Source organism: Pseudophryne corroboree, chromosome 7 (assembly GCF_028390025.1).
Source record: "Pseudophryne corroboree isolate aPseCor3 chromosome 7, aPseCor3.hap2, whole genome shotgun sequence".
Classification (NCBI taxonomy): domain Eukaryota; kingdom Metazoa; phylum Chordata; class Amphibia; order Anura; family Myobatrachidae; genus Pseudophryne; species Pseudophryne corroboree.
This window is the reverse complement of record NC_086450.1, coordinates 234,631,337-234,919,694: the sequence shown is the minus strand read 5'-3', so window position 1 is coordinate 234,919,694 and position 288,358 is coordinate 234,631,337. Positions and strand designations below refer to the sequence as shown.

At 47.0% G+C, this 288,358-nt stretch overlaps 1 long non-coding RNA gene across 1 annotated transcript; it reads right to left on the bottom strand.

Moving 5' to 3' along the window:
- Positions 1–53,872: 53,872 nt before the first annotated feature.
- On the bottom strand, positions 53,873–176,193 carry LOC134943556 (uncharacterized). Its single transcript, XR_010181607.1, has 3 exons — positions 176,109–176,193; positions 145,376–145,578; positions 53,873–54,557 (listed from the first exon to the last, which is right to left on the bottom strand). It is a non-coding gene; the product is annotated as an uncharacterized LOC134943556 (long non-coding RNA).
- Between the last annotated feature and the right edge of the window lie 112,165 nt (positions 176,194–288,358).

The following is a 288,358-nucleotide window of genomic DNA, read 5'->3' as shown; positions in this document are numbered from 1 at the left end:
CAATATTGTGAGGTGTTCAGAATAGACTGGAAATGAGTGGAAATTCTGGTTATTGAGGTTAATAATACCATAGGATCAAAATTACCCCCAAATTCTATGATTTAAGCTGTTTTTGAGGGTTTAGAAAAAAAAAAAAAAATACCTGAATCCAAAACACACCCGAATCCGACAAATTCTTAAGGGACTGTTTTGCCAAAACGCATCCAAATCCAAAACACGACCGCGGAACCGAATCCAAAACCAAAATACAAAACCTGAAAAATGCCCGCTGCACATCTCTAATACACACACACACACACACACACACACACACACACACACACACACACACACACACACACACACACACACACACACACCAGAGAGAGACGCATACAAAACCAATAATAGAAGAAAAACAGCCCCATCCCACAATCACACAGCGTACATGCACATAGCAAAGACACAAACACACACACACACACACACACACACACACACACATTAATAACAGCAAGCACAACCTCCCCCCGCCCCCCCTCCAGTAAGCGGTAATTGGTATGTGACTCACCCGGCCGCTACCCTGCGCCTCACATAGCAGTCTCTAAGTTCCACGCTTACACTGCCACTGCCTGAGAGGAGCTTCATGCAGCTCTGCCTGCATGAAGCCGGCGGCCCGGGCCAGCCTCCACGTGACAATGTGAGGCGGCAGCTGCCGCAGCTGCGTTAGACACAGCAGATGGAGCGCCTTCATTTGAAAAAAATAATAAAATCGGTCAGCAGCGCACTGATGGATCGGCGTCCAGGGGGGGTTTCTAGGTACTCGGAAACCCCCCTTTCCCCCTGCGTGCGCGTGTGAGACCCAGTCCTGTCTGGTTCCTGTCTGTCTTGGCTTTAGCTGCAGTGGGGTTTCTCCACTCTATGCTTGTTCTTTGTCCTGTCTGTATTTTTGGTCTTTTTGTTGTTATCCTGTATCATTTCATTTGCATACAGCTGCTTTAGACATACCACCACCTGTGTCTCTATTACCACAGTCCCATTCCACTAGTCTCTCTTTGGCCTGTTTACCTGTGTACATTGTCACAGTCCTATTAGTCTGTTCTCTGAACTATTCCTTGTCTCAGTCTTCTCTGCTCCTTTGTGTTGGTACTGTGGTTGCCGGGAGTAACATCCACTAGCCTGGAGCACTCTGTGTTTGTATGTCTGTTCTGCTTTCCCTGTCCGTATTCTATTGTCACGCATTTCTGTTGTTGCCAGTAGCAACCACTGTGAGTCAGAGCATTCCTTGCTATTTATGTACCATTTGATTAATGTTTCTTGTCTGTCTCTTTAGATTATTCAGCCTGTTAGTCTGTTATTGCCTTCTCTCCATACTACTTCCCCATTGCTATTACCATTAGTGCATCACACCCTCTGTCTCTCAATACCCAGATGTCTCATTAGTACCTTTACCTTATTACCATACTTTGTTATTAATTCATTATTCTCGTGTCTTCTTCTTGTCTTTTGGTATTCTTGGTCTTGTCCATGGGGGTCATTCCGACCCGTTCCCATGATGCTGTTTTTCTCAGCTGTGCGAACGGGTCGGTATTGCGCATGCGCGGCGGCCGCAATGCGCAGGCGCATCGTTGCATGCTGGGCAATGACAAGAAGAATGAAGAAAGCGATCGCTGCCGCGACTGCAAGAAGATTGACAGGAAGAAGGCGTTCCGGGGCGTCAACTGACCATTTTCTGGGAGTGGTTTGGCGAACGCAGGCGTTTGGAGGGCGGATGTCTGACGTCAATTCCGGGACCTGCAACGCTGGAGTGATCGCACTGGGTAAGTAACTTTTACCCTGGTCTTGTTCTACACACAACTTTTTTTGCATAGCAGTCCTGCACAAGCGATCGTAGCCTTGCTATGCAAAAATACACTCCCCCATAGGCAGCGTCTATTTGATCGCACGGGCTGCAAAAAGTTGCAGCGTGGAATCAACTCGGAATGACCCCCCCCCCCCCCCCCATCTAGTGTGTGGCAGTCTGTCCAGCCTTAACCCACTCCGTGTCAGGTGGGTGTCTACTCCAGCAGATTTCCTTGCACTTGCCCAGCCTCCAATAGTTTCTTTGTTCACATTAAGACTTAGGGGGTAATTCTGAGTTGATCGCAGCAGGAACTTTGTTAGCAGTTGGGCAAAACCATGGGGGTAATTCCAAGTTGATCGCAGCAGGATTTTTGATAGCAATTGGGCAAAACCATGTGCACTGCAGGGGAGGCAGATATAACATGTGCAGAAAGAGTTAGATTTGGGTGGGTTAATTTATTTCTGTGCAGGGTAAATACTGGCTGCTTTATTTTTACACTGCAAATTAGATTGCAGATTGAACACACCACACCCAAATCTAACTCTCTCTGCACATGTTATATCTGCCTCCCCTGCAGTGCACATGGTTTTGCCCAATTGCTAACAGAATTCCTGCTGCGATCAACTTGGAATTACCCCCCATGTGCACTGCAGGGGAGGCAGATATAACGTGCAGAAATAGTTAGCTTTGGGTGGGTTATTTTGTTTCTGTGCAGTGTAAGTACTGGCTGCTTTATTTTTACACTGCAATTTAGATTGCACATTGAACACACCCCACCCAAATCTAACTCTCCCTGAAACTTTGGTTACCTGTTCCAGTGATGGATTAAAACACGGTTTTCTTTGACCTTATTTGTTGTGCTGAGTCTCTGAGTGCCACTGCGTGTTGGACATTGACATATACATTTATGGTTCCAGAGTGCACCGGAACAAATTGGAACAAGCAGGGTGAGTGCCGGTCCTTTCACTGTGTTTGTGTGTGTGTGTATATGATATATAATTTCTCTATCAACACATCCACACTGGGACTGGGGCTCTTTATCACTGGAGGTGGCCGCAGTCAGGCATCCAAACGTCTGGTCTGCGCTCCACTGCGACCATAAGTCCGGCCGTAAGCGTTCCAGCGTACCAAAAGTCAGTGTACCAGCACTGCTCCATACTTCCTGCTTGCGTTCCACCCCAGCAGGAAGTTGTGCTGTGTATCTGGTATACCTTTACTGCATTATCTCTTTCTAAATGTAAATAACACATATTAGATAAACAGCATAGGCATTCAATACAATTTTTTGGCACGAACACTTAAAAAGACTCATTTCTATTGACAAACAAATTATATTGAGATACCACCAAAGTAATTAGTGTGGAATAGTCTTTCAAGTCCACGCTCATTCCGATCGCTGTAATTAATGGTGGGTTGTTTATTTCCTTTCAGTCTCTTTAGATGTTCAGTCCCTCGAAAAGAAGAAATATGTGTACAATGTGAAGTACTGTCTATTTCATATTCCTTTTTATTTTTTATTAAACCAAACAATTAAAAAGTTGATTCAATCAACGACATCCAATTGCAAACAGTAGGAGCGCACTGTACTCACACCAACAAGGAGTAAATGATTCCTATAAAGGTATCATTATCCTTTCAACACCACGTCTGGTCTGTGTGCTCTTTAACTTAGAGGATCACCCCACAGTGCACAATAGCGGTTTATATCAAGTGGGCGTACCCTACTTACGGCAACCGATGCTGTAACTAAAGTTGGTATCTCAATATAATTTGTTTGTCAATAGAAGTGAGCGCTTTTAAGTGTTAGTTGTACTATTTTTTGTACTATTGGTGTGTGGTGTCGCACCTAGTGCACTTCCACAGATTGCTGCTCCTTGAGTGTGCATAGGACCTCTTATTAATTTGTTTTCGTTCCCAACATAGCCATTCAGCTAATCGCACTAAATGGCAAGTATAGCTTCATATAAGCGGTACAAAACTAATGAACACCTTTAGTACCAGGCTACTCACACTAAACTAGAGATGTGCAGCAGGCACTTTTCATGTTTTGTTTTGATCTGGATTGGTTTTGCCAAAACCAACCTTTTGGGTTTTGGATCTGGATGATTTTTGAAAAAAACAAAAACCTAAACAGCTAAAAACAAATAATTTGGGGGTAATTTTGATCCTACGGTATTAACCTCAATAACATTAATTTCAATTCACTTCCAGTCTTTTTTCTGAACACCTCAGAATTTTGTTTTTAGGCCAAAAGGTTGCACTAAGGTCGCTGGATGACTAAGTTAAGTGGGCGGCACAAACACCTGGCCCATCTAGGAGTGGCACTGCAGTGGCAGACAGGATGGCACTTTTAAAAACTAGGCCTCAAAAAGCACATCATGCAAAGAAAAAAAAGAGGTGCAATGAGGTAGCTGTATGACTAAGCTTAGTGACACAAGTGTGCGGCACAAACACCTGGCCCATCTAGGAGTGGCACCCAGTGGCTGAATGTTGAGAGTGGCCCGCAATTTTTTGGGCCACCAACAGCATCTCCTGCAAGCCTCTGTAATGTTTCAAAAAATTCTGCTCCACCAAATTAATTGTGCCCCTGCTGTTGTTGCTGCGGGAGGCAATACATCTACCCAGTGGGCTGTCACAGTCATATAGTCCTTAGTTTGCCCTGCTCCACTTGTCCACATGTCCGTGGTTAAGTGGACACTGGGTACAACCGCATTTTTCAGGACACTGAGGACACTTTTCCTAATGTCCCTGTACAGTCCGGGTGTCACGATCCGGGTAACTAGACGCCAGTTTCTGCCAGTTAGGTGTCTCCTGAGATTAGCTCAGCGTGCCAGGGCCGGGTCATAACTATGTTGTGTTTTACATTTCATTTTTATGTTACAGCAGCGCTGGTTCAGCGGCCTTCTTAGTGTTTTCACTTAGCTTAGTATGGCGCTCTCAGACCCATCGCGGCCGTCACCACCGCACCCATGATCTTGCCGCACGGAAGCTGAGTGTGGCGTCCTCTGTGTGCCGCAGCCGCCGCTGTCATCCCTGTGGCCGCTGTGCTATGTGGGAGAGCGCGGAGTCTTCTGCTGCTGCAGTTGCCACCGCCATTGTTTGGCACATGGTTCTTTCCCCTTCAAACTCGGTCATGGGCGCAGCCATGTTGGATAAAGTCACATGTCATTCTTCTCACCAATCTGCAGCGCTACTGGTTCCTGTGTCAAATTGTCAGCCAATGCCTGCTCACCAGCAGGTATAAATATCCTGTCCCAGCACCCAGGAGGTTGTCAGTGCTTCAATTGTCTTTTCAGTGATTCCAGTCTTCAGCTTCACTAGAGACTCTCCTGTGATTATACTCTGCGGTGCAGCCTGCTTCTCCTGTGGTTACACTCTGCAGTACAGCCTGACTCCCCTGTGACTATACTCTGCAGTGCAGCCTGACTCTCCAGTGAATATACCCTGCAGTGCAGCCTGACTCTCCAGTGAATATACCCTGCAGTGCAGCCTGACTCTCCTGTGAATATACTCTGCGGTGCAGCCTGCTTCTCCTGTGATAATCCTCTGTGGTGCAGCCTGACTCTCTTGCTATTGCACCCTGCGTTGGCAGAGTATATGCCTTGGCTCCCAGTAGCTTTTCTCCAGTGGTACGCCTACTCTCACTATTTTCAAGTATCTACTATTACAGCTAAGTGCTGTCCCTGCGATCTCAAGCATCCTAAAACACCTTAAACCAATTCCTAAGTTACTGGTCTCAAACTAGTAGGAATTCAGAGACTCTCTTTGATGGTTATTGTTTTGTTGCACCTTCTATGACTTTTTTATTATTTAATAAAAACCTTAAAGTCACCTCCAGTTGTCGTGGTCACACCTTCGGGCATTGGTGCTGCAGTCCCTGCGTATGTCTAGGAGTCCCATCTCACCTCCTAAGTTCAGGTACCCATCAGCCCCTACAACTGAGGCTTCCCGCTACCAACACCAGCCCTCAGTTGTGACCCCAGGAATCGCTTTTCTAGTGAAGTGGAATCTAGATTGGATTTGGTACCGGGGACACACTACCTCCATCAACTATCTAAATCCCACTGCACTAATGGCAGATACCGGACGCACGTCTAACACTAACATAGCTGTCACGTCCTCAGTTATCCACTTTGCAACATGATGACTACTGCCATATTTCATCTTCCTCGCAAAGGACTGTTGGGCAGTCAGTTGCTTAGTTGAAGTAGTCCAAGTGGTCTTCCGACTTCCCCTCTGCAAAGACAATCTACTCCCAGCAGCAACAACGGCAGCAGCAGCAGTAGGAGAAAGTGGTTCTTGTTCTTTCCCTATTTTATCCTCCAAATTTTTGTTCTCCATTATTTTTCTGGAGTTACATAACAATATGCAGCACAGGAGAGCATACCCCTACACCACACAGGGCAAACCTTGTAAAAAATATTTGGATTAAATATTAATGACCCCTTTATTTGGAGTAAATAATATACAGCACCACAGGACTGGACTTATACGTCAGTAACACTGGACTTATACGTCAGTACCACTGGACTGGACTTATACAGCAGTACCCCTGGATTTATGGCAGTACAGGACACCACTACTGGACTTATGACAGCACTGGACACCACCACTGCACTGGACTTATACAACAGCAGCACTGGATTTATGGCAGCACAAGACACCACCACTGGACTTATGGTAGCACATGACCCCACCACTGCACTGGACTTATACAGCAGCAGCACTGGACTTATGGCAGCACAAGACACCACCACTGGACTTATGGTAGCACAGGACCCCACCACTGCACTGGACTTATACAGCAGCAGCACTGGACATATGGCAGCACAGGACACACCACTGTAACTGGACTAATGCAGCACAAGACACCACCACTGGACTGATGCAGCACAAAACAGCACTGGAATGACACATAAGAGCAGGTTGCCACACCACTTTCCCGCACAGACAGACACTGAGGAGAGAGACACGTCCTCTCGCTACACTCTCCAGGACTGGAGTGAAAATGGCGGCAATGCGCGGCTCCTTATATGTAATCCAAAATCTGTGAGAATCCGACAGCGGGATGATGACGTTTTGCCTCGTTCTGGTTTCCGAGTTTGACGGGAAGTCCAAATTTGGACTCGGATCCGGGCTCGGAACATGAAGTTCGGAGGGGTTCGGTTCTCAGAGAACCGAACCCACTCATCTCTATACTAAATGCCATGTGTATCAGGGGTAGCTGGTTCACAATAGAAATACACATAATTACATTAAAAAAAAAACTACACAGAAAATTACATACAGCACATCATTTCATAAACAGCCCTATACTGGCTCAACTAGGACTCTAAACTTTAGCAAAGCGAATTTTGAAAAGAGGAGGGTATTTTTCAGGGATATTGAATGGGAAGGTTTGTTTTTAGGAAAAAATATTACGGAGAAATGGGAGGTACTAAAATTCCTGCTAGCTAAAAATACACTCAAATTTATTCCTACGAGCAGCAAAAAAAGGAATAAAATCATAAACCGATGTGGCTTAACAAAAAGATAAAGGAACTTATGGGCAAGAAAAGGCGAGCATTTGAAAAATACAAATCTGACGGGGAAGCAGAGTCATTTCAGCACTATAAGGAATGTAACAAAATTTGCAAAAAGGAAATAAGAGCGGCTAAAGTAGAAACTGAAAAACTAGTAGCAAAGGAAAGCAAAGCGAATCCCAAAAAACTATTTAAATACATTAATAGCAAGAGATTAAAGAAGGAGAGTATAGGCCCTTTAAAAGACAAGTTGGGAGTCTTAAGCAAAAATGATAATGACATAGCGGACACACTAAATGAGTTTTTCAACAGTATTTACTAGAGAGGACCCAATTCAGGGGCTAACACATAATCTCAATAATGAGAATATCCCACTGATAGGTACTTATTTAAGCGAGGAAGTAGTCTGTGACCGATTAAAACATTTAAAGATTAATAAGTCACCAGGTCCCGATGGTATTCATCCAAGGGTTCTAATGGAGCTTCACTCTGAACTTGCAAAACCGCTATTTTTGATCTTTAAGGATTCAGTAATATCAGGTATAGTTCCAAAAGACTGGTGTATAGTGTAAGTAGTGCCTATATTCAAAAAGGGAAGTAAAGCTGAACCAGGTAATTATAGACCAGTTAGTCTTACATCTATAGTGGGGAAAGTATTGGAAGGTATTCTAAGAGATAGTATTCAGAAGTTCCTTGAAGTTAATAAGGTAATTAAAAGGAATCAACATGGGTTTATGAAGGACAGATCCTGTCAAACAAACTTACTTGGCTTTTATGAAACAGTAAGCGCAAACCTAGATCAGGGTAAAGAGGTGGATGTAATCTTTTTAGATTTTGCCAAAGCATTCGACACTGTACCACACATGAGACTTATCTACAAGCTACAAGAATCAGGGCTAGGAAGCACAATATGCACTTGGGTCAAAAACTGGTTAAATAATAGGGAGCAGCGCGTTGTGGTTAATGGATCTTTTTCAACTTGAACTGAAGTGCTAAGTGGTGTGCCGCAAGGCTCAGTATTAGGACCGCTATTGTTCAATATTTTCATTAACAACCTAACAGAAGGTCTAGAGAGCATGGTGTCAATTTTTGCAGTTGATACCAAATTGTGTAAAGTTATAAATGCGGAAGGGGATGCTGAGTCACTTCAGAATGACTTAGTTAAACTAGAAGCTTGGGCAGCGAAATGGAGAATGCATTACAGACAAGTGTAAGGTAATGCACTGTGGTAACAAGAACAAAAATAACACCTACCTACTAAATGGGGTAAAATTAGGGGATTCTGTACTGGAAAAGGACTTAGGTGTCCTCATAGATAGCAAACTAAGCAGTAGTACCCAAAGTAGGACTGCTGCAAAGAAGGCTAATAAGATATTAGCATGCATAAAACAGGGAATTGATGCTAGGGACGAGAGTATTATACTCCCGTTATATAAATCACTTGTGAGGCCACACGTTGAATACTGTGTACAGTTCTGGGCACCTTACTACAAAAAGGATATCCTGGAGCTAGAAAAGGTTCAAAGGCGGGCGACCAAACTAATTAAGGGTATGGAGACGCTGGAATACGAGGAAAGGCTTGCAAGACTAGGCATGGTTACACTGGAAAAGAGGAGATTAAGAAGGGACATGATCAATATTTACAAATATATAAGGGGACAATATACAGATCTTGCGCAGGACCTGTTTTTGGTTAGATCAACACAGAGAACTCGTGGACACTCGCTCAGGTTAGAGGAGAGGAGATTCCGCACAATACGGCGTAAAGGCTTTTTTACTGTAAGGGCGATAGATGTTTGGAATTCCCTGCCTGAGGGAGTTGTAATGGCCGACTCAGTCAACACCTTTAAGAATGGGTTAGATAAATTCCTAATGGATAAGGATATCCAGGGTTACGGGGCATAGTCACGTACTATGGTTATTATAAAAAAGAGGGGTAAAACGTAACGGCAGTCATCAACTTCAGTCAAAATTTTATACAAAATAATCGTGCATAGGAGACCACAAATAGGTTGAACTCGATGGACAATTGTCTTTTTTCAAACTTAGATACTATGTTACTATAGATGTAGTAGGGTGAGATAGAAACACTATAAGTAAGCAAAATACTTTATATTCAGCAGGACTCGAGTAAATAATTTAGAGACAAATATTGAGATGGTTGTATTCACTTAACCCCCTTGGGGCTACCGTGTCCAACCTATGAATCAATCTTGATTATTTTTTAATGAGGAGCAGACCACGGTCACCTCGTCTTTTGATGGAGGTACTCTATCATCATGTACCTCAATGCAGAAACTTGATGTCCCACTTTTAAGAAATAAGCTGCTACTGGTTTATCTGTGTTCTGTTTAGCATAGGCCAACCGTATATATCTGAATGGGTTGCGTCATCCGTTCACGGAAAGTCCTAGTGGTTTTGCCCACGTAGATCAGGCCACAGGGGCACTGTAAGAAATAAATTACCTGATCCATCTGTCGCGTTAATCTGCAACTTAGAGTAATTCTTTCACCCCTATTGATGTGGAAATGTTCATCCAGTTGATGCCCAGGTTGTACAGCCCAAACTGCACCCCTTTTGGGATGCTAGCCAACCTGTTGCTTCTGGTTTTGGCTAGGGATGAGCGGGTTCAGTTCTCAGAGAACTGAACCGTACTGAACTTCACCATTCAAGTCCGGATCCGAGCCAGGCTCAGGTTTTCCCACCTGAAACCAGAACGAGCCAAAACGTCATCATCCCGCTCTCGGATTCTCGCAGGGGTTTGGATTCTGTATAAGGAGCCGCGTGTCCCTGCCATTTTCACTCCGGCATTGGATTATGTAGAGAGATGATGTGTCTCCGTTCTCTCAGCTGTCCAGTGGTGCTGTGTTGTGCTGCATCAGTCACAGTGGTGGTATCCTCTGCTGCCATATGTCCAGTGCTGTCCAATGGTGGTGTGTTGTGCTGCATCAATTCAGTGGTGGTGTGTTGTGCTGCATCAGTCACAGTGGTGGTGTCCTCTGCTGCTATATGTCCAGTGCTGCTGTATAATAAGTCCCTTACAGTGTTGCTGTGTTGTGCTGCAGCAGACCAGTGGTAGTGTCCTGGCCATCAGTCATTCCAGTGACCAGGCAGTCACAGTGGTATATGCGGCTGCTATATGTCACAACAACAACAACAACAACAACAACCACAACCTCCTTGTGTTATATAACTCCAAAAAAAAAAAAATTGAGAACAAAAATTTGGAGGTTAAAATAGGGAAAGATTAAGAACCACTTCCTCCTAGTGCTGAAGCTGCTGCCACCAGCCATGACATAGTCGATGAAATGCCATCAATGTCGTCTGCCAAGGCCGATGCCCAATGTTATAGTAGAGGGCATGTAAAATCCAAAAAGCCAACGTTCAGTAAAAATAAAAAAAGAAATTTTAAATGGTCTGAGGTGAAATGTAAACTTGCCAATATGCTATTTACGACACGGACTGGCAAGGAACGGCTGAGGCCCTGGCCTATGTTCATGACTAGTGGTTCAGCTTCACATTACGATGGAAGCCCTCATAACTGAGGCCTTGACACTTCTGTTGGTGTTAGACGTGCATCCGGTATCCACCATTAGTGCAGTGGGATTTAAACAATTGATGGAGGTATTGTGTCCCCGGTACCAAATCCCATCTAGATTCCACTTCACTAGACTGGCGATACCGAGATTTTGCTATTTAATTCCAGTGATTTGGACATATAATTCCAGTGATTTTGCAGTATTATTAGTGATTTTGCAGTATAATTCCAGTGATTTGGACGTATAATTCCAGTGGAAATTGTTTGTGTCCCTTGGCTTAGTCATACAGCTACCTCATTGCACCTCTTCAACATCTTTGCATGAGGTGCTGTTTGGGGCCTAGTTTTTGAAAAGTGCTATCCCGTCTGACACTGCCGTATGAGTCCAGGGGTACTGTTGTATTAGTCCTGGGGTACTGCTGTATAAGTCCAGCAATTGCAGATTTTTTTTTTTAAATGACAGGGGCGTGCTGGAGATGCTGTTAGTGGATCGAACAATTGCAGCCCACTCTCGACATTCAGCCACTGTGTGACACTACTAGATAGGCCAGGTGGTTGTGTCGCTTAGCTTAGTCATACAGCAACCTAGGTGCACCTTTTGTTCTTCTTTGCATCATGTGCTGTTTGGGGACTATTTTTTTTAACGTGCCATCCTGTCTGACACTTCCGTATATGTCCAGTGGTACTGCTGTATAATTCCAGTGATTTTGCCGTATAATTCCAGTGATTTGGATGTATAATTACAGTGGGAATTGTTTGTGTCACTTGGCTTGGTCATACAGCTACTTCATTGCACCTCTTCTACATCTTTGCATGAGGTGCTGTTTGGGGCCTAGTTTTTGACTAGTGCCATCTTGTGTGCAACTGTAGTGCCACTCCTAGATGGGACAGGTGTTTGTGCCGCACACTTGTGTCACTTGGCTTAGTCATACAGCAGCCTCGGTGCACCTCTTTTTCTTCTTTGCATCATGTGCTGTTTGGGGACTAGTTTTTCGAATAGTGCCATCTTGTGTGCAACTGCAGTGCCATTTCTAGATGGGCCAGGTGTTTGTGCCGCACACTTGTGTCGCTTAGCTTGGTCATACAGCCACCTCGGTGCAACTTTTAGGCCTAAAAACAATGTTGTGAGGTGTTCAGAATAGACTGGAAATGAGTGGAAATGAATGTTATTGAGGTTAATAATACCGTAGGAGCAAAATTACCCCCAAATTCTGTGATTTTAGCTGTTTTTATGTTTTTCAAAAATCATCCAGATCAATACCAAAACACGAAAGGGTGGTTTTGGCAAAACCAAGCCAAAACCAAAACACGAAAGTGGAATTAGAACCAACACCAAAACTCAAAGTGCCAGCCGCACACCTAGTTTTGGCACCCCTGGGTTTGAACGATATAATAGGTCCTTTAAATTTGAACCTCTCCGGACACCGAAAAGTGATTTGGAGTTGAACGAACTCATCTGTGGGTCTGTATGCAGCAACGGCCAGTGTTTCTTGATGGACTTCTGGATAGTGCTCAGTTTGGTGTCACATTTCACACTGACAACCATCCTGTCACCTTCAGTGTGTGGGAATGGTTCTCTCTTTAATTTTCAAATAACCTTCTTGCCCTTGTGAGCCACTTATTAACGGACTTTAATTTATAGCCACGGTCCAGGAATTGAGCCTCAGCTAGGTCCAATTCTATCTACACACATTTATGTTAAAACCAGTGTAGAGGACACTACAGTGAATGCAGATAATAGTGTGCTAAAATAAAAATAAAACAATAAGGGGCTCATTTAGGAGGTCGTCCTTGTGATGGGTAAAGTGATTGCATGAGCGATCGCTTTTCTTGTGGATGTACTGTGCATGCGTAGTCATTAGACAGTAGTGGGAGGTGAGCAAGGATGCATCTTTCAGAGTCATCTTTCATTATGTGATAAGCAGACTTAGAGCTGAACACCCCCAATCCTGGCAACTAGGAGCTGGGTGCAGGGGGTAAGGAGGGTTCCAGAGGCATACCTCCCAACTGTCCCATATTTCTCTGGACAGTCCCTTTTTTTGGGACTGTCCCTCTGTCCCATCCGCGGTGTAGGGGGGGGGGGGCAGTTGGGAGGCCGCCTATCATGTGCTGCTGTACCTTAGAGCAGCGGTGAATAGACTGCTGTGCGCATGTGCACACAACGTGTATTCACGGAGACCAGAGGCACTGGGGCATGCCAGCAGCTCACAGAACGCTGGGCATGCCTGTTCAATGATGGAAAATGTGGGCGTGGCTCACGATGGCGGCATTACCATGAAGCCACGCTCCCTTTTTGAGTTTCGGTGTTCCTGAAAGTTGGGAGGTATGCAGAGGTGGGTGGAAAAGTGTTGTGGGGAGGAATTGGGTGGAATTGGGTGGAGCAGTCAGAAAGGGGATTATCTCCATCCAGACACTGCCAGTGGTAACGTAATGTGGTGGGCAAACTTTGCCCCGTGACCCAGTACCTCTCAAATGCTTGCCTCCCCTGTTCCAGCACCTACAGTATGTGTGTAACTTAGATTACTTTATACCTTTGTGTGTCATTAGGGTCGTCCTGAGTGAGGAGAAGTATCATTCACCCTCCTAGTTTCATTTAGTCCAGTATAAGCCAGTTCTGCCCTGTGGAACCAGTCCAGAGTAAAATACAAACTCAGAATCTGACAGATCGTACTTTCATCCCCCATGCATTCATCATTCCAACTTCCCTCTCTTGCTTATGACTCATGAGCGCTCATTCTCCCACCAGTTTACAATATGAAGAATAAATGATTTATATTGTAGCTGCACAGAGCTGTCAGCTTTGCCAACCATGCCTCCAGAGCTGGATTAAGACTTTGTGTGCCCAAGGCACTTAAGACAGAGGGGGTTTCCCTATAGTATAAAATTAATAGCATAATGTCATCATGGACGAGTGAGAGATTTTAAAGTAGGTAGTAAATATTAAAAAAGACAAATCCCATCATAATTGCAATATTTGCTTACTACTGTATGTACTGTATCCAAATACAATTGTGCAGAAAAGATGATTATTTCATCCTGCAGATCACTCACCAGGCTAGACAGCTTAACTAATAGTGATCCAGATTGTGACAATTTGTCCCTGAGCTTTAGGTGTCTTTTGAGAGAGTGGGGCTCAGGACACTTCGCACATGGCTGCCCTTTTAATCAGGGTTGTCTCCTGATCTGTACATGTCCATCCATCCCTCCTGTGAAGGACCTCTCTCTACTGCAGTGGCAGCTTACTGTGATATAGGACTAAGGTGTACTCTTTCAATGGATCACGGAAGCCATTGCAGTTATTCCACACCAACTCGACACAGTTTTTAGACTGACCATTTCAGATTGTGATAAATGCAGCCAGGAGTGTAAAGAAAACGGCCTAATCTTAGGCTGATGTGTTCAACGGTTTTGAAGTTTTATGCAGGCCCAGTGACAGGGAGGGGTCAAAGGGGATTCCCAGTCCCCAACGTTGTGAGGGGCCCAAAAGTCTGTCTGTGGCAGTACGGGGGCTGTAGCATGGATGGATGCTGCAATCACGCTAGCCGACCGCTGTGTAGTAGGTATTTGTAGTACTACAGCGACCCCCCCAGCCCCAGGTCAGCTGTCTGGAACTCTGGATGATTGTCCCCGTGTGTATTAACATCACGCTGCACACGACAATGCGTCCTCCCTTCTTCTCCTCCCCACCCGCCCTGTCTCTGCTGTAGCGCCAGCCTAGAGAAGCGGTGAAACCGCAAGTCTGCGAGAGAACTGTGAAGGAGACAGATTGTAGACAGTTAGTGCTGCCTTTATCTGTGTCTTTATCTGTCCACAATCAATATGTGTCTGGGGGGGGGTTGCATGGGAGGTGAGCTGCCTACCAGAGAGCTGCTGCCAATGGAGCTTCACAATCAGATTGGGGGGCTGGGGGAGGGGGGGTATGGGAGGTTAGGTGCCTTCCGGGGGGTGAAGTGCACAGATGGAGGAGCAGCAGCACATACACACATGGCTGCCCTGGTGTAATGTGTGTAAGGGGCTGTACCTGTCAGAATGTGTGTAAGGAGCTCTGCCTGGCATAATGTGTGTAAGGGGCTGAACCTTTCGGAATGTGTGTAAGGGGCAGTACCTTGTGTAATGTATGTAAGGGAATGTACATGATGTAATGTGTATGAGGGGCTGTACCTGGCGTAATGTTTGTAACCGCCCATTGACCCTCAAATTGTACTGCTCCCTGTAATTATGGTACAGGTTGAGTATCCCTTATTCAAAACGCTTGGGACCATAGGTATTTTGGATATCGGATTTTTCCGTATTTTGGAATAATTACATACCATAATGAGATATCATGGTGATGGGACCTAAATCTAAGCACAGAATGCATTTATGTTTTCATATACACCTTATACACACAGCCTGAAGGTCATTTTAGCCAATATTTTTTATAACTTTGTACATTAAACAAAGTGTGTGTACATTCACACAATTCATTTATGTTTCATATACACCTTATACACACAGCCTGAAGGTCATTTAATACAATATTTTTAATAACTTTGTGTATTAAACAAAGTTTGTGTACATTGAGCCATCAAAAAACAAAGGTTTCACTATCTCACTCAAAAAAGTCTGTATTTCGGAATATTTGGATATGGGATACTCAACCTGTATTACAGTGTCAAATATTTGTCAAAACATACATTTATTGGCACATGCAGTGAGGGATGTGTGGGTCAGAGGTCAAGGCATGTGTGTGTGGGGAGGGGGGGGGGGCACAGAGTTATCAGTGTACCAGGCCCTAAGATTACTGTTGTCGGCCCTGGTTTTATGCCTTTTAAAGCGGCATTTTATTTTTTATGAAAAATATGCTATTAATGTTTTTTATAAACTGTATTTGCAGCTCACCTAATTGAGCTAGAGCAGTGGTTCTCAAACTCGGTCCTCAGGACCCCACACAGTGCATGTTTTGCAGGTAACTCAGCAGGTGCACAGGTGTATTAATTACTCACTGACACATTTTATACAGTCCACAGGTGGAGCTAATTATATCACTTGTGATTCTGTGAGGAGACCTGCAAAACATGCACCGTGTGGGGTCCTGAGGACCGAGTTTGAGAACCTGTGAGCTAGAGAGTTGGTCAGGATCTCATTGTATACCTCTTTGTATTGTCCAACTCTCTAGCTTAATTAGGTGAGCTGCAAGTGCAATTTTTTTTGAATAGAGTGTTTTTATTCAACAACATAATTAATGATACAGACATTTCAGTGTACACTGGGAAGCACATTTGACATTGTACAGTATACTAAACCATACACCTCCCCAAGGATGTACATATACAGAAGAAGTTCCCAGAGTATTGCTGTTCCAGTGCATCCTTCCCACAGAATACATTTTTTCTGAAGTCCGTAAACAAATCATGATCCACATACTTAACATTTTAAATGTTTTCTCCCCGAACCATTATTGTAAATACCCCATCTAGTAGGCCAGATATAGCCCACAACCCCCCTAACCCAAAACAAAACCCCCTTAAACAAACTCAAACCTAGCCGGCCTAAAGTGTGTGAGGTGAGGTACAGTAGCAAATAATTAAACAAAATACAATAAAGGAGAGAGAGAGGTCCGGCTCAGCACCTCAGGGCCCAGAGAACGCACCACGGTTACGGCCAGTGCCCCCTAAATCCGAAGGGCAAGGGATGAGTATGTGGAATTGATACAAGGAGACCATATTTTCTCATATTTGGTAAGGGCATTATTTTTCATATATACATAGCGGTCTTTCAATAGAGTATCATTTACCAAAACCTTGAATGCAGGTATCGTGGGGGGATGCGGAGCCATCCACGCCCGCGCAATACACACCTTAGCAAGGGCGCACATACTGCGGGCATACATGCCCTCCCACCGAGACCCAGAGTCAGGATTGCCCACCCCCAAAATACAAAATCTCAGAGTCAGCAAGCCTCTCGATATCCCCGTATGTTCCAGAATCGACCCAACCCCAGCCAAGAACGCCTGCAGCAACGGACATTCCCGTGTAAGGTGCCAGAAGGAACCTCCGGCAGCCCCGCACTTGGGACAAATATCAACACTATCGACCCTAAATCTGGCCAGCCTACTTGGCGTCATATATGATCTGTGCAAAATGAAGAGCTGTATCTGTTGGAACCGCAGTGATTTGGTGACCTGGCTCGAATTACCCAGAGCACCCTCCAAATCTTCCACGTCTATGGGGCCCAAGTCACACTCCCATCGCTCCCGAAGATTCGAGAGCGGGTCTGCATGAATTGTTTTAAGAAGGTACGAGTAGGTGAAGGAGATCGACCCAGTGTGTGTAGAAAGGTCTTTATGGGGAAGGGGAGAAGCGCCGGGGGAGAATCTCCGAACTGTGCCTGCAAGGCGTGCCTGAGCTGTAAGAATCTGTAAAAGTGAGAGTTCGGAAGTCCAAACTCCTCCTTTAGTTGTTGAAACGATTTCAATGAACCATCGCTATATAGCTGAGACATTGAAATTATCGAATACGGAGCCCACACCTCCCCACCCTCGAGAGACCCCAGTTCACTGAGCGATGTGGAGTGCCAAAGGGGAGTATCTGGGTCCATGCCATCATACCCGAGCAGACCCTTCAAAGCTAGCCATATCTTCATGGCCTGAAAGACAATAGGAGGTGAGAATCTAGAAGGGCTCCCCCCCACCAGGACCTGCGCCGGGGAGAGATCCGGGTAATAACACCTAAGGAACGCCCAGCATAAACCAGCCTCCTCCCCTCCTTGGAGCCAAATACCGATATGTGACAACTGAGCAGCGTAGTAATACAATTGGAAGTGAGGCAAGGCCAAGCCGCCATCCGCTTTTTGTCTGGTAAGGGTAGTTAATTTTATTCTAGGCCTTTTATTGGCCCAGATCAAGGATGTTATGACACTATTTAATTTCCTGAAGAAGGCTGGAAAGATGTACACAGGGGATTGCAAGAGAACATACAGTAGTTTGGGCAAAACTACCATTTTAATGAGGCTAACCCTGCCCGTCACTGTCAGCGGAAGCTTACACCAAGCTCTCGACTTGCGCACAAATGATTGTACAAGAGGATCAAGGTTCAAGGGCACAAAGTCTGATGGATCGTTAGTAACTAGGATCCCAAGGTACTTAAACTGGTCTGTCCAACATAGCGGCAGGGATAGCCTCGGAACCTGGGGGGGGAGAGCCCATAATGGGCATAATAAATGATTTGGACCAGTTTATGCGGAGACCAGAAAAACCACCAAAGGTCTCTATGACCTGCAACACAGTAGGCATATCCACCACGTAGTCTCGGAGGAATAACAGCAAGTCATCCGCATAAAGGGCTATTTTGTCAGTGCATGAACCCGTATCAATTCCCCCAATGTCCGGGTGCGACCTAACCAAGCAAGCCAGGGGCTCGATGGCTATGGCAAACAAGGCAGGAGAGAGGGGGCAACCCTGTCTGGTGCCCCGTGTCAAAGGAAAGGAAGAGGAGATGTAGCCGTTTACCAGGACCCTGGCGCGTGGATTTTGATATAACAATTTGATCCATTGTATAAAATTAGGGCCAAAGCCCATGTTCCTCATGACTCCCCACAGGTAGGGCCACTCAACGCTGTCGAATGCCTTGGCCGCATCCAATTAGACCACAACCGCGTCCGAGGGGAAGTCATGAGGAGCCTGCAAAATAGTGTACAGCCTGCGCAAATTAATGGATGTGGATTTCCCGGGCATGAAGCCGGATTGATCCGGATGTATTATAGATTCAATAACTAAGTTGAGCCGGACCGCGAGAATTTTCGCCAGGATCTTGGCATCGGTGGGGATGAGGGAGATCATCCTGTAGGACTCCAAAAGTTTAGGGTCCTTACCAGGTTTTGGGAGCACTATAAGGACAGCCTCGGACATTGAGAGAGGAAGGCGGTTAGTAGTAAACATATCAACATACATGTCATGCAACTTAGGGCCAAAGAACTTTATGTACTGTTTATACAGTTCTGTGGGAATACCGTCACTACCCGGGGATCTGCCACTAGGAGACATCTCCACCGCCGCCGTCACCTCCTCCAGAGTCAAAGGCGCGTCTAAAGCATCCCTAGCCTCGGGGGAAAGTTTAGAAAGGGGTATATTCGTCAGGTACAGGTCTAAGTCCTCCATGGAGCATGTCAGCTGAGTGTCATAAACCTCCCTAAAGTAAAGGAGGAACATCTGTGCAATGTCAGGGGTGTTATCTACTGTGGAGCCGTCAGGGCCAAGCAGCTACGCTATCGTAGTCCCAGGTCGGTCATAATGCACCAAATGGGCCAGCACACTACCTGGTCTATCCACCTGCATACATATATTAGTAGCCCTAAACAAGAGGGAGCATGCATTTTTGTCTGAAAGGTGAGCCAGCCAGGCCTCCTGAGCCATCAGCCAACGGGCCTTTAGCGCAGAGGTACCCTCAGTCAGATAACGTGTCTCCAGGTCTCTACACTCAGACTCAAGCTGTCTCTCCGTCGCCCTACGAGCTACCTTGCAGGCAGCAATTTTGCCAATCAATGTACCACGTAAATAAGCCTTGAATGCATCCCAAACAACCGGGGCCGTGCCCACATTATCCGCAAAAAACCCATCCCACATGGACGCTAAGTCCGGGCAGTCGCCCAGCTGTGCCAACCAAGACGGATGCAACCTCCAATACGATTGTCCCCTCTGGCAGTCCCCATCCAGCGACAGCATCAGGGGCGAGTGGTCAGACACCCCCCGTGCCTCGTAATGGACATCCGTTACACTAGGTAAGAGCTCAGGTGAGACCAGGGCCAGGTCGATTCTGGAGAAGGAGCCGTGCATACTATAGAAGCAGGAGTATTGCCGAAGCGTAGGATACCGAGTCCTCCAGACATCCACCCACTGCATACTATCTAGAAAATCCGCAAACTTAGATCTAGATGAATTCGGATCGCCCCCCGCCCCTGAATCCCGAGGAGTCCTCCATCTGTCCAAAGAGACATCCAACACATTGTTGAAGTCCCCCAGACAGATGACAGGAGTGTGGGGGGAGGAAGTAACAAATGAGGCGGCCTTCTGCAGGACATTATACGAAAACGGGGGAGGAACATACACAGACAATAGGAAAAAATTACGGGAATACAATTTACATTCTAGAAACACGTATATACCATATGGATCTGTATTTACCGTGATCAACTCAAACTGTACAGTCCTCTTTATCATTACCGACACCCCTCGGGAATAGGAGGAGTGCGAGGAATGATACGCCCAACCCACCCAAGGCCTGCGGAGCGACAACAGCCTATTACCCTCCAAATAGGTTTCGCTCAGGCAAATAATGTCCGGGCCATATTTCTTGATCATTTTAAATACTAAGGATTGCTTTACTTTGTTATTAATGCCCCGGACATTCCACGCCAAATTTTTTACGGGAGACATGTCAGCCAATGTACCAACAGGGACACAGCACTCCTAGGTACCAGAAGGAAAAGAGGAAATACCATCATCAATGCTATCCGGGCGTCTGCCCGCCCGTACGGTGCTCCTCCCCCGCAGTCATATCGTCCGCAGACCCTGGTCCCCAAGCCCAACCCCATAAAACAGTACAACCTCACCTCACTGTCTGATAGACAAATATATAGAAACCAAAAATCTAAAAAACAGAGCAAAAAAACTGCTGAGAAACCAACAGCGGCCCCAGAACAACCCCCTACCCCGTATACCTCCCCGAACTGTGGCATACACATATCCCTAACAGAACTCTAGCCCTGGAGATCCCAAAGCCTACGGCAACACTGTACTAGGCGTACAGATCAAAAACAACCCCAACACAGAAACACTTATACGTTTATATCACTTTTCAGCAAAGTCCAGAACCACTAAACAAGAGGAAGCTCCTCGGACTTATACTTGTGGACTGTAGGCCCATGGAGGAGGGCGACCTGGTGTCAGTCTGGAGCCAGCTGGCGGACCCCTGGAGCATATCTGTCCAACCAGGCAGCCGCCTCCCTTGGTGAGCTGAAGAACTTGGTCTCCCCATCTGCCACCACTCGCAACCTGGAGGGGAACAGCATCGAGTAGGGTAGATTCAGGTCACGAAGACGCCGCTTAATGGGAAGAAACTGGGCCCGGTCTTTTTGAACGTCCGCTGCAAAGTCCGGAAATGCCGACACCCGGATTCCGTTCCGAAGTAGGGGGCCCTTCACGCGTCCCAGGCGCAAGGCGGAGTCCCGGTCCTTATAGTGCATGAATTTTGCAATAAAAGTTTGTGGCAGGGCGCCTGGGGGCAAAGGCCGGAAAGGTACTCGGTGAGCCCGCTCCACTGCAAACTGGGAGGTAAAGGATTCAGCGCCATATGCCTCTTTTAGCCAGGACTCCAGGAAATCTTCAGGATGTGCCCCCTCCTCCTTTTCAGGTAGGCCCACGAATCTCACATTATTTCTGCGGAGTCTGCCCTCCATATCCAGGAGTTTAGTTTGCAGTGTCGAGACTTGTGTAACTGCAGACACAGATCGTTGCAGAGGGCCGCTGAGGTCCTCCAGATTAGAGACCCGCATCTCGGTTTCGCCCACCCTCTCCCGGACCCGCTGGACGTCGTGTCGCAGCAATGATAAATCGCACTGCACCTTCTCCATTTTGTCCGACAGGCGTTGTTCGCTGGCCGCTATGGCCTCCAAGACCTGTTGGATGGAAGGAGCAGATGGCTGCACGTTCACCCCTGAGTCGGGGCCGGCCAGGGGATCCATTCTGGCAGAAGGGGAGGGCTAAGGAGGTGACTGCGGCGGCTGGGTAGCAGGCTGTCGAGCAAACCTCTCCAATTTAGCCATCGTATCAAGGCCCAGCAGTACTCAAAGTTCCAATATTCAGTGTCAAGAAGTATAACAGTGGGTGGTGAATGCAATATCAACAGCACACCAGGGACCAGGACATCCAGCTGTAATACAGAAGGGGGAAGGGGGGACCAGAGGGATCCAGTAGACCCATGGCAGCATTTATTATACCAAATCTCTGATTCAGAGGTATATACTGATCAGTGGCGTCCCCCAACTCCTGGACACCCGGTACAGTGGCGGGAAAAAGGGGATGGGCTTTGTGGGAATGGGCATGACTTCATTGGAGAGGCGGGACTTAGCTACCCGGCATCCGTTTTTCGCCTATTGAAGGTCGAAAAGGGGACGGGGCTTTGTGGGAGGGGGCGGGACTTTAATGGAGGGTCGGGGCTTCGTGTTCCGACACCTGTTTTATTTTTTGTCACGTTGGGGGGGTTTGGGAGGTGAGGGCTGACTCCCAGGGAGTGTTGTGCCTGTAGCGCTGGCTCCTACACAGTGACAGGAGCCGAGTGCTGCACATAATGTAACAGTGCAGCACTCGGCTCCTGTCACTGAACAGAAGCCGCCATTTTGGTGTCACCCCTCGGCGGGTGACACCCGGGAGCAGGCCGCACCCCCCCACACTCCCCTTGTGATGCCACTAATTCTGATGCATTTGCAGCTGCGACCCATATGCAGCAGACCTGAAAAAATGTGCTAATGCTATAGGAAATGTACTGAGCCACAGAGGCATATATAACGGTCAGGCCGCCCCTAGGCACAACATTATTGTTACTTACTATTACGTCCCTCCATATCTTCCCATAGCCTTCTCATTACCCCTTTCATAGCTCTCTCCAGTTCCTTCCATATTTTGCTTTTCTCCCCCCTCCACAGCTCACACTGCTTTCTTCACACCTCACTGTTCCCCCTCCACAGGTCAAAACCAGGCAGCCATTGAGAAATCCCCCACTGGAGATGGAACACATGTCTGGCGTGGGAGTGGAAGTCAGCCTCTTCTAGCCTCTCTGGCAACCAAACTAATGTTAGAAACTACTCGGCAGTGCCGTAACTAGGCATTTTAGTGCTTTGTGCAAGAAACGGCATTGGCGCCCCCCCATGCAAGATAGGGCAGTGAGCGCCGTAGGCGAGTCAAAAATATATAGGGGTGTGGTTTCATGGGGAAGGGGCGTGGCCACAAAAATAATACCAATCCATACTACGGTGCACAGTAGTCTCCATTATTCAAATTACGCTGCACAGTAGCGCTACTACACCAGGTAGAGCCCCTTTTACACATTAAGTAGACAGTCCCCCATTTTACACATTACGGCAGACAGCGTCCCCTTTTTACACATTACGGCAGACAGCGTCCCCTTTTTACAAATTACGGCAGGCACAGTCCCCCTTTTTACACATTACGGCAGACAGCGTCCCTTTTTACACATTACGGCAGACAGCGTCCCCTTTTTACACATAACTGGAGCCAGTCCCCCTTTTTACACATTGCGGCAGGCACAGTCCCCCTTTTTACACACATCGGCAGACAGCGTCCCTTTTTACACATTGCGGCAGACAGCGTCCCCTTTTTACACATAACGGCAGCCAGTCCCTCTTTTTACACATTGCGGCAGGCACAGTCCCCCCTTTTACACGTAACGGCAGCCAGTCCACCTTTTTACATATTGCGGCAGACAGCGTCCCCCTTTTTACACATAACGGCAGCCAGTCCCCCTTTTTACACATTGCGGCAGGCACAGTCCCCCTTTTTACACATAACGGCAGCCAGTCCCCCTTTTTACACATTGCAGCAGGCACAGTCCCCCTTTTACACGTAACGGCAGCCAGTCCACCTTTTTACACATTGCGGCAGACAGCGTCCCCCTTTCTACACATAACGGCAGCCAGTCCTCCTTTTTACACATTGTGGCAGGCACAGTCCCCCTTTTTACACATAACGGCAGACAGCGTCCCTTTTTACACATTACGGCAGACAGCAACCCCTTTTTACACATAACAGCAGCCAGTCCCCCTTTTTACACATTGCGGCAGACAGCATCCCCCTTTTTACACATAACGGCAGCCAGTCCCCCTTTTTTACACATTGCGGCAGGCACAGTCCCCCCTTATACACGTAACTGCAGCCAGTCCCCCTTTTTACACATTGCGGCAGACAGCGTCCCCCTTTATACACATAATGGCAGCCAGTCCCCCTTTTTACACATTGCGGCAGGCACAGTCCCCATTTTTACACATTACGGCAGACAGCGTCCCCTTTTTACACATTACGGCAGACAGCGTCCCCTTTTTACACATAACGGCAGCCAGTCCCTCTTTTTACACATTGCAGCAGGCACAGTCCCCCCTTTTATACGTAACGGCAGCCAGACCACCTTTTTACACATTACGGCAGACAGCGTCCCCCTTTTTACACATAACGGCAGCCAGTCCCTCTTTTTACACATTGCGGCAGGCACAGTCCCCCCTTTTACACGTAACGGCAGCCAGTCCACCTTTTTACATATTGCGGCAGACAGCGTCCCCCTTTTTACACATAACGGCAGGCACAGTCCCCCTTTTTACACATTGCAGCAGGCACAATCCCCCTTTTACACGTAACGGCATCCAGTCCACCTTTTTACACATTGCGGCAGACAGCGTCCCCCTTTCTACACATAACGGCAGCCAGTCCTCCTTTTTACACATTGTGGCAGGCACAGTCCCCCTTTTTACACATAACGGCAGACAGCGTCCCTTTTTAAACATTACGGCAGACAGCAACCCCTTTTTACACATAACAGCAGCCAGTCCCCATTTTTACACATTGCGGCAGACAGCATCCCCCTTTTTACACATAACGGCAGCCAGTCCCCCTTTTTTACACATTGCGGCAGGCACAGTCCCCCCTTATACACGTAACTGCAGCCAGTCCCCCTTTTTACACATTGCGGCAGACAGCGTCCCCCTTTTTACACATAATGGCAGCCAGTCCCCCTTTTTACACATTGCGGCAGGCACAGTCCCCATTTTTACACATTACGGCAGACAGCATCCCCTTTTTACACATTACGGCAGACAGCTATCCCCTTTTACATGTAACGGCAGCCAGTCCATCTTTTTACACATTGCGGCAGACAGCTATCCCCTTTTTACACATAACGGCAGCCAGTCCCCCTTTTTACACATTGCGGCAGGCGCAGTCCCCCTTTTTACACATAACGGCAGACAGCGTCCCTTTTTACACATTACGACAGACAGCGTCCCCTTTTTACAGATAACAGCAGCCAGTCCCTCTTTTTACACATTGTGGCAGACAGCATCCCCTTTTTTACACATAACGGCAGCCAGTCCCCCTTTTTACACATTACGGCAGGCACAGTCCCCCCTTATACACGTAACGGCAGCCAGTCCACCTTTTTACACATTGCGGCAGGCACAGTCCCCCTTTTTACACATAACGGCAGCCAGTCCCCCTTTTTACACATTGCGGCAGGCACAGTCCCCCCTTTTACATGTAACGGCAGCCAGTCCACCTTTTTACACATTGCGGCAGACAGCGTCCCCCTTTTTACACATAACGGCAGCCAGTCCCCCTTTTTACACATTGCGGCAGGCACAGTCCCCCTTTTTACACATAACGGCAGACAGCGTCCCTTTTTTACACATTATGGCAGACAGCATCCCCTTTTTACACATAACGGCAGCCAGTCCCCCTTTTTACACATTGCGGCAGCCAGTCCCCCTTTTTTACACATTGCAGCAGGCACAGTCCCCCCTTATACACGTAACTGCAGCCAGTCCCCCTTTTTACACATTGCGGCAGACAGCGTCCCCCTTTTTACACATAACGGCAGCCAGTCCCCCTTTTTACACATTGCGGCAGGCACAGTCCCCCCTTATACACGTAACTGCAGCCAGTCCCCCTTTTTACACATTGCGGCAGACAGTGTCCCCCTTTTTACACATAACGGCAGCCAGTCCCCCTTTTTACACATTGCGGCAGGCACAGTCCCCATTTTTACACATTACGGCAGACAGCGTCCCCTTTTTACACATTACGGCAGACAGCATCCCCTTTTTACACATAACGGCAGCCAGTCCCTCTTTTTACACATTGCGGCAGGCACAGTACCCCCTTTTACACGTAACGGCAGCCAGACCACCTTTTTACACATTACGGCAGACAGCGTCCCCCTTTTTACTCATAACGGCAGCCAGTCCCCCTTTTTACACATTGGGGCAGGCACAGTCCCCCTTTTTACACATAACGGCAGCCAGTCCCCCTTTTTACACATTGCGGCAGGCACAGTCCCCCCTTTTACACGTAACGGCAGCCAGTCCACCTTTTTACACATTGCGGCAGACAGCGTCCCCCTTTTTACACATAACGGCAGCCAGTCCCCATTTTTACACATTGCGGCAGGCACAGTCCCCCTTTTTACACATAACAGCAGACAGCGTCCCTTTTTACACATTACGGCAGACAGCGTCCCCTTTTTACACATAACAGCAGCCAGTCCCCCTTTTTACACATTGCGTCAGACAGCATCCCCCTTTTTACACATAACGGCAGCCAGTCCCCCTTTTTACACATTACGGCAGACAGCGTCCCCTTTTTACACATTACGGCAGACAGCGTCCCCTTTTTACACAACGGCAGCCAGTCCCTCTTTTTACACATTGCGGCAGGCACAGTCCCCCCTTTTACACGTAACTGCAGCCAGTCCACCTTTTTACACATTGCGGCAGACAGCGTCCCCCTTTTTACACATAACGGCAGCCAGTCCCCCTTTTTACACAATGCGGCAGGCACAGTCCCCCTTTTTACACATAACGGCAGCCAGCCCCCCTTTTTACACATTGCGGCAGGCACAGTCCCCCTTTTTACACGTAACGGCTGCCAGTCCACCTTTTTTTACACATTGCGGCAGACAGCGTCCCCCTTTTTACACATAACGGCAGCCAGTCCCCCTTTTTACACATTGCGGCAGACAGTCCCCTTTTTACACATAACGGCAGACAGCGTCCCTTTTTACACATTACGGCAGACAGCGTCCCCTTTTTACAGATAACAGCAGCCAGTCCCCCTTTTTACACATTGCGGCAGACAGCATCCCCCTTTTTACACATAACGGCAGCCAGTCCCCCTTTTTACACATTACGGCAGACAGCGTCCCCTTTTTACACATTATGGCAGACAGCGTCCCCTTTTTACACATAACGGCAGCCAGTCCCTCTTTTTACACATTGCGGCAGGCACAGTCCCCCGTTTACACGTAACGGCAGCCAGTCCACCTTTTTACACATTGCGGCAGACAGCGTCCCCCTTTTTACACATAACGGCAGCCAGTCCCCCTTTTTACACATTGCGGCAGGCACAGTCCCCCTTTTTACACATAACGGCAGCCAGCCCCCCTTTTTACACATTGCGGCAGGCACAGTCCCCCCTTTTACACGTAACGGCAGCCAGTCCACCTTTTTACACATTGCGGCAGACAGCGTCCCCCTTTTTACACATAACGGCAGCCAGTCCCCCTTTTTACACATTGCGGCAGACAGTCCCCTTTTTACACATAACGGCAGACAGCGTCCCTTTTTACACATTACGGCAGACAGCGTCCCCTTTTTACACATAACAGCAGCCAGTCCCCCTTTTTACACATTGCGGCAGACAGCATCCCCCTTTTTACACATAACGGCAGCCAGTCCCCCTTTTTACACATTGCGGCAGGCACAGTCCCCCCTTATACACTTAACGGCAGCCAGTCCACCTTTTTACACATTGCGGCAGACAGCGTCCCCCTTTTTACACATAACGGCAGCCAGTCCCCCTTTTTACACATTGCGGCAGGCACAGTCCCCCTTTTTACACATAACGGCAGCCAGTCCCCCTTTTTACACATTGCGGCAGGCACAGTCCCCCTTTTTACACATAAAGGCAGACAAGATAGAGCGAGACAGAGAGAGAGAGAGAGAGAGAGAGATACTTACCATCTCTCCCGCTGGCAGTCAGGCTCCTCGTGCTGGCAGCTCCGGAGGCAGGGGAGAAGGAGGAGGATGAGGGAGGGGGACTGGAGCCGCAGCAGCGCTTTGTCATTGGTAGTAAGCACCGCTGCAGCTGTCCCCTCTCCTTCTGTATTGGCTGCCCGGCGCTGCTGTGGATGCTGGGATGAAGGAACCTCATATCAGCATCCACAGCAGCGCCGGGTAGTCAATACGGAAGGAGAGGGGACTGCTGCAGCGGCGCTTACTACCAATTACATTGTGCTGCTGTGGCTCCAGTCCCCCTCCCTCCTCCTCCTTCTCCGCTGCCCGGCGCTGCTCTCTCCTCCACAGCGCGGCGGCGGCGCACAGCGCACACAGCAGAGGCGGCATGTAATGAGTCAATTTGACTCATTACATGCCGCTGGCCGTTGCGCCCTCAGGTCAACTGCGCTGTGTGCCAGGCACACCTGGCACACAGGTAGTTACGGCCCTGCTACTCGGGTACCGTTTTGTTTCTTGTGCACTCTGCTTCTGCCCCATCAGGTCAATCATGTGCTGCTCTCATAGCAACAAACTACCTGGGGACAAAACAGAGCAGGGTACATTCTCAACCTTTTCCCATACTGAGACAGGGGTTTATCTGGGGCCGCTCACCCTGATTTCAATGCCTATCACTGCAAACTCAGGGCAGCAGCACCCCATGTACAGCTCATCTCTCGCTGTCCTATATGTCCCATTCTGGTACTCTCATTAAAGGATATTTTTCTTCCTCATGACATTGCCTGCAATACACTACATGGGTATCAGGCATGCTGGGAGAGAATTACCTGAAAAAGCAGATGCCACTGATCTTTCTTCACAGTACCCAGAGATTTAAACGGGGAATTTACTCATGTGCCATTCAATGCTTAGCACATGGCGCAAAGCAGTCTATTGCATTCTTTATATCAGAGGGTACTCTCTATTTACTTACTAGTCGCACTGATCATACTGATCTGTTTTGTTGCATATGATAATACTTACCTGTACTAAATTGATTTACTATGATCATTGATTTATTATTGAAGCACTATTAAGGAATATGTATGTATTTACTGCTGAAAGCTGCAGTGAATTATGTAATTTGATAATATCATCCAACATTTGTGGTTGTCATGACTTATCCAGTGACTATTCTCTGTGTATTTCATGAATTGTTTTAACCTTGAATATTTCCCCAGGGGACATATGCCTATTCCCATTTAGAATTTATTTATAGACATTGTAATGGCCCTATTCCGTCATTGGGCCTGATTTTGATTTGTATTACAGCATCAATCTCATTAGCTCTGAACTTTATTTGCGTGTTCCTGATAACGTTATTATATCATAATATTATATATATATATATATATATATATATATATAAAACAAAAAATCAACCCTAATATCTTGCGCTATACCTCTAGTCTCAAACCAACAAGAAATACCCTCTGTCAGATAAGGTATTAAAAGTAGATTACATATAGAAATGGATTCTCGTGGGAGCCAATATGCCTTTTGTATGACAATAATTAAAAGTTTTTATTGTACAGAAACAAACGATATTTATCCTAAGCATTCGTTATTGACACAACCTTCTAAAAATTCATATAAAACAATATTACAATCTTATACATAAATTACAGTTGGATGTGAGGATTTTACAGCCAGGTGATCCCAGTCAGAACTCGAAATGGATGTATCTCCAACCAGATGTTTGTGATAAGGACTTTGTTAACCAGACGTTGCAAAACCCAACGCGTTTCGTCCGTTAGGACTTCATCAGGGGTTTGGAATCAGTTCTTATAGTAGGAGTGATTACCATTGATTAGAAAGGTTTAGAATATCCAATGATTACATCCAATCACATATTCAATTCGATAAATATAATATCTAGATAGACTTCAAAAAAAAATATATATAAATTTGGTTGAAATTAGATGATGTTACGTTCCCTATTTTCAATCAAGAATGGTGGAACCTTATAGTCTACCTCTGTTTATACATGTCACCAAACAGAGAACTTAGGAAAATTTCAAATCCTGATCGAAACTATTCCTTTTTACAGGAACAAGTGCAACCTCACTGAATCCCAACTACCTTGGGATTCAGTGAGGTTGCACTTGTTCCTGTAAAAAGGAATAGTTTCGTTCAGGATTTGAAATTTTCCTAAGTTCTCTGTTTGGTGACATGTATAAACAGAGGTAGACTATAAGGTTCCACCATTCTTGATTGAAAATAGGGAACGTAACATCATCTAATTTCAACCAAATTTATATATATTTTTTTTTAAGTCTATCTAGATATTATATTTATCGAATTGAATATGTGATTGGATGTAATCATTGGATATTCTAAACCTTTCTAATCAATGGTAATCACTCCTACTATAAGAACTGATTCCAAACCCCTGATGAAGTCCTAACGGACGAAACGCGTTGGGTTTTGCAACGTCTGGTTAACAAAGTCCTTATCACAAACATCTGGTTGGAGATACATCCATTTCGAGTTCTGACTGTGATCACCTGGCTGTAAAATCCTCACATCCAACTGTAATTTATGTATAAGATTGTAATATTGTTTTATATGAATTTTTAGAAGGTTGTGTCAATAACGAACGCTTAGGATAAATATCGTTTGTTTCTGTACAATAAAAACTTTTAATTATTGTCATACAAAAGGCATATTGGCTCCCACGAGAATCCATTTCTATTTGTTATATATATATATATATATATATATATATATCTATCTGTCTGGTTATACTGCTTTTTGAATGTGCCATTCGTAAACACCGGCCCTCGGGGGTCATTCCGAGTTGTTCGCTCGGTGAATTTCTTCGCATCGCAGCAATTTTCCGCTTAGTGCGCATGCGCAATGTCCGCACTGCGACTGCGCCAAGTAAATTTGCTATGCAGTTAGGAATTTTACTCACGGTTTTTTCCTCGTTCTGGTGATCGTAATGTGATTGACAGGAAGTGGGTGTTTCCGGGCGGAAACAGGCCGTTTTATGGGAGTGTGTGAAAAAACGCTACCGTTTCTGGGAAAAACGCAGGAGTGGCTGGAGAAACGGAGGAGTGTCTGGGCGAACGCTGGGTGTGTTTGTGACGTCAAACCAGGAACGACAAGCACTGAACTGATCGCAGATGCCGAGTAAGTCTCGAGTTACTCAGAAACTGCACAGAGATGTCTTATCGCAATATTGCAAATCTTTCGTTCGCAATTTTAAGAAGCTAAGATTCACTCCCAGTGGGCGGCGGCTTAGCGTGTGCAAAGCTGCTAAAAGCAGCTTGCGAGCGAACAACTCGGAATGACCCCCCTCATTCCGAGTTGTTTGCTCGCAAGCTGATTTTAGCAGCATTGCACACGCTAAGCCGCCGCCTACTGGGAGTGAATCTTAGCTTCTTAAAATTGCGAACAAAAGATTCGCAATATTGCGAAAAGACATCTCTGTGCAGTTTCTGAGTAGCTCGAGACTTACTCGGCATCTGCGTTCAGTTCAGTGCTTGTCGTTCCTGGTTTGACGTCACAAACACACTCAGCGTTCGCCCAGACACTCCTCCGTTTCTCCAGCCACTCCCGCGTTTTTCCCAGAAACGGTAGCGTTTTTTCCCACACGCCCATAAAACGGCCAGTTTCCGCCCAGAAATACCCACTTCCTGTCAATCACACTCCGATCACTAGAACGAAGAAAACGCAGTGAGTAAAATACCTAACTGCATAGCAAATTTACTTGGCGCAGTCGCAGTGCGGACATTGCGCATGCGCACTAAGCGGAAAATCGCTGCGATGCGAAGAAATTTACCGAGCGAACAACTCGGAATGACCCCCACCTTTCACATCACCAGCCCACAGATATACTAATCAAGATAGCATCTCACAACTATTCTCTTCTTTTATTTACATGTTTTTCTATGTTGAATGTTTTGTGAGGTTTTAGATTTTACACATATATAAATAAAAGTCAAGTTTTAACTAGAGATGAGCGGATTCGGTTTTACTCTGATTTACTCGGTTCTCAAAACAGCATCTGATTGACTATCCAAAACACATGACATCCGTGAGCCAATAAGATGCAGTTTTGAGAACCGAGTAAATCTGAGTAAAACCGAATCCGCTCATCTCTAGTTTTAACTTGTATGATACCTCAAATTATGGTGACTTAGGGGTATATACTAACATTCGTAATTTTCGGAAAAAGGTCAAAGTTCAATCACGAATGACATCGACAGTGTAAAATTGCAACTTTTTGAATTGATTACGTCTAATTTACTAAGCTGCCGTATTTTGCCTTTTCGGGTTTTCCGATGTCGATGTCATTCGGTTTTTTTTTCTGTTTTTTACGGCAGTGATTAGCAAAACACTGCCGACTTTTTCAAAATGAATCTCGGCCGGATCTGTGTGATCCGTGCTGGGGTTCATTTTTATTTTTTATTTTAAATAAACACTGTAAAACTTTAAAAAAAATTGCGTGGGGTCCCCCCTCCTAAGCATAACCAGCCTCGGGCTCTTTGAGCCGATCCTGGTTTCAGAAATATGGGAAAAAAAATGACATGGGTTCCCCCATATTTAAGCAACCAGCATCGGGCTCTGCGCCTGGTCCTGGTTCCAAAAATACGGGGGACAAAAAGCGTAGGGGTCCCCCGTATTTTTAAAACCAGCACCGGGCTCCACTAGCTGGACAGATAATGCCACAGCCGGGGGTCACTTTTATATAGTGCCCTGCGGCCGTGGCATCAAAAATCCAATCAAAAATCCAACTAGTCACCCCTGGCCGGGTTGACCGAAAGTGACCTCACCGCTGAGCAGAAAGTTCCCACCATTGGTTACAATGGAGCGCATAGGCGCTACATTGTAGCACTGCCGCGTGCTGCCTGTCAGTCAGTACAGGAGCACACAGCCGATCAGGAGGGTGCTACAACGTGGCGCTCCCTGATTGGCTGAAGAAACCCACTTAGACAGAAGTCAGAGTGGGTTTCTGGCAGTCGGGGAAAGGGGACCCATGTGCAAACATGGGTCCCCTTTCAGTGCGTGGCTCGGGTGTCCGTTTTTTTATTTTATTCAAGTACGTGGATTACAAATGGATGCTACGAGGAGCCTGGGACCCTGGAGCTGGTGAGTCTAATTTATTCAACAGGTACCCCTTGGATTCTACTGGAGAAGAGGACCGACCTGCGTGTGAACATAAGGTAGGTAAGTATGTTTGTATGTTTGTGTGGATGTATGTAATAAATCTTTACTTTCAAGGTGTGTGTGTCTTGTCTTTTTTTGGGTATTTTTTTAGTAGTAGTACTACAGGTACCAGCGGGCCCGTTTTTCCGCCGCATGCTGGTACTTGTGGTTCTCCAAGTACCAGCATGCGGGGGAGGCTTGCTGGGCCTTGTAGTACTGCTACTAAAAACAATATATTTTCATTTTCACAAAAGGCTATCAGCCCCCCATCCGCAGCCAATTGGATGGGGGGGACAGCCTCGGGCTTCACCCCTGGCCCTTGGGTGGCTGGGGGGGGGACCCCTTGATTGAAGGGGTCCCCACTCCCCCAGGGTACCCCGGCCAGGGGTGACTAGTTGGATTTTTGATGCCACGGCCGCAGGGCACTATATAAAAGTGACCCCCGGCTGTGGCATTATCTGTCCAGCTAGTGGAGCCCGGTGCTGGTTTTAAAAATACGGGGGACCCCTACTCTTTTTGTCCCCCGTATTTTTGGAACCAGGACCAGGCGCAGAGCCCGATGCTGGTTGCTTAAATATGGGGGAACCCCTGTCAATTTTTTCCCCATATTTCTGCAACCAGGATCGGCTCAAAGAGCCCGAGGCTGGTTATGCTTAGGAGGGGGGACCCCACGCAATTTTTTTTTAGAAAATAACCACTTTCCCACCCCTTCCCACTGATATACATGGACGGATCTCATGGATCCCTGCATGCCTATACAATCACGGATTAAAAAAGCAGGTCTGTTTTTTTTTAGCACTTTTTTACGAGTTGTAATTTTTCACTGCAGTGTTTTATTTATTTTTGCTTTGCACTTCTTAGTAAATGACAGAGATTCATACTTAAACAGCCGCGTTTTGACCGATGGTGTATTCATTCGTAATTATTTTCATGGACTACCCAAAATATTACGAATGCCCTCATCACTGCCGTGATTTGAGTTTAATAAATTACCGAGATGACATTGATGAAAAAACGGCATCTCGGTCAAAATCGGGACCTTAGTAAATATACCCCTTAGTGCTGCAAGCAAGAGAGTACCTTTTTTTTTCTCTTTCATCTGTACCTGTTCACTCCATTTTACTCTCATGGGAGCACCTTCATCATCTCATTATTTACATTCATGCTGACATATTAAAGCCATGAAGTCAATCCACTTTCTCTTTAGTCAATATAGAAGTGGTTTAGTACTAGTACTCAGGCCTTTTCCCTTTCCACTGTTCCACCGAAAGCATAGTCCCAACCATGGTCAGTTGGTTGATAATCACTCATTTATGTAAATATTGGCATAGCGTACATTTCTGAATCAGGCCCATGGAAGCATTGTTACATCTGCAACGTCTCCGCTGGCTACTCTTGCTCTATCTTCTTGTGCAAGCTGGGGCTGATGATAGGAGTCCCTCTGGGCCTCCTCATTTTAGGAGCCATACTTTGCAAGTGCTCCTGAAGATTCCCAACAAAGGGTCTCTGAACACAGCACTGGGCTTGTAAACCCTCTGCTGACCTCGACTGCTGAGTGCTGTCCCATGGCAGCACTGCAAAAATCACCAGGAAAATGGTGCTGCGCCCATTTCCCGAAAATATGCGCATGTGCAATATAAAAATCAGTGGAAACATGGTGCCCACGCCTTATTACCAGAGATCTGCACATGCATAGTAAATTCTGGCATGGTGCCAAAGTCTACTTACCTGCCCCGCTGGAGAGAGAGAATGGGGCCCGAATGGAGAATGCACATGGGCCCCCTCCTTTCTTAACCCACCTCTGGTGCAGGGGGAGCAACAGACTACAGACTTTAAGCAACAGTGAACTCCATTTAGCATATAACATATCACACTGCCACCAGCTTGGAGCTCTGTGCAGGCACAGAGGGCCGGATTCAGATGCAGTAGCAAAGCGGCTATTGTACGCAAATCAGTCAATGTTTTTTTATTACTGCACATGCATCTGCTCCACAGTGCGCATGCGCAGTAAGTGAAATGCGATTGTAGTCACACCAGGAATTAGTAGCAAAATGAGTGACAGGAAGACAGTGTTTGGGGTGGTAATGGGGAGTGGTTGGGTAAATGCAGATGTGTCATGGCCGTTCAGATGGCATTTTCTGGATGTGCATAAATTGGAAGTTGCTACTGAGAGCCCTCAGCGTCCCTGGAGAGCAGCTCAACCTGCGCATCTACAGAGGCACTCAGACTATGCGACATGACCTGATTTGTGGTGATGGTACCAATGTATCAGATTCCATTATTATCAGAGGTGGACCGTGAGGTTAGAGAGTCGGACCAGCGGCTGTGACGTGAGGCGGAAGTGACGCTCACGAGGGTGCGCGCGAGAGTCAGGGAGTGCACAGAGGGTGTCGGGGAGTGCACCGAGAGTGCGTGCCGGAAACCGGAAGCCGAGGGCCAGGGAAGGCAAAGAACATCGGAGCAAGCCGGGTACCGGGAGGATCACCAGGGGGTGGCGGTGAACAGCAGAGTAATTTGCCAGGAGTGAAAGCAGCGTGGTCTCGCTGAACCTGGAGAAGGGCTGCAGGAAAGTGCCAACACAGGAAAAGGTACCAGTGAGTAGGTGCTGCTGCAGGCGGTTGTGACTCCCCTCGGACATGCAAGTATCATTTTTATTATTGTATTGACTGTTTTATTGACTGTTTTCCATTGACACATTTTTTTACATTTTTATCAATTCCTTTACTCACTGGGGTATATTTACTAAAATTCGTATTTTTCAGAATGAGGTTAATGGCCCTCATTCCGAGTCGTTCGCTCGGTATTTTTCATCGCATCGCAATGAAAATCCGCTTAGTACGCATGCGCAATATTCGCACTGCGACTGCGCCAAGTAATTTAACAATGAAGATAGTATTTTTACTCACGGCTTTTTCATTGCTCCGGCGATCGTAATGTGATTGACAGGAAATGGGTGTTACTGGGCGGAAACACGGCGTTTTATGGGCGTGTGGTTGAAAACGTTACCGTTTCCGGAAAAAACGCAGGAGTGGCTGGAGAAACGGGGGAGTGTCTGAGCGAACGCTGGGTGTGTTTGTGACGTCAAACCAGGAACGACAAGCACTGAACTGATCGCACAGGCAGAGTAAGGTTGAAGTTACTCAGAAACTGCAAAGTAGTTTGTAATCGCAATATTGCGATTACATCGGTCGCAATTTTAAGAAGCTAAGATACACTCCCAGTAGGCGTAGGCTTAGCGTGTGTAACTCTGCTAAATTCGCCTTCCGACCGATCAACTCGGAATGAGGGCCAATGTTCAAACACGAATGACATCGAAAGTGTAAATTTGCAACTTTTTGAATTTATTACGACTAATTTACTAAGCTGTCGTATTCTGCATTTTCGTGTTGTGCGATGTCGATGTAATTCGTATTTTTTGGGCAGTGTTTTACGGGAGTGAATAGTAAAACACTGTCGACACTAACACAATGAATCTCGGCCGGATCTGTGAGATCCGTGCAGGGCTTCATTGTGCACCTTTCGTAAAAAAAATAACATTGTTACAAATCTAAAAAAAAAAATGCGTGGGGTCCCCCCCCCTAAGCAAAACCAGCCTCGGGCTCTTTGAGCCGGTCCTGGTTGACAAAATATGGGGAAAAAAATGACAGGGGTTCCCCCATATTTAATCAACCAGCACCGGGCTCTGCGCCTGGTCCTGGTTCAAAAAATACGGGGGACAAAAAGCGTAGGGGTCCCCCGTATTTTTGAAACCAGCACCGGGCTCCACTAGCCAGGTACATAATGCCACAGCCGGGGGACACTTTTATACTGGTCCCGGCGGCCCTGGCATTACATACCCAACTAGTCACCCCTGGCTGGGGTACCCTGGAGGAGTGGGAACCCCTTAAATCAAGGGGTCCCCCCTCCAGCCACCCAAGGGCCAGGGGTGAAGCCCGAGGCTGTCCCCCCCATCCAAGGGCGGCGGATGGGGGGCTGATAGCCTTTTGAAAAAAATGTGAATATTGTTTTTAGTAGCAGTACTACAAGTCCCAGCAAGCTGGTACTTGGAGAACCACAAGTACCAGCATGCGGTGGAAAAGTGGGCCCGCTGGTACCTGTAGTAGTACTACTACTAAAAAAATACCCCCAAAAAAACAGGACACACACACCGTGACAGTTTAAGTTTATTACATACATGCACACCTCCAAACATACATACTTACCTATGTTCACACGAGGCTCGGTCCTCTTCTCCATGTAGAATCCTATTGGTACCTGTGAAAAAAAATTATACTCACATAATCCAGTGTACCTTCTGTTCTTTGTATAATCCACGTACTTGGCGAAACAAAGAAACGGAAACCCGACCACGCACTGAAAGGGGTCCCATGTTTTCACATGGGACCCCTTTCACCGACTGCCAGGATCCCCCCTGACTACTGTGAAAGAGGGTCCCTTCTGCCAATCAGGGAGCGCCACGTCGTGGCACTCTCCTGATTGGCTGTGTGCTCCTGTAGTGTCTGTCAGGCTGCACACGGCAGAGATACAATGTTGCGCCTATGCGCTCCATTGTATCCAATGGTGGGAACTTTGCGGTTAGCGGTTGACCGAAAGTAACCTCACCGCTGATTGGATGAAGATTCTGGGGATGGCAGTGAGGAAATGATGGAGCTGGAGGATACCGTTCCCTCTAGCAACCGGAGGAGTGGTCCCTCCAGGACAAAGGGAACAGGAGAAAGCTAGGTACCTAGTCAGATTGTGGTGGTAGGGGATTCGATCATCAGGAAGACAGACAGGGAAATCTGCTACCGGAACTGTGATCGCCGTACAGTCTGTCTCCCAGGTGCTCAGGTACGGCACATTGCGGACCAGGTAGAAAGATTGTTGAGAGGGGCCGGAAACGACCCGACGGCCTTGGTGCACGTTGGCACCAACTACAAAGTTAGTGGTAGTTGGGATGTCCTTAAGAAAGATCTAGGGACCTAGGCCAAAAACTAAAGGCAAAGACATCTAAGGTAATAATCTCCGAAATATTACCTGTGCCACGCGCTAGTCCAAGGAAGCAGAGGGAGATTAGGGAGGTAAATGTGTGGCTCAGAAACTGGTGTAGGAAAGAAGGGTTTGTGTTCCTGGAACACTGGGTGGACTTCTCAGTCAGGCGCCATCTTTTTTGTCACGATGGATTGCACCTGAATGAGGAGCGGGCAGCAGTGCTGGGGGGAAGGATGGTTAGAAGGTTGGAGGAGATTTTAAACTAGGCGCATGGGGGTAGGGATTAGTAAGAACTAGAGGGATATCTAGAGAGTGAAGAAAAGAGGGATGTATAAAGTATAATGGGGGTGGAGAGGGGGGAAGGAGAAAAATAGTCAGCTATGGTAATTTAAGGGAAACTCAAGTTCCTAAGGTAACGTTATCTACAACAAAACTTGCGGATCAGGGATTTACTAAGCTTAAGTGTATGATTGCTAATGCCAAAAGCCTAACAAGTAAAATGGGTGAACTAGAAACAACTGCACTTAAAGACCAATATGATGTAATAGGCATTACAGAGACATGGTGGGACAATTCTCAAGACTGGGCAGCAAACATGGAAGGGCAAACCTTCTTCAGGAGAGAGAGGACTAATAAAAAGGGAGGGGGTGTTTGTCTTTGTTAAACCATTCTTAAAACCGGAGGAAATTTATGAGGGAACTGGAGATAGTGGAGACATTATGGGTTGAAATTTCGAGTGGGGATAAAGATACAAAAAAACTTTTAATAGGGACATGTTATAAACTGCCAGATATTAGTGTTTGTGACGAATTACAACTCATGCAGCAAATCGAAAAAGCAGCAGGAATGGGGGATGTCAGAGCAGCTAAAATGAAAAACAAATCGCAAAGAAGAGTAAAACAAACCCCAAAAAGTTCTTTAAGTATATAAACTGTTAAAGGAGAATATTGGGCATTTAATGGGAGAGTTGGATGTCTTGATTAATGATAGGGAAAAAGCAGATTTATTGAATAAATTATTTGCATCCGTATTCATAAGAGAGGACAGATTGACAAGAATAGAGCACAACATAAGCTATAATAATGACCTGTTGCTAGGCACTTGGTTAAACGAGGAAGTAGTCTGGGAGAGACTAAGTAAAATTAAGATAAATAAATCTCCTGGCCTGGATGGACGTCACCCCTGAGTTCTTATGGAACTTAACGCAGAGATATCGAGACCTCTGTATCTGATTTTCAGAGAATCAATTACATTAGGAATGATCCCGAAGGACTGGCGTGTAGCAGAGGTAGTCCCAATATTTAAAAGGGGTATTAAAATTTATCCTGGTAACTATAGACCAGTAGGTTTGACATCTATAGTGGGGAAAATACTAGAAGGTATATTAAGGGATACCATACTAGAGTACTTGGATACCGCCAAGGTTATTTCAAGGAATCAGTATGGTTTTGTGAAGGACAGGTCATGTCAAACATCAGGGTAATGCAGTGGATGTGGTCTGTTTGGACTTCGCTAAGGCCTTTGACAAAGTCTCACAAAAGAGACTAATTCTCAAATTAAGAGAGCTTGGCGTAGGAAACACTATTTGTACTTGGGTGAGAATTGGCTGTATAACAGGGAACAGTGAGTGGGGATTAATGGGATGTTCTCTGAATGGGCCCCAGTACTCAGTGGAATACAGCAGGGATCAGTACTTGGGCCATTGCTGTTTAACATATTCATTATTGACCTAGGAGAGGGACTAGAAAGCACAGTGTGTTAGGTGCCGCGGTCCGCGGTGCCGCTCGGTCTGCTTCCGAGCGACGCTCACGGGCGCCGCGCCTCCCTCGCTGCCCGCCCGGCGCCTAGCAACGCCAGGACGCCGTGCGTACTGTAGCCGCCGGGTCCCTGGCAACGCTAGGACGCTGGGCGTCCACAGCCGCCGAGTCCATGGCAACGGGGACGCCATTGGCGGACCGCATTCCCCGTTGCCAGATAAAACTGGATTAGTTGTTCGTGCAGCAGGGCAGCTGCACGGCAACTATTAATTAGGGTCTGGGGGCTAGTCTTGCTGGCCCTCCTGTCATTGGCCAACAGGGCCTTTTTATGGGAGCCAGCACACTGCAGCCTCGCCGGTGATAGCTTCCTGTATGCTGTTCTTGCCTTGCAAAGTTTGTTCCTAGTCTGCTGAATCTGGTCTATCCTGTTCCCTGTGCTCCTGAGTCCTGGAGTTCTGAAGCCGGTCCTGGGAATCCTTCCAGTCCAAGTGAACCTGTTGCAATCATCTGGGGGTTCTCGCTTATTGGGGTTCTCTCCCGGTTTCGTGAGTAGCGGCTTCTGCCGCGTGTTGCGGCCTAGGCCGCTTAGTACTTGCGTTTGTTTTGTACTGGTGTTTTTGCGGAGGTTTCCGCTTTTCACTGTCCTCCCCGGTACACGACGGTGCCGTGTGGGGTGTGGACAGTGGTATCTTTTTTTGTTCTTTTCCTTTGGCGGCGTGCCGCACATATATTTAGTTTTAGGGTTGTTAGTAGCCCCTAGCCTTCTGTTTGCTTTAGTTAGAGGTCCCCTTGTTATTATCCTGTCTCGGTTCACGCCTTGTCTCACTCTAAGACCTGGGGGCATCGGAGTTGGGCAGACCTAATCCGCCCTTCAAACGCGGCTGCCGTGGGCCCAAGAAACCATAGTCACGCAGGCGTGAACTGACCACACGGGTGAAACAATGGAGGTAGGCTGCTAAGGGCTATTTCCATACCACACGTTATTTCAGCGTCACGTTCTGGTGCTCTGGACTCACTACGCAACATCTCTCTTGTTCTGAGCACCAGGAACGTAACATTATCACCGGCCCCAAAAAGAATAAAGAGTTATTTGTATTTGGTGGGCCTTGAAATTCGGCCTCATGAATCCGGCAGTATTAGGACCGAATCCCAGCCAGCTTTTGGCCAACCAGATTCAGGAACTAACTCAGATGGTTCAGGATCTTACTCTTCGGGTGAGATCGCAGGAAGATCTTTTGCGAGCCTCCCCGAGTATGATTCCAGAACCAAAGATGCATCTTCCCGACCGTTTTTCGGGTAACCGAAAGGATTTTTTTAATTTCAAGGAAGCTTGTAAACTTTATTTTCGTTTAAGGCCCCGATCCTCTGGTACTGAGTCTCAACGGGTCGGGATTGTGATGTCATTACTACAAGGCGATCCGCAAACCTGGGCTTTTGGGCTAAAAGCCGATGACGCAGCCTTGCTATCTGTAGATGCCTTTTTTAAGTCCTTAGGCCTTTTGTATGACGACCCTGATAGGGAAGCGTTGGCTGAGAGCCACCTGCGTGCACTTAAACAGGGGAACAATCCCGCAGAGGTGTATTGTACCGAATTTCGCCGTTGGTCGAACGACTGTGGCTGGAACGACCCGGCCCTGCGCAGTCAGTTTCGCCTCGGTTTGTCCGAAGTTATCAAAGACAGTCTCCTTCAGTACCCCGCTCCTGAGACTTTAGATAAACTCATGGAGCTTGCTATTAAAATTGATCGTCGTCTCCGAGAGCGGAGGGCTGAAAGGGGAGCTAATTTCAGGCCCAGTCCATGTGTGTATGCTTTCCCTGAGGACGTAGAGGAGCCCATGCAAATGGGTCTCTCCCGGCTGTCCCCAGAGGAAAGAGCCAGAAGGCTAAATTCTGGGCTCTGTTTGTATTGTAGTGGCAAGGGACATGTTGCGCGTAATTGCCCAAATAAGCAGGGAAACGCGCTGACCAAGTGAATTGTGAGGGGGTTCATTTGGGTCTGCAATTAATCTCCTCTAACAATTCCTTATTAATTCCTGTAAAAATTTCCTTTGGTAGTCTCACTTCGTTGGTGTCGGCCTTTGTTGACAGCGGAGCTGCAGGAAATTTTATGGATCTTGTTTGGGCTCAGGCTTTGGGCCTTCCGCACATACCTTTAGATAAACGTATCACCATACACGGCCTGGACGGTTGTCCACTTTCTAATGGGGTAATTACTCACCGCACGGCTCCAGTACTCAGACACCCTAACCCGGATCTCCCCTTTATTGTCGAGGTAGATGCCTCAGAGATTGGAGTGGGGGTAATCCTTTCTCAGGAAGACCCGGAGTCTCGGGAATTACACCCACGTGCCTTCATGTCCAGAAAATTCTCCTCCGCAGAATCCAACTATGATGTTGGTAATCGAGAATTGTTGGCAGTTAAATGGGCTTTCGAGGCGTGGAGGCACTGGCTGAAAGGAGCAAGGCATACCATTACTGTGTTCACTGACCACAAGAACCTGCAGTATATTGAGTCAGCTAAACGGCTTAATGCTAGACAGGCACGTTGGGCGCTGTTTTTTACTCGTTTCAGGTTTATCATCACCTTCAGGCCCGGTTCCAAGAATACAAAAGCCGATGCCCTGTCACGTTGTTTTCTTCCGGTTCACAATAACCACCCGGCTACTACCCCCATAGTCCCATCGTCTGTCATCCGGGCTGGCCTCACACAGGATTTATTTACACAGCTAGTCCAGCTTCAGCAGCCGGCTCCCAGTGTCACTCCTGCGGATCGTCTCTTAGTCCCTGAGTTTCTGAGAGGCACTCTTCTAGCTGAGTTTCATGATAATAAGGTTTCTGGTCATCCGGGTATTACTAAAACCTTGGAGTTAATCTCTCGCTCAGTGTGGTGGCCTAATCTTTCTAAAGATGTAAGGGAATTTGTCCGTTCCTGTCAGGCTTGTGCTCAGTACAAGGTATCTCGATTGTTGCTGGTCGGGCAACTCATGCCTCCAGCCATTCCTCTCAGGCCATGGTCACATATATCCATGGATTTCGTGGTGGACCTTCCTCTTTCAGCTGGGTTCCGGGTCATTTGGGTGGTAGTAGACTGTTTTAGTAAGATGGCCCACTTCATTGCTCTTCCCCGATTACCCTCCGCTCAAGGGTTGGCAGTTTTGTTTCTCCGCCATGTCTTCAGGCTACATGGTTTACCCATGGATATTGTCTCTGATCGGGGACCACAATTCATTGCCCGTTTCTGGAAACGTTTTTGTGCCTCATTAAATATGAAACTCTCTTTAACATCTGGGTACCATCCACAGTCTAACGGACAAGCTGAACGTGTTAATCAGTCATTAAAACAGTATTTACGGCTATATTCGGCCAAAGTTCAGAATAATTGGTCTGAATTTCTTCCTTTGGCCGAGTTTGCCTATAATAACTCTTGTCATTCTTCCACCAAGGAGTCTCCATTCTTTTCGGTCCTGGGCTTTCATCCTAGAGCCAATTCTTTTTACCCTCATTTTCCAGTCTCTTCGTTGACCTTAACTTCCCGTCTCAGAATGATTTGGAAAAAGGTGCACCTTGCCCTTAAGAAGGCTGCCTTCCGAGAAAAAAAAATTTCAGATAGGTTCCGACGCCCATGCACTTTTAAGGTAGGAGATAAGGTGTGGTTGTCAACCCGCAACATCAAGCTCCGACAACCCTCGGCTAGATTGGGACCCAAATTTATTGGACCGTTCCTTTATCGTAAAGAAGGTCAATCCAGTTGCTTTTCGGCTACGCTTGCCTAAATCACTCAAAATTGGCAATACTTTTCACTGTTCCCTTCTGAAGCAATTTATTTCTTCCAGGAGATTCCCTCGGAAAACTTCCCAGGGTAGACCTCTGGTGGATGTTCAGGGGCAACAAGAGTTACTGGTGGAGAAGGTTTTAGATTCCAAAGTTTCTCGGGCCGGCTTTATTTTTTGGTTCACTGGAAAGGCTATGGCCCGGAAGAAAGGTCTTGGGTGCTGGATAACAATTTACATGCCCCTAAATTTAAGAGATTATTCTTTCAGGAATTTCCTTAGAAACCCGGCTTTAGGGGTTCTATAACCCCTCCTCAAGGGGGGGGGGTACTGTTAGGTGCCGCGGTCCGCGGCGCCGCTCGGTCTGCTTCCGAGCGACGCTCACGGCCGCTGCACCTCCCTCGCTGCCCGCCGGGCGCCTAGCAACGCCAGGACGCCGTGCGTACTGTAGCCGCCGGGTCCCTGGCAACGCTAGGACACCGGGTGTCCACAGCCGCCGGGTCCATGGCAACGGGGACGCCATTGGCGGACCGCATTCCCCGTTGCCAGATAAAACTGGATTAGTTGTTCGTGCAGCAGGGCAGCTGCACGGCAACTATTAATTAGTGTCTGGGGGCTGGTCTTGCTGGCCCTCCTGTCATTGGCCAGTAGGGCCTTTTTATCGGAGCCCGCACACTGCAGCCTCGCCGGTGATAGCTTCCTGTATGCTGTTCCTGCTTTGCAAAGTTTGTTCCTAGTCTGCTGAATCTGGTCGATCCTGCTCCCTGTGCTCCTGAGTCCTGGAGTTCTGAAGCCGGTCCAGGGAATCCTTCCAGTCCAAGTGAACCTGTTGCAGTCATCTGGGGGTTCTCGCTTATTGGGGTTCTCTCCCGGTTTCGTGAGTAGCGGCTTCAGCCACGTGTTGCGGCCTAGGCCGCTTAGTCCTTGCGTTTGTTTTGTACTGGTGTTTTTGCTGAGGTTTCCGCTTTTCAATGTCCTCCCCGGTACACGACGGTGCCGTGTGGGGTGTGGACAGTGATATCTTTTGTTGTTCTTTTCCTTTGGCGGCGTGCCACACATATATTTAGTTTTAGGGTTGTTAGTAGCCTCTAGCCTTCTGTTTGCTTTAGTTAGAGGTCCCCTTGTTATTATCCTGTCTCGGTTCATGCCTTGTCTCACTCTAAGATCTGGGGGCATCGGAGTTGGGCAGACCTAATCCGCCCTTCAAACGTGGCTGCCGTGGGCCCAAGAAACCATAGTCACGCAGGCGTGAACTGACCACACGGGTGAAACAATGGAGGTAGACTGCTAGGGGCTATTTCCATACCACACCTTATTTCAGCGTCACGTTCTGGTGCTCTGGACTCACTACGCAACATCTCTTGTTCTGAGCACCAGGAACGTAACAGTGTCAGTTTTCACAGATGATACTAAACTATGTAGAGTAATTAATTCAGACAAGGATGTTGAATCTCTACAGAATGACTTATCTAGACTTGAGGGCTGGGTGGATAAATGGAGAAAGAAGTTCAATATAGACAAATGTAAAGTTATGCACTTTTGGACTAAAAATAATCAAACAACATATAAACTAAATGGGGAAAATGTAGGGATAAAAGTAGTTGAAAAAGATTTGGGGGTGCTCATCGATAATAAACTTAGTAGCAGTACGTAATGTCAAAATGGGGATGAGAGTATAATCCTGCCATTGTCTAAATCATTTGTGCGACCACACCTGGAATATTGTGTACAGTTCTGGGCACCTCAATATAAAAAAAATATCTTGGAACTCGAAAGCTACCAAACTGCTTAAGGGGTTAGAGGAACTGAATTATGAGGAAAGACTTAAAAGGTTAGATATGTTTACACTGGAAAAGAGGCGATTGAGAGGGGACATTATCAATATTTATAAATACATAAAGGGACAATACAAGGATTCATCAAACAATTTGTTTATCACAAAATCGCTACATTGGACACGAGGACACCCCCCTGAGGTTAGAAGAAAAAATATTTCTTACACAACGGAGAAAAGGATTCTTCACAGTAAGGGCTGTAAGGATTTGAAATTCTCTGCCAGAGAAGGTAATATTGGTGGATTCAATCAATAAGTTTAAAAATGGATTAGAGAGATTCCTAGCTGAAAAAAATATCCAAGGATACAGCATTTAATTATTATAAAATTATAATACAAGTTGAACTCGATGGACATTTGTCTTTTTTCAACCTCAACTATGTTACTATGTATTATACGCTGTTGGATGGAAATGATGCGCCAGCAGTGGGCATCCCTATGCTCAGGTTAGCTTCTGCCCATATTAGCATATAATCGCACCTGCGTACGACAAAAGATAGCAACAGCAGCAGCAAAAATAACTACACCTGAATTTGGCCTAGAGAGAGACAGAGGAGCAGCGGCCAGATGCCAGAGGCACTTAAATGCTACTCATGCCTAAAATGCAATGCTGCAAGTCTTTACAAAACTGGTATGATATTAGGGAATATCATTTTTAGATCTGTTTTACCACATTCTAAAAATGATATTCCCTTATATCATACCTCCCAACTGTCCCGATTTTCGTGGGACAGTTCCATTTTTTTTTTTTGGGGGGGGGGGGGCTGTCCCGCTGACCCACTCGTGGTCCGCAGTGTCCCGCGGTGGGGGTGGTTGGGAAGCTCCTGTCACACAGTGACTATTCACAGGAGACAGATGGGCTGGGGCCATGCCAGCAGCTCACGGAGAGCTGGCCATGCCCCCTAAGTGACGAGTACAGGAGGCATGGCTTGCGGGAGCATCATCCCCGCTAAGACACGCCCTTTATTTTAAAGCGGGCTCAGCTTCGTCGCGCTGGAGTTCCGCTTACACCATCCTCAATGTTGGGAGGTATGTAATACTAGGTGATTCATCGCACCCTACGGGCGCTCTTCACACCATCTTAAGGGGCTATGCCCCCTTAACCCTTGCATACCCTTGTGGCGTGCAATATTTGTATTATATGGAGTATTACCTCCAATCATAATTGTGTGAGTGGTTAAATATTGCACGGACAAAGGGCGTGCGATGGTTAAGGGGTCGTAGCCCCTTGCAATGGCGTGAACAGCACACGCAGGGCCTGATGAATCACCTAGTAGGTGCTGTGGTTGGGGGAGTGTCGGGTGCAGGGGAGACATGGATGGGGGTCCGGGGGTGCCATGGGTGGGGGAGGGGTGGTTGATGGGGTGGCGCGGATGAGGAGGGGCTGGGGTGGTGGTGAGGGAGGGGTGAGTGCCGCGGGTGGGGGTCCGGAGCCACAGTGGGTGCGGGGGTGCCACGGGTGGGAGAGGGGCAGGTGCGATGGTGCGGCAGGTGGGGGAGGGGCGGGTGCGGGGTTGCTGCGGGTAGGGGAGGGGTCCGGAGCCACCATGGGTGGTGGAGGGAGTGTGTGCGGGCGCCGTGGATGGAGCACAGAGGTACTGCGAGTGGGGCAGGGGCGGGTAATGCTCTTGCTTCTCCTCCTGTAAGCAGCTAGGATGCTGTCCTCCATTTGGCAGTGGCTCTATCGGAGACTTGCACAGCAGCCAATCACTATTATTACAGGGATGAAGATGCACTCAATAAACGACAGCTCCCAGCAGGCCTTTGCGCCGGAATGCTTTGACGCTAAGGGCTGCTGGGAGCTGTAGTTTTAGTGTGTCTACTTCCCTGTAATGTGGCACGTTGGGACACCGGCGCTAACAATAGTGACTGGTTGGCAGAACTGACTGACTCGCTGAATCAATGTAAAAGGTGAGAGTGCTGTGCAGTGTCAGTGACACTGCACACCCACTGCACTGCACAGCACTGTCACCTTTTACGTTGATTCAGCGACCCTCCACGATATGACCCACTCTATACGTTACATTAGCCATCTATGGCCTTCCAGGCCATCAAGTGCTGTGTTGCGGAGTCAGGGCCTCTGGGGATCAGTGCGCGGCTGTGGCGGGGAGGCACTTCTGTGACATCATGCGCAGAGGAGGCTACGGGGCTCAGAGTATGCGGCGCAGGGAGAGCTATGAGAGCCTTCCGCTGCGCCGCTTTCATACACATCTATGCCTGTGGCCGCAGTCGCTTTTGTTCCACCTGCACCGCGGCTAGGGAGTGGTGATTGTTGATGCCGGAGGGGTCAGGCGGAGTGGCATAGGGGGTCATACCGACCTGATCATAGCTGTGCTAAAATTAAATCACTTACACTGACGTGCAGGGGGACACCCAGCACAGGGCTAGTCTGCCCCGCATGTCCCCCCCATCCCCCGCACAAGTACAAAAGCATCGCACAGCGGCGATGCTTTTGTACTTGAAGAGTAACTCTCACCCAGCGCAGCTCCTGCGGCTGGCCGGGAGTTACTCGTCACTGCCCTGGTCACAGCGGCTGCATGCGACGTCATGCAGCCACTGCCGGCCGCCCCCTCATGGGCTGGCCACGCCTATGTTGGCCGAACCGTGCCCACAAAATGGTGGGCGAACGCCGCTGTGCCGCCCCCTTCCGCCCAGCGACCACCTCTGCCGGAGAAAAAAGAATACTCGGTGAAGCGCTACCATTCAACAGCATAAATAAATTTATTATTAAAAAGCATATGTAAAAACTGTCACAATTCAGTGAAATAAGCCCAATATCCTGTATTGTAGTAAGCTCATATATTATGTATCAAACAATCGTAACACAAATGGTAACAATGTATACGTATATGATAGAAACTCCCTGGGAGAAAGAAAACCACCTATATTCTGGTGGAGACTGCAGCATTTATAATTAGATGACCCTCATTGTGTTAAGCTCCATGCATGGACTATTTAGTCATGTAGATTTTCTTTAGAAGTCCATCCGTTTTTAAATGATGTAGGTGTAATGTGATTATAATCTAACCACCATTTAATAGAGAGCTTAAATGCTCGCAGTGAGTTACTTCCAACGGAAATTACGGTTTACTGGGTAGCTCTAATGGACATGCTTCCATATGTAGATGACTTTAAGCTGTAATTGCTATTTGAAAAAGTCCCGTATGTACGGCTTACCCAGACCTTTCCGTGATGAGAAGATTGATTGCTATCTCCTGTATATCGGTGGGCGCCGGTTTGTGGCTGAGAAACGCGTCAAGCATCCGCCCGACGTCGACCCGATATCCTGAGCTTATCAAAGCATCCACACACAAGGAGTGTGTTCAACGGCTCCCGCTAATAGAACATAAGCGCACGGCCTGGGGACATCAAGCCGCGCTTCTACATCAGTGCACAAGGGTGTTCGGCGGCTCCCGCAGACGGAGCTACGAGCTTATGCAATACAGTTATACATCCACGCTCCGACACCAGCACTTGAAGGTTGATCTCCATCTGGTTCCCTATCAGCGTCCGGACATCGACGCACAGCAGGACCTTAGTGTGGGCAGCCGGCGCCCACCGATATACAGGAGATAGCAATCAATCTTCTCATCACGGAAAGGTCTGGGTAAGCCGTACATACGGGACTTTTTCAAATAGCAATTACAGCTTAAAGTCATCTACATATGGAAGCATGTCCATTAGAGCTACCCAGTAAACCGTAATTTCCGTTGGAAGTAACTCACTGCGAGCATTTAAGCTCTCTATTAAATGGTGGTTAGATTATAATCACATTACACCTACATCATTTAAAAACGGATGGACTTCTAAAGAAAATCTACATGACTAAATAGTCCATGCATGGAGCTTAACACAATGAGGGTCATCTAATTATAAATGCTGCAGTCTCCACCAGAATATAGGTGGTTTTCTTTCTCCCAGGGAGTTTCTATCATATACGTATACATTGTTACCATTTGTGTTACGATTGTTTGATACATAATATATGAGCTTACTACAATACAGGATATTGGGCTTATTTCACTGAATTGTGACAGTTTTTATATATGCTTTTTAATAATAAATTTATTTATGCTGTTGAATGGTAGCGCTTCACCGAGTATTCTTTGTTCTGCAACTTTTTTTGGTTGAGGATCAGCACCTCAACCTTGGGAAGCCGCAACCAGTACAACAGCACTTATATTTTAGGTGTCCTATAGCCATTAAACTAGCACCCACCCACTTTTCTTCACCTCTGCCGGAGGCAGAGGCGATCGCTAGGCAATGACAGCCATCGGCTGTCAGCCATGCGCCGGCGCACTGCGGTGTCGGGGCATGCCCAGTTCTGACCTGATCGCTGCGCTGCGATGAACTGCAGCAAGCAATCCGGTCAGAATGACCCCCATAGGACCCAGCAGTAAAAGGTTTTTTTCTCCCCCCTTTCTACAGCACAGAGACTTGCTGCAGATGCAGGGGCATACCCTCCAGCTGGTCCTTTTTGGCAGGTACCATACTTTTTTTTTTTTATGGTCTGTACAGATTTTTGGCTCTCCAAACTTCCATTGAAAGTATAGGAAAAGGGGCGTGGCCATGCCGATGTACCCGTGGCCACGCCCCTTTCTGAATTTGTCCCAATTTTTATGTGTAAATTGTTGTATGAGGTCATATTGTTGGAGGGTATGTTGCTGCAGATGCAGTGGGCCTATTTTGGGGTGTGGAGCTGGAGCTGCAGCTCCATCAGCCCCATTGTTAATCCTGCTCTGGGAACACACTGCAGCCTAAAGGCAGAGCCTCCCATTGGATGTAACCTGTTTGGGAGGGCATTTCTCGCCCAATCAACTGTGGACTGGGTGTGATAGACCTGCTGCTAACCCAATAAGAGCTCCTAGCCACTCTCAGCATTATCCACACAGATCTGGGCATTTATATAGGAGATATCTAGCTGCCCAAACATTGTACTAAACAGAAAGTCAGTCTGCTGCCTAAAAATTTGAACCCCCCCCCAAAAAAAAGTTAAATATACAAAGTGAATGCAAAATGACTATAATGACAGAAAATTCACAAACTGTAAACACTTTAATTTACATGGTGATATTTAACTTAAAAACACCTCTTCCTAGGGCGCATATTTTTCTGTCTTTGTTTCCCCTCCTGTCAAAAGTTGGCTGAGTTACTGCTGAGCACTTGCAGCAGGACTGTAGCGGAACTGGGTCCAAAGAGCACATAATGCAAAGAAGAAAAGAAAAAAGGTGCACTGAGGTAGCTGGATGACTAAGCTAAGTGACACAAGTGGGCAGCACAGACACCTGGCTGATCTAAGAGTGGCACTGATGTTGTCCTCATCCTTTAATTCCTCACCCCTTTCAGTGTATACATCCTCCTCCTCAGAGTATTAATTCGTCCCCACTGGAATCCACCATCACAGGTCCCTGTGTACTTTCTGTAGGCAATTACTGGTAAATGTCTTCCTGGAGGAATTTATAATTCATTTTGATGAACATCATCTTCTCCACATTTTGTGGAAGTAACCTCCTACGCCGATCGCTGACAAGGTTACCGGCTACAATAAACACTCTTTTGGAGTACACACTGGAGGGGGGGGGGGGGGGGGCAACTTAGGTAAAATAAAGCCTGTCTGTGCAAAGTCATCCACCCATCCTCCACCATTCTTTCAATGGTGACAGCATCATATACAGTGACGGTAGACATGTCAGTAATTGTTGGCAGCTCCTAAAGTCCGGAACACATGTCAACACTTGCTCCTGACTGCCCTGCATCATCGCCAGTGGGTGGGCTCGGAAATGTTATCCTTTTCCTCGCAGCCCTAGTTGCGAGAGAAAATGAAGGAGGAGCTGTTGACGGGTCATGTTCCGCTTGAGTTGACAATTTTCTCACCAGCAGGTCTTTGAACCTCTGCAGACTTGTGTCTGCTGGAAAGAGAGATACAACATAGGCTTTAAACCTAGGATCGAGCGCAGTGGCCAAAATGTAGTGCTCTGATTTCAACAGATTGACCACCCTAGAATCATGGCAAAGCGAATGAAGGGCTCTATCTACAAGTCCCACATACTTAGCGGAACCGCTCCGTCTTAGCTCCTCCTTCAATTTTTCCAGCTGCTTCTGCAAAAGCCTGATCAGGGGAATATGACCTGGCTCAAGCTGGCAGTGTCTGAACTGACTTCATGTGTGGCAAGTTCGAAGGGTTGAAGAACCTTGCACAACACGGAAATCATTCTCCACTGCACCTGAGTCCCTATATTGTAGTTGGATGTATAGGCTTTAATGGCCTTTTGCTGCTACTCCATCCTCTAAAGCATATAGTGTTGAATTCTACCTCGTTACCACCTCTTACTTCAGGTGATGGCAGAGCAGGTTCAGGAGTGTTTGCTGGCACTCTAGTCTTCGTCACACAGTGGCTGAATGGCGAAAGTGGCCCGCAATTTTTTGGGCCACCGACAGCATCTCCTGCACGGTTCCGGTATGAATGGTCGACCATGTTATGGTCGACAGTCATTAGGTCGACCACTATTGGTCGACATTGACATGGTCGATATGGACACATGGTCTACACATGAAAATGGTCGACACATGAAAGGTCGACATATGAAAAGGTCGACATGCGTTTTTTAACTTTTTTTGGTGTCGTTTTTTGCGTAAAGTGACTGGGAACCCCAATTAGTGCACCGTGTCCCCTCGCATGGCTCGCTTCGCTCGCCATGCTTCGGGCATGGTGCCTTCGCTCCGCTACCGCTTCGCTCGGCACACTTTACCGTTCCAATCGTAGTCCATGTGGATCGTAAAGTATGGAAAAGTTCCCCAAAAGAAAAAAAAGTAAAAAAAACCTCATGTCGACCTTTTCATGTGTCGACCATGTGCCCATGTCGACCAATAGTGGTCGACCTAATGACTGTCGACCATAACATGGTCGACCATGTGAACGGATACCCTCCTGCACACCCCTGTCATTTAAAAAAAAATTCTGCTTCACCAAATTAATTATATTTGCAAAACATGGGACGTGCTGTAATTTGCCCAGATGTAATGCACGCACAATGTTGGTGGCGTTGTCTGATATCACAAATCCCCAGGAGAGTCTCAGTGGGGTAAGCCATTGTGCGATGATGTCCCTCAGTTTCTGTAAGAGGTTGTCAGTGGTGTGCCTCTTACGGAAACCGATGATACACAGCGTAGCCTGGGTAAGGTGAAGTAAGACCAGATGTTGTGCGCTTATAAGATTAATGAAAAAAGGGGTACTTTCCTCACTAGTCTTTTGCTAAATACTTCATATAAATAGGATCCATATGTGGGAAAAAAAAAACAGAATTCCAAATATGGGCCCTCATTCCGAGTTGTTCGCTCGCAAGGCGATTTTAGCAGAGTTGCTCACGCTAAGCCGCCGCCTACTGGGAGTGAATCTTAGCATCTTAAAATTGCGAACGAAGTATTCGCAATATTGCGATTACACACCTCGTAGCAGTTTCTGAGTAGCTCCAGACTTACTCGGCATCTGCGATCATTTCAGTGCTTGTCGTTCCTGGTTTGACGTCACAAACACACCCAGCGTTCGCCCAGACACTCCCCCGTTTCTCCAGCCACTCCTGCGTTTTTTCCGGAAACGGTAGCGTTTTTTCCCACACGCCCATAAAACGGCCTGTTTCCGCCCAGAAACACCCATTTCCTGTCAATCACACTACGATCGCCTGAGCGAAGAAAAAGCCGTGAGTAAAAATCCTAACTTCATAGCAAATTTACTTGGCGCAGTCGCAGTGCGGACATTGCGCATGCGCACTAAGCGGAAAATCGCTGCGATGCGATGAAATTTACCGATCGAACAACTCGGAATGAGGGCCATAGTGTAGTATATTCTAAATTAGAAAAATGAGTATATAGGGATGATGTCAATGAAAATAGATGGGGGATTACCAGAACTAAGTGCAATACAAGCCACGATATATGCCTTTCAAAAGTATTCCGCAGCTAGGATGATCGTGTGTCAATTCCCTCACAGGTCCTCTGTTGTCAACCTTTGCCACAAACGCTCCCCAGAAACGAAATTCATATAGGGAAAACAGAATTCCAGATATAGTGTAGTAGGTTCAGAGAAAAGTAATTTTAATATGTACAAATAAAAATTGCCAATACAGAAAAGGTAATAGATGGAGAATTACCACAAATAATAATAAAATCAGCATTGAATAATGAGTCTCACTGGAAAGAATACAGCTCAAATATCCCCTGATATAAAAAGGTAAAGTTGGAGGTTTACCAGATTTTCAAGAAATATGTGCATTTGATGTTACGAGGAAGCTGGCTCCGGAACCCGTCTCCCAAAGTGACACACAGTTCCGTCCGTCCGGTGAAGCTCTTTGCCACACAAGTTTCTCCTGTCATGCAGTGCCGACTGGTTTCGGGATCTCTCCCTTCATCAAGGGGTGGTCTTCTGTATGCCGGCGGTCGGGCTCCCGGCGCTCACTATACCGGCGCCGGGAGCCCGACAGCCGGCATACCGACACTTATTTTCCCTCGTGGGGGTCCACGACCCCCATAGAGGGAGAATAAAATAGTGTGGCGCGCGCAGCGCGCCACCGTGCCCGTAGCGTGGCGAGCGCAGCGAGCCCGCAAGGGGCTCATTTGCGCTCGCCACGCTGTCGGTAAGCCGGCGGTCGGGCTCCCGGCGCCGGGATGCTGGTCGCCGGGAGCCCGACCGCCGGCCAGCCGTAGTGAACCCTCATCAAGGCTGTATGACAGGAGCTATGCTAAGTCTGGGCTATTTATGCTCTGTATGTAAATCACTTCTGGGTCAACAAGGTCACCTTGTTGTATGTAAATCACTTTCGGGTCAACAAGGTCACCTTGTTGTATGTAAATCACTTCCGGGTCAACAAGGTCACATATATTCTTACATCAAGTTTTCCCTCCACAGATTCAAAATTGTTGTGTAGTCTAAACATAGCAGCTTTGCATAATAACTATAAAACACAACCTATCTAAACTCAACTTTTAGTGGGAGGACCTAGCCTCCGTATTTCCGTACTTCCGATACACAAAATTTTAATAATACTGGGGATCTCATAATTTTATGTTAATATCTCGTTGGTGGTACTCGTGGATTATTTACTTAAAAAAGCCGTCTCTAATAGATAGGTACAGGAGCGGCCGCGTGCTTCCGGTCCGTGGAACGCACCGCGGACCGCATCCCGGCTTTGACTCGTGCACTTCCTGTGTCGAGGCCGCGTGCTTCCGGTCCATGGAACGCACGTGGACCGCATGACGGTCTTCTTTAGATTATCTCCCTCCGCTGTGTGGTCGCGTGCTTCCGGGCTATGGAACGCACAGCAGACCACGTCTTGACTTCCTGCTTTTGAGACGTCCATATACACCCAGTTTTTTACAGCGCATATCAATCTGAAAAAAAGGGGGGGGGGAGGAAACCACATAAATAGCATTTCTTGAAGGGGGGGGCAAAATTAAACATATAAAATGGTAATGAAAATAAATGAGTTTGGTAGGGGTGCATAACAGTATAGAGTAAAGATGATGAAAGCCCTTAATGATCCTTAGATAAAAATAACATGCAACATATACAATAGTGGTATATAAGAATGAATATGATAGGGGTGTATACCAGTATAGCAATAGAATTTAGGATGAGTATTTAAATGTGAGTGAAATCTTATTAGGGTACATGGGGAGAGGAGTGGAATATTAGAATATGCTACAGGAACCACTTAAGTTCAAAGTCTGCGTTTAATCCATTCGGAATCAGACTTTTCAATTTATAGATCCATCTCATCTCAGTTCTTGCTAGTCGCGTTGTTTCATATCTATGTCTCCAGGTGTTTCTCACATTTTCAATGGCAAGGAATTGCAGAATGTGTTTGGTTGATGAATGATGTTTTTCTTTAAAATGACTGGACAAAGGATGAGTCATGACCCCTTTCTTTATATTTCTTACGTGTTCACCCAAGCGTGTCTTTAGTGCTCTACTTGTTTTTCCTACATAAATTTTATGACAGCTACACTCTATCAGGTAAATCACGTTGGTGGTATGGCAGGTCATAAAATCATGGAGTTTGTACGTGACATTGTTTATGCTGAATTCCTCATATTTAGATTTTGTGGTTTGGATTTCACGGCAAGCTTGACAGGTTCCACATCTATAAAAGCCCTTACTCCTGATCGGATGTTTCTCTTTTGATGGTAGTTCACTCTTTGTGAGTTTACTCTTCAAATTCGGTGCCTTCAGATAGATGAATTTGGGCTTTGCTGGTATAATATCTTTGAGTAGTAGGTCTCTCTGTAATAAATGCCAATGTTTTTTCACTATCGATTAAATTTTTTGATGTTGGTGTGTGAATTGCGTAATAAAAGCAAGTTTGTGGACATCTTCTTCAGCAATTTTCTTGTTTTGTACTTCAAGAAGTTCTTCTCGGTCCTTTTCCATGACTTCTTCTTTGAATCTTTTTAATCTGTCCTTGTCATATCCCTTATCCTCAAATCCTTTTCTCATTTGTTCAGTTTGTACCTCGCAGACACTTTTCTTGCTGCAATTTCTTCTCAGTCTGAGGAATTGACTCTTCGGTACACTGTTTAACCAACTTTCATGGTGTTCGCTTGACATCTCAATGTAGTTATTAGCATCAGTGGGTTTCTTGTAGCATTTAGTCTCTATTTGGTCCTCTTCTATATAGATGTGAAGATCCAGGAAATGTAATTCTTTTTGGCTGATTGTAAAACTAAGAGTCAAATTGAAGTTGTTATTGTTCAGTGATTGGCAATATTGTTCTAATTCCTCCTTAGAACCTACCCAGAAAAATATGACGTCATCTATATATCTGTACCATGTTTTCATTTTGTTCTTGTAGTTGTGATCCGTTTTTACCTCTTTCTCCTCCCAAAATGACATGTACAAATTAGCGAAACTAGGCGCAAATTTAGTGCCCATTGCTGTCCAAACCAGTTGATTGTAATATGTGCCATTAAAATGAAAATAGTTATTTTTCAATATGAATGTAATACCTTGCAGAAGCAGATCTTTTTTATTTTCAGTATAGTCTGTCTTGTCTAGGTAGTATTTGACTGCCTCTAGACCCTTTTCATGCGGAATGTTCGTGTACAAGGCTTCTACATCTGCTGTCACCATATGCATGCTGTTGTTCCACTCGATACTCTTAATTTTCTGTAATGTATCTGTTGTATCCTTTAAGTGGAAATCTGTCTTGTTGACCAGAGGTTGTAAGTGGGCATCTATAAACTCAGATAAATTTGCGGTTAGACTTCCAATTCCCGCCACTATAGGTCTTCCTGGGGGCTTTGTTGTGCTTTTGTGGATTTTTGGCAAGACATATATTGTCGGTATTGACGGTTCAGTAACATTTAAGTTAGTGATGAGCGGGTTCGGTTTCTCGGAAACCGAACCCACCCGAACTTCACCCTTTTTACACGGGTCCGAGCCATACTCGGATTCTCCCGTATGGCTCGGTTAACCCGAGCGCACCCGAACGTCATCATCCCGCTGTCGGATTCTCGCGAGATTCGGATTCTATATAAGCAGCCGCGCGTCGCCGCCATTTTTACTCGTGCATTGGAAATGTTAGGGAGAGGACGTGGCTGGCGTCCTCTCCGTTATTGATGAACTTGATTGTGCTTTATTGCTTAATTGTGGGGAGGACTGGGGAGCAGCTGTATAATATAGGAGGAGTACAGTGCAGAGTTTTGCTGATCAGTGACCACCAGTTTTATCCGTTCTCTGCCTGAAAAAAATGCTCCATATCTGTGCTCAGTGTGCTGCATATATCTGTGCTCACACTGCTTAATTGTGGGGACTGGGGAGCAGCTGTATTATATAGCAGGAGTACAGTGCAGAGTTTTGCTGACAGTGACCACCAGTATACGTTGTCTGCCTGAAAAACACTCCATATCTGTGCTCAGTGTGCTGCTTTATTATGGGGACTGGGGAACACCAGTATAATATATATATAGGAGGAGTACAGTGCAGAGTTTTGCTGACCAGTGACCACCAGTATATAATATATAGCATTACGTTACAGTAGGCCACTGCTGCACCTACCTCTGTGTCGTCAAGTATACTATCCATCTACATTCTATACCTGTGGTGCATTTTAGTTTTGCAGTTTGCTGACACAGTGACCACCAGTATATATAGCAGTACGGTACGGAAGGCCACTGCTGTACCTACCTCTGTGTCGTCAAGTATACTATCCATCTAGATTCTATACCTGTGGTGCATTTTAGTTTTGCAGTTTGCTGACACAGTGACCACCAGTATATATAGCAGTATGGTACGGAAGGCCACTGCTGTACCTACCTCTGTGTCGTCAAGTATACTATCCATCTAGATTCTATACCTGTGGTGCATTTTAGTTTTGCAGTTTGCTGACACAGTGACCACCAGTATATATAGCAGTACGGTACGGAAGGCCACTGCTGTACCTACCTCTGTGTCGTCAAGTATACTATCCATCTAGATTCTATACCTGTGGTGCATTTTAGTTTTGCAGTTTGCTGACACAGTGACCACCAGTATATAAGGAAGTATGGTACGGAAGGCCACTGCTGTACCTACCTCTGTGTCGTCAAGTATACTATCCATCTACATTCTATACCTGTGGTGCAACCTTGGTGCGCCTCTTTTTTTCTTTGCATCATGTGCTGTTTGGGGACAATTTTTTTGAAGTGCCATCCTGCCTGACACTGCAGTGCCACTCCTAGATGGGCCAGGTGTTTGTGTCGGCCACTTGTGTCGCTTAGCTTAGCCATCCAGCGACCTTGGTGCACCTCTTTTTTTCTTTGCATCATGTGCTGTTTGGGGACAATTTTTTTGAAGTGCCATCCTGTCTGACACTGCAGTGCCACTCCTAGATGGGCCAGGTGTTTGTGTCGGCCACTTGGGTCGCTTAGCTTAGTCATCCAGTGACCTCGGTGCAAATTTTAGGACTAAAAATAATATTGTGAGGTGTGAGGTGTTCAGAATAGACTGAAAATGAATGGAAATTATGGTTATTGAGGTTAATAATACTATGGGATCAAAATGACCCCCAAATTCTATGATTTAAGCAGTTTTTGAGGGGTTTTTGCAAAAAAACACCCGAATCCGACAAAAAATTTTCAGGGAGGTTTTGCCAAAACGCGTCTGAATCCAAAACACGGCCGCGGAACCGAATCCAAAACCAAAACTCAAAACCCGAAAAATGTCCGGTGCACATCACTACATGTGAGTAGAACACTATCCATGAGCAAGGCCTGAAATGTATCATTGTCTAGCCAACAAGTTGATTTTACTAAGCATTAATACAACAATGCTCAGGCAGAGCAGTACATGCCCAATTTAACAGCACACACATGCTTTCACAATCTCCCTGTATGATATATCCTGAGTTGAAGGTACAAAACAGTAGATGTTCTTGATCAATAGAATAAAGGAGTTTCCTTAATGCAGCAATCTCAGCATAACATTTTTTCTTAATATGGCAGGTTAGCTACATCTGATAGCTTCTTCCTTATATGGCCTCCAACACAATGGCGGAACTAGTGAGTGGTGGGCCCAGGTGCAATAATATACTTTACCCCCACTCCCACCTCCCCCCCCCCCCCCACACACTAAAGAAAAAGGAGTCGGTTAATGAATAGTTGTTATCAGTGCCTGTGCCCCTCCACAGCTGCATTTTTCCCACATGCCTGCTTGTGTGCTTAAAATGTCCCCAGTATCTTCCTTACATCCCCCTCTGCAGCAGTGTGTTCCCTGCATCCCCACTATACAACATTACATAACTGAACTACATCCCCCCTATAGGTTGTACTGCACTACAACACCAATCACTGCACTATATCGCCACAATATGCTGAACTACATCACTATGCAACATCCCCCCTATACACGATACTACATGACTACACTACAGCCCCAATGCATGCTGCACTACATACTACACTACAATTCCCCTATATGCCACACTACATCACTACACTACACTACACTACACTACACAATATCCCCCTGTATGAACCTCTACATCACTACACTACATCCCCCCTACACCCCACACTACATGAACCCTGGTGCGAGGGAAGGTGGCCATGCAACATTGTGAATATAGGGTCCACTCAGTTGAAGGGGGAGTGGACACAACATGCTGGGGGCATGGCTGTCTCTTTGGCCAGCCTAGATTCTACCACTTCCAGTTTCCCAGTTGCATAAAAGTCAAGTTATCCTAAGCCAGGAATGTCTCCAAAATGTGCACTTTCTAACCCTTTCAATAGCCCATTCTGTAATAAAAAAAAAATTTTTATCTTTGCATTTTCGCACACAATTAATTAATTACAATGCTGAGGCTACATGTCACGTGCCAGAGATTGACCAGATTCACCCACTGAAACCAGAGATGTGCAGCGGGCATTTTTTGGGGTTTTGGATTTGGTTCCGCGGTCATGTTTTGGATTCGGATGCATTTTGGCAAAACCACCCTTTCGAATTTTTGTCGTATTCGGATGCGTTTTGGATTCGGGTGTTTTGTTTTTTTAAAAAACCCTCAAAAACAGCTTAAATCATAGAATTTGGGGGTAATTTTGATCCTATAGTATTATTAACCTCAATAACCATAATTTCCACTCATTTCCAGTCTATTCTGAACACCTCACAATATTATTTTTAGTCCTAAAATTTGCACTGAGGTAGCTGGATGACTAAGCTAAGCGACCCAAGTGGGTGGCACAAACACCTGGCCCATCTAGGAGTGGCACTGCAGTGTCAGACAGGATGGCACTTAAAAAAAATAGTCCCCAAACAGCACATGATGCAAAGATAAAAATAAAAAAAAAGAGGCGCAAGATGGAATTGTCCTTGGGCCCTCCCACCCACCCTTATGTTGTATAAACAGGACATGCACACTTTAACAAACCCATAATTTCAGCGACTGGGTCTGCCACACGACTGTGGCTGAAATGACTGGTTGGTTTGGGCCCCCACCAAAAAAGAAGCAATCAATTTCTCCTTGCACAAACTGGTTCTACAGAGGCAGGATGTCCACCTCATCCTCATCCCCCGATTCCTCACCCCTTTCACTGTGTACATCCTCCTCCTCCTCACAGAGTATTAATTTGTCCCCACTGGAATCCACCATCACAGGTCCCTGTGTACTTTCTGGAGGCAATTGCTGGTAAATGTCTCCACGGAGGAATTGATTATAATTCATTTTGATGAACATCATCTCCTCCACATTTTCTGGAAGTAACCTCCTACGCCGATCGCCGACAAGGTGACCGGCTGCACTAAACACTCTTTCGGAGTACACACTGGAGGGGGGGGGGGGGGGGGGGGGGGGGGCAACTTAGGTAAAATAAAGCCAGTTTGTGCAAGGGCCTCCAAATTGCCTCTTTTTCCTGCCAGTATATGTACGGACTGTCTGACATGCCTACAGTGATGCTGTCACTCATATAATCCTCCACCATTCTTTCAATGGTGACAGAATCATATGCAGTCACAGTAGACGACATGTCAGTAATCGTTGGCAGGTCCTTCAGTCCGGACCAGATGTCAGCACTTGCTCCTGACTGCCCTGCATCACCGCCAGCGGGTGGTTTTGGAAATGTTATCTTTTTCTGTTGAAATAATTCCACACCGAAGAGGTGATTTTTTTTTTTTTTGTATTTTGAGCAGGCATGTCAATGGCCTTATTCATCCCACGGACAACAGGTGTCTCCCCGGGTGCTGACTTAAACAAACCACCTCACCATCAGAATCCTCCTTGTCAATTTCCTCCTCAGCGCCAGCAACACCCATATCCTCATCCTGGTGTACTTCAACAGTGACATCTTCAATTTGAATATGAGGAACTGGACAGTGGGTGCTCCTTCCAGCACTTGCAGGGGGCGTGCAAATGGTGGACGGAACCACCTGTTCCCGTCCAGTGTTGGGAAGGTCAGGCATCGCACCCGCTGACACATTTGGACTCTCCTTGGGGATTTGTGATTTAGAATGCACAATTCTTTGCTGTGCTTTTGCTAGCTTAACTCTTTTCATTTTTCTAGTGGGAGGATGAGTGCTTCCACCCTCATGTGAAGCTGAACCACTAGCCATGAACATAGGCCAGGGCCTCAGCCGTTCCTTGCCACTCCGTGTTGTAAATGGCATATTGGCAAGTTTACGCTTCTCCTCAGACGATTTTAATTTAGATTTTTGGCTCAATTTACTGAACTTTTGTTTTTTGGATTTTACATGCTCTCTACTATGACATTGGGCAATCGGCCTTGGCAGACGACGTTGATGGCATTTCATCATCTCTGCCATGACTAGTGGCAGCAGCTTCAGCACTAGGTGGAAGTGGATCTTGATTTTTCCCTATTTTACCCTTGTCAAAGTCAGAAAAATATCACGATGCACACTGCCATATTTGCACCTCATACAGGTCCGCGCTGCGCATGCGTGCGCTCTCCCGTGCGTGCGCATACTCGCTGTTGCGGGCACCCGCGGGCGCGCAGTATGTGCATTTACGGTAGAGTTCATGTGTTCGTAGCGTGCGACTCAAACGTTACATATTTTCACTATATAATGTATTTTGTAGATTATGGTCCCTTTGATAGAATCTGAAAGTTTAGTTAATGTAGCATGTTCATGGACAGAGAAATCCCTCTTTGTTTGATACGAAGGGTCAGACAGGAGTAATACAGTGGTGTTTAGTATCCATCGGAAGAGTATTTAATTAGCAATATTCCGGTGTTGGTTTGAAGCGGATTAATCGCTCGTGCGAATAGTTATGGACATAAGAAGTTTATGTCCATTTACTATTATTTGCACTTACTTATCCATGCGGCGGGAAACCCAGTTTCCCACCCACCTGAGCAGTTGGAAATCGTCACAGCCCACCTGTATGAATCAACCTATGACCTTTTGTTATAATGCGAGGAGGAATTCCTGTGTCCAATGAACAATGAGATTGTAGGGACCATTGAATTGTATTGTGTGTGGGGCATAAATAGACAAGCCGATCACATCCAGCTCACTCTTCAACGGTTCTCATTGCTGAAAATCGGGAGCTGGATGTCCAGAGGCGCATGCGATCGTTCCCCTTGTGCGTAAGTTTTCTCCGCAATCATATTGTCTTTCTTGTTATTATGGGCCATATCTCTCTCTCTCTCTCTTCTCCTCTTTCTCTTATTTTCCCTTAAAACGTAATTGTATTGTATTGTATTGTATTGTATTGTATTTCCCGTGTAGTTATCTGGTTAGTTAGTCTATGTTATATTGTAGTGTATGACTTGTATTGTATTAATTCTTTTGCAAGTATAACATTCATAATATATATATAAGGCGTTGGACCCTAAGCACGGTATCTGTGTATTTCTTATAGTGTTAAGTATTCTCAGAGCGTCGGTGACGCTCGAACAGCTTTTAAGTTAATAAGGTTATACTGTGCTGCATTTACACTCTATCACTACACTAAGGTCTTACTGCATAATACACTGTTTATGGTTTAGATATAAAGGTTTAACATTGTGAGCATCAGCGCCGCTGGTGATCTCCTCGTGGTCCCGAGCGTCCGCTACGCTATAGCGAATCATTACGTTAGTCGGCAGCCAATAGCGTGCCTGCCCGTGATCTCTTGGCCGTGAGCGAACGTGACGCTTGAGCGTCTCGACTACGGCTAAGCGATTGTTACGCAACGTGCGTACCCTTACGGTACTCCATACGTAAATAGCGTACAGTGTTCTTATACCTCATAAAGGGTATTATATAAGATAAATATTTAGCTTTATCAATTGGCTGCTCGTCCAGTCCTTCACATATCTCTGCTAGGTAATTTCAGCAGACATTATCCATCAGCAAAGGGCGGGAGATCATATTCTTCGCAGTGCTGACGGGATAAGCGTCTGCTTCGCTTAGTAAAGGGTGCTGAAGGAATCCGGGAACCGGAGGTAAGAACAACACACTAGTGTCTTTTAAAACTGTTTATTTCTGTTTTGTATACACACGCATATATCTGCATTCCTTTTTCGTGTATATTCATATCACTCTCCTGTTTGCCATTGTATAATTGATAAACGTGCTGAGAAAGATTTGTTGCTATTGGTAGTTAAAGAGTAAAAACGATACATTAAGGGGTAATTTGTAAAACACACGCACAGCTTCGCCTGAGATACAAGGAAAGACCTGTGTGGTGCTTGGTAGATGATTACAGTTAAAGATCATCTACATTGATAAACGTGCTAATTGTATTTTTGTATGGCCAGCGTACACGTGTCTCTAACAAAAGGCTGAGACTCGCGAACGCAACACAAAGGCCGACGCACGCAGCGTATATTACGCAACGGAGCGTCTGGGTACGCCCACCGAAACTCAAATCGCACAATAGCATTGTTTTAGTGGGGGCGGTATAGCATAGCCACGTGATAATAGCACAAATTGATTTCAGTTTTTCCAAAACTTAGTTTAAATACCTTACTTTACTGCAATGCCTCTGGGGACAGCTATCAGACTACGGGAAATGATTTTTCTGATCAGAAAACTATAAGAATGATAGTGGGTTGAAAACGGTATGAGTGTATTGAATCCCGCTTTGTGAACTGAGTGATCTGGGTGATCTTTGGTGGAACGTGATGAGCACGGTCTGAGTGAAAACGTGCAACAGAGTGTGATAAAGTTTTCGTTGTATTACGCTCTGGCTGTTTTGGAGCACAGTAGGGAGACTCCAATGATCCTACCATTTATGGGCAACAAGTGTCTATAAGTGGTACGATTGGACCGCACGGTTGTATGTGTGACCAATAACGCAACGTGATATGAGGTAGTATATCCATGCGTAAATCTTGCCCTCATACGTGTTGTAGGGAGCACATGCAAGCGTGATTTGTGTAAAGAAGGGAATTTTCACTGGTCTCTCAGGAAAATCTCTAGAGATAGGGCCTGTAACGGTTACACGTGTCTGCTAAAAGGGGCGGATTCGTTGTACTCGGAGCAGAAGGAGTTCAGTGGAAGAGCTTTAAGGATTTCCACCGTAGACTTCTGTGTTTGGTGCATTTTAGGAAGTTTTTCTGTGTTAAAAAAGGTTCACAATGGAAGCCAAGTGCACAACACAGGGACGTTCAGCAGTCAGGGTTCAGACTGCAGAGGCTTGCAGACCCCGAGGGTCTGCTCGGTTAGTAATGTGGAGGAGGTATGGTCCCCACACTGAGACCTTTTGTGATGAATGGACACGAATGACTGCGGGGGATAAGGCACCATTTCCCGGGATAGGTAGTTTTGACTTAGAGGTATTGCATAATTTAAGGCGAAGGATCTGTCTCATAAAATCCTGGAAACAACGAGTTAAACATAATGATTGTTTACAGATATGGCTACAGGAAAGTGACATGCAAAGAAATGTAACTTACATACCTAACTTTCATCCTGAGAGGAGAGACATGGCAATGGAGAGGATTATGGTTGCGGAGAAAGGCACGATGGGGTGCGATAAAAGTGCACTTAGTAACTATATTAAGAATGAATGTAACAAACGTAATAAGGTTTATAAAAATGAAAGTGTTAAATGTACAACTATTAACCCATGCAAGTCGCACCCCTTGTTAAACTTTCCTCAGGAACACCAACAAGAAAGTGAGCCCAGCACAATGTCGGAGCCTTTTCCAGCAGCCATCACACAAGACATCCAGGTGGACGCGACCAAATCGGTAAAGACTGTAATCAAACCCCCTAACGGAGGGTCAGGTGAGGTCGTGTCCACAGGTACGTATGGTATTATACATCACGCACAAACAAATGTACCTCATATCGTGGAATCAATTCAGAATGACGTTACTGGACTTAATCCTGTCAAGGTAACTGCAGTACCAAATGGGAAAACTGACTCTTCAGGAGTCACTCCTGTCAGGAACATCGCCATGTACTGCCCCTTTTCCCGAACAGAATTAAGAACAATTCTGTCTGAATTTCCTGATCCCAGGAAAGACTTAGTTGCTTGTCAAAAATACATTAGAGTGCTAGGAAACACTGCAGAGCCAAATAACAAAGATTGGAGGACAGTTTTGAGGGCATGTTTACCCCCCGATGTTGATTCATTGAAATTTATCGCTGATTGTAAGCTAGATGAGGAAGTACCACTAACAGACAAGTATAACCAAGATAATGTAAAAAGAATCAATCTACAGTTAGGAGTATATTTTCCTACAGTAGTAAAGTGGAATAAAATCTTTACAATAAAACAAAAAGAAGGTGAATCCGCATCAGAGTATTTTCACCGGGCTCTGCAGGATATGGCTAGGTACACTGGTATAGATGACATTGAAACTAACGTACACCACAGAGAGGTAGCTGTGTCTGTATTAATGGACAGCTTAAAAGACACACTAAAAATTAGGGTACAAACCTCTATACCTCATTGGAGAGGTATCTCGGTGGCTGCATTAAGAGAGTCCGCTATTGAGCATGACCAAAATATCCAAAGAACCAGGGAAGCACAGGGAGAGCGGTTGATGGTACTGAGCATCCAAGCACTAGAGGAGGCATCAAGTCGACCGGAACCCCAGGCCCCTAGCACATGGAGAAAGCCAAGGATTTGTTATCATTGTAGAAGAGAAGGGCATTATGCCAGCAACTGTAATAACCCACATAAAGTCAGACCCCCTAGACCAAGAAATGAGCAAAATTATAACACACACAATTATAATCAGGGATCTTTTAGGAAGAATTTTGGGCCACACCCATGATATGTAGTCAGGAAAGGTGATCATTAGGACTGATGGTAAGCCTGAGGTAACGGTTAATAAATTGGGAGGTCATTCACTGAAGACACAGGAATGACAAGGTGAAACGTTGTAAATGTATTTGTGAAAAATGTTTTTTTTTCTCTCTCTCTCCCCATCTCTGACGATTATTGATAGGACTCAAACATTGCATATCTACTTGGTCTTTGCAGAAGTCTACCAAACCCCAGCATGACCTATCCGCATCAATGTATTCTGGCCAGATACAGAGGGTGGAGTATGGAGGTGCTGGTGGGGAGGAACTGCGCAAGGAAACCATTGGACATGTAGATATGACAGCCTGATGATCTGACAATGTTTTAAAATGTTTGAAATTTTTTTTTTTCCTGTTGTTGTTCTCTGTTGATTTATGTGATATATATATATATATATATATATATATATGAATTGTTCTCTCTCTCTTTTGTTTTTTTTGTTTTCTCTCTTCTTTCTCATGTTTTCATGGTTTAAAGATGGTATGTCATACATCAGCTAGACAAATGGTAATGCAAGATTTTTGCTCCTTACAGAAAGATCGCTGGCTTGGAAGAAATATTGCATCACCGGAATGTTCGTTTGGAAGACTGAGAGACAGCACCTTTGAGATGACAGCAGAAAAAGAAGAACAACAAGACTAGAGAACTTAATTATCGTAACAAGTTTCTCTCCCCCTCAAACTGTTTTTCTGTACCCCATTACAAATTTCTTCTTTTCTCCTCCTGTAAGATGGACTTGCCACAAGAGACTGTGATATGGATTTTCCTGTTGACCCTGATGTTGACCAGAGCAGTCTGTTTCGGTGAGAGTACCAGTGAGGTCGAGAAAGAAGTTTTGACACCAGAAAGGTTCCAATGACTAAGACGGAGGTGTAAATTTCCAATAGCAACACAAGCACCGAACAAAGGCGAGTACCGGAAACAATCTAACAGCCATGTTATTTGTAAACATTTTTTTTTGGGATTGTTAGCTGAAGAAAACTGTATCTGTAGGCTCTGTGATAACGTAGTTGAGGATGGGTGCATTAAGAAATGCCAATCCAGTTTTAATATCCACATGGACCGGCATCCATTGAGTGACAATCACTCCTTAGTGGGTAGTGAGTGTTAAATCAAACAGATTGTTGGGTATGCTCTCAAGTACCTCAAGGTCATAGCAAATCAGGACTAGTACCATTTCCTTTAACGGTAGGGGAGGTACTTGAGCTAAAGGGTGGGAGACCAGTGGACAGGAGGTTTAATATCTCCAGTCCTCCTAGTTTGAAGCTCCACCAATATCATGTGGATAGATCCCTAATATGTTTTAACATTACCAATCCCCGAAAGCTGGGAAGTTGGGAAGTGTCATGGAGCAACCAAACCATGACCTTTTCATATAGAGCAGATAGAATGCCTACAGATACAGAGCTTATACGCCACATAGCCAGTAGAGAAAAATCTTTCCGATATAGGTATACCCTAGGAGGTAGGATTACGAGAGTTGGAGAGGTATCACCAGGATACTGCGCACATATCGTACAAACTGATACGTGTACTAAACAAATGGGAGAATTAGGGGTAGGAGATTTCACATGGAAGATGTGTAATATGGTTATGTCCTACTCCGTCCCATATGTTCTCCCCGATGATGCATATTTCATATGCGGGAGGAAGGCGTATAAGTGGCTTGCCCCAAACTCTGAAGGATTGTGTTATATTGGAAAAGTACTGCCTGAAGTAATGACTGTATCACATGACAAAATGAAAGACATACACCGTGGTGCCCAAGCTCCTTATACTCACACCCATTACGAGCACGTAGTTAAAAGGCAACTGACAGAAAGGACAGAGCATCCGGCCTCTGATCTGATCCATGAATCCACCGGGATTCAGGTTCTACGTGCGCTAGATTTCATCCGCACCGCTCGAGGAGTGATGAACTATAGATACATCTCTGCGCTTGCAAATTTGTTAGATAATATCACTGAAATGTATGATGACACGTTTAGGTATACTGGAAGAGAACTTCAAGCTTATAAAACAGAACTGGTACAGCATAGAATGGTTCTTAATTACCTCACAGTAGTGACAGGCGGATATTGTGTCACACTGGCAACACAGTACGGCGTGAAATGTTGCACATATATTACAAATAGCACCGAGGACCCGGTTGAGGTCATAGACCAAAAGATGGACGATATTCTCCAACTGAAGTGGGAATTTCGCAGGAGACACAATCTCACTCTTGCTGCTGTAGGTAATGAGCTGACTGGTTGGGTGTCATGGTTGAACCCGCGAAATTGGTTCTCTGGTTTAGGAGAATGGGCTCAAGGAGTCATAATGGATGTTGGGAAGTTTCTCCTATGTATCTTAGGTGTTGTTATATCGATTGGTTTGATATTTAGATGCGGTCAGGCTTTAATGAAGTGCAAAAGTAGTACAAGGGTAATGAGTCTGAGGAGTGAGGAAACTGTAATTCCAATGGATTTGATTTATGACCCAAATGTAGAAACAATGATGTGATGAAAAATGCGATTTCTACGGTCCGTTTCTTTCACCTGTTTTTCCGTTTTCTCCAAGGTAAAAAGACCCACTTGGACGAGGAATTTGATGATCCTGTATACAGACAACTGATGGATTAAAGAAGAAGTTTTGACAACCTTATACACAGATATTTGATGAACTTTGCCATAGATCCCCAGTTTCCCTAGAAATTTTAAAATTACGCTAGCCCAACACTTTTGTAAATCTATGGACATTGACAAAGTTTTTGCTCGCACCTTATGGGCAAAAGCACAAAGAAGACTGCAATCAACAGACACCGAACAAGACCTCAACCGACAAATGTACATTAACCTGACATAGAATACCACTGCATTTACCGTAATTATGTCTTTTCTTCATCTCTACAACCTTCAGGTAATTACACACATAGTCGATAGGGAATACAGGCACAGATATCAGCAATCACATATTCCCCCATTCATGTATCATCAACTAAAATGTGCTCCCCATTTGTTACAACCACAGCCGAAAAGAGCTCGGTAAAGTTTGACAGCCCATCCACAGACCCGTACCACGGGATAAGAAGGAATTCAAATGTATACTTCGCAATGCCTCGAAGCTTGATTTAAAACACGTACGGCACGATGATACATGACCCCCAAACACGGATTCATACACACATGCTTCTGCTATCTCACTAGGTCATACCCTTTTCCTACCTTCTCCTCTCCTCCCCTACCCAACCATGTAAATGTATTAACCCCTGACATATATTTTTCTTTTTTTTGAAATGTTTTAGGAAGTGGCAGTTATTGTTGACTGCCAAAGGGTAGACTGTCAAAGTCAGAAAAATATCACGCTGCACACTGCCATATTTGCACCTCATACAGGTCCGCGCTGCGCATGCGTGCGCTCTCCCGTGTGTGCGCATACTCGCTGTTGCGGGCACCCGCGGGCGCGCAGTATGTGCATTTACGGTAGAGTTCATGTGTTCGTAGCGTGCGACTCAAACGTTACATATTTTCACTATATAATGTATTTTGTAGATTATGGTCCCTTTGATAGAATCTGAAAGTTTAGTTAATGTAGCATGTTCATGGACAGAGAAATCCCTCTTTGTTTGATACGAAGGGTCAGACAGTGGTAATACAGTGGTGTTTAGTATCCATCGGAAGAGTATTTAATTAGCAATATTCCGGTGTTGGTTTGAAGCGGATTAATCGCTCGTGCGAATAGTTATGGACATAAGAAGTTTATGTCCATTTACTATTATTTGCACTTACTTATCCATGCGGCGGGAAACCCAGTTTCCCACCCACCTGAGCAGTTGGAAATCGTCACAGCCCACCTGTATGAATCAACCTATGACCTTTTGTTATAATGCGAGGAGGAATTCCTGTGTCCAATGAACAATGAGATTGTAGGGACCATTGAATTGTATTGTGTGTGGGGCATAAATAGACAAGCCGATCACATCCAGCTCACTCTTCAACGGTTCTCATTGCTGAAAATCGGGAGCTGGATGTCCAGAGGCGCATGCGATCGTTCCCCTTGTGCGTAAGTTTTCTCCGCAATCATATTGTCTTTCTTGTTATTATGGGCCATATCTCTCTCTCTCTCTCTTCTCCACTTTCTCTTATTTTCCCTTAAAACGTAATTGTATTGTATTGTATTTCCCGTGTAGTTATCTGGTTAGTTAGTCTATGTTATATTGTAGTGTATGACTTGTATTGTATTAATTCTTTTGCAAGTATAACATTCATAATATATATATAAGGCGTTGGACCCTAAGCACGGTATCTGTGTATTTCTTATAGTGTTAAGTATTCTCAGAGCGTCGGTGACGCTCGAACAGCTTTTAAGTTAATAAGGTTATACTGTGCTGCATTTACACTCTATCACTACACTAAGGTCTTACTGCATAATACACTGTTTATGGTTTAGATATAAAGGTTTAACATTGTGAGCGTCAGTGCCGCTGGTGATCTCCTCGTGGTCCCGAGCGTCCGCTACGCTATAGCGAATCATTACGTTAGTCGGCAGCCAATAGCGTGCCTGCCCGTGATCTCTTGGCCGTGAGCGAACGTGACGCTTGAGCGTCTCGACTACGGCTAAGCGATTGTTACGCAACGTGCGTACCCTTACGGTATTCCATACGTAAATAGCGTACAGTGTTCTTATACCTCATAAAGGGTATTATATAAGATAAATATTTAGCTTTATCACCCTCCACATTTTTATTCTCCATTTTTTAATGTGTGGAATTATATGCCAGTTATATATATGTAATTAGATGGCGGTAATGTCTGGAATTAGATACCACTAGATAGATACCAGATACCACTGTGACTGGAATGATGATGACCTATGCACAGTGACAGGACACTACCATAGCAGCAAGATGCAGCACATGACACTGGACTATTAGTAATGTACTGTAGTACACTGAGCACCACAATGCAGCACAAGACGCTGAGTAGTGATACTGAGCACAGATGAGGATGATACTGAGAACTGACACTGAGCAGAAACATGCAGCCCTGGACTATTAGTAATGTACTGTAGTATACTGAGCACCACAATGCAGCACAAGACGCTGAGCAGTGATACTGAGCACAGATGAGGATACTAGAACTGACACAGAGTAGCAAGATGCAGCCCTGGACTATTAGTAATGTACTGTAGTATACTGAGCACCACAATGCAGCACAAGACAATGAGCAGTGATACTGAGCACTGATGAGGATGATACTGAGAACTGACACTAAGCAGAAAGAGGCAGCCCTGGACTATTAGTAATGTACTGTAGTATACTGAGCACCACAATGCAGCACAAGACAATGAGCAGTGATACTGAGCACTGATGAGGATGATACTGAGAACTGACACTAAGCAGAAAGAGGCAGCCCTGGACTATTAGTAATGTACTGTAGTATACTGAGCACCACAATGCAGCACAAGACAATGCAGCACTGATGAGGATGATACTGAGAACTGACACTGAGCAGCAAGATGCAGCACTGGAATATTAGTAATGTACTGTAGTATACTGAGCACCACAATGCAGCACAAGACAATGAGCAGTGATACTGAGCACTGATGAGGATACTAGAACTGACACAGAGCAGCAAGATGCAGCACTGGACTATTAGTAATATACTGTAGTATACTGAGCACCACAATGCAGCACAAGACAATAAGCAGTGATACTGAGCACTGATGAGGATACTAGAACTGACACTGAGCAGGAGAGACACACTACTAGTATTACTAAGCAGCTATAAGTAAGCACTGATACTGAGCACTGATATTGAGATTTCCACTGAGAGAACATAGCCACATCCTCTCTGCTCTCTCTACAATGCACGAGTGAAAATGGCGGCGACACGCGGCTCTTTATATGGAATCCGAATCTCGCGAGAATCCGACAGCGGGATGATGACGTTTTCCCTCGTTCGGGTTTTCCGAGTGAGGCGGGAAGAACCGAGGCTGCCTCGGACCCGTGTAAACCACATGGAGTTCGGGGGGGTTTGAGCCCGCTCATCTCTAATTGAAACCCATTAGAAGGAACAAACGTTAAGCCTGGACAGCAACCAGAAAATTACTCTACCAGTCTTACTGTAAATCAAAACAACCACTCCTGAGATCATCGTACAGTGTGAGATGCATATAGTGTTTCCCAGATGGTACCAGTTTCTGAGTCCATCGCCCGCACACTGGATTCCAGACATGTCAATCATTTGACTTTGTTACTTATAATTGATGAAAGTTATTAATGCACTTTGCTCCTTTGTTGCTCTATCTGCAGCCAACACAAATGTTTATTCAGTATTACAGAGAATTCAATTGTTCATAGAATGTCACTTACTACCCCCTCCCAAAAAGAAAAAAAAAATAGGCAAATTGTTTGAGAATTGATTTTGGTGACTTCATTGTGTTACTTGTTATGCAATACAAACAGTGAAGGCCATAGAATTTGTTTTATAGCCAGTACTATGTGCTATGTCAATAACGGTGAAGTGATGTCACCTCTCAGCCTAACATGGGAAGAAGCCTAGAGCTCAATGTACAATCTTCATTAACTCTTTTGTATCTAGGAGATTAAAGGGCTTATGCACAGTTGAACGTATGCCCATTTGCTGGGTATATATTGTGGCAAGCAAGGACAATGCAAAGTCAGTCATACACATTTTGACTTATCTGCTGTTACAACCAGAGAGTAAGAATGGGGGTGGGAAGGAGCTTTCTCATGCTGCAAAGTTCAGGAAAGGTATTTACAAAAATACATTTTATTGAGACCAGCACATGAGTGAATACTAGTGTTAGGAAATGCATCTTTTGTACTTTGTATATAGCAGGTGAGAAGAAATCCAGGCACATATACTACACACCAGTGGCGTAAGTTCGTCTCAATTGCCCGGAGGCAAGATAAATATTAGTGCCCCCCTATATTTAGATAAGTGTGTGTGTGTGTGTGTGTGTGTGTGTGTGGAGTGTTCTGTAAAAAATATATATATACTGTATATATACATTTCATTGTCTTTTAAATCATACATTTCTTAGCAGTCATACCCAAGATTAGAACCCATGACCTGTTACATTGATGGCAGACACCTTACTGATATTTAGAGATATTTGCTCCTGTATAGGAAGCTTGAGAATTCTATCTATATGAAGTTACGTGTAATTGTCAGAAAAGTAACTTCTTATAGTTAGAATTCTCATGCTGCCTATACAGGAGCAAATAGCTCCATCAGTATGGTGTCTGCTTCCAGTGTAATAGGTCGTGGGTTCTAATCCTGGGTATGACACTTGTAAAATGTGTGACTTGTAATGTGTAGGGATCAGTAAGGAAGTCGGCCACTGAAGAGATAGCGGAGGCTATCAATTAACTTAACTGATTGGTGTTACAGAATGGGAGGAAAGGTGCCCCCCTTCAGACCAGGAGCCCGGCGGCAGATGACTCCATTGCCTCCCATAGTTACACCTCTGCTACACACACTTTCTGCTGCATCCCCAGTCAGAGCCGGATTAAGAAGGGGGCCCCGGGGATAAGTACCCCGGGCCCCCGGCCCCCCGCAGCTGCCACAGATCGGATCTCTGATCCGATCTGCGGTGCTGTGCTCCCGGCTCCCGGGAGCCGGCGCTCCCGGGAGCCGGCGCGGTGGCTCCACATGCACGGCAGTTGAGATTATCGGCTCAGCTGTCCAATAATCTGTGCAGCAGCAGCAGCCTGTGGCTCAGCCATTGGCTGGGTGCGCAGGCTGCAGGGAACAGGGAAGGCAGCGCATATGGAGCCTTCCTGCGCCCAGCCAGCACCCCTATACACTGGACCTACCAGCATCAGAGCAATAGTTGTGTGTGTCTGTATATATATATATATATATATATATACATACATATGTACATATACAGGTTGAGTCTCCCTTATCCAAAATGCTTGGGACCAGAGGTACTTTGGATATGGGATTTTTCCGTATTTTGGAATAATTGCATACCATAGTGAGATATCATGGTGATGGGACCTAAATCTAAGCACAGAATGCATTTATGTTACATATACACCTTATACACACAGCCTGAAGGTAATTTTAGCCAATATTTTTTATAACTTTGTGCATTAAACAAAGTGTGTGTACATTCACACAATTCATTTGTTTTATATACACCTTATACACACAGCCTGAAGGTCATTTAATACAGGTTGAGTATCCCATATCCAAATATTCCGAAATACGGAATATTCCGAAATACGGACTTTTTTGCGTGAGAGTGAGAAAGTGAAACCTTTGTTTTCTGATGGCTCAATGTACACCTACTTTGTTTAATACACAAAGTTATAAAAAATATTGTATTAAATGACCTTCAGGCTGTGTGTATAAGGTGTATATGAAACATAAATGAATTGTGTGAATGTAGACACACTTTGTTTAGTGCACAAATATATTAAAAATATTGGCTAAAATTAACTTCATGCTGTGTATATAAGGTGTATATGAAACATAAATGCATTCTGTGCTTAGACTTAGGTCCCATCACCATGATATCTCATTATGGTATGCAATTATTCCAAAATACGGAAAAATCCGATATCCAAAATACCTCTGGTCCCAAGCATTTTGGATAAGGGATACTCAACCTGTACAATATTTTTAATAACTTTGTGTATTAAACAAAGTTTGTGTACATTGAGACATCAAAAAACAAAGGTTTCACTATCTCACTCAAAAAAGTCCGTATTTCGGAATATTCCGTATTTCGGAATATATGGATATGGGATACTCAACCTGTATATATATATATATATATATACACATATACACGTGTGTGTGTGTGTGTGTGTATATATATGTATGTATATGTATATGTATATATATATATATATATATATATATATATATGTATACAGTATATGTCAACTTATACACCAACGTTTCGGGGCTTCCCGTGCTACCCCGCCACCACCCTCAGTCCTTCTCCACACAATCACCTCCTCCGCACCATGCCGGCCACAGCCTCCACATCCACTGCACCGCAGACCACAGCATCCTCAGCACCGCTGCTACTAAAGAGGTAATCTTACCCTGTTGCCTTTCTCAATCCCTAGTCCCTACTGTATGCCCTTGCTGTCCCTCTCTCTGTTACTCTCCCTGTCCCTATGTCCCTGCTGTTACTTTCCCTGTCCCTCTGTCACTCTCCCTGTGCCTGCTGTCACTTTCCCTGTCACTCTCCCTGTCCCTGCTGTCACTTTCCCTGTCCCTGCTGTCACTTTCCTTGTCCCTCTTTCACTCGCCCTGTCCCTGTGTCCCTGCTGTCACTTTCCCTGTCCCTCTGTCACCCTCCCTGTCCCTACTGTCACTTTCCCTGTCCCTATGTCCCTGCTGTCACTTTCCCTGAATTTTGCCTCATTCCATGTGGCATAATGTGAATTTCGGCTCATTCATTGTGCTATAATGTGAATTTCGGCTCATTTAGTGTGCTATAATGTGAATTTCGGATCATACAGTGTGCTATAATGTGAATTTCGGCTCATTTAGTGTGCTATAATGTGAATTTCGGATCATACAGTGTGCTATAATGTGAATTTCGGCTCATACTGTGTGCTATAATGTGAATTTCGGCTCATACCGTGTGCTATAATGTGAATTCCGGCTCATACCGTGTGCTATAATGTGAATTTCGGCTCATACTGTGTGCTGTAATGTGAATTTTGGCTCATACCGTGTGCTATAATGTGAATTTCGACTCATACTGTGTGCTGTAATGTGAATTTCGGCTCATACCGTGTGCTATAATGTGAATTTCGGCTCATACTGTGTGCGTTAATGTGAATTTTGGCTCATACCGTGTGCTATAATGTGAATTTCGGCTCATACTGTGTGCTATAATGTGAATTTCGGCTCATACTTCAAATTTACCACCCAATCGTAATTTTCTTTGCAGTAATTAAAGACGTTATGATTTTAATTTGAGATTTTAGGGCCCCACTGTCTTAAGTACCCCGGGCCCCCCGAAGCCTTAATCCAGCTCTGTCCCCGGTTGCATTCAGCTTGGCATATATGAGTGAATATATACATTTTTGCATTTGATAGTTTTTCGGAGCAATGTACAGCTGATTTCTTCCATCTCAGAACCAGGCCCTAAAACTGTAGAGCTGCTTCTTCTCTAATCGATTTTTGAAGGTTAAATGTAGAACATAGGTGGTCATTCCGAGTTGTTCGCTCGGTAATTTTCTTCGCATCGCAGCGATTTTCCGCTAATTGCGCATGCACAATGTTCGCACTGCGACTGCGCCAAGTAAATTTGCTATGCAGTTAGGAATTTTACTCACGGCATTACAAGGTTTTTTCTTCGTTCTGTTGATCGTAATGTGATTGACAGGAAGTGGGTGTTTCTGGGTTGAAACTGGTCGTTTTATGGGAGTGTGTGAAAAAACGCTACCGTTTCTGGGAAAAACGCGGGAGTGGCTGGAGAAACGGAGGAGTGTCTGGGCGAACGCTGGGTGTGTTTGTGACGTCAAACCAGGAACGAAACTGACTGAACTGATCGCAGTGGCAGAGTAAGTCCCGAGCTACTCAGAAACTGCAAAGAAATTTCTATTCGCAAGTTTGAGAATCTTTCGTTCGCAATTTTTATAAGCTAAGATTCACTCCCAGTAGGCGGCGGCTTAGCGTGTGCAATGCTGCTAAAAGCAGCTTGCGAGCGAACAACTCGGAATGAGGGCCATAGTTGCCTACCCTCCCTCATTCTGCTGGAGACTCCCTGAAATAGCAGCAATCTACCTCACTCCCTGAAAAGTCCAGCAATCTCCCTGATTACACCTTACCCCCATTATGCAGCTATTACATTCTTGGAGGGAAAATAAATCAGAGATACATACATACATTCAAATGGGATCATTAGTGCCATTTCCCTGCATTGGTTATAAAGCACAATGATCCCTATGGCCACTTACAGTATATGGAACCTCATGTAAAACACAATACACGAACAAATCCTGCAAAATATCAGTGTCTTTTCTTCAACAAATAGATCTTACTAACTTTGGGGCTCATTTACATTTGGATGTAAGTCATTTTCATGACACGTCTCTCCGATGTAGCACTACGCGCCCGTGCTGATAGGTGTTACTTTCACAATCTCCCTGAAATGCTTTTTCAAAAGTAGGCAAGTATGATGTAGAAGGGATGGAACTTTACATAGGGATCATTGATCGATTCGATATAGAGGGTTCCCAGTGTAGTTCACATGCATAGTAAGTCATAACAGATTTCATTGCAGTAATGCAAAGTCCTGTCTATGCTTTGTTCAACCAAGCAGAGTGAAAACAGATATGAATAACAATTGCACATCTGGGTGTTTGGTCTTCTGCATATAGGTTAACATATGTGAGGTAACATACAGCGTATATGCATTTTTCCATTCATGTAGAGAAAGGTCGCTATCCTGTAGTCTACTTGGAGCATTTCAATCCACCCATGTCTGCCCAGAATAAGGTTCATAGGGCCCTATTATCTTTTATTTAGAAGACGTCACAAAAAGAGTAACACAGCATTTGTATAATACACAATGGGTAACCATAGCATAGCAAGTGCACAACATTACTATAACAAGACAGACCAAGTAGGACAAATCATAAATGACAAACATGAAAACATAATACATAATCCAACATGAATACAGGTGAGCAGAATAATAAATGCAGAGATGCAATTAACAGAACAAATTAGATGACATACATAAAAAAATCAGAATAAGACACGGGGGAGAAACAAGGATGACCGAGTTTACAGGCAAGAGACGTAGGATAGGGGGCCCTACCCCTTAGTTCTCTGGTGTTTCTCTAAAGGGTACAGGTCCCAGAGTCACCTTTCACCCATAGACTAATCTAACCATTCTAAATCATTCGGAAAATGGTGCTGAATAATTTTCTCAGATATATGCACTGACACAGTACCATAGTCTTCTTATTGCATTTCCCAGTGACTGCACACTAGCCCCCTCCTCTCTTTAGATGAGCTCTCAGTACACTGACGAAACACGTTATGACAAGAGGACGTGATTGGGCTCATTTACCTAATTGCATATCTACATGCAGCAGTGAGTTGCCTCTACTGCGATATCAGGATGGTGTAGATGGTGCTCAGCACACAGCGCATATTCCTATGTGTCACTCCTGCCAGCTGCAGTGCTGCCTGCTGTAATGTGTTGGTTATAGCCAGGGACAGCTCCATAGATGGGGCTGCAGCTCAGTTCAAAATTCAAAAAGGGGAGCCACACCAACTGCCAATGAGCCAGTTTGAAATGGCAGTTGGTGACAGTTGGCGTGGCGCCCCTATTTGAAATTTGTACTGACCTGCAGCCCCTCATCTGGAGCCGCCACTGGTTATCGCTCATCATTAATAACACCATGACAATCAGGCTTCTAGTACAGCATAGCTGCTATTACAGCTCTGATGCGCACCCCTTGCGATTTGCGCTCTAAAAATAGCGGGTGTGGTATGGAAGGTAGATAGTAACTAGGTCGACAGTCTCTAGGTCAACCACTATTGGTCGACAGTAACTAGGTCGACATGGTCTTTAGGTCGACATGGTCTAGGTCGACAGGTCAAAAGGTCGACATGAGTTTTTTTATGTTTTTTAGGTGTCGTTTTCTTCGTAGAGTGACCGGGAACCCCAATTAGTGCATTGTGTCCCCTCTCATGGCTCGCTTCGCTCACCATGCTTCGGGCAAGGTGCCTCACTTCGCTCGGCCCAGATTACCGCTCCAATCATAGTCCACGTGGATCGTTAAGTATGAAAAGGTTAAAAAAAAGAAATGCAAGTTGATAGGAAGCCGGCATTTGGGGGTGGTAACTGAACATTTTCTGGGAGTGTCGGTAAAAACACAGGCATGCCGAAGCATTTTACGGAGGGTGTGTAACATTAGCTCCAGCCCCAAATAGCCTGTTTCAATTGCACTGCAGGAGTAAGTCCTGGGCTACGCACAGATTGCTCAGACTGGAAAAATCATTAGATGGCGAGTGAGTTGCAAAAATAAATAAATACAGTTGGTCAAATAATATATCACTTAAAAAAATGTCAGACGTGCCTCCTATTCTTTCTCGGGTGGACTCGTAACGTTACACAGGGAATTCGATATATATATATATTCGACAGTACGGATGGTGTAATGGTTAACATCACTGCCTCACAGCACTGAGGTAATGGGTTCAATTCCCACCATGGCCCTAATTGTGTGGTGTTTGTATATTTTCCCTGTGCTTGCGTAGGTTTGCTCCCACAATCCAAAATATACTGGTAGGTTAATATATATATATCCTTTGTAATCTTTTTGAACACTAAAAATAAACGTTGAATATAACTCTAGGGTGTGCTGGTCTCTGTGTGGATGGCTGAGTACAAGTGTGCTATACCACATGATGATTGTGTAATGGATTATGAGGCTCCAGCACCCAATTTTCTACAAGTTATTTTGAAATGAGTGCGGTTCTTCCCACTGAGATATATATATATATATATATATATATATATATATACACTGCTCAAAAAAATAGAGGGAACACTTAAAAAACACAATGTAACTCCAAGTCAATCACAGTTCTGTGAAATCAAACTGTCCACTTATTCAGCAACACTGATTGACAATCAATTTCACATGCTGTTGTGCAAATGGAATAGACAACAGGTGGAAATTATAGGCAATTAGCAAGACACCCCCAATAAAGGAGTTGTTCTGCAGGTGGTGACCACAGACCACTTCTCAGCTCCTATGCTTTCTGGCTGATGTTTTGGTCACTTTTGAAAGCTGGGGGTGCTTTCACTCTAGTGGTAGCATGAGATGGAGTCTACAACCCACACAAGTGGCTCAGGTAGTGCAGCTCATCCAGGATGGCACATCAATGCGAGCTGTGGCAAGAAGGTTTGCTGTGTCTGTCAGCGTAGTGTCCAGAGCATGGAGGCGCTACCAGGAGACATGCCAGTACATCAGGAGACGTGGAGGAGGCCGTAGGAGGGCAACAACCCAGCAGCAGGACTGCTACCTCCGCCTTTGTGCAAGGAGGAACAGGAGGAGTACTACCAGAGCCCTGCAAAATGACCTCCAGCAAGCCACAAATGTGCATGTGTCTACTTAAATGATCAGAAACAGACTCCATGAGGGTGGTATGAGGGTGGTATGAGGGCCCGATGTCCACAGGTGGGGGTTGTGCTTACAGCCCAACACTGTGCAGGACGTTTGGCATTTGCCAGAGAACACCAAGATTGGCAAATTCACCACTGGCGCCCTGTGCTCTTCACAGATGAAAGTAGGTTCTCACTGAGCACATGTGACAGAGTCTGGAGACGCCAAGGAGAACGTTCTGCTGCCTGCAACATCCTCCAGCATGACCGGTTTGGCAGTGAGTCAGTAATGGTGTGGGGTGGCATTTCTTTGGGGGGCCGCACAGCCCTCCATGTGCTCGCCAGAGGTAGCCTGACTGCCATTAGGTACCGAGATGAGATCCTCAGACCCCTTGTGAGACCATATGCTGGTGCGGTTGGCCCTGGGTTCCTGCTAATGCAAGACAATGCTAGACCTCATGTGGCTGGAGTGTGTCAGCAGTTCCTGCAAGACGAAGGCATTGATGCTATGGACTGGCCCGCCCGTTCCCCAGACCTGAATCCAATTGAGCACATCTGGGACATCATGTCTTGCTCCATCCACAGACTGTCCAGGAGTTGGCGGATGCTTTAGTCCAGGTCTGGGAGGAGATCCCTCAGGAGACCATCCACCACCTCAGTAGGAGCATGCCCAGGCATTGGAGGGAGGTCATACAGGCACGTGGAGGCCACACACACTACTGAGCCTCATTTTGACTTGTTTTAAGGACATTACATCAAAGTTGGATCAGCCTGTAGTGTGTTTTTCCACTTTAATTTTGAGTGTGACTCCAAATCCAGACCTCCATGGGTTAATAAATTTGATTTCCATTGATAATTTTTGTGTAATTTTGTTGTCAGCACATTCAACTATGTAAAGAACAAAGTATTTAATGAGAATATTTCATTCATTCAGATCTAGGATGTGTTGTTTTAGTGTTCCCTTTATTTTTTTGAGCAGTGTATATAATTAGAGATGAGCGGGTTCGGTTCGTCAAGATCCAAACCCCCCGAACTTCACCTATTTTACACGGGTCCGAGGCAGCCTCGGATTTTCCCGCCTTGCTCGGTTAACCTGAACGAGGACGAACGTCATCATCCCGCTGTCGGATTCTCACGAGATTCGTATTCCATATAAAGAACCGCGCTTCACCACCATTTTCACTTGTGCATTGGAGATTGAACGGAGAGGACGTGGCTACATTCTCTGCCTGAAAAGCTCCATATCTGTGTCAGTGTGCTGCAAATATCTGTGCTCAGTGTGCTGCAAATATCTACGTTCTCTGCCTGAAAAGCTCCATATCTGTGCTCAGTGTGCTGCAAATATCTAGGTTCTCTGCCTGGAAAGCTCCATATCTGTGCTCAGTGTGCTGCAAATATATGTGCTCAGTGTGCTGCATTGTGGGGACCACCAGTATATAATTATAGTAGTACAGTAAAGTAGGCCATTGCTGTATCTTGCAGCTCCGTGTCACTTCAAGTATCCATATCTGTGCTGCATTGTTGTGAGCAGTACATATAGTAGTATAGTGCAGTATTTTGGTGACCAACAGTATTTAGTTGTACAGTACAGTAGGCCATTGTTGTATCTTGCAGCTCCGTGTCACTTCAAGTATTCATATCTGTGCTGCATTGTTGTGAGCAGTATATAGTAGTACAGTGCAGCATTTTGATGACCAACAGTATATAGTTGTACAGTACAGTACAGTAGTCTATTGCTGTATCTTGCAGCTCTGTGTCACTTCAAGTATCCATATCAGTGCAGCATTTTGGTGACCAACAGTATATAGTTGTACAGTAAAGTAGTCCATTGCTGTATCTTGCAGCTCTGTGTCACTTCAAGTATCCATATCAGTGCAGCATTTTGGTGACCAACAGTATATAGTTGTACAGTACAGTAGTCCATTGCTGTGTCTTGCAGCTCCGTATCACTTCAAGTATCCATATCTGTGCTGCATTGTTGTGAGCAGTATATAGTAGTACAGTGCAGTATTTTGGTGACCAACAGTATATAGTTGTATAGTACAGTAGTCCATTGCTGTATCTTGCAGCTCCGTATCACTTCAAGTATCCATGTCTGTGCTGCATTGTTGTGAGCAGTATATAGTAGCACAGTACAGTAGGCCATTGCTATTGATATAATAATTTCTCTAACGTCCTAGTGGATGCTGGGGACTCCGTCAGGACCATGGGGATTAGCGGCTCCGCAGGAGACAGGGCACAAAAATAAAGCTTTAGGATCAGGTGGTGTGCACTGGCTCCTCCCCCTATGACCCTCCTCCAAGCCTCAGTTAGGTTTTTGTGCCCGTCCGAGCAGGGTGCAATCTAGGTGGCTCTCCTAAAGAGCTGCTTAGAACCACGGCAACAGCCGGGAAATCCACCTTTTTACCTCAGGTCCCCTCCCAACAGAAAAAGACACCGTCTTTTCAGCCGCAGTCCTTTCGTTCCTATAGGAACAAGCGGGCGAAAGGACAGTCATATTTGCCCCGAGGCAAAGGAAAGGGTAAGAGAGTGCACCAAGCAGCTTCTTCCCAGGAGCAGAAGCCCCCCCCCGGCTTCTGCAAAGCCCTCAGCATGACGTTGGGGCTTTACAAGCGGACTCAGGGGCGGTGGGGGGTCGACTCAAGAATTTCAGCGCACAGTGGGCTCACTCACAGGTGGACCCCTGGATCCTGCAGATAATATCTCAGGGTTACAGGTTGGAATTCGAGAAGTCTCCCCCTCGCCGGTTCCTAAAGTCTGCTCTGCCAACGTCTCCCTCAGACAGGGCGACGGTATTGGAAGCCATTCACAAGCTGTATTCTCAGCAGGTGATAGTCAAGGTACCCCTCCTACAACAGGGAAAGGGGTATTATTCCACACTATTTGTGGTACCGAAGCCGGACGGCTCGGTAAGACCTATTCTAAATCTGAAATCTTTGAACCTGTACATACAAAAATTCAAGTTCAAGATGGAGTCACTCAGAGCAGTGATAGCGAATCTGGAAGAAGGGGACTTTATGGTGTCCCTGGACATCAAGGATGCTTACCTGCATGTCCCAATTTGCCCTTCACATCAAGGGTACCTCAGGTTCGTGGTGCAAAACTGTCATTATCAGTTTCAGACGCTGCCGTTTGGATTGTCCACGGCACCTCGGGTCTTTACCAAGGTAATGGCCGAAATGATGTTTCTTCTACGAAGAAAAGGCGTATTAATTATCCCTTACTTGGACGATCTCCTGATAAGGGCAAGGTCCAGGGAACAGCTGGGGGACGTAGTAGCACTAACCCAAATAGTGCTGCAACAGCACGGGTGGATTCTGAATTTTCCAAAATCTCAATTGACCCCGACGACACGTCTGCTGTTCCTGGGAATGATTCTGGACACGGTTCAGAAAAAGGTGTTTCTTCCGGAGGAGAAAGCCAAGGAGTTATCCGAACTTGTCAGGAACCTCCTAAAACCAGGGAAAGTGTCTGTGCATCAATGCACAAGAGTCCTGGGAAAGATGGTGGCTTCTTACGAAGCGATTCCATTCGGCAGATTCCACGCACGAACTTTTCAGTGGGATCTGCTGGACAAATGGTCCGGATCGCATCTGCAGATGCATCAGCGGATAACCTTGTCGCCACGGACAAGGGTGTCTCTTCTGTGGTGGTTGCAGAGTGTTCATCTGTTAGAGGGCCGCAGATTCGGCATACAGGACTGGGTCCTGGTGACCACGGATGCCAGTCTGAGAGGCTGGGGAGCGGTCACACAGGGAAGAAACTTCCAGGGAGTATGGTCAAACCTGGAGATGTCTCTTCACATAAATATACTGGAGCTAAGAGCGATTTACAATGCTCTAAGCCTGGCAAAACCCCTGCTTCAGGGTCAGCCGGTGTTGATCCAGTCGGACAACATCACGGTAGTCGCCCACGTAAACAGACAGGGCGGCACAAGAAGCAGGAGAGCAATGGCAGAAGCTGCAAGGATTCTTCGCTGGGCGGAAGATCATGTGATAGCACTGTCAGCAGTGTTCATTCTGGGAGTGGACAACTGGGAAGCAGACTTCCTCAGCAGACACGATCTACACCCGGGAGAGTGGGGACTTCATCCAGAAGTTTTCCACATGATTGTGAACCGTTGGGAAAAACCAAAGGTGGACATGATGGCGTCTCGCCTCGACAAAAAACTGGACAGGTATTGCGCCAGGTCAAGAGACCCTCAGGCAATAGCTGTGGACGCTCTGGTAACGCCGTGGGTGTTCCAGTCAGTGTATGTGTTTCCTCCTCTGCCTCTCATACCAAAAGTACTGAGAATTATACGGCAAAGGGGAGTAAGAACGATACTCGTGGCTCCGGATTGGCCAAGAAGAACTTGGTACCCGGAACTTCAGGAGATGCTCACGGAAGATCCGTGGCCTCTACCTCTAAGACGGGACCTGCTTCAGCAGGGACCGTGTCTATTCCAAGACTTACCGCGGCTGCGTTTGACGGCATGGCGGTTGAACGCCGAATTCTAAGGGAAAAAGGCATTCCGGAAGAGGTCATTCCTACACTGGTAAAAGCCAGGAAGGAGGTGACTGCACAACATTATCACCGCATTTGGAGAAAATATGTTGCGTGGTGTGAGGCCAGGAAGGCCCCCACGGAGGAATTTCAATTGGGTCGATTCCTACATTTCCTGCAAACAGGATTGTCTATGGGCCTCAAGTTGGGGTCCATTAAGGTTCAAATTTCGGCCCTGTCGATTTTCTTCCAGAAAGAATTGGCTTCAGTTCCTGAAGTCCAGACTTTTGTAAAAGGAGTACTACATATACAGCCCCCGGTTGTGCCACCAGTGGCTCCGTGGGACCTTAATGTAGTTTTGGATTTTCTCAAATCCCATTGGTTTGAGCCACTCAAATCGGCGGATTTGAAATATCTTACATGGAAAGTAACCATGCTACTGGCCCTGGCTTCAGCCAGGAGAGTGTCAGAATTGGCGGCTTTATCGTATAAAAGCCCATATCTGATTTTCCATTCGGACAGGGCAGAACTGCGGACGCGTCCTCATTTTCTGCCTAAGGTGGTGTCAGCGTTTCACCTGAACCAGCCTATTGTGGTGCCTGCGGCTACTAGCGATTTGGAGGATTCCAAGTTGCTGGACGTTGTCAGGGCATTGAAAATATATATTTCAAGGACGGCTGGAGTCAGAAAATCTGACTCGCTGTTTATACTGTATGCACCCAACAAGCTGGGTGCTCCTGCTTCTAAGCAGACGATTGCTCGTTGGATTTGTAGCACAATTCAACTTGCACATTCTGTGGCAGGCCTGCCACAGCCTAAATCTGTCAAGGCCCATTCCACAAGGAAGGTGGGCTCATCCTGGGCGGCTGCCCGAGGGGTCTCGGCATTACAACTCTGCCGAGCAGCTACGTGGTCGGGGGAGAACACGTTTGTAAAATTCTACAAATTTGATACCCTGGCTAAAGAGGACCTGGAGTTCTCTCATTCGGTGCTGCAGAGTCATCCGCACTCTCCCGCCCGTTTGGGAGCTTTGGTATAATCCCCATGGTCCTGACGGAGTCCCCAGCATCCACTAGGACGTTAGAGAAAATAAGATTTTACTTACCGATAAATCTATTTCTCGTAGTCCGTAGTGGATGCTGGGCGCCCATCCCAAGTGCGGATTGTCTGCAATACTTGTACATAGTTATTGTTACAAAGAAATCGGGTTGTTATTGTTGTGAGCCGTCTGTTCAGAGGCTCCTACGTTGTCATACTGTTAACTGGGTTCAGATCACAAGTTGTACGGTGTGATTGGTGTGGCTGGTATGAGTCTTACCCGGGATTCAAAATCCTTCCTTATTGTGTACGCTCGTCCGGGCACAGTATCCTAACTGAGGCTTGGAGGAGGGTCATAGGGGGAGGAGCCAGTGCACACCACCTGATCCTAAAGCTTTATTTTTGTGCCCTGTCTCCTGCGGAGCCGCTAATCCCCATGGTCCTGACGGAGTCCCCAGCATCCACTACGGACTACGAGAAATAGATTTATCGGTAAGTAAAATCTTATTATTACTGGCATATAATTCCACACATTAAAAAATGGAGAACAAAAAATAAGATTTTAAACCTACCAGTAAATCTTTTTCTCGTAGTCCGTAGAGGATGCTGGGGACTCCGTAAGGACCATGGGGATAGACTGGCTCCGCAGGAGACATGGGCACTTTAAGAAAGACTTTAGATCTGGTGTGCACTGGCTCCTCCCTCTATGCCCCTCCTCCAGACCTCAGTTAGAGAAACTGTGTCTAGAGGAGACGGACAGTACGAGGAAAGGATTTTAGTTAATCCAAGGGCAAGATTCATACCAGCCACACCAATCACACCGTATAACTTGTGATATACTATCCAGTTAACAGTATGAAAACGACATAGCATCAGTCCAAGACCGATGAGACTATAACATAACCCTTATTTAAGCAATAACTATATACAAGTCTTGCAGAAGTAGTCCGCACTTGGGACGGGCGCCCAGCATCCTCTACAGACTACGAGAAAAAGATTTACCGGTAGGTTTAAAATCTTATTTTCTCTTACGTCCTAGAGGATGCTGGGGACTCTGTAAGGACCATGGGGATTATACCAAAGCTCCCAAACGGGCGGGAGAGTGCGGATGACTCTGCAGCACCGATTGAGCAAACAGGAGGTCCTCCTCAGCCAGGGTATCAAACTTATAGAACTTTGCAAAGCAGTTTGAACCCCGACCAAGTAGTAGCTCGGCACAGCTGTAGCGCCGAGACCCCTCTGGCAGCCGCCCAAGAAGAGTCCACCTTCCTAGTGGAATGGGCCTTGACCGATTTAGGTAACGGCAATCCCGCTGTAGAATGCGCCTGCTGAATCGTGTTAAAGATCCAGCGAGCAATAGTCTACTTTGAAGCATTGGCACCAATCTTGTTGGTTGCATACATGACAAACAGTGCTTCAGTTTTTCTGACTGTAGCCGATCTGGCCACGTACATTTTCAAAGCCCTGACCATATCAAGGGACTCGGGATCCTCCAAGTCACGCGTAGCCACAGGCACCACAATAGTTCATATGAAAGGATGAAACCACTTTTGGCAGGAATTGAGGACGGGTCCCCAATTCCGCTCTATCCATATGGAAAACCAGAGAGGGGCTTTTATGTGATAAAGCCGCTTATTCCGACACTCGCCTATCCGAAGCCAAGGCTAATAACATGACCACCTTCCAAGTGAGATTTTTCAACTCCACCGTTTTAAGTGGTTCAAACCAGTGTGACTTAATGAAACTTAACACCACGTTAAGGTCCCAAGGCGTCACCGGAGGTACAAAAGGAGGCTGAATATGCAGTACTCCCTTCACAAAAGTTTGTATTTCAGGGAGAGAGGCCAATTCCTTTTGAAAGAAAATGGATTAGGCCGAAATCTGAACCTTAATAGATCCTAATTTTAGGCCGAAATTCACTCCAGTTTGCAGGAAGTGAAGGAAACGGCCCAGATGGAATTCTTCCGTAGGAGTATTCCTGGCCTCACACCAAGAAACATATTTTCGCCATATACGGTGATAATGTTTAGATGTCATGTCCTTCCTAGCCTTTATTAGCGTAGGAATGACCTCATCCGAAATACCCTTATCTGCTAGGATCCGACGTTCAACCGCCATGCCGTCCAACGCAGCCGCGGTAAGTTTTGGAATAGACATGGCCCCTGTAGCAACCGGTCCTGTCTTAGAGGAAGAGGCCACGGATCTTCTGTGAGCATTTCCTGCAGATCCGGATACCAGGTCCTTCGTGGCCAATCTGGAACAATGAGGATTGTTCTCATTCCTCTCCCTCCTACCATTCTCAACACCTTGGGTATGAGAGGAAGAGGGGGAAATACATAGACCGACTGGAACACCCACGGTGTCACTAGGCCATCTACAGCTACTGCCTGAGGGTCTCTTGACCTGGTGCAATACCTCTGTAGCTTCTTGTTGAGGCGGGACGCCATCATGTCTATCTGTGGCAGTTCCCACTGACTTGCAATCTGTGCGAAGGCTTCCTAAAGAAGTCCTCTCTTGGATGCAGGTCGTGTTTGCTGAGGAAGTCTGCTTCTCAGTTGTCCACTCCCGGAATGAACTGCTGAAAATGCGCTTACTTGATTTTCCGCCCAGCGGAGAATCCTGGTGGCTTCTGCCATTTCCACTCTGCTCTTTGTGCCGCATTGGCGGTTTACATGAGCCACTGCGGTGATGTTGTCTGACTGGATCAGAACCGGTAGGTCGCGAAGCAATGTTTCCGCTTGCCGAAGGGCGTTGTATATGGCCCTCAGCTTCAGGATGTTGATTTGAATACAAGTTTTTTAACTTGACCCAAAGACCTTGGAAGTTTCTTCACTGTGTGACTGCTCCCCCACCTCGGAGGCTTGCGTCCGTGGCTACCAGAATCCAGTCCTGGATGGCGAACCTGCGACCCTGCAGAAGGTGAGCACTCTGCCGTCACCATAGGAGAGACACCCTGGACCTAGGGGACAGGGTGATTAACTGATGCATCTGTAGATGTGATCCGGACCACTTGTTCCGTAGATCCCATTGGAAAGTCCTCGAATGGAACCTGCCGAAGGGAATGGCCCCGTAAGATGCCACCATCTTTCCAAGGACCCGAGTGCAGTGATGCACTTACACCTGTTTTGGCTTTAATTGGTGTTTTACCAGAGTCATTAGTTCCTGGGCCTTCTCTATCGGAAGATAAACCCATTTCTGGTCCGTATTCAGAATCATACCCAAGAAGGGCAGACGAGTCACAGGAACCAACTGTGACTTCGGGATATTGAGAATCCAGCCGAGTTGCTGTGACACCTTCAGCTAAAGTGACACGCTGTTCAACAACTGCTCTTTTGATTTCGCCCTTATTAGGAGATCGTCCAAGTATGGGATAATTGTGACTCCTTGCTTGCGTAGGAGCACCATCATTTCCGCCAATTACCCTGAAATTGGTAATGACAATACTGTACCGTAATTCTCAGGTACGCCTGATGGGGTGGATAAATGGGAACATGAAGGTATGCAGCCTTTATGTCTAGATACACCATAAAATCCCCCCTCTTCCAGGCTGGCGATGATCGCTCTAAACGCGATTCCACTTTGAATTTGAACCTTTTCAAGTATAGGTTCAGAGATTTTAATTTTAAAATAGGTCTGACCGAACCGTCCGGTTTTGGGACTACAGCCAAGGTTGAGTAATAACCCCTTCCTTGTTGAAGGAGGGGAACCTTGAGCACCACCTGTTGGAGATACAATGTGTGAATTGTATTTAATATTATCTCCCTTTCTGGGGGAGAAGCCGGTAGGGCCGATAAGGAAAACCAGTGAGGAGGCACCTCTTCGAATTCCAGCTTGTAACCCTGAGAAACCATTTCTATTGCCCAGGGATCCACCTGTGAGTGAACTCAGATGTGGCTGAAGAGTCGAAGACGTGCTCCCACTGGGGCGGACTCCCTTAGCAGAGCCCCAGCGTCATGCGGTGGATTTAGTAGAGGCCGGGGAGGACTTCTGTTCCTGGGAACTAGCTGTGCACTGCGCCCTTACCTCTGGTAAGAAAGGACGCTCTTCGTACTTTCTTGTTTTTCTGCGACCGAAAGGACTGCATTTAATAATGTCGTGCTTTCTTAGGCTGTGAGGGAATATAAGGCAAAAGATCAGATTTACCAGCTATAGCTGTGGAGACCAGGTCCGAGAGCCCTTCTCCACACAATTCCTCACCCTTGTAAGGTAAAACCTCCATATGCCTCTTTTAGTCGGCATCACCTGTCCAGTGCATGTTCCACAGGACACGTCTAGCAGAAATCGACATAGCGTGGACTCTAGAACCCAGTAGACCAATGTCTCTTTGAGCATGTCTTATATATAAGACAGCATCTTTTATATATCCTAGGGTCAATAACATGGTATCCTTATCTAAGGTTTCAATCTCCGCTGATAAGGTATCTGTCCACGCTGCTACAGCGCTATAAACCCCTGCCGACACAATCGCCGGTCTGAGTAGTGTACCAGAATGTGTGTAAATGGACTTCAAAGTACTTTTCTGCATGCTATCTACAGGATCCCTGAGGGTAGCTGTATCTTGGTATGTCAGCGCTACCTTTTGGGGAAACGTGTCAACACCTTGTCCACCCTAGGGGAGGATTCCCATCGTATCCTGGCCCTAGCAGGGAAAAGATACGCCATGAGAATTCTTTTGGGAAACTGCAGTTTCTTGTCTGGAGATTCCCGCTCTTTTTCACACAATTCATTTGGTTCATGAGAGGGGGGAAATGTTATCTCAGCTTTCTTCCCCTTAAACATGTGTACCCTCGTGTCAGGGACAGATGGGTCATCAGTGATATGCAAAACATCTTTTATTACAATAATCATATATTGAATACTTTTCTGCCAGTTTTGGCTGTAACTTTGCATCATCGTAGTCGACACTGGAGTCAGACTCCGTGTCGGTATCAGTGTCTATTATTTTGGATAGTGGGCGTTTTGAGACTCTGAAGGTCCCTGCGACATAGGGACAGACATGGGTAGATTCCCTTACTGTTCTCTAATCTTTTGTGCAATAAATTTACCTCAGCACTTAATTCCACATATCCAGTCAGGTGTCGGCGTTGTCGATGGAGACACCACACACACACACATTTGCTCCAACTCCTCCTTAGAAGAGCCTTTTACCTCAGACATGTCGACACACGTACCGACACACCACACACTCAGGGAATCCTCTTATCTGAAGACAGTTCCCCCACAAGGCCTTTTGGAGAGACAGAGAGAGAGTATGCCAGCACACACCCAGCGCTAATGCCCCAGAAAAAACACACAATGTGTTTACCCAGTAGCGCTGTAATACTATTATTTGCTGTCAATTATGTGCCCCCCCCCCCCTCTTCTCTGAAACCCCCTTTCACCGTGGATAAGCAGGGGAGAGTCCGGGGAGCTTCCTCACAGCTGTGCTGTGGAGAAAATGGCACTGGTGAGTGCTGAGGGAGAAGCCCCGCCCCCTCAGCGGTGGGCTTCTGTCCCGCTTAAATACAATAAAAACTGGCGGGGGCTCTTTATATATACAGTGCCTAGCTGTGTGTGTGTATATATATTAGAGATGAGCGGGTTCGGTTTCTCTGAATCCGAACCCGCCAGAACTTCATGTTTTTTTTCACGGGTCCGAGCGACTCGGATCTTCCCGCCTTGCTCGGTTAACCCGAGCGCGCCCGAACGTCATCATGACGCTGTCGGATTCTCGCGAGGCTCGGATTCTATCGCGAGACTCGGATTCTATATAAGGAGCCGCGCGTCGCCGCCATTTTCACACGTGCATTGAGATTGATAGGGAGAGGACGTGGCTGGCGTCCTCTCCGTTTAGACACTTGATTTACTAATTTTGGGGAGCATTAGGAGTACTCAGTAGTGTACAGTGCAGAGTTTTGCTGATAGTGACCAGTGACCACCACTTTTATTTATAATCCGTTCTCTGCCTGAAAAAAGCGATACACAGCACACAGTGACTCAGTCACATACATACCATATCTGTGTGCACTGCTCAGGCTCAGGCCAGTGTGCTGCATCATCTATATATATTATATATCTGTCTGACTGCTCAGCTCACACAGCTTATAATTGTGGGGGAGACTGGGGAGCACTACTGCAGTGCCAGTTATAGGTTATAGCAGGAGCCAGGAGTACATAATATTATATTAAAATTAAACAGTGCACACTTTTGCTGCAGGAGTGCCACTGCCAGTGTGACTAGTGACCAGTGACCTGACCACCAGTATATAATATTAGTAGTATACTATCTCTTTATCAACCAGTCTATATTAGCAGCAGACACAGTACAGTGCGGTAGTTCACGGCTGTGGCTACCTCTGTGTCGGCACTCGGCAGCCCGTCCATAATAGTATATACCAGTGACCTAACCGTGGTTTTTTTTTCTTTCTTTATACATACATACTAGTTACGAGTATACTATCTCTTTATCAACCAGTCTATATATTAGCAGCAGACACAGTACAGTGCGGTAGTTCACGGCTGTGGCTACCTCTGTGTCGGCACTCGGCAGCCCGTCCATAATTGTATATACCACCTAACCGTGGTTTTTTTTTCTTTCTTTATACATACATACTAGTTACGAGTATACTATCTCTTTATCAACCAGTCTATATATTAGCAGCAGACACAGTACAGTGCGGTAGTTCACGGCTGTGGCTACCTCTGTGTCGGCACTCGGCAGCCCGTCCATAATTGTATATACCACCTAACCGTGGTTTTTTTTTCTTTCTTTATCCATACATACTAGTTACGAGTATACTATCTCTTTATCAACCAGTCTATATTAGCAGCAGACACAGTACAGTGCGGTAGTTCACGGCTGTGGCTACCTCTGTGTCGGCACTCGGCAGCCCGTCCATAATTGTATATACCACCTAACCGTGGTTTTTTTTTCTTTCTTTATACATACATACTAGTTACGAGTATACTATCTCTTTATCAACCAGTCTATATTAGCAGCAGACACAGTACAGTGCGGTAGTTCACGGCTGTGGCTACCTCTGTGTCGGCACTCGGCAGCTAGGCCACTAGGGTCGCTAATCTTACTCACACAGCTACCTCATTGCGCCTCTTTTTTTCTTTGCGTCATGTGCTGTTTGGGGAGGGTTTTTTGGAAGGGCCATCCTGCGTGACACTGCAGTGCCACTCCTAGATGGGCCCGGTGTTTGTGTCGGCCACTAGGGTCGCTAATCTTACTCACACAGCTACCTCATTGCGCCTCTTTTTTTCTTTGCGTCATGTGCTGTTTGGGGAGGGTTTTTTGGAAGGGACATCCTGCGTGACACTGCAGTGCCACTCCTAGATGGGCCCGGTGTTTGTGTCGGCCACTAGGGTCGCTTATCTTACTCACACAGCGACCTCGGTGCAAATTTTAGGACTAAAAATAATATTGTGAGGTGTAAGGTATTCAGAATAGACTGAAAATGAGTGTAAATTATGGTTTTTGAGGTTAATAATACTTTGGGATCAAAATGACCCCCAAATTCTATGATTTAAGCTGTTTTTTAGTGTTTTTGGAAAAAAACACCCGAATCCAAAACACACCCGAATCCGACAAAAATAATTCGGTGAGGTTTTGCCAAAACGCGTTCGAACCCAAAACACGGCAGCGGAACCGAACCCAAAACCAAAACACAAAACCCGAAAAATTTCAGGCGCTCATCTCTAATATATATATATATCTTTTGCCAGAAATGAGGTTTATATTGCTGCCCAGGGCGCCCCCCCCCCCCCCCTGCGCCCTGCACCCTTACAGTGACTGCCGTGTGTGAGAGCAATGGCGCACAGCTGCACTGCTGTGCGCTACCTCAGTGAAGATCATGAAGTCTTCTGACGCCTCTGAAGTAGAGATGAGCGGGTTCGGTTTCTCTGAATCCGAACCCGCACGAACTTCATGTTTTTTTCACGGGTCCGAGCAGACTCGGATCCTCCCGCCTTGCTCGGTTAACCCGAGCGCGCCCGAACGTCATCATGACGCTGTCGGATTCTCGCGAGACTCGGATTCTATATAAGGAGCCGCGCGTCGCCGCCATTTTCACACGTGCATTGAGATTGATAGGGAGAGGACGTGGCTGGCGTCCTCTCCATTTAGATTAGGGTTGAGAGAGAGAGAGAGAGATTGACCTGAGGCTGTGATACTGTAGAAGAGAGTGCAGAGTTTAGTGACTGACGACCACAGTGACCACCAGACAGTGCAGTTGTTTGTTTTATTTAATATATCCGTTCTCTGCCTGAAAAAAACGATACACACAGTGACTCAGTCACATACCATATCTGTGTGCACTGCTCAGCCCAGTGTGCTGCATCAATGTATATATATATCTGACTGTGCTCAGCTCACACAGCTTATAATTGTGGGGGAGACTGGGGAGCACTGCAGTGCCAGTTATAGGTTATAGCAGGAGCCAGGAGTACATAATATTATATTAAAATTAAACAGTGCACACTTTTGCTGCAGGAGTGCCACTGCCAGTGTGACTAGTGACCAGTGACCTGACCACCAGTATATATAATATTAGTAGTATACTATCTCTTTATCAACCAGTCTATATTAGCAGCAGACACAGTACAGTGCGGTAGTTCACGGCTGTGGCTACCTCTGTGTCGGCACTCGGCAGCCCGTCCATAATTGTATATACCACCTAACCGTGGTTTTTTTTTCTTTCTTTATAGTCATACTAGTTACGAGTATACTATCTCTTTATCAACCAGTCTATATTAGCAGCAGACACAGTACAGTGCGGTAGTTCACGGCTGTGGCTACCTCTGTGTCGGCACTCGGCAGCCCGTCCATAATTGTATATACCACCTAACCGTGTTTTTTTTTTCTTTCTTTATACATACATACTAGTTACGAGTATACTATCTCTTTATCAACCAGTCTATATTAGCAGCAGACACAGTACAGTGCGGTAGTTCACGGCTGTGGCTACCTCTGTGTCGGCACTCGGCAGCCCGTCCATAATTGTATATACCACCTAACCGTGGTTTTTTTTTCTTTCTTTATACATACATACTAGTTACGAGTATACTATCTCTTTATCAACCAGTCTATATATTAGCAGCAGACACAGTACAGTGCGGTAGTTCACGGCTGTGGCTACCTCTGTGTCGGCACTCGGCAGCCCGTCCATAATTGTATATACCACCTAACCGTGGGTTTTTTTTCTTTCTTTATACATACATACTAGTTACGAGTATACTATCTCTTTATCAACCAGTCTATATATTAGCAGCAGACACAGTACAGTGCGGTAGTTCACGGCTGTGGCTACCTCTGTGTCGGCACTCGGCAGCCCGTCCATAATTGTATATACCACCTAACCGTGGTTTTTTTTTCTTTCTTTATACATACATACTAGTTACGAGTATACTATCTCTTTATCAACCAGTCTATATTAGCAGCAGACACAGTACAGTGCGGTAGTTCACGGCTGTGGCTACCTCTGTGTCGGCACTCGGCAGCCCGTCCATAATTGTATATACCACCTAACCGTGGTTTTTTTTTCTTTCTTTATACATACATACTAGTTACGAGTATACTATCTCTTTATCAACCAGTCTATATATTAGCAGCAGACACAGTACAGTGCGGTAGTTCACGGCTGTGGCTACCTCTGTGTCGGCACTCGGCAGCCCGTCCATAATTGTATATACCACCTAACCGTGGTTTTTTTTTCTTTCTTTATAGTCATACTAGTTACGAGTATACTATCTCTTTATCAACCAGTCTATATTAGCAGCAGACACAGTACAGTGCGGTAGTTCACGGCTGTGGCTACCTCTGTGTCGGCACTCGGCAGCCCGTCCATAATTGTATATACCACCTAACCGTGGTTTTTTTTTCTTTCTTTATACATACATACTAGTTACGAGTATACTATCTCTTTATCAACCAGTCTATATATTAGCAGCAGACACAGTACAGTGCGGTAGTTCACGGCTGTGGCTACCTCTGTGTCGGCACTCGGCAGCCCGTCCATAATTGTATATACCACCTAACCGTGGTTTTTTTTTCTTTCTTTATAGTCATACTAGTTACGAGTATACTATCTCTTTATCAACCAGTCTATATTAGCAGCAGACACAGTACAGTGCGGTAGTTCACGGCTGTGGCTACCTCTGTGTCGGCACTCGGCAGCCCGTCCATAATTGTATATACCACCTAACCGTGGTTTTTTTTTCTTTCTTTATACATACATACTAGTTACGAGTATACTATCTCTTTATCAACCAGTCTATATTAGCAGCAGACACAGTACAGTGCGGTAGTTCACGGCTGTGGCTACCTCTGTGTCGGCACTCGGCAGCCCGTCCATAATTGTATATACCACCTAACCGTGGTTTTTTTTTCTTTCTTTATACATACATACTAGTTACGAGTATACTATCTCTTTATCAACCAGTCTATATATTAGCAGCAGACACAGTACAGTGCGGTAGTTCACGGCTGTGGCTACCTCTGTGTCGGCACTCGGCAGCCCGTCCATAATTGTATATACCACCTAACCGTGTTTTTTTTTTCTTTCTTTATACATACATACTAGTTACGAGTATACTATCTCTTTATCAACCAGTCTATATTAGCAGCAGACACAGTACAGTGCGGTAGTTCACGGCTGTGGCTACCTCTGTGTCGGCACTCGGCAGCCCGTCCATAATTGTATATACCACCTAACCGTGGTTTTTTTTTCTTTCTTTATACATACATACTAGTTACGAGTATACTATCTCTTTATCAACCAGTCTATATATTAGCAGCAGACACAGTACAGTGCGGTAGTTCACGGCTGTGGCTACCTCTGTGTCGGCACTCGGCAGCCCGTCCATAATTGTATATACCACCTAACCGTGGTTTTTTTTTCTTTCTTTATAGTCATACTAGTTACGAGTATACTATCTCTTTATCAACCAGTCTATATTAGCAGCAGACACAGTACAGTGCGGTAGTTCACGGCTGTGGCTACCTCTGTGTCGGCACTCGGCAGCCCGTCCATAATTGTATATACCACCTAACCGTGGTTTTTTTTTCTTTCTTTATACATACATACTAGTTACGAGTATACTATCTCTTTATCAACCAGTCTATATATTAGCAGCAGACACAGTACAGTGCGGTAGTTCACGGCTGTGGCTACCTCTGTGTCGGCACTCGGCAGCCCGTCCATAATTGTATACTAGTATCCAATCCATCCATCTCCATTGTTTACCTGAGGTGCCTTTTAGTTGTGCCTATTAAAATATGGAGAACAAAAATGTTGAGGTTCCAAAATTAGGGAAAGATCAAGATCCACTTCCACCTCGTGCTGAAGCTGCTGCCACTAGTCATGGCCGAGACGATGAAATGCCAGCAACGTCGTCTGCCAAGGCCGATGCCCAATGTCATAGTACAGAGCATGTCAAATCCAAAACACCAAATATCAGTAAAAAAAGGACTCCAAAACCTAAAATAAAATTGTCGGAGGAGAAGCGTAAACTTGCCAATATGCCATTTACCACACGGAGTGGCAAGGAACGGCTGAGGCCCTGGCCTATGTTCATGGCTAGTGGTTCAGCTTCACATGAGGATGGAAGCACTCAGCCTCTCGCTAGAAAAATGAAAAGACTAAAGCTGGCAAAAGCAGTAGCACCGCAAAGAACTGTGCGTTCTTCGAAATCCCAAATCCACAAGGAGAGTCCGACTCCAATTGTGTCGGTTGCGATGCCTGACCTTCCCAACACTGGACGTGAAGAGCATGCGCCTTCCACCATTTGCACGCCCCCTGCAAGTGATGGAAGGAGCACCCGCAGTCCAGTTCCTGATAGTCAGATTGAAGATGTCAGTGTTGAAGTACACCAGGATGAGGAGGATATGGGTGTTGCTGGCGCTGGGGAGGAAATTGACCAGGAGGATTCTGATGGTGAGGTGGTTTGTTTAAGTCAGGCACCCGGGGAGACACCTGTTGTCCGAGGTAGGAATATGGCCGTTGACATGCCTGGTGAAAATACCAAAAAAATCAGCTCTTCGGTGTGGAAGTATTTCACCAGAAATGCGGACAACAGGTGTCAAGCCGTGTGTTCCCTTTGTCAAGCTGTAATAAGTAGGGGTAAGGACGTTAACCACCTCGGAACATCCTCCCTTATACGTCACCTGCAGCGCATTCATAATAAGTCAGTGACAAGTTCAAAAACTTTGGGTGACAGCGGAAGCAGTCCACTGACCAGTAAATCCCTTCCTCTTGTAACCAAGCTCACGCAAACCACCCCACCAACTCCCTCAGTGTCAATTTCCTCCTTCCCCAGGAATGCCAATAGTCCTGCAGGCAATGTCACTGGCAATTCTGACGAGTCCTCTCCTGCCTGGGATTCCTCCGATGCATGCGTGTAACGCCTACTGCTGCTGGCGCTGCTGTTGTTGCTGCTGGGAGTCGATGGTCATCCCAGAGGGGAAGTCGTAAGCCCACTTGTACTACTTCCAGTAAGCAATTGACTGTTCAACAGTCCTTTGCGAGGAAGATGAAATATCACAGCAGTCATCCTGCTGCAAAGCGGATAACTGAGGCCTTGACAACTATGTTGGTGTTAGACGTGCGTCCGGTATCCGCCGTTAGTTCACAGGGAACTAGACAATTTATTGAGGCAGTGTGCCCCCGTTACCAAATACCATCTAGGTTCCACTTCTCTAGGCAGGCGATACCGAGAATGTACACGGACGTCAGAAAAAGACTCACCAGTGTCCTAAAGAATGCAGTTGTACCCAATGTCCACTTAACCACGGACATGTGGACAAGTGGAGCAGGGCAGGGTCAGGACTATATGACTGTGACAGCCCACTGGGTAGATGTATGGACTCCCGCCGCAAGAACAGCAGCGGCGGCACCAGTAGCAGCATCTCGCAAACGCCAACTCTTTCCTAGGCAGGCTACGCTTTGTATCACCGCTTTCCAGAATACGCACACAGCTGAAAACCTCTTACGGCAACTGAGGAAGATCATCGCGGAATGGCTTACCCCAATTGGACTCTCCTGTGGATTTGTGGCATCGGACAACGCCAGCAATATTGTGTGTGCATTAAATATGGGCAAATTCCAGCACGTCCCATGTTTTGCACATACCTTGAATTTGGTGGTGCAGAATTTTTTTAAAAACGACAGGGGCGTGCAAGAGATGCTGTCGGTGGCCAGAAGAATTGCGGGACACTTTCGGCGTACAGGCACCACGTACAGAAGACTGGAGCACCACCAAAAACTACTGAACCTGCCCTGCCATCATCTGAAGCAAGAAGTGGTAACGAGGTGGAATTCAACCCTCTATATGCTTCAGAGGTTGGAGGAGCAGCAAAAGGCCATTCAAGCCTATACAATTGAGCACGATATAGTAGGTGGAATGCACCTGTCTCAAGCGCAGTGGAGAATGATTTCAACGTTGTGCAAGGTTCTGATGCCCTTTGAACTTGCCACACGTGAAGTCAGTTCAGACACTGCCAGCCTGAGTCAGGTCATTCCCCTCATCAGGCTTTTGCAGAAGAAGCTGGAGACATTGAAGGAGGAGCTAACACGGAGCGATTCCGCTAGGCATGTGGGACTTGTGGATGGAGCCCTTAATTCGCTTAACAAGGATTCACGGGTGGTCAATCTGTTGAAATCAGAGCACTACATTTTGGCCACCGTGCTCGATCCTAGATTTAAAGCCTACCTTGGATCTCTCTTTCCGGCAGACACAAGTCTGCTGGGGTTGAAAGACCTGCTGGTGACAAAATTGTCAAGTCAAGCGGAACGCGACCTGTCAACATCTCCTCCTTCACATTCTCCCGCAACTGGGGGTGCGAGGAAAAGGCTCAGAATTCCGAGCCCACCCGCTGGCGGTGATGCAGGGCAGTCTGGAGCGACTGCTGATGCTGACATCTGGTCCGGACTGAAGGACCTGACAACGATTACGGACATGTCGTCTACTGTCACTGCATATGATTCTCTCAACATTGATAGAATGGTGGAGGATTATATGAGTGACCGCATCCAAGTAGGCACGTCACACAGTCCGTACTTATACTGGCAGGAAAAAGAGGCAATTTGGAGGCCCTTGCACAAACTGGCTTTATTCTACCTAAGTTGCCCTCCCACAAGTGTGTACTCCGAAAGAGTGTTTAGTGCCGCCGCTCACCTTGTCAGCAATCGGCGTACGAGGTTACATCCAGAAAATGTGGAGAAGATGATGTTCATTAAAATGAATTATAATCAATTCCTCCGCGGAGACATTGACCAGCAGCAATTGCCTCCACAAAGTACACAGGGAGCTGAGATGGTGGATTCCAGTGGGGACGAATTGATAATCTGTGAGGAGGGGGATGTACACGGTGATATATCGGAGGGTGATGATGAGGTGGACATCTTGCCTCTGTAGAGCCAGTTTGTGCAAGGAGAGATTAATTGCTTCTTTTTTGGGGGGGGTCCAAACCAACCCATCATATCAGTCACAGTCGTGTGGCAGACCCTGTCACTGAAATGATGGGTTGGTTAAAGTGTGCATGTCCTGTTTTGTTTATACAACATAAGGGTGGGTGGGAGGGCCCAAGGACAATTCCATCTTGCACCTCTTTTTTCTTTTCTTTTTCTTTGCGTCATGTGCTGTTTGGGGAGGGTTTTTTGGAAGGGACATCCTGCGTGACACTGCAGTGCCACTCCTAGATGGGCCCGGTGTTTGTGTCGGCCACTAGGGTCGCTTATCTTACTCACACAGCTACCTCATTGCGCCTCTTTTTTTCTTTGCGTCATGTGCTGTTTGGGGAGGGTTTTTTGGAAGGGACATCCTGCGTGACACTGCAGTGACACTCCTAGATGGGCCCGGTGTTTGTGTCGGCCACTAGGGTCGCTTATCTTACTCACACAGCTACCTCATTGCGCCTCTTTTTTTCTTTGCGTCATGTGCTGTTTGGGGAGGGTTTTTTGGAAGGGACATCCTGCGTGACACTGCAGTGCCACTCCTAGATGGGCCCGGTGTTTGTGTCGGCCACTAGGGTCGCTAATCTTACTCACACAGCTACCTCATTGCGCCTCTTTTTTTCTTTGCATCATGTGCTGTTTGGGGAGGGTTTTTTGGAAGGGCCATCCTGCGTGACACTGCAGTGCCACTCCTAGATGGGCCCGGTGTTTGTGTCGGCCACTAGGGTCGCTTATCTTACTCACACAGCGACCTCGGTGCAAATTTTAGGACTAAAAATAATATTGTGAGGTGTGAGGTATTCAGAATAGACTGAAAATGAGTGTAAATTATGGTTTTTGAGGTTAATAATACTTTGGGATCAAAATGACCGCCAAATTCTATGATTTAAGCTGTTTTTTAGGTTTTTTGGAAAAAAACACCCGAATCCAAAACACACCCGAATCCGACAAAAAAAATTCGGTGAGGTTTTGCCAAAACGCGGTCGAACCCAAAACACGGCCGCGGAACCGAACCCAAAACCAAAACACAAAACCCGAAAAATTTCCGGCGCTCATCTCTACTCTGAAGTCTCCTTTTCTTCTCATACTCACCCGGCTTCTATCTTCCGGCTCTGTGAGGAGGACGGCGGCGCGGCTCCGGGACGAACTCTAGGGTGAGGCCTGTGTTCTGACTCCCTCTGGAGCTAATGGTGTCCAGTAGCCTAAGAAGCAGAGCCTTGAAACTCACAGAAGTAGGTTCTTTTTTTCTCCCCTCAGTCCCTCGATGCAGGGAGTCTGTTGCCAGCAGGCTCCCTGAATTAAAAAAGCTAACAAATATACTTTCTGTCAGAAAGCTCAGGAGAGCTCTCTGAAAAGCACCCAGTCTCCACTGGGCACAGTATCAAACTGAGGTCTGGAGGAGGGGCATAGAGGGAGGAGCTAGTGCACAGCAGATCTAAAGTCTTTCTTAAAGTGCCCATGTCTCCTGCAGAGCCCGTCTATCCCCATGGTCCTTACGGAGTCCCCAGCATCCTCTAGGACGTAAGAGAAATGTGGAGGGTAAAATAGGGAAAGATCAAGATCCACTTCCACCTAGTGCTGAAGCTGCTGCCACTAGTCATGGCAGAGACAATTCAATGCCATCAACGTCGTTTGCCAAGGCAGATGCAAAATGTCATAGCAGAGAGCGTGTAAAATCCAAAAAGCAAAAGTTCAGTAAAATGACCCAAAAATCTAAATTAAAAGTGTCTGAGGAGAAGCGTAAACTTGCCAATGTGCCATTTACGACCATAGGTGTGCGCAGGGGGGGTGCCTGGTGCGCACAGGCACCCCCTAATGTCTGGCACCCCGATCTCACATGCCTAATGCAGTGATCGCCGAGCAGGCTGATTACTTTCCCCTCTGCGCTGCACCCTGTCAGGACTGCATTACTGACCGGACGCATGGGTTAATCAAGGGTGCCACTGCCACCAGCTTTCAAACTCCCGGCTCCACCTCCATGTACAAAAACAGCGTGATGTGACATGATTATGTCATGCTGCTTGCACGACCACCCGCCACATGCCCACCTCTCTCCTTCTATGCTATGCCACCGCCAGCCACTGATGAGGATCAGCATGCAGCCAGCGTTCCCCTTAGGAAGACAAATTCAATACTGGCAGGCGGTCGGCAGCAACATTGACACGTCACTCATTTTTCCAGCAGCAGCAGTACTAGTCTGCAACTGTCAGTGTCAGTGAGTGGCTGACTTGTAAGTATGCTGCTGCAGCTTGCAGGGGAAAGAGAGGGGGAGCCAGACCAGGCTGAGGAGGAGCACTGTAACTGCAGTGAGTGCCATCAGGGGTGTAATGTATCTGCTTTATTAGGATTGGTACAAGGGTGGATATTTTATATTGCGTTGACCGACAATAGATGGTGCTAGACACGCCCAAAAGGCGGTGCTAGACACACCCCTCCGATGGTGCACCCCCTAATAAAATGTGGTGCGCACGCCTATGTTTACGACATGGAGTGGCAAGGAACGGCTGAGGCCCTGGCCTGTGTTCATGGCTAGTGGTTCAGCTTCACATGAGGATGGAAGCACTCATCCTCCCGCTAGAAAAATGAAAAGAGTTAAGCTGGCAAAAGCAAAGCAAAGAACTGTGCGTTCTTCTAAATCACAAATCCCCAAGGAGAGTCCAGTTGTGTCGGTTGCGATGCCTGACCTTCCCAACACTGGACGGGAAGAGAATAAACACAATAAAAATGTCCTGGCACCAACCAAATACCTACACAGTTGCCGCAGCTTTCAATTAAGGAGTACTCAGCCCGTAAATCAGAATAAAGAAAAATAAATAAACAATGGAAAATACTGGTAACCGTGTAAAAAGGATTTCTCTAACGTCCTAGTGGATACTGGGGACTCCGTAAGGACCATGGGGAATAGACGGGCTCTGCAGGAGACTGGGCACTCTAAGAAAGCTTTAGTACTACTGGTGTGCACTGGCTCCTCCCTCTATGGCCCTCCACCAGACCTCAGTTAGAATCTGTGCCCGGACAGAGCTGGGTGCTTTTAGTGAGCTCTCCTGAGCTTGATAATAACAAAGTATTTTAGTTAGGTTTTTTATTTTCAGAGAGCTTCTGCTGGCAACAGACTCTCTGCTACGAGGGACTGAGGGGAGAGAAGCAAACCTACTAACTGCGGCTAGGTTGCGCTTCTTAGGCTACTGGACACCATTAGCTCCAGAGGGTTCGAACACAGGATCTTAACCTTGGTCGTCCGTTCCCGGAGCCGCGCCGCCGTCCCCCTCGCAGAGCCAGAAGACAGAAGCCGGCAGAAGGAAGAAGACATCGAAATCGGCGGCAGAAGACTCCTGTCTTCACATGAGGTAGCGCACAGCACTGCAGCTGTGCGCCATTGCTCCCACACTAACCCACACACTCCGGTCACTGTAGGGTGCAGGGGGGGGGGGGGCGCCCTGGGCAGCAATTAAGTACCTCCTGGCAAAAGCAGCATATATACAGTTGGACACTGTTATATGCATGAGCCGCCGCCATTAATTTTACACAAAATCGCGGGAGAAGCCCGACGCTGAGGGGGCGGGGCCTTCTTCCTCAGCACTCACCAGCGCCATTTTCTCTCCACAGCTCCGCTGAGAGGAAGCTCCCCAGGCTCTCCCCTGCACGATAGAGAGGGTGAAAAAGAGAGGGGGGGCACATAAATTTGGCGTAAAAACAATATATACAGCAGCTACTGGGTTAACACTAAGTTACTGTGTGATTCCTGGGTCATATAGCGCTGGGGTGTGTGCTGGCATACTCTCTCTCTGTCTCTCCAAAGGGCCTTGTGGGGGAACTGTCTTCAAATAGAGCATCCCCTGTGTGTGTGGTGTGTCGGTACGTGTGTGTCGACATGTCTGAGGTAAAAGGCTCCCCTAAGGAGGAGATAGAGCAAATATGTGTGTGAGAGGGTGTCTCCGTCGACAACGCCGACACCTGTTTGGATATGTGTAAGTGCTGAGGTGAATTTATTGCACAATAGATTAGAGAACAGACAGGAAATCTACCCATGTCTGTCCCTGTGTCACAGAGACCTTCAGAGTCTCACAATGCTCACTATCCAAAATAATAAACACTGATATCGACACGGAGTTTGACTCCAGTGTCGACTACGATAATGCAAAGTTACAGCCAAGATGGCTGAAAGGTATTCAATATATGATTATTGTAATAAAAGATGATTTGCATATCACTGATGACTCATTTGTCCCTGACACAAGGGTACACATGTTAAGGGGAAGAAAGCTGAGGTAAATTTCCCTCCTCTCATGAGGAAAAAGAGCGGGAATCTCCAGACAAGAGACTGCAGCTTCCACACAAAAAATTCTCAGGCAGTATCCTTTCCCCACTAGGGCCAGGATGTGTTGGGAATCTTCTCCTAGGGTGTCCTGTTTGCACAGAAGGTAGCACTAGATATTCTCAGGGATCCTGCAGATAGCGTGCACATTCTAGTATACTACTCAGACCGGCGATTGTGTCGGCATGGGTTTATAGCGCTGTGGCAGCGTGGACGGGTACCTTATCAGCAGAGATTGAGACCCTAGTATGCATATAGATATATATATACATGTATATATAGAGATATATATATATATATATATTAAAGATGCTGTCTTAAGTGATATATATAAAACATGCCCAAAGAGACATGAGTATACTGGGTCCTAGAGTCAAAGCTATGTCGATTTCTGCTTGACGTGTCCTGTAGAATATGCAATGGACAGATGATGCCGACTTAAGAGGCATGTGGAAGGCTGAGGATTGTGTGGAGAAGGGTTCTCGGACCTGGTCTACACAGCTATAGCTGGTAATTCTGATATTTTGCCTTATATTCCTGCACAGCCTAGGAAAGCACGACATTATCAAATGCAGCCTTTCGAATAAAGAAACAAGAAAGTCCGAGGTGCGTCCTTTCTTGCCAGAGGCAGGGGCACAGGAAAGAAGCTGCACAACACAGCTAGTTCCCAGGAACAGAAATCCTCCCCGGCGTCTACAAAAATCCACCGCAAGGCGGGGCTAGGCCCGGTGGGGGCACGCCTTCGTCAGTTCAGCCACAAGTGGGTTCACTCCCTGTTAGATCCCTGGGCAATATATATTGTGTCTCAGGGATACAAGCTGGACTTTGAGAAGATGCCCCCTCATCGACGGCCCTGCCGGCTTCCCCCCACGAGAGGGAAACAGTGTTAACTGCAATTCATAAATTGTATCTTCAACAGGTGGTGGTCAAGGTTCCCCTCCTTCAACAAGGAGGGGGTTATTATTCGACCATGTTGTAGTCCCGAAACCAGACGTTCGGTCGGACCCATATTGAATTTAAAATCCCTGAACATATACCTGAAAGGGTTCAAGTTCAAGATGTAATCGCTAAGAGCGGTTATTGCAAGCCTGAAAGGGTGAGATTTTATGGTGACTCGGGACATAAAGGATGCATACCTTCATGTCCCCATTTATCCACCTCATCAGGCGTACCTCAGAATTGCGGTACGGGATGGTCATTACCAATTTCAGACGTTGCCGTTTGGTCTCTCCACGGCCTTGAGAATTTTCACCAAGGTAATGGCGGAAATGATGGTGCTCCTGCGGAAGCAAGGGGTCACTATTATCACGTACTTGGACGATCTCCTCATAAAAGCGAGATCAAGAGAGCAGTTGCTGAACAGCGTATCACTTTCTCTGGAAGTGAAACGGCAACACGGCTGGATTCTATATATTCCAAAGTCGCAGTTGGTTCTTACAGCTCATCTGCCTCTCCTAGGCATGATCCTAGACACAGACCAGAAAAGGGTTTATCTCCCGATAGAGAGAGCTCAGAAGCTCGTGACACTGGTCAGGAATCTATTAAAACCAAAACAGGTGTCAGTGCATCACTGCACTCGAGTCCTGGGAAGGAGGGTGGCATCATTCGAGGCCATTCCCTTCGGCAGGTTCCATAGGAGGACCTTCCAATGGGACTTAATGGACAAGTGGTCCGGATCACATCTTCGGATGCATCGGTAAATCACCCTATCCCCCAGAGCCAGAGTGTCTCTCCTGTGGTGACTGCAGAGTACTCACCTTCTCGAAGGTCGCAGATTTGGCATTCAGGACTGGGTCCTGGTGACCACTGATGCAGGCCTCCGAGGGTGGGGGGCAGTCACACAGGGAATAAATTTCCAAGGGCTGTGGTCAAGGCAGGAGACTTGCCTTCACATCAATATCCTGGAACTAAGGGCCATATACAACGCCCTAAGTCAAGCGGAGACCCTGCTTCGCGACCAAACGGTTCTGATCCAGTCAGACCGCAGTGGCTCATGTAAACCGCCAAGGTGGCACAAGGAGCAGGGTGGCGATGGTAGAAGCCACCAGAATTCTTCGCTGGGCGGAGAATCACGTAAGCGCACTGTCAGCAGTGTTCATTCCGGGAGTGGACAACTGGGAAGCAGACTTCCTCAGCAGGCACGACCTCCACCCGGGAGAGTGGGGACTTCATCAGGAAGTCTTCACGCAGATTGCAAATCGATGGGAACTGCCACAGGTGGACATGATGGCGTCCCGCCTCAACAAAAAGCTAAAAAGTATTGCGCCAGGTCAAGGGACCCTCAGGCGATAGCTGTGGACGCACTAGTAACACCGTGGGTGTTCCAGTCGGTCTATGTGTTTCCTCCTCTTCCTCTCATACCAAAGGTGCTGAGAATTGTAAGAAAAAGACGAGTGAGAACAATACTCATTGTTCCGGATTGGCCAAGAAGGACTTGGTACCCGGAACTGCAAGAAATGCTCACAGAGGACCCATGGCCTCTGCCTCTCAGACAGGACCTGTTGCAACAAGGGCCCTGTCTGTTTCAAGACTTACCGCGGCTGCGTTTGACGGCATGGCGGTTGAACGCCGGATCCTAGCGGAAAAAGGCATTCCGGATGAAGTTATTCCTATGCTGATAAAGGCTAGGAAGGACGTGACAGCAAAGCATTATCACCGTATATGGCGAAAATATGTTGCTTGGTGTGCGGCCAGGAAGGCCACTACAGAGGAATTCCAGCTGGGTCGATTCCTGCACTTCCTACAGTCAGGAGTGACTATGGGCCTAAAATTAGGGTCCATAAAGGTCCAGATTTCGGCCCTATCCATTTTCTTTCAAAAAGAACTGGCTTCACTGCCTGAGGTTCAGACGTTTGTTAAGGGAGTGCTGCATATTCAGCCCCCTTTTGTGCCCCCGGTGGCACCTTAGGATCTTAACGTGGTGTTGGGTTTCCTGAAATCCCACTGGTTTGAGCCACTTAAGACTGTGGAGCTAAAGTATCTCACGTGGAAAGTGGTCATGCTGTTGGCCTTAGCTTCGGCTAGGCGTGTGTCAGAATTGGCGGCTTTGTCATGTAAAAGCCCCTATCTGGTTTTCCATATGGACAGGGCAGAATTGCGGACTCGTCCGCAATTTCTGCCAAAGGTGGTGTCATCTTTTCATTTGAACCAACCTATTGTGGTGCCTGCGGCTACTTGTGACTTGGAGGATTCCAAGCTGTTTGACGTAGTCCGGGCTTTGAAGATTTAGGTAACCAGAACGGCTGGAGTCAGGAAGACTGACTCGCTGTTTATCCTGTACGCATCCAACAAGCTGGGTGCTCCTGCTTCAAAGCAAACTATTGCTCGCTGGATCTGTGACACGATTCAGCAGGCTCATTCTGCGGCTGGATTGCCGCATCCAAAATCAGTGAAAGCCCATTCCACAAGGAAGGTGGGCTCTTCTTGGGCGGCTGCCCGAGGGGTCTCGGCATTACAGCTTTGCCGAGCTGCTACTTGGTCGGGTTCAAACACCTTTGCAAAATTCTACAAGTTTGATACCCTGGCTGAGGAGGACCTTGTGTTTGCCCATTCGGTGCTGCAGTGTCATCCGCACTCTCCCGCCCGTTTGGGAGCTTTGGTATAATCCCCATGGTCCTTACGGAGTCCCCAGCATCCACTAGGACGTTAGAGAAAATAAGATTTTACTCACCGGTAAATCTATTTCTCGTAGTCCGTAGTGGATGCTGGGCGCCCGTCCCAAGTGCGGACTTTCTGCAATACGTGTATATAGTTATTGCTTAATAAAGGGTTATGTTATGTTGGCATCCATTGGTTGATGCTCTGTTGTTTGTTCATACTGTTAACTGGGTAAGTTTATCACAAGTTATACGGTGTGATTGGTGTGGCTGGTATGAGTCTTACCCTGGGTTCCAAAATCCTTTCCTTGTAATGTCAGCTCTTCCGGGCACAGTTTCCTTAACTGAGGTCTGGAGGAGGGGCATAGAGGAAGGAGCCAGTGCACACCAGTAGTACTAAATCTTTCTTAGAGTGCCCCGTCTCCTGCAGAGCCCGTCTATTCCCCATGGTCCTTACGGAGTCCCCAGCATCCACTACGGACTACGAGAAATAAATTTACCGGTGAGTAAAATCTTATTTTTTTTTATTTTAATCTATTTGTTCCTTTCTAAAATAAGATTTATATCTCATACATATTTTAATATAATCTTAACATATAATATGCAGTATTTGTAAACCATATATTCCAGTTTTATTTTATCTATCCAAGTTCAGAGATGCATTCATTTAACAGATTTAGTTATACTGACATCTTCTACTGAGCCTGGACAGATAACGTTACAATTGTTGCAATTTAGTCTCTACGGAGAGAGAATTGACTGCATAGGAAAGGAAAGAGTTAAACATCTTGGGAGGGGTGGACCTAGCTGTTAGGAAAGTACAGCTTTTTAGGGGGAGGGTTTGATATATATAGGGAAGGTGAGGCCATCTTAGTTCTCTTGGTGGATTTGCTTTGGGGTGAGTGCTGCTTTGCAGAATCCCCCCATTTATTTTTTCGGATTTATACATTTCAGTGTTTTGTCAGCTAGTCATGGGCAAAGTGAATCACTGAACTGAGCTGAGACACATGACTCAGTTCAGTGAAGTGTCTGGAGTCAGTGTCTCGGCACATGAGTCATGACTCATCTGTAGTGGAATGTGTTGCAGAGACTGCACATGAATCAGTGAGTTGCCAGTGCTGGAGGATCAGTGCTGGACTCATGGAGTTATTCAGCTGCAGTGATTGTACAGTGTATCTGGGGGAGGCAGCTGCTTATGCCCTGATTGTTAATAATATATTAACATAGATTTACTGTTATGTTGATATATTATTAATAACCACTTATTGCATACTAGTTATAGAATATGACATTACTTTTGGCTGAGGAGAGAAAGCTTAACAGCCATGAAACACATCATTCATTCTGTAACTAAACCAAATAAAAACATTTTTTTTTAATTTTGCATACTTTGCTAATTGGATGATTTTAGGTGGGCTTGGATTTATTATATTATCCACTATCTAGGCTCCAGGGAGTTTGCCACCCACAATCACACTGAGCAGGATCAGTGAGCACTGAGCCGAGAGCCCTGTACCACAGGGGCTCCACCTCCTGCTGCATGAATCAGATTCATTCACTGAGTCTACACAGTGTACAACTGTCTCAACTCACTGGCAGACTCAGGATGAATCATGATTCATGACATGGATCAGGCACAGCAGCACAGCACTCACTGACTGGTGAGTCGTGACTGCTCCCTCCCCCCTCCCACTGGGTGTCACCTGGTATAGCCTCTGGCCAATCACAGCTAAAGACAGCAGAACACACTGACTGAAGGACACAGAGTTTCCTCCCTCTGTCTGAGAGAAGCTGCTGCTGCTGCTGTCTCGACTCATGAAACAGTGAGTGACTCGAATCATTCACACTTCCTGATGATTCAAGTCACTGTGTTGAGACAGAGAGTCAGTAGCCATCTCTATTGTCAGCTCCCTGCATTTAGGTCACACATCAGTGCTCTGGCTGCCACTCGCCCACGACGGTCCGCCGGGACCCCAGCCCGTTACCGCTCATCTGGCGGTGGGGGCTGGTTCCGGGGGCGAGCTGGCTGGCCCTGGGGACGGCGCCCCGTCCCCTAGGGCCTCCTCGAAAGATCTGGCGGAAGCCGGGCCGGCTGTGACTGGCGGGAGCGGCCGACGAGGAGGATCAGAGAGGGAGTCAGGCCGCCCGGAGGTGGGCGGGCAGCAGCCCTTGCCTCTGGGCATGGCCGGGGAAGCCCCAGTGCCGGGTGCCCGCGGGAGCGCGCCACGCCGGGCGCTCATCCAGGGACCGGAGACTGAGTTTGATGCCCAGCTCTTCCCCCTTGCCGGGGCCGGCTAGTGGTTCCAGGCGGGGGGAGGGCACTGGGCGGGGGACGGTGGCCAGCCGAGCGAGGCCTGTCGCAGGGCCTCGCACGGCGTCATCCCCAAACGCTTCGGCTGAGAGAGCACGGACCGGAAGCGGTGGGACGCGCGGCTCCGGCGGCGCCGCTCTTCCTCCTTGTCTCCTCAGCCCTCTCCCCCGCAGCCGGAACACGGTGTGGAGCGGGGAGGGAGGGGGAGAGGCAGTGATCAACCAGGTTAAGCTAATGGGGCTCTTAATGCAGGAGCCCAGACAAGAGGCCTTGTGGTGACAGAGAGCAGTGGGGCGCGCGCCCGAGGTGCGCGCGCGCCCACGCTCGCCTCTGGCACCGCTAGCCGCGCACGTGTGTGCGCAGCAGCGCCGCCGGCCCTGCTGTCTCCCCTGTATCTCCCAGGCAGCCGGAGTCCGGCGGGAGCCGGGGGGAGAGGGGAGACAGGGCAATTATGATCACTGGCAGGGCAGTGCGATACCAAGGAGAAGGGGTGCGGCAGCAAGAGGTCACGGGGTGCGCGCACGGGAGGTGCTCGAGCCCGTGTCCACTGCAAGCGGAGCGGTGCGCGCGCGCTCTGCTGCGCCGCGGGGTTCCCGGTCTTTTCAGATCACTCCCCCGGGGCCGGAATCTAGCGGCCTGCGGGGGAGGAGGGGGGACAGGGAATGGGTTAGTGGCCGCGGGGCTGCTGCACGCGCCGCAGGAGCTCGCGGCGGTCCCACCCCCCCCCCCCTCTGCGGCATCGGATAGTTCCGATACACGGGAAGAGGGGACAAATTCGGAGGCGAGGGCAGTGCGGGCGCCGACAGCGGTGCCTCCGCTTTCCCGCAAGGGCAGCGTGCGTCGGATGCCCGGCACACGCATGTCGGGCGGCGAGCGCGTGGTCGCACGCGGGTCCCGGCGAAGGACCCAGGACCGCGTTTTGGGGCAGTCACGACCCCTCCGGAGCGCTGGCTCGGCCCTGGCCACAGCGGTGAAGGTGTTATGGCCGCTAGCCGCGGCTGCCTCCCCTAGAACGGCTGTTCGTTCCGGCGGGCTGCGGGCTATGGCGGCGCAGCGGGTGGCACGCGCCTGCCGTGAGCTCGTGACGGTCGCCGCAGAATTACAACAGGGTCCAGGGCAGGACGCGGGGGAGCTCACGGCCGCAACGCCCCCAGCACGGAGGCCGCGGCATGTGCCGCGAGTGCTGGAGGGGTCCTCCGCTTCTTCCTCTTTTTCAAGGGAGCTCGGGGATGAGGCGATGGCAGATTTCGAGGAGGAAGGCAACGATTTGGACGCGCCGGAAGATTCCATGTCGGGGCAGTCGGCGGCATCAGGTAAGGTGGTGCAGTCGGTATTCGGGTTCCTCCACGAGCTCTAGTTCGCATAGTTCTTCCTCTTCCTCCTCTTCATCTTCAATGTCGTCACAGGCGTCCGAAGTCTGTAGCACAACTAGGGCAAAGAAGCGGGCAACTAAATTCGCCAAGAGGGCAGCGGGCCAGCGGAACAGGCGCAAGCGGCTTAGCGAGGAAGCGCGTAGGGCCAAGAAGCTCGCAATTTGCCCGGTGTCGTGCGATTCGTCTATACTGCTGTACTGCGGGGGCTGCGAGATAGCTGCCGCAAGAAGATTTGGAGGGGGGACTTCGTGGACGTGTTCGTATTGACGAAGGTCGCGAAGAAAGAGTATAAGGTGGCGGGGCAAAGAAGGGCATCGGGGCTGAGGCATTCCGTACCTTCGATAATTGCCTGGCCGGGTTCTGGGTCTTCGCGGCATCTTACCTGGAGGACAGGCCGGCAGAGCACACGAATATAATTAGGTACCTGCATCTCGTACATGACATGCAGCGCACGTCTTCGGGATCGGAGTGGCGCAGGTACGATCAGGAATTCAGGGAACAACAGGAAGGTTTGCAGGTCATGGACTTCGGGTTCAAGGACGTTGAGGTTGGGCTCAAGGTCACCCGGGCTTCGCTACAGGCGGAGGAGCCCCGGAAGCCGGGGGCGGACGGGCACCACGCAGGGTCGTCCTCCCAGGGGTTCGGCGCGGACGGCGGATTGGCCAAGTCAGGTAGGTCGGCAGTCCGCGCAGGGGGGCGTGCCACCACAAAAGGAAAATGTTTTGCGTTTAACAACGCGGCGTGTTCCTTCGGGGGATGACTTGGTCATCTCTCCAGTGGGGGTGGTTCCTAAGAAGGCTCCAGGCGCCTTCCGGCTCATTTGAGTTCGCTTTTAGGTGTGTACTGCCGGAAGCTGTGAAGGGCGACTGCGGGGTGTGCCAGAACGCACCATTTCGTGCGTTTGTCCTCAGAGATTAAGAGGGAGTTGGCAATATGGGCCTCGTTCCTCGAGGACTTCAACGGGGTGTGTATATGGCAGGCCCCAATGGCGGACAGCGCTAGGTTGCAGCTGTTCACCGACGCAGCGGGCGCCTCTGGATTCGGTTGCCATCTGGAGGGATCTTGGTGCGCGGCCTCGTGGCCGGCAGAATGGCATCGCGGGGGTTTCACGAAGGACCTTTTGCTTCTGGAGTTTTTCCCATTATGGTGGCGTTGGAGGTCTGGGGCGATCGGCTGGCTAATCGCAGCATTTTGTTTAGATGCGATTATCTGGGCGTGGTGCATGCGATTAATAACCAGAGGGCAAAGTCGTTGGTGGTTATGCGGGTGCTTGGGCAATTGCTTTTGACATGCTTGCGTAGGAACCTGTGGTTCCGCGCGCAACATGTGCCCGGTTTGGAGAATGGGATTGTCGACGCTTTGTCGCGAGGACAGTGGGAGAGGTGTTGGTTGTTGGCACCTGAGGCCAACGAGCAAGGTTTTCATTGTCCCGGTTAGGTTTGGCAGGTGATCGGGCCGGACTGAAGGGTATAGCGTTGCGGTCAGTCGCGCCAGCCACGCTCAAGGCTTACGGACATGCTTGGAATGAGTGGGAGGAGTTTGTCCAAGGTCGTCAGCAACAAGGTAAGAGCAGGCATCGGCTGATGCTTTCTTTTATTTGGCAGCTGTATGTTTCGGGTAGGTCCCGAGCGGTGGTATCCCGGTACTTGGCTGGGGTCTGGTTTTCTGCAAGCTGCGGGGCGTCCCCGATGTGACAAAAAGCGATGTTCTGCGGAAGGCAATGAAAGGGTGGACGCGAGTGGCGCCGACGCCACCGGATAGGAGGCGGCCCATCGATGCGGCTTTGTTGCCGGCCGTCATCGCGGCGGTGGGGCGAGTCGCGTCGTCCAGGTTTGAGACACTTTTGTGCAGTTTGGCGTTCTCATTGGCTTACCACGGGGCCTTTAGGGTTTCGGAGTTGGTAGCGCCTTCCAAGAGAGCAGAGTCGCGCATGCTGGTCGGAGACGTAGTAGTGTGTGAGAGGTCCTTGCTGTGCAGATTAAGGCGCTCTAAGACGGACCAAGTGGGGAGAGGTCGCTGGGTCACTATGGTTCCAGCGCAAGAGGAGAGCGTTTGCCCAGTAGGTCTGGCGATGCAATATGTGGCGGTGCGACCCGTTAGGGAGGGGTCATGGCTATTGCATTATGACGGGCTGCCAGTGACGAAATACCAGTTCCGTTGGATGCTGAGTCGTTGTTTAGCGAGCTTGGGCCTCCCACCCGCTGCGTTCGGTACCCATTCCTTTCGAATAGGCGCGGCGACGTCGGCTGCTGCGGCGGGTTTCTCCAGATCTGAAATCCAGGCGGTGGGGCGAGGGAAGTCGTCAAGTTACAGACGATATATTCGCCCCGTTGCATGAGAGGTCGGATTGCGCTTAGTGCTTTGTTTTATTTGCAATGTATTATGTTGTTCCAGTTCTGTGAGTTATGGTGTTGTGCGTCTGTTGGTGTTTTCCCCTTTTGTTATCCTACTCAGGGATTAGCTACTCGCCGTTGCTGGCATGAGTCGGCAGCGGGGGTCTGGAGTTATTTTGCGATTTTTTGCCTGACTTGACGGACTGAATTCTAATCTACAATTCGGCTAATCTGGTCTAATCAGAGTCCCTCAGCAGGTCTTTACGCTTTCACCTCCAGCTGAGTTATTACATGTGTTTCCCATTTTATACCCCCCCCCTCCCTGTTTTATTTCGTTTGTTTTATTTGATCTTTCCCCTTTGTGTCTTTAATTGCGCTTTAAATTGGCAACGAAGCATGGTGCAGTTCGGCTAGGCCGTGACTGCTGCAATAGCGAGATCTAAAGTTTTTTCTTTTTGGCAGATCCTTCAGTGTAAACAATTAATAAGCCTCTTAGTAATCAATTTTACCCCTCTTTTCCCCTTCAGGATGGTTTGACGACAATTTGGCCATTTGGGTGGTTGGCCACTCTTACATTTACTGGGCGGCCAGGTTTGTGGCCTCGGAGGGGGCTCAGGCATTGCTTGGAGCACAGGGTGTCAGATGGCTTGGCTGGCGAGGAATGATGTGGGGTGAGCTGAGGAGTAGGTTAGTGAGTCAGGCCAGCAAGCATGGAGTCCCTAGGGTCTTGGTTGTCCATCTAGGTGGCAACGACCTGGGGAAGAGGACATCCTTGGATCTGCGGCGGGCCATGATACATGATCTGGCAAGTGTGGCCGCAACATGGACCAATTGTGTGTTGGTTTTTTCAATGATGGTGCCAAGATTGTGTTGGAGGGGTGTGGCGGATGGGCGCCAGATTGACGAGGCCCGGAAAAAGGTGAACGGGGCGGTGGCAAAGTGGGTGCTGTCCCACGGAGGGAGGGTGGTTCGCCACCCGAGGATTCGGTTCAGAGACAGCCACCTTTTCCGGCATGATGGAGTACATCTATCCAATGAGGGGATGATGTTTTTTCTGGAGGATCTAGGTTTCGCTTTGCAGGAGTTAGGGTAGGTTTATGGTGGCGGTGCGAAAGACTTTGGGGATGAGTCTTTCGCTGTTGGCGGAAAAGAACGGCAGTTTTGTATTGTAGGGAAAACTGTAGTGTTTTACAGTTTGTTGTGGTTTAGGTGCACTCACCTCCATCGACTTATGGCCGCTTGACCACCCGTCCGGGAAGGCAGCGGCAGGGCACCCAGGAGCGGTGGGTAGTCACTGTGGGGGTTGAGTTGTCACCTATTACCGGTTTATGATAAGTTTTAGTAAATTTATAGGATTAGTTATTTAAGGTTAATTTAGGTTAATTGAGCCGTTCTTTTGGGCCGCCACCATATGCCGGCTGGAGCGGCATATTAAATTAATTTCTTTATTACAGGTTTGCTAATGGATAGGGACAAATAAATAGCTAGCAATTTTCTGCCAAAATTCAAGTCTCCGTGTCGTTATTTCTGGTTCTAGGTTATGAATGCTTTACTTTCAAAGAAAGGGGTCCACCAAATATCACTAGGATGTTTAGGAGAGAGAATTGACTGCATAGGAAAGGAAAGAGTTAAACATCTTGGGAGGGGTGGACCGAGCTGTTAGGAAAGTACAGCCTTTTAGGGGGAGGGTTTGATATATATAGGGAAGGTGAGGCCATCTTAGTTCTCTTGGTGGATTTGCTTTCCCACCCTCCCGCCCTGGTACTAAGAGATTCTGGCACGTGGTGCTTTGGCGTTAAGTTGTTGGCTGGTGTATCGTTGGCTATTTATTGGCGGAAAAGAACGGCAGTTTTGTATTGTAGGGAAAACTGTAGTGTTTTACAGTTTGTTGTGGTTTAGGTGCACTCACCTCCATCGACTTATGGCCGCTTGACCACCCGTCCGGGAAGGCAGCGGCAGGGCACCCAGGAGCGGTGGGTAGTCACTGTGGGGGTTGAGTTGTCACCTATTACCGGTTTATGATAAGTTTTAGTAAATTTATAGGATTAGTTATTTAAGGTTAATTTAGGTTAATTGAGCCGTTCTTTTGGGCCGCCACCATATGCCGGCTGGAGCGGCATATTAAATTAATTTCTTTATTACAGGTTTGCTAATGGATAGGGACAAATAAATAGCTAGCAATTTTCTGCCAAAATTCAAGTCTCCGTGTCGTTATTTCTGGTTCTAGGTTATGAATGCTTTACTTTCAAAGAAAGGGGTCCACCAAATATCACTAGGATGTTTATAACTATTCACAGCTAAAACACACTATTCAACCACTTTAAAAAAAGTAAAATGCATCCTCAATGTATTTATCAGGGAAACTGTCCACAGCTGTATGGTTAAAACACCTTATCATGAAGCGTTCTCAGTTGTTTAACCACTGTGAGTTTTAATCCATTGCCGGCAATTTATTATACAGCGTATTGATCAGTCTTTTTTACGTGCAGACAAAAGTCCTCAATAGTCACTTATGGTATAGCTCTCAGTGTAGTAAACAGCACTCCAATGTAATTATAACATGGCCATGTTTGGTGATTTTTTTTAAAAAGATGGATATTACCACATCCGTCCTGGGAACCCTGGTCCGTTCACTCCCGGCCCTGGTTGCAAAATTCCTTTCTCTAACGTCCTAAGTGGATGCTGGGGACTCCGTAAGGACCATGGGGAATAGCGGCTCCGCAGGAGACTGGGCACATCTAAAGAAAGCTTTAGGACTATCTGGTGTGCACTGGCTCCTCCCCCTATGACCCTCCTCCAAGCCTCAGTTAGATCTCTGTGCCCGAACGAGAAGGGTGCACACTAGGGGCTCTCCTGAGCTTCTTAGTGAAAGTTTTAGATTAGGTTTTTTATTTTCAGTGAGACCTGCTGGCAACAGGCTCACTGCATCGAGGGACTAAGGGGAGAAGAAGCGAACTCACCTGCGTGCAGAGTGGATTGGGCTTCTTAGGCTACTGGACATTAGCTCCAGAGGGACGATCACAGGCCCAGCTTGGATGGGTCCCAGAGCCGCGCCGCCGGCCCCCTTACAGAGCCAGAAGGCAGAAGAGGTCCGGAAAATCGGCGGCAGAAGACGTCCTGTCTTCAACAAGGTAGCGCACAGCACTGCAGCTGTGCGCCATTGCTCTCAGCACACTTCACACTTCGGTCACTGAGGGTGCAGGGCACTGGGGGGGGGGCGCCCTGAGACGCAATAAAAACACCTTGGATGGCAAAAAAAATGCATCACATATAGCTCCTGGGCTATATGGATGCATTTAACCCCTGCCAGAATCCATAAAAAAGCAGGAGAAAAGTCCGCGAAAAGGGGGCGGAGCCTATCTCCTCAGCACACTGGCGCCATTTTCCCTCACAGCTCCGTTGGAGGGAAGCTCCCTGTCACTCCCCTGCAGTCACTACACTACAGAAAGGGTTAAAAAAAGAGAGGGGGGCACTAATTAGGCGCAGTATTAACTATACAGCAGCTATAAGGGGAAAAACACTTATATAAGGTTATCCCTGTATATATATAGCGCTCTGGTGTGTGCTGGCAAACTCTCCCTCTGTCTCCCCAAAGGGCTAGTGGGGTCCTGTCCTCTATCAGAGCATTCCCTGTGTGTGTGCTGTATGTCGGTACTTTTGTGTCGACATGTATGAGGAGAAAAATGATGTGGAGACGGAGCACATTGCCTGTAATAGTGATGTCACCCCCTAGGGGGTCGACACCTGAGTGGATGAACTGTTGGAAGGAATTACGTGACAGTGTCAGCTCTGTATAAAAGACAGTGGTTGACATGAGACAGCCGGCTACTCAGCTTGTGCCTGTCCAGACGTCTCATAGGCCGTCAGGGGCTCTAAAGCGCCCGTTACCTCAGATGGCAGATATAGACGCCGACACGGATACTGACTCCAGTGTCGACGGTGAAGAGACGAATGTGACTTCCAGTAGGGCCACACGTTACATGATTGAGGCAATGAAAAATGTTTTACACATTTCTGATAATACGAGTACCACCAAAAAAGGGGTATTATGTTCGGTGAGGAAAAACTACCTGTAGTTTTCCTGAATCTGAGAAATTAAATGAGGTGTGTGATGATGCGTGGGTTTCCCCCGATAACAACGGATAATTTCTAAAATGTTATTGGCATTATATCCTTTCCCGCCAGAGGTTAGGGTGCGTTGGGAAACACCCCCTAGGGGGGATAAAGCGCTCACACGCTTGTAAGGGCTCTACCTTCGCCTGAGATGGCCGCCCTTAAGGATCCTGCTGATAGAAAGCAGGAGGGTATCCTAAAAGGTATTTACACACATACTGGTGTTATACTGCGACCAGCAATCGCCTCAGCCTGGATGTGCAGTGCTGGGTTGGCGTGGTCGGATTCCCTGACTGAAAATATTGATACCCTAGATAGGGACAGTATATTTTTGCCTATAGAGCATTTAAAAGATGCATTTTTATATATGCGTGATGCACAGCGGAATATTTGCCGACTGGCATCAAGTCTAAGCGCGTTGTCCATTTCTACCAGTAGAGGGTTATGGACACGTCAGTGGTCAGGTGATGCGTATTCCAAACGGCATTTGGAAGTATTGCTTTATTAAGGGAGGAGTTATTTGGTGTCGGTCTTTCAGACCTGGTGGCCACGGCAACAGCTGGGAAATCCACGTTTGTACCCCAGGTCGCCTCTCAACATGAGAAGACGCCGTATTAGCAGTCTTTTCGTGGACAAGCGGGCAAAAGGTTCCTCATTTCTGCCCCGTGACAGAGGGAGAGGAAAAAGGCTGCAGAAATCAGCCAGTTCCCAGGAACAGAAACCCTCTCCCGCCTCTGCCAAGCCCTCAGTATACGCTGGGGCTTTACAAGCAGAATCAGGCACGGTGGGGGGCCCGTCTCAATGAATTTCAGCGCGCAGTGGGCTCACTCGCAAGTAGACCCCTGGATCCTTCAGGTGATATCTCAGGGGTACAAATTAGAATTCGAGACGTCTCCCCCTCGCCGTTTCCTAAAGTCGGCTTTACCGATGTCTCCTTCTGACAGGGAGACAGTTTTGGAAGCCATTCACAAGCTGTATTCCCAGCAGGTGATAATCAAGATACCCCTCCTGCAACAGGGAACGGGGTATTATTCCACACTGTTGTGGTACCGAAGCCGAACGGCTCGGTGAGACCGATTCTAAATCTAAAATCTTTGAACACTTACGTACAGAGGTTCAAATTCAAGATGAGTCACTCAGAGCAGTGATTGCGAACCTGGAAGAAGGGGACTACATGATGTCTCGGGACATCAAGGATGCTTACCTTCATGTCAAAATTTACCCTTCTCACCAAGGGTACCTCAGGTTTATGGTACAGAACTGTCACTGTCAGTTCAGACGCTGCCGTATGGATGGTACACGGCACCCCGGGTCTTTACCAAGGTAATGGCCGAAATGATGATATTCCTTCGAAGGAAGGGAATTTTAGTTATCCCTTCCTTGGACAATTCCCTGATAAGGGTAAGATCCAGGGAACAGTTGGAGGTCGGTGTAGCACTATCTCAGGTAGTGTTGCGGCAGCACGATTGGATTCTCAATATTCCAAAATCGCACCTGGTTCCGACGACGTGTCTTCTGTTCCTAGGGATGATCCTGGACACAGTCCAGAAAAAGGTGTTTCTCCCGGAGGAGAAAGCCAGGGAGTTATCCGAGCTAGTCAGGAACCTCCTAAAACCGAGCCAAGTCTCAGTGCATCAATGCACAAGGGTTCTGGGTAAAATGGTGGCTTCTTACGAAGCAATCCCATTCGGCAGATTCCACGCAAGAACTTTCCAGTGGGACCTGCTGGACAAATGGTCCGGATCGCATCTTCAGATGCATCAGCGGATAACCCTGTCACCAAGGACAAGGGTGTCCCTCCTGTGGTGGTTGCAGAGTGCTCATCTTCTAGAGGGCCGCAGATTAGGCATTCAGGACTGGGTCCTGGTGACCACGGATGCCAGCCTGCGAGGCTGGGGAGCAGTCACACAGGGAAGGAATATCCAGGGCTTATGGTCAAGCCTGGAGACATCACTTCACATAAATATCCTGAAGCTAAGGGACATTTACAATGCTCTAAGCTTAGCAAGACCTCTGCTTCAAGGTCAGCCGGTGTTGATCCAGTCGGACAACATCACGGCAGTCACCCACGTAAACAGACAGGGTGGCACAAGAAGCAGGAGGGCAATGGCAGAAGCTGCAAGGATTCTTCGCTGGGCGGAAAATCATGTGATAGCACTGTCAGCAGTATTCATTCCGGGAGTGGACAACTGGGAAGCAGACTTCCTCAGCACGACCTCCACCCGGGAGAGTGGGGACTTCACCCAGAAGTCTTCCACATGATTAAAAACTCGACAGGTATTGCGCCAGGTCCAGGGACCCTCAGGCAATAAGCTGTAGACGCTCTGGTAACACCGTGGGTGTACCAGTCAGGGTATGTGTTCCCTCCTCGGCCTCTCATACCCAAGGTACTGAGATTGATAAGATGGAGAGGAGTAAGCACTATATTCGTGGTTCCGGATTGGCCAAGAAGGACTTGGTAACCGGAACTTCAGGAGATGCTCACGGAGGATCCGTGGCCTCTACCTCTAAGAAGGGACCTGCTCCAGCAAGGACCCTGTCTGTTCCAAGACTTACCGCGGCTGCGTTTGACGGCATGGCGGTTGAACGCCGGATCCTGAAGGAAAAAAGGCATTCCGGATGAAGTCATCCCTATCCTGATCAAAGCCAGGAAGGATGTAACCGCAAAAACATTATCACCGCAATTGGCGAAAATATGTTGCGTGGTGCGAGGCCAGTAAGGCCCGACGGAGGAAATTCAACTGGGTCGATTCCTACATTTCCTGCAAACAGGAGTGTCTATGGGCCTGAAATTGGGGTCCATTAAGGTTCAAATTTCGGCCCTGTCAATTTTCTTCCAAAAAGAACTAGCTTCAGTCCCTGAAGTTCAGACGTTCTAAAAGGGGTACTGCATATACAGCCTCCTTTTGTGCCTCCAGTGGCACTTTGGGATCTCAATGTAGTTTTGGGTTCCAAAAGTCACATTGGTTTGAACCACTTAAATCTGTGGAGTTAAAATATCTCACATGGAAAGTGGTCATGCTGTTGGCCCTGGCCTGGGCCAGGCGCGTGTCAGAATTGGCGGCTTTATCCTGAAAAAGCCCTTATCTGATTTTCCATTCGGACAGGGCGGAATTGAGGACTCGTCCTCAGTTTCTCCCAAAGGTGGTTTCAGCGTCTCACCTGAACCAACCTATTGGTGGTGCCTGCGGCTACTAGGGACTTGGAGGCCTCCAAGTTGCTAGACGTTGTCAGTGCCCTGAAAATATATGTTTCCAGGACGGCTGGAGTCAGGAAATCTGACTCGCTGTTTATCCTGTGTGCACCCAACAAGCTTGGTGCTCCTGCTTCTAAGCAGACTATTTCTCGTTGGATTTGTAGTACAATTCAGCTTGCACATTCTGTGGCAGGCCTGCCACAGTCAAAAATCTGTAAATGCCCACTCCACAAGGAAGGTGGGCTCATCTTGGGCGGCTGCCCGAGGGGTCTCGGCTTTACAACTTTGCCGAGCAGCTACTTGGTCAGGAGCAAATACGTTTGTAAAATTCTACAAAATTGATATCCTGGCTGAGGAGGACCTGGAGTTCTCTCATTTGGTGCTGCAGAGTCATCCGCACTCTCCCGCCCGTTTGGGAGCTTTGGTATAATCCCCATGGTCCTTACGGAGTCCCCAGCATCCACTTAGGACGTTAGAGAAAATAAGAATTTACTTACCGATAATTCTATTTCTCATAGTCCGTAGTGGATGCTGGGCGCCCATCCCAAGTGCGGATTGTCTGCAATACTTGTACATAGTTATTGTTACAAAAATCGGGTTATTATTGTTGTGAGCCATCTTTCAGAGGCTCCTCTGTTATCATGCTGTTAACTGGGTTCAGATCACAGGTTATACAGTGTGATTGGTGTGGCTGGTATGAGTCTTACCCGGGATTCAAAATCCTTCCTTATTGTGTACGCTCGTCCGGGCACAGTATCCTAACTGAGGCTTGGAGGAGGGTCATAGGGGGAGGAGCCAGTGCACACCAGATAGTCCTAAAGCTTTCTTTAGATGTGCCCAGTCTCCTGCGGAGCCGCTATTCCCCATGGTCCTTACGGAGTCCCCAGCATCCACTACGGACTATGAGAAATAGAATTATCGGTAAGTAAATTCTTATTTTTAGCGGGTCATATCCGGAGGTCCGAAGCAGGTTCCACAACCAAGGAGATATTAGAGTTGTGTGATCTCCCTTGGTGTCCACAGGTTATAATATAATATGCAGTATTTGTAAACCATATATTCCAGTTTTATTTATATGTTAAGATTATATTAAAATATGTATGAGATATAAATCTTATTTTAGAAAGGAACAAATAGATTAAAATAAAAAAATCCTTTTTACACGGTTACCAGTACTGGACGGGAAGAGGTGGCTCATTCCACCATTTGCACGCCCCCTGCAAGTGCTGGAAGGAGCACCCACACTCCAGTTCCTGATAGTCAAATTGAAGATGTCACTGTTGAAGTACACCAGGATGAGGATATGGGTGTTGCTGGCGCTGAGGAGGAAATTGACAGGGAGGATTCTGATGGTGAGGTGGTTTGTTTAAGTCATGCACCCGGGGAGACACCTGTTGTCCGTGGGATGAAGAAGGCCATTGACATGCCTGGTCAAAATACTAAAAAAATCACCTCTTCGGTGTGGAATTATTTCAACAGAAATGCGGACAACTGGTGTCAAGCCGTGTGTTGCCTTTGTCAAGCTGTAATAAGTAGGGGTAAGGACGTTAATCACGTAGGAACATCCTCCCTTATATGTCACCTGGAGCGCATTCATCAGCAGTCATTGACAAGTTCAAAAACTTTGGGTGACAGCAGAAGCAGTCCACTGACAACTAAATCCCTTCCTCTTGTACCCAAGCTCCTGCAAACCACACCACCAACTCCCTCAGTGTCAATTTCCTCCTTAGACAAGAAAGCCAATAGTCCTGCAGGCCATGTCACTGGCAAGTCTGACGAGTCCTCTCCTGACTGGGATTCCTCCGATGGATCCTTGAGTGTAACGTCTACTGCTGCTGGCGCTGCTGTTGTTGCTGCTGGGAGTTGATCATCATCCCAGAGGGGAAGTGGGAAGACCACTTGTGCTACTTCCAGTAAGCAATTGACTGTCCAACAGTCCTTTGCGAGGAAGATGAAATATCACAGCAGTCATCCTGTTGCAAAGCGGATAACTCAGGCCTTGGCATCTGTGTTGGTGTTAGATGTGCGTCCGGTATCCAGCGTTAGTTCACAGGGACTTAGAGAATTTCTTGAGGTAGTGTGTCCCCGGTACCAAATACCATCTAGGTTCCACTTCTCTAGGCAGGCGATACCGAGAATGTACACAGACGTCCGGAAAAGAGTCACCAGTGTCCTAAAAAATGCAGTTGTACCCAATGTCCACTTAACCACGGACATGTGGACAAGTGGAGCAGGGCAGACTCAGGACTATATGACTGTGACAGCCCACTGGGTAGATGTATTGCCTGCCGCAGCAAGAACAGCAGCGGCAGCACCAGTAACAGCATCTCGCAAACACCAACTCGTTCCTAGGCAGGCTACGCTTTGTATCACCGCTTTCCATAAGAGGCACACAGCTGACAACCTCTTACGGAAACTGAGGAACATCATCGCAGATGGCTTACCCCCATTGGACTCTCCTGGGGATTTGTGACATCGGACAATGCCACCAATATTGTGCGTGCATTACATGTGGGCAAATTCCTGCATGTCCCATGTTTTGCACATACATTGAATTTGGTGGTGCAGAATTTTTTTTAAAACGACAGGGGCGTGCAAGAGATGCTGTCGGTGGCCCGAAGAATTGCAGGCCACTTTCGGCAATCAGCTACCGCGTGCCGAAGACTGGAGCACCAGCCAACACTCCTGAACCTGCCCCGCCATCAGCTGAAGCAAGAGGTGGTAACGAGGTGGAATTCAACCCTCTATATGCTTCAGAGGATGGAGGAGCAGCAAAAGGCCATTCAAGCCTATACATCTGCCTACGATATAGGCAAAGGAGGGGGAATACACCTGACTCAAGCGCAGTGGAGAATGATTTCAACGTTGTGCAAGGTTCTGCAACCCTTTGAACTTGCCACACGTGAAGTCAGTTCAGACACTGCCAGCCTGAGTCAGGTCATTCCCCTCATCAGGCTTTTGCAGAAGCAGCTGGAGAGATTGAAGGAGGAGCTATAACGGAGCGATTCCGCTAGGCATGTGGGACTTGTGGATGGAGCCCTTCATTCGCTTAACCAGGATTCACGGGTGGTCAATCTGTTGAAATCAGAGCACTACATTTTGGCAACCGTGCTCGATCCTAGGTTTAAAGCCTACGTTGTATCTCTCTTTCCGGCAGACACAAGTCTGCACATGTTCAAAGCCCTGCTGGTGAGACACTTGTCAAGTCAAGCGGAACATGACCCGCCAACAGCTCCTCCTTCATTTTCTCCTGCCACTGGAGCTGCCAGGAAAATGATCAGATTTCCAAAACCACCCGCTGGCGGTGATGCAGGGCAGTCAGGAGCGAAAACTGACATCTGGTCCGGACTGAGAGACCTGCCAACGATTACTGACATGTCGTCTACTGTCACTGCATATGATTCTGTCACCATTGAAAGAATGGTGGAGGATTATATGAGTGACAGCATCTAAGTAGGCACGTCACAGTCCATACGTATACTGGCAGGAAATGGAGGCAATTTGGAGGCCTTTGCACAAACTGGCTTTATTTTACCTAAGTTGCCCCCCCTTCAGTGTGTACTCCGAAAGAGTGTTTAGTGCAGCCGGTCACCTCGTCAGCGATCGGCGTACGAGGTTACTTCCACAAAATGTGGAGAAGATGATGTTCATCAAAATTAATTATAATCAATTCCTTCGTGGAGACATTCACCAGCAATTGCCTCCAGAAAGTACACAGGGACCTGAGATGGTGGATTCCAGTGGGGACGAATTAATACTCTGTGAGAAGGGGGATGTACACAGTGAAAGGGGTGAGGAATCGGAGGATGATGATGAGGTGGACATCTTGCCTCTGTAGAGCCAGTTTGAGCAAGGAGAGATTGATTGCTTCTTTTTTTGTTGGGGGCCCAAACCAACCAGTCATTTCAGCCACAGTTGTGTGGCAGACCCTGTCGCTGAAATGATGGGTTTGTTAAAGTGTGCATGTCCTGTTTATACAACATAAGGATGGGTGGGAGGGCCCAAGGACAATTCCATCTTGCACCTCTTTTTTTAATTTATTTATCTTTGCATCATGTGATGTTTGGGGCCAATTTTTATAAGTGCCATCCTGTCTGCCACTGCAGTGCCACTCCTAGATGGGCCAGGTGTTTGTGCCGGCCACTCAGGTCGCTTAGCTTAGTCATCAAGTGACCTCGGTGCAAATTTTAGGACTAAAAATAATATTGTGAGGTGTGAGGTGTTCAGAATAGACTGGAAATGAGTGGAAATTATGGTTATTGAGGTTAATAATACTATAGGATCAAAATTACCCCCAAATTCTATAATTTAATCTGTTTTTGAGGGGGTTTTGAAAAAAAACACCCGAATCCAAAACACACCCGAATCCGACAACAATTTTAAGAGAGGTTTTGCCAAAACGCGTCCGAATCCAAAACACGGCTGCGGAACCGAATCCAAAACCAAAACACAAAACCCGAAAAATTTCCGGTGCACATCTCTTTTTTGGGGACTGTCCCGCTGTCCCACCCGCAGGCCACAGTGTCCCGCGGTGGGGGGGCAGTTGGGAGGCTCCTGCACTCACGGTGAATAGACACTATGCGCATGCACACAGCATCTATTCAGTGCAGATAGGAGGAGAGGGGGCATGCCAGCAGCTCACGGAGCGCTTGGCATACCCCCTCAGTGCCGAAAACAGGGGCGTGGTTCACAATCGCGGATCCTCCCATGAAGCCACGCCCCCTTTTCATAGACCATGCCCCCTTTTCGCGTGTGTCCCTCTTTGCCAAAGGAGAAAGTTGGGAGGTATATATATATATATATATATATATATCTCTAATATATAAAAATGAAAAATTGTCCTTCTGTTTTCCTATACAAATCCACAGTTTACAGGCGGAGATCGTGAAAATTTACATACGAGTGTATTAAAACACGGCGGAGGCAACTAAAACAATTTGAAATCCCTAGCACCCCTAGGGGGCAGATAGCAGCACAGAGTATATCAGGAGACAGCATAACTACGGAATTGCTGGAGCAATGTACTCAAAAATTGGTACACATATGCCTTACAATCTGGCAACACACACTGTGGGGTGAAAACACCCCTAGCACCCCTAGGGGTGAGGCAGCAGCACTGACTTTTTCAGCAGACAGCATAACTCTGGAATGCCTGCAGCAATTTACAACAAACTTGGTACACATATGACTTAAGGTGCATACACACGGAGCGATATAGCAGAGCGATTTTGACTATATAGTCAAAATCGCTCAGAAAGTAAGTGCATATCGCTCCGTGTGTACACAGGCAGCGATAGCGATGCGCGTCCCCGCCAGGTCGCTGTCGCTGGGAAAAATAGACTGTGCAGGCAAGTCAATTTAGACTATGTCGCTGTAAAAGTTAGTTAAAATCGCTCATATTTTGTTTACACAAGCGATTTTTCCCAGCGATAGCGATCTCATTAAGCAAAGCCACTCCCCGCCGCCCACTTAGTTACCTCAGTCACAGTGCGCGGAGACGAGGGAAGAGCCAGCAGCACAGCAGCGTTCCGGAGCTCCAGACACTCCTAATACGTTAAGTATGAACACGGCTCCAGTCTATCCGGGAGGTGGGGAGAGGGGGAAGATGCTGCTCTGTAGTGTCAGCACCGGGGGGGGGGGGGGGGGGGGGCTCCCTGTAGCCGGGCGGGCGGCGCACATTTTAGTGTCAGGTCCGTGGGGGAAAGATTGCCCGGGTGCGTCCCTGTAGCCGGGCGGGGGGTGCACATTAGTGTCAGGTCCGTGGGGGAAAGATGGCTGCACAGTGGGAGATGGCGCCGGGTGCGTCCCTGTAGCCGGGCCCGGGCGGGCGGCGCACATTAGTATCAGGCCCGTGGCTGCACAGTGAGGGGGTGCCAGGCACGTCTGCTGGGAGCCGCTGCGTGTGGGGGGAATATTTTAGACAGCATGTGCAGAGCTGTTGATTAAAGTGTGTGTGTGTGGGGGGAAGAATTGGCTGGATATGAAGTGCTGGCTGTCGTAATGTGTACAATGGGTGCGCTGTCTGCCGTAATGTGTAAAATGGGTGCGCTGTCTGCCGTAATGTGTAAAATGGGTGCGCTGTCTGCCATAATGTGTAAAATGGGTGCGCTGTTTGCCGTAATGTGTAAAAAGGGGACGCTGTCTGCCGTAATGTGTAAAAATGGGATGCTTTTTTTTTTTACAGGTACCCCTATTGGATTCTACTGGACAAGGGGACGTGATTGGCGGCATGGGATGTAGGTAAGTATGTGTGAGTGTGTAAGTGTGTTTAAGTTTTACTTTCACGGTGTGTGCGTTGTGTTTTAATTTGGGTATTTCTTTTGTTGTGGAACTACAGGAACCAGCGGGTCCGTTATTTCCCCGCATGCTGGTACTTGTGGTTTTCCAAATACCAGCATGCGGGGGAGGCTTGCTGGGACTTGTAGTTCCACAGCAAAAGACAATATTCTTTTTATGTCATTTTGAAAGGCTATCAGCCTCCCATCCACCGCCCACGGATGGGGGGGACAGCCTCGGGCTTCACCCCTGGCCCTTGGGTGGCTGGAGGGGGGGACCCCTTGATTTAAGGGGTCCTCACTCCTCCAGTGTACCCCGGCCAGGGGTGACTAGTTGGGGGGGTAATGGCACGGCTGCAGGGACCAATATAAAAGTGTCCCCCGGCTGTGGCATTATCTCCCTGGCTAGTGGAGCCCGGTGCTGGTTTTAAAAATACGGGGGACGCCTATGTCTTTTGTCCCCCGTATTTTTTAAACCAGGACCGGACGCAGAGCCCGGTGCTGGTTGTCTAAATATGGGGGAACCCTACTCATTTTTTCCTCTGTATTTTAACAACCAGGACTGGCTCAAAGAGCCCGAGGCTGGTTATACATAGGAGGGGGGACCCCACGCAATTTTTTTAAAAAACTTTTAGCTATTTAAATACCAGCCACACTGTAAAATCGTCCTATATATGACACTCCCCCACTCATCCCCTTATTTAAATGAGATAGTCAAAATCTCCCATAGCAAAATCTCCCATAGCCAAAATCTCTTGCACACTTAGTCAAAATCTCTAGTAAAGTTAGTCAAAATCTCCTACTGCCAGTTCAAGGGAAATCTCTCAGTCAAAATCTCTCATAGTCAAAATCTCTCTGTGTATGTACCTTTACACTCTAGAAACAAACACTGTGGGGTCAGACACCCCTAGGGGTGGGACAGCAGCACAGAGTATGTCAGCAGACAGCAAAACTATGGAAGGCCTGGAACAATTTACACCAAACTTGGTACACATCTGACTAGGGCCTACTAGCACCCTGAGTGAGAAATTTTCAAAGCAAACCCCCCCCCCCCCCACCCCCCTCCCCCAATGCGCGCGCCGATCCTGGTAAAGTGGGCGTGGCCTCGCAATTTCATATTATCAAATTATAAATATATTTTCACACACCCTCTACGCACAAAAGTAGCAGCCTTACACATAGCCACAGTAGTGTACCTTACACATAATGTCTCCAGTATAGTGCCAGATGCACATAATGTCTACAGTAGTGCAGTGCCAGATAGACATGACATGCCCCCCAGCAGTGCCAGATAGACATGACATGCCCCCCAGCAATGCCAGAAAGACATGACATTCCCCCCCAGCAGTGCCAGATAGACATGATATGCCCCGCAGCAGTGCCAGATAGACATGATATGCCCTCCAGTAGTGCTAGCTACACATGATATGCCCCCCCAGCAGTGCCAGCTACACATGATATGCCCCCAGCAGTGCCAGATAGACATGATATGCCCCCCAGCAGTTCCAACTACACATGATTTGCCCCCCCCCCCCCCCCCAGCAGTGCCAGCTACACATGATATGTTCCCCAGCAATGCCAGCTACACATGATATGCCCTCCAGCAGTGCCAGCTACACATGATATGCCCCCCAGCAGTGCCATATACATAAATGCTCCCACAGTGCCAGATACATAAATGCTCCCACAGTGCCAGATACATATATGCCCCCACAGTGTCAGATACATATATGCCCCCACAGTGCCAGATACATAAATGCCCCCACAGTGTCAGATATGTCCCCACAGTACCTGCTGTGCCAGCAGCGGCGAGTCGGCGATGAGGGAGGGGGAGTGCTGTGGGCCGCGGGCGGACTAAAGCTAAACTATTCAGTGCGCGCTATGCGTGCTGTGCGGTGCCGGCGTCTGATGTCAGACGCTGGCACTGCACAGTGCGCACGCCGCACAGAGCAGTTTAGGCTGTTAGCAGGGTGGTTCCAGGCTCGAATATGGTGGCACCAGCATGTGGCGCCCATTAAGGGTGGCGCCCTGCGTGCCGCGCGGCCGCTCAATTCAAACATGTTTGGAGCCAGCCCTGCATCTAACTTACAATATGGGAACAAACTCTGTGGCACCCCTAGGGGTGGGACAGCAGCACAGAGTATTTCAGGAGACAGCATAATTCCCGTATGCCTGGACCAATTTACACCAAACTTGCTACACATATGACTTACACTCTGGGAACAAAAACTGTGGGGGTAACACACCATTAGCACCCCTAGGGGTGGGCCAGCAGCACAGATTATATCAGGACATGCATGATATGTCAGTGATAACAGGGCTGCATGTGACAGGGCCAGTGACATGATGTGAGGAGGGGAATGCAGGTAGCCAGAGCCGTCTTAACAGCAGTGTAGGCCCCTGGGCACAGCAATGCACTGGGGCCCCTACCCACCCATCAGCGGTAGGGGTTGGAGTTGCTATCAGCGGCAGCTTTGATGTCCCGCGGGCGGTAGGTGTTGTTCTATCTTTCGCTCAGCATGTAGGACCTGGAGAAATAATTAAACTAAACTGTATAAGGGGCATTGGGCTGAATGAAGGGGCCCCGGTACATGACTTCCAGGGTGGTAGGGGGTGTTTAATACACAGAGGAGGGGTGGATAGTGGAGTGGTCTTAATATTCATCATTTTCCGGGGGTCAGGGCAGCTTGTTTTACTGCAGATATCTCCAGATCCTGGAAATAGATTTCTTAGCTTTCAATGGGATAAAACACTAGAGAGTCCCACCTTTCAGGATATACTGGGGACTTGGGGATCAGAGTTTAGGAGCCAGAGCAATCCGCCAACAAAATTATAAAACAGCATATTAAGCGTGTGGAGCTGGAGCAGGGACCAGCTGCTTGAAGGCTGATATCTCTGGTTCTGGGCATAGTAGAGACAAGCTGCCAGTGTCCACTGAAAGGGGAGGGTCCCAGCTTTTGGAGAGAACCCTCAGAAAAACTCTAAGTCAGAAAGAACCCGAGATATATGGCTGGTAAGAACAATTAACAGGCTTGGATGGGGACCACTACTTTGAAGTCGGATATCTCCGGTTCGCCAGGGCCGATTTTCAAAAAACTGGTACCGCTGGAAAGAGGAGACCCTCAGCTATCAGCCTAAGGCCCTTTTACTCCAGGGGCCCTTGGGCAAGAGCCCATTGAGCCCATACGAAAAGACGGCCCTGCAGGTAGCACAAACCCACAAACAGAGTTATATAGTGGAAGTAGCACGGTTCCCCAGCAGCACAGAGTATATCAGGAGATACATAATGTGCTGCGCTATATAAGAAACTGTAAAAAAATTGATAATTTCACAGGGGCACTGACATGATGTGAGGAGGAGAATAGAGACAGCAGGAAGCCACAGACTGAGAGTTGTATACTGGGAAGAGCAGGGTCCCTTGGGGGACCAAAAAGGGGTCCGGCCACCACACAAAGTGCGTCAGGGAAGCAAGATATGCCAGGATCAGTGGTCTCCAACCATAATTGGGGTGTGAGCTACTTTCGGAAAATAAAACCTTTGAAGGAGCTACCCCCTCCCCCAAAATGCGCGTGCGTTCCTGTGAAAGTGGGTGTAGCCTCACAAAAGTGGGTGTGGCCTCACAACTACAAGTAATTCCGCCCTGCGTAGTGCCAGATACACAAATAATGCCCCTCAGCAGTGACAGATATACAAATAATGACTCCCAGCAGTGCCAGATACACAAATAATGCCCCCAGCAGTGCCAGATACACAAATAATGCCCCCCAACAGTGCCAGATACAATGCCCCCACCAGTGCCAGATACAATTCCCCCCGCAGTGCCATTTAAAATGCCCCCCCCCCCGCAGTGTCCGATACAGTGCCCCGCACAGTGCTAACCCTTGCTGGCTTCTTCTACTGCCGCTAGTGCTGCTCCCCTGTATGAGGGACGGAAGGGGAGGAGCTTGCCTCTCCTGTGAAGGCCTGAGAGCGGTTGTGGTGATTGTGACAGAGTCTCCGGCGGCGGTGGGCATTTAAAATATGGTGCCGGTAAGTGAGCCAATCAAAACTCGCGGTCCGGCAGCCAATCAGGTGCCTCCACTGCCGGTCCACGAGCTCTGATTGGCTGACGGCCGGCACCATATTAAAAATGAAAGGAGGAGGAGTGCCAGTGACTGCCCAAGCCCGTGCGCTCTGTGAGCTACCGAAAATTCTACGGCGAGCTACCGGTAGCTCACCAGCTACGGGTTGGAGATCACTGTACTAGATTTCCAACCAACGTAAATTTACGAACAACTATCATTCTAATTTACCATCCTCATCCCATAGCAAAGCATGGGTATTCAGCTATCTACAATGTTATTTATGCTGTGTGTTTAATATTGACATTTATTTTTGTAAAACAGACATTCTTAAGATCCCGGGCAACGCCAGGTACTCCAGCTAGTGTGTATGTGTGTATAAATATATATATATATATATATATATATATATATATATATTTAAATATATATAAAATGTGTGTGTACAGTATGTAAATGTTTGTTTTTGTAATATGCTCATATTAAATTGAGTTTGCTAGTATTGTATGCCTAGGTATGTTCTCCCATGAAGCCATGAGATAGGGGGATGCTCAGAATTATTCCTGTAATCTAGCTAGTCCTTCAAATCTCTGGATCAGTGCTATAATATGCTACTTATTAGTCCATGCATGTGCAGTGCACTGACGTTGCTTGGTAACTGGTAGCTGCATTGGAAGTTGTTTGGGTTCCATGGGCGTAGCTAGCTGTGGACATCCAGTTTTCTGTTCCAGAATGAGATGCACCGTCCTGGCACATCAGTTCATGTGGTACCCTGAGGTTACAGGTAGAGCGGTACAACTTTGCCTGAACAATTACATGGCTTAGGTGTTCGACGGTGTAATGGTAGTGTGGTATGTTTTCTTTTGTGCTTGGACCTGTGGGACCTTATGTTAATATTGTTGCTACAGTATAGGACAGTGGTTCTCAAACTATGGGGCAGATGTACTAAGCAGTGAAAAGAGTGGGGAAGTGAGCCATTGGAGAAGTTGCCCATGGAAACCAATCAGTTGCTCTGTATATATTTATAGTATGCATATTAAAAATGTTACTCAATGCTGATTGGTTACCATGGGCAACTGCTCCACTGGCTCACTTATCCACAATTTTCACTACTTAGTATATATCGGTCCTTGTGTGCCGTGGCACCCTGGGGGGCCTCGTGACACTTGTAGGGGTACCATAATTTGGTGGTCCAGGGCCAATTCAAATTATTTATGGTCAATGTAATAAGCAAAACCAGTGCTGGTGGCTGTCAATCATATTTTTTTGGAGAAACAGAAGCTAATCTTGTCCCTCACCACACAATTGAACCTAAGGATGACATACTGTATAAATACAATTCAATTTACTTAATATAATATTTCTTTCTAAATTTCTCAATGAGAAACTGTTGGCCTAGGGGTTGCCATGAAAAAAAATTCTGTTACTCTAGGGCGCCTTGATTTAAAAAAATTTCAGAACCACTGGCAGAGGAACTGATATCCCTTCCGGGGAGGCCAGGCTTTCCAAGTTGGAGCACATGTAGTTTGGAGCCTTTTTACACATGGCTCTGATGGTATAAGTATAAAGGCCTGTGAGACAGTGCTGTAATCTCTGCCTGATCTATGATAATGCTGATTATCTTTACAGGAATAAAAGCTATACCTTAAACACACCGTAAATACACTTTAAACCTTTAGCCGCTGCGGCTGCTATACTTAATTCACACTCTACGCACCTTTTACGCTATTAGCGTACAGAGTCCCGTACAGTGTACGGACTTTGCGTACACACGCCGCGCTGACGGTACAAAGTACTCACAGCGCGTACACACCCAGAGATACACTTAAAACCTTCTACAGCAATGCAATGCAATAATAATAATAATAATACACTTTAAACCTTAGCAGGGCAATGAGCACACAACACTAATTGTGATTAACCGCTGGGTTCCGACACCACAGTGGATTATTTCTGAAAGGGGGTTTACAATACAAATTATACACTACAATACAAAACAATATAACAGAATAATGGCTACAGTCAATGTACATACGTGAGTGGATTCGCTTGCGCAACCCAGCCGGTCCCGAGTCATCTGATAGATAACTTTGTGAGTCTTATGTGTGGCCAGGCTGCAGCAGGCTTTATTTATACAATTCTTCCAAAAGCAATACAATGGATACTGTAATCCCTTTGTCCATTGGACACAGGAATGCACTTTTACAGTACAGGAGAGGTCATAGGTTGATTTGAAAAGGTAGGCGATGTCTTTCTCAACTGCTCTTGTGGGTGGTCTCCTCTGGATTCCCGCCGCATACATAATATACAGTAAATACTGTTTATATCTATATTCTGCACATAACTATCCGCAGGAACATGTGATCTTCCGCAGACCAACACCGGAATGTTACCCTTAAAATACCCTACAGCTGGATACCAAGTACCATCTTATAACCTTAGTCTGTCCCCTCTTATCCTGTAAAGATGAATCCCTTTGTTCTGCAACCATTTAAACAGCTATAACTTTCTGATGTGGTGCAAGGAGACTATGTGTACATTGTGCACTATTTGGTTTAAATATGTAATGTGTTCTGATGGCCCTCCATGCGTACACAAACTCTGACGTAAATACCCATACCACGCGCCGATGCACAGGACCGCGGGAGCGACAATACGCAAAGTGCGTACATGTGCACGCACTGCAGAACAAGTGCACGCGCAGTGGGCATGTGTGTGCAGTTTGTACGTGATGTGTGTTCTGTAATATTTTTCGACTTTGACAGTCCACCCTTTGGCAGTCACCAATAACTGCCACTATCTAATCATTAAACAGAAAAATATCAATACAATATCTACAGACGATTGGATGGTCGGAGGAGAGTTGTAGGCGGGAAATGTATGACATAGTGGGATAGTAAAAAGCGTGTATGTATGAATCCATGTCTGAGGGGCATGTATCATCGTGCCGTATGTGTTCTAAATAAGCTTCGAGGTATTGCGAAGTATACATTAAATCCTTCTTATCCCGGATTAAGGGTCTGTAAGTGGGCCGACAAACACTACCGAGCTCTTTTCGGGTTCTTGTTCCAACAAATGGGGTGCACATTTAGTTGATGATACATGCAGGGGGAACATATGTGAGTGCTAGTATATGTGGATATCACCTGTTGACTATGTGTGTCATTAACTGAAGGTTGTAGAGATGAAGATAAGACACATATCTAAAATACATTCACATAACATTTACATAAACATTCTTGGGTAGGGCTGATGTCTTTTCCGGATGGGTGTATCTGGGCAGAGGGGGAGACAAAGGAAAAACGGGTGAAAGAAACAGGTCATGGAATTCATTTGCAATCCTTATCATAACACTGTCTCTATGGATGGGTCATAAATTAAATCTGCTGCTATAACAATGCCCTCGCTCCTTAAACTCATCAAATTTGTGCCGTGCTTGCGCCGCGTCAGAATTCGAACACACCTAAATATCAAAACAATAATTATGACGACTCCCAGGATACAAAGGAGAAACTTTCCTACACTCATAATAACATTTTGAGCCCACTCTCCTAATCCTGAGAACCAATTTCGTGGGTTCAACCATGAGACCCAGCCGGTCAGCTCATTACCCACAGCAGTCAGGGTAAGGTTGTGTCTCCTCCGGAACTCCCACTTCAACTGCAAGATATCGTCCATCTTTTGATCGATAATCTCTGTGGGGTCGTCAGTGCTGTTTCTAATATACGTACAGCACTTCACACCATACTGAGTTGCCAAAGTGACACAGTACCCACCTGTCACGGCTGTGATATAATTAAGGACCATCCTGTGCTGGATCAGTTCCGTCTTGTAAGCTTGTAACTCCCTTCCCGTATACCTGAAGGTGTCGTCATACATCTCAGTGATATTATCTATCAAGTTCGCTAGCGCATGGATATACCTATAATTTATAATTCCTCTGGCAGTATGGGTGATGTCTAATGCAAGAAGGAATTGAATCCCGGTGGATTTGTGGATCAAATCAGAGGCTACGTGCTCTGTCCTCTCTATGAGGTGTCTCTTGACGATGTGTTCATAGTGAGTATGAGTATAAGGAGCCTGAGCACTGCGGTGAACGTCTTTCATCTTATCATGGGTTATGGTCATAACCTCTGGCAACACTCTTCCAACATAACACAATCCCTCTGAGCTCGGGGCAAGCCACTTGTACGCCTTCCTCCCACATATGAAATAGGCATCATCGGGGAGAACATAGGGGACAGAATATGACATTACCATATTACATACTTTCCAAGTGAAAAACCCAATCCCTAGTTCTCCCATCTGCTCAGTACAAGTATCGGGCTGGATGATATAAGCACAGTACCCTGGTGATACTTCTCCAACCCACATGGTCTAGCTTCCTCGAGTATACCTATACCGAAAATACCTTCCACTGTTGGCTATTTGGCGTACAAGTTCAGAGTCTATGAGAATCCTATCAGCTCTGTGCGAAAAGGCCATTGTCTGGTTATTCCACGTCACTTCCCAATTTCCCGGTTTTCGGTAATTGGAAATATTGAAACATAATAAGGATCTATCTACATGATACTGGTGGAGCTTCAAACTAGGGGGCCTAGAAATATTGAATTTCTTGTCCACCGGTCTCCCACCCCGTAATTCGAGTACCTCATCTATTGCTAAAGGGTACGGTACTAATCCTGACTTGCTCTGACCTTGAGGTACTTGTGAGCACACCCAGCATTCTGTCTGGTTTAAGACCTTACCCACTAGTGAGTGGTAATCACTCAATGGTTGACGGTCCATGTCGATATTAAGGCTGGACTGACATCTCTGGATGCACCCATCCTCGACTATGTTCTCACAATTCCTACAAATGCAATTTTCCTCAGACAATAACCCTTCAGAGTGCCTCCGAGCTCCCTGACTACCAGATCGCTTTCTGATACTCGCCTTTGCTCGAGTGATGTGTTGCTCTTGAGATTCTACAAATCCATCCTCGCCATCAGAACTCATTCCAGATCCTTTCTCAACCCCTCTGGGACCCTCACCGAAACAGACTGTCCTGGTAAACAACAGGATTAACAGGAAAACCCGAAACGCAGTCTCTTGTTAAGGGAAGAGAAGGGAAACAAGAAGGGGGAGAGAAAGAGAAGTAGAGAAGGAGGGTAGTGGGAGATGGAGAGGAAAAAAAAGAGAAAAAAACTGGTGCGACAACAGCCTCTGGTCTTGTTGTTCTCCGCGCTCAGGTGCCGTCTCAACAGTCCTGCCTCTCAACCTTCCCGGAACAGACACTCCAGTGATACGATGTTCTCTACACTCTGCTCTTTGTCACGGGTTCTCTGTGGGTCAGCGACCTTCTTTCAGTGGGACGAGTGGACCCAAGTCTCTCTTTCAGCAACGTTTAATGCTGTCGTGCTGGTTAGCAAGACTTGGTACGGTCCTTCCCACCTGTCAATGAGGCAACCTGAGCGTAGAAAATTTCGAATCATTACATATTCCCCAGATTCAACATCATGACAAGTACTGTTCGTTAGGTCAGGAATCACCAGCTTTAGATTTCTATTTTGATTCCTCAGCTGCTGGCTCATCCTAACCAAATATTTTACAGTCACTTCGTTATTGCATTTCAAATTATCCTGGGGGTCTATCATTACATGAGGTTGTCTGCCAAAAAGAATCTCAAAGGGTGATAGGTTAAGGGGGAACCTGGGAGTGGTTCTGATGCTGTACAATACTAGTGGCAAAGCTTCTGGCCACAACAATCCAGTCTCAGCCATCACTTTGCTCAGCTTGTTCTTAATAGTGCTGTTTACTCTCTCCACCTTCGCACTCGCCTGTGGTCGGTACGGAGTATGCAGCTTGCTATTAATTCCCATCAGTTTGCACATTACCTGAAAGACTTCACCTGTAAAATGGGTACCCCTATCGCTTTCAATTATTCGAGGGATACCATATCTACACACAAATTCCTGCACAATTTTCTTTGCAGTGAACGTAGCAGTATTTGTGGCAGCAGGGAACGCTTCTACCCAATTGGAAAACACATCAATACAGACTAACACATATTTTAAATTCCTACAGGGTGGTAACTATGAAATCAATTTGTATTACCTGAAAAGGGCCGTCTGTCGGAGGGCTATGGGATGGTTCTGTTGGTATTGACTTTCCAATATTCTTCCTCAAGCAAGTAAGACATGTCATTGCTCTCTTACCCGCATGAGAAGAGAATCCTGGCGCACACCAGTATGCTCTCACCAGCTTACACATACCCTCTTTACCCAGATGAGTCAGACCGTGTGCCGCCTCAGCTAAGCTAGGAAGATATGCTCTGGGGGCCACTGGCTTACCGTGTCCACCTATCCAGAGTCCCGAGGACTCCTGGCCATACCCCTTTGACCTCCAGACCGCCTTTTCCTGGAGAGAACACAAATTTTGCATTTCAATTGTGTTTAACTGTTGTGTATTATCAGTTGTGTGAAGTAAACCATCTGTGGGAAGTGAAAAGAGAGGGGAAATAATAAAAAGAAAATTTGTTGGATTTGCTTTCACCATCAGGCTGTCACACCATCATGTATATCGGTATCTATGCACAGTCTCCCTTCACCAGTATTCCCATTCTCCACCCTTTGTGCATGACCAGGCACACTGATACTGGTGTCCCTATGCTGGTGAGATATACTGGATTTAGGCAGAGCTCTGAAAGACCGAGTAGGCATGTGGCGTTTGAACTATAATCCTGTCAGTGAACGTAAGAAATGAAGAGGAAACTTTGAAGACAAATCACAGAGTTTAGTAACAGGTAAGTTTGTAAAGGCAAAGAAGATTTTACAAAGTCTGACATCTGGATTGGGCACTATGGGGAATGATTCCCTAATCGGTCTGTTCCCCTTAAAAAAAATTCTATGTGTGTTATATCTCTACTGGGACTATCCCAGCCATCAATCCAGTGTCCTGTCCATTCTAAGTTCATAGGGAACCCGGTATCTTTCAGATAATTTCCTCTACCTGTGATGGACATGTATCTAAAACAGTGAAATGCAACATTAGTCTTCGTGGGTATCTAACATATTTTGTGCTTCCTGGGTGGGAGCACTCAATGGCCCTCATTCCGAGTTTTTCGCTCGCAAGCTGCTTTTAGCAGCATTGCACATGCTAAGCCACCGCCTACTGGGAGTGAATCTTAGCTTAGCAAAATTGCCAACGAAGTATTCACAATATTGCGAAAAGATTTATCTGTGCAGTTTCTGAGTAGCTCGAGACTTACTCTTCCAGTGCGATCAGTTCAGTGCTTATCGTTCCTGGTTTGATGTCACAAACACACCCAGCGTTCGCCCAGACACTCCCCCGTTTCTCCAGCCACTCCCACGTTTTCCCAGAAACGGTAGCATTTTTTCACACACTCCAATAAAACGTCCAGTTTCCGCCCAGAAACACCCACTTCCTGTCAATCACACTACGATCACCAGAACGAAGAAAAAACCTCGTAATGCCGTGAGTAAAATATCAAACTTCTTAGCAAATTTACTTGGCGCAGTCGCAGTGCAAACATTGCGCATGCGCAATTAGCGGAAAATCGCTGCGATGCAAAGAAAATTACCAAGCGAACAACTCAGAATGAGGGCCAATATGTTTACCATCTCTAACAAAACTCCTGTTAAGTTACTTAGAGGTCACTTCTGCTAGAGAGAGAAGCAGAAATTTAGAGACCTCCTCCTAACCCCAGTAAGTTCTGTCAAAAGGGTAAAGTTGCATTTATTCTGTTCTTCCCATTAACCGAATCTGTGTTTTTCTATACTGTATCGTGATTCCTTACTATATGTCCCTTGATCCCGTCTATGTGTTTAATAACGTGGCTTGTTTTCTCTGTCTAGGGGTCTATATTGGCTATGTGTTCTACTATACCTACAATCTCTGGCAAAATGCCCTTCCTTCCTACAAATGTAGCATGTTCTCGGTCTTTTCCAAACAGCATGGGTCTGGGGTTTAGGCTGATGAGACTTTGGTGTAAGAGCCTGTATACTTTTAATCCTCAGCCTCTCCTCCTGTTGTTTTCTACGCCTAACAATATTCTTGTGGTGTACAATTGCGCACTCTCTAAGGCAAGCTACTGTGACCCCTCTCCAATTAGGCAAAGATGTTTGTACTCTGTCCCTTACTGTCTTATCGAGTCCGTCCATTAGCACAGAGACAGCCACTTCCCTATAATTCGCATCGTTCCCTGTATCTAATACCCCAATGTATCTATCCATTATTTGCAGGGCCCGATGGAAATATTCAGATGTCATTTCATTTTCCCTCTGTTTATGGAGAAAATTCTTCTCCACTTAACAGTTGTGGGGAAACACAACTCTAGTTGCCTGTTAATTTGCTCTAAGTTCTCCTGATTGTGTTTGTCAGTCATAAGACTATCCGACTCTAATCTACAATCAGTGATAAATTTTTGGGTGTCAATATTAGGGGATAGGCACGCTTTCAAAAGTATCCGCCAGTGTTTGTTTGTCGGTTCATACGCATTACCCAGATCTCTGATAAATTTCTGACATCTAGCTAAATCCTTCCGAGGGTCGGGGAATTCTGAAATGATTGATCGCAGATCATCTCTGGGCCACGGGCAATACATTGCATTATTCCTGGTGAGGACTACTCCCTGACTATCGGTTCCCCCATTGGGAGTTACTATTTCCACGACAGGGTGTAATCCTACCGTTCCATTCCTAATCTGTTTACTGTGTGGTGTAGTTGTCTCTGTGCAATGAACTGTCTCACACTTACCGGTAGCTGTGACCTCACCAGTTCTTTCATTGGGGAATATTGTTACTGCACTACCTGGTTGGACAGGCCCCACCTGATTGTCCTGCAAAGTGACTGCTTGGAGGAGAGCTGCGATTTGGCTGGATCCTTCATGTTCCTGTGACCTATAACCTGGAAAAGACTTCAAAACAGGATACATCTTGCAAAAATTAGGGTTAATACATTGTTTTTGCATACTACTATCATTTATTGATATACCATTGACTGTAGCCATCTCTTCCCCTTCGACCTGTGTCGACACTGGCGTGTTTGTGTTCTCATTCCCGCTAGGTTTTGAACCTGTTTTGCGAATTTGTTCTCTTTGCATATCCCCCTCCTGTTGCCATAATTTTAAACAATCATTATGTCTAATCCTTTGTTTTCTGGATTTTAGAAGACATATTTTACTGCTTACATTCTGCAGTACCTCTGGTTCAAAGCTGCCCACCTTAGGGAATTGTTCCCTATCTTTGTCAGTCACACGTTCCCATTCAGACAAAAAGTCTTCAATACTTTTTCCTTTAAACTCCGCTGACCCCATGGGCCGCGGCTCTACAACATGAACCCTGGTTAAACGTCCCTTACTTGAGCAACTGGCTCCCATAATTGTGGGCCTTTTCCCACAAACACCAAAATACTCAATATAAGGTAACGGTGAAAGTTCTCCGAGCGCTCTTCACCCGCTCACCGCCCACGTTGGCATCCCTTCCATACACTGTCGATAGCGAAGGCAATGTACCCAACTTAGGGCCCTATGTGACCTATATTTACTGGAAGTTTTTAGAAATAACTTACCATTTCCAGTAAAGTATCGGCCGTTGGAGATTTTCCTGAGAGAGACCAGCAAAAACTCCCTATGCACTTTATTATACACATATCACGCTTGCGTATGTTCTATACAGCGCTGATGATACCGCGATTTTATGCAAAAGCTCGTAAAAAGGATATCACGTTGCACTATATATCGCACCCACAAACTCGCGGTCCAATCGGACAGCGTATAGGTACTTGTTACTTATCTGCCGTACGACCACTGGAATCGATTTTCAGGCTGCGAAACCTCAGCCGGAGCGTATCAAAAAAACTATATGGGTCACAACACTTCACAATTCCCTACCACGCTCCTATAAGTCTCCTCACGACTTACGTATTAAACCTTATATTAACGTGAGTCAGCCGCCTCACGCCACCAAGTCTCCACTCACTTGATGTACCACACACCGAGATTCCAAATTCCGTGGTTCAAATTTCCACTCGCTCATGCGTTCACTCACTCAATTACACTTTGGTTTTTCTGTACAGAAAATTATCATTCATTCAGACAAGCAGCTTTACTCCCAGAGGCAATACGGTAAATAAGGGTTTTATACTAAACTTTGGAAGCTGGGCAATCTTGTGTTATTGTATGGTGGCTACTGTCCCACCTTTAAACTAAACGAACTATTGTGTAATTTGTACTTAGCGACCGTATTCTTACGCAATTTGCGCAAACACGCGACCGTGCTTACGCCGCGTGTGCAGTTCCGTACTTTGTCCGAGACACGTGTACAAAACCGTACGTCCGCAATAGCACAAATCACACAATTTCTATAAATGTGAGCAATATTAAATATAATTGCTCACTTAACATGCCACACAGTTTCTTTTCTGTATAAACCTTTATAACTAGGCCAGACTGCGTTTGTGTTTTACACTTACTTCCTTAATATTTATATTATGAATGTAGTAATCTGAGTGTTATGGCAACAATGTGGGAGAGTATGCACAGGGTATGGGTGTACGCTTTTGTTGTGTACGCATTTGCCACCAAAAATAAATTCACAGATTTTAAATAGCTTTTTTCCTGCTTACCTTATGAGTTCTTACCAGCATCCCTACAAACCATACAGAGCAGACACCATCTAATCAGCAATTAAGTAGGGTTTTCAGTGTATCCACCGACCAAGAAAAGGATACGTAGGATACCTTCTGTCCACCCTTATGCTGATAGATTATGTCTGCTTGTGACCTGTTAAGCAGTAAAAATGTGGAAAATCGGACGATGCCCCCAATTGATAATGCTGATTATCTTTACAGGAATAAAAGCTATACCTTAAACACACCGTAAATACACTTTAAACCTTTAGCCGCTGCGGCCGCTATACTTAATTCACACTCTACGCACCTTTTACACTATTAGCGTACAGAGTCCCGTACAGTGTACGGACTTTGCGTACACACGCCGCGCTGACGGTACAAAGTACTCACAGCGCGTACACACCCAGAGATACACTTAAAAGCTTCTACAGCAATGCAATGCAATAATAATAATAATACACTTTAAACCTTAGCAGGGCAATGAGCACACGACACCAATTGTGATTAACCGCTGGGTTCCGACCCCACAGTGGATTATTTCTGAAAGGGGGTTTACAATACAAATTATACACTACAATACAAAACAATATAACAGAATAATGGCTACAGTCAATGTACATACGTGAGTGGATTCGCTTGCGCAACCAGGCCGGACCCCGGTCATCTGATAGATAACTTTGTGAGTCTTGTGTCAAGCCGGGCTGCAGCAGGCTTTATTTATACAATTCTTCCAAAAGCAATACAATGGATACTGTAATCCCTTTGTCCATTGGACACAGGAATGCACTTTTACAGTACAGGAGAGGTCATAGGTTGATTTGAAAAGGTAGGCAATGTCTTTCTCAACTGCTCTTGTGGGTGGTCTCCTCTGGATTCCCGCCGCATACATAATATACAGTAAATACAGTTTATATCTATATTCTGCTTCTGCACATAACTATCCGCAGGAACATGCGATCTTCCGCAGACCAACACCGGAATATTACCCTTAAAATACCCTATAGCTGGATACCAAATACCACCTTATAACCTTAGTCTGTCCCCTCTTATCCTGAAAAGGTGAATCCCTTTGTTCTGCAACCATTTAAACAGCTATAACTTTCTGATGTGGTGCAAGGAGACTATGTGTACATTGTGCACTATTTGGATTAAATATGTAACGTGTTCTGATGGCCCTCCATGCGTACACAAACTCTGCCGTAAATACCCATACCACGCGCCGATGCGCAGGACAGCGGGAGCGACCATACGCAAAGTGCATACATGTGCACGCACTGCAAAACAAGTGCACGCGCAGTGGGCATGTGTGTGCAGTTTGTACATGATGTGTGTTCTGTAATATTTTTTGACTTTGACATCTACTACTATACTTGTGCTTTGATGCAGTCCCAAATGTTCGGAGGAATCAAAATGTAGACTTTATGCTATGAGTTTTAGTCAATAAACATTTGATATTTGATAAAGTCCAGTGAGAGCCCTCTCCTCCATCTAATGGAATAATGTGGAAATCACTAAAAGCTGGTAAAGCACACGTGTTGGCGCTGTTAGAAATAATTGGGCATTTAAGTGCTGAGAGTTTTCTATTTTTCAAACACATGCATACATACACGCATACACACACAAAATATATATACAGCACTGATCACACCCTCTATCAGGAGCTACACACCCACCATGCTGGTTACACCCTCTGCAGTGGCACATAATAGCCCTTCAGAAATTTCAGCTCCTGGCCCATAAGGACCTTAATCTGGCACAGTGGGCAGTGTGTGAGGTGCTGGATACAGGTGGCAGTGTGTGAGATGCTGGGTACAGGGGGCAATGTGTGAGATGCTGGTTACCGGGGGCAGTGTGTGAGGTGCGGGTGAGGGTCTGGGTGCAGGAGGATGTGTGTCGGTGTGTGAGTTGTTGAATACAGAGGTCTGTGTGTTATGGTGTGAGGGGCTGGGTACATGGGGCTGTGTGTAAGTGTATGTGGTTCTGGGTACAGGGGACAGTGTGTGAAGTGCTTGTGAGGGTCTGGGTGCAGGGGGCTGTGTGTTAGTGTGTGAGGGGCTGGGTACAGGGGGCAGTGTGTGAGGTGCTGGTGAGGGTCTGGGTACATGGGGCTGTGTGTAAGTGTGTGAGGTGCTGGGTACAGGGGGCAGTGTGTGAAGTGCTGGTGAGGGCCTGGGTGCGTGAGGCTGTGTGTAAGTGTGTGAGGTGCTGGGTACAGGGGGCAGTGTGTAAGTGTGTGAGGTGCTGGGTACAGGGGGCAGTGTGTGAGGTGCTGGTGAGGGCCTGGGTACATGGGGCTGTGTGTAAGTGTGTGAGGTGCTGGTGAGGGTCTGGGTACATGGGGCTGTGTGTAAGTGTGTGAGGTGCTGGGTACAGGGGGCAGTGTGTGGTGAAGTGCTGGTGAGGGCCTGGGTGCGTGAGGCTGTGTGTAAGTGTGTGAGGGGCTGGGTACAGGGGGCAGTGTGTGAGGTGCTGGTGAGGGTCGGGGTGCATGGTGCTGTGTGTAAATGTATGTGGTGCTGGGAACGGGGCAGTGTGTGAGGTGCTGGTGAGGGCCTGGGTGCGTGGGCTGTGTGTATGTGTGTGAGGTGCTGGGTACAGGGGGCAATGTGTGAGGTGCTGGTGAGGGTCGGGGTACATGGTGCTGTGTGTAAATGTATGTGGTGCTGGGAACGGGGCAGTGTGTGAGGTGCTGGTGAGGGCCTGGGTGCGTGGGGCTGTGTGTGAGGTGCTGGGTACAGGGGGCAATGTGTGAGGTGCTGGTGAGGGTCTGGGTGTGGGGGGCTGTGTGTAACTGTGTGAGGTGCTGGGTATAGGGGGAAGTGTGTGAAGTGCTTGTGAGGGTCTGGGTGCAGGGGGCTGTGTGTCGGTTTGTGAGGTGCTGAATGCAGAGGTCTGTGTGTTAGTGTGTGATGGACTGGGTACAGTGTAGAGCATTATGGGGGGGGGGGCACCGCCACCGCAGGGAAGACGGAGCTCAGCCCACCGGCAAAGCGTCCCGGCGTACCAATCTACCCCTGTATAATTACACACATATATCTATAAATGATATATATATATATATATATATAATTCCATAAAAGACGGCACTGGAGACTTTCATTAAATAATGACCTTGTATTGTAAGGTAGACGTTTCGGAGCTCATGTCCCGTCCTCAGTACCAAACACAATTAAAATGAATTGACACACACAAACATTTAAATACCTGTACAGATCCACGCCGTCCTCTCCGCCGCACACCGGGTCCTCTCTTCCGGCCATCACATTGCACTTCCCCCTTTCCTCTGACGTCACCGTTGCCATGGTCACGCACAGTGTATGTGTCACCGGCCCCACCGCCCGGAAATACAGGGGATTGGATCTGGAGCCGTCCGAAGGGAACCCTCTGTGTCAGCTGACTGGGACAGGCTGTCATTGTAAAATACCAAAAAATACACACATGAACATAAAAATAACATGGACATAAATTACAAATATAACAAAGAAACAACATACATAAGCGGCAACAGGGGATACTCGCTAGCTAAAGGTATCTATGTGGGTGATATCAACATCACTATCAGATGCATCTACCCATGGTTACGCACACCTATAGCCTAATATTGACCCTATGAATACACAAATCTAGTGTATCAATACTAAAGTACATTAAACCAATTGTTTATTTATTTATTTAATAATACAAGATTGGAAACTATACTATAGCACATTCCAATTTATTTTGCAATTTAGACCACGTGGAGCAAATGTATTTAGCTTCATTATCCACCTGGACTCCCTCTACAACAGCGCCTTTGCTCTGTCTCCTCCTCTAAGTGTCAAGGGTACATGATCAATACCGAAGTACCTAAGATCGTCAAGAGTATGTTTCGCCATCTTAAAGTGGCGCGATACCGGTTGGTCATTAGTTTTCCCTTCAAGAGTCAGTTTGATGGCAGATCTGTGTGCTGCCATCCTTTCACTCAGTTTACGCGTAGTCTGGCCGACGTAAAAAAGGCCGCACAGACAGACCACGACATAAACAACAAACGAAGTGCTACACGTAATAACATGTCTGATGGTATACCTTTTATCAGTATGTGGATGCTTAAAATCTTTACATTCCACCATGTATCTACATGTAGCACATCTAGGACATCTATAGCACCCCGGGGCTTAGTAATGTACATTCGGAATCACAGTACCGCCCATTCCTGTAATATCAGATTTCACCAAGCGGTCTCTTAAATTGCAGCCTGTCACAACTGAGGGCCTGAGCTGACGGGAGGCAGCCTCAGTTGTAGGGGCTGAGATGTACCGGAACCTGGGAGGTTGTATCAGACCCCTGGACATGTAAGTAACATGAATAATTACTGCCCGAAGGCGTGACCACGACAACTTGGATAAAAGTCAATGATGTTTATTATGACAACTCCGCAACACAGCAGCAGTAAAAGAAAACGTAAAAGTCAGCAAAGAATAAATACAGTTCCTGGGTACTACAGGATGGCAGGAGCCACAGGGCACTGGTAGTGTGAGATAGTTCTTATAATCTTCTAGATGGAAAGTCCTTACCAGGCCCGACTGTAGCAATGGAGATAACCCAGGATTGTACCAGCTGGTGTTCCAGGAAAAGCTGGGTTGCTGAAGATAAAACGGCTGCTGTGGATACTGGCTGGAACCAGACTGTTGTTAGCACGGAGTGGATACTGGCTGGAACCAGTTAAATAATAAATGAACTTGGGAGCGATGAAATATGAACTGAAATGTAGAACTTGAGAGCGGAGAAATAATAATACCGGTGGAGAGTGGTAAAGTGTAGAAAGGACACCGGCCCTTTAAGAGAAGCTGTACTCTGCTGGAAGCTGAGCTGGAAGCAGGTAATGTTGTAGCTGGAAACAGATGAATCCACAATGGATTGGAGAGTCAGGCTACACCGCAGGTGGAATGCTGGTGCGGGTCTCTATGGTGGAAGTCTTGAGACAGGAGCTGGAACCTGGAAGACAATCACAGGAGAGAGACAAACAGGAACTAGGTTTGACAACCAAAGCACTGACGCCTTCCTTGCTCAGGCACAGTGTATTTATACCTGCAGCAAGTAAGGGATTGGCTAGGCAATTATGCAGATTAACAATACTGACAACAGATTGGAGGAAATGATCAGCTGACAGAATCCAAGATGGCTGCGCCCATGCAGACACTTGGAGGGAAGTTTGGTTTGTAATCCATGTGGTAATGAAAACAGTAATGGCGGCGCCGGCCACTGGAGACAGGAGACGCCAGGCTGACAAGTGCACATCGAACCACGCGGACACAGCGGAGGCCGCGGCTGACGTAATCGCCACTCTGACACTCTGCATGCAGAAGCTCAGGGACGGCGGCGGAGGCCGCGGGAGACGCCATGCCAGATGTAATAAGGCGTTACTGTGACAGCGTCTCAGAGAGACAGGAGAGGATGCAGGAATGTGAACATTAGGATAACAGATGGGATCCAGTCCTGGAGCGCTGAGCCAGCCTTAGGAGGCATCTGATGGGTAAGAAATGGCGTCCAGATACCCGGATCGTGACAGCACCCCCCCCTTTAGGAGTGGCCCCAGGACACTTCTTTGGCTTTTGAGGAAACTTGGAATGGAATCTCCGGACCAAGGCAGGAGCATGGACATCAGAAGCATTGGTCCATGAACGTTCCTCAGGGCCGTAACCCTTCCAGTCAATAAGATACTGTAGTTGACCGTAACGGTGACGTGAGTCCAGGATCTTGGCCACTTCATACTCAACGCCTCGTTGAGTTTGGACTTTCGGAGTTGGAGGAAGTGAGGAATGAAACCGATTCAAGATCAGCGGTTTCAACAGGGAAACATGGAATGTCCTGGGTATTTTTAAGAAGGGAGGCAACTGAAGTCTGTAAGCAACAGGATTGATGACTTGTTCAATCTTGAAAGGACCGATATAGCGAGGTGCAAACTTCATACTGGGAACTCTTAACCTCAAATTCTTCGTGGATAACCATACCCGATCACCCACCTTGAGAGCAGGAACTGCTCGACGCTTCTTATCCGCAAACTTCTTGTACCTGAACGATGCCTTGAGCAGAGCTGATCGTACGCTCTTCCAGATATTGGCAAACTGATGCAAGGTGATATCCACTGCGGGAACAGAAGTTGCTGGAAGCGGTTGGAACTCAGGGACTTTAGGGTGGAATCCAAAGTTAGTGAAGAATGGTGTTGAAGCAGATGAAGAATGATACTGGTTGTTATGACAGAACTCGGCCCAGGGAAGTAATTGAACCCAGTCATCTTGAGAGGAGGACACATAGATGCGGAGGAAGGCCTCCAAGTCCTGATTCACCCTCTCGGTTTGACCATTGGTCTGAGGATGGTAAGCCGTGGAAAACTTTAGCTTGACTTGAAGGACTTGACATAAACTTCGCCAGAATTTGGCTGTGAATTGAACTCCTCGATCTGAGATAATTTCTTCAGGAAGACCGTGGAGTCGGAAGATCTCTTGTATGAATACTTGAGCCAACTTGGAAGCTGACGGAAGACCGGTGAGAGGAATGAAGTGTGCCATCTTGGTGAACCGGTCAACTACCACCCAGATGGTATTGAACTTGTTGCACATGGGTAAATCTGTAATAAAATCCATCGACAAATGGGTCCAAGGTCGACGGGGAACAGATAGTGGAACCAGTTGCCCCGCAGGCGACTGGCGGGATACCTTATGTTGAGCACACTTTGGGCAAGATGCAATAAACTCCAAGACGTCCTTTTTCAGAGTTGGCCACCAATAGGACCTAGAGATAAACTCCAGGGTTTTTTGGATACCTGTATGTCCGGCAAAACGGGAAGCATGGGCCCAATGCATGAGCTTCTTCCTTAGCATCGGTTTCACAAAACTTTTCCCTGATGGGGGCATAGAGTCCATCCCTACCGTGGAGAATGCCAACGGATTTATAATAGGATGCTTGTCTGAAGACTCTGACTCATTTTCTTGCTCCCATGAGCGGGAAAGGGCATCGGCCTTGCGATTCTGAGAGCCCGGACAGAACTGGAGTTTAAAGTCGAACCTGGAAAAGAAAAGTGCCCATCTGGCCTGACGAGGGTTGAGACATTGTGCGCCTTTCAGATATAAAAGGTTCTTGTGGTCTGTAAGTATGGTGATTGAATGAGAAGCTCCCTCCAACAGATACCTCCACTCTTCTAGAGCGAGCTTGATGGCTAGCAACTCCTGGTCGCCAATGGCATAGTTGCGCTCAGCTGGGGAGAACTTCCGGGAGAAGAAACTGCAAGGGTGTAAATGGCCATCTTTAGCCCTCTGAGATAACACCGCTCCTACTCCAACGGAGGAGGCATCCACCTCTAAGATGAAAGGAGAGTCGATGTCAGGCTGTTTCAGAACAGGCGCAGAGATGAACCTTTGTTTTAAAAGATGAAATGCTTGCATGGCTTCTTCAGACCACTTGGACGGGTTAGCACCCTTCTTAGTGAAAGCAGTAATAGGCGCCACAATGGTGGAAAAGTCTCGTATAAACTTTCGGTAATAGTTGGCGAACCCAAAGAACCTCTGGACCCCTTTGAGGGTTAAGGGTATCGGCCAATTTTGGATTGCTTGTAGTTTCTCAGGATCCATCTCTAGTCCGGAACCGGACACAATGTACCCTAGAAACGGAATGGACTTGACTTCAAAGACGCATTTCTCTAATTTGCAATAGAGATGATTGACACGGAGACGGGACAGAACCTCTTTAACCCAAAAACGATGTTCCTCTAAATCGTTGGCAAAAATGAGGATATCGTCTAGATAGACCACGACATGACGGTATAGAATGTCTCTGAAGATCTCATTGACAAAATGCTGGAAGACAGCTGGAGCATTACTCAATCCAAAGGGCATGACGAGGTACTCATAATGTCCGTCACGGGTGTTAAAGGCGGTCTTCCACTCGTCACCCTCACGGATCCGGATGAGATTGTATGCACCTCTCAAGTCCAGCTTTGTAAAGATGGTAGCTCCGCTAACTCTGTCAAAGAGCTCAGTAATCAGGGGTAAAGGATAACGGTTCTTGATGGTAATGTCGTTCAAACCTCTGTAGTCGATGCACGGCCGCAGACCACCATCTTTCTTTTTTACAAAAAAGAAGCCTGCGCCGGCTGGGGAAGAAGAAGGTCGAATGAACCCCTTTGCTAGGTTCTCTTTAATGTATTCCTCCATAGAATGAGTCTCAGGCAGAGACAACGGATAAGTTCGGCCTCGAGGTGGAACCTTCCCTGGAACGAGATCAATCGGGCAGTCCCATTCTCTATGAGGAGGAAGGATATCAGCAGAAGCTTTACTGAACACATCCGTGAAATCTTGATATGGAGGAGGTGGAACATCAGACGAACTGGGGGAGGAAGAACAGACAGGCAATACTTTAAACAAACATGTCTCAGCACAGGAGGAACCCCATGCCAGGATTTGCGTAGTCGTCCAATCAATTGTAGGATTGTGAAGACGGAGCCATGGAAGGCCCAGGACCACAGGATGTGTGGCTCTTGGAATCACTAAAAAAGAAATAAGTTCGGAATGAAGAACTCCCACTCTCAGACGAACTGGTAGAGTCCTTAAAGAAATAACTGCATCAAAAATTTTGCTGCCATCCACGGCAGTTAAAGAAATGGACGAAGGAAGTCTCTCGGTGGGTAGGGACCACCGTTTAACATAGGCTTCGGTAATAAAGTTCCCAGCTGCTCCGGAATCAAGGAGGGCAATGACGTTCCGATAACGTTGAGCAACTTGAAGCGAGACTGGGAGATTACAATCTTGAGGAGATGGAGAGGAGATCATTACTCCTAGCCGGCCCTCTCCTTGGCGAGCTAGGATTTGGAGTTTCCCGGACGTTTGGGACAGGCATTAATGGTGTGAGACGGAGCTGCACAATAGAGACAGAGAGACTCGGAGAGACGTCTTCGGCGCTCAGCAGGAGTTAAACGGGAACGGCCAAGTTGCATGGGCTCATCTTTAGATGGTGACAGTTGACGAGGAGGAGGAGCAGAAGATTTTGGAGCAGATGATCTTCCACGCTCAGTTGCTCTCTCTCTGAAACGTAAATCAACTTTCGTGCAGAGTGAGATTAGCTCATCTAACTTAGAAGGTAAGTCTCTGGTAGCTAACTCATCTTTAATACGCTCAGATAAGCCATGCCAGAATGCAGCATACAGGGCCTCGTCGTTCCATGCCAGTTCGGATGCCAGGATCTGGAACTGTATCAGATATTGTCCTACAGTACGTGACCCCTGGCGTAAACAGAGAATCTCGGATGAAGCTGAGGTTACCCGGCCTGGCTCGTCGAAGATGCGCCTGAATGTTGACACGAAGGCAGTGTAGGAAGATAGCAGGGTGTCGGACCTCTCCCATAACGGTGATGCCCAATCAAGGGCTGAGCCACTGAGAAGAGAAATAATGTAGGCAATTTTTGTACGGTCACTGGGAAAATTGCCAGGTTGTAGCTCAAACTGAATCTCACACTGGTTGAGAAATCCCCTGCAGAATCTTGGAGATCCGTCAAATTTTGCTGGCGTTGGAAGATGAAGACGTGGAGCAGAAATGGGTAAGGTGGGTGGGGTTATAGCTGGAGTCACTGTGGTTGACGCACCAGACGCGCCTGATCCACGGAGAGTTGTCTGAATCCCATCCAGCCGAGTAGAGAAATCCTGGAGACAGCGGATGATGTGGCCCTGTGCAGCCTCCTGATGTTCTAGTCGGGCTGCCAGTTCTTGCATCGGCCTGGCCGCTTGATCCTGGTCTCCGGCTGGATTCATTAGGTCAGTGCTTACTGTCACAACTGAGGGCCTGAGCTGACGGGAGGCAGCCTCAGTTGTAGGGGCTGAGATGTACCGGAACCTGGGAGGTTGTATCAGACCCCTGGACATGTAAGTAACATGAATAATTACTGCCCGAAGGCGTGACCACGACAACTTGGATAAAAGTCAATGATGTTTATTATGACAACTCCGCAACACAGCAGCAGTAAAAGAAAACGTAAAAGTCAGCAAAGAATAAATACAGTTCCTGGGTACTACAGGATGGCAGGAGCCACAGGGCACTGGTAGTGTGAGATAGTTCTTATAATCTTCTAGATGGAAAGTCCTTACCAGGCCCGACTGTAGCAATGGAGATAACCCAGGATTGTACCAGCTGGTGTTCCAGGAAAAGCTGGGTTGCTGAAGATAAAACGGCTGCTGTGGATACTGGCTGGAACCAGACTGTTGTTAGCACGGAGTGGATACTGGCTGGAACCAGTTAAATAATAAATGAACTTGGGAGCGATGAAATATGAACTGAAATGTAGAACTTGAGAGCGGAGAAATAATAATACCGGTGGAGAGTGGTAAAGTGTAGAAAGGACACCGGCCCTTTAAGAGAAGCTGTACTCTGCTGGAAGCTGAGCTGGAAGCAGGTAATGTTGTAGCTGGAAACAGATGAATCCACAATGGATTGGAGAGTCAGGCTACACCGCAGGTGGAATGCTGGTGCGGGTCTCTATGGTGGAAGTCTTGAGACAGGAGCTGGAACCTGGAAGACAATCACAGGAGAGAGACAAACAGGAACTAGGTTTGACAACCAAAGCACTGACGCCTTCCTTGCTCAGGCACAGTGTATTTATACCTGCAGCAAGGAAGGGATTGGCTAGGCAATTATGCAGATTAACAATACTGACAACAGATTGGAGGAAATGATCAGCTGACAGAATCCAAGATGGCTGCGCCCATGCAGACACTTGGAGGGAAGTTTGGTTTGTAATCCATGTGGTAATGAAAACAGTAATGGCGGCGCCGGCCACTGGAGACAGGAGACGCCAGGCTGACAAGTGCACATCCAACCACGCGGACACAGCGGAGGCCGCGGCTGACGTAATCGCCACTCTGACACTCTGCATGCAGAAGCTCAGGGACGGCGGCGGAGGCCGCGGGAGACGCCATGCCAGATGTAATAAGGCGTTACTGTGACAGCGTCTCAGAGAGACAGGAGAGGATGCAGGAATGTGAACATTAGGATAACAGATGGGATCCCGTCCTGGAGCGCTGAGCCAGCCTTAGGAGGCATCTGATGGGTAAGAAATGGCGTCCAGATACCCGGATCGTGACACAGCCACACCTAAATGCTGCTATAGGCCTGGTATCCTTAAACACTGGTAGATCAGGGTCGGAAGCTACAATGGGCCAAAGAGCCTTAGAAGCTCTACGAACTATGGGACTGGCCGTTGTGTAATCACAGGCCCAAGGCAAGATATTCCGATTCTTTTTGTGTCCAGATTGTAATAAATCAGATCTGGACATCTGAAGAATCCGCTGTTTCTGCTCTTCTAGTACAATCCTATCGTATCCCCGACATACAAACTAAGAAATCATGTTGTCAAGTAGTTCTGGTACTTTCTCCCACTAGTAATGTGTATGCTGGTAGCCCCCTTTTTTTAAGGGCTCCGGGTGGTGACTAGAGGCTAAGAGGAGCGTTTTCCTGTCTGTGGGTTTGGAGTAGATCTCAGTATGGATTGTACCATTATCCAATCTGATCTTGACGTCCAAATAATCAATTTCACAATTGCTACATGTGTATGTAAATTTAATAGGGGACACCAGATCATTGATCTCAGACATAAGGGACTCAAAGGATTCCTGTCCTCCAACCCACATCAGGAACAAGTCGCCAATGTACCTCGTATACACTAAGATGTTATCATTGACTGTTGGATTGCTAAAAAACATCCTGTTCTCTTGTTCAAACATGAACACATTTGCATACGAGGGTGCGACCGATGACCCCATCGCACACCCCCGTAGCTGTAAGAAAAAATCACCATCAAACAGGAAGTAATTTCTATGCAGAGTAAGTTCAAGCAATATAAGAAACAACTTATGAGCAAACAATTCTGGAGACAGATTAAAGTCCAGAAAGGCCTTCATCGCCCACAACCCTTCATCATGTGGTATCGACGTGTACAGACCGCACACGTCCAAGCAGCAAAGAAGGGTGTGAGCTGGGACTTCTCCATACTCCTGTAATTTGATCAAAACAGTAGTAGTATCTTTAAGGTAGGTCCTCCTTAAACAGGCCACTGATAAGAACTTACTTCCTGAGAAAGTATCCAAGATCTTATGTGTGAACCATCCAAAAAATCCGATACTCTACACGCTACCTAAGCTGCATAAGCATGAAACACTCCCACCAGGGAGACCCATTATTTCCGCGAGAGAATCTCTTTACCAACCAGTGGCCCAGCTCCTCGACAGTATATTGCAGCCCCTGTTGATCACCCAGAGGACCTTCCTTAAAGATACTACTTCTTTTTTTATCAAATTACAGGAGTATGGAGAAGTCCCAGCTCACAACTTGTGTCCATTGTGTTGTTGTACATTCTAGCTACACCTTGAACTCACACCTTTGCTATGGTGAGGGGAAATATATACCATCTATTGTGTCATGACATTCACATGGGCATGTTTGGCACTGTAATTTTACGATATTTTTATGAAAGATCGTCAATCTAATAAAACATCTTTGTTTGATATTAGTTGTTATTTTTTGGGGGGTGATTTCTCTTAGTGAGAGGGTATTTCCCTAGCGTGCTATGGATCAAAGAAAAAAACATCTGGTACACTGAATACATGATTTGTCTGTTGAGGTGGATTCATTCACAATTGTACCATACACTGAATTTACAGTCATATATGTATTAGCGCACTGGGATATCTTTTTTGTTATGTGATTGTTTAAGGGCTGACTAACAGGGGTCCTATCCATAGTGCTGTTTCTTGTCTATATATATATATATATATATATATATATTAAAAAAAAAAGGAGTTTAATACTTACTGGTAATTCCTTTTCTCGTAGTCCATAGTGGATACTGGAGAACTGTACTTTAGTACCATGGGGTATAGATCGGGTCCACTGGAGTCTGGCACTTTAGTGTGTGTATGTGTGTGCTGGCTCCTCCCCTCTATGCCCCTCCTACCAGATTCAGTACAGGAAACTGTGCCCTAGGAGACGGACATACCATGAGAGAAGAAAACAGGTACAATAGTGGTGAGGCACTAAGCCAACACACAACCATGACCAAAAGGAGGGTGCTAACCAGAACAGAGCATAGCAACGCCAACCTAACTAGGATAGCACAGCTATCCCAACATCATAATAGGATCGCAATGGTGGGCCAACCAAATACTTACTCAGGTAAGCAAGAATCGAAGCACTGAGGAGGGCGCCCAGTATCCACTACGGACTATGAGAAAAGGAATTACCGGTAGGTATTAAATTCCTACTTTCTCTAACGTCCTAGTGGATTCTGGGGAACTGTACTTTAGTAACATGGGGAAATCCCAAAGCTCCCAAACGGGTGGGAGAGTGCTGAGATCACTGTAAAACTGCCTGACCAAACTGAAGGTCATCCTTGGCCAAGGTGTCGAACCAATAGAATTTCCCAAAAGTGTTTGAACCAGACCAAGTAGCAGCTTGGCACAATGGTAAGGCTGAGACACCCCGGGAAGCCACCCAGGAAGAGCCCACAGACCTTATCGAGTGGGCCTGAACAGATGTCGGCAAAGGCAGAGCCGCCGAAGCATAGGCCTGTTGAATGGTCAACCTGAGCCAACGAGCAATTGATTGCTTAGAAGCTGGACGACCAATCTTGGTGACATCATAAAGGACAAACAGCGATTTCCGATGACGAGCAGTCCATTTGACATAAATCTTCAGAGCCCCCATCACATCCAAGGACTCTGGACCAAAGGAAGCGTCAGACAACACCGGAACCACAATGGGTTGATTTTCACGTGAAATGCTGAAACCACTTTTGGCAAAAACTGACGTCGGGTCCAGAATTCAACCCTGTCTTCATGAAAAATCAAATAAGGGCTCTTACAGGATAAGGCCCCCAATTCAGATACACGTCTGGCAGATGCCAATGCTAATAACATCACCGTCTTCCAGGTAAGAAATGTCAACTCCATCCTATGTAAAGGTTCAAACCAGTCCAATTGAAGAAAGGACAGCACCACATTGAGATCCCACGGAGCCATGGGAGGTACAAAGGGCAGTTGCATATGAAGACTTTCACACAAGAAAACATACTTTTTCCAGATACAATAATAGTGTTTAGACGTAACCATCTTTCTGGCCTGGACCATGGTGGCAATAACCCTGGTGGGAAGACCTTTTCTCGCTAGAATCTCCCGCTGAACTTCCAAGCCGTCAAACATAGCCGCTGTAAGTCTGGATAGACGAATGGACCTTGTTGAAGAAGAACCTTTTGGAGCTGCAGAGGCCAGGGATCTTCCAGAACCATGTTTAGGAGGTCCGTGTACCACGCCTGTCGAGGCTAATCTGAGGCAATTAGAATTGCTTGAATGCTTTCCTTTCTTAGTCTTTTTAGAACCCTTGGCATTAGTGGTAGAGGAGGGAAGAGGTACACAAACTGGTACATCCATGGTGTTGTCAGTGCGTCCATTTCTACAGCCTGTGGATCCCTCATTCTGGAACAGTAACGGTATAGCTTCTTGTTGAGATGAGAAGCCATCAGATCTATCTGTGGACAGCCCCACCGGTGAATTAAACAGTTGAAACACCTGGGGATGTAGGCCCCATTCCCCCAGATGGAGGTCGTGTCTGCTGAGGAAGTCTGCTTCCCAGTTGTTTACTCCTGGAATGAATATGGCTGAGATGGCCCTTGCATTGGCCTCCGCCCAGAGGAGGATTTTTTACACTTCTCGCATCGCCGCTCTGCTTTCTGTTCCCCCTTGTCGGTTCATGTAAATCACTGCCGTAGCGTTGTCCGATTTAACCTTGATCGCCTGGTCCTTAAGGTAATGGGAAGCTTGCAGAAGAGCATTGTAAATTGCCCTGAGTTCCAGGATGTTTATTGACAGAGCAGATTCCTGAATTGACTGTATCCCCTGGAACTGGGCCCCTTGGGTTACAGCCCCCAAACCCCGGAGGCTGGCATCTGTTGTCAGTAGAATCCATGAGTGAATATTGAAATTCCTGCCTTCTACCAGGCTTTTGGAGATAAGGTCATTCCTGATGCATATGAAGGTGAGACCCCGACCGTTTGTCCAGCATATCCAGCTGAAATGGCCAGGCATGAAACTGCCGCATTGGATTGCCTCATAAGCAGCAACCATCAAGCCCAGCAAGCGGATGCAAAGATGTATGAATACCTTGCGAGGACGGAGCACCGAGTGGACCATAGCCTGGATAGCCAAGGCCTTGTCCATCAGGAGAAGCACCATTTGAGACACTATATCCAGTATCATTCACAGGAACTGAAGATGTTGGGTCGGTTCCAGGTGAGATTTCTGAAAATTTAGGATCCACCCATGATCTGTAAGCAGGCGAGTTGTCAGATCGATGCTGTGCAGTAGACGCTCCCTGGACATAGCCTTTATCAGGAGATCGTCCAAGTAGGGGACAATGTTGACTCCCATCATGCGCAGTTGCAGCATCATCTCCGCCATGACTTTGGTGAAAACCCTCGGAGTTGTGGACAGGCCAAAGGGCAAGGCCTGAAACTGGAAATGGTCATCCAGGATGGTGAACCTGAGGTAAACCTGATGTGGGGGACACATGGGAATGTGTAGGTAAGCATCCTTGACATCTAGAGATACCAGGAATTCCCCCCTCCTCCAGACCGGACACCACTGCCCGCAGAGATTCCATCTTGAATTTGAACACCCGCAGATATGGGTTTAGAAACTTCAGGTTTAAGATGGGTTGCAACAAATCATCTTGTTTCAGAACGACAAAAAGACTGGAGTAAAAACCCCTGTTGTGTAACGGAGGAGGTATCGTAACCACCACTGCTGTCCACAAAAGTTTTTGAATAGCTTCTTGCAAGGTAACTTTTGCATCGGGCAAAACTGGTAAGCCCAATTTGAAAAACCTGTGAGGAGAAAGTGCTTGACATTCCAGCCGGTATCCCTGGGAAATGAGATCCCTCACCCAAGGATCCCGACAGGACTTCGCCCACACGTGAGTGAAGTGTTGAAGGCGAGCACCCACCTGAAAGTCGCCTTGCTGCTCGAGCCAACCGTCACGCCCAGGGGCGGATTGGTCCACCAGGATGCCATGACAGATTCCGATGGGCCGGTTCCATATCCCCCTCAGCCAGGCCGATTCACACTCAGGCTGGGCTGGCTCACACTGCTTCCAGTACTTGCGATTCATTGGAACGCAATCCGGAAGTTTGGCTGGAAAGGACTTCTGGGTGCCTCTAGCCGTGAAAAGTGGTGACGTTGTTCTACCAATGGGGGAAAGTTAACCCGCCCAGCAGCATCCTCTCCCTGGCGCTGGCCAAAGGTCTCTTCAGTGAGCCTGGCCCGGGAGCAGCAGCATATCAATGGTCGGAGCTGGGTTCACTACACCCTAGCTCCTGCACTCTCACTGACCTGTCCAGAGCGGCGACTGAGCACTGAAGGGGACCCGGCAGAGAGGTTATTTTTAATTACATTATTTGCATTATCATGTTGGTGTAGGGGTTAGGGCGTCCCCGGACACAGTGTATGGTTTGGGCACTGGACAGGAGCAGGATGTACCTTGTTCTCAGGATGCCAGCTGATCAGGCTGCACTCGCAGCCAGCCCTGGGACGATCTTTAATGCAAAGTTCTTCAGCTCTATAGCTGTCCAATGTCTGTCCATGATGATGGGCCTTTTAGGTCTACGTATGTAATGTGCTATTTGTATAATGCGGTGCTGTACGTGTAATGTGGTGCTATTCGTGTTATGTGGTGTTATTTGTATAATGCAGTGCTATACATGTAATGTGGTGCTATCCGTGTTACGTGGTGTTATTTGTATAAAGCGGTGCTGTACGTGTAATGTGGTGCTATTCGTGTTATGTGGTGTTGTTTGTATAATGTGGTGCTATACGTGTAATGTGGTGCTATCCGTGTTATGTGGTGTTATTTGTATAATGCGGTGCTGTATGTGTAATGTGGTGCTATTCGTGTTATGTGGTGTTGTTTGTATACTGCGGTGCTGTACGTGTAATATGGTGCTATCCGTGTTATGTGGTTTATTTGTATAATGCGGTGCTATACATGTAATGTGGTGCTATCTGTGTTATGTGGTGTTATTTGTATAATGCGGTGCTGTACGTGTAATGTGGTGCTATTCGTGTTATGTGGTGTTGTTTGTATAATGTGGTGCTATACGTGTAATGTGGTGCTATCCGTGTTATGTGGTGTTATTTGTATAATGTGGTGCTGTACGTGTAATGTAGTGCTATTCGTGTTATGTGGTGCTATTTGTATAATGCGGTGCTATACATGTAATGTGGTGCTATCCGTGTTATGTGGTGTTATTTGTATAATGCGGTGCTGTATGTGTAATGTGGTGCTATTCGTGTTATGTGGTGTTGTTTGTATACTGCAGTGCTGTACGTGTAATATGGTGCTATCCGTGTTATGTGGTGTTATTTGTATAATGTGGTGCTATACATGTAATGTGGTGCTATCCGTGTTATGTGGTGTTATTTGTATAATGCGGTGCTGTATGTGTAATGTGGTGCTATTCATGTTATGTGGTGTTGTTTGTATAATGCGTTGCTGTATGTGTAATGTGGTGCTATTCGTATTATGTGGTGTTTATTTTATAATGTGGTGCTATACGTGTAATGTGGTGCTATCCGTGTTATGTGGTGTTATTTGTATACTGCGGTGCTGTATGTGTAATGTGGTGATATTCGTGTTATGTGGTGTTGTTTGTATAATGCTGTGCTGTACGTGTAATGTGGTGCTATTCATGTTATGTGGTGTTGTTTGTATAATGTGATGCTATACGTGTAATGTGGTGCTATCCGTGTTATGTGGTGTTATTTGTATAATGTGGTGCTGTACGTGTAATGTAGTGCTATTCGTGTTATGTGGTGCTATTTGTATAATGCGGTGCTATATATGTAATGTGGTGCTATCCGTGTTATGTGGTGTTATTTGTATAATGCGGTGCTGTACGTGTAATGTGGTGCTATTCGTATTATGTGGTGTTGTTTGTATAATGTGGTGCTATACGTGTAATGTGGTGCTATCCGTGTTATGTGGTGTTATTTGTATAATGCGGTGCTGTATGTGTATTGTGGTGCTATTCGTGTTATGTGGTGTTGTTTGTATACTGCGGTGCTGTACGTGTAATATGGTGCTATCCGTGTTATGTGGTGTTATTTGTATAATGCGGTGCTATACATGTAATGTGGTGCTATCCGTGTTATGTAGTGTTATTTATATTATGCGGTGCTGTACGTGTAATGTGGTGCTATTCGTGTTATGTGGTGTTTTTATAATGTGGTGCTATACGTGTAATGTGGTGCTATCCGTGTTATGTGTTGTTATTTGTATAATGCGGTGCTGTATGTGTAATGTGGTGCTATTCGTGTTATGTGGTGTTGTTTGTATAATGCGTTGCTGTACGTGTAATGTGGTGCTATTCTTGTTATGTGGTGTTGTTTGTATAATGCAGTGCTATACGTGTAATGTGGTGCTATCCGTGTTATGTGGTGTTATTTGTATAATGCGGTGCTATACGTGTAATGTGGTGTTATGTGGTGCTATTTGTATAATGCAGTGCTATACATGTAATGTGGTGCTATCCGTGTTATGTGGTGTTATTTGTATAATGCGGTGCTATACATGTAATGTGGTGCTATCCGTGTTATGTGGTGTTATTTGTATAATGCGGTGCTGTACGTGTAATGTGGTACTATTCGTGTTATGTGGTGTTTTTATAATGTGGTGCTATACGTGTAATGTGGTGCTATCCGTGTTATGTGTTGTTATTTGTATAATGCGGTGCTGTATGTGTAATGTGGTGCTATTCGTGTTATGTGGTCTTGTTTGTATAATGCGTTGCTGTACGTGTAATGTGGTGCTATTCTTGTTATGTGGTGTTGTTTGTATAATGCGGTGCTATACGTGTAATGTGGTGTTATTTGTATAATGCGGTGCTGTACGTGTAATGTGGTGTTATGTGGTGCTATTTGTATAATGTGGTGCTATACATGTAATGTGGTGCTATCCGTGCTATGTGGTGTTATTTGTATAATGCGTTGCTGTACGTGTAATGTGGTGCTATTCATGTTATGTGGTGTTGTTTGTATAATGCGGTGCTATATGTGTAATGTGGTGCTATCCGTGTTATGTGGTGTTATTTGTATAATGCGGTGCTGTATGTGTAATGTGGTGCTATTCGTAATATGTGGTATTATTTGTATAGTATGGTGCTTTACGTGTAGAGTGGTACTATACATGTAATGAGGTGCTATACATGTAATGAGATGCTATATGTGTAATGTGCTAATCGTGTTATGTGGTGTTATTTGTATAATGCAGTGCTATACGTGTAATGCGGTGCTATATATGTAATGTGGTGCTTTTTGTATAATGCGGTGCTATTTGTGTTATGTGGTGCTATACGTGTAGTGCCGTGCTATATATGTAATGCAGTGCTGTATGTGTAATGTGCTGCCATTCGTGTAATAATGTGGTGGCTATGTATGTAATCAGGGGCGGATTGGCCACTGGGACAGATTCCACTGTTCTGGTCCACTGTGTCTGTGTTTCACTACTTGTGTGTGCTCCCTGCCTGTACTGTGCTGTATGTAGTGTGTGCTCCTCCTCCCTGTACTGTGCTGTATGTAGTGTGTGCTCCCTCCCTGTACTGTGCTGTATGTAGTGTGTGCTCCTCCTCCCTGTACTGTGCTGTATGTAGTGTGTGATCCCTCCCTGTTCTGTATGTAGTGTATGCTCCCTCCCTGTACTGTATGTAGTGTGTGCTCCTTCCCTGTACTGTGCTGTATGTAGTGTGTGCTCCCTCCCTGTACTGTGCTGTATGTAGTGTGTGCTCCCCTCCATGTACTGTGCTGTACTTAGTGTGTGCTCCCTCCCTGTACTGTGCTGTATGTAGTATGTGCTCCCTCCCTGTACTGTGCTGTATGTAGTGTGTGCTCCTTCCCTGTACTGTGCTGTATGTAGTGTGTGCTCCCTCCCTGTACTGTGCTGTATGTAGTGTGTGCTCCCCCTCCCTGTACTGTGCTGTATGTAGTGTGTGCTCCCCCTCCTTTTACTTTGAGACATATAAGGTTAAAAAAAAATGGGTTTGTAGAATAAAAATCAATAAAATCAGAAGTAGATTAAAGGCACGACAGCAGTGTCAGTAGACATTGAAAGTGGGCATATCAGTCCTTGTATATTCAGACGTACAGATGTATATCAGGGAAGGGCATTGTAGCAGCATATGCATAAAGTCAATGGTAAACATTAGCATATCGTAAAGCAAAGAAAGCACCAACTGTGTCTATCTCAGAATCAGGACCTCTGAGGAGTTACACCGCCCTCTTGACAGACCCCTCCCCTCAACAGACTCTGCCCCATTAGGGCTGCTTCCATAAATTTCCCGGGCTGGTGTTCAATACCAATCCGCCCCTGGTCAGGCGGAATGCTTAGCAGCAGGGAATCCGGTGGTCTGGTCCAGGGATGTAACAGTTGCAGGTTTACGGGACTTACCACGAGATCCTCTGGGAGTAGTGGAGACCCCTCGACCCCTAATTCTGAACCTTGCCACATGAAAGGACTGCAAGGAAGGTCCTGTGTAAGATCGTCTAGCAGGTGGTCCCGTTGCCTGGGAGATCCATTTGTTTAGTTCGTCCCCAAACAAGGCATAACATGTAAAGGGAAGATTTTCTACACCCTTTTTGGAATCAGCGTCCGCTGACCATTGATGATTGTAACCACAGAGCTCTGTGGCCGAAACTACCATAGCAGTACTGCAACCATTTATCTTACACAATTCTTTTATAGCCTCGCTTATAAAATTTGCAGCATCCTGTATGTGTTGCAGCAGAGTAATGACCTCATCCTGGGGCAGAGTGTCTAATCTATTAATAATATTATCGGACTACTTGACTACTGCCCTGGAAATCCACCCACAAACTATTGTGGGGTGCTGTGCTACACCTGCTGCCGTATATATTGCCTTGAGACTAGTCTCAATTTTACGGTCAGCAGGGTCTTTAAGGGATATAGCCCCTGGCACCGGCAGTACCAATTTCTTAGACAGTCTGGCTACAGACGGGGGTTTTCACATACCTTCCTGCCCTCAGCTTGAGGGGAAAAGTAGATAAAAACCTCTGAGGAACTTTACATTTCTTGTCAGGGTTTGCCCATGCCTCCATGGCCAGGGAGTTTAATTCCTTAGACACAGGAAAAGAGGCTGAGGTCTTGGGTATAACATTAAAGTACAACTCCTCATCTAGTTCTGCTTTCTGATCTGGTATGTGAAGAACCTCTCTTACAGCATAAATGAGTGCCCTCATCCATATCATCATCATCCAAATCAGGCTGATCAGAATCAGACTGGAGCACCTGTAGCAGTGAGCATCTATTTGAAACAGAGGGGGCTGAGAAGCCTTTCTGGTATCTGCTTTAGCAATACAATCAATAGACTGTTTTAACACCTGTCTCTCCTTTTTAATTGCAGCTAATTCTGAATATACATTCTGAATCATGCTTTTAAAATTATCTAGCCAGTCAGGTGCCTGTGAACTGTGTCCCTGTGGAGATGAGGAGCACTGATCACACATGAGGGATCCCGCAGAAGAAGAGGTGGAGTTACAAGCAGCACACGCAACCATGTCAACAGACATATTCACACAACTGTAATACAGCGCAGCTCACTGAAAAACACCTCCACACAGATCCTAGAAAGCCCCTGGAGTAACACAGAGGAACGGAGACCAGCCCACAAAACACAGCAGTGCAGTGTGTGAAATTATGTGTATAACCTTATAGATGTGCAGCGGCGCTACCGCTGGTATGCTCCGCCCCCTGGTACCAGTAGAGTCTGCAACAGTGTGGGTCCGTGGAGGAGCAGCGTGCATGCAGCCTTGATGATCCGCAGCAGCAGGAAATGGTGCCTTCCTGCCTCTGGTCCCGCCCTCCGGGAAGCCCCGCCCTTGTAATAGCACGCGGTTTCATTAATGTTTATAATGGCTGATTACAACATAAACAGTACACACAAAGCCTAATTGACAGTGAGCACTGTGGAGCATGAGCCCTGAACCAGCATAGTCCACGGTGGGCAACGCAGCTCGTGGCCCGTGACCGCCACGTGACATGCCGCCAAACCACACTGGGGACGCGCTAAATGGGACCCCAGCGTTAACACTCACTGCACCTGACGATCTTCGGCATCTGTTACAGGGTGGCGGCTAGCTGCTGGCGTGGGCACACACAGTATGGTGTGTGAAACAGCACCTCAGGAGTAGAGATGAGCGCCTGAAATTTTTCGGGTTTTGTGTTTTGGTTTTGGGTTCGGTTCCGCGGCCGTGTTTTGGGTTCGAACGCGTTTTGGCAAAACCTCACCGAATTTTTTTTGTCGGATTCGGGTGTGTTTTGGATTCGGGTGTTTTTTTCAAAAAACACTAAAAAACAGCTTAAATCATAGAATTTGGGGGTCATTTTGATCCCAAAGTATTATTAACCTCAAAAACCATAATTTACACTCATTTTCAGTCTATTCTGAATACCTCACACCTCACAATATTATTTTTAGTCCTAAAATTTGCACCGAGGTCGCTGTGTGAGTAAGATAAGCGACCCTAGTGGCCGACACAAACACCGGGCCCATCTAGGAGTGGCACTGCAGTGTCACGCAGGATGTCCCTTCCAAAAAACCCTCCCCAAACAGCACATGACGCAAAGAAAAAAAGAGGCACAATGAGGTAGCTGTGTGAGTAAGATTAGCGACCCTAGTGGCCGACACAAACACCGGGCCCATCTAGGAGTGGCACTGCAGTGTCACGCAGGATGGCCCTTCCAAAAAACCCTCCCCAAACAGCACATGACGCAAAGAAAAAAAGAGGCGCAATGAGGTAGCTGTGTGAGTAAGATTAGCGACCCTAGTGGCCGACACAAACACCGGGCCCATCTAGGAGTGGCACTGCAGTGTCACGCAGGATGTCCCTTCCAAAAAACCCTCCCCAAACAGCACATGACGCAAAGAAAAAAAGAGGCGCAATGAGGTAGCTGACTGTGTGAGTAAGATTAGCGACCCTAGTGGCCGACACAAACACCGGGCCCATCTAGGAGTGGCACTGCAGTGTCACGCAGGATGTCCCTTCCAAAAAACCCTCCCCAATCAGCACATGATGCAAAGAAAAAGAAAAGAAAAAAGAGGTGCAAGATGGAATTGTCCTTGGGCCCTCCCACCCACCCTTATGTTGTATAAACAAAACAGGACATGCACACTTTAACCAACCCATCATTTCAGTGACAGGGTCTGCCACACGACTGTGACTGATATGACGGGTTGGTTTGGACCCCCCCCAAAAAAGAAGCAATTAATCTCTCCTTGCACAAACTGGCTCTACAGAGGCAAGATGTCCACCTCATCTTCACCCTCCGATATATCACCGTGTACATCCCCCTCCTCACAGATTATCAATTCGTCCCCACTGGAATCCACCATCTCAGCTCCCTGTGTACTTTGTGGAGGCAATTGCTGCTGGTCAATGTCTCCGCGGAGGAATTGATTATAATTCATTTTAATGAACATCATCTTCTCCACATTTTCTGGATGTAACCTCGTACGCCGATTGCTGACAAGGTGAGCGGCGGCACTAAACACTCTTTCGGAGTACACACTTGTGGGAGGGCAACTTAGGTAGAATAAAGCCAGTTTGTGCAAGGGCCTCCAAATTGCCTCTTTTTCCTGCCAGTATAAGTACGGACTGTGTGACGTGCCTACTTGGATGCGGTCACTCATATAATCCTCCACCATTCTATCAATGTTGAGAGAATCATATGCAGTGACAGTAGACGACATGTCCGTAATCGTTGTCAGGTCCTTCAGTCCGGACCAGATGTCAGCATCAGCAGTCGCTCCAGACTGCCCTGCATCACCGCCAGCGGGTGGGCTCGGAATTCTGAGCCTTTTCCTCGCACCCCCAGTTGCGGGAGAATGTGAAGGAGGAGATGTTGACAGGTCGCGTTCCGCTTGACTTGACAATTTTGTCACCAGCAGGTCTTTCAACCCCAGCAGACTTGTGTCTGCCGGAAAGAGAGATCCAAGGTAGGCTTTAAATCTAGGATCGAGCACGGTGGCCAAAATGTAGTGCTCTGATTTCAACAGATTGACCACCCGTGAATCCTTGTTAAGCGAATTAAGGGCTGCATCCACAAGTCCCACATGCCTAGCGGAATCGCTCCCTTTTAGCTCCTTCTTCAATGCCTCCAGCTTCTTCTGCAAAAGCCTGATGAGGGGAATGACCTGACTCAGGCTGGCAGTGTCTGAACTGACTTCACGTGTGGCAAGTTCAAAGGGCATCAGAACCTTGCACAACGTTGAAATCATTCTCCACTGCACTTGAGACAGGTGCATTCCACCTCCTATATCGTGCTCAATTGTATAGGCTTGAATGGCCTTTTGCTGCTCCTCCAACCTCTGAAGCATATAGAGGGTTGAATTCCACCTCGTTACCACTTCTTGCTTCAGATGATGGCAGGGCAGGTTCAGTAGTTTTTGGTGGTGCTCCAGTCTTCTGTACGTGGTGCCTGTACGCCGAAAGTGTCCCGCAATTCTTCTGGCCACCGACAGCATCTCTTGCACGCCCCTGTCGTTTTTTAAAAAATTCTGCACCACCAAATTCAAGGTATGTGCAAAACATGGGACGTGCTGGAATTTGCCCATATTTAATGCACACACAATATTGCTGGCGTTGTCCGATGCCACAAATCCACAGGAGAGTCCAATTGGGGTAAGCCATTCCGCGATGATCTTCCTCAGTTGCCGTAAGAGGTTTTCAGCTGTGTGCGTATTCTGGAAACCGGTGATACAAAGCGTAGCCTGCCTAGGAAAGAGTTGGCGTTTGCGAGATGCTGCTACTGGTGCCGCCGCTGCTGTTCTTGCGGCGGGAGTCCATACATCTACCCAGTGGGCTGTCACAGTCATATAGTCCTGACCCTGCCCTGCTCCACTTGTCCACATGTCCGTGGTTAAGTGGACATTGGGTACAGCTGCATTTTTTAGGACACTGGTGACTCTTTTTCTGAGGTCTGTGTACATTTTCGGTATCGCCTGCCTAGAGAAATGGAACCTAGATGGTATTTGGTACCGGGGACACAGTACCTCCAACAAGTCTCTAGTTGGCTCTGCAGTAATGATGGATACCGGAACCACGTTTCTCACCACCCAGGATGCCAAGGCCTCAGTTATCCGCTTTGCAGTAGGATGACTGCTGTGATATTTCATCTTCCTCGCAAAGGACTGTTGAACAGTCAATTGCTTACTGGAAGTAGTACAAGTGGGCTTACGACTTCCCCTCTGGGATGACCATCGACTCCCAGCGGCAACAACAGCAGCGCCAGCAGCAGTAGGCGTTACACGCAAGGATGCATCGGAGGAATCCCAGGCAGGAGAGGACTCGTCAGAATTGCCAGTGACATGGCCTGCAGGACTATTGGCATTCCTGGGGAAGGAGGAAATTGACACTGAGGGAGTTGGTGGGGTGGTTTGCGTGAGCTTGGTTACAAGAGGAAGGGATTTACTGGTCAGTGGACTGCTTCCGCTGTCACCCAAAGTTTTTGAACTTGTCACTGACTTATTATGAATGCGCTGCAGGTGACGTATAAGGGAGGATGTTCCGAGGTGGTTAACGTCCTTACCCCTACTTATTACAGCTTGACAAAGGGAACACACGGCTTGACACCTGTTGTCCGCATTTCTGGTGAAATACCTCCACACCGAAGAGCTGATTTTTTTGGTATTTTCACCTGGCATGTCAACGGCCATATTCCTCCCACGGACAACAGGTGTCTCCCCGGGTGCCTGACTTAAACAAACCACCTCACCATCAGAATCCTCCTGGTCAATTTCCTCCCCAGCGCCAGCAACACCCATATCCTCCTCATCCTGGTGTACTTCAACACTGACATCTTCAATCTGACTATCAGGAACTGGACTGCGGGTGCTCCTTCCAGCACTTGCAGGGGGCGTGCAAATGGTGGAAGGCGCATGCTCTTCACGTCCAGTGTTGGGAAGGTCAGGCATCGCAACCGACACAATTGGACTCTCCTTGTGGATTTGGGATTTCGAAGAATGCACAGTTCTTTGCTGTGCTGCTTTTGCCAGCTTGAGTCTTTTCATTTTTCTAGCGAGAGGCTGAGTGCTTCCATCCTCATGTGAAGCTGAACCACTAGCCATGAACATAGGCCAGGGCCTCAGCCGTTCCTTGCCACTCCGTGTGGTAAATGGCATATTGGCAAGTTTACGCTTCTCCTCCGACAATTTTATTTTAGGTTTTGGAGTCCTTTTTTTTCTGATATTTGGTGTTTTGGATTTGACATGCTCTGTACTATGACATTGGGCATCGGCCTTGGCAGACGATGTTGCTGGCATTTCATCGTCTCGGCCATGACTAGTGGCAGCAGCTTCAGCACGAGGTGGAAGTGGATCTTGATCTTTCCCTAATTTTGGAACCTCAACATTTTTGTTCTCCATATTTTAATAGGCACAACTAAAAGGCACCTCAGGTAAACAATGGAGATGGATACTAGTATACAATTATGGACTGCCTGCCGACTGCAGACACAGAGGTAGCCACAGCCGTGAACTACCGTACTGTACTGTGTCTGCAGCTAATATAGACTGGTTGATAAAGAGAAGATGTCTATGTAACTATGTATGTATAAAGAAGACTGAAAAAAATCCACGGTTAGGTGGTATACAATTATGGACGGACTGCCTGCCGAGTGCAGACACAGAGGTAGCCACAGCCGTGAACTACCGTACTGTACTGTGTCTGCAGCTAATATAGACTGGTTGATAAAGAGAAGATGTCTATGTAACTATGTATGTATAAAGAAGAATGAAAAAAAACCACGGTTAGGTGGTATACAATTATGGACGGACTGCCTGCCGAGTGCAGACACAGAGGTAGCCACAGCCGTGAACTACCGTACTGTACTGTGTCTGCAGCTAATATAGACTGGTTGATAAAGAGAAGATATCTATGTAACTATGTATGTATAAAGAAGAATGAAAAAAATCCACGGTTAGGTGGTATTACAATTATGGACGGACTGCCTGCCGAGTGCAGAGACACAGAGGTAGCCACAGCCGTGAACTACCGTACTGTGTCTGCTGCGACTGGATGATAAATGATATAAAAAATATATATATATCACTACTGCAGCCGGACAGGTATATATTATATATTATATAATGACGGACCTGCTGGACACTGTCTGTCAGCAGAATGAGTTTTATTTTTATAGAATAAAAAAAAAAAAAACACACAAGTGAAGTCACACGACGAGTGTTTAACTTTTTCAGGCAATCACAATATAAGTATACTACTAACTATACTGGTGGTCAGTGTGGTCAGGTCACTGGTCAGTCACACTGGCAGTGGCACTCCTGCAGCAAAAGTGTGCACTGTTTAATTTTAATATAATATGTACTCCTGGCTCCTGCTATAACCTATAACTGGCACTGCAGTAGTGCTCCCCAGTCTCCCCCACAATTATAAGCTGTGTGAGCTGAGCAGTCAGACAGATATATAATATATATAGATGATGTAGCACACTGGCCTGAGCCTGAGCAGTGCACACAGATATGGTATGTGACTGACTGAGTCACTGTGTGTATCGCTTTTTTCAGGCAGAGAACGGATATATTAAATAAACTGCACTGTGTGTCTGGTGGTCACTCACTATATAATATATTATGTACTCCTGGCTCCTGCTATAACCTATAACTGGCACTGCAGTAGTGCTCCCCAGTCTCCCCCACAATTATAAGCTGTGTGAGCTGAGCAGTCAGACAGATATATATAATATTATATATAGATAATAGATGATGCAGCACACTGGCCTGAGCCTGAGCAGTGCACACAGATATGGTATGTGACTGACTGAGTCACTGTGTGTATCGCTTTTTTCAGGCAGAGAACGGATATATTAAATAAACTGCACTGTGTGTCTGGTGGTCACTCACTATATAATATATTATGTACTCCTGGCTCCTGCTATAACCTATAACTGGCACTGCAGTAGTGCTCCCCAGTCTCCCCCACAATTATAAGCTGTGTGAGCTGAGCAGTCAGACAGATATATATAATATTATATATAGATAATAGATGATGCAGCACACTGGCCTGAGCAGTGCACACAGATATGGTATGTGACTGACTGAGTCACTGTGTGTATCGCTTTTTTCAGGCAGAGAACGGATATATTAAATAAACTGCACTGTGTGTCTGGTGGTCACTCACTATATAATATATTATGTACTCCTGGCTCCTGCTATAACCTATAACTGGCACTGCAGTAGTGCTCCCCAGTCTCCCCCACAATTATAAGCTGTGTGAGCTGAGCAGTCAGACAGATATATATAATATTATATATAGATAATAGATGATGCAGCACACTGGCCTGAGCAGTGCACACAGATATGGTATGTGACTGACTGAGTCACTGTGTGTATCGCTTTTTTCAGGCAGAGAACGGATATATTAAATAAACTGCACTGTGTGTCTGGTGGTCACTCACTATATAATATATTATGTACTCCTGGCTCCTGCTATAACCTATAACTGGCACTGCAGTAGTGCTCCCCAGTCTCCCCCACAATTATAAGCTGTGTGAGCTGAGCAGTCAGACAGATATATATAATATTATATATAGATAATAGATGATGCAGCACACTGGCCTGAGCCTGAGCAGTGCACACAGATATGGTATGTGACTGAGTCACTGTGTGCTGTGTATCGCTTTTTTCAGGCAGAGAACGGATTATAAAGTAAACTGCACTGTCCTCACTAGTAAACTCTCTCCACTCAGTCTCTACACTTCTACAGTAACAGTACTCCTCCTAGTCAGCTCCAGTAAATCTCTCTCAGTCTCTTATAATCTAAATGGAGAGGACGCCAGCCACGTCCTCTCCCTATCAATCTCAATGCACGTGTGAAAATGGCGGCGACGCGCGGCTCCTTATATAGAATCCGAGTCTCGCGATAGAATCCGAGCCTCGCGAGAATCCGACAGCGTCATGATGACGTTCGGGCGCGCTCGGGTTAACCGAGCAAGGCGGGAAGATCCGAGTCGCTCGGACCCGTGAAAAAAAACATGAAGTTCTGGCGGGTTCGGATTCAGAGAAACCGAACCCGCTCATCTCTACTCAGGAGTTCAGTGTCCTGTCAACTGGGATTACGAACCAATAACCCACAGGAGGTTGGTTTGCTCCCCCCTCTAAGTCCCATGAAGCGGGTAGACTGGTTGCCAACCAGTACTACCTGAAAATAAATGACTAAAATAAAAAAATAAAGGAAACTCTCTAGAGCTCCAGAGAAATGCACCCGGCTCCTTGGGCACATTTTTCTAAACTGAGTCTGGTAGGAGGGGCATAGAGGGTAGGAGCCAGCACACACATACACACACTAAAGGTTTTTAATTGCCAGGCTACCGTGGACCCGATCTATACCCCATGGTACTAAAATACAGTTCCCCAGTATCCACTAGGACGTTAGAGAAAATATATTATATGATGCAGCAACTTCTTTTTAAACATGCCAGGCACACTATATAATTAATATAAGATGGTACAGTCACCATACTTACTTACTGTCACACAGCTGGTGTGTGATGCAGTCAGAACCGACTGCTAGTCGGCTCCATGTTTGTCTGCTAGCTGCAGTAGTCGCCCTCTCCTTTTTGCAGTGTGCGGTGCTAGAAGGGAGGCAGAACAACTTATGCAGCTGGAGGGGAGGCGGAGCTGTCACGTCAGTAATGGCTCGGCACAATGCAAAGTATTATGAGGAGGTCTGACGGCGGCCATTTTCAAAGTGCTTCACTGAGCTTCTGCGCAGAAGCTTTCAGTTAGCGCTGCCAGAGCTGAGCTCTGGTCGCAGCTGGCGGCCTGCGTAGGGGCTGACGGGCAGCCAATGAGGGAACGACCGGACCAGCCAAACGGATTCCGGTCTGGCGTCCTGGCATGCCAATCCGCCCTTACTAGCAACTGCACGCTATCAGATACAATCCTTGCTGTATTGGCAATGCATGTGCACACAATATAGCCATTCTAAAGTATATAATGTATGGTATATAACTTTTCTCTTACATCCTAGTCAGCGACGGACTGGTGCCTCGAATCGGCCCTGGCATTTGTGAACGTCACAGGGGGGCGCGTGCGCGTGTCACAGGGGGCGCGCCGCACGACATATGGGGGCATGAGGCGAGTCATGGGGGAGTGCCCCCATTACCATGGCGACGGTTGCTGTGGGGTGGGATGCACCGCGAGACCGGGGGCGTGGACTTGCGGCACGCCACCATTTCCATGGAGACCATGGAACCAGAGAGCCGGAGGCTGCGCTGCATGTGGCCTTCCCGGCTCTCTAAGCGACCGATTCGGCCCACCTGCCCATCGGCCCTTCTGGCATGTGCCAGAAGTGCCAGATGGCCAGTCCGGCCATGGTCCTAGGGGATACTGGGAATCCATTTAGTACCATGGAGTATAAACGGGTCCACTTGGAGCCATGGGCACTATAGAAGTTTGTTAACGTGTGCTGGCTCCTCCCTCTATGCCCCTCCTACCAGACTCAGTTTACAAAATGTGCCCGAAGGAGCTGGTCACATCTCTGGAAGCTCCTGAAGAGTGTTCTGCATTTATTTGTAAAGTTTGTTATTTTCAGGAAGGGCTGGATTGCACCAGCCTGCTTGCTTCGTGGGACGTAGGGGAGGGGGGACGGCCAAACCCCACTAAGGGCTAATGGTCCCGTTCCCCGCTGACAGGACACTAGCTCCTGAGGGAACTATTTGCAAGCCCCACCGCGGTGAGCGTACATTCTCGCAGCACGCCGCCACCCCTAACAGAGCCAGAAGAAAGAAGAGTGGTGAGTACTAATACGGCATTCTGGTTAGTGGGTCACCAGCCATTATGGTGGCATAAGGGTACGGAGAGGCACGGCTTCTACACGGAGTGGAATGAGTCTCCAGACTTAGTACACTGTAGTGTACACAGTATCCAGACTGGCAATACAGGCTTAAAATGGGGCTTATTCCATTTTATGCACACAGACACATAAGCCAGTATAAAGAAGAGCGTGAAGACCATGCGCCATTGAAGGGGCGGGGCTTCACTATGAGCGGATCCAGCAGCTCACAGGTGCCATCTTACCCTACTGCAGCTACACAGATGCTGACTACAGGGACGTGCAACCAGGGCCGGTTCTAGGGTGTCCGGCGCCCCACTGCAAACTATAAACTTGCGCCCTCCCATACTTTACAAAGGGACAGGGCACACAATGCTTTACACATAATTCTCCCTGTAGTAGTGACGCTTACACACATAACGCCCCGTCGTAGTAGCACTTATACACAACGTCCACTGTAGTAGTGGCACTTACACACGTAACTCCCCCTACAGCAGTGACGCTTACACACGTAACACCCCCTGCAACAGTGACGCTTACATACGTAACGCCTACTGTACCAGTGACACTTACACATGCAACGCCCCGTGTACCAGTGCCGCTTACACGCGTAACGCCCCCCTGTACCAGTGCCGCTTACACATGTAACGCCCCGTGTACCAGTGTCGCTTACACACGTAACGCCCACTGTACCAATGCCACTTACACACGTAACGCCCCGTGTACCAGTGTCGCTTACACACGTAACGTCCCCTGTACCAGTGCCGCTTAAACACGTAACGCTCCCTGTACCAGTGCCGCTTACACACGTAACGCCCCGTGTACCAGTGACGCTTACACACGTAACGCTCCCTGTACCAGTGTCGCTTACACACGTAATGCCCCCTGTACCAGTGCCGCTTACACACGTAACGCTCCCTGTACCAGTGTCGCTTAAACACGTAACGCTCCCTGTACCAGTGACGATTACACACGTAACGCTCCCTGTACCAGTGTCGCTTAAACACGTAACGCTCCCTGTACCAGTGCCGCTTACACACGTAACGCTCCCTGTACCAGTGTCGCTTAAACACGTAACGCTCCCTGTACCAGTGCCGCTTACACAAGTAACGCTCCCTGTACCAGTGTCGCTTAAACACGTAACGCTCCCTGTACCAGTGCCGCTTACACACGTAACGCCCCCTGTACCAGTGACGCTTACACACGTAACGCTCCCTGTACCAGAGCCGCTTACACACGTAACGCCCCCTGTACCAGTGACGCTTACACACGTAACGCTCCCTGTACCAGTGTTGCTTACACACGTAATGCCCCCTGTACCAGTGACGCTTACACACGTAACGCTCCCTGTACCAGTGTCGCTTAAACACGTAACGCTCCCTGTACCAGTGCCGCTTACACACGTAACGCTCCCTGTACCAGTGTCGCTTAAACACGTAACGCTCCCTGTACCAGTGCCGCTTACACACGTAACGCTCCCTGTACCAGTGTCGCTTAAACACGTAACGCTCCCTGTACCAGTGCTGCTTACACACGTAACGCCCCCTGTACCAGTGACGCTTACACACGTAACGCTCCCTGTACCAGTGTCGCTTACACACGTAATGCCCCCTGTACCAGTGACGCTTACACACGTAACGCACCCTGTAGCAGTGACGCTTACACACGCAACGCCCCTTGTACCAGTGACGCTTGCACATGTAACGCCCCCTGTACCAGTGACGCTTACACACGTAACGCACCCTGTAGCAGTGACGCTTACACACGTAACGCTCCCTGTACCAGTGTCGCTTACACACGTAACGCTCCCTGTACCAGTGACGCTTACACACGTAACGCTCCCTGTACCAGTGTCGCTTACACACGTAACGCTCCCTGTACCAGTGACGCTTACACACGTAACGCTCCCTGTACCAGTGTCGCTTAAACACGTAACGCTCCCTGTACCAGTGACGCTTACACACGTAACGCCCCCTGTACCAGTGACGCTTACACACGTAACGCACCCTGTAGCAGTGACGCTTACACACGTAACGCTCCCTGTACCAGTGTCGCTTACACACGTAACGCACCCTGTAGCAGTGACGCTTACACACGTAACGCTCCCTGTACCAGTGTCGCTTACACACGTAACGCTCCCTGTACCAGTGTCGCTTACACACGTAATACCCCCTGTACCAGTGACGCTTACACACGTAACGCTCCCTGTACCAGTGACGCTTACACACGTAACGCACCCTGTAGCAGTGACGCTTACACACGCAACGCTCCCTGTACCAGTGACGCTTACACACGTAACGCTCCCTGTACCAGTGACGCTTACACACGTAACGCTCCCTGTACCAGTGTCGCTTACACACGTAATACCCCCTGTACCAGTGACGCTTACACACGTAACGCACCCTGTAGCAGTGACGCTTACACACGCAACGCCCCTTGTACCAGTGACGCTTGCACATGTAACGCCCCCTGTAGCAGTAACGCTTATAGAAGATGCAACGCCCCCTGTACCAGTGACGCTTACACACATATACACAGCCCCCCCATATTACACCCAGCACATGACATTATACACAGCCCCCCCATATTGCACCCAGCACATGACATTATACACAGCCCCCCCACATTACACCCAGCACATGGCATTATACACAGCCCCCCCATATTGCACCCAGCACATGACATTATACACAGCCCCCCCATATTACACCCAGCACATGACATTATACACAGCCCCCCCATATTACACCCAGCACATGACATTATACACAGCCCCCCCATATTGCACCCAGCACATGACATTATACACAGCCCCCCCATATTACACCCAGCACATGGCATTAGACACAGCCCCCCCCCCATATTACACCCTACACATGACACTATACACAGCACACATACCCCCCTCCCCTATATTACACTCTGTACCAGCTTACATATTCTTATACACAGCCCCCCCCCCCCCCCTCCTTCCATATTACACCCAGTGCCACAGTACATAGAGCTGACCTGAGGACAGTGTGGGAGGGAACACCCAGTGAGAGCCGAGGAGCTGCTGCTGCTGGGCTGATGATAGTTACACACTGCTGAGTGTGGTGGGAGGGGCCAGCCACAGGGAAGCAAAGCCCTGCTTCAGACGGCATCTCAATGATCTCAGTGTGCACACAGGCTGCCTTGAAGTCTCCCGTGAAGGCCCCGCCCCCCGGCCTCTCCGGACTTGTAGCGAGAGGGCTGACAAGGTTTGCGACACACACCTACTGTCAGGGGGGGGGGGGCACAGCAGCCGGCAGCAGCAGTAGGGGCCCAGGCGCAGCAGCGGGGATGCAAAGCAGGTAGGCGCCTCTCCAACCCTGGCGCCTACCTGCTTTGCATCCCTTTGCTGAGCGGGTAGCGCCGGGCCTGGGTGCAACTCCTCCGGAGAGCCTCCAGATTACCTCAGCGGTACCAGGAGGACATAGCAGGGGGGAGAGTTATACTAGTGTACTAGGGGGGTCATTCCAAGTTGATTGCATGTAGCAACTTTTTGTTGCTCATGCGATCAACTTTACGCCGCCTATGGGGGTGTGTATTTTAGCATAGCAGGGCTGCGATCGCTTGTGCAGCCCTGCTATGCTAAAACAGTTTCCTGCAAAACAAGACCAGGGTGAGACTTACTTACCCTGTGCGACGGATCCAGCGACGAAGGTCCCGGAATTGACATCAGACATCCGCCCTCCAAACGCCTGGACACTCCTGCATTCACCTCACCACGCCTGGAAAACGGTCAGTTGACGCCACGGAATGACTCCCGCCTGTCAGTCTTCTTGCGATCGCCGCTGCAATCACTTTTGCCGCTGGCGGCGGCACTGCCCGGCAATAGCCGTTGCCAGGCAACAACGCGTGTGCGCATTGCGGGTGCCGAGCAGGCGCAGTCCTGGCCCGTTAGCACCGCAGCAATGAACTGCTGCGTGCGAACGGGTCGGAATGACCCCCTAAATCCCTAATCTCGGTACTTAGTCTGCGACCTGGCTAAGCTTGGCTTTTGTGATAAGGGTGCCGTGTGCTGGTTCTCTCCTCTCTGTGTCTCTTGGAAGGGCTCTTTGTGGGTTAATTGTACTTTAACCTTTTCCTGTGTGTATGCTGTCACTGCTGCAGTATGTCAAGCTAAGAGTGTGTTTCATGTAAGGCACAGTGTTCCTCTTCTCATGGGGGTTCACTAGTGTGTACTCAGTGTAGTATCCCTTCTCAGGCTAGTGGAGCGGAGCCAGCATGGCTCGACATCATTAGGGGGATGATTTCCGCCATCTCTAGTAAATTATCTCGTAATGAGAAAGAGACGCAATACTTAAGACAGTCTATGGCTGAGTTTATGCAAAAGGACTCAGTACTCAGACCATTGTCTCAGTCCTCTACCAATTGTCCGCAAAAACATACTTTGGCCCATATCCTGCATTCTGATTCTGATAATGAAGAGTCAGAAATGGAGGAAGGTGAGGTAGACATAGAGGTAGGGGAGGGTACTCTGCCGCAGGGTGTAGTGGCTCTCATAGATTCTATCAGAGAAGACCTAAATATCCCTGATAAGGTGACAGAGGAGTGTGAGGAATCTTACTTTAATATAAAGAAAAAATCCTCAGACACTATTCCCGTTTCAAAGGAACCAAATACCCTGTTTGAAGAATCATGGGTTAATCCAGATAACAAATTTCAAATTCCTAGGCGGTTATTATCATCTTTTCCTTTTCCTACTGAGGATAGGAGAAAATGGAAAAATCCACCAATAGTGGATACATCAGTCTCCATGCTCTCACGTAAAAAAGTATTACCTGTTCTTGGTGCAGCCTCCCTAAAGGATACAGCTGATCGTAAGATTGAGACTGCACTCAAGTCTCTGTATACCACTGCAGGGGTGGCCAAGAGACCCACTATAGCATGTGGGGGAGCCATTGCTAAATTGTCTGGTAATTTAATTGAGGGGTTAGACACCTTACCTCAGGAGGAAATTGTGTTACTCCTGCAGCACATACAAGACTCTGCAAACTTTATGGTGGAAGCCATTAAAGAGATAGGTTTGCTTAATGCATGCACTACAGCTCTGGCAGTGTCAGCACGAAGGGTATTATGGATACATCAGTGGACTGCTGACGTGGAATCCAAAAAAGGTGTGGAAGGCTTGCCTTTCACAGGTGAGGCCTTATTTGGCAATGAATTCGACAAGTGGATTTAACAAGCTACTGCGGGTAAGTCCACTTATCTACCTTCTGCAGCTCCGCCAGCCAGGAAGGCCTACTCAGGACCCAATTTACAGTCCTTTTGGACTGCCAAGTTTAGGGGCAAGGCCAGAGGTTCTTCTACCGCCGCCAGAGGTGCTAGAGGTAAACCACGCAAACCAGCGACTGCTGGTTCACAGGAACAGAGCTCAGGCTCTGCCTCCTCAAAACTTTCCACATGACGGTGGATCGCGATGCCTGGGAGACAGGCCTGCGGGAGGCTGGCTACAATTCTTCAGTCAGACCTGGACAAGATCTTGCCAGGATTCCTGGGTCATAGACCTTATATCCCAGTGCTACAGGCTGGAGTTGCAGGATCTCCCACCTCACAAATTCTTCAAATCAGGCTTACCAGTTTCACAAGAAACAAGAGTAACCTTACAAGAAGCCATTCAAAAACTGTTACAGACCCAAGTCATTGTTCCAGTTCCACCTCATCTACAAAACAAGGGATACTATTCCAGCTTGTTTGTAGTTCTGAAACCGGATGGTTCGGTAAGACCGATTCCGAATCTCAAATCATTGAACCCATACTTACGAGTGTTCAAGTTCAAGATGGAGTCTCTGAGAGCGGTGATCTCAGGTCTAGAAGAAGGGGAATGCCTAGCGTCTCTGTATGTCAAGGATGCGTACCTTCACATTCTGATCTGGCCGCCTCATCAGGCTTATCTATGGTTTACTCTGCAGGACTGTCACTACCAGTTTCAGGCCCTGCCAATTGGTCTCTCCACGGCACCGAGGGTGTTCACCAAAGTGATGGCAGAGATGATGGTGTTACTCCGCAGACAGGGAGTGAATGTAATTCCTTACTTGGACGATCATCTGATAAAGGCTGGAGAACATTGGTCTCACCACCACAATACTCCTGGATCATGGGTGGATTCTGAACTTACCAACATCTCACCTAGAACCAACGCACAAGCTTAATTACCTGGGAATGATGCTGGACACAGAGTCTCAGAGTGTTCCTTCCCTTGGAAAAGGCATTGGTGATCCAGTCGATGGTTCAGGCTGTCTTGAAGCCGACCTGAATCTCAGTACATCTGTGCATCCGCCATCTGGGGAAAATGGTGGCTTCTTACGAAGTAATTCAGTATGGTAGGTTTCATGCGAGGGCCTTCCAGCTGAATCTGTTGGACAAATGGTCCAGATCGCATCTTCACATGCATCAGCGGATTCATCTGTCGCCAAAAGTCAGGATCTCCCCCCTGTGGTGGCTACAAACTTCTCACCTAGTGGAGGGTCAAAGGTTCGGAATTCAGAACTGGATTCTACTAACCACAGACGCAAGCCTTACAGGTTGGGGTGCAGTCACCCAGGGGGTGCAGTTTCAAGGAAGATGGTCAAGTCAGGAAATCATTCTTCTAATAAACATCCTGGAACTCAGAGCTATCTACAATGCCCTTCTACAGGCCTAATCTCTTCTTCAGAATCAGGCCATTCAAGTTCAGTCGGACAATGTGACAGCGGAGTCTTACATCAACCGACAGGGCGGAATGAAAAGCAGGGCCGCAATGTCAGAGGTGTCAAGAATTCTCCTCTGGGCAGAAAAACATGCCGTGGCATTGTTGGCGATCTTCATTCCGGGAGTAGACAACTGGGAAGCAGACTTCTTCAGCAGGCACGACCTGCACCCGGGGAAATTGGTCCTCCACCTGGAGGTGTTCCAGTGACTGACACGTCGGTGGGGTTATCCATAAATTGACATGATGGCCTCTTGACTCAACAGGAAGCTCAAGCGGTATTGTTCCAGGTAAAGGGACCCACAAGCTGTAGCGGTTGACACCCTGGCAACTCTGTGGGTCTACCAGCTGGTGGATATGTTTCCTCCCATTCCTCTGATCCCAAGAGATCTCAAAAGAATAAAAAGGGAAAGAGTTCAAGCAATCCTGATTGCTCCGGACTGGCTGCAAAGGGCCTGGTATGCGGATCTTCTCGAGATGCTAATCAAAGATCCATGGACTCTGCCTCTTCGGCAGGATCTTCTGCAACAGGGCCCGTTCGTCTATCAAGACTTACCACGGCTACGTTTGACTATATGGAAGTTGAACGGCTGATTCTAGCCAGGAGAGGGATTCCTGACAAGGTTATCCCGACTATGATCCAAGCCAGGAAGAGGGTAAACATTACCAACGTATCTGGAAGAAATATGTCTCTTGGTGTGAGAGCAGATAATATTCTACGGTGGACTTTCATCTGGGACGTTTCCTGCTTTTTCTGCAGTCGGGAGTTGACATGGGCCTACGCCTAGGCTCCATAAAAATTCAGATTTTGGCCTTGTCTATTTTCTTTCAGAAACAATTGGTTTCTCTCCCTGAGGATCAGACGTTCTTGAAAGGTTTTCTTCACATCCAACCTCCCTTTGTGCGGGATCTCAATTTGGTTCTGACTTTCCTCCAATCGGACTGGTTTGAACAGTTACAGTTAGCTTCAGCAAGGTGCGTGTTGGAGCTGGGGGCATTGTCTCATAAGAGCCCCTACTTGATTTTCCATGAGGACAAAGCTGAACTCAGGACTCGTCAACTATTCCTTCCTAAGGTGGTGTCGGCATTTCACATCAACCAGCCAGTTGTGGTCCCGGTTGTTACTGACACCTCTGCTTCCTCAAAGTCCTTGGATGTTGTTAGGGCTTTGAAGGTATATGTAAAGCGAACTGCTCATCACAGGAAATCAGACTCGCTGTTCGTTGTATATGATGCCAACAAGATTGGGCGTCCTGCTTCAAAGCAGTCAATTGCTCGCTGGATCAGGCTCACTGTCCAGCATGTTTATTAGACGGCAGGCTTGCCGATTCCAAAATCTGTACAGGCCCACTCTACTAGGTCAGTGGGTTCCTCTTGGGCAGCTGCCCAGGGTGTCTCGGCATTACAGCTCTGCCGAGCAGCTACCTGGTCGGGTTCGAACACGTTTGCCAAGTTTTACAAGTGCGATAACTTGGCCTCTAAGGACCTTCAGTTTGGTCAGTCAGTTCTGCAGAAACCTCAGCACTCTTCCATCCGGTTTGGGAGCTTTGGTACTTTCCCATGGTACTAAATGGATTCCCAGTATCCCCTAGGCCGTAAGAGAAAATAGGATTTAAATTACCTACCAGTAAATCCTTTTCTCGTAGTCCGTAGGGGATACTGGGTGCCCGCCCGGTGCTTCGTTCTTCCTGCAAGGTTACTTGTTTAACTACTGTTGTTTGGTTCAGCTGTTGCTGTTCTGGTTTTCAAGTTTGGCTAGCATGGCTTTCCTCTTGTTCTGGTTGTGTTGGTTCAAATTCTCACCACTTTCCTTCTCTATATCCTACTCTCAAAGTATGTCCATCTCCTCGGGTACAGTTTCCTAGACTGAGTCTGGTAGGAGGGGCATTGAGGGAGGAGCCAGTACACGTTAACAAACTTCTATAGTGCCCATGGCTCCAAGTGGACCCGTCTATACCCCATGGTACTAAATGGATTCCCAGTATCCCCTGTGGACTACGAGAAAAAGATTTACCGGTAGGTAATTAAATTCCTATTTTAAGCTTTTTGTTTTATTTATGTTAATGACAAAAATATGGTTATGAGCCCTGGATGTGGGTTCAGTAGGGAAAGCCGGCGCCCGTGATCCCGAGGTCCAAAATACAGACGTCAGAATCCCGATTGCGAAGAAGCCGACAGGGGTTAGTAAACAGTGTTATACCCACTCACCTAGCCCCTTAAACCTAACCCTCCCTACCTGCTGCCTAACCTCCGCCTTAGTGCCCCCCATAAGTGCCTAAACCTAACCCCCCACACCCATTTATTTACTAGTTATCCCATTCAAGCCCCCAGCATAATCTTTATATTTTCCTGACAGTGTAGGATAGTCACCCAAAATTGGACATTTGACTGATGGTATACTAGGCTCAAATATTGCTTGTCTGAATCCATAAATTTTGGGGCCCTGTTTTTAAAAAGGATGGGCACAATTTACCTCCAGGATAGTTGAGCAATGAGTGCACACTGGGCCTAATTCACACCTGGTTACAGCAGCGTACGCAGGCTGAAGCCGTATGCTGTGTGCGCACGCGCAGCAGCTGCACTGCATGTGCGCACACAGTGAGGTGTGACACCTCTGCCTGATTGACAATCACATGCAGCTGCTGCGACCCTAAACATGGCGAGTAGTTGCCTGTCTACGCTGCGTAGGCAGAGAGCTACGCAGCAGGTGTGAAAGCATCGCCGTTGTGCGTGATGCTTTTGCATGTCTACCGGGGGGTTTAGGGCCTGGCATGCGGGGTGGACTTGCTATGTGCTGGGCGTCCCCACGCATGTCAAAGATTTTGATCGTAGATGTGCGTTTTTTCGCACATCTATGATCAGGTCTGAATTAGGCCCACTGTCTCTACAATCATGCCAAACATTACATCGATAGTTACTACAGATGCGCGCAAGACCATTTTTGCTGGTTTTGGTTCTAATTCATCTTCCAGTTTTGGTTGTGGATTTTGTCTGTGACTGATTTTGTTTTGGATTTTTTTCCAAAGATTGCCAAAAAAAGCTAAAATCACATAATTTGGGCCTTTTTGTTCCTATGGCATTATTAACCTCAATAACATTAATTGGCACTCATTTCCAGTCAATTTTGACCACCTCACAGCTCATAATATTGTTTTCATCAGCTTAAGGCCAAATACTGCAGCAAACTGGCTGGTTGCTAAGCAACAGAGCAGCAGCACAAACACATGGCAGTTTATAGCACATCTAAGAAACATGGCCACACAGCAGTGGCAGAAATAAAAAGTGGTGCAATATGGAATTGTTCTGCAGCCCTCCCATTCACCGTGATGTTGGATATTAAAAGGGACATGGACATTTTAACAAACTATATGTGAACCTCTGTCTGCATGTGCTCTTCCATGTCCGTATGTGCCCCTCTATGTTTGTATGTGCTTCTATATATCTGTATGTGCATGCCTCTATATGTCATTATGTGCCCCTCTACAATATGTTCTGTATTATGGACCCCCTCACCATCTATGTGGTCTTTTTTGTGCTACCTTCCGTTCTCTGGGCCTAATTCAGACCTGAAAGGAGCAGCAAAATTGTTCTCTAATGGGCAAAACCATGTGTACTACAGGTGGGGTAGATATAACATGTGCAAAAAGAGTTAGATTTGGGTGAGTTATTTTGTTTCTGTGCAGAGTAAATACTGGATGCTTTATTTTTAAACTGCAATTCAGATTTCAGTTTGAACACACTCCACCCAAATTTAAATCTCTCTGCACATGTTATCTCTGCCCCACCTGCAGTGCACATGGTTTAGCCCGTTAGAAAACAATTTTGCTGCTGCAATCAGGTCTGAATTAGGCCCTCTGTTCTGTATTGTGCTCCTTCTTGTCTATGTGCCATTTACTGTTCCCCAAGTCTGTATTGTTCTCCTTATCAATCCCAGTATGTTGATGATTGAGCTCTTCATCCCCCAATGTTATTTAATGTGCACTACACCCCCACCTGAATATTCTTCATTGTACACTTCACCCACGCACCACCCCACCAGTATGTTCCTCTCTGTGCTCCAGCTTCCCATCTATAAGTTTATTCCTGGTTTATTATTGACTCTGAGCCCCCATATGTACTGTAATGATGTAGCAGTGTTAGTGTCTGCATTTTCCCTACTCCCCCCCCCTCCTGGTGCTATCTGTCCTGCTGTCCCACAAGACTCCCATTGGCAACTTACCCTAGGCAGTGTTATGTACTTTCCTAGCCAACAGGGCTTGTTTAATAGCAGCAGTATCATGACCTCCTCATAGCAGAGAGGAGGGCAGGAATTGCCTGGGAGCTGAGACCCATGCACCTGGAGGAGTGGAGAAGCACCTCTTCTCTAGTTGCAGCGCTAATGTAGCGCATAATCAATTTAAGTAACCATTCTTGGGGCAATGGAGAAGGCACCCATCCAGTAGTCATACCCCCTATGTGATGTCACTTGATGAGCTAGCCCGGTGGACTCGCTGCAGCACTATGCGGCACAAGGAAGGCCTGAGAAGCTTTTTACTGTGCCCCCTTCTGAAATTACCGGAGGTTAGAGAAGATCTTAGTGTGTGTGTGTGTGTGTGTGTGGGGGGGGGGGGGGGGGGGGGAGTATATGGAGCCTTACATCGCTGCCGGTACTGACATGCTTGTTTGTTTGTTGTTGTTTTTATTACCTGTCACACCACCACCTCCATGCAGATCTTTTTTCTGTGGGTCTATTTTCAATGGGGGGCCTGGAGCTGAAGTTAGTCCCTTGCCGACATTCCTTGTGGATTCCTTTTGTTTCATCTCCTCCTTCAATTTCTCCAACTGATTTTCCAAAAGCCTTATTAGGGGAATCGCCTGACTCAAGTTAGCTGTTTGGAACTCACTTCACAAGTAGCTACTTTAAAGGGTTTGAGCACCTTCCACAAGACAGAAAGTGCTCTCCACTGACCTGGGCTAAAATACACTCCCCCTCCTCTCCCAATATCATGGCTCATTGTATAACTATGTATGGCTTTTTGCTGTTCCTCCATCCGCTCAAGCATATAAAGTGTAGAATTCCACCTGGTTGCTTCAGTTGGTGTCAGGGCAAATTAAATGGCTCTCGCAAGTGCTGCAATCTCTTGTATGCTGTGGTTGAATGCAGAAACTGTCTTGAAATTTTTCAGGCCACAGACAGCATCTCCTTGTCATTTTTAAAAGAAATCCTATACCACCAACTTCAATATGTGAGCAAAACATGGGACGTGTAGGAATTCACCCAGCTTTAATGCTTTCACAATTTGTGGTGTTATCAGAATTTACAAATCCTGAGGAGACTCCAAAAGGGGAAAGCCATTTTTTAATGATATCCCTTCGTTTTTTAAGTTGTTTTTAGTGAAGCAGGTGAAACACAGAGTAGTCTGCCTCTGGATGAGCTGTCATTGATTGTTAAGATACTGCTGCTGCTGAAGGCAATTCACCCGCGCAGTGGGCTGTCACAGTCTTATAATCTTTAATTTGTGCACCACCACTTGTCCACATATCTGTGGTCTAGTGGACAGTGGGTACAATGGCATTTTGTAGGCCAATAATTCTGTTTTTTTAATGGTTTTTAATGTTCTGGTAGAGCTTAGGAATGGCTTTTTGGGTAAATGGAGTTGAAATTTGGTACTGGGGACACAGGACTTCAATTAACTGTGTAAAACCCACTACAGTAACAGTAGATATTGGATGCAGAGCCAGTAGCGGATCTTGCCACGGGCAAGCAGGACTTTTGCCCGGGGCGCCGCCTTCCGGGGGGCGCCGGCGCCATCCGGAGGGCGCCGCACCACGGCAAGATCCGCTGCTGCTGTGCCCCCTGCTGCCGCTGCCCGCTGTGAAGGGAAACTAGACGCTACGCGTCTAGTTTCCCTTCGTGGAGAGGACCTGTTCTGACATAATTTCAGCGGCGCTAGTACTGTACAGGGGGCATAACTGACCACGCCCCCTTATGAAGCCACGCCCCCTATGGCCGCCCGGGTCGCAAAAAGACCCTGAGCCGGCCCTGTGCAGAGCTTATACTAGCATAACCGAGGTGATCTGCTGTGCGACTGGGTGAGAGCTGTCATACTTGCTTCCCCTTGCAAGCAATACTAGTCTTCTTGGTCCTTTTCTGGGATGAAGATCCATTCCCAGCAGCAGCAGCTGCAGCAGAAGGCCTAGGGCTAAAGGATTTGTTTGAGGAATCCTGGATAGGGGAGGAGTCACCTAGCCTTAACAAATTGGATGCAGGACTACCTCCAATTATTACTGAGGATTTTGAGGATGAAGGTGTTGGCGGTGGAGATTACAGGTACTGGGATCTAGTTGAGAGACTATGTGGACTGCTTGTTGTTATTTTTTTAGTACAAATTTCTGATATCAAAAACTTTTCATGAGCTCGCTGCAAATGACGTAATAGGGAGGAGATTCCTAGAGGGTTAACATCCCTACCTCTATTTACTGTGGTTTTATATATGTTACAGATGGTCTGACAATTTCTGGCAGGATTTGGGTTAAATGATTCCAGATTAGAGGTGGATTTTTTGGTCCTGTGCCCAGGCATCACAAAAGCCTTCCTCTTCTCATGGCCAAGAACTGTTTCGATTGGTGCATAACTTACGTAAACAACATTCTCATTCTCAACAGCCTCAGTGGCACCGTCATCAGCTACACAAATATCCCCCTCATCCTCTTCCACTTCCAACACAGTGGCATCCTCAATTTCTATATTATCAGCTATATTTTTGCTACTCAACCCCACGTTTTCAGAGGGAGCAGAAATGGTGAAAGGCAGCTTCTCTGAAAGGTCAGGCTCACATATAGCACTCAAGGACACACTTAAGGGGGGTACACACGGAGAGATCAGTGCTTAAAATCTAAGCAATCTGACTAGATTGCTTAGATTTTAAGCACGGATCTGTCGGGAGTATGTCCCCCAGCGAAAGCGATGTGCGGCCCCGCGCATCGCTATCGCCGGTGCTAGATTGTGCCTGCATGCAGGCTCAATCTAGCGGGTCACTCACTTCAGCGCTGTGTGAAGTGAGCGGCCCCCCGTCGTTGTCCTCCTTCGCTCAGCACATCGAGCTGTGCTGAGCGGGGGGAGAGATGTGTGCTGAGCGGTCTGTGTTAAGATCGCTCAGCACACATCTTTCCCGTCAGTACTGGCCTTTAGACTGAGTAACATTTTTATTTCTGAATGTACAATTTGTTCTACTGCCTTAATGGTATTCATTTATTTTACACCTCTTATAGATTCTGAGGGAAAAGGTCTTTCATCATGATGGGAGGCAGAAGAAGATGCCTCATTGACAATTTCAGAACCACCATTCATTAATAAAGGCCAAGGCCTGAGCCTTTCCTTGCACTTAACTTTCCCTTTAATAGAGGTGTTTTAGTTTTTTGTCTTTATCCCTGTAAAATAGAGATATTTTTTTATTTCCAATGCCCTGACTAGTATCGTCATCTTCACTGGTTGCTGCAGCTGCAGAGATAGTATTCGGGGGCTGCTCCTGCTCTTCTCTAAAATGAAAGTTATCCATTTTTTAACTGTCAGCTTTGCTTACACTGTGTGGAGTGAGGCCGCTTTTACCCAAGTGCACTGGGGTACAGCATACTGGGGTGTAGTGCAGAGTAGTACAAACAAATTATACAACTATATATATATATATATTTTACTGTCAGCTTGGCTTACACTGTGTGGAGTGAGACCGCTTTTACCCAAGTGCACTGGGGTACAGCATACTGGGGTGTAGTGCAGAGTAGTACAAACAAATTATACAACTATATATATATATATATATATATATATATTTTACTGTCAGCTTGGCTTACACTGTGTGGAGTGAGACCGCTTTTACCCAAGTGCACTGGGGTACAGCATACTGGGGTGTAGTGCTGAGTAGTACAAACAAATGATACAACTATATATATATATATATATATATTTTACTGTCAGCTTGGCTTACACTGTGTGGAGTGAGACCGCTTTTACCCAAGTGCACTGGGGTACAGCATACTGGGGTGTAGTGCTGAGTAGTACAAACAAATTATACAACTATATATATATATATATATATATATATATATATATATTTTACTGTCAGCTTGGCTTACACTGTGTGGAGTGAGACCGCTTTTACCCAAGTGCACTGGGGTACAGCATACTGGGGTGTAGTGCAGAGTAGTACAAACAAATTATACAACTATATATATATATATATATATATATATATATATATATATATATATTTTACTGTCAGCTTGGCTTACACTGTGTGGAGTGAGACCGCTTTTACCCAAGTGCACTGGGGTACAGTATACTGGGGTGTAGTGCTGAGTAGTACAAACAAATGATACAACTATATATATATATATATATATATATATATATATATATATATATTACTGGCAGCTCGGCTCACACTGTGTGGAGTGAGTGTGGAGTTTTGCACAGTACAGCAGTTGTATTCTGCACGGCCACTTGGATGGATACCGCAGAGCAGAGCACAGCATACAGCAGCGTGACTGGAGTGAATTGGCGCCACCCTTATGTGGAATCCAAAACCCACTAGAATCCGAGACAGGGTGGATGACGTTCAGACTTGATTTGATATCTGGGCCTGGCCCCAAGTTTGGAGCAGTTCGGATTTAAGGTAATCCAAACCACTCATCTCTAAAAGAAACCATGTTTAAAATATATGCTTCATTCTCCAAAATAGGCCACATTATTAAATTAATAGCATGTACATTTAGTAAACAGGTTTTCTTGCCGTAAACCATCCCTGAATTCAAATTAGTGGCATTCAAATTTCATACATAGGCTTATCAACCTCAACAAGCCTCAATATCAACTTAATGGCATTTCAAATTTTACAAATAGACCTTGGAAACCTGACAATAAATAGTCTGCTACTGCTCCTTTAGGGACGCTTCAATCTTTACGCATGATTGCCTTTATACACAGCAGTGTTATGCGATTATTATTATTACATTTTATTTATAAGGCGCTACAAGTGTTTCGCAGCACCATACAAAGGACAGTACAGGGAGACAAAACTTAGCATTGCAATTAGAGATGTGCACCGGAAATTTTTCGGGTTTTGTGTAGAGATGAGCGCCTGAAATTTTTCGGGTTTTGTGTTTTGGTTTTGGGTTCGGTTCCGCGGCCGTGTTTTGGGTTCGACCGCGTTTTGGCAAAACCTCACCGAATTTTTTTTGTCGGATTCGGGTGTGTTTTGGATTCGGGTGTTTTTTTAAAAAAACTCTAAAAAACAGCTTAAATCATAGAATTTAGGGGTCATTTTGATCCCATATTATTATTAACCTCAAAAACCATAATTTCCACTCATTTTCAGTCTATTCTGAATACCTCACACCTCACAATATTATTTTTAGTCCTAAAATTTGCACCAAGGTCGCTGGATGACTAAGCTAAGCTACACTAGTGGCCGACACAAACACCTGGCCCATCTAGGAGTGGCACTGCAGTGTCACGCAGGATGTCCCTTCCAAAAAACCCTCCCCAATCAGCACATGACGCAAAGAAAAAAAGAGGCGCAATGAGGTAGCTGACTGTGTGAGTAAGATAAGCGACCCTAGTGGCCGACACAAACACCGGGCCCATTTAGGAGTGGCACTGCAGTGTCACGCAGGATGTCCCTTCCAAAAAACCCTCCCCAATCAGCACATGACGCAAAGAAAAAAAGAGGCGCAATGAGGTAGCTGACTGTGTGAGTAAGATTAGCGACCCTAGTGGCCGACACAAACACCGGGCCCATTTAGGAGTGGCACTGCAGTGTCACGCAGGATGTCCCTTCCAAAAAACCCTCCCCAATCAGCACATGACGCAAAGAAAAAAAGAGGCGCAATGAGGTAGCTGACTGTGTGAGTAAGATTAGCGACCCTAGTGGCCGACACAAACACCGGGCCCATTTAGGAGTGGCACTGCAGTGTCACGCAGGATGTCCCTTCCAAAAAACCCTCCCCAATCAGCACATGACGCAAAGAAAAAAAGAGGCGCAATGAGGTAGCTGACTGTGTGAGTAAGATTAGCGACCCTAGTGGTCGACACAAACACCGGGCCCATTTAGGAGTGGCACTGCAGTGTCACGCAGGATGTCCCTTCCAAAAAACCCTCCCCAATCAGCACATGACGCAAAGAAAAAAAGAGGCGCAATGAGGTAGCTGACTGTGTGAGTAAGATTAGCGACCCTAGTGGCCGACACAAACACCGGGCCCATTTAGGAGTGGCACTGCAGTGTCACGCAGGATGTCCCTTCCAAAAAACCCTCCCCAATCAGCACATGACGCAAAGAAAAAAAGAGGCGCAATGAGGTAGCTGACTGTGTGAATAAGATTAGCGACCCTAGTGGCCGACACAAACACCGGGCCCATTTAGGAGTGGCACTGCAGTGTCACGCAGGATGTCCCTTCCAAAAAACCCTCCCCAATCAGCACATGACGCAAAGAAAAAAAGAGGCGCAATGAGGTAGCTGACTGTGTGAGTAAGATTAGCGACCCTAGTGGCCGACACAAACACCGGGCCCATTTAGGAGTGGCACTGCAGTGTCACGCAGGATGTCCCTTCCAAAAAACCCTCCCCAAACAGCACATGACGCAAAGAAAAATAAAAGAAAAAAGAGGTGCAAGATGGAATTGTCCTTGGGCCCTCCCACCCACCCTTATGTTGTATAAACAAAACAGGACATGCACACTTTAACCAACCCATCATTTCAGTGACAGGGTCTGCCACACGACTGTGACTGATATGACGGGTTGGTTTGGACCCCCCCCAAAAAAGAAGCAATTAATCTCTCCTTGCACAAACTGGCTCTACAGAGGCAAGATGTCCACCTCATCATCACCGTCCGATATATCACCGTGTACATCCCCCTCCTCACAGATTATCAATTCGTCCCCACTGGAATCCACCATCTCAGCTCCCTGTGTACTTTGTGGAGGCAATTGCTGCTGGTCAATGTCTCCGCGGAGGAATTGATTATAATTCATTTTAATGAACATCATCTTCTCCACATTTTCTGGATGTAACCTCGTACGCCGATTGCTGACAAGGTGAGCGGCGGCACTAAACACTCTTTCGGAGTACACACTTGTGGGAGGGCAACTTAGGTAGAATAAAGCCAGTTTGTGCAATGGCCTCCAAATTGCCTCTTTTTCCTGCCAGTATAAGTATGGACTGTGTGACGTGCCTACTTGGATGCGGTCACTCATATAATCCTCCACCATTCTTTCAATGGTGAGAGAATCATATGCAGTGACAGTAGACGACATGTCCGTAATCGTTGTCAGGTCCTTCAGTCCGGACCAGATGTCAGCATCAGCAGTCGCTCCAGACTGCCCTGCATCACCGCCAGCGGGTGGGCTCGGAATTCTGAGCCTTTTCCTCGCACCCCCAGTTGCGGGAGAATGTGAAGGAGGAGATGTTGACAGGTCGCGTTCCGCTTGACTTGACAATTTTCTCACCAGCAGGTCTTTCAACCCCAGCAGACTTGTGTCTGCCGGAAAGAGAGATCCAAGGTAGGCTTTAAATCTAGGATCGAGCACGGTGGCCAAAATGTAGTGCTCTGATTTCAACAGATTGACCACCCGTGAATCCTTGTTAAGCGAATTAAGGGCTCCATCCACAAGTCCCACATGCCTAGCGGAATCGCTCCGTGTTAGCTCCTCCTTCAATGTCTCCAGCTTCTTCTGCAAAAGCCTGATGAGGGGAATGACCTGACTCAGGCTGGCAGTGTCTGAACTGACTTCACGTGTGGCAAGTTCAAAGGGCATCAGAACCTTGCACAACGTTGAAATCATTCTCCACTGCGCTTGAGACAGGTGCATTCCACCTCCTATATCGTGCTCAATTGTATAGGCTTGAATGGCCTTTTGCTGCTCCTCCAACCTCTGAAGCATATAGAGGGTTGAATTCCACCTCGTTACCACTTCTTGCTTCAGATGATGGCAGGGCAGGTTCAGTAGTTTTTGGTGGTGCTCCAGTCTTCTGTACGTGGTGCCTGTACGCCGAAAGTGTCCCGCAATTTTTCTGGCCACCGACAGCATCTCTTGCACGCCCCTGTCGTTTTTTAAATAATTCTGCACCACCAAATTCAAGGTATGTGCAAAACATGGGACGTGCTGGAATTTGCTCATATTTAATGCACACACAATACTGCTGGCGTTGTCCGATGCCACAAATCCACAGGAGAGTCCAATTGGGGTAAGCCATTCCGCGATGATCTTCCTCAGTTGCCGTAAGAGGTTTTCAGCTGTGTGCGTATTCTGGAAACCGGTGATACAAAGCGTAGCCTGCCTAGGAAAGAGTTGGCGTTTGCGAGATGCTGCTACTGGTGCCGCCGCTGCTGTTCTTGCGGCGGGAGTCCATACATCTACCCAGTGGGCTGTCACAGTCATATAGTCCTGACCCTGCCCTGCTCCACTTGTCCACATGTCCGTGGTTAAGTGGACATTGGGTACAACTGCATTTTTTAGGACACTGGTGAGTCTTTTTCTGACGTCCGTGTACATTCTCGGTATCGCCTGCCTAGAGAAGTGGAACCTAGATGGTATTTGGTAACGGGGGCACACTGCCTCAATAAATTGTCTAGTTCCCTGTGAACTAACGGCGGATACCGGACGCACGCCTAACACCAACATAGTTGTCAAGGCCTCAGTTATCCGCTTTGCAGCAGGATGACTGCTGTGATATTTCATCTTCCTCGCAAAGGACTGTTGAACAGTCAATTGCTTACTGGAAGTAGTACAAGTGGGCTTACGACTTCCCCTCTGGGATGACCATCGACTCCCAGCAGCAACAACAGCAGCGCCAGCAGCAGTAGGCGTTACACGCAAGGATGCATCGGAGGAATCCCAGGCAGGAGAGGACTCGTCAGAATTGCCAGTGACATTGCCTGCAGGACTATTGGCATTCCTGGGGAAGGAGGAAATTGACACTGAGGGAGTTGGTGGGGTGGTTTGCGTGAGCTTGGTTACAAGAGGAAGGGATTTACTGGTCAGTGGACTGCTTCCGCTGTCACCCAAAGTTTTTGAACTTGTCACTGACTTACTATGAATGCGCTGCAGGTGACGTATAAGGGAGGATGTTCCGAGGTGGTTAACGTCCTTACCCCTACTTATTACAGCTTGACAAAGGGAACACACGGTTTGACACCTGTTGTCCGCATTTCTGTTGAAATAGTTCCACACCGAAGAGCTGATTTTTTTGGTATTTTCACCAGGCATGTCAACGGCCATATTCCTCCCACGGACAACAGGTGTCTCCCCGGGTGCCTGACTTAAACAAACCACCTCACCATCAGAATCCTCCTGGTCAATTTCCTCCCCAGCGCCAGCAACACCCATATCCTCCTCATCCTGGTGTACTTCAACACTGACATCTTCAATCTGACTATCAGGAACTGGACTGCGGGTGCTCCTTCCAGCACTTGCAGGGGGCGTGCAAATGGTGGAAGGCGCATGCTCTTCACGTCCAGTGTTGGGAAGGTCAGGCATCGCAACCGACACAATTGGACTCTCCTTGTGGATTTGGGATTTCGAAGAACGCACAGTTCTTTGCGGTGCTACTGCTTTTGCCAGCTTGAGTCTTTTCATTTTTCTAGCGAGAGGCTGAGTGCCTCCATCCTCATGTGAAGCTGAACCACTAGCCATGAACATAGGCCAGGGCCTCAGCCGTTCCTTGCCACTCCGTGTGGTAAATGGCATATTGGCAAGTTTACACTTCTCCTCCGACAATTTTATTTTAGGTTTTGGAGTCCTTTTTTTACTGATATTTGGTGTTTTGGATTTGACATGCTCTGTACTATGACATTGGGCATCGGCCTTGGCAGACGACGTTGCTGGCATTTCATCGTCTCGGCCATGACTAGTGGCAGCAGCTTCAGCACGAGGTGGAAGTGGATCTTGATCTTTCCCTAATTTTGGAACCTCAACATTTTTGTTCTCCATATTTTAATAGGCACAACTAAAAGGCACCTCAGGTAAACAATGGAGATGGATGGATACTAGTATACAATTATGGACGGACTGCCGAGTGCCGACACAGAGGTAGCTACAGCCGTGAACTACCGTACTGTGTCTGCTGCTAATATAGACTGGTTGATAAAGAGATGTCGTAGTATGTATGTATGAAGAAGAAAGAAAAAAAAACCACGGTTAGGTGGTATACAATTATGGACGGACTGCCGAGTGCCGACACAGAGGTAGCCACAGCCGTGAACTACCGTACTGTACTGTGTCTGCTGCTAATATAGACTGGTTGATAAAGAGATGTCGTAGTATGTATGTATGAAGAAGAAAGAAAAAAAACCACGGGTAGGTGGTATACAATTATGGACGGACTGCCGAGTGCCGACACAGAGGTAGCCACAGCCGTGAACTACCGTACTGTACTGTGTCTGCTGCTAATATAGACTGGTTGATAAAGAGATGTAGTAGTATGTATGTATAAAGAAGAAAGAAAAAAAAAACACGGGTAGGTGGTATACAATTATGGACGGACTGCCGAGTGCCGACACAGAGGTAGCCACAGCCGTGAACTACCGTACTGTACTGTGTCTGCTGCTAATATAGACTGGTTGATAAAGAGATGTCGTAGTATGTATGTATGAAGAAGAAAGAAAAAAAAACCACGGTTAGGTGGTATACAATTATGGACGGACTGCCGAGTGCCGACACAGAGGTAGCCACAGCCGTGAACTACCGTACTGTACTGTGTCTGCTGCTAATATAGACTGGTTGATAAAGAGATGTCGTAGTATGTATGTATAAAGAAGAAAGAAAAAAAAACCACGGGTAGGTGGTATACAATTATGGACGGACTGCCGAGTGCCGACACAGAGGTAGCCACAGCCGTGAACTACCGTACTGTACTGTGTCTGCTGCTAATATAGACTGGTTGATAAAGAGATGTCGTAGTATGTATGTATGAAGAAGAAAGAAAAAAAAACCACGGTTAGGTGGTATACAATTATGGACGGACTGCCGAGTGCCGACACAGAGGTAGCCACAGCCGTGAACTACCGTACTGTACTGTGTCTGCTGCTAATATAGACTGGTTGATAAAGAGATGTCGTAGTATGTATGTATGAAGAAGAAAGAAAAAAAAACCACGGGTAGGTGGTATACAATTATGGACGGACTGCCGAGTGCCGACACAGAGGTAGCCACAGCCGTGAACTACCGTACTGTACTGTGTCTGCTGCTAATATAGACTGGTTGATAAAGAGATGTAGTAGTATGTATGTATAAAGAAGAAAGAAAAAAAAACCACGGGTAGGTGGTATACAATTATGGATGGACTGCCGAGTGCCGACACAGAGGTAGCTACAGCCGTGAACTACCGTACTGTGTCTGCTGCGACTGGATGATAAATAATGATATAAAAAATATATATATATCACTACTGCAGCCGGACAGGTATATATATTATATAATGACGAACCTGCTGGACACTGTCTGTCAGCAGAATGAGTTTTTTATAGAATAAAAAAAAAAAACACCACACAAGTGAAGTCACACGACGAGTGTTTAACTTTTTCAGGCAATCACAATATAGTATACTACTAACTATACTGGTGGTCAGTGTGGTCAGGTCACTGGTCAGTCACACTGGCAGTGGCACTCCTGCAGCAAAAGTGTGCACTGTTTAATTTTAATATAATATGTACTCCTGGCTCCTGCTATAACCTATAACTGGCACTGCAGTGCTCCCCAGTCTCCCCCACAATTATAAGCTGTGTGAGCTGAGCACAGTCAGATATATAATATATACATAGATGATGCAGCACACTGGGCTGAGCAGTGCACACAGATATGGTATGTGACTGTCTTGTACTCCTGGCTCCTGCTATAACCTATAACTGGCACTGCAGTGCTCCCCAGTCTCCCCCACAATTATAAGCTGTGTGAGCTGATAATATATACATAGATGATGCAGGCATGCAGCACACTGGGCTGAGCAGTGCACACAGATATGGTATGTGACTGAGTCACTGTGTGTACCGTTTTTTTCAGGCAGAGAACGGATATATTAAATAAAACAACTGCACTGCTGGTGGTCACTGTGGTCAGTCACTAAACTCTGCACTCTCTTCTACAGTATCAGCCTCAGGTCAATCTCTCTCTCTCTCTCTCCTAATCTAAATGGAGAGGACGCCAGCCACGTCCTCTCCCTATCAATCTCAATGCACGTGTGAAAATGGCGGCGACGCGCGGCTCCTTATATAGAATCCGAGTCTCGCGAGAATCCGACAGCGTCATGATGACGTTCGGGCGCGCTCGGGTTAACCGAGCAAGGCGGGAAGATCCGAGTCGCTCGGACCCGTGAAAAAAAACATGAAGTTCGTGCGGGTTCGGATTCAGAGAAACCGAACCCGCTCATCTCTAGTTTTGTGTTTTGGTTTTGGATTCGGTTCCGAGGCCGTGTTTTGGATTCGGACGCGTTTTGGCAAAACCTCCCTGAAATTTTTTTGTCGGATTCGGGTGTGTTTTGGATTCGGGTGTTTTTTTACAAAAAAAACTCAAAAAAAGCTTAAATCATAGAATTTGGGGGCAATTTTGATCCCATAGTATTATTAACCTCAATAACCACAATTTCCACTCATTTCCAGTCTATTCTGAACACCTCACTCCTCACAATATTATTTTTAGTCCTAAAATTTGCACCAAGGTCACTGGATGACTAAGCTAAGCGACCCAAGTGGCCGGCACAAACACCTGGCCCATCTAGGAGTGGCACTGCAATGAGCCCCAGGATGAGCCCCAAACATCACATGATGCAAAGATAAAAAAAAAAAAAAAAAAAGGTACAAGATGGAATTGTCCTTGGGCCCTCCCACCCACCCTTATGTTGTATAAACAGGACACGCACACTTTAACAAACCCATCATTTCAGCGACAGGGTCTGCCACACGACTGTGGCAGAAATGACTGGTTGGTTTGGGCCCCCACCAAAAAATAAGCAATCAATCTCTCCTTGCACAAACTGGCTCTACAGAGGCAAGATGTCCACCTCCTCCTCATCCTCCGATTCATCACCCTTTTCACTGTGTACATCCCCCTCCTCACAGAGTATTAATTCGTCCCCACTGGAATCCACCATCTCAGGTCCCTGTGTACTTTCTGGAGGCAATTGCTGGTGAATGTCTCCACGGAGGAATTGATTATAATTCATTTTGATGAACATCATCTCCACATTTTGTGGAAGTAACCTCGTACGCCGATCGCTGACAAGGTTACCGGCTGCACTAAACACTCTTTCGGAGTACAAACTGGAGGGGGGGCAACATAGGTAAAATAAAGCCAGTTTGTGCAAGGGCCTCCAAATTGCCTCTTTTTCCTACCAGTATACGTACGGACTGTCTGACGTGCCTACTTGGATGCTGTCACTCATATAATCCTCCACCATTCTTTCAATGGTGACAGAATCATATGCAGTGACAGCAGACGACATGTCAGTAATCGTTGGCAGGTCCTTCAGTCCGGACCAGATGTCAGCACTTGCTCCTGACTGCCCTGCATCACCGCCAGCAGGTGGTTTGGGAAATCTGATCCTTTTCCTGGCAGCTCCAGTGGCGGGAGAAAATGAAGGAGGAGCTGTTGGCGGGTCACGTTTCCGCTTGACTTGACAAGTGTCTCACCAGCAGGTCTTTGAACATCTGCAGACTTGTGTCTGCTGGAAAGAGAGATACAATGTAGGCTTTAAACCTAGGATCGAGCACGGTGGCCAAAATGTAGTGCTCTGATTTCAGCAGATTGACCACCCGTGAATCCTGGTTAAGCGAATGAAGGGCTCCATCCACAAGTCCCACATGCCTAGCGTAATCGCTCCATTTTAGCTCCTCCTTCAATCTCTCCAGCTGCTTCTGCAAAAGCCTGATGAGGGGAATGACCTGACTCAGGCTGGCAGTGTCTGAACTGACTTCACGTGTGGCAAGTTCAAAGGGTTGCAGAACCTTGCACAATGTTGAAATCATTCTCCACTGCGCTTGAGTCAAGTGCATTCCCCCTCCTTTGCCTATATCGTAGGCAGATGTATAGGCTTGAATGGCCTTTTGCTGCTCCTCCATCCTCTGAAGCATATAGAGGGTTGAATTCCACCTCGTTACCACCTCTTGCTTCAGCTGATGGCGGGGCAGGTTCAGGAGTGTTTGCTGCTGCTCCAGTCTTCGGCACGCGGTGGTTGAATGCCGAAAGTGGCCCGCAATTCTTCTGGCCACCGATAGCATCTCTTGCACGCCCCTGTCGGTTTTTAAATAATTCTGCACCACCAAATTCAATGTATGTGGAAAACATGGGACGTGCTGGAATTTGCCCATTTGTAATGCACGCACAATATTAGTGGCGTTGTCCGATGTCACAAATCCCCAGTAGAGTACAATTGGGGTAAGCCAATCTGCAATGATGTTCCTAGCCTGCCTAGGAATGAGTTGGCGTTTGCGAGATGCTGCTACTGGTGCCACCGCTGCTGTTCTTGCTGCGGGAGGCAATACATCTACCCAGTGGGCTGTCACAGTCATATAGTCCTGAATCTGCCCTGCTCCACTTGTCCACATGTCTGTGGATAAGTGGACACTGGGTACAACTGCATTTTTAGGACACTGGTGAGTCTTTTTCTGACGTCTGTGTACATTCTCGGTATCGCCTGCCTAGAGAAGTGGAACCTAGATGGTATTTGGTACCGGGGACACACTACCTCAAGAAATTCTCTAATTGCCTGTGAACTAATGGCGGATACCGGACGCACGTCTAACACCAACACAGCTGCCAAGGCCTGAGTTATCCGCTTTGCAACAGGATGACTGCTGTGATATTTCATCTTCCTCGCAAAGGACTGTTGGACAGTCAATTGCTTACTGGAAGTAGTACAAGTGGTCTTCCGACTTCCCCTCTGGGATGACGATCGACTCCCAGCAGCAACAACAGCAGCGCCAGCAGCAGTAGGCGTTACACTCAAGGATCCTTCAGAGGAATCCCAGTCAGGAGAGGACTCCTCAGACTTGCCAGTGACATGGCCTGTAGGACTATTGGCGTTCCTGTCTAAGGGGGAAATTGACATTGAGGGAGTTGGTGGTGTGGTTTGCAGGAGCTTGGGTATAAGAGGAAGAAGGGATTTAGCTCTCACCCAAAGTTTTTGAACCTGTCAATGACTTCTAATTAATGCGCTCCAGGTGACGTTTAAGGGAGGATGTTCCTAGGTGGTTAACGTCCTTACCCCTACTTATTACAGCGTGACAAAGGCAACACACGGCTTGACACCTGTTGTCCGCATTTCTGTTAAAATAATTCCACACCGAAGAGGTGATTTTTTTTGTAATTTGACCAGGCATGTCAAAGGCCATATTCATCCCACAGACAACAGGTGTCTCCCCGGGTGCCTGACTTAAACAAACCACCTCACCATCAGATTCCTCCTTGTCAATTTCCTCCTCAGCGCCAGCAACACCCATATCCTCATCCTGATGTACTTCAACAGTGACATCTTCAATTTCAATATCAGGAACTGGACTGTGGGTGCTCCTTCCAGCACTTGCAGGGGGTGTGCAAATGGTGGAAGGCGCCACCTCTCCCTGTCCAGTGTTGGGAAGGTCAGGCATCGCAACCGACACAATTGGACTCTCCTTGGGGATTTGTGATTTAGAAGAACGCATAGTTCTTTGCTGTGCTTTTGCCAGCTTAAGTCTTTTCATTTTTCTAGTGGGAGGATGAGTGCTTCCATCCTCATGTGAAGCTGTACCACTAGCCATGAACATAGGCCAGGGCCTCAGCCGTTCCTTGCTACTCCGTGTCGTAAATGGCATATTGGCAAGTTTACGCTTCTCCTCACACGCTTTTAATTTAGATTTTTGGGTCATTTTACTGAACTTTTGTTTTTTGGATTTTACATGCTCTCTACTATGACAATGGGCATCGGCCTTGGCAGACGACGTTGATGGCATTTCATCGTCTCAGCCATGACTAGTGGCAGCAGCTTCAGCACGAGGTGGAAGTGGATCTTGATCTTTCCCTATTTTACCCTCCACATTTTTGTTCTCCATCTTTTAATGTGTGGAATTATATGCCAGTAATATATCAATAGCAATGGCCTACTGTACCGTACTGCTCCATATATATATATATATATATACTGGTGGTCAGCAAAATTCTGCACTGTCCTCCTACTATATACTGCGCACAACTACAATGCAGCACAGATATGGATAGCATACTTGACGACACAGAGGTAGAGCAATGGACTACTGTACCGTACTGCTATATATATATATATATATATATACACTGGTGGTCAGCAAAATTCTGCACTGTCCTCCTACTATATACTGCGCACAACTACAATGCAGCACAGATATGGATAGTATATTTGACGACACAGAGGTAGAGCAATGGACTACTGTACCGTACTGCTATATATATACTGGTGGTCAGCAAAATTCTGCACTGTCCTCCTACTATATACTGCGCACAACTACAATGCAGCACAGGTATGGATGGTTAGTATACTTGACGACACAGAGGTAGAGCAGTGGACTACTGTACCGTACTGCTATATATATACTGGTGGTCAGCAAAATTCTGCACTGTCCTCCTACTATATACTGCGCACAACTACAATGCAGCACGGATATGGATAGTATACTTGATGACACAGAGGTAGAGCAGTGTACTACTGTACCGTACTACTATATATATACTGGTGGTCAGCAAAATTCTGCACTGTCCTCCTACTATATACTGTGCACAACTAAAATGCAGCACAGATATGGATAGTATACTTGACGACACAGAGGTAGAGCAGTGGACTACTGTACCGTACTACTATATATATACTGGTGGTCAGCAAAATTCTGCACTGTCCTCCTACTATATACTGTGCACAACTAAAATGCAGCACAGGTATGGATGGATAGTATACTTGACGACACAGAGGTAGAGCAATGGACTACTGTACCGTACTGCTATATATATACTGGTGGTCAGCAAAATTCTGCACTGTCCTCCTACTATATACTACAATGCAGCACAGATATGGAGCGTTTTTTAGGCAGAGAACGTAGATATTTGCAGCACACTGAGCACAGATATTTGCAGCACACTGAGCACAGATATTTGCAGCACACTGAACACAGAAACTGAGAGAACGCAGCCACGTCCTCTCGGTATCCTCTCCAATGCACAAGTGAAAATGGCAGCGACGTGCGGCTCTTTATATGCAATACGAATCTCGTGGAATACGACAGCTAGATGATGACGTTCGGGCGCGTTCGTGTTAACCGAGCAAGGCGGGAAGATCCGAGGCTGGCTCGGACCCGTGTTAAACACGTGAAGTTCGGGGGGGTTTGGATCTCGAGGAACCGAACCCGCTCATCTCTAATTACAATAAATAAATAAATAAATAACAAAAATAGAGTACAGGTAACAAAGAGCACCACAATTCTCAAAACATACAGTAATACAGCTAAGATGTAAATAGCGAGGGAGTAACCATCGTGCTACTTGGGGCTGGTGGCCATAGATGGAGATGAGCCTTGACCAGCAGGAGAAAAAGCGAGTAAAGATGGTCGCTGAGAAGAGGGCTTTGACAAGAAGAGGAAAGAGGGCCCTGCTCTGACAATCTAGTGGGAAGGGGCGACAGATGATATGAGGTGCAAGCAAGCGGGAGGTAGCCTGATGGCAGTACGTAAGCAAAGCCAAGATATTTAAGGCATGAAGCAGGGTGATGAAGGAGCAGCCTCAGGACTAGCTTATGCATCGGGAGGGCGGGGGGGGGGGGGGGGGGATATGCATAACCCTTCCATTGCAGCCTATGTAACCCTAGCACAGAAAAAGTTGTCACCTTGAATATGACAGTGTTCAAAAGTTACTGAACAGGATGGTTACAGGAATATCAGTGAACAATACAGAGGAACCCATATGTGAATGCTGTATAACAGGAAAACAAAGCTATCAGCCATTTCCAAAGTCAGCAAGCAGAGCTGAAGCACCACTAAGTAGTACACACAGATGTGTGTGGTCCAGTGGAAGTCAAGTTGATAAGTGGTGACAGATACTTCATAACATTCACTGATGACTTCACAAGAATAACAGATATATAGCTCATCAAAGAGAAGTTTTAAGTAGTAAAAAAAATTGCAGACTGTAGAAAATCAAACAGGTCACATACTAAATACCTTAGGATCTGATAATGGTGGATAATACCTAAACAAAGATGTGGAATTCTTCCTAAAGAAATATGGATTTGAACAACAATTGACCATTGCCTATATTCCAGACTAAAACAGTGTAAATGAGCAAGCAACCCGCACTCTATTGGAAAGAGCCAGGCATATGCTGAAGGATGCAAGCCTAAACAAGCATTTTGGGGCAGAAGCAGTGTCCACAGCAGTATACCTGAAAAACTGTTCTCCCACAGTTGCCTTAAAAGACACCAATTGAAACGAGGTCAGGAAGAAAACCAAATGTAAAGTATCTCAGAACTTTTGGAAGTACAGCCTATGTACATATACCAAAAAAAAAGAAGACACAACATTGATTCAAAGTCCATGAAGTGTATCATGCTAGGCAATTGTCATGAAAGGGATAGACTCTGGAATCAAAGTGCCAAAAAGCTTGCCAAGTCAAGAGATGTCTTATTTTAAAAAAAAACAGCACAAATTACAGAAAAGCTGGAATTTGAAACGCAGAGCAAGTATGTGGTCACTGGAAATGCCAGATGCATAGCTGAGCCAGAAGCTACCAGCATGGACATCCAACCACAGAAAATAAGTTTTGCGGGACTTCCGGTGGTCGGTGCATCTAAGATGGCCGAGTTGTAACTGAGCTCTGCTCTATCCAGCTCCATCTGCTGCCATCCACGCTGTTACAGCCTGTTTTACCACATGTTCTCAACGGGACTGTCTCCCTCAACTATAGGGGTATCCATCGATACTCCCTTTCAGATGGTAGGCTGCCTGTGAGCTTCATACCCCGAAGTCAGGCTCATACCTGGGCCGCCGCATGGTGTGGGACCGTGCCTTCTTCCTCCCTCACCTACGCTACACACCGCATCTTTCCACACCGCATCCTTTCCCCGGACGGACCCAGCACTGAACCTTGGTGGGGTTGCGGCTATCCTTCCTCCCCTGCCTCCTTGGCTGCCTGCTGGGGCCGAAGACGTGGCTGCCTTGGGCTGCTTTCGGGCATCAGACCTAGAGCAGGTGACAGAGTCTGATCATCCGCCTGCAGTGAATTCCCCCCCTTTGGAGACCTGTCGGCTGCTCACCTGCTTCTCCTCACTGCGGCTGGCGTGGTCCCGATTGCCGCTTGTGGAGCAACGCCTGCATACCCAGACCCGCTGCCTCCTGGGGACCCGCTGTTGACGCCCGGTGCGGCGATCCATCTGTATCCTCCATCTTCACTGGCCCGCTGTGGATTCCCCCCTCTGAAGACTAGGCAACCGCTCGCCTGCATCTCTCTGTTGCTGGCGTGGTCCCGGCTACCGCTTGTGAAGCTCCGTCTGCGCACCTGGACCTGCTGCCTCCTGGGGACCCGCTGTTGACACCTGGCGCGGTGATCCATCTCTATCCTCCGTCTTCACCAGCCCACCATGGTCCCCCCCCCCTCTGGAGACCAGTCGGCCGCTCACCTGCATCTCATCGCTGTGGCTGGCGTGATCCCGACTGCTGCCTGCAGTGCTCCGCCTGCACACCCTTAACATGTTGCCTCCTGGGGATCTGCTGATAATGGCGAGTGCCGCGACCACTCTACCTCCCCCGTCTTTGCCCTGCATTGCTGTATATACCTCTACCACCTGGAGCCGCGTGAACGGAAGGCGGCGGTACCGCAGCTCACTTTGAATCCGGCCCTCTGCATTACCTGCGGGGATCTACCCTGGCTAAGCCCTGTTCCCTGCTGCCTACCCCCGCCAATGTCTATCCCCTGGGATATCCCTAATTACAGGCTGTGACTCAGTGTAATTGGGAGCTGCCTGACGGGGAATACCCACCCTTGTCTACTTGCTGAGGTCTTGGTGTGACTACCCAGCGGAATCTCCCTTTTTTCCTGCTCTGCAACACGTCACCTACCTGTGGGAGCCTCTGCCATTGTTTGAAGACACACTACAGCGGAAACTCCTGGTGCCCTCACAGATCTCCGGCGAGAGATCCTCTGGTACTAATGCTGTCTGTCAACCCCCTTCTATATTAACCCCTCTTTTCTTTTCCATCCTACCTCACACTTGGCTCCTTTCCCTCCTACTGTGTTCTCCTCCCCTCCACTGCTACCCTGCATCCTCTGTTTTTTTTTCTTTCTTCTCATTGTCCCCCTATTTTATCCGATCCTGTGCAACTCCCTATGTAAATTACCCTGGGCTGTACCGATTTGCCTCCAATTGAATGCTGCCTTGCTACCCCTCCAGGTTTTCTTCACTGTCTGCCCCTGCCGCTCAACAATCTGGCCATTATACCTAGTTTTTGCCCCTCCTACTTGCCGCCATACTCTGCATATCTTCACGGATTACCCTATTGGCAGTTGTTCGAATTGAACTGAGCCGCCAACCCTCTGCCAATTTCTATATCCGTAAACAATTCTTTTTATGTTTTTATTATATACATTTCACTGCCTACTTTATTTGTGCACTGGTATTTGTATTTTCTAGGCTATATTAGTTTATTGTATTTTCAGTTTACTTATATCAACTAAAGTAACCATTTCCTGTGTTAAGCCACTACCGGCTGTCCTCCCGCACATCTTTTTGTTTAGCCCTTCTGTGGAATAAGATGTGATTTACATGTTCTTTTGTATGCTACCCCTTCTGGGGACGATTTATATGTTCTGACACATTACCATTGTATCCTACCCAGATTCCCTCTATTGTGTAATACACCTACCTCTTATAGTCAGTCTCTGAAACATCACATTCACTCCTTTTTAGAGGGTATGGATAAATTTGTTGATCAGACCATGCCTCCTAAATACTCCACCTCCTCTAATAAAACTGGTAAAAATAAGGCCTCCTCTCATAAATCTACCCCACCCTCTCTGACTCACTCCGATCCTGGCTCTTCAGAGACACAGGGGGAGAGGTCTGCTCCCCTAACTGCTAGGGAAATTTCATAATGCCCCTTATGGACAAACGGTTTGAGAGTCTCCAAACGAGATTGACTCTCATGCCTCCCGTATAGTGGCGTTGGAGTCAAGGGTAGGGGATGTTGAAGACCATATTCAGTCCTGTCACTCTGACTCAAAGTCCCATGATAAGTTAACCCAACAGCTCTTGGAGAGGGTGGACGATCTCAAAACAGATCCCGTCAAAATAACCTTAGATTTGTGGGGATCCCTAAGGCGGTGACTGTTGATTTGCTTTCAGCCCTGGGTATCTCGACTGACATTGATCTCCCACACATCGAAAGAGCACACAGAGTCGGCACACTCCAGGAAGGCACTAGATGTCGTTCCCGGCCAGTGCTAGCTCGCTACCTGGACTACAGAACTAAAGAGGTAAGTTTATCTGCTTACTGCAGACATGGGGAACTGATAATTCAAGGCAATAAGGTCTTGATATTTCAAGACTTTTCAGCCACGGTATCCCAGAAACGCAGGGAATTTTCTGAGGTTTGCACATATTTACATAATAGCAAAATCCGTTTTGCCCTGCTATACCCCACCAAATTGAGGGTCTTAGTAAATGGCACTCACTTGTTTTTCACAGACCCTGAGGCGGCAAAGTCCCGATTTATGGCTCCTGGTTCTCCTCCACCCTCTCCAACTTGAGTTCACCCCCCCAGATATTGAACATAATTTAGGAGTTCCCCACACCTAGGGTAGGATATATTTTTTCTTATTTTCTGAATCCTCGGAAGGTTGCATACTTTCCTATTTGTTTTTTCTTTCTTCATTGATATTTTAGTTTTACTTCTGTGCGCACCTCTAGACAATAGATGGTGTCCACTGCCTTTTTCTTGGTTAGGATAATTATAGAAAATGTAGTTTTGAGGTATTTCCAAATTTTGTGGTTTGATCATCTCAAACATGCGCACTTATTGTGTTAATTTTATTTCCTTGACATGTATGTATCAATTTTGTCAATTTTTTATTGTTCTCTGAAGCCTGGAAGAAGTGATACTCACTATGCTCCTTCAAAACCCTTTTGATACATAGAACCTCATATGCAGCCTGATCTCCCTCTTGGGCAGGGTGTGTAGCCATGCCGTTCCCATCCCCTGATTCCATCACCTCCGTTCCCCCAACTCCTTTACAACTCCTGTCCTGGAATGTCGGTGGTCTAAATACACCTATTATGCGCAAGAGGGTTATTACTCACCTTAAACGCTTTCACCCCGACATAGTTTACCTTCAAGAGACACATTGGATTTCTACTAGGGATACTTCACTAAAAGCTGCCTGGATTAGTACATGTATTTCGGCCCCCTTTAAACGAAAGGCGTGAGGGGTGGCTATTCTCTTTAAAAAGGGGTTACCCCTGTCCATTCTCTCACAAACTATAGACCCTGATGGCCGCTATATCATCCTGGACATAGAGTTATATTTGACTAAATATACCCTTGTCAATATATATGCCCCTAACCTAAACACATACCATTTTTTTCAAGACTTAGGGCACATCCTGCAGAGCCGGCACAATTACCCTCTGATAGTTGGTGGGGACTTCAATATGGTAGAGGACCCTTCCCTGGACAGGTCCCCCTCACCTCCTCGACTTCAGCAAGCAACCTACCAACACCTTACTGCCTTCAGACTTGACTTGACCCTCTTTGACCCTTGGCATTTACTGAACCCATCGGATAGGATCCACACACATTTATCCTTAGCCCATGGCTCTCTCTCCCGACTAGATAAGATTTACATAACTGATGACCTCATGACGACTGTTCGGCGAGTGGATATCCATGATATTCTCATCTCGGGTCATGCCCCAGTATCTCTAGCCCTTTCCCATCTACAGATGCATCCCACCGATCGGAACTGGCGATTCCCCTATTACCTGGCCCAATCGGATGACTTTAAATCTTATCTTACGCAACACTGAACTAATTACATTGATGATAACCTGGAACACTGGGACAACCCAAACCTCTTTTGGGAAACTTCCACAGCAGTGATGCGGTGACACGTCATTAGCTATGTCTCCTGAAAGAAGAAAGAGGCCTCTGCTGAATATAATATTCTTAAAACAACGGTACAAGACTCATTCTTACAATACACACTGCATCCTTCTGAGGAGTCTCTGGCCACTTACAAACACACTAGACAACTTCTTGAAACACACTTGGCTACCCAAGCTCGACACTCTTTAGAATACATGAAACACCGGTTTTATTGTTGGGGGAATAAGGTGGGCAAACTCCTAGCATCTCTCACCAAACCGTTTAAGTCTAGATCTACTATTACCTCTTTGAAACATCCCTCCACTGGCGCTATACTCACTAGATCCCATGATATAGTCTCGCAATTTCAAACCCATTTTGAGACTTTATTCCGTCCTTCCTCTATTGACCCCACGCAACAAGATACATTCCTTACTGACACGTTATTGCCTAAATTGACCTCAGAACAGAGGACTATTTTAGCAGGCGACATTACCATGGAGGAACTTAACACGGCCATATCTAACCTCCCCCATGGTAAATCACCTGGCCCTGTTGGGTTCTCTGAAGAATACTACCGTATTCTTCGACCCCACATTGTCCCTGCCATTCTAAAATTATTCAGAAATATTCAAACCCACAAAACTTCTTACCCTACTTTTAACGCTGCCCATGTGATCCTTTTGCCCAAACCTAACAAAGACCTCACTCTTATCACCTCCTATAGACCCATCAGTTTATTGAATGTTGACTACAAGCTCCTAGCTAAAATCATGGCCTTGCGTCTCCAAACTATTCTTCCCCATCTACTGATGGACCAACAAGTGGGATTTATCCAGGGTCGCCATGCTATGAAAGCAATTAGAACGGCGATAGCGGCTGTCGCAATAGCAACTAATACACCCGATGTTGCAAATATGCTCTTAAGTCTTGACATACATAAGGCATTTGATATGGTTTTATGGCCACATTAGTTTGCGGTATTAGATAAACGAGACTTTGACACAGGGTTCACTGACCTAATTCACTCTCTCTACCACAATCCTTCGGCATCCTTGTTGCTTAATGGTATTGTGGGTCCTCGTTTCCAACTGGGTAGGGGCACCCAACAAGGCTGCTCATTATCCCCATTATTATTTAATCTGGCCTTAGATCCCTTGTTACGATCCCTTCAAAATGACCAATCTTTTAACGGCATTAAACTAGGACATCACGAAATTAAACTCTCAGCATTTGCTGATGATATCCTCCTTTATATAGGCAATCCCGAGTTATCCTTCCCCCTCATTCTAGACAAAATTGGCCTCTTTAGTACAATCTCGGGCCTATATATTAATATGGATAAATCAACTGCATTGGCTTTGGCTAATATGGTTGGGCATCCCCGTTAGGCTAGGCGATTCCCATTTATTTGGGCATCACACCATATTTCTATTTTGGGAATACTGTTAACCCGAAATTTGAATTTGTTGTATACCCTAAATGTTAAGAGGGCAATTGCCATGCTCACAGAGGATGTTAAATCTTGGAATCGATTGATGTTATCCTTTTTGGGTAGAGCTAACCTCCTCAAAATGATGGCAATCCCACGTTTACTATACCCTGTACAATCGTTACCAATACTCTTGACCAAGGCTGATTCTCTCCTTATTAATTCGACACTACGTAAATTTATCTGGAAAGGTACCAGGGCTAGAATTGCTCTTAAGGAACTCCATCAACCAAAACTTAATGGTGGAATAAATTTCCCTGATACAGTATTCTCACCTATAATCATGCAGCACTATTACGGCACCTCCGACATTGGATTTTTCAATCGTCAATTTACACTGACACGTCCCTAGAACAAAATTTTTTAACAAACTGTAACCTCACTTGCTTCCTACATTTACATGACCATGATGTTTTCAGACTAAACGATTATGACATATACTGCGCCATAAACACAACCTTAATGCATATTATTCCCTTCATTTACCCCTCCTTCGTAATCCCAACTTCCTTGATGGCATGGCTGCACACCCTTTCGCTACATGGAGTTCAGCGGGTCTCCATACTTTACACTCCCTTGTCTCTATTGACGAAGGACGCCTTCTAACATTCACGGAATTGACTTCTAGTCACCCTCACTGGCGTTCTTACAACTGAAGTTTTACGCTTCACATGTGCAGCAACATTTTTCTACCACTGATTGGAAAAATTCTTTGGATTCTCTCCTGGCCATCACACCCCCTCAACGTAGAGATATATCGATTCATAACAATATTTTGTGGGATATCATAGATAATGCTAAAACACCGGGGGGTATATCAAAATGGTTGCATTACTTCCCAACCCTATCGATACCAACTCTGGAGAAAGCTTTACTATACTCCCAGAGAACCCTGTCGGCCAGCATGTACATAAAATTGTTTCTCAACACATACCAAAACACTTACCTATCAACACTCAGACGCTATCATATGGGTACCTCGGAGAGCCATACTTCCATGCGCTGCCATCAAGGGGAAGCCAGACTTGTTAACCATGTCCCGTTTACTCCGGAATGGGCAATCCTGGGCGTATTTGATCCTACTCAAAGAATTACTCCTGAGAGCAAAAAACTTACTCGCACTAAGTGCAGCAGGGAGGAAAACTATACTCCAGGGTCGGTTGGATACCACGCCCATGCAAATGCCTCTATTCCTATCCAAGCTCAACTTTATCTTTAAGATGGATTGGATGGAAACACTATTGCAAAAAGATAAGAAGGTGGAGCGGTTCTTTACGATGTGGGAATCATATATAGATACGCTCTATTTGTTAAGCAACAACTCCACCATAGCTTACAGAACACCGTATGGTACTTAACAAAAATTGCTGTGTTTTACGTTAATCACTTCCAGGCTTCAGATGCTCTGTTCAAATGTATATTGTTTTTTCTGATATGTATCTTTTTATATGTTACCCTGAGAAAATTTTGGAGTTCTGCTATTCATGTTAGGAATTACTTTTGATTCTTCATCAATGTCGAATGTTGATTATATTTGTTTACTTTATTTGTGTATATGGGACGCCTGTGCCTCCTATGTCGCAATTTATGACTTGTCTTTCTTTTCCTGTAACACATCTGATAATACCTCAATAAAAAAATGTTAAAAAATAAATAAAATAAGTTTTGCAAGATCAAATATTGTAAAACCACCAAAGAGATACGGTAATTCGCAAATATTGCGTTCAGTTAATCTCAAGACATCTAAAAACCAATTACAAACAAAGTAAATAGTTAAGGCACCCGCTTTCCAGCAATCACTAAGTTACCCTTTTGGTCATGCACACTGCAGCTGCCTTACTGAATAGAGAGGTGCCAATTATCTATACAAGAAACAGACATTATTAAACAGTACAGTAGGTGCTGCAGAATTGCAGACAAAAAAAACACAATTAGATATGCTTACAAATATAAACAAATTATTTAATAAAATTAACAATATATATAAATTAGTGATCACGCTGTTAGTGCATATGCATAACTATGCAATCACATGAATAGTAACAGTATTATTCATATAATAAACAGACAAATAAAACAAATACAACTATATCTAAAATGTCTGGACTTTCAGATTCTGCATACAGCTGTGCCATTTGGGGCAGATGGTAGCCTCACCACTGGAGATGTTCATTGGTAATAAATGGTATATTGCCAAACTGCATAGAGTGAGATTTTATTTAACAGTCACTGATGACTTATGTCCCAGCACAACCGGTGAACTTACAAGCTTTGATAAGCACAATCCTCACTGAAAATGTAAGATGCCCATATACTCACAACCATCAGGTACCAGAGAAACCAATGTCAAGAGCTGACTGGTGCGAGTGGGAGTCCAAAATAGACAAAGAGACTTTCACAAGTGTGGAAGACATTGACAATTGTGATAGGTAATAGCAGTCGTGAGTTCATGAAGAAAGAGTCTGCTGGTTCAGATGTGGTCACTAATGCAATTGCAACTGCGATTTTTCTCATACGTCCTAGAGGATGCTGGGGTCCACTTCATGACCATGGGGTAAAGACGGTTCCGCAGGAGCCATGGGCACTCTTAAGAGGTTTCAATGGGTGTGAACTGGCTCCTCCCTCTATGCCCCTCCTCCAGACCTCAGTTTTAGAAATGTGCCCACTGCCCAGGCAGACTGGATGCACTACTGAGTTTCTCTGAAAAGACTTATGTTAGGTTTGTTATTTTCAGGGAGAACTGCTGGCAACAGACTCCCTGCTTCGTGGGCCTGAGGGGGCAGAAGTAGGAACCAACTTCCTGAAGAGTTTCATGGCTCTGCTTCTGGCTGACAGGACACCATTAGCTCCTGAAGGGAACTGAACGCTAGCCGTGCCTAGATGCTCACTCACACAGCACGCCGTCACCCCCCTCACAGATCCAGAAGTCAGAAGACAGGTGAGTCGAAGAAGACAGATCTTCTATCAAGAAAAGTGACGGCTGAGGTACAGCGCGGCTGGCGGGAGCGCAGCGCGCCATTGCTGTCCACACACACAGGCACTGCAGGGTGCAGGGGCAGCGAAAACACCTCTATAAACTGGCAAAAAGGGGGCATAAGATGCCTAGGCACAGCCCTACCCCCGCCAGTATAAATATTATGAAAAGTTTCTGAGGTAAAAAGGGCGGAGCTTCTTCCTCAGGCCGCCAGCACACTGCTAAGTGCCATGTTCTCTCTTCTCAGGCTGCAGAGACATCGCTGGTCCTCCTTCATTTCTGACTACAAGTATCAGGGTGCAAAACAGGGGGGGCACAAGCGAATTTGGTGCTTTACAAGTGTGTTTTACTGTGTAAAAAGTGCTGCATTTCAATGGGCATTCTGTGTTTACAGGCATTAGATACTGGCGCTGGGGTTGTGAACTGGCTGCTCCTAAACTGTGTCCCTCTGACAGATTTTACTGTGGGTCTGTCCCCTATAAGTCCCAGTGTGTCTGTGTGTGTGTTGTACACGTGTGTAAGACATGTCAGAGGCATGGAGTTCCTCCCCAGAGGAAACCATTTTAGGGACACAGAAGTGTAATGTGGAGGCGCTGCTGGCACACCAAGAGCCTGCATGGGTGAAAGAAATACGTGATAATATGCATCATATCCATAGGAGATTAGATAAGTCTGAATCTCGTGCTGAGTGCTGGAGAAAATCTGTGGAGGATGTGATTTTTCAGGGCTCTGTTCTTCCATCCGCAGGCGACCCCTCTGGGTCACATAAGAGACCATTTGCGAATATTGTGAATACTGATACCGACACGGACACTGATTCTTGTGTCGACGATAGTGACTCCAGAGAAATGGATCATAAATTGGCAAAAAATATACAATATATGATTGTGGCTATAAGGGAAGTTCTGGAAGTCACGGAAGCCACTCCTGTACCTCGGGACAAGGCTTATTTCTATAAAGAAAAGAAATCTAAGGCCACTTTCCCTTCTTCCCACAAGCTTAATACACTCTTTGAAGGGATGTGGGTGAATCTCGAAAAGAAATTTCGTATTCCCAAGAGAATTCAGATAGCTTATCCTTTCCCGGTGGAGGACAGGAAAAAATGGGAGTCACCCCCTGTGTTAGACAGTGCACTGTCCAGGTCGACAAAGAAGGTAATTCTCACTGCACCTGGCACGGCTTCACTAAAAGAGTCGGCAGACCGAAAGATGGAAACTACATTGAAATCCATTTATGTTGCCAATGGTACGCTGCTCAGGCCCACAATTGCTTACACGTGGGTAGTCGCGCTATTGAAAAATGGTCAGAAAGCGTGTCATCAGAAATTGACACGATTGATAAAGATGAGATACTCCTTAAGTTAGGGAATATCAAAGACTCTGCCGCATACATACTAGAAGTGATGAAAGATATTGGACTCTTGAGTTCACAAGCCGCTACCATGGCAGTATCGGCTCGGCGGGCGTTGTGGATTCGCCAATGGAACGCAGATGCAGATTCCAAAAGAAATATGGAGGCTCTCCCATATAAAGGTGAGGCCTTATTTGGCGATGGACTGGATGCGTTAGTCTCGGCGGCTACCGCAGGTAAGTCAACATTTTTGCCCTCTGCACCTGCACTGGCAAAAAAGACATATCACCCGCACATGCAGTCCTTTCGGCCCAATAAATACAAAAAAGCGAGAGGTTCCCCCTTCTTTGCGGGTAGGGGAAAGGGAAAGTGAAAGAAGTCCACAGCAGCTTCAGGTTCCCATGAGCAAAAGTCTACCCCTACTTCTGCCAAATCTTCAACATGACGCTGGGGCTCCTTTGCGGGAGGCCACTCGGGTGGGGGCACGTCTCAAACTGTTCAGTCAAGGTTGGATTCTGTATGGCTTGGATCCCTGGGTGTTGCAAATAGTGTCCCAGGGATACAAGCTGGAGTTTCAAGACGTTCCCCATGCCGATTTTTCAAATCGACCTTGCCAGCTTCTCTTCCAGAAAGGGAAGCAGTAACAGTGGCAATCCAAAAATTATGTCAGGATCAGGTCATAGTCCTGGTACCTTTGTCACAACAAGGGGAGGGGTTTTATTCAAGCCTTTCTGTAGTTCCGAAGCCGGACGGCTCGGTCAGACCGATCCTAAACCTGAAAAATCTGAATCTCTACTTGAAATTATTCAAGTTCAAAATGGAATCACTGAGGGCAGTGATTTCCAGTCTGGAGGAGGGGGACTACATGGTGTCTGTAGACATAAAAGATGCTTACCTGCATGTTCCCATTTATCCTCCTCACCAAGCTTATCTGAGATTCGCGGTTCAGGATTGCCATTACCAATTCCAGACGTTACCGTTCGGTCTCTCCATGGCGCCGAGGGTATTCACCAAGGTGATGGCGGAGATGATAGTTCTCCTGCGACAAAAAAGGAGTCAATATAATTCCTTATCTAGACGATCTCCTGATAAAGGCGAGATCCAGGGAGCAGTTGTTACAAAACATCACACTCTCCCTGTCAATACTCCAACAACACGGTTGGATCATAAATTATCCAAAGTCACAGTTGGAACCGACGACAAGATTGTCTTTTCTCATGATGATTCTGGACACAGAAGTTCAGAGAGTATTTCTTCCGGTGGAAAAGGCTCTGGAAATCCAGAAAATGGTAAAACAGATATTGAAACAATCGAGTGTGTAGATCCATCAATGCATTCGGTTGTTGGGGAAGATGGTGGCGGCCTCTGAGGCCATACAGTTTGGCAGGTTCCATGCCAGGGTATTCCAGTGGGACCTGTTGAACATGTGGTCGGGATACCACCTACAGATGCACCGGAAGATAATCCTGTCGTCAAAAGCCAGGATTTCGCTACTGTGGTGGCTACACAGTTCTCACCTACTAGAGGGACGCAGGTTCGGGATTCAGGACTGATTCCTGGTAACCACGGATGCAAGTCTCTGAGGCTGGGGAGCTGTCACTCAGGGAGAAAGCTTCCAGGGAAAATGGTCAAGTCAGGAAGCCTGTCTTCACATAAACGTTCTGGAATTGAGAGCCATTTACAATGGCCTTCAACAAGCGTACATCTTCTTCAAGATCATTCCGTGCAGATCCAGTTGGACAATGTAACAGCAGTCGCGTACATAAACAGGAAGGGTGGAACGAAAAGCAGGGCGGCAATGGCAGAGGTGACGAAGATCCTCCTCTGGGCAGAAAGACATGTAAATTTTCATTGCGGGAATAGACAACTGGGAAGCAGACTTCCTCAGCAGACACGATCTCCATCCAGGAGAGTGGGGCCTACACCAAGAAATCTTCACAGAGGTGACAAGTCTTTGGGGAGTTCCTCAAGTAGACATGATGGCATCGCGTCTCAGCAAGAAGCTTCAGAAATATTGTTCCAGGTCGAGAGACCCTCAAGCAATAGCAGTGGATGCGCTGGTGGCCCAGTGGGTGTTCCGGTCGGTGTATGTCTTCCCTCCACTTCCGCTGATCCCAAAAGTGCTCAGGATCATAAGAAGAACAAGAGTTCGAGGAATCTTCATTGCCCCAGACTGGCCAAGGAGGGCTTGGTACCCAGATCTTCAGGAGTTGCTCAAAGAAGATCCTCGGCCTCTTCCTCTTCGCGAGGACCTGCTGCAGAAGGGCCGTGCGTGTATCAAGACTTACTGCGGCTACGTTTGACGGCATGGCTTTTGAGCGCCGGATCCTAGCCCGAAAGGGTGTTCCAAAGGAAGTCATTCCCACCCTTATTCAGGCCAGGAAAGGAGTAACGTCGAAACATTACCACCGTATTTGGACAAAATATGTGTCTTGGTGTGAATCCAAGAAGGCTCCTACGGAAGAGTTTGAGTTGGGACATTTTTTCCATTTTCTGCAGGCTGGTGTGGAGGCGGGCCTACGATTGGGATCAATCAAGGTCCAGATTTTGGCCTTTTCAGTGTTCTTCCAAAAACAATTGGCCTCTCTTCCAGAGGTTCAGACCTTCGTGAAAGGGGTTCTGCACATCCAGCCTCCATTTGTGCCTCCAGTGGCACCATGGGACCTTAACGTGGTGTTGCAGTTCCTTCAATCAGATTGGTTTGAGCCTCTACAAGAGATAGAGTTGAAGTTTCTCACTTGGAAAGTGGTGATGCTTTTGGCATTGGCATCCGCGCGGCGGGTGTCTGAATTGGGGGCCTTGTCTCACAAGAGCCCTTACCTGATCTTCCATGAAGAGAGGGCAGAGTTGAGGACTCGTCAACATTTTCTTCTGAAGGTGGTTTCATCTTTCCACATAAACCAACCTATTGTGGTGCCAGTATTTACTGACACGTTCACTGAGTCAAAGTCTCTAGATGTGGTTAGGGGGTTGAAGATTTATGTCGCTAGAACAGCTCGAATACGGAAAACAGAGTCTTTGTTTGTCCTGTATGCTCCCAACAAGATTGGGTGTCCTGCTTTTAAGCAGACTATTGCGCGTTGGATCAGAAGTCCGATTCAGCACGCTCATACTACGGCTGGATGAAGTGGACCCCAGCATCCTCTACGGACTAGGAGAAAAGGATTTACCGGTAGGTATCAAAATCCTGTTTTGTTTTTTTACACAACTGTCATACGGAAATATGTTAATGCTACTGGTTCCTTGAAATTAATAGAGACTTATGCAGTGCTGGTCGCAGATCCTTCGATAATTAACTACAGTATCTGTGTAACTCTATGGTCATGCAGAATTGCAGCAGGAACCGAGACTCTGGCAACTCCTTAGGTTATTGATGATAGCAATCAACATACTATCCATAATTGTTATCGTCAATAACCTAAGGAAGCTATAGTTTAGAGGAGTAAGTCTCTGATTGGAGAAATAATCACATGACCATGTTTTTAGGTACAGTATATATGGCTGTCATGGTTTGGTACACCTCTACACCCTGAGAAAAGATGGACATTCCGAAATGCATAGGTGATAGGTGCTATCAGGACCCCTGAGGTTTGATCCCATGTTTTTAGGTATAGATCACTGTCTTTGTATATTTTTCATCTTATTGAACCTCCTGCCCCCACTCTTTTTCACAGGACCAGCATGGTGTGGAGAGGTTTTCTTTGAGCCTTCTGGTGCAAAGTGGAACAAACCATATCAAACCTTTGCAGGGTTGTTATGTTCTGTATATTTTTTAACTTTTTAATGTATCTTTTATACCCATTGTTAATATGGGAACTTTGTGTAGAGTAATAAATTATTTTTGAGAGACTATTTGGGGAATTTGGGACCCTACTTTACCATTGTTTTCTGACTGATGAGGTGACATCATCCATGGGGGAAACCAGTGATAAAGAAACCTTTTGATGAACACAACAGTGTTATTCTGGGTGAGTGTTACTCCTTTGAGAAAACCGAACTTGATACCTGTGAGGGGTATATAACACAGTAGGTGTAAAAGAAACCTTTATGTGAACCTATCTCACTGATTTGGGGTGATTCAAGAGGTTTTGTCAATTAAGATGAGGATACAGTGATAAATATTGAATAACAAGATTTCCTTGTTATCCCCCCTGTTTGCTGAAGCCCCATCTGGGACATCTAAACCTGAATCTAACAGCGCTTACGGACCACTCTTGTGTATTCAATATATGCTGATCAAGAATTGGTGCTCTTGTGAGTTGGGACTGAGCTGCAGCAAGAGGACGCAAGTTATTCCATGTGTTCCATATCATTATACTTCTGGGTCTAGCTAATAACTACCAACGGTTTATTAAAAACTTTGCTTCTCGGACTGCTCTGTTGACAGACTTCATTAAGAAAAATAAACCGGATAGGTTAAATTGGTCCAAATCCTCAGAGTCTGCATGGAAGGATTTGAAATAAGCCTTACTGTATGTATGCACTGGTGCTGCAGACACCTAATTTCAAGCAGATGCCTTCAGGATGGATCTGGGTGAAGTATTGTCGCATAGGTTGAAGGACGAGGAGAGACTGATTAATTTTCAATTATCAATCTCAATTACAGGATTTTAAAAGGAAAATGTTTTGGTGTGATAACTCAATAGGGTCTTAGTCAACAGTGGTTTGGTAGGAAAATTCTTTTGAGTAAGCGGTAGTACCCGCATGTTTTCCATTATCCTTGGCACCAACAAGGCAAGAGCTGAACTATAACAACGTATGGTTTATAATGCTAACCTTACTTTATACTTGTCAGCCAGAAAATCTTATGAGAGATGAAGGAGGTGAGTTGGTCTAGCTGTATTACCAGTAATTTGCTATGTGTTAAATTCTCTAATCAAGTAAAATATCTGGTCCTTGTGCAAAGACTCAATGAAGCATGATGTGGGCTACTGTAGAAAAAGATAATATTGAATCTGTCAGTAGCTTAACAATGTTGCCATCCCCATTCACTGTGGTATCTTGTCCCAGAGTTCAGGAAACAGGCTTTGGAGAGTCCCAGAGGAATTATGGGTACTTTACGCAACTAGCTGATTATACAGATCCATACCTCTGGTGACCAGAGAGGATAAACAAGAATTAACTGGAATACCTGGTCTGCTTAGATCCTGTCTTTAGCATGAGAAAGTCCATATGGGATAATAAGGTCTCACCCTGGGAAAAACATGGCATCACTCCTGTATGCTCCCTGTTTCCCAAATCAGGATATAAAGGTAGAAACCTGGGCATTGCAAAAAAGATCTACACCAGGAACTCTTGAAGATTTGAACTATTGTTTGAAATAATAATTTCTTCAAGGACACATTGCCCAAAGTTAGATGTTGGTGAGAATGTACACTGCTGTAAATAGCCTTCAGAGTAACCCATTCACAAACGTCTAGCACGTCTATGCTCAGGGATAGAGAACATTATTGTTAACACTGTATTGGAGCAATAGAAAGTGTAGTCAAACAGGAACTCTTAATAAATGCAGGAACAAACATATCCTACAAACTTAATAGGCTGGATAAAAACATACCACCTAGCCACCTATATTTTTATTTACCTTTATCAGCAGCTGGACACTGATGAGAGCAGCATGTTCAGTATAATAAATACAGTTGAGTACAGTTGGTGCAATAACAAAGTTAGTGACACATATGTAGTAGTTATGTTCCTGTGTGGACCATCTGCCTTTCAGTGTCTGGACCGTACTGAATGCTCCCCAACCTCTCATTGATGAAGAAATTGTTATATTTGTATTGTCTGGTGAAAGGACGAGGTTAAGAGGCCCAACTGGCAATCTCTTGATGGACTTGATGTAGTTGGTGTAATTGTTTCTGACCATATGTTTCTGACCTTGATGGAGTTGGTGTAATTGTTTCTGACCATATGATTACATGCAGTGCAGGGAGACATACAACTCTGGCTGTAAGGCCTTAATTTGTTCATTTATTTTAATAATAAATAATAATAATAATAATAATAATAATAATAAAGCAAATGATTGACCCAGGTTTTCATGATAACATTTATGTATTTGTAAATGGAGAGCCAATTCACATGGAGGCACCCCTAGGTCCTCCAATGTGGCACTACAAAGATCAGCATACTCTCCAATTCTCCATCCATGCTTCTCAAAACACTGGGGGATGGTAGGGATACTGGGGGCTGGAAGAGACACTAGGGCTGTGGCTGGAAGTGACACTGGGAATAAGGCTGGAAATAATGTGATTATAATATGAAAGAGAGGCATAGGGAGGTGATTGGGGGGGGGCGATAATTTGTTGCATAATGTGTAAAGGGCACTACTGTGTGGCATAATCTGTATAAGGGCACTACTAATGTGTGGCATAATGTGTATAAGGGCACTACTGTGTGGTATAATGTATATAAGGGGCACTACTACTTTGTGGTATTTTGTATATAAGGAGCACTGCTACTGTAGTTATTTTTTTCGTTTAAAAAAAAACAAAAAACAGTTCTCGTAAAGAATCACTGCCAACAGGAAAAAACACTTTATTGCTCTGTGTTATACAGAGAGAGGGGAATAATTATTTTGGCAGTGACTTTAAAGTTTAAGAAATTTATTACACTTGCCTGCTAGAAGTTATTCGTTTTCAGTATAAATAACAGTTCAAATGATACATAATCACTGCCAGGAAGTGGGCTTTTCTGTCATGTTTGTAGGGCAATGGAGGACAGCTGAAAGTTGCTTGTCAGAAAAACAGACCTGGCTTCCTCACTTGTCTGCCCTCTATAAAAAAAAATCTGCCAGAGGGACAGGCTTCAGTAGACATATAACCATCAGCTCAGAGAGTGGATTCTGGGCTCTGCCATCCTCTGTAGGTACAAGCTAAATGAGTCTTGCTCACCACCCACGAGCTGTTACTAGGTGTTACTCCTGATGAACAAATGGCAAATAACTAAAGTGGATAGATGGCTATAACTTCAAATAATATAGTTGTTATACTACTGAATCAAGTACTGTCAACAGGAGTGGCAATATGAATTCAACCAAATAGATGCAGGTAAATAATTCTGCTGGTGTGATCATCATTATCATTGTGTATTGTTTATTGTATACGTCAACGTCTAATTGAACCACACTTATATGAAATTGCAATTACAGTACTTGCCCTACCCTCTTTTTCTTGCTCTGACTTTCCATGTGTAAGCAGACACAATGTCAACAATATGTCAAAAATTATATATGGACATACTTCCTAACAGTCCCGACTTTTGAGGCACTTTTCTATAGTCCCAATGCAGGCCCAGGTTCCCACAGTGGGGTGGGGGTTGAGAGGCCCCCTCTCACTCGCTGCTCTGCTTAGCAGAGGAAGCGGTAAATAGATGCTGTGAGCATGCGTGTGGCGTCTAATCACAGGAGGCTGGGGGCATACCAGCAGCTTCCAGGGTGCTGGGCATGGCCCCAACTTCTGAAAAATGGGGGCAATGAGTCATGGGTAGAGCATTTCCTGAGGCCATGCCCCCTGTCATAAAGCCACACACCCTCTTTGAAGTCCCAATATGCTTTTCCAAATATTGCGAGGTATATGGATGATGCGTCTGCATTAAAGTGTTAGTATATGCAGTACTGTACGCACAGTATGTGTGCCTGATTTTAAATCATAACCTAGTCCAAAAGTGGACACATTCCACAATTTTCAGGCAACTGCATCCACCAAAGAAAACAACTGCAGACTGCACAAGCCCCACACTATGAGTTATTTATGAATAAAATACAGATGCACATCCAAATCTTAATAAACTGCCAAATGTTTTAAAATATACATTATAGTGATGTTTGTACTCTTGAAACATTTAGATATGAGTCTATAGAAAGTTCATTTTTCCTGTCTCTGATGTTGTTTTCACCAGTGACCATCACTTCTTGACACAGAGCTCTGAAGAAACACAGGAGCGGAACATGATTTTCAGAACCAGTTTTCTCTCCTCTCTCCTATGGGGCAGTATGTAAGGAAATTTACATGAGAAATGTCCTGCTGCAAAAGCCATTTCATCCCCATTGTTTCAGCAAAGCAGCTGTCATTTGTGCAACATGAAGCCTTGGTCGTTGAACGATGCTAATTTTGTGAGGGACAATTTTTCTACAATGAGCTCTCCCGCTTCTAACAGAAATCTCTTTATGGCAATAGCTCCAGGGAGTTCCACAGCCTGCCAAAGCAAACAAAAGCTTACTGCTGTAACTGAGCATGTCAGTGTCCGTAATATGGCATGAAGTGCAGAGAACATAGCTTCCAATCTGCGTATAGTTAACACCTGGTAGAATGCCTTCTGGAAATTAATCAAGATATCAATCAATTTCTGACAATAGCATCTCTACTATTTGATGCCAAAAATAGAACTGCTATTGTTTCCGCTACTAATAGTATATTACATTTCAATACTGACCTCACTGATTGCTTGCATAAAGCATGAGGGTGCATGGCTAAAGCCAGGGGCCCACTTCCATTAAGAAACATACAGAAGGGGCAGAACGAGTATGGTTTGATCTCTAAACAGGAAGTTGCCCACAGAGGAGACAATTCATCCAGATTAGTCACCGCTGCTGGTTTGTAGAATGTGGTTAATTGTTAGTTTACACAAAAGAAAAACAAAACATTTTTTCTTACTAAGCAAACTTAAAATCATATCACTGGAAAATGTTGGATATCGTAACATAGAGAACACAATATTACCTAGAGGAGATAAGATAAACAGATGCACTCAGATGGAGACCTAGGATTACAGAGATGATATAATAGGACTTGGAAATGTGTGAGGTAAAGAAGTTCATGATCTCATGATGAGAGGATTATTCTACCAAGGCTAAGAGGACAATAAATAGTAAACATTGTCTGAAATGTCAATACACTATAAGATATAGAATAGACAAGAGTGCTACAATGACCATAATAATATTATCAGGAACAGACTCAGAAAATAGTTTTGTACTTGAATTGTTTTCTCCTATAACATTTTTAAATGGGCAAAGTTCTGCATTATTCTGTGATAGGATCTACTAATTCTTTTAGTTTACAAATGAAAGTACATTTCATTATCATTACTAGAGAGGAATGTAATGTTTTGAGTGGAATTTGCTTTCCATTAAATAAACAGGGTCTCCAACCTATCATGAACCGATCACTTACTGCTGCGGGTTCTGGGGTCCGTCCATTGCCGGCGCGGTTGCTCATGGTGCTGTGCGACTGTGTGTAGGCGCGGCGTGATCGGCGGCAGAGGTGGTGCAGGTTCTGGGAGCCGGGAGTGCGGGGACCGAATGGCCAGAGGCGCCTCTGTGTGTCTGCAGTATAGGAGGAGGACATATTGGAGAACAAATGCAGAAACTGTGAGCACCTGTAGGTAAGTATTAGCCAATCCCGTGCATGTGCTGCCTTTAAATAGGCTGGGATTATTTCACTCTTGGCCATTGTTTTGTTGTAGCTACTCTGTACCCTAGCTCTGTGCTCTCTCTGTGGATTTCTGTGTGATTCCAGTGGTCCTGATATCGCCTACACTCCCAGAGGTCTGCCTGCAGCCTTCACTGCATGTGATCCACCAGCTCCCTGCTGTGCTGTCAGTCAATCGCTCTCCAAGTGGCAACAAGTGGATTCCCGGAAGCCCGTGAAAGGTTACCCTGTTCGTTCAGTGACTGCCTGCTATAATCACACAGCCTGTGGAAGTTTCTACTTAATCCTGGTCCTCGTTCTCTCATCACTCAGCTTAACCCATTCTTCACCGCTGTCGTCTGCTACAGCTCTTCACAGAGTTTCAAGTATAATCTTCACAACCTGCAAGCACTCCTTTCAGCATTTGTATCTACATTTTGCATTATTCAAAGACAATTCACAGTTCTTCAGTTCAGCCTTTTAAACTTCAGTAACAAGTCTTTATTCATCTATGTCTACAATATCCAGTTAACACTTCTTACAGTTTGGCACCAATCATTTATTTATATTGGACAATTCTTCATTACTCTTAAGGCATGTTTTACCTTATTCATATGAACATTTCTTCAATGCATCTTTAATGCGGATCCTGCTTATCTTTATGCCATTCATTGCAATACGTCAGTTTATGTATGGTGACTAATGATTGTCATTTAACACCTTATTGGAATTGTTGCCTATTAATAAATATATGAAATGGAACTATCTTCGTCCTCCCTGTTTTCAACATACTCCAGCACCTACACCATCGGTTGGTCCAAGGTTAACGGATTCACAAAATCAGTCGGTCCTGACAGTAAGCATAGGCCCCATGGCTCTGTCGGGGTGGCCAAACCGCAGGAGGTGGTGCTATGGCAAATATTTCCTGTTTGGATAATCAGGCAGCCATACAGACACTAATAGTTCAGTTCATGCAAACTATGGCGGATCGTCTGGAAGCTCTTCATACCGCTATAATGACACCACCAGTTCAAGTTCCAACTCCAGTGGTCTCTGCTTCTGCAGCGGTTCCTCCAGTGATGGTGCCTATGTCTCGTCTGCAGTTACCTTCACCAAGCAAGTTTGACGGGACTCCAAAGCTTTGCAGAGGAGTTCTAAATCAATGTGAGATTCAGTTTGAACTGTTGTCTGCTAGTTTTCCATCAGCCCGTTCTAAGATCGCATATATCATTGCCCTCCTGTCTGGTCAGGCTTTGGAGTGGGCGTCGCTGCTGTGGGAGAGGGGAGACCATATTCTTTTTAATTATAATGAATTTGTATCATCCTTCCGGAAAATCTTCGATGAACAGGGAAGAACCACCTCAGCGTCTTTGGAGATTCTCAGTCTACGTCAAGGCTCACGCCCCATTAGTCAATATATTATTCAATTTTGCACTTTGTCTTCAAAATTAAATTGGAACGAAGAGGCCCTGGTTGCAGCAATCTGGAATGGACTCTCAGATTGAATCAAGGATGATTTAACCATTCGTGATGTGCCAACTAAGCTGGACGAAGTAATTTCCATCTGCAATAAACTTGATCTACGTTACAGAGAGTGTTGCTTAAAGAATCCAAGTTTGACCGATTTAACTCGCGTTTTTGACCCAGACCTCAACAAGATCCTTCTTTGTCTCAGTCTCTTGTGACGACAGAAAAGCAGATCGGACGCTTTCGTCTTACGGAAGAGGAACAAATTTGTCGTCGACAGGGTAACCTCTGCATGTACTGTGGCTCCTCTGAACATTTTGTTAAGTTCGGCAAATTTTGGCCAGAAAACTCTTGCTCCTTGCTTATTCAAGAGAGGTTAAGCTAGGAGTTACCTTGGAATCACGTTCTGGGAAGCAGCCAACTTTGCCTATGTGTTTAGAAGTTCCGAGTTCTACAATTAAAGTTTCAGCTCTCCTAGGAGTAAATTTACTAAGATGGTAGTTCTATTTAAGATGGGATATTGCCCATAGCAACCAATCAGATTCTACTTCTCATTTATCTAGCACCTTCTAGAAGATAAATCCTGGAATCTGATTGGTTGCTATGGGCAACATCCTATCTTAAATAGAACTCCCATCTTAGTAAATTTACCCCCTAGATTCTGGTGCAGCCAAGAACTTCATCACTTCAGCCTTTGTCATACGATCTAAAGTTCAGACTGTGCCTCTGGAAGTAGCAGTTTCTGTTACATCAATGGATGGAAGTCAAATTCCAGAAGGTATAATTACTCATCGAACCATATGTCTCAAGATGAAAGTTGGTGTGCTCCATTCCTAATATATTTCTTTCCTTGTGATTCCCAAAGCCTCTCATGATGTGATACTTGGATTACCTTGGCTGCAGAAACATAATCCACAATTCAACTGACAAACCATGGAAATTCTTTTGTGGGGTGAATCTTGTACCAAGGATTGTTTAGCTTCAGTTAAAACCCTCCGGTCAGTCGGTCTTCCCGCGTTACCTTCAGTCTATCGATCTTTTGTGGATGTCTTCAGTAGACAAGCGGCTGACTCCTTACCCCCTCATCGCGAATGGGACTGCCCAATCGATTTGGTGGTGGGCAAAACACCTCCTAGGGAGCAAATTTATCCGCTGTCCATTCCGGAGACTCAAGCTATGTCTGATTATATACATGAGAATTTATCCAAAGGATGTATTATACCATCTTCTTCCCCTGCAGGAGCCGGATTCTTCTTTGTTAAGAAGAAAGACGGTGGCTTACGACCATGCATAGATTATCGCGGATTTAATGAGATCACTGTGAAGAACAGGTACCCACTGCCGTTAATTACAGAATTATTTGACCGGGTAAAGGGAGCTACAGTTTTTATGAAACTAGATCTTCGTGGAGCCTACAATTTAATTCGTATCCGTGCAGTGAATGAATGGAAGACTGCCTTTAATACCCGTGATGGGCATTACGAATACCTTATAATGCCTTTTGGTTTTTGTAATGCTCCTGCAGTGAACTAACTTTTTCGAGATCTTCTCTACAAGTGTTTAGTAGTGTACTTGGATGATATCTTAATATTCTCCAAGGATCTGAAATCTCACCGTCTCCAAGTTAAAGAGGTACTGACACGTCTGAGGAAAAATTGACTATATTGAAAGTTGGAGAAGTGTACATTTGAAGTATCTTCTATACCGGTCCTTGGTTATATAATTTCCAGATCAGAGCTACGTATGGATCATGTTAAGGTACAAGCTATCTTCGACTGGTCCACTCCTACGACTCGTAAGGGAATTCAGCGATTCCTTGGCTTTGCCAATTTTAATAGGAAATTCATTAAGAATTACTCTACGTTGGTCTCTCCCATCACAGCCCTGACACACAAGGGAGCAAATGCTACAAACTGGTTTTCTGAATCAATCAAAGCCTTCTCCGATTTGAAGCAAGCTTTTGTGTCAGCTCCCATTCTTTGACAGCCGGATTTGAACCGTCCCTTTCTAGTGGAGGTAGACGCATCTATGGAAGCAGTGGGAGCTGTGTTGTCACAAGTCTTTTAAGATAAAAAGTCCATCCCTGTGGATATTTCTCTCGTAAGTTTCTACCGGCTGAATGTAATCATTTCTGAGGGATGCAGTCAGTTTACCTCCAATCAAAATCCCGACGTTCAAAATCCCGACACCAATTGACCGATGGTCAAAATCCCGACAAGGTCAAAATCCCGACATGGACAAAATACCGACATTTAAAATACCGACAAGGTCAAAATACCGACATGTAAAATGCCTACAGGTCAAAATACCGACATGAGGTTTTCATGATTTTTTTCATTGAAACCGACTTGTTCATACTTCACCATCCCAGTGGACCTGGAGGGGGAATATAATAGTGTGCCCGAAGCATGGCGAGCGCAGTGAGCCATGCGAGGGGACGCGGTACACTTTATATGGTGTCCATGTTGACTTATATCGACATACACAAAAAAAAAAAAAAAAGAGCATGTCGGTATTTTGACCTGTTGGCATTTTACATGTCGGTATTTTGACCTTGTCGGTATTTTAAATGTCCGTATTTTGTCCATGTCGGGATTTTGACCTTGTCGGGATTTTGACCATCGGTCAATTGGTGTCGGGATTTTGAACGTCGGGATTTTGATTGGAGGTATTTCATACCGATCCCATTTCTGATCGTGGAATACAGTCTGTAGCCAAGTTTTGGAGGTCACTTTGTTCTTCATTAAACATTAAGTTGAATTTCCCTCCTGCATATCATCCCCAGACAGATGGACAAACTGAAAGAGTAAATCAAGATCTTGAAACTTTCCTCCGGTTATACATATCTTCCTCACAGGATAATTGGATAGACTACCTTCCATTGTCAGAATTTGCTCATAATAATCTTTTTCATTCATCTTCAGAGTCTACACCGTTTTATACTAACTTTGGTTATCATCCTCATGGGCCAGAGTTCCATCCTTTGCCAGCTCAGGAGGTCCCAGCGGCAAATCAAGTGCTTCAATGTTTGTCTAAAATCTGGAGTTGTGTGCGCAAATCGTTGATTAAATCTTCTGCTTGTTCTAAATCTTTTGCAGATAGAAAACGTAAGGCTGTACCTAACTACAAGGTAGGAGACCAAGTTTGGATTACTACTCGCAATCTCAAGTTCAAAGTTCCTTCTAAGAAGTTTGCTCCCAAGTTTATTGGTCCATTTACTATAGAAAAGGTACTTATTCCTGTAGCATACAAAGTCAAGTTGCCTCCTTCTTTTAAAATTCCTAATGCCTTTCACACATCTCTGCTGAAACCTTTGATCCTCAATAAGTTCTGTGCTGCCCTGCCCAAACCTCCTAAATTTTCACTTTGCAGGAGGAGGAATTTGTGGTTAAGGAGATTGTGGACTCATGTCGTTGTTATGGACGACTGCAGTTTCTTGTTGATTGGAAAGGTTGTGGCCCGCAGGAGAGGTCCTGGGTTTTTGCCGAAGATGTTCATGCTCCAAGACTGGTTCAAAAATTCTACTCCAAGAATCCTGACAAAGTTCAAAGGTGTCCGGAGTCCACCCTTAAAGGGATGGGTACTGTCATGAACCGATCACTCACCACTGTGGGTTCTGGGGTCCGTCCGTTGCCGGCGCGGTTGCTCGTGGTGCTGTGCGGCCATGTGGGGATGTGGCATGAATGGCGGCAGAGGTGATGCAGGTTCTGGGAGCTGGGAGTGTGGGGATCGAATGGCCAGAGGTGCCTCTGTGTGTCTGCAGTATAAGAGGTGGCCATGTTGGAGACCAAATGCAGCACCTGTGAGCACCTGTGGGTAATTATTAGCCAATCCCATATTTGTGCTGCCTATAAGTAGGCTGGGATTATTTCACTCTTGGCCAGTGCTTTGTTGTAGCTACTCTGTACCCTAGCTCTGTGCTCTCCCTGTGGATTTGTGTGATTCCAGTGGTCCTGATATCGCCTCCGCTCCCAGAGGTCTGCCTGCAGCCTTCACCGCAAGTGATCCACGAGCCAGTCAATCGTTCTCCAAGTGGCTTCCCGGAGGCCCGTGAGAGGTTACCCTGTTCGTTCAGTGACTGCCTACCATAATCACACAGCCTGTGGAAGTTTTTATTTAATCCTGGTCCTCGTTCTCTCATCACTCAACTTAACCCATTCTTCACCGCTGTCGTCTGCTACAGCTCTTCACAGTGTTTCAAGTATAATCTTCACAACCTGCAAGTACTCCTTTCAGCATTTGTATCTACATTTTGCATTATTCAAAGACAATTCTTCACAGTTTTGTAGTTCAGCCTTTTAAGCTTCAGTAACAAGTCTTTACAGTTATTCATCTATGTCTACAATATCCAGATAACACTTCTTACAGTTTGGCACCAATCATTGCTTTATACTGGACAACTCTTCATTAATCTTCAGGCCTGTTTTATCTTATTCATATTAGAGATGAGCGCCGGAAATTTTTCGGGTTTTGTGTTTTGGTTTTGGGTTCGGTTCCGCGGCCGTGTTTTGGGTTCGACCGCGTTTTGGCAAAACCTCACCGAATTTTTTTTGTCGGATTCGGGTGTGTTTTGGATTCGGGTGTTTTTTTCAAAAAACCCTAAAAAACAGCTTAAATCATAGAATTTGGGGGTAATTTTGATCCCAAAGTATTATTAACCTCAAAAAACATAATTTACACTCATTTTCAGCCTATTCTGAACACATCACACCTCACAATATTATTTTTAGTCCTAAAATTTGCACCGAGGTCGCTGTGTGAGTAAGATAAGCGACCCTAGTGGCCGACACAAACACCGGGCCCATCTAGGAGTGGCACTGCAGTGTCACGCAGGATGTCCCTTCCAAAAAACCCTCCCCAAACAGCACATGACGCAAAGAAAAAAAGAGGCGCAATGAGGTAGCTGTGTGAGTAAGATTAGCGACCCTAGTGGCCGACACAAACACCGGGCCCATCTAGGAGTGGCACTGCAGTGTCACGCAGGATGTCCCTTCCAAAAAACCCTCCCCAAACAGCACATGACGCAAAGAAAAAAAGAGGCGCAATGAGGTAGCTGACTGTGTGAGAAAGATAAGCGACCCTAGTGGCCGACACAAACACCGGGCCCATCTAGGAGTGGCACTGCAGTGTCACGCAGGATGTCCCTTCCAAAAAACCCTCCCCAAACAGCACATGACGCAAAGAAAAAAAGAGGCGCAATGAGGTAGCTGACTGTGTGAGAAAGATAAGCGACCCTAGTGGCCGACACAAACACCGGGCCCATCTAGGAGTGGCACTGCAGTGTCACGCAGGATGTCCCTTCCAAAAAACCCTCCCCAAACAGCACATGACGCAAAGAAAAAAAGAGGCGCAATGAGGTAGCTGTGTGAGTAAGATTAGCGACCCTAGTGGCCGACACAAACACCGGGCCCATCTAGGAGTGGCACTGCAGTGTCACGCAGGATGTCCCTTCCAAAAAACCCTCCCCAAACAGCACATGACGCAAAGAAAAAAAGAGGCGCAATGAGGTAGCTGACTGTGTGAGAAAGATAAGCGACCCTAGTGGCCGACACAAACACCGGGCCCATCTAGGAGTGGCACTGCAGTGTCACGCAGGATGTCCCTTCCAAAAAACCCTCCCCAAACAGCACATGACGCAAAGAAAAAAGGAGGCGCAATGAGGTAGCTGTGTGAGAAAGATAAGCGACCCTAGTGGCCGACACAAACACCGGGCCCATCTAGGAGTGGCACTGCAGTGTCACGCAGGATGTCCCTTCCAAAAAACCCTCCCCAAACAGCACATGACGCAAAGAAAAATAAAAGAAAAAAGAGGTGCAAGATGGAATTGTCCTTGGGCCCTTCCCACCCACCCTTATGTTGTATAAACAAAACAGGACATGCACACTTTAACCAACCCATCATTTCAGTGACAGGGTCTGCCACACGACTGTGACTGAAATGACGGGTTGGTTTGGACCCCCACCAAAAAAGAAGCAATTAATCTCTCCTTGCACAAACTGGCTCTACAGAGGCAAGATGTCCACCTCATCATCATCCTCCGATATATCACCGTGTACATCCCCCTCCTCACAGATTATCAATTCGTCCCCACTGGAATCCACCATGTCAGCTCCCTGTGTACTTTGTGGAGGCAATTGCTGCTGGTCAATGTCTCCGCGGAGGAATTGATTATAATTCATTTTAATGAACATCATCTTCTCCACATTTTCTGGATGTAACCTCGTACGCCGATTGCTGACAAGGTGAGCGGCGGCACTAAACACTCTTTCGGAGTACACACTTGTGGGAGGGCAACTTAGGTAGAATAAAGCCAGTTTGTGCAAGGGCCTCCAAATTGCCTCTTTTTCCTGCCAGTATAAGTACGGACTGTGTGACGTGCCTACTTGGATGCGGTCACTCATATAATCCTCCACCATTCTATCAATGGTGATAGAATCATATGCAGTGACAGTAGACGACATGTCCGTAATGGTTGTCAGGTCCTTCAGTCCGGACCAGATGTCAGCATCAGCAGTCGCTCCAGACTGCCCTGCATCACCGCCAGCGGGTGGGCTCGGAATTCTGAGCCTTTTCCTCGCAGCCCCAGTTGCGGGAGAATGTGAAGGAGGAGATGTTGACAGGTCGCGTTCCGCTTGACTTGACAATTTTCTCACCAGCAGGTCTTTGAAACCCAGCAGACTTGTGTGCGCCGGAAAGAGAGATCCAAGGTAGGTTTTAAATCTAGGATCGAGCACGGTGGCCAAAATGTAGTGCTCTGATTTCAACAGATTGACCACCCGTGAATCCTTGTTAAGCGAATTAAGGGCTCCATCCACAAGTCCCACATGCCTAGCGGAATCGCTCTGTCTTAGCTCCTCCTTCAATGTCTCCAGCTTCTTCTGCAAAAGCCTGATGAGGGGAATGACCTGACTCAGGCTGGCAGTGTCTGAACTGACTTCACGTGTGGCAAGTTCAAAAGGTTGCAGAACCTTGCACAACGTTGAAATCATTCTCCACTGCGCTTGAGACAGGTGCATTCCACCTCCTATATCATGGTCAGTTGTATAGGCTTGAATGGCCTTTTGCTGCTCCTCCAACCTCTGAAGCATATAGAGGGTTGAATTCCACCTCGTTACCACCTCCTGCTTCAGATGATGGCAGGGCAGGTTCAGGCGTTTTTGGTGGTGCTCCAGTCTTCTGTACGTGCTGCCTGTACGCCGAAAGTGTCCCGCAATTTTTCTGGCCACCGACAGCATCTCTTGCACGCCCCTGTCGTTTTTTAAAAAATTCTGCACCACCAAATTCAAGGTATGTGCAAAACATGGGACGTGCTGGAATTTGCCCAGATGTAATGCACGCACAATATTGCTGGCGTTGTCCGATGCCACAAATCCACAGGAGAGTCCAATTGGGGTAAGCCAGTGGTTCTCAAACTCGGTCCTCAGGACCCCACACAGTGCATGTTTTGCAGGTAACCCAGCAAGTGCACAGGTGTATTAATTACTCACTGACATATTTTAAAAATATCCACAAGTGGAGCTAATTATTTCACTTGTGATCTGTGAGGAGACCTGCAAAACATGCACTGTGTGGGGTCCTGAGGACCGAGTTTGAGAACCTGTGGGGTAAGCCATTCCGCGATGATCTTCCTCAGTTGCCGTAAGAGGTTTTCAGCTGTGTGCGTATTCTGGAAACCGGTGATACAAAGCGTAGCCTGCCTAGGAACGAGTTGGCGTTTGCGAGATGCTGCTACTGGTGCCGCCGCTGCTGTTCTTGCGGCGGGAGTCCATACATCTACCCAGTGGGCTGTCACAGTCATATAGTCCTGACCCTGCCCTGCTCCACTTGTCCACATGTCCGTGGTTAAGTGGACATTGGGTACAGCTGCATTTTTTAGGACACTGGTGACTCTTTTTCTGAGGTCTGTGTACATTTTCGGTATCGCAACCCTAGAGAAATGGAACCTAGATGGTATTTGGTACCGGGGACACAGTACCTCCAACAAGTCTTTAGTTGGCTCTGCAGTAATGATGGATACCGGAACCACGTTTCTCACCACCCAGGATGTCAAGGCCTCAGTTATCCGCTTTGCAGTAGGATGACTGCTGTGATATTTAATCTTCCTCGCAAATGACTGTTGGACAGTCAATTGCTTGGTGGAAGTAGTAAAAGTGGTCTTACGACTTCCTCTCTGGGATGACCATCGACTCCCAGCAGCAACAACAGCAGCGCCAGCAGCAGTAGGCGTTACACGCAAGGATGCATCGGAGGAATCCCAGGCAGGAGAGGAATCGTCAGAATTGCCAGTGACATGGCCTGCAGGACTATTGGCATTCCTGGGGAAGGAGGAAATTGACACTGAGGGAGTTGGTGGGGTGGTTTGCGTGAGCTTGGTTACAAGAGGAAGGGATTTACTGGTCAGTGGAGTGCTTCCGCTGTCACCCAAAGTTTTTGAACTTGTCACTGACTTATTATGAATGCGCTGCAGGTGACGTATAAGGGAGGATGTTCCGAGGTGGTTAACGTCCTTACCCCTACTTATTACAGCTTGACAAAGGGAACACACGGCTTGACACCTGTTGTCCGCATTTCTGGTGAAATACCTCCACACCGAAGAGCTGATTTTTTTGGTATTTTCACCTGGCATGTCAACGGCCATATTCGTCCCACGGACAACAGGTGTCTCCCCGGGTGCCTGACTTAAACAAACCACCTCACCATCAGAATCCTCCTTGTCAATTTCCTCCCCAGCGCCAGCAACACCCATATCCTCCTCATCCTGGTGGACTTCAACACTGACATCTTCAATCTCACTATCAGGAACTGGACTGCGGGTGCTCCTTCCAGCACTTGCAGGGGGCGTGCAAATGGTGGAAGGCGCATGCTCTTCACATCCAGTGTTGGGAAGGTCAGGCATCGCAACCGACACAATTGGACTCTCCTTGTGGATTTGGGATTTCGAAGAACGCACAGTTCTTTGCTGTGCTTTTGCCAGCTTGAGTCGTTTCATTTTTCTAGCGAGAGGCTGAGTGCTTCCACCCTCATGTGAAGCTGAACCACTAGCCATGAACATAGGCCAGGGCCTCAGCCGTTCCTTGCCACTCCGTGTGGTAAATGGCATATTGGCAAGTTTACGCTTCTCCTCCGACAATTTTAGTTTAGGTTTTGGAGTCCTTTTTTTTCTGATATTTGGTGTTTTGGATTTGACATGCTCTGTACTATGACATTGGGCATCGGCCTTGGCAGACGACGTTGCTGGCATTTCATCGTCTCGGCCATGACTAGTGGCAGCAGCTTCAGCACGAGGTGGAAGTGGATCTTGATCTTTCCCTAATTTTGGAACCTCAACTTTTTTGTTCTCCATATTTTATAGGCAGAACTAAAAGGCACCTCAGGTAAACAATGGAGATGGATGGATTGGATACTAGTATACAATTATGGACGGACTGCCACGGTTAGGTGGTATAAAAAAACCACGGTTAGGTGGTATATATTATAATAATAATACAATTATGGATGGACGGACTGCCTGCCGACTGCCGACACAGAGGTAGCCACAGCCGTGAACTACCGCACTGTACACTGGTTGATAAAGAGATAGTAGTATACTCGTAACAACTAGTATGACACTATGACGACGGTATAAAGAATGAAAAAAAAACCACGGTTAGGTGGTATATATTATAATAATAATACAATTATGGATGGACGGACTGCCTGCCGACTGCCGACACAGAGGTAGCCACAGCCGTGAACTACCGCACTGTACACTGGTTGATAAAGAGATAGTAGTATACTCGTAACAACTAGTATGACACTATGACGACGGTATAAAGAATGAAAAAAAAACCACGGTTAGGTGGTATATATTATAATAATAATACAATTATGGATGGACGGACTGCCTGCCGACTGCCGACACAGAGGTAGCCACAGCCGTGAACTACCGCACTGTACACTGGTTGATAAAGAGATAGTAGTATACTCGTAACAACTAGTATGACACTATGACGACGGTATAAAGAATGAAAAAAAAACCACGGTTAGGTGGTATATATTATAATAATAATACAATTATGGATGGACGGACTGCCTGCCGACTGCCGACACAGAGGTAGCCACAGCCGTGAACTACCGCACTGTACACTGGTTGATAAAGAGATAGTAGTATACTCGTAACAACTAGTATGACACTATGACGACGGTATAAAGAATGAAAAAAAAACCACGGTTAGGTGGTATATATTATAATAATAATACAATTATGGATGGACGGACTGCCTGCCGACTGCCGACACAGAGGTAGCCACAGCCGTGAACTACCGCACTGTACACTGGTTGATAAAGAGATAGTAGTATACTCGTAACAACTAGTATGACACTATGACGACGGTATAAAGAATGAAAAAAAAACCATGGTTAGGTGGTATATATTATAATAATAATACAATTATGGATGGACGGACTGCCTGCCGACTGCCGACACAGAGGTAGCCACAGCCGTGAACTACCGCACTGTACACTGGTTGATAAAGAGATAGTAGTATACTCGTAACAACTAGTATGACACTATGACGACGGTATAAAGAATGAAAAAAAAACCACGGTTAGGTGGTATATATTATAATAATAATACAATTATGGATGGACGGACTGCCTGCCGACTGCCGACACAGAGGTAGCCACAGCCGTGAACTACCGCACTGTACACTGGTTGATAAAGAGATAGTAGTATACTCGTAACAACTAGTATGACACTATGACGGTATAAAGAATGAAAAAAAAACCACGGTTAGGTGGTATATATTATAATAATAATACAATTATGGATGGACGGACTGCCTGCCGACTGCCGACACAGAGGTAGCCACAGCCGTGAACTACCGCACTGTACACTGGTTGATAAAGAGATAGTAGTATACTCGTAACAACTAGTATGACACTATGACGACGGTATAAAGAAAGAAAAAAAAATACCACAGTTAGGTGGTATATATTATAATAATAATACAATTATGGATGGACGGACTGCCTGCCGACTGCCGACACAGAGGTAGCCACAGCCGTGAACTACCGCACTGTACACTGGTTGATAAAGAGATAGTAGTATACTCGTAACAACTAGTATGACACTATGACGACGGTATAAAGAATGAAAAAAAAACCACGGTTAGGTGGTATATATTATAATAATAATACAATTATGGATGGACGGACTGCCTGCCGACTGCCGACACAGAGGTAGCCACAGCCGTGAACTACCGCACTGTACACTGGTTGATAAAGAGATAGTAGTATACTCGTAACAACTAGTATGACACTATGACGACGGTATAAAGAATGAAAAAAAAACCACGGTTAGGTGGTATATATTATAATAATAATACAATTATGGATGGACGGACTGCCTGCCGACTGCCGACACAGAGGTAGCCACAGCCGTGAACTACCGCACTGTACACTGGTTGATAAAGAGATAGTAGTATACTCGTAACAACTAGTATGACACTATGACGGTATAAAGAATGAAAAAAAAACCACGGTTAGGTGGTATATATTATAATAATAATACAATTATGGATGGACGGACTGCCTGCCGACTGCCGACACAGAGGTAGCCACAGCCGTGAACTACCGCACTGTACACTGGTTGATAAAGAGATAGTAGTATACTCGTAACAACTAGTATGACACTATGACGACGGTATAAAGAAAGAAAAAAAAATACCACGGTTAGGTGGTATATATTGTAATACAATTATGGATGGACGGACTGCCTGCCGAGTTCCGACTGCCGACACAGAGGTAGCCACAGCCGTGAACTACCGCACTGTACTGTGTCTGCTGCTAATATAGACTGGTTGATAAAGAGATAGTATACAATACATACAACAATATACTACTATACTGGTGGTCAGGCACTGGTCACCACTAGTCACACTGGCAGTGGCACTCCTGCAGCAAAAGTGTGCACTGTTTAATTTTAAATTAATATAATATTATGTACTCCTGGGGGCTCCTGCTATAACAACCTGCAGTGCTCCCCAGTCTCCCCCACAATTATTATAAGCTTTGCCTTTTATACATTGATGTGCAGCACACTGGGCTGAGCTGAGTGCACACAGACTGAGTCACACTGTGTGACTGGCTGCTGCTGTGTATCGTTTTTTTTCAGGCAGAGAACGGATATAGCAGAGAACGGATATATTATATTAAAATAAATAAAAGTTAACTAACAACAACTGCACTGGTCACTGTGGTAAACTCTGTCTGACTCTGCACAATCTCTCTCTCTCTTCTAATCTAATTTCTAATGGAGAGGACGCCAGCCACGTCCTCTCCCTATCAATCTCAATGCACGTGTGAAAATGGCGGCGACGCGCGGCTCCTTATATAGAATCCGAGTCTCGCGAGAATCCGACAGCGTCATGATGACGTTCGGGCGCGCTCGGGTTAACCGAGCAAGGCGGGAGGATCCGAGTCTGCTCGGACCCGTGAAAAAAACATGAAGTTCGTGCGGGTTCGGTTTCAGAGAAACCGAACCCGCTCATCTCTAATTCATATGAACATTTCTTCAATGCATCTTTAATACTGATCCTTCTTCACTTTATACCATTCATTGCAATACGTCAGTTTATTTATGGTGACTAATGATTGTCACTTAACTCCTTATTGTAATTGTTGCCTATTAATAAATATATGAAACGGAACTATCTTTGTCCTCCCGGTTTTCACCATACTCCAGCACCTACACCTTCGGTTGGTCCAAGGTTAGCGGATTCACCAAATCAGTCGGTCCTGACACAACCTCTGTATAATAGTTCCTCTGCAAGAAGGGTTAGCAACAGAATATATATAGTGGGAGGCAATTAATTTGCCGGCTGTTGGGATCCCGGTGGTGAGGATACCGACACCGGAATCCTGACAGCCGACAATGCTGACAGCCAGAATACCGATGCACAGCAGCTTTTCCCACTCGTGGGTGTCCAGGACACCCATAGAGTGGGAATAGACCTTGTGGCGAGTGCAGCGTGCCACTGAGCCCGCAGCGTGGCAACTGCAGCGAGCCTAAAAAGGGACTCATAGCTTTCGCCTGCTGCCGGCATTCTGGCGGGCGGGATGCTGCTGTTGGGATACTGACAGTCGGCATACAGGATTACATAGGTATTCTGATACAACATATATTATACAGCAAAGAAAGAATAGCTGGGGCTTTGCCAACACTTGTTGTGTTTATATATAACAAGTATATATTCTCAGGCACTAAAATGAGTGTTTCCCCAGCTGCTGTGTGGTGGAAGATAGTCGGTCTCCCTAAACAAACAGATAAAATATGAAAAAAACTGTGCTAATAATATAATGTATACAACGTAATAAAGGATTAAAATATATATAAATATGTAAACAATTTCTGAAAAAACAACTATATATATATATATATATATATATATATATATATATATATATATATAGAGGGGTAATTAAGCAGTCAAGACTTGCTTAGAATGGTTGCAGAGCTGCAGCAACCGTGTCCCTTTGATGTATAATGGACAGTTCACAACAATAAGCTGGCTTGATTAGAGATATCCAGTAGTAAATACAGTTACCAACTGTGTGGTCCAAAGCGTCGGGTCTCTTGGCAATGGTTCCTGTTTTTTTCATATTTTATCTGCTTTGACAACACTTAGCTGATATGCACAAACATATTTACTCTGCAACAAGTGATAGATCCACAGTAGTGAACATCTTTCACGATCTACCACAGTACATAATGCAATAACTTTTAGGGCTATGAGGTAATGAAATGCAAACTAACAAAACGTAACAGAGACACCCTTGTGACCTCAGCCACAATTGGAGCTGCACGGCCACTACCGCTTCAGCTGTCAGCGCTTTCACGCCAGGTGGCTGTCAAATCCATACTACGGGGCAGCACGCCACAATTATCACTCTGAGAGAGAGGGACTTGGGAGGATCTGCGCTGACCTGGATCTCAAAAGAGTTCTGTAGCAGCTGAGCACTATGTGTAATGTATGTATGTGTGTGTGTGTGTCCTGTGTTTTTAAGTGTACTGTGTACGTGTGTGTGTATGTATGTATGTATGTATGCTTTGTGTGTAAGTATGCTATGTGTTTGTGTATGCCCTGTGAGTGTTTGTAAGCATGCAGTGTGTATGTATGCAGGGCCGGTGCAAGTTTTTTTGGCACCCTAGGCAAAACTTAAGGCATAACCCCCCCCCAGTCGCCCTTCTTATAATCCGGCCCTGCTCCCGGATAGATATATATATATATATATATATATATATATATAATATATACACACATACACACAGCAGTCGAAGTAGAAATTTTGAAGTGGGTGTATGGAAAAGTAAAGGTTGCAATTTAGCACGCGTGCGCTCCAGAGGGGGCATGGCCACTCAAAAGGGGACGTGACCTTCAGTATAGTTTAACACACCATATACCCCTTATACACATTATGCACCACAATAGTAGGACCCCTTATACTATCTAGTACTGGTGCCGAAATTCACATTATAGCACACGGAATGAGCCGAAATTCACATTATAGCACACTGAATGAGCCGAAATTCACATTTAGTACACTGAATGAGCCGAAATTCACATTATAGCACACGGAATGAGCCGACATTCACATTGTAGCACACTGAATGAGCCGAAATTCACATTATAGCACACTGAATGAGCCAAAATTCACATTATAGCACAATGAATGAGCCGAAATTCACATTTAGTACACTGAATGAGCCGAAATTCACATTATAGCACACTGAATGAGCCGAAATTCACATTGTAGTACACTGAATGAGCCGAAATTCACATTGTAGTACACTGAATGAGCCGAAATTCACATTGTAGCACACTGAATGAGCCGAAATTCACATTGTAGCACACTGAATGAGCCAAAATTCACATTATAGCACAATGAATGAGCCGAAATTCACATTTAGTACACTGAATGAGCCGAAATTCACATTATAGCACACGGAATGAGCCGACATTCACATTGTAGCACACTGAATGAGCCGAAATTCACATTATAGCACACGGAATGAGCCGCAGTTCACATTATAGCACACGGAATGAGCCGCAGTTCACATTATAGCACACGGAATGAGCCGCAGTTCACATTAAAGCACACATTATTACAGTGACACACACACAATATAAAATATGACACAGTAAGACGTACCGTAAATGACACACACTACATAAAATCAGAAGCCCCCCGCCAGGAGCCCTCATGCTACTCTCACCCAGGCAGGGGCAGCAGGGCAGAGGTACTGTAGTTGGGCAGCGTCTGGCGTATTACAGGCACAGCTTCACCCTGCACCCAGCTCTGGCACGGTCAGATCGCCCCCGCCACCCCGAGTACACGGGACGTACATTGTGCCGCAGCTGGGTAACTGGATCGTTCCCCCGTCCTGGGCGTGGCATGGGGAGTTACTGCCAGATACATCCCTTAGCAGCAGCAATAATAGAATAACATTGAGGTTACCGGACCCCGCAGCGCCGCCCTTACCAGGACTGAATCGGACAATCAGTGGGGAAACTCAGCCCCGAACTCCCACTGCGGCCATTTCGTGGCAGATTTGTAATAGTAGCATCGCTTAGTACATCCCGCCCTCACAGAGAGAGGAGAGCGGGTTACAAGATGCATGCAGGAGCCCAGTGTGTGCGATTAACAAGCTGTGGGAGCAGAGTCGCAGGGAGGGGGGGCGTGGAGAGAGAGCAGGTTACAAGATGAAGGAGCCCAGTGGGTGCGGGTAACAGGCAGCGAGAGCAGGGTCGGGGGAAGGCGTGGGGGGGGGGCAGAGGGGAGAGAGCAGGATACAAGATGCGTGTGACAAGAAGCGGCATGTGGGAGCCCAATTACGGAGGGGGTAGCAGGTGACATACGGGAGTCCGGGGTCCGGGAGCTCAATCGTGGGGGGATGGGGGGGGTGACATAATGATGTGGAGTGCGGGAGCCCAATAACGGAGGACGGGGGGGTTGGTAATATATGGGAGGCCACTGGGGGAGCTGGTAATAAGAGGAGGTGGCAGCAGCAGAGGGAGGGGGGGGGTAAAAAATGAAACTAGGTACAAGATGCAGGAAGGGGGGGGCAGCGGGAGCCTAATAGCTGCGGGGGAGAGCTGGTAAAAAAGAAGAGGCAGCAGCAGAGAGGGGGGGGGGGGGGGAGACATGAACCTAACTAGGAACAAGATGCAGGAAGGGGGGGGGGGGGGGGAGAGCAGCGGAGCCCAATAGCTGTGGAGGTAACAAAAAGAGCCAGATGCGGGAGCCAGTCGCGGGATTGCGGGGGGAGCGCGGATAACAATTGGCACTCGATTGTAGGGAGAGGCGGCGCCCGATGCGGCAGCGGAGCGGACCAGGCCAGCGGCCGGGTGACTCCTTCATGTGCCCTGTCAGTCACTGTGCAGGGGTGATGGGGGGTGGACGCCCGCGGGAGACCATCGCGTGGTGGAGCGGCGGGTAGTCAGTAGAGATGAGCGCCTGAAATTTTTAGGGTTTTGTGTTTTGGTTTTGGGTTCGGTTCCGCGGCCGTGTTTTGGGTTCGACCGCGTTTTGGCAAAACCTCACCGAATTTTTTTTGTCGGATTCGGGTGTGTTTTGGATTCGGGTGTTTTTTTCAAAAAACCCTAAAAAAACAGCTTAAATCATAGAATTTGGGGGTCATTTTGATCCCATATTATTATTAACCTCAAAAACCATAATTTCCACTCATTTTCAGTCTATTCTGAATACCTCACACCTCACAATATTATTTTTAGTCCTAAAATTTGCACCGAGGTCGCTGGATGACTAAGCTAAGCGACCCTAGTGGCCGACACAAACACCTGGCCCATCTAGGAGTGGCACTGCAGTGTCACGCAGGATGGCCCTTCCAAAAAACACTCCCCAAACAGCACATGACGCAAAGAAAAAAAGAGGTGCAATGAGGTAGCTGTGTGACTAAGCTCAGCGACCCAAGTGCCCGACACAAACACCTGGCCCATCTAGGAGTGGCACTGCAGTGTCACGCAGGATGTCCCTTCCAAAAAACCCTCCCCAAACAGCACATGACGCAAAGAAAAAAAGAGGCGCATTGAGGTAGCTGTGTGAGTAAGATTAGCGACCCTAGTGGCCGACACAAACACCGGGCCCATCTAGGAGTGGCACTGCAGTGTCACGCAGGATGTCCCTTCCAAAAAACCCTCCCCAAACAGCACATGACGCAAAGAAAAATAAAAGAAAAAAGAGGTGCAAGATGGAATTGTCCTTGGGCCCTCCCACCCACCCTTATGTTGTATAAACAGGACATGCACACTTTAACCAACCCATCATTTCAGTGACAGGGTCTGCCACACGACTGTGACTGATATGACGGGTTGGTTTGGACCCCCACCAAAAAAGAAGCAGTTAATCTCTCCTTGCACAAACTGGCTCTACAGAGGCAAGATGTCCACCTCATCATCATCCTCCGACATATCACCGTGTACATCCCCCTCCTCACAGATTATCAATTCGTCCCCACTGGAATCCACCATCTCAGCTCCCTGTGTACTTTGTGGAGGCAATTGCTGCTGGTCAATGTCTCCGCGGAGGAATTGATTATAATTCATTTTAATGAACATCATCTTCTCCACATTTTCTGGATGTAACCTCGTACGCCGATTGCTGACAAGGTGAGCGGCGGCACTAAACACTCTTTCGGAGTACACACTTGTGGGAGGGCAACTTAGGTAGAATAAAGCCAGTTTGTGCAAGGGCCTCCAAATTGCCTCTTTTTCCTGCCAGTATAAGTACAGACTGTGTGACGTGCCTACTTGGATGCGGTCACTCATATAATCCTCCACCATTCTTTCAATGTTGAGAGAATCATATGCAGTGACAGTAGACGACATGTCCGTAATCGTTGTCAGGTCCTTCAGTCCGGACCAGATGTCAGCATCAGCAGTCGCTCCAGACTGCCCTGCATCACCGCCAGCGGGTGGGCTCGGAATTCTGAGCCTTTTCCTCGCACCCCCAGTTGCGGGAGAATGTGAAGGAGGAGATGTTGACAGGTCGCGTTCCGCTTGACTTGACAATTTTGTCACCAGCAGGTCTTTGCACCCCAGCAGACTTGTGTCTGCCGGAAAGAGAGATCCAAGGTAGGTTTTAAATCTAGGATCGAGCACGGTGGCCAAAATGTAGTGCTCTGATTTCAACAGATTGACCACCCGTGAATCCTTGTTAAGCGAATTAAGGGCTGCATCCACAAGTCCCACATGCCTAGCGGAATCGCTCCCTTTTAGCTCCTTCTTCAATGCCTCCAGCTTCTTCTGCAAAAGCCTGATGAGGGGAATGACCTGACTCAGGCTGGCAGTGTCTGAACTGACTTCACGTGTGGCAAGTTCAAAGGGCATCAGAACCTTGCACAACGTTGAAATCATTCTCCACTGCACTTGAGACAGGTGCATTCCACCTCCTATATCGTGCTCAATTGTATAGGCTTGAATGGCCTTTTGCTGCTCCTCCAACCTCTGAAGCATATAGAGGGTTGAATTCCACCTCGTTACCACTTCTTGCTTCAGATGATGGCAGGGCAGGTTCAGTAGTTTTTGGTGGTGCTCCAGTCTTCTGTACGTGGTGCCTGTACGCCGAAAGTGTCCCGCAATTCTTCTGGCCACCGACAGCATCTCTTGCACGCCCCTGTCGTTTTTTAAAAAATTCTGCACCACCAAATTCAAGGTATGTGCAAAACATGGGACGTGCTGGAATTTGCCCATATTTAATGCACACACAATATTGCTGGCGTTGTCCGATGCCACAAATCCACAGGAGAGTCCAATTGGGGTAAGCCATTCTGCGATGATCTTCCTCAGTTGCCGTAAGAGGTTTTCAGCTGTGTGCGTATTCTGGAAAGCGGTGATACAAAGCGTAGCCTGCCTAGGAAAGAGTTGGCGTTTGCGAGATGCTGCTACTGGTGCCGCCGCTGCTGTTCTTGCGGCGGGAGTCCATACATCTACCCAGTGGGCTGTCACAGTCATATAGTCCTGACCCTGCCCTGCTCCACTTGTCCACATTTCCGTGGTTAAGTGGACATTGGGTACAACTGCATTTTTTAGGACACTGGTGAGTCTTTTTCTGACGTCCGTGTACATTCTCGGTATCGCCTGCCTACAGAAGTGGAACCTAGATGGTATTTGGTAACGGGGGCACACTGCCTCAATAAATTGTCTAGTTCCCTGTGAACTAACGGCGGATACCGGACGCACGTCTAACACCAACATAGTTGTCAAGGACTCAGTTATCCGCTTTGCAACAGGATGACTGCTGTGATATTTCATCTTCCTCGCAAAGGACTGTTGGACAGTCAATTGCTTACTGGAAGTAGTACAAGTGGGCTTACGACTTCCCCTCTGGGATGACCATCGACTCCCAGCAGCAACAACAGCAGCGCCAGCAGCAGTAGGCGTTACACGCAAGGATGCATCGGAGGAATCCCAGGCAGGAGAGGACTCGTCAGAATTGCCAGTGACATGGCCTGCAGGACTATTGGCATTCCTGGGGAAGGAGGAAATTGACACTGAGGGAGTTGGTGGGGTGGTTTGCGTGAGCTTGGTTACAAGAGGAAGGGATTTACTGGTCAGTGGACTGCTTCCGCTGTCGGCCCAAGTTTTTGAACTTGTCACTGACTTATTATGAATGCGCTGCAGGTGACGTATAAGGGAGGATGTTCCGAGGTGGTTAACGTCCTTACCCCTACTTATTACAGCTTGACAAAGGGAACACACGGCTTGACACCTGTTGTCCGCATTTCTGGTGAAATACTTCCACACCGAAGAGCTGATTTTTTTGGTATTTTCACCAGGCATGTCAACGGCCCTATTCCTCCCACGGACAACAGGTGTCTCCCCGGGTGCCTGACTTAAACAAACCACCTCACCATCAGAATCCTCCTGGTCAATTTCCTCCCCAGCGCCAGCAACACCCATATCCTCCTCATCCTGGTGTACTTCAACACTGACATCTTCAATCTGACTATCAGGAACTGGACTGCGGGTGCTCCTTCCAGCACTTGCAGGGGGCGTGCAAATGGTGGAAGGCGCATGCTCTTCACGTCCAGTGTTGGGAAGGTCAGGCATCGCAACCGACACAATTGGACTCTCCTTGTGGATTTGGGATTTCGAAGAACGCACAGTTCTTTGCGGTGCTACTGCTTTTGCCAGCTTGAGTCTTTTCATTTTTCTAGCGAGAGGCTGAGTGCCTCCATCCTCATGTGAAGCTGAACCACTAGCCATGAACATAGGCCAGGGCCTCAGCCGTTCCTTGCCACTCCGTGTGGTAAATGGCATATTGGCAAGTTTACGCTTCTCCTCCGACAATTTTATTTTAGGTTTTGGAGTCCTTTTTTTTACTGATATTTGGTGTTTTGGATTTGACATGCTCTGTACTATGACATTGGGCATCGGCCTTGGCAGACGACGTTGCTGGCATTTCATCGTCTCGGCCATGACTAGTGGCAGCAGCTTCAGCACGAGGTGGAAGTGGATCTTGATCTTTCCCTAATTTTGGAACCTCAACATTTTTGTTCTCCATATTTTAATAGGCACAACTAAAAGGCACCTCAGGTAAACAATGGAGATGGATGGATACTAGTATACAATTATGGATGGACTGCCGAGTGCCGACACAGAGGTAGCTACAGCTGTGGACTACCGTACTGTACTGTGTCTGCTGCTAATATAGACTGGTTGATAAAGAGATGTAGTAGTAGTATGTATGTATAAAGAAGAAAGAAAAAAAAACCACGGGTAGGTGGTATACAATTATGGACGGACTGCCGAGTGCCGACACAGAGGTAGCTACAGCCGTGGACTACCGTACTGTACTGTGTCTGCTGCTAATATAGACTGGTTGATAAAGAGATGTAGTAGTAGTATGTATGTATAAAGAAGAAAGAAAAAAAAACCACGGGTAGGTAGTATACAATTATGGACGGACTGCCCAGTGCCGACACAGAGGTAGCTACAGCCGTGGACTACCGTACTGTACTGTGTCTGCTGCTAATATAGACTGGTTGATAAAGAGATGTAGTAGTAGTATGTATGTATAAAGAAGAAAGAAAAAAAAACCACGGGTAGGTGGTATACAATTATGGACGGACTGCCCAGTGCCGACACAGAGGTAGCTACAGCCGTGGACTACCGTACTGTACTGTGTCTGCTGCTAATATAGACTGGTTGATAAAGAGATGTAGTAGTAGTATGTATGTATAAAGAAGAAAGAAAGAAAAACCACGGGTAGGTGGTATACAATTATGGACGGACTGCCCAGTGCCGACACAGAGGTAGCTACAGCCGTGGACTACCGTACTGTACTGTGTCTGCTGCTAATATAGACTGGTTGATAAAGAGATGTAGTAGTAGTAGTATGTATGTATAAAGAAGAAAGAAAAAAAAACCACGGGTAGGTGGTATACAATTATGGACGGACTGCCCAGTGCCGACACAGAGGTAGCTACAGCCGTGGACTACCGTACTGTACTGTGTCTGCTGCTAATATAGACTGGTTGATAAAGAGATGTAGTAGTAGTATGTATGTATAAAGAAGAAAGAAAATAAAACCACGGGTAGGTGGTATACAATTATGGACGGACTGCCCAGTGCCGACACAGAGGTAGCTACAGCCGTGGACTACCGTACTGTACTGTGTCTGCTGCTAATATAGACTGGTTGATAAAGAGATGTAGTAGTAGTAGTATGTATGTATAAAGAAGAAAGAAAAAAAAACCACGGGTAGGTGGTATACAATTATGGACGGACTGCCGAGTGCCGACACAGAGGTAGCTACAGCCGTGGACTACCGTACTGTACTGTGTCTGCTGCTAATATAGACTGGTTGATAAAGAGATGTAGTAGTAGTATGTATGTATAAAGAAGAAAGAAAAAAAAATCCACGGGTAGGTGGTATACAATTATGGACGGACTGCTGAGTGCCGACACAGAGGTAGCTACAGCCGTGAACTACCGTACTGTGTCTGCTGCGACTGGATGATAAATAATGATATAAAAAATATATATATATCACTACTGCAGCCGGACAGGTATATATTATATAATGACGGACCTGCTGGACACTGTCTGTCAGCAGAATGAGTTTTTTATAGAATAAAAAAAAAACACCACACAAGTGAAGTCACACGACGAGTGTTTAACTTTTTCAGGCAATCACAATATAGTATACTATACTACTAACTATACTGGTGGTCAGTGTGGTCAGGTCACTGGTCAGTCACACTGGCAGTGGCACTCCTGCAGCAAAAGTGTGCACTGTTTAATTTTAATAATAATATGTACTCCTGGCTCCTGCTATAACCTATAACTGGCACTGCAGTGCTCCCCAGTCTCCCCCACAATTATAAGATGTGTGAGCTGAGCACAGTCAGATACGAGTGTTTAACTTTTTCAGGCAATCACAATATAGTATACTATACTACTAACTATACTGGTGGTCAGTGTGGTCAGGTCACTGGTCAGTCACACTGGCAGTGGCACTCCTGCAGCAAAAGTGTGCACTGTTTAATTTTAATAATAATATGTACTCCTGGCTCCTGCTATAACCTATAACTGGCACTGCAGTGCTCCCCAGTCTCCCCCACAATTATAAGATGTGTGAGCTGAGCACAGTCAGATATATACATAGATGATGCAGCACACTGGGCTGAGCAGTGCACACAGATATGGTATGTGACTGAGTCACTGTGTATCGTTTTTTTCAGGCAGAGAACGGATATATTAAATAAAACTGCACTGTCTGGTGGTCACTGTGGTCAGTCACTAGTAAACTCTGCACTCTCTACAGTTCTACAGTACTCCTAAGCTCCAGTAAATCAGGTCAATCTCTCTCTCTCTCTCTTCTAATCTAAATGGAGAGGACGCCAGCCACGTCCTCTCCCTATCAATCTCAATGCACGTGTGAAAATGGCGGCGACGCGCGGCTCCTTATGTAGAATCCGAGTCTCGCGAGAATCCGACAGCGTCATGATGACGTTCGGGCGCGCTCGGGTTAACCGAGCAAGGCGGGAAGATCCGAGTCGCTCGGACCCGTGAAAAAAAACATGAAGTTCGTGCGGGTTCGGATTCAGAGAAACCAAACCCGCTCATCTCTAGTAGTCAGCTCATAATGTGGGACCGTCACCCGGGACCCCGGACTCAGGAGCGCAGGCGGCAGCAGGCTGCACATTATAACACATTCGTTCCACTATGTCTGTGGCTGTGGGCTATGATCGCAGAGGTGGGGGGGCGGCGGCACGGCAGGGTTGAAGTAGGCACACAGTCAACTCACGTTTGAAGGCAGACAGTCAAACGTGGTGGGCCAGGCGCCAACGAGCTGCTCCTCTTAAAGAATAGGAGGAGTGTGTGTTCTCTTTCACTTTCGTTCACTAAGCGGTGCCGCCCTCCAGTGGTCGCCGCCCATAGGCAGCTGCCTAAAGCTGCCTAGTGGTAGCGCCGGCCCTGTATGTATGCTATGTATGTGTCTGTAAGTATGTTATGTGTATGTGTGCAAGTATGTTGTGTATACTACTGTATGTATGCTTTGTGCATCACATTTAACAACAACGGAAATTCCACCAATAAGGCTGCTGATTCTGAAGCCGGGTATGGGACTCAGGGTCGACAGTATCAAAACCTATTGGTCGACAGTGGCTAGGTCGACACTCGAAATAGGTCGACATGGCTATTAGGTCGACATGAAAAAAGGTCAACATGAGTTTTTCATGCTTTTTTGGTGTCGTTTTCTTCGTAAAGTGACCGGGAACCCCAATTAGTGCACCATGTCCCCTCGCATGGTGCAAGGTTACCATTCCCAATCATAGTCCACGTGGATCGTAAAGTATGAAAAAGTTTAAAGAATTTTTTTAAAAACTCATATTGACCTTTTTGCATGTCGACCTTGTTCACGTCGACCTAATGGTCGCGTCTACCTATTTCTAGTGTCAACCTATGTACTGTCGACCTAATGGGTGTCAAACTAAGTGGTGCCGAGCCAGAGTCCGGATACCCTAGAGCCTTCTGGAAATCGTATAGCGTACATGTAGAAAAGCAGCAGCACTCAGAACTTTTTTCAATAATCGAGTTGTATTAAAAAACATATATATAACCCCCCCCCCCCCCCCCCCCCTCCTGAAAAACCTGTGTTTGACCCTGTAGGAGGCCATGAGGTCTTAATCATGGCCTGAATGTATCCAATCTCTAGCAACAATTGCAATGCTGTAAATACACCTTGTATTGCTTTTTGACTATAGACACACACAGAGGACATTTCCTTGTTTGTACACATTAGGACACAGAGAGTATACACTGGGTAGTAGGCATTAGGAACCAGATAGCTCACAGATGTACTAAACCTTGGAGAGTGATAAGGTGGAGAGAGATAAAGGGCCTAATTCAGACCTGATTGTAGCTGTGCGAAAAAACAGCCCATACTGTATACGTTCAGTAAGCAGGTCCGCCGCACATGCTTTCACACCTGCCGAGTAGATCTCTGCCTATGCAGCCTAGCTGCGAAGGCAGACAGCTACCCGCCATGGCCACATCGGCTGCATGTGACGTCATGCAGCTGCTGTGACCTGCCCCAGCAACGGTCTGGACATGCCTCCGTTGTCCGGACCATGCCCTCAGCGCCTCCGCAACTCCATCCCAATGCCGGTGACATGCCCTGCGACCACCTCTGCCTGTCAATCAACGCAGAGGTGATCGTACAAGTGAGATACTGTCGCATATGTGTGCGCACGCGCAGTGCGACTTCTGCGTGTGCGCACACAGCACTGGCCTTCAGCCTGCGTACACTGCCGCTGCAGCAACCAGGTCCTGCTACAGTTTTGCTATTTGGTCTTGCTAAAGCTGATGCAGGGCATGTTGGGATGTGTAGTTCAACAACAGCTGGAGTGTTAAGGTTAGCCATCACTGGCATAGAACCTTATGAACGTGTTCACTGAGGACCGCGTAGCCACCTTGCACAATTGTTCTTCTGTAGGGTTGCACCACGGCCGCCCAAGAAGGTCCAGCAGACCGAGTAGAATGGACCTTGATGGTATCAGGAGCTGGAAGGCCAGCCTGTACATAAGCATGTGCAATCACCATTCTAATCTATCTGGCCAGGGTCTGCTTGTGAGCAGGCCAGCCACATTTGTGAAAACCAAACAGTACAAAGAGAGAATCAGACTTCCGAAGGGATGCAGTTCTCTTCACATAGATACTCTCCGTATCCAAAGACCGCTCTTTGGAAGACAATTCAGGAGAGGCAAAGGCCGGAACCACGATCTCCTGATTTAAGGTGGAAAGAAGACACCACCTTAGGTAAGTACCCAGGACGTGTTCTAAGAACCACCCAGTCATGGTGAAAAATCAGATATGGGGACCTACAAGACAAGGCACCAAGATCTGACACCCATCTAGCAGAGACAATAGCCAGCAGAAACAATACCTTAAGAGAAAGCCATTTAAGGTCTGCAGATTCAAGAGGCTCAAACGGAGACCCTTGCAACGCCTTCAGAATCACCGACAAGTCCCAAGGAGCCACAGGCGGGACATAAGGAGGTTGAATCCGCAACACACCCTGAGTGAACGTATGAACATCAGGTAAGGTCTCTTTTCTGGAACCAAACCGACATGACAGAAATATGAACCTTGATGGAGGCCAGACGAAGGCCCAAGTCCAGGCCCTGTTGTAGAAAGGCCAAAAGTTTGGCCGTACTAAACTTGCAAGCGTCATGATTGTTAGTGGCGTACCAAGCAAAGTAAGAATTCCAGACCCTATTATAAATCCAAGCAGAAGCCGGTTTCCGGGCCTTCAACATGGTTTTAATGACCGCCTCAGAAAATCCTTTGGCCCTCAGTACGGAAGCTTCAAGAGCCACGCCGTCAAAGCCAACTGGGCTAAATCCTGATATACACAGGGGCCCTGAATGAGGAGATCTGGGCGCTGCGGAAGTAGAAGGGGACGCTCTATCGAGAGACCCTGGAGGTCTGAGAACCAATGCCGTCTAGGCCACGCGGGAGCGATCAGAAGTAGGATTCCTCCTTCTTGCTTGAACTTCCTTATTACTCTGGGCAGGAGTGACACCGGAGGGAACACGTATGGCAGCTGAAATTTCCATGGAATTGCCATTGCGTCCAGAAGGACCCAGTTGGAGATCCAGAAGGGACGTCCCCTGCTCAATTGATGGTCCTGCAGCCACCATCTTAGTGACAGATGGACCTCCGGAGACAAGGAAATAATTTGCGACCTGATCCGGTGAGGCAGGCCGTCCCACCGGGCAAGAATCAGTTTCTGCAGAGGGCGGGAATGGAATTGAGCGTACTCCACCATGTCGAAAGCCGACACCATGTGACCTAGCACTTGCATTGCCGAATGTATCGACACTTGCGGACGAGATAGGAAGCATCGAATCCTGTCCTGAAGCTACAAGACTTTCTCCTGAGACAAGAACAACCGCTGGCTGTGAGTGTCCAACAATGCCCCCAGGTGCACCATGCTCTGAGCAGGGACCAGGGAAGATTTCTTCCAGTTGATGAGCCACCTGTGGGCATGCAGGAATTGGATAGTCAGATCCAGATGGCGTGGGAGAATTTCTGGGGAATTTGCCAGGATCAACAAGTCGTCTAGATACGGCAGGATCCTGACCCCTTGACGGCGGAGTACAGCCGTCATTACCGCCATGACCTTGGAAAAGCCTCGCAGAGCAATGGTCAAACCAAAACGTAACACCCGAAATTGGTAATGGAGGTTGCCAACAGCAAACCTCAGGTACTGCTGATGCGACTTTGCAATGGGAATATGCAGGTAAGCATCCTGTATATCCAGGGAGACCATATAATCCCCAGGTTCCAAGGCCAGAACAATAGAGCGAAGAGTTTCCATACGAAACTTGGAGACCCTCACAAATCTGTTCAAGGATTTGAGGATGAGAATAGGCCGAGAGGACCTATTTGGTTTCGGAACTAGGAACAGCGGTAAATAGTACCCCTTGCCTCTCTGAGCCAGAGGCACCTGTACTACCACTCCTGTGTCCAGGAGGGACTGTACCACCGAATGAAGAGTCTTTGCCTTCACTTGATCCAAAGGGACATCTGTCAGGCAAAATCGATGAGGGGGACGATTCTTGAAGGATACGGCGTAACCTCGAGTGACGACTTCCCATACCCAGGCATTGGAAGTGGTCTTCAACCATTCCTGGGTAAACCCTAGAAGTCGGCCCCCCACCCTGGGATCCCCCAGAGGGTGGCCCGCCCCGTCATGCAGCAGGCTTGTCAGTTTTGGAAGCAGGCTGACGGGCAGCCCAGGCCCGTTTAGGTTTGGGCTTATTGGGTTTGAAAGTGCGAGCCTGTTTCAGGTACACCTGACCCTTTGCTTTCCCTGAAGGACGAAAGGAGCGCAAAGAAGTACTCTTAGCCTTCTGTATCGAAAGAGCAGTTCTAGGTAGACAAACTATTTTAGCAGAAGCTAAGTCAGCCACTATCTTGTTGAGGTCTTCTCTGAAAAGAATGTCTCCCTTAAAAGGGAGCACCTCCAGGGTTTTCTTAGAGTCCAGATCCACAGACCAGGACCGCAACCATAGAATTCGGCAAGTCAAAATGGACATAGTAGAAGCCTTGGCTGCCAGAATTCCCGGCATCAGAAGCCGCCTCCTTAATGTAATGAGAAGCTGTGACAATATACGACAGACATTGTCTAGCATGATCATAAATGCTGGAAGGCAGCTCAGCTTCCAACTCCTGAGCCCACGCTTCAATAGCCTCTGCAGCCCAAGTCGCTGCAATGGTGGGCCGATGCGCAGCACCAGCTAGGAGGGTAAATCGCCTTTAAACAAACCTCCACACGCTTATCCGTCGGTTCTTTCAGAGACATGACGGTAGTTACAGGCAGAGCTGAGGATACCACCAGCCGTGCCACCTGCGAAACCACTGGCGGGGGTGTCTCCCAATTCTTACTTAGCTCCGCCGCGAAGGGATATCGAGCCAGCATCTTCTTGTGAGGCATGAATTTCTTTCCTGGATTTTCCCAGGATTCCTGACGTATGTCAACTAAATGGTCAAAGTGAGGTAAAACTTGTTTAACCACTTTCTGATGTTTAAATCTGTCCGGTTTCTTAGGGGCAGTATCAGGCTCTGGGTCATCAGTAATTTGAAGAATTAACCTGATAGCCTCCAACAAGTAACATAGTAACATAGTATCTAAGGTTGAAAAATGACAATTTGTCCATCGAGTTCAACCTATTTGTGGTCTCCTATGCAGGATTATTTGGTATAAAATTTTGACTGATGCTGATGTCTGCCGTTACGTTTTATCCCTCTTTTTTATAATAACTATAGTGCGTGACTATGCACCATAACCCTGGATATCCTTGTCCATTAGGAATTTATCTAATCCATTCTTAAAGGTGTTGACTGAGTCCGCCATTACAACTTCCTCAGGCAGGGAATTCCAAACACGTATCGTCCTTACCGTGAAAAATCCTTTACGCCGTATTGTGCGGAATCTCCTCTCCTCTAACCTGAGCGAGTGTCCACGAGTTCTCTGTGTTGATCTAACCAAAAACAGGTCCTACGCAAGATCTGTGTATTGCCCCCTTATATATTTGTAGATGTTGATCATGTCCCCTCTTAGTCTCCTCTTTTCCAATGTAAACATGCCTAGCCTTGCAAGCCTTTCCTCGTATTCCAGCGTATCCATGCCCTTAATTAGTTTAGTCGCTCGCCTCTGAAATTTTCTAGCTCCAGGATATCCTTTTTGTAGTATGGTGCCCAGAATTGTACACAGTATTCAAGGTGTGGCCTCACTAGTGATTTATACAACGGGAGTATAACACTCTCGTCCCTAGCATCAATTCCCCGTTTTATGCATGCTAATATCTTATTAGCCTTCTTTGCTGCAATCCTTAGTTTGCTATCTATGAGGACACCCAAGTCCTTTTCCAGTACAGAATCCCCTAATTTTACCCCATTTAGTATGTAGGTGTTATTTTTGTTCTTGTTATCACAGTGCATTACCTTACACTTGTCTGTATTGAAGCGCATTCTCCATTTCGCTGCCAATGCTTCTAATTAACTAAGTCGTTCTGAAGCGACTCAGCATCCCCCTCCATATTTATAACTTTACACATTTTGGTATCATCTGCAAAAATTGACACCATGCTCTCTAGACCTTCTGTTAGGTCGTTAATGAAAATATTGAACAATAGCGGTCCTAATACTGAGCCTTGTGGCACACCACTTAACACCAGTCCAATTTGAAAAAGATCCATTAACCACAACGCGCTGCTCCCTATCATCTAACCAATTTTTGATCCAAGTGCATATTGTGCTTCCTAGCCCTATTTCTTGTAGCTTGTAGATAAGTCTCATGTGTGGTACAGTGTCGAAAGCTTTCGCAAAGTCTAAAAAGATTACATCCACCTCCTTACCCTGATCTAAGTTTGCACTTACTGCTTCATAAAAGGCAAGTAAGTTGGTTTGACAGGATCTGTCCTTCACAAATCCATGTTGATTCCTTTTAATGACCTTATTGACTTCAAGGAACTTCTGAATACTATCTCTTAGAATACCTTCCAATACTTTCCCCACTACAGATGTAAGACTAACTGGTCTATAATTACCTGGTTCAGCTTTACTTCCCTTTTTGAATATAGGCACTACTTCCGCTATACGCCAGACTTTGGGAACCATAGCTGATATTACTGAATCCTTAAAGATCAAAAATAGCGGTTTTGCAAGTTCAGAGTGAAGCTCCATTAGAACCCTTGGGTGAATTCCATCGGGACCCAGTGACTTATTAATCTTTAAATGTTTTAATCGGTCACAGACTACCTCCTCGCTTAAATAAGTACCTATCAGTGGGATATTCTCATTATTGAGATTATGTGTTAGTCCCTGAATTGTGTCCTCTCTAGTAAATACTGTTGAAAAAAACTCATTTAGTGTGTCCACTATGTCATTATCATTTTTGCTTAAGACTCCCAACTTGTCTTTTAAAGGGCCTATTCTCTCCTTCTTTAATCTCTTGCTATTAATGTATTTAAAGATTTTTTTGGGATTCGCTTTGCTTTCCTTTGCTACTAGTTTTTCAGTTTCTACTTTAGCCGCTCTTATTTCCTTTTTGCATATTTTGTTACAGTCCTTATAGTGCTGAAATGACTACGCTTCCCCGTCAGATTTGTATTTATTAAATGCTCGCCTTTTCTTGCCCATAAGTTCCTTTATCTTTTTGTTAAGCCACATCGGTTTATGATTTTTATTCCTTTTTTTCTGTTTGTAGGAATAAATTTGAGAGTATTTTTAGCTAGCAGGAATTTTAGTACATCCCAGTTTTCCATAGTATTTTTTTCCTAGAAACAAACCTTCCCATTCAATATCCCTGAAAAATACCCTCATCTTTTCAAAATTCGCTTTGCTAAAGTTTAGAGTCCCAGTCGAGCCAGTATAGGACTGTTTATGAAAACTGATATTGAATGTGACCATATTGTGGTCGCTGTTTCCTATGGGATCCCCTACTATAATACCTGATACTAAATCCCCATTGTTTGTTAATACCAGGTCTAAGATTGCATTGTACCTGGTAGGTTCCTCAATTAGTTGAACTAAGTAGTTATCATTTAGTGTGTTTAAAAACATATTACCCCTAGCAGTGTCACATGAATCGTTTTTCCAGTTTATCTCTGGATAGTTAAAATCTCCCATCACTACTATATCACCTACTCCTGCTGCTCTTTCAATTTGCTTCAGTAACAATTCCTCATCAGATACATTAATACCAGGCGGCCTATAGCAGACACCCAATACCAACTTTTTAATTCTTTTTAATTCCTTTATCCCCGCATGCAGTTTCTACCCATAACGTCTCGACAGTGTCTACAGTCACCTCCTGAATATCTTCCCGTATATCAGGTTTTAAAAACGGCTTTACGTAAGGACACACCCCTCCACCCTTTTTATTTAGTCTGTATCTCCTAAACAGCGTATAGGCCTCTAGATTGACTGTCTGTCTTGCTGCAAGTATTTCTAGTTTACACTTTTTACCAGTAAGGCTTCTAGCGTTCACATACATACAACTAAGATAAGTATTTCCCCTTGCATTAGGGACATCTTTCACCGTATGTAGCAACGATGACCTTTAATCGTTATTGGTTAGTGCTTTGGTAAAATCTCTTTTAGTACCCATGTTCGTAACCTTACCGGCTGCTCTTACCCTCCCCCAAACTTCTCCCCCAGTCAGGAACATCCACCTGTGAAACAGATTTCCCATCAGAAGTATCAGAATCCGTGTCTGTGGGGTCAGTATATACACCATCCTCATCAGACGAGGTGCCTGGGACGTTGGTGGATGGTGACAAGGGCGAGATTTCTGTTTAGTCAGTAATTGGTTCAATTGCTGTAACTGAGTGGACAGTTGATCTGCCCATGGCGGATTAACCACAGGGACCATGGGGGTGATTCCGAGTTGTTCGCTAGCTAGCTGCTTTTAGCAGCATTGCACACGCTAAGCCGCCGCCTACTAGGAGTGTATCTTAGCATAGCAGAATTGCTAACGAAAGCTTCGCTAATTTTCTCGTAACGATTACCCCGCAGTTTCTGAGTAGCTCCAGACTTACTCAGCCATTGCAACCAGCTCAGTCCTTTTCATTCCTGGTTTGACGTCACAAACACACCCAGCGTTTGCCCAACCACTCCCCCGTTTCTCCAGCCACTCCTGCGTTTTGCAACTCGAACGCCTGCGTTTTTCCGCACACTCCCATAAAACGGCCAGTTTCCGCCCAGAAACACCCACTTCAATCACACTACGATCAGCACAGCGATGAAAAAGCTTCATTATGCCGTGAGTAAAATACCTAACTTTTGTGTAAAATAACTAAGCGCATGCGCTCTGCGAACCTTGCGCATGCGCAGTAAGCGACTAATCGGAGTATAGCGAAAATCGGCAACGAGCGAACAACTCGGAATGACCCCCATAAGCGGTTGTACCAGTATAGGAGGTCCCATAGGGGGCATAAGTCTAGTTACCAGCGTATTCAATAACATGGAGAAAGTAGCCCAAGGTGGATCATTTTGAACCTCCGTTGCTACGGTCCCACTGGGGGGTAAGAAACCCTCTGCTGCTATATTTTCCTCAAACGTGTCTGCAGCATCACCACCATGCACTGTGGGATCAGCCCCAGCTCTGTCACCCCTTGTAGCTAACATATCTGAAAACTCAATTTAAGGCAACCCAGTACAATATCAGCAGCACAACACCTGACAAGAACCCCCTGAGTAGTGTCTTAGCACAAACAGAGAGTTCCAGAGGTATACGGTGACTAAAAATCACAGAGAAAAATACACAATAAGTATATCTAGTGAAACACCTATATTAAATAATAACCCTGATGCACTTAGCCCCCTCAGGTTACAGAATATAGGGATAGCAATCTGAGTGAGATACACAAAATGGAGGTCACACAGCAGCTATATGCACACACACAGTCACATTGGAGGTCATTCCGAGTTGATCGCTAGCTGCATTTGTTTCCAGCGCAGCGATCAGGCTAAAAAATGGCAGTTCTGCGCATGCATATGCAGCACAATGCGCATGCGCAATGTATGGGAACAACTAATTATGTAGTTTTACACAGGGTCTAGCGATGCATTTCAGTCGCACTGCTTGCCGCAGAGTGATTGACATGAAGTGGGCGTTTCTGGGTGGCAACTGATCGTTTTCAGGGAATATACAGATAAACGCAGGCGTGCCAGGGAAAATGCAGGCGTGGCTGGGCGAACGCTGGGTGGGTTTGTGACGTCAAATCCGGAACTGAATAGTCTGAAGTGACTGCAAGCGCTGAGTAGGTTTTGAGCTACTCTGAAACTACACAAACATTTTTTGTAGCCGTTCTGCGATGCAACCGTTCGCACTTCTGCTAAGCTAAAATACACTCCCAGTGGGCGGCGGCATAGCGTTTGCATGGCTGCTAAAAACTGCTAGCGAGCGATCAACTCGGAATGACCCCCATTGTACAATGCAGAAATGGTGACATGCAATAAAACTGCACTGGACTAGCAATACAGAGTAATACTAAGTATAGCTATACACTCAATAGATATATCAATGCACAGTAAAGACTGGATGTATATCACAGGGTACTTGTACTAAATAACCCTGACTAAATGCACTTTTTCTAAACTAACACTGTCAACAGACATGTAGAATACTTAAGTGTCCTGTAAAATGCACAGCGCTGACATGCAGGCGGCTTTACAGTGGAGGATCAGCCCCAGGATCAGCTCAGCTTGTCCTAATGGCACCCAAACGCTGACAGGGAGTGAGGGAGAGAGAGATATGCAGCTCCAGGGCGGGAACATTTACTCTAAATGGTGCCCTAGGGCTGGGGGAGGGGCTACAGGTCAAAGCATTATCCCCTTGCTGGACTTCACCACCGGGTACTGCGGACTTTATAGTAAACGGTTTTTAGTAAAACCGACCTGGGCCCTTGCCCTGGTGGTCTAGAGGGGTCTCTGAACTGCCACAGTGTCCACGCCAGCGTTGGAGCCGGATTAAGGGGGGTGCCAAGGGGGTCAGTACCCCGGGCCCCCCTGGCATAAGGGGCCCCCCAGCCGAAGCTGCTCTGCACCGCTCTGGTGCTGCTGTCCCCTCTGCCCTGTATCTGCCACTGACCCGTGAGGAGTGGGGAGGGAGCCACATGAAACAGCCGCGAGCGGGACATCATACACCCGCTGGCAGCGCAGCGCGGAATCCTCCCTCCCCAGCAGCCGAGGGGGGGGGGGGGGGTAGGTGAGAGGAGAGTGAGAGAGGAGAGAATAGGGAGGTGGCCCAAATCGCTGTCCGGTCATACGGCAGGCATTGTAGCTGTATACCGCGATTCGGGGGTCGAAGCAGAGGGAGCTAATATGAGATAATTAATAGAATCACGATATATTGACTCCGCCCCCTTCCCGCCGACCCGCGAATCGCGGCATATATTTTTTTTTTGACGTGGGGGCGTGGCCTAATGGTGAACTGTGTCCCTGGCTCCCAGCAATATCTCCTGGCTATGGCATCCATTCCTCACCCCTTTCCTCAGGTTTCAGTGTAAGTGTGTGCACAGTTTGTGCTCTATCTGTGTATACTGTATGTATGTATATATGTTCTATTAGTGTATATGTATGTGTATATTTTCTGTGTGTGTATGTGTTTTATGTGTATGTTATGTATTTGTGTGTCTGTGGGTGTATGAGATCTATGTAATGTGTATGTATATATATATATATATATATATACAAATGGATTGGCCGGCACTCCCTCTCCTTAATCAGCAGCCGTGGTGCTCTTTACACTGCCTTCACATAACCTCCAATAGTATGGCACTCAGCGGACTTCTTAATCACATATCACAGCGCCAGCTAGTTCAGCAACGTTTCAGGTTTTATTTACCCTTTTGTCGTATATGTGCTGTTTGACAAAGGGTAAATAAAACCCAAAATGTTGCTGAACAAGCTGGCGTTGTGATATGTGATTAAGAAGTTCGTTGAGTGCCATACTTTTGAAGTATATATATATATATATATATATATATATATATATACAGTGGTCGAAGTGGGGCAGTATGCGGTGGTCTGGTATACCGCCACTTCTTCCACTGTCCCAGAAATGAGGAAATTAAAGTGCAGCAGGAGGCGAGGGAAGTGGCCATCCTGCTGCACATGTTGCTCCCCATCCCTGCGCAGCGGCCGGCGGCTGTGTAGTGCGCTGTACTAGCTCACAGCCGCTCACTTCCGCCAACCACCCACCGCATGCCGCTCACCGCCGCCAGCCACCCGCCGCTCACCCGCCGCTCACCCGCAACAAATGAGGCAATGTTCCCCCGCTGTCACCTCTCTCCCTGTCGTTACCGTCCCTGTCCCTACTGTCACTCTCTCTCTCCCAGCTGTCACTGTCGTCACTCTCTCTCTCTCCCTGCTGTCACTGTTGTCATTCTCTCCCCCTGTCATCACTCTCTCTCTCCCTGCTGTCACTGTCGTCACTCTCTCTCCTTGTCGTCACTCTCTCTCCCTATCATCACTCTCTCTCCCTGTCGTCACTCTCTCCCTATCATCACTCTCTCTCCCTGTCGTCACTCTCTCTCTCTCTCCCTGTCGTCACTCTCTCTCTCTCCCTGTCGTCACTCTCTCTCTCTCCCTGTCGTCACTCTGGCTGTCCCTGCTGTCACAATTTCAGCTCATTCAGTGTGCTACAAGGTGACTGTCGGCTCTTTCAGTGTGCTACAATGTGAATTTTGGCTCATTCAGTGTGCTACAGTGTGAATTTCGGCTCTTCAGTGTGCTACAATGTGATTGTCGGCTCATTCAGTGTGATACAATGTGAATTTCGGCTCTTCAGTGTGCTACAATGTGAATTTCGGCTCTTCAGTGTGCTACAATGTAAATTTCGGCTCATTCAGTGTGCTATAATGTGACTGTCGGCTCATTCAGTGTGCTACAATGTGACTGTCGGCTCATTCAGTGTGCTACAATGTGAATTTTAGCTCATTCAGTGTGCTACAATGTGAATTTTGGCTCTTCAGTGTGCTACAATGTGAATGTCGGCTCATTCAGTGTGCTACAATGTGAATTTCGGCTCATTCAGTGTGCTATAATGTGAATTTCGGCTCATTCAGTGTGCTATAATGTGAATTTCGGCTCATTCAGTGCGCTACAATGTGAATTTTGGCTCATTCAGTGTGCTACAATATGAATTTCAGCTCATTCAGTGTGCTACAATGTGAATTTTGGCTCATTCAGTGTGCTACAATGTAAATTTCGGCTCATTCAGTGTGCTACAATGTGAACGTCGGCTCATTCAGTGTGCTACAATGTAAATTTCGGCTCATTCAGTGTGCTACAATGTGAATGTCGGCTCATTCAGTGTGCTACAATGTGAATTTCGGCTCTTCAGTGTGCTACAATGTGAATTTCGGCTCATTCAGTGTGCTACAATGTAAATTTTGGCTCATTCAGTGTGCTACAATGTGAATTTCGGCTCATTCAGTGTGCTGTAATGTGAATTTTGAATTATTCAGCATGCTACAATGTGAATTTCGGCTCATTCAGTGTGCTATAATGTGAATTTTGTCTCGTATCATGTGCTATAATGTAAAATTCAGCTCGTACCATGTGCTATAAGGTGAAAGGGGCACCAGTACTAGATAGTATAAGGGGTTCTACTACACTGGACACGCCCCTTTTGTGTGACCGCGCGCCAAAGGCGCATAATTGTGACCTTGACTTTTGCATACCCCCACTTCAAAATTTCCACTTCGACCACTGTGTATATGTATGTATATATATATATATATACACGCACACACACACATGTGCGTGCATCAAAGGAAACCCCCTTCCGAATCCTGCTTTTGCCCCTGCGGGGGGTGGTTGCTGGTGGGGGGGCCCCCTGTCTTGGGTGCCCTGGGCCCCCCAAGGGCTTAATCCAGCCCTGGCCAGCGTGCGCAGCCCACCTCCCACCGGCCGTGCCGGATCGTGATTTCCAGCGGGTCTTGTCTGGGGTACACTCTTACTTCCTCCCTGAGTGCGGCCACGTGATCCTGGAGAGCTGCGGTGGGGTGTGTGACTGACAGATGAAAACCGGAGCCTCCGCTGTAAGTACCCGGCAACCAGAGCTTGGAAGTATGCAGCGCCGCTGGGGGAGGTGATGGAGCTGCAGCAGGAGATGTCTGACTGACATCTAACACTCACAGTGCCTCTGCTGCAGCCCTTGAAGTCTTAATTTTTCACTTAAAAAAGCTCTTCTGAGGGTTGCTGGAGCAGCCCACCTGTTGTATGCCTGCACTGCATGGCACCAACTACAAAACTGAGCTCCTGTGCACAGAGTCGGGGTTATAGGGGAGGCAGCGCTATGCATTCTGGGAACAGTCAAAGCTTTTAGCCTGTTGGTGCCTTGGATCAAGATCCTACTATACACCCCAATGTCATTCCCTGTGGAGCCCAGTGTACCCCGCAGCAGAAATTTTATCTCAAGTTCATGTTGTAATTATGGTGTAAAAAAACTATTTTAACTTTTTTTTTTTTTACTTCAAAATGATAAGTTTAAAGATGGTTTTGTTCAGAATTACAAACATAGCAAGCTGACTTATTGGCTGCAAAACACTGACACTGACTCTCCAATGTATTTTAAACACTGGGCATCTGGAAAGCAAATAAAAAATGTACTCTGTTTTGTAAAGTAGCACAGGACAGATATGGAAAATAATGTATGGTCAAAAGATGACACAGAGGGGGTGATTCAATTCTCAGCAGGGCCGGATTAACAATGGGGCGGATGGAGCTGCAGCTCCAGGCCCCCCATTGAAAATAGGCCCACAGGAGACTCACTGACAGCGTTGACAGGAAAAAAAAACTTTTTCCTGTCACACACTGCCAGCGTAAGCGGCTGCCCTCTATGCCCTACCTCGTCTCCTCCAGATCCGGTACTCTCTGAGATGAATCACAGAGAGCTGTGCAGGCAGTGTGGTGGCCACCCCTCCCCTCCAGTCTCTCCTTCTCCAGGGTCCTGACTGAGCCTGTCACAAGCTCCGCCCCCAGACTACACGAGGAGCTGCAGCTGCTGCAGGAAGCCTGGTACTGAAGGTATATGTAGTGTGTACTGTTTGTGTGTGTGTTTATATGTGGTGGTGTGTGTATATGCTTGCAGCAGTGGTGTTTGTGTTGTCCTGAGTGTATATTCTACAGTGGTGTGTGTGTGTACTGCATGTGTGTAGTGTGTACTCTACTGTGTGTATATATGTGGCGGTGTGTGTGTGTATATAAGCAGCAGTAGTGTGTGTGTGTACTGTATGTGTGTGCATATGTGGTGGTGTGTATTGGTGTACTGTGTGTGTATATGCAGCAGTAGTGTGTACTGTATGTGTGTAGTGTGTACTATGTGTGTATATGTGGTGGTGTGTGTGTACTGTATGTACATGTGGTGTGTACGTACGGTATGTGTGTGTAGTGTGTACTGTGTGTGTGTATGTTGTGGTGGTGTACGTGTGTGTACTGTATGTGTGTGTTTTACGTGCTATAGGCAGTGAGGGACTCAAATTTGAAATCTGAGCGGGTCCTGCAGGATGCGCTCTGACTCCCCAACCAATCAGCAGCATTACCTGTTTCAGCCAATCACCGCCGGCAGCGTCCCCGTCTCCACATCCAATCACCGCCGGCAGCGTTCCCGTCTCCACATTCAATCACTGCCAGCAGCGCCTCCCATCTCCACATTTAATCGCCGCCTGAGACCCAGTCGGTCCTCCTGCAGCCGCGGCTCCGCCTCCAGCGTGTCCCGTTCACTGCTGGTCAGTGATCGGGCAGCCCACATCCCCCCCTACCTGGCGACTGAGTGTCACTCTCAGAAGTGGTGTCTTCTCTAACACTGTGTCCCCATCACTGTGGGCAGCAGTGATCGGAAGAAGCAGTGCAGCACAGTCTACACTGGAAACAGACGCTCAGCAGATGATCCCCTGCGGCGGAAGTGAAAGCCGGTCGTTATGACGCTGCGCCTGGAGGAGATATCAGTGTAGGGGAGCCGATCTGTGTGGGTGGACTAAAGAGTTTGTGTGTCTGTGGGGAGGATAGCTTGCTGTGTGTATGAGGAAAGGTGACCTACGCTGTATGTGAGGGGGCATGGCGGTTTGAGGGGAGCTGAGTAAGGGGGGATTGGGTCTGTGTGAGGACAGGACATCTTTCTGATGGGGTATTGTGTGAGGGTGGTGCGCTGTATGTGTGTTTCAAGGGAACTGACTGTAATGGGTGACAGCACTGTGTGTGTGTGTGTGTGTGTGTGTGTGTGTCTGTGGGGAGGATAGCTTGCTGTGTGTGTGTGTGTGTGTGTGTGTGTCTGTCTGTCTGTGGGGAGGATAGCTTGCTGTGTGTGTGTGTGTGTGTGTGTGTGTGTGTGTGTGTGTCTGTGGGGAGGATAGCTTGCTGTGTGTGTGTGTGTGTGTGTGTGTGTGTGTGTGTGTGTGTGTGTGTGTGTCTGTCTGTGGGGAGGATAGCTTGCTGTGTGTGTGTGTGTGTGTGTGTGTGTGTGTGTGTGTGGAGGATAGCTTGCTGTGTGTATGAGGAAAGGTGACCTACGCTGTATGTGAGGGGGCAGGGCGGTTTGAGGGGAGCTGAGTAAGGGGAGGGGGTTGGGTCTGTGTGAGGACAGGACATCTTTCTGATAGGGTATTGTGTGAGGGTGGTGCGCTGTATGTGTGTTTCAAGGGAACTGACTGTAATGGGTGACAGCACTGTGTGTGTGTGTGTGTGTGTGTGTGTGTGTGTGTGTGTGTCTGTCTGTGGGGAGGATAGCTTGCTGTGTGTGTGTGTGTGTGTGTGTGTGTGTGTCTGTCTGTGGGGAGGATAGCTTGCTGTGTGTGTGTGTGTGTGTGTGTGTGTGTGTGTGTGTGTCTGTCTGTCTGTGGGGAGGATAGCTTGCTGTGTGTGTGTGTGTGTGTCTGTGGGGAGGATAACTTGCTGTGTGTATGAGGAAAGGTGACCTACGCTGTATGTGAGGGGGCAGGGCGGTGTGAGGGGAGCTGAGTAAGGGGAGGGGGTTGGGTCTGTGTGAGGACAGGACATCTTTCTGATGGGGTATTGTGTGAGGGTGGTGCGCTGTATGTGTGTTTCAAGGGAACTGACTGTAATGGGTGACAGCACTGTGTGTGTGTGTGTGTGTGTGTGTGTGTGTGTGTGTGTGTGTGTGTGGTTTTTTTTTTTGGGGGGGGAGTGAGGAAGGGATAGCTATAATAGGGTAGATAGCTGTGTGTGTGGGGGGAGGGTCTGTGTGTCTGTATTAGGGGCAAAGGATGCCAAGATGGTGCTGGAGCCATCTAAGGGGGAGAGGAGCTAGGTGGCATGAAAATTAGGGGGATCAGTGAGTGAGCCCCATCCCGTTTTGTCACCTAAGGAGGTCCACTGACCAGTCAGGAGGGAGCGGGCAGAGGGTAGATAAGGAGCAGCAGGAAGGGGGAGAAGCTTTGTGATGGGGGATTGTGTGAGGGTGGTGCGCTATATGTGTGTTTCTGGGGAGCTAAGGGGGGAGAGTGTGTGTGTGAGGAAGGGATAGCTATAATAGGGTAGATAGCTATGTGGGAGTGGGGGTCGTGGGGGGCACCGAACTCTAACTTGCCTCCGGGCAATGGGAATAAACTTACGACACTGGAGCCGGGGCTTTGCCCCCTTCTGGCTGTGGCTGAGGAGCTGTGTGCACTGTGCAGTAGCGCGCTCCGGGGTCTCTATGTGTGTGGCTGAGGAGCTGTGTGCACTGTACAGTAGCGCGCTCCGGGGTCACTATGTGTGTGGCTGAGGAGCTGTGTGCACTGTACAGTAGCGCGCTCCGGGGTCACTATGTGTGTGGCTGAGGAGCTGTGTGCACTGTGCAGTAGTGCGCTCCGGGTCACTGTGTGTGTGTGGCTGAGGAGCTGTGTGCACTGTGCAGTAGTGCGCTCCGGGTCACTGTGTGTGTGTGGCTGAGGAGCTGTGTGCACTGTGCAGTAGTGCGCTCCGGGGTCACTATGTGTGTGGCTGAGGAGCTGTGTGCACTGTGCAGTAGTGCGCTCCGGGTCACTGTGTGTGTGTGGCTGAGGAGCTGTGTGCACTAGAGATGAGCGCCTGAAATTTTTCGGGTTTTGTGTTTTGGTTTTGGGTTCGGTTCCGCGGCCGTGTTTTGGGTTCGAACGCGTTTTGGCAAAACCTCACCGAATTATTTTTGTCGGATTCGGGTGTGTTTTGGATACGGGTGTTTTTTTCCAAAAACACTAAAAAACAGCTTAAATCATAGAATTTGGGGGTCATTTTGATCCCAAAGTATTATTAACCTCAAAAACCATAATTTACACTCATTTTCAGTCTATTCTGAATACCTCACACCTCACAATATTATTTTTAGTCCTAAAATTTGCACCGAGGTCGCTGTGTGAGTAAGATAAGCGACCCTAGTGGCCGACACAAACACCGGGCCCATCTAGGAGTGGCACTGCAGTGTCACGCAGGATGTCCCTTCCAAAAAACCCTCCCCAAACAGCACATGACGCAAAGAAAAAAAGAGGCGCAATGAGGTAGCTGTGTGAGTAAGATTAGCGACCCTAGTGGCCGACACAAACACCGGGCCCATCTAGGAGTGGCACTGCAGTGTCACGCAGGATGGCCCTTCCAAAAAACCCTCCCCAAACAGCACATGACGCAAAGAAAAAAAGAGGCGCAATGAGGTAGCTGACTGTGTGAGTAAGATTAGCGACCCTAGTGGCCGACACAAACACCGGGCACATCTAGGAGTGGCACTGCAGTGTCACGCAGGATGTCCCTTCCAAAAAACCCTCCCCAAACAGCACATGACGCAAAGAAAAAAAGAGGCGCAATGAGGTAGCTGTGTGAGTAAGATAAGCGACCCTAGTGGCCGACACAAACACCGGGCCCATCTAGGAGTGGCACTGCAGTGTCACGCAGGATGTCCCTTCCAAAAAACCCTCCCCAATCAGCACATGATGCAAAGAAAAAGAAAAGAAAAAAGAGGTGCAAGATGGAATTATCCTTGGGCCCTCCCACCCACCCTTATGTTGTATAAACAAAACAGGACATGCACACTTTAACCAACCCATCATTTCAGTGACAGGGTCTGCCACACGTCTGTGACTGATATGACGGGTTGGTTTGGACCCCCCCCAAAAAAGAAGCAATTAATCTCTCCTTGCACAAACTGGCTCTACAGAGGCAAGATGTCCACCTCATCATCACCCTCCGATATATCACCGTGTACATCCCCCTCCTCACAGATTATCAATTCGTCCCCACTGGAATCCACCATCTCAGCTCCCTGTGTACTTTGTGGAGGCAATTGCTGCTGGTCAATGTCTCCGCGGAGGAATTGATTATAATTCATTTTAATGAACATCATCTTCTCCACATTTTCTGGATGTAACCTCGTACGCCGATTGCTGACAAGGTGAGCGGCGGCACTAAACACTCTTTCGGAGTACACACTTGTGGGAGGGCAACTTAGGTAGAATAAAGCCAGTTTGTGCAAGGGCCTCCAAATTGCCTCTTTTTCCTGCCAGTATAAGTACGGACTGTGTGACGTGCCTACTTGGATGCGGTCACTCATATAATCCTCCACCATTCTATCAATGTTGAGAGAATCATATGCAGTGACAGTAGACGACATGTCCGTAATCGTTGTCAGGTCCTTCAGTCCGGACCAGATGTCAGCATCAGCAGTCGCTCCAGACTGCCCTGCATCACCGCCAGCGGGTGGGCTCGGAATTCTGAGCCTTTTCCTCGCACCCCCAGTTGCGGGAGAATGTGAAGGAGGAGATGTTGACAGGTCGCGTTCCGCTTGACTTGACAATTTTGTCACCAGCAGGTCTTTCAACCCCAGCAGACCTGTGTCTGCCGGAAAGAGAGATCCAAGGTAGGCTTTAAATCTAGGATCGAGCACGGTGGCCAAAATGTAGTGCTCTGATTTCAACAGATTGACCACCCGTGAATCCTTGTTAAGCGAATTAAGGGCTGCATCCACAAGTCCCACATGCCTAGCGGAATCGCTCCGTGTTAGCTCCTCCTTCAATGCCTCCAGCTTCTTCTGCAAAAGCCTGATGAGGGGAATGACCTGACTCAGGCTGGCAGTGTCTGAACTGACTTCACGTGTGGCAAGTTCAAAGGGCATCAGAACCTTGCACAACGTTGAAATCATTCTCCACTGCACTTGAGACAGGTGCATTCCACCTACTATATCGTGCTCAATTGTATAGGCTTGAATGGCCTTTTGCTGCTCCTCCAACCTCTGAAGCATATAGAGGGTTGAATTCCACCTCGTTACCACTTCTTGCTTCAGATGATGGCAGGGCAGGTTCAGTAGTTTTTGGTGGTGCTCCAGTTTTCTGTACGTGGTGCCTGTACGCCGAAAGTGTCCCGCAATTCTTCTGGCCACCGACAGCATCTCTTGCACGCCCCTGTCGTTTTTAAAAAAATTCTGCACCACCAAATTCAAGGTATGTGCAAAACATGGGACGTGCTGGAATTGGCCCAGATTTAATGCACACACAATATTGCTGGCGTTGTCCGATGCCACAAATCCACAGGAGAGTCCAATTGGGGTAAGCCATTCCGCGATGATCTTCCTCAGTTGCCGTAAGAGGTTTTCAGCTGTGTGCGTATTCTGGAAAGCGGTGATACAAAGCGTAGCCTGCCTAGGAAAGAGTTGGCGTTTGCGAGATGCTGCTACTGGTGCCGCCGCTGCTGTTCTTGCGGCGGGAGTCCATACATCTACCCAGTGGGCTGTCACAGTCATATAGTCCTGACCCTGCCCTGCTCCACTTGTCCACATGTCCGTGGTTAAGTGGACATTGGGTACAGCTGCATTTTTTAGGACACTGGTGACTCTTTTTCTGAGGTCTGTGTACATTTTCGGTATCGCCTGCCTAGAGAAATGGAACCTAGATGGTATTTGGTACCGGGGACACAGTACCTCCAACAAGTCTCTAGTTGGCTCTGCAGTAATGATGGATACCGGAACCACGTTTCTCACCACCCAGGATGCCAAGGCCTCAGTTATCCGCTTTGCAGTAGGATGACTGCTGTGATATTTCATCTTCCTCGCAAAGGACTGTTGAACAGTCAATTGCTTACTGGAAGTAGTACAAGTGGGCTTACGACTTCCCCTCTGGGATGACCATCGACTCCCAGCGGCAACAACAGCAGCGCCAGCAGCAGTAGGCGTTACACGCAAGGATGCATCGGAGGAATCCCAGGCAGGAGAGGACTCGTCAGACTTGCCAGTGACATGGCCTGCAGGACTATTGGCATTCCTGGGGAAGGAGGAAATTGACACTGAGGGAGTTGGTGGGGTGGTTTGCGTGAGCTTGGTTACAAGAGGAAGGGATTTACTGGTCAGTGGACTGCTTCCGCTGTCACCCAAAGTTTTTGAACTTGTCACTGACTTATTATGAATGCGCTGCAGGTGACGTATAAGGGAGGATGTTCCGAGGTGGTTAACGTCCTTACCCCTACTTATTACAGCTTGACAAAGGGAACACACGGCTTGACACCTGTTGTCCGCATTTCTGGTGAAATACCTCCACACCGAAGAGCTGATTTTTTTGGTATTTTCACCTGGCATGTCAACGGCCATATTCCTCCCACGGACAACAGGTGTCTCCCCGGGTGCCTGACTTAAACAAACCACCTCACCATCAGAATCCTTCTGGTCAATTTCCTCCCCAGCGCCAGCAACACCCATATCCTCCTCATCCTGGTGTACTTCAACACTGACATCTTCAATCTGACTATCAGGAACTGGACTGCGGGTGCTCCTTCCAGCACTTGCAGGGGGCATGCAAATAGTGGAAGGCGCATGCTCTTCACGTCCAGTGTTGGGAAGGTCAGGCATCGCAAACGACACAATTGGACTCTCCTTGTGGATTTGGGATTTCAAAGAACGCACAGTTCTTTGCGGTGCTTTTGCCAGCTTGAGTCTTTTCAGTTTTCTAGCGAGAGGCTGAGTGCTTCCATCCTCATGTGAAGCTGAACCACTAGCCATGAACATAGGCCAGGGCCTCAGCCGTTCCTTGCCACTCCGTGTGGTAAATGGCATATTGGCAAGTTTACGCTTCTCCTCCGACAATTTTATTTTAGGTTTTGGAGTCCTTTTTTTTCTGATATTTGGTGTTTTGGATTTGACATGCTCTGTACTATGACATTGGGCATCGGCCTTGGCAGACGACGTTGCTGGCATTTCATCGTCTCGGCCATGACTAGTGGCAGCAGCTTCAGCACGAGGTGGAAGTGGATCTTGATCTTTCCCTAATTTTGGAACCTCAACTTTTTTGTTCTCCATATTTTATAGGCAGAACTAAAAGGCACCTCAGGTAAACAATGGAGATGGATGGATTGGATACTAGTATACAATTATGGACGGACTGCCACGGTTAGGTGGTATAAAAAAACCACGGTTAGGTGGTATATATTGTAATACAATTATGGATGGACGGACTGCCTGCCGAGTGCCGACACAGAGGTAGCCACAGCCGTGAACTACCGCACTGTACACTGGTTGATAAAGAGATAGTAGTATACTCGTAACAACTAGTATGACACTATGACGGTATAAAGAATGAAAAAAAAACCACGGTTAGGTGGTATATATTATAATACAATTATGGATGGACGGACTGCCTGCCGACTGCCGACACAGAGGTAGCCACAGCCGTGAACTACCGCACTGTACACTGGTTGATAAAGAGATAGTAGTATACTCGTAACAACTAGTATGACACTATGACGGTATAAAGAATGAAAGAAAAACCACGGTTAGGTGGTATATATTATAATACAATTATGGATGGACGGACTGCCTGCCGAGTGCCGACACAGAGGTAGCCACAGCCGTGAACTACCGCACTGTACACTGGTTGATAAAGAGATAGTAGTATACTCGTAACAACTAGTATGACTGACTATGACGGTATAAAGAATGAAAAAAAAACCACGGTTAGGTGGTATATATTATAATACAATTATGGATGGACGGACTGCCTGCCGACTGCCGACACAGAGGTAGCCACAGCCGTGAACTACCGCACTGTACACTGGTTGATAAAGAGATAGTAGTATACTCGTAACAACTAGTATGACACTATGACGGTATAAAGAATGAAAAAAAAACCACGGTTAGGTGGTATATATTATAATACAATTATGGATGGACGGACTGCCTGCCGACTGCCGACACAGAGGTAGCCACAGCCGTGAACTACCGCACTGTACACTGGTTGATAAAGAGATAGTAGTATACTCGTAACAACTAGTATGACACTATGACGGTATAAAGAATGAAAAAAAAACCACGGTTAGGTGGTATATATTATAATAATACAATTATGGATGGACGGACTGCCTGCCGACTGCCGACACAGAGGTAGCCACAGCCGTGAACTACCGCACTGTACACAGGTTGATAAAGAGATAGTAGTATACTCGTAACAACTAGTATGACTATGACGACGGTATAAAGAAAGAAAAAAAATACCACGGTTAGGTGGTATATAATTATACAATTATGGATGGACGGACTGCCTGCCGAGTGCCGACTGCCGACACAGAGGTAGCCACAGCCGTGAACTACCGCACTGTACTGTGTCTGCTGCTAATATAGACTGGTTGATAAAGAGATAGTATACAACAATATACTACTATACTGGTGGTCAGGCACTGGTCACCACTAGTCACACTGGCAGTGGCACTCCTGCAGCAAAAGTGTGCACTGTTTAATTTTAAATTAATATAATATTATGTACTCCTGGCTCCTGCTATAACAACCTGCAGTGCTCCCCAGTCTCCCCCACAATTATTATAAGCTTTTATACATTGATGTGCAGCACACTGGGCTGAGCTGAGTGCACACAGACTGAGTCACACTGTGTGACTGCTGTGTATCGTTTTTTTCAGGCAGAGAACGGATATAGCAGAGAACGGATATATTAAATAAAAGTTAACTTAACAACAACTGCACTGGTCACTGTGGTAAACTCTGTCTGCACAATCTCTCTCTCTCTCTCTCTCTTCTAATCTATTCTAATGGAGAGGACGCCAGCCACGTCCTCTCCCTATCAATCTCAATGCACGTGTGAAAATGGCGGCGACGCGCGGCTCCTTATATAGAATCCGAGTCTCGCGAGAATCCGACAGCGTCATGATGACGTTCGGGCGCGCTCGGGTTAACCGAGCAAGGCGGGAAGATCCGAGTCGCTCGGACCCGTGAAAAAAAAAGTGAAGTTCGTGCGGGTTCGGATTCAAAGAAACCGAACCCGCTCATCTCTAGTGTGCACTGTGCAGTAGTGCGCTCCGGGTCACTGTGTGTGTGTGTGGCTGAGGAGCTTGGTGCACTGTGCAGTAGTGCGCTCCGGGTCACTGTGTGTGTGTGGCTGAGGAGCTGTGTGCACTGTGCAGTAGTGCGCTCCGGGTCACTGTGTGTGTGTGGCTGAGGAGCTGTGTGCACTGTGCAGTAGTGCGCTCCGGGTCACTGTGTGTGTGTGGCTGAGGAGCTGTGTGCACTGTGCACTAGTGCGCTCCGGGGTCACTATGTGTGTGGCTGAGGAGCTGTGTGCACTGTGCAGTAGTGCGCTCCGGGTCACTGTGTGTGTGTGGCTGAGGAGCTTGGTGCACTGTGCAGTAGTGCGCTCCGGGTCACTGTGTGTGTGTGGCTGAGGAGCTGTGTGCACTGTGCAGTAGTGCGCTCCGGGTCACTGTGTGTGTGTGGCTGAGGAGCTTGGTGCACTGTGCAGTAGTGCGCTCCGGGTCACTGTGTGTGTGTGGCTGAGGAGCTGTGTGCACTGTGCAGTAGTGCGCTCCGGGTCACTGTGTGTGTGTGGCTGAGGAGCTGTGTGCACTGTGCAGTAGTGCGCTCCGGGTCACTGTGTGTGTGGCAGCTGTGTGCACTGTACAGTTGCGCGTTCCGGGTCACTGTGTGTGTGGCAGCTGTGTGCACTGTGCAGTAGCGCGCTCTGGGTCACTGTGTGTGTGGATGGGAGTTCTGCTGCTCTATCTGATTCTGCAGGACATGGAGTGAGAGGACTCGGGGCAGGCAGCATGAATGCCAGGCTCAGGGAGAATTGGCGGAAGTCTCTACTGCTGCATTCGCACCATCTGGTGTCAGTGGAACAGCTGAGGGTGCTGGGGCCCTGGGGGTGCATTCACCAGGTGAGACATTGTAGCAGGCAGTGGTTCCATAATTATCCTGACAGTGTTCTAATTGTTATTTAGGGACATTTTGCATATTAGCATATTGGGCCCATCACTCGCTCTGTCCCGCCTTCCCCCCTACCCCTGCTCTGTCATGGCTCCATCCCCACCGCTCTGTCTGGTACCCCTACCTCGGGTCCCTTACCCCATTCTCAACAGCTGGCCCTCCCCTTTTAGGTCTGTCCCATATCCATCACAATTGGAGCAGCTGGAGCGTACGCCCAAGCTTCATCTGTGCACGCATAGAGGAGACGTGACACTGTCACCCACTGCCTCTCTGTCTCCCACTATCTCTCCCCATCACCCTCTCTATCCCCATCACCCTTTCCTGTCACCCACTGCCTCTCCGTCTCCTCCTATATCTACTTGTCACCTCACTCCACTGTCACCCACTGCCTCTCTGTCTCCCACTATCTCTCCCCATCACCCTCTCTATCCCCATCACCCTTTCCTGTCACCCACTGCCTCTCCGTCTCCTCCTATATCTACTTGTCACCTCACTCTCATCACCAACGGCCTCTCCCCATTATCCTCTTTATCACCCACACCCTGGCGTCACCCAATGCCTCTCACTATCACAATTTCCTGTCACCCTCTGCCTCTCCCTGTCACCCTCTGCTTCTCCCCTGCATCACAATCTCCCCATCACCCACTCTCCTGGCACTCTCTGTCTCCACAAGGCATCACCCTCTACCTCTGGTTTTCTATTGCCAGTTACTACGGCAATAGAAAACTACCTTTCACCATGATTTACTGGTATAATTACAAAGCAGTGTACTTTCAACCCCCAAATTTACCCCCTCGCTACCTCCAGCATTACCTCTGTACTGTCTGCCCTTAACCCACTCCTTGCCCTCAATACTGCCCCAGCTGCAACCTACCACTATCCCCAGTACTGCCTCCAGTACCTACCTACACTTACACCCTTCCTATCCCCAGTGCTGCCCCAGCTGTCTTTCCTTACCCTCTCCTGAATGCCCTTATCTCCCTCTACCCCAACTGCTACCCACTCACAGCACTTCTCAAACTGTTGCCTGCTCTTACCTCCTCACTACCCCCAGCACTGCCTGCCCTTAACCCTCTCCCTGCCCCAAGTGTTCCCTGCTTCAACCCCTAGCTCTACCCCAACTGCTGCCTTCCCCCAGCACTGCCTATAATGCATAAATTGTGATGGGACCCAGAACCCGTGTAGTAGGACCCCAATTTCTTAAAGTGAGGAGTCCCTGGGACCCACAACTTTTTTTCGTTCAGCGCGATCACTGCACCCCATGCCCCTCATATCACTAGCCATATCCCTTGTTGCCGCGCACAATTAGGCCCTTTGTAAATTTCAGCTCCAGGCCCATGTGGACCTTAATCTGGCACTGATTCTCAGCGATGTGTTTGTGCACATTGCCAAAATTATGGCAGAGCAGTATCACAGATTTTCTTGTGGCCATGGATAACAATGAAACTGCCCCATGAACTAAGTAGTGGGTAGTGGACAGGATAACAACTCGCACAGACCAAGTAGTGTCAATAAGAACATATACTTAGTGGAGGAAATAAAGACACAGAGACAGGGACAGAAAGCTGTGTACTGAGAGGGTTATTCAGAGCTGTTAGCAAACCAAAAAAACACACTAATGGGTAAAACCCTGTTGCACTGCAGGTGGAACAGATGTAATGTGCACCGAGTGTTAGATTTGGGTGGGGTGAAGTCTAAATTGCAGTGTAAAAATAAAGCAGCCAGTATTTACTATGCACAGAAACAATATAACCCTCTCAAATCCAAATCTTTCTGCGCGTTAGATCTGCCCCACCTGCAGTGCAACATGGTTTTGCTCAATTGCTAAATTGTTTGGTTTGCTAACAACTCTGAATAACACCCTAAGTCTAAGTACATGAAGTACATGGATTAGAAGGTGGTACTCCCGCAACTGGCATGTGTCCCCCAGACCCCACTCTCAGCTAGAACCCCTTGCTACTTGGCCGCAGTCATGTAGAATGAGATAAATGGAGTCATGGATTTTTGAGCAATATACATACACAGGGCCGGCCCAAGCCTAATTTTTTTGGTAAGCGAATACATATTTTTGCACCCCTTGGTGGAATATATAGGGGAGTGACTTCATTGGGAAGGGGAGTAGCCACAGATTAGTACCAATTCACATTACACCCCACAATAGTGTCCGTCAGTCATATTGAACCACATAGTAGTGTCCGCTGTTCACATTACACTTCACTTTAGTACCCCTTGTACACGTTACACCACCCAGTAGAGTCCCTTATACATGGTACACCACAGTAGAGCTGCTTATACATGTTACAGTGCCTTGCTAAAGTATCCCCCCCCCCCATGGCTTTTTACCTACTTTGTTACATTGCAACCTGTTCATTTTTTTTATCTGAATTTTATGTGATGGATCTGCACAAAATAGTCTAAGTTGGTGAAGTGAAATGAGAAAAATGTATATAAAAAGTAATTTTTAGAAATAGAAATTTGAAAATTGGCATGTGCATATGTATTCAACCCCTTTGCAATAAAGCCCCTCAAAAGTTCTAGTGCAACCAATCACCTTCAGAAGTCACATAATTACTGAAATGAAGTCCACCTAAGTGTCACATGATCTGTCAGTATAAACACACCTTTTCTGAAATGCCCCAGAGGCTGCAACACCACTAAGCAAGAGGCATCACACCATGAAGACCAAGGATCTCTCCAAACAAGTCAGGGACAAAGTTATTAAGAAGTACAAGTCAGGGTTGGGTTATAAAAAAATATCCAAATCTTTGATGATCCCCCGGAGCACCATCAAATCCATCATCTTCAAATGGAAAGAACATGGTACCACAACAAACCTGCCAAGAGAGGGCTGGCCACCAAAACTCACAGACTGGGCAAGGAGATCATTAATCAGAGAGGCAGCACAGAGACCAAAGGTAACCCTGAAGGAGCTACAGAGTTCCACAGCAGAGACTGGTGTATCTGCGCATGTGACCACAATAAGCCGTACACTCCATAGAGCTGGGCTTTATGGAAGAGTGGCCAGAAAAAAGCCATTACTTAGTGTTAAAATAAGAAGACACGTTTTGAGTTTGCCAAAAGGCATGTGGAAGACTCCCCATATGTATGGAGGAAGGTGCTCTGTTCAGATGAGACTAAAAATAGGATTTTAATTACCTACCGGTAAATCCTTTTCTCGTAGTCCGTAGAGGATGCTGGGGTCCATATTAGTACCATGGGGTATAGACGGGTCCACCAGGAGCCATTGGCAATTTAAAAGTTTAATAGTGTGGGATGGCGCCTCCCTCCATGCCCCTCCTACCAGACTCAGTCTAGAAACTGTGCCCGAGGAGACGACATACTTCGAGAGAAGGAATTACACAGATAGTGGCGAGATTCATACCAGCTCACACAACATGCAAATCCGGCTAACATGCCTGAACAACTCCGCAACAGTTGAAACAGTAAATAACGCAGAACTTACCTAGGAACCAGGCAGTACTGAACTATAAAACCAATGCAGGAAAACGCAGCACTGGGCGGGTGCCCAGCATCCTCTACGGACTATGAGAAAAGGATTTACCGGTAGGTAATTAAAATTATATTTTCTCTTAAGTCCTAGAGGATGCTGGGGTCCATATTAGTACCATGGGGATGTAACAAAGCTCCCAGTACGGGAGGGAGAGCACGGAGGCTCCTGCAAGACTGCTTGACCATACTTGAGGTCATCAGAGGCCAAAGTATCGAACTTGGAAAACCTGGCAATCGTGTTCGATCCAGACCAAGTAGCAGCGTGGCAAAGTTGTACAGCCGAGACACCCCGGGCAGCCGCCCAGGAAGAGCCCACGTTACGAGTAGAGTGGGCCTTTACAAATTTTGGACACGGCAATCCTGCAGTAGAATATGCATGCTGGATAGTGAACCTGATCCAGCGTGAAATCAACTGCTTAGAAGCAGGACACCCAATTTTCTTGGGATCATAGAGGACAAACAAGGAGTCAGTCTTTCGATGACGAGCTGTCCTCTTCAAATAAATCTTCAAAGCCCTCACAACATCCAAGGCCTTTGAAGCAATTGAGGAGTCAGTAGCCACTGGCACCACAATAGGTTGGTTGATATGGAATCCTGAAACAACCTTAGGCAGGAACTGTGGACTAGTCCTAAGTTCCGCCCTATCTTCATGGAAGATCAGATAGGGACTCTTACAAGATAAAGCCCCCAATTCCGACACGCGTTGAGCAGAAGCGAAGGCCAACAAAGTGACCGCCTTCCACGTGAGAAACTTGATGTCAGCCTCCAGCAGAGGCTCAAACCAAGCAGATTGCAGGAACTGCAGCACCATGTCCAGATCCCAGGGTGCGGTCGGCGCCACAAAGGGAGGCTGGATGTACAGAACCCCTTTCAAAAAGGTCTGAACCTCAGGGAGGACAGCCAATTGTTTTTGGAAGAAGAGTCTAAGTTGAAACTCCACCGCAGGTAATTTCTTGAATTCACACCAAGAAACATATTTTTTCCAAATACGATGGTAATGTTTAGACGTAACCCCCTTCCTAGCCTGTATCAGGGTAGGAATAACCTCACTCGGGATACCTTTCCGACCTAAGATCTGGCGTTCAACCGCCATGGCGTCAAACGTAGCCGTGGTAAGTCTTGATAAGTGAACGGCCCCTGCAGTAGCAGATTTTCCCGAAGAGGTAAGGGCCTTGGATCCTCTAATAGAAGATCCAGCAGATCCGCGTACCAAGCCCTCCTTGACCAGTCTGGAGCAATGAGGATTGCCAGAACCTTTGTTCTTCTTACCAGCTGAAGAACCTTTGGTATCAGAGGAAGTGGAGGGAACACATACACTGACTTGAACACCCACGGTGTTACCAGTGCGTCCATCGCCACTGCGTGTGGGTCTCTTGACCTGGTACAGTACCTCCCCAGCTTCTTGTTGAGGCGGGAGGCCATCATGTCTATGTAAGGAACCCCCCACCAATCGGTTACCTCCTTGAACACCTCCGGGTGGAGGCCCCACTCTCCAGGATGGAGATCGTGGCGGCTGAGGAAGTCTGCTTCCCAGTTGTCTACTCCCGGAATGAAGATTGCTGACATCGCCACCGCGTGTCTTTCTGCCCAGAGGAGGATTCTCGTCACATCTGACATGGCAGCCCTGCTTTTCGTTCCGCCTTGTCAGTTTATGTAGGCCACCATGGTCGTGTTGTCCGACTGCACCTGAACAGCCCGATCCTGTAGAAGATGTGCTGCTTGCAGAAGACTGTTGTACACGGCTCTTAGCTCCAGGATGTTTGTTGGGAGAAGGGATTCTTGATTCGACCACCTTCCTTGGAAGGTTTCCCCCTGAGCGACTGCTCCCCAACCTCTTAGACTTGCATCTGTGGTCAGAAGGATCCAGTCTTGAACTCCGAACCTTCGGCCTTCTAGAAGGTGTGGTAGTTGTAGCCACCAGAGGAGCGAAACCCTGGCTTTCGGTGACAGACGTATCCTCTGGTGCATGTGTAGGTGAGATCCCGACCACTTGTCCAAGAGATCCAATTGAAAGGATCGAGCATGAAACCTTCCGTACTGCAGAGCCTCGTAGGAGGCAACCATCTTCCCCAGAAGGTGGATACACTGATGTACCGATACCCGGGAAGGCTTCAAGACATCCCGGACCATTGTTTGAATCACCAATGCTTTCTCCACCGGTAGAAAAACCCTCTGCACCTCCGTGTAGAGGATCATCCCCAGGAAAGACAGCCTCCTTGTTGGCTCCAGATGAGACTTTGGAGATTCAGGATCCAACCGTGCTCTCTGAGCAGTTGTGTCGTGAGAGCAATGGATCTTAACAACTTCTCCCTGGATGACGCCTTGATCAGGAGATCTTCCAGATATGGAATTATGTTCACCCCTTGCTTGTGGAGAACTATCATCTCCTCCATCACTTTGGTGAAGACCCTCGGTGCCGTAGAGAGGCCAAACGGCATCTCCTGAAACTGGTAGTGATCATCTAACAGTGCAAACCTGAGATATGCCTGATGCGGCGACCAGATGGGAATGTGGAGGTACGCATCCTTGATGTCTAGGGACACCAGGAATTCCCCCTCCGTCAGTCCTGAGATGACAGCTCTCTGAGACTCCATCTTGAATTTGAACTCCCTGAGATAAGGGTTCAAAGATTTTTAGTTCAGAATTGGCCGTACCGAACCATCCAGCTTCGGTACCACAAAAAGGTTCGAACAGTAACCCTTGTTCCACTGATGAGGCGGAGCTGGAACAATTACCTTGGATACCACCAATTTTGGATAGCCTCCAGAAGAATTGTTCTGTCTGCTGGCAGAGCTGGCAGGCCTGATTTGAAGAAACGGTGAGGTGGGAGATCTTGAAACTCCAGCCTGTACTCCCTGGACACTATATCCAGTACCCAAGGGTCCAGGCCAGACGACACCCAGACGTGGCTGAAATGCCGGAGTCTTGCCCTAACCTGACCTTCCTCCAGGCCTAGCTGTCCACCATCATGCGGAGGACTTTTGGGTATCAGAAGCTGGCTTCTGGGTTTGGGAGCCCGCAGGAGCAGGCTCTTCCCTTTAGCACGACCACCTCTGAAGAAGGTGTTCGAAGGCTTGTTCTTTCTAGACTTCGCGGTCTGAAAGGGCTGTGACGTGGCGGGCGTAAAAGGCTTCTTCGTAGCCGATGCAGCTGAGGGGATAAAAAGAGACTTACCCGCGGTAGCCGTGGCAATCCACGCATCCAGCGCCTCCCCAAAGAGAGCCTGACCTGTATAGGGTAGGCCCTCCATGCTCTTCCTGGGTTCCACGACCGCAGACCACTGGCGCAGCCAGAGAACCCTGCGAGCCGAGACGGACATGGAGGAGATCCCCGCAGCCATGGAACCCAGGTCCTTCATGGAATCTACCAGGAATCCTGCAGAATCCTGAATATGGCGTAAAATTAAATCAACGTCACCTTAATCCATCGTAGTCGATTCCTCCTGCAGAGTGATTGACCACCTGGCAATAGCTTTTGCAATCCAAGCACAGGCTATAGTAGGCCGCAGTATAGCCCCTGAAGCCATGTAAATGGATTTTAGCGTAGCATCCACCTTGCGATCTGCCGGTTTTTTCAACGCGGTAGATCCAGGGACTGGTAAAATCACCTGTTTGGACAGCCTGGAGACAGAGGCATCAACTATCGGCGGAGACTCCCACTTTTTCCTATCTTCTTCTGGGAAAGGAAAAGCAACTAAGACCCTCTTAGGGATCTGGAATTTCTTTTCCTCCTCCACCTGCTCAGGAGCTGTGTCGGTAATGTGTAACACATCCCATACAGCTTCAATCATCAACTGCACCCCCTTAGCAAGTGATGCCGTCCCCCTCGACACATCTCATCACCGTCTGCAGTGTCAGAATCGGTGTCTGTATCAGCCTGCATAAGCATTGCAAGTGCACGTTTGTGAGAATGTACCGCAGGGGACCCCGAGGAAGCAGTATCAGACCATACAACCATAGAGGATTGTAAGACCTGAGTGGCATGCTCAGTCCTAGGAACCCTATCAGAAATCTGAGAAATAGTCCCCCTCAGAGAGGCTAACCATTCTGGCTCTCTAGCTGAGATCTGCGCTACAACAGTGCAATCCCGATTACATGGTATGGAGTCTTCCTGGGAAGATAAATCCTCTGCAGCATATGAAACAGTGTCCCTAAACATGTTGTCACACACACACCAAACACCCCGCAAACACACAAGGTATTGGGTAGACAGAGTTCCCCCCCCCCCAATAATGGCAGAGAGACACAGAGATTGGAGCCAACCCACACACAGCGCTTTTAGAGGTACAGTATAGGGAGACCCCAACCCGCGCTGACTGAGTTCATTAATAGGAGACACAGCCTGTATACAGCCTCCCCTCCCTTCTACAACCCCCTGGTACCATACAGATAGCTGGATTTGCTCTGGAGGGACCTGGACATCCACTGGCAGTGATTGCAGGCAGGAAAAATGGCACTGAACACTGCTGGGTCCGCTCTCAGGAGAAGCTCCACCCCTTCAATGGCGCTGTCTTCCCGCTCTTGAAGATTATACTGGCCTGATGAATTTTTAGCTGGCTGAGATCCGCGGACCCCGACAGGCTTGATGTGGTCAGTGTAGGGTTTTGTGCTGGCTCAGGGCGCCCCTCACAGCGCCGCACCGCAGTACCACTGAGCCGCCCCGGAGCGTGGTTAAAACCGTGCTCCCACCCTTAAGCCGCCCTTTTCCCACTGACCCCCCGCTTGTAAGGGGGGACAGTGACTAACTCGCCACACTTCAGCTCTCTGAGGGGGTGGAGGCTGGCTGCCGGGGTGAGCGTTCCCCTGTGGTGGGGCGCGATCTGTCCCCTATGGAGCTCAATGTCCAGTCAGCAGAGTCAGTGGCTCAAGACCCCGCAGGACGGACACTGCTCCCACCCCCTCAGTCCCTCGACGCAGGCAGGCTGTTGCCGGCAGCCTCCTGTAAAAAAACAAACTCTAAATAAAACTTTTCTAAAGAAGCTCGGTAGAGCTCCCCTAGCTGTGACCGGCTCCTCTGGGCACATTTTATAAACTGAGTCTGGTAGGAGGGGCATAGTGGGAGGAGCCAGCCGACACTATTAAACTCTTAAAGTGCCAATGGCACCTGTTAGACCCGTCTATAGCCCATGGTACTAATATGGACCCCAGCATCCTCCAGGACATAAGAGAAATTTAACGTTTCAGCCACCAAGGAGCATGCTATGTCTGGCGCAAACCCAACACATCACACCACCCCAAGAACACCATATCCACAGTGAAACATGGTGGTGGCAGCATCATGCTGTGGGGATATTTTTCAGCAGCAGGGACTGGTAAACTGTTTCGAGTTGAGGGAAATATGGATGGTGCTAAATACAGGGATATTCTTGAGCAAAACCTGTTTCAGTCTGCCTGTGATTTGAGACTGGGACGGAGGTTCACCTTCCAGCAGGACAATGACCCGAAGCATACTGCTAAAGCAACACTCGAGTGGTATAAGAGGAAACATTTAAATGTGTTGGAATGACCTAGTCAAAGCCCAGATCTCAATCCAATTGAGAATCTGTGGTCAGACTTGAAGATTACTGTTCACAAGCAGAAACCATCCACCGTGAAGAAGCTGGAGCAGTTTTGCCTTGAGGAATGGACAAAAATTCCAGTGGGAAGATGTGGCAAGCTCATAGAGACTTATCCAAAGCGACTTGCAGCTGTAATTGCCTCAAAAGGTGGCTCTACAAAATACTCACTTTAGGGGGGTGAATAGTTATGTACGCTGAAGTTTTCTGTTATTTTGTACTATTTGTTGTTTGCTTCACAATAAAAAAAATCTTCTTCAAAGTTGTAGGCATGTTTTGTGACTGAAATGATGCAAACCTTCAAACAATCCATTTTAATTCCAGATTGTGAGGCAACAAAACATGAAAAATGCAAAGGGGGGGTGAATACTTTACAGTGAATACACTGTATGCCACAATAGAGCCCTTTTTACACATTATGCCATAGTAAAACCCTTTATACATGTTGCACCACAGTAGAGCCACTTATACATATTATGCCACAGTACGGACGCTTATAAATGTTACGACACAATAAGGCCGATTATACATGTTATGCCACAGTAGAGCCACCCATACACATTATGCCATGGTAGGGCCCCTTACACACGTTATGCCACAGTAGAGCCTCTTACATACATTATGTCATGGTAAAGATACTGCACACGGGACAGGCAGCTGCAGCACTGCCGCTGTAATGTATATTAGCAGCAGTGCGTCTGATAGAGAAGGAGCTGAGTGCACCGTTACTATTATATATTACAACGGCTAGAAGGCGATAGACGGTCAGTGGTGGCAGCACAGATGGTAATGGAAAAACTGGCTGTAATACCTGCAGAAGTCTCCTATGGATCCTGGAGTCCAAGGGTTCTGTTAGTCTGATTCTGTGTGAGTTTCAGGAGCTCTAGGGGCTCTGGTAACTCAGTAGAAGGAGCAGGGACCTAGACATGATGGCGGCCACCAAAAGACAGATCACAGGTAAGCCAGGTCAGTCAGATGTGGTCAGCCACGAGTCAGGGACAGGGGAGGAAGCACCAGGCAGCCCGACAAATGAGCCGGCAGCATGAGGTAACAGCAACAGCAGACTCAGCCGCGTCGGACCCACTCTTGCATAGCCTGCAGTGGAGATCGAGCACCGGAAACACCCTCACTTCCCCACAGTTTCTGCCAGTGGGCCCGGGAGAAAGGATAAAAGCCAAGAGGGAGAGCCACTGTTAGCTTACCTATGGAGTTGCTGCAGCAGCGGGGGCTGCGAGCAGCGTCGTACAGAGTGAGTGACAGTACTCACTGATAAGGCAGCAGCACCATCGTCAGCTCTATGCATCCCCGTACCCAGTGTATGCGTCGGGCCGGCCCTGTGCATACAGAACCAATTGAACATAAATAACAGGCACATGTGGGGGAAATGGACTGTGGACAGATGTGATATATAAGGTAGCGGACTCATGAGAGCTTACATTCTAAAGGGAAGAGATAATGAGAGACATTAGGAGCCAGTAAGATGATAAATATACAGATGTAGATATACTCATCTTTGTTGCAATGCAGCATGCTGCATGGCGTTCCGGGCTTTGATTAGATGCAGTCAAGCATGCAATCAGTGCCAGATTAAGGTACACATGGGCCTGGAGCTGAAATTCATGAGGGGCCTAATGTGTGCCGCTGCAGGGGGTGTGGCCAATTCTGCGGGGAGGGGGGGTTGTGGGGGCATGTCCAATGGTGTGTGGGCCCCACTGTGGATGTGGACTGGTGATGGTCTATGGTTATCTCATACTGTCACCGTGAGATGCGGGGACAGGTCTGGAAGGGGACAGGGTGAGCGGACAAGTCTGGTATGGGATAGTGTGAGAGGACAGGTCTGGTAGGGCATAGGGTGAGGGTGCTGAGACAGGTCTGGTCAGGGACAGGGTGCGGGGACAGGTCTGGTAGGGGATAGGGTGACAGGACAGGTCTGGTAGGGGATATGGTGAGGGTGCGGGGACAGGTCTGGTCAGGGAGAGGGTGCGGGGAAAGGCCTGGTAGGGGACAGGGAGAGGGTGCGGGGAAAGGCCTGGTAGGGGACAGGGTGAGCGGACAGGTTTGGTAGGGGATAGGGTGAGAGGACAGGTCTGGTAGGGGATGGGTTGAGGGTGCTGAGACAGGTCTGGTCAGGGACAGGGTGCGGGGACAGGTCTGGTAGGTGATAGGGTGAGAGGACAGTTCTGGTAGGGGATATGGTGAGGGTGTGGGGACAGGTCTGGTCAGGGACAGGGAACAGGGAGAGGGTGCAGGGAAAGGTCTGGTAGGGGACAGGGTGAGAGTACGGGGACAGGTCTGGTAGGGGACAGGGAGAGGGTGCGGGGACAGGTCTGGTAGGGGATAGGGTGACAGGACAGGTCTGGTAGGGGATATGGTGAGGGTGCGGGGACAGGTCTGGTCAGGGACAGAGAGAGGGTGCGGGGAAAGGCCTGGTAGGGGACAGGGAGAGGGTGCGGGGAAAGGCCTGGTAGGGGACAGGGTGAGCGGACAGGTCTGGTAGGGGATAGTGTGAGAGGACAGGTGTGGTAGGGGACAGGGTGAGGGTGCTGGGACAGGTCTGGTCAGGGACAGGGTGTGGGGATAGGTCTGGTAGGGGACAGGGTGAGGGTGCGGGGACAGGTCTGGTCAGGGACAGGGTGAGGGTGCTGGGACAGGTCTGGTCAGGGACAGGGTGCTGGGACAGGTGTGGTAGGGGACAGGGAGAGGGTGCTGGGACAGGTCTGGTCAGGGACAGGGTGCGGGGACAGGTCTGGTCAGGGACAGGATGAGAGGACAGGTCTGTTCAGGGACAGGGTGAGGGAGCGGGGACAGGTCTGGTCAGGGACAGGGTGCGGGGATAGGTCTGGTAGGGGACAGGGTGAGGGTGCGGGGACAGGTCTGGTCAGGGACAGGGTGAGGGTGCTGGGACAGGTCTGGTCAGGGATAGGGTGCGGGGACAGGTGTGGTAGGGGACAGGGTGAGGTTGCTGGGACAGGTCTGGTCAGGGACAGGGTGCGGGGACAGGTCTAGTCAGGGACAGGATGAGAGGACAGGTCTGTTCAGGGACAGGATGAGAGGACAGGTCTGTTCAGGGACAGGGTGCGGGGATAGGTCTGGTAGGGGACAGGGTGAGGGTGCGGGGACAGGTCTGATCAGGGACAGGGTGAGGGTGCTGGGACAGGTCTGGTCAGGGACAGGGTGCTGGGACAGGTGTGGTAGGGGACAGGGTGAGGGTGCTGGGACAGGTCTGGTCAGGGACAGGGTGCGGGGACAGGTCTGGTCAGGGACAGGGTGCGGGGACAGGTCTAGTCAGGGACAGGATGAGAGGACAGGTCTGTTCAGGGACAGGATGAGAGGACAGGTCTGTTTAGGGACAGGGTGCGGGGATAGGTCTGGTAGGGGACAAGGTGAGGGTGCGGGGACAGGTCTGGTCAGGGACAGGGTGAGGGTGCTGGGACAGGTCTGGTCAGGGACAGGGTGCGGGGACAGGTGTGGTAGGGGACAGGGTGTGGGTGCTGGGACAGGTCTGGTCAGGGACAGGGTGCGGGGACAGGTCTGGTCAGGGACAGGATGAGAGGACAGGTCTGTTCAGGGACAGGATGAGAGGACAGGTCTGTTCAGGGACAGGATGAGAGGACAGGTCTGTTCAGGGACAGGGTGCGGGGATAGGTCTGGTAGGGGACAGGGTGAGGGTGCGGGGACAGGTCTGGTCAGGGACAGGGTGAGGGTGCTGGGACAGGTCTGGTCAGGGACAGGGTGCTTGGACAGGTGTGGTAGGGGACAGGGTGAGGGTGCTGGGACAGATCTGGTCAGGGACAGGGTGAGGGTGCTGGGACAGGTCTGGTCAGGGACAGGGTGCTGGGACAGGTGTGGTAGGGGACAGGGTGAGGGTGCTGGGACAGGTCTGGTCAGGGACAGGGTGAGGGTGCTGGGACAGGTCTGGTCAGGGACAGGGTGCTGGGACAGGTGTGGTAGGGGACAGGGTGAGGGAGTGGGGACAGGTCTGGTCAGGGACAGGGTGCGGGGATAGGTCTGGTAGGGGACAGGGTGAGGGTGCTGGGACAGGTCTGGTCAGGTCGAGGACAGGGAGAGGGTACGGGTACAGATCGGGTAGGGGCTCAGAGTGAGAGAACTGTGCTGGCAGGTCTGGGCACAGCCTCCCCCTCCCCCCCTTCCATGTTGTCTTCTTATAGCAACCCCCACCCCCTAATATTCACCTCCCATTACTAACCCCCCCTTCAGTATTCTCCACCACATCACAGTAGCAGTTCACTGCATACTTCACACAGTGTTCTCCCCACAGGAAACAATAACAGTACCTTCTAAAAGCCTCTAAGGCAGCGCCTGCAGTAGGTCCCCCGGCAGCCTGACCTGACGTAACACTGCAGAGGAAGAGGGGAGAAAAGGGAGGCGGAGCTGCTCGGCCACAATACAAAGCGGCCGGGTACAAGTGCCGTCCGCAGCCAGCCATGCACATGTGGCCGCGGATGGCCATCTGTGACATATTTGCTGCCTGACCTCCTGCCCCCCTCCCCCCCCCCCCCTCTCGTCCGTCCAACCACTATGATGCCTAGCCCGGCTACAGGCCAGAGCAGAAAGCTGGAGGCGGGACTTGGACACCCTCAACCCTGGATGCACGGGGAGGAGCCTACTGCCGGTGCGGGGGAGGAGCCTACTGCCGGTGGGGAGGAGGTTAGCACAGCGGTCGCTGGCAGCTTGTGACAGGAAAACATTTTTTCCTGTCACCACTGTCTGTCTCCTTGGGCCTATTTTCATTAGGGGGCCTGGAGCTGCAGCTCCATCCGCCCCATTGTTAATCCGGCTCTGCATGCAATGGAGTATGCCATGATGCAGTATGCTGCATCACAACTAAGATGAGCATGGCTACAACTTTTGGGGGGATTGGCAGACATTTTTGTAGCAAAAGAGAGAGAACCATATTAAGTCTGGTGGAGAGAAGGAGATGATTAACATGTAGTGGGTGGTGGAAATAAGGAGATTAAGAACATGCACGGGGGGGGGGGGGGGGGGGGTTGTAATAGGGTGTGAGAATCAGAAAGTGACAGATTTTGTGAGAGAGTTCTCCTATGTTTTTTTTTTAAAGTGGCAATCATTTACATAATAATAATAATAATAATAATTAATTTTATTTATATAGCGCTCTTTCTCCAATAGGACTCAAGGCGCTTTGGCAAAATCACCCTAGCTGTGCTATGTAAATGATTGGCAGTTCAAAGAAAAGTATATTTTATGGAATTATAAGAGGTTGAAATTAAAGTAGGTCTTTTTTTTCTTAATTTTATCTAAATAATAAGTCCTTGAAGGCAAAATTAAATTCAATTATGTTAGTCAATAAATAAGTAGAGTACTGTACAAAATAAAGTTTATAATGGAAATGTCAGAAACTATTCATACTGTGCTAAGTACATCTTTGGGTTCAACCCACCGTAGCCCTGGGAGGTGAAATGGACAAAATTAAAAACCTCTCTCCAAGATGCATGTGTGCAGTCTTCCGTGGAGATATTTCTCCATAAGCAGGTAACTTTCTCAACTAGAACAACATAAAAGGCTATGAAATACATTAGAAGTATTGCTTCTCATTCTGAAATCAGCACATTTACCTACCAAGAGGTCCCAGCTAATCTGGACATCAATGCTTTGAAGTTCAAGCCTTTTAGTAAGAGTTTAACCTAGCTGGCTGTGGTTTAAAAAAATGAAAAATCAATCACACAGGTATTACTAGAGAATTGTTTGACGCCATTAATGAAAACTCTTAAGAAGTTGTCTTTCCACCAGCAAAGTTCTGATGAATGAGAAATGAGTTTCTCTATAAGCCAACGTTTTCATAGTAAGAGGTGGTACATAGTGAGTTCAGGCTTGTGCTTGCGGTTATTATTTCATGGAACTATTAAATCCCAGTTACTCCATTCCCTTTCAGCAAAACAATTAGCCGTGCTTTGATATTTAAAATAGTTTAGGGTAAGTGGCAGCTTCTTTTATACTCTGAATACATATATGTCACCCTGCTCCTTTCTGTGGTATTATAATAGTGTGCCTCTGCTTTTCCTGCTTATTTTTCAATTGCACTAACCTTGTTTAAGGGGGTAATTCCAAGTTGATCGCAGCAGGAAATTTTTTAGCAGTTGGGCAAAACCATGTGCACTGCAGGGGGGGCAGATATAACATGTGCAGAGAGAGTTAGATTTGGGTGGGTCATTTTGTTTCTGTGTAGGGTAAATACTGGCTGCTTTATTTTTACACTGCAATTTAGATTGCAGATTGAACTCACCACACCCAAATATAACTCTCTCTGCACATGTTATATCTGCCTCTCCTGCAGTGCACATGGGCCCTCATTCCGAGTTGATCGGTCGCAAGGCGAATTTAGCAGAGTTACACACGCTAAGCCGCCGCCTACTGGGAGTGAATCTTAGCTTCTTAAAATTGCGACCGATGTATTCGCAATATTGCGATTACTAACTACTTAGCAGTTTCAGAGTAGCTTCAGACTTACTCTGCCTGTGCGATCAGTTCAGTGCTTGTCGTTCCTGGTTGACGTCACAAACACACCCAGCGTTCGCACAGGCACTCCCACCGTTTCTCCGGCCACTCCTGCGTTTTTTCCGGAAACGGTAGCGTTTTCAGCCACACGCCCCTGAAACGCCGTGTTTCCGCCCAGTAACACCCATTTCCTGTCAATCACATTACGATCGCCGGAGCGATGAAAAAGCCGTGAGTAAAATTACTTTCTACATAGCAAAGTTACTTGGCGCAGTCGCAGTGCGAACATTGCGCATGCGTACTAAGCGGATTTTCATTGCGATGCGATGAAAAATACCGAGCGAACAACTCGGAATGAGGGCCATGGTTTTTCCCAACTGCTAAAAAATTTCCTGCTGCGATCAACTCAGAATTACCCCCTAAATGTGGTTGATTAATATTAAATCATACACAAGTAATGAGAGTTATTCATTCAAGCCATGCATTTGCTTTTAAAAAGGAAATGGGAAAAGCAGAAGAGTATTGTTATGACACTGTTAAAAAACATCATGTTAGTAGGATAGATTTGCATTTTTTTGTTTATAAATGTTTGTATGATTGCTATTTAATTAATGAAGGTCCAAAATATCTTGTGACCCCCTTTAATAAGAAACACTTCACATTTGGACAGCCTCATAATGGTGTCTATGTATTGTGAATCACAATTTGAATAAATCGGTTCTTTCGACAAATGAAACCCTACGGGGCCCTCCCCACATATGGGCCTCAGTGTGGTCAGGAATTTGAGGATCCACTTATCGTTTACCTTGACGTTGTGCACTTGTTACCAGATATCTATAAAATTAATATGTCAGAGACAAAGTTTAAAAATAAGCAGCAAATGTTTAAGAAGCAGGAACTACAACAACGTGTATTGGGATGGGGATGTTGGGGATGGCTTTTTAGGTCACTGTATAATCCCTGGATGGGTAGAGGGAGAATATGAACCCCATAGTAGCCACTTTTCTCATATCACTGAGTGTTCAGCCATGGAATTAGGTTATTTTAATTATTTAGCATAATTTCATGGTACGCAGTCATTTTATTAACATTTCAATTGTTTGAAAAGTCAGTTGGGTGTCTGTTTTTTCCTATCTAATAGACAGGAAAAAACAGACACCCAACTGACTTTTCAAACATTTGAATTCCCCCCATAATGTCAAAACCAGAATATTGACATGGTCTAATGTCGACATGGACATAAGGTCAACATTATCATAATGTTGACAAGCACAATGTTGACAATACATGTTTGGGTTAGGGTTAGGCTAGGGTTAGACTGCGACAAGCACAATGTTGACAATACATGTTTGGGTTAGGGTTAGGCTAGGGTTAGACTGCGACAAGCACAATGTTGACAATACATGTTTGGGTTAGGGGTAGGCTAGGGTTAGACTGCGATTAGGGTTAAAGTAGGGTTAAAATACTCTA